Below are 233,462 nucleotides of genomic sequence, written 5' to 3'. Positions count from 1 at the left end.
GTATCCGAGGTGGCATCTATACTCTGCACTGAGTACGCCAAGGATTGAGGGGCTCATGTACGCCATGCAGCTGCAGACTAGTGCGGCATCTATATACTCTGCAGTACGCCAAGGAACGAGGGGCTCATTGTTATGCAGTGGAGTTTGTAGCATAGATGCCTGGACTATTATGTGACTTCTATTTAGCGGGTCTGACTTTCGGGTTGACTGCTCTATTATAGTATTCTATCTTTCTCATTTACTAGCCGGCAGGGGGGAGCCAACGTCCTTTTAGAGTATTCATATATAGTTCGTCCTTTACACGATAAACGATCGAGCTGTTCTATGCGTACCACCGAAACGCAGGATTGTACTGACTGCATGCCATAGGCATAGGCGGATCTAGGAGGCACTGTCATGCAGGGGGTGCGGGGGGGGCAAGAAGTTTTAGTGTACAACAGTGTTTATTCCACTAAGAGGAATTCTAGTACACAAGTTATTATTCAATTGCATAACTTTATTCAGTATAGCTGGATGAATGATAGACATACAATTGTTAGAGGGCCGGAAAACTTTAAAAAATTTAGCCCGGACCTTTTAGGTTTGAATTTGGATAGCATGTAGCTAAAAAAGTGTATGCTTGCAATGCATATATGAGATAAAACCTGTTTGATGGTAAAGTGTAATATAAAGGTGTATAGCATTGTTATAATGACATTACTGAATTAGAAATGTGACTGTTCTATTAGAGTAGTGACTACTCTATTAGAGTAGCTATCTCGATCTTGGTAAACTTATTTGCCACACTTTCTTTAAAATGTACAGTATAACTGTAAAGTACATTTATAACTGTTGTCTTCTATTTGCCCTTTGGCTTTCTATACTTCTGAATACAGTATGAATGCATGATTCCAGTTTCAGGTATCAATATAGTACTGTGAGTCCAAGGGGGGCAAGAGAAGGGCCAGGGGAGGTACAGCACCCCTTGGCCCCCCTCAGATCTGCCTATGGCCATAGGTACTATCATAGATTATTACGTGTATTATCTATGGTACTATCTATAATTATTGTGCTGCAGAACTGGAGTGAGCACGTGATTATGGCGGGTAATGACCCGTAACGATCAAATACGAGAATGAACGTTCCTCAAGATGACAGGCGTATTTAGCCGTTTTAAATGATGTACAGTTGTTTACAATGGAACATAACGTTGATGAAAATATTCAGATGGAAGAATTTAGGTGAGTTTATTATTATTTTCATTACCATAATGCTTCGAAATTTTAGATTATCCATTTTTGTCAAAGACATGAGTACACAAAAGACATATAGCCTGTTAACGTGCTCCCCACGCAAAGTACATACACACATACAACACGAGAACAAGTTTACAATTACTGTGAATTACAACGGATAAGACACATACAAAAACAACAATACAGTTCAATTGCACAACAAGAAAACGACGAAGTGCAGAGTGAAATGCAAGGCGATTTGACAACTGGAGAATATGGTGAGGGGTCCATAAAGGGGTGTTGAAAAAATAATGATGGTAAGATGTAGAGGGAATAGAAAGTGTTAGTGGATGGGATCGTAAATAGCAAAGGTTGTGCACAGGAAAAAAAATTGCACGCGCACAATATTTCAGGAAACTGATTCCAAGCTGGGATAGTTCCTGACTAGAATGAGTTTTTTTTACCCTAGTATAATTTTGTGTCCAGTTATATATAATAGCCAAGGGGTCACCATGACCAACGCCCACGCAAACTTCTAAATTGTGTATGAGTCCAAGTATTTCAAAATGTATTTCTGAATAAATGTTTCATGGATTTATTTCTCAGATGGTGTACGAGAGTCCCAAGACATTGCTCAATTATAGCTTAGGCCAATAAATTGTTTTCTGTCCTGGACTCAGGCATGTTTGCATGCGGGTGGGTGGTCCGTTTCCATTTTTGGCACTCCAGTATTCTGTTACTAGAGTTTGTTACTGGTGACCATCTGTCCAAGCTGTCATTTCCTTGTGGCCATTGTGGGGTGAAAATACATGTACTTGTTGTCGTTGCATATAAGCGGACTACAGTACATGCATTAACACCTGTAAAAGATGAGCTATATGTTCATTGTGCATGCATGTGTGTGTACAAGTGGCCAGAGCATCGGCCTTGTAATCGAAAGGTTCCAGGTTTGAAGCCCATAAGATTGCTCCAGCAGCTGAATATTGGGGCCTGGTGGCCTGGTATCAAAGCAGCCCACCCAGCTATAACATCAATTAGTACCTGATGTTTACTGGGGAAGCAAATGCCCAACTGTCCTTGTCTTGTTTAGCAGTGTTGGGGTCTTTTGGGTTCTGCGACCTCTCTCCATGAGACCTGGATAGTCCTCCTGTGGGTTACTAGCCCTGCCCCAGGAGAGGATTTGCCTGCAAAAGCTTGAGTGGTGTACAGGCGTTCCCAGTGCTGGTTTGCTTGGCAGCAATAGCTGTGTTTCGCATGGCTGCCATATACTTTTGCTTGCTCTGTGCGTGTGTGTGTGCAGCATAGCCAAGTGGTTAGATCTAGAGCACCAGCTTGGTACAAGAGGATGTTATTCCATAGTCAGCAATCAGTCAAGAATTGGTGCTCAATTTTAGCTGTTGAAATTTTGTCTTGACTTATTAACTGATATGATTTTATTTTTGTTGGCAAAGAATATTTGGTTGTTGAGGTATGCAAAGCAAAGTATTGTACACAGACAAAGTAGCAAATGACTCCACTGCTAAATACCATTTATGGTATTGGTTGACATGGAACCTGCATGACTATGTCCAAGCAGACCTACTGTATATGCTGTAATTGTGTGATTGGTATTTAGTATGTAACACTGGTACTACAGAAACTGATAGATATTGAGTAGCAGGGATGAGAATGTACTGCATGTTGTCAGAATTAAATAAGAATTGAAATGCCGTATGTACGTATATACCTAAATAGTGCAATAATTAGTAGTATTAATTGTTAATTTAAGAAGTGAAACAAGAGATGAATGATGGTAGCTAGTTGTGTAGGCAAATCCCTACATAGGAATGTTACTACCATCTGTTTAACGGTGTGGGGTGGGGTGGGGTGGAATTAGGGTGTGTGGTTTCCATGTGTAGTTTTCTATAGCAAAACAGCAGCTAGATCATTAAGAGGCGTGGTCACGGCATGTTCTGATTGTTTAGGGATGTGGTCAGACAATGTGATTGTTTTATAAGTGCAGCTACATGTATCTACTCCACTTAAGCACTTGTGGTGTCTAAATGCGCTCTCCTCTAAGGAATGTGTCAATGCAGAAAGTTAACACCTTGTTATGGTTTTCTTGCACAAAAAGATGACCTTGTAATTGAAGATAAAAAGAAAGGGAAGGTAGACACTCGGAACCAGAAAAGGCACATGCCACCCCTGATTTGTTATTGTGGCATGGAATGGTAGCTGTGTGCTGCTTTGTTCTGCCTATATAGCATTGCAACTGTACTCAGGATCAAATTTTGGGTTTCGGCAATTTTTAAATTCTAAATCTGGCCGTCCGTTTTCTTGCTTTTTATGCTGGATTTGAAGTTAGACTATTCTGTAAAAAATGATTTTTGTTGCATATGATAGTTCTATGATGGTTTTTAGTGGCAGTATTTTGGATGGTGCCTGTCATTTTAAGGGGGAGCCCTACTAAACCTGTACCATACTGTTTGATATTTTCTGCTATAGTGATGAACCAGACATTGTTTGGACTGGGATTGGAAAGAAAATACCTGTTGTGATATTTTATGCAAGTTTGTTGGAATCAGAGTTGAAGGAAAGGTTTTTACCATCAGGTAAGCTAATTGTAGATTTAAATACAATTTATACACCATGCATGTGTGTGTTGTAGGCTCATTTCGACTTACTTACAAGACTGGGAAAACAGACTGCAAAATAGTTAGGTCTATCCTGCAGGCTCATGGTTTTATGGAGGTATATACAGCTGTACGTAATTATGTATACATTACAGAATCTATGGTTTATATTTGTCACGGATTGTTGGGTAATAATGAATCCTTTGTGCGCTGATATCTACGTATATTTCTGCAATGTACCATTTTTCAGCACGGTATATCAAACTGTTTAAATTCATAATTAATGTGAGATTGTGATCATTGCAGTATAAATCCATGCAAAAACAGCAAGCTGTGTAAAAAGGGTGTGGCCCTGGGTGAAAAAAATTGTGAAACCAAAGGTGGAGGCTATTTGTAACTGCAATGATGTGGCGGCCATGAAATGGCTACAATGGTGTTAATGATAATAAATTTTAATCATTAACATTATTGCAGTCATTTCATGGCCGCCACCTATTAACTTCACGTTTTCACCCAGGCTTTTGAAGGCCACACCCTTTTTATGTTGTTTTTGCATGGATTTCACTTTTTAAATAAAGCCAACCATAAACTGGCTTTGAGGCTTGTTTACACAAATCATTGTTCTTGTCTACAGATACAATAATGATGATATGAAACAAACTAGTGTTCTACCAATGCAGAAAATTACCTACCAATCCAATACCAAAGTATATTATAGTGCCTGTATTTAGTTTTATAACAAAGTACGGGGGTCTAGGTTAGGTATCCATAATTGTACTATTTGCCTATTAGGATTTTGCAGTGACTGGTCTATTATTTTTCATGCAAAACGCAGTTGCTCAATTTTTAACAAAGCAAATCCCACACCTTTTATGCTAGAATACAATTTCCAGCCTTTAATCACAAGTTTCGCTAGCGTAGCACTTATTACGATGATTATGATGATACAATTGGTGCGAGTAGGTCTTAGTAGTGTACTACCCCTCAGATCAGTACCAAAATGGCTATAATGTTGGTTTTGATTTGACAGAATACTAGAGAAGTTACACTTTTGTAACACTCTAATAGAGCACACATTTATTCGAGAATTTCTAATAGAACACACATTAGAACAATCTATTGATAGATCTATGAAATCATGATCTTTTACTATTGAGTAGATTTTACCTAGAAGTTTCTTTGTAAAAAAAAAGTAGAAATTAAGTGAGGTGAACAGCCATGATAGTAGCAGCTCAGAGGTTAAGGATTTGGGTATTAAGTATGGAGGTCCTTGGTTCAAATGCTATTAAGTTGTTTTTTTTTGACATTTTTCATGCTCCCCATGGTGACTGTTCTATTAGAGTATTTTGACCTTGCGATTTACAGTTGTTTGGTTTTTACCTCCACAAAAGGTTTGAGCTATGATGATTAACTTATATGCATACCGATTTTTAAGCTATTCCCACAAGCAGTTTACCCTGTAGGCGTGACAACAAGTCGGCCTTTTTTAATGTAAACCCTGTCTGTTTCACCAAACCTGGTACGTGATTTTGCCGCAATACCTTTTAAAAGTGCACCAAAGCTCCAGAAAATCGAGATAAGCATTTGTATTTTATATAATTATTTATGTGAAGTGTTAATTGTTTATGTAAATTAAGTGTGAATCATTTATGTAAAGTGAGTGAAAAGAATAATCTAAGCCCCCCCACCCAAGTCCCCTAAACGAAGAAATAAAACCCAAATAATTAAACTGAATTTGAGGGCTTGTATTTCACGATTACATTGGGCAATCTTGCTCAAATTTGTGACCGGATCTGCGAAAACCGGACATAATATTATAATGGCGCAAGCCTAAATTTTCAGTATAGGCTATTGATTGCAATGCATAGAATATTTGCGCAAATGAAAAAAAAAATTGTAAAATATTTAAACGCTTTGTTCTTTATGAAGAAAGGGTGCAATGATAAAAACATGGGTACTATCTTATTCGCCTACTCAAGAGGAGTACGAAAATCTTTGTTTCGTAGCAGTAGCTTAAAGGATACGTGAGTTATGGGTGTTTGTTTACGTCATGTCGAAGCGATCGTGTACGATTTTTCTTCTCTGATTTCATCTCTGTATGTACTGAAGAAAGGTGGTAGGAGAAAAAACCCACCATGCAATGGACTCCCCTATTCATAGCAAACACGATGGTGTAAGTTGCAACTCTGTACTGCATTGTGTTTGTAAGTTACAGTCATTCTTGTAAGCACCTGTAATTTATTTTCCCAATGCTTGCTGTACAAATCTATCTTTCTGTTGCTGGGGATGGTACTTTAACTCCAAAAGTTATTGGCATACAAGGCTGAAACTTGGCCAGAGTATGCATTCGGCTAAGTAGATTATAAATATTCAATAATAAAGAATTTGAGAAATGCGCCATTATGTCGAGTTTTTGCAGATCTGGTCACATTTGGTTGAGGTGCTGAAGGTGGAGGGCGTTTGCAGTGCAAAAATGATTCCAATTCAAGAAGGGAGCACAGAGCTACATATGCATGAAAATTGCGTGTTGTTTCTTCCTGTAAATGTACTCACGCCACGATGTAGCGCACTGGCTTTCTTGGCTGCACGACACACTACCATGATAGTGTATGTTATACGTCACTACTTAAAGCATTAACAAATATGCTGAGTTGCTTCCAGTTATTGGTAAAAAAATAAACACTTAATAGAGCAGTCAAATGCTCTAATTAGAATGTTCACACTTAAGATTTTTTATAAATAGCAACACAATGAAATCTTAAAGATCCAAAATCTGTCCCTATCTCCCCTAGAATAACATCTATCTGTCTTCAAACTCATTGTGTATACACTGTAATTTACATTGCCCTTCTCCAGAAATTTTTTCTTCACGCCACTCTTAAAAGTTTGGCTCGTGAGACTAACAAATATTATGAACTTTTGGTACAGTGAAACCTCACTTAGCGACCACCTCTTTAATAAGACCACCTCATTATAGTGGCCACCTCTAGTAGGTCCCAAACATAGTTAAGCAGTGCTTAGTAAGGCCACCTTGCTATTAAGGCCAAATTTCTTGGTCCAAGAGCTGGCCCTATTAATGAGGTTTCACTGTATATAATGGTACCCTTTACATCATTAAAGCCAGCTACTGATTATTCACTATTGTGTTGGGCCAACCATAGTTATAGTGATTTGCATCTAGATATCACATAGATAGTGATTTGTATATGCCAACAGACATGTTTGTTATTTTACAGGTACATCCTGGTAGCTCTTACTTCAATTTGTACTGGACTGGCTCTCATGTTAAACCATATGATCTGCGTTGTTATGGTGAATATCAGAAGGTTAATCATTTTCCAAGGTAATTGTGGTGTTGCATACATTCAACACTTGTACAGTATATACACACATAGTACAAATCACTGTGCATATATAGTAGTGACATACATACCATATTTACTAAAATTAGGCCACACCTTCGAATAGTAACATGTTATGGTATTATTTTAAGAGTTTTGTCCTTGATTGTACTCTTGGTCATAGAGTTGTTGTGGTAAACTTATTTGGCCATCAAGTAATCGAAATTCTGGATATCAGTTACTAAACCACTCCACATGAGTACTAGGATGTGCTGTTATTTTAGTAACATTAACAAATTATACTTGTTTTCTTCACAAGACCTCCCAAGTCATTATACAGCAGCACAATCAGTACATATGTTACTCCTCATGAATATTGAGTAAATACGGTATTCATAGTTAGGGGAATTGCAAGTGCTACGTACATAGTTATTTCGTGTGTTGGTCTTTATAACAGCAGTTAACCATAGCCAAGCCCATATACATCTTCAGAGTATAGGTATTTTCCAACAAATTTTTCAAATTTTCTATTAAACAAACTTTTATGCTGATTGACTGACTAACCAGCAAACTGACTATCTGATACCTCCAACCTTAACAATGGCTACAGGCTTGATTTCTGTTCGACGTTGCTTCGTCCAGAGATGTGCCTTTTCACCAACTGCAGTATATATGATACACTTGGACTTCCCTTTGTCCTTGATTAAATGTCCATTAGTATATCTGCATGCAGATATAGAAGACAGCCTCTCTTGTTTCACTACTCTCAGCTTTTGTTCACTGTTTTTTTTCTTCTTTTATTCTATCTAGCTTACAATTTCTATTGTTTCATTCTACTTGTATATCTATAATATTGTTTGCTTTGTATTTGTATATAGATCATATGAAATTACAAGAAAAGACAGACTGGGAAAGAATATTCAACGCATGCAGCAAACAAAAGGATTCAAGTCTTTTAATTTTATACCCAAAACATATGTCATTCCAGAGGAGTTTCATCAATTTGTTGGTCAGTGTTAATATGTATAGACATTTTACTGAGTATTAGTAGTGTAAAGGTGCGTGTGTGCATGTGTGTGTGTGAGAGAGTGTGAGTGTGTGTGTGTGTGTGTGTTTATCCCATGTAACTTACTTTTTCAATAAGTACTTTAGTTACTAGAACTTTTTTTTCATAAGCTCGTACATATGTTAACTTTTGTAACATGTTTTCATGACTATTGTGCTTAGATATGCCTTAGCAAGGAAGAAGAGAACTGTACTTTCTGAAATAGTTCTGTGGCCATTTCATCTCAACAAGCCGAATCACAAAGAACAGTGCACGGAATATGTGTCTATTGTGACTGTAGTATGTCATGGTACAAATTATGAAACTCAAGTGTTCTTGTTAAAGTATGATTACCAGCTATTGTGACTTAGTTACAAGTTACTAGTTACAAAGGATGTAGCTATTTAGATTACTATCATTTAAAAGTAATCTCTTTGGTAATTTCGTTACAAAAGTTAACTCGTTACCCCCAACTCTGACTAGAGTGTTCTAAACCATGCTATCATGCTAGGATGAATGCAATGTGAGTTGTATGCCAAAACACGGAAGAGTCTAATTCCTGGCAGTAAAGTTAGCAACTCTGCTTAGTTCAGATGTTCTGCACCATGCAGAACAGTGCATTTAGTGTGTCTACTTTTAACCCACTCAAGTATAATGGTACAAAATTATGAGCAAGTCCACTTTCGCGCACATCATAGCAAACTCAATGTATTACTATGAATCAACAACCTTTGTGCTAGGAGCAAAAAATAGCAAGACTTAAACAAGATTACGCCAAAGATATGTGTTGGGCCTGAGCAACGTATACTGTAAAAAAATCAAGCCCATAGCCCATAGCCCTAACCATCATTGATTTATGCTGAAGTACCCTGAAATAAACTTTACATATTAGGTGAGGAAGTACTTTTTATGTATTCTAATGATTCAATTCCATATTTCCCATAAAATATTCATAACTTAGTATTTTTAATTGCAGGACTTTTTTTGCACTTAAGAATTATGCTAGTGTATGTGATTATTTGAAGTATTAATTGTGACCTTCTGAGTGAAAACCCGACTCATTTGCCTAATTCTGCTTTTGAGATAAATGTCATTGAAATACATTGGGAAAAAAATGCGTGCTACTTATATAATTTCATGCATGTTTTAATTGCTTCAGTAAACAGTGAAGGTGAAATATCTAATCTACCAATGGATTTTGCTTCTTCATGGACAGTAAGAAATCTTTGTGTTGTTTCTGTACCACAAAGGAAACATGAGTTACATGTGTTTGGTTACATTGCGGTAAAACGTAAGTTGTTGTTTCTAAGCTTAAACAACCTTCTTACCAAATAGCATGGGTATATTTAAGCTAAAAACTATACCTTGATGAATGCCCCAGTTCATGAATAGAATGACACAAGTCCCAATATTGTAGCCCATTGCACTTGAGATTTATGATTGATTAAACAAAGCCTGATGTTGGCACACATGTATTTGTTTCTACATGTGTGCTGCGCATACATAAACATGTATGTGTTGCAATGCTTCTTCGTCCTATGTATGTAGTTACTTTTACTAAAGAACAAGGAGTATGGATAGTGAAACCAATAGCATCTTCCAGAGGACGAGGGATTTTTCTTGTTAATCATGTAAGCTTGGAAATATTGATTGCTTGCACTTACTATTTAATAGTTATACCATGGCTGTGAGGGATTTTGTTGATATATACACCTGAAGCATGAGTGCCGAGGGCTAGGGGTGTATATATCAGCTAAACCCAACACAGTTGTGGTATAAGTGATATATATATATCACTCTAAGCACACTCATCTGATAGGTGAAAGAACTACAGAGCACTTCCTTTTATACACAGTATTTGATGATTGATAGTGGTTATAATAGTGTGGGCTAATAGCTGATAGAAACGTTATTCATACATCATCGTATTTTTAACACAGCACCAGAAAAATTACAATTGTGGGATCCGGTTTTATTAGTTTTAGCATTTTGTACTACATTAAGCCTTGTCCTCTTTGTGTTGTTCCATGGTATGCTCAGTGGCTGACCGTGGTAGGTAGAACTTCGCATCCACGCATTGCCCAAATGAATATTTTACTGATCATTCATTGTTTAATAACTGTCAACTAATCAAAACTTAGCAACTACACCTGTACACTGAACCTAGCCTAACCTGTAAACCCAAAGTCCCAGACCCATAATTCAATGGTCTGTGTCACTCAGTATAACGAGTCAAATTGTATCGTATCTTTGAACTAGGTGGGCATCAAAGCCATGAGCAAACCATCTCCCATGATATTGCACGGGAAATATACAAATTAAACCTCAAGCGACACTTTTGAATGCCCACATTAAAGTGGTATATTTTATAGTTGTAACATGGGTATGAGTGATTTCTGGCAAATCACGAGTGCCCATGTTACAGCTAATATGTAACACTTTCGTTAAGGTTGATAGTGTTAATGCCAATACGAGTGGAATCACTGGATTCGTTATATATGCATGCCTGAAAGATTCGATTATGGTTAGGCAGCAAGTAACGTTGTAGCTACGATTGTTATAATAAACGAATGAGTCCTATGGATATCGCGGAAAGTCGAGTAGGGAAAATTTTGGGGAAGTTACAAGTGTTTTAATGCTTTCGCGTTGTTTAAAGACTAATCACAACGTATACAAAGACCTAAAGGGGTGAGGCTTCGTTATAGAGTGGTTAACTCGTGTCGTCCGTAATGTGCACATTCAAATACATGCCGAAACGCTTGGGAATGCACTGTAAGACTAGTTCTCACCTTTAAGTAACATTTTCCAACTTGTAGTACGGCAAGGATATCAAAACGCCTTCGTTTGACTGCTGCTTCTAGCAACACTTCACTTTGTGGTAATCATCACGTGAGTATTGATTTATTCTCACAATCGATTTCAGTCTGAGCTTGTACCACTACCTCATCCACATCAAGGCCATACTTGCTTTGATGAAAGTGGCTTGCTCTTTTAGAAGTGCAACCACTTTCCTGGGATACATTTCAATGTACACCAGTGTACATTTAGATGTCTCCCTGTGTTGAGGTATACATGGCAAATGTATCCTCTGGAATTCCTTTGATCTGAGGTATGAAAGTGTTACATGTAACAATATACTTATACCATGGCCATGAGGGATTTGCCTGATTTATTTTCCCAAACCTGAGAGTGCATCAGACGAATCCCATGGTGTATACCACTTGTGCCATGACTGTAGGTGAAAAGACATATAATTGTTATAATGATTGTATTGGTTGTTATTATTGTTTCTGTTGCACATAGGTAACACTGCCTTTAAGGCCATCATGTAAAGTGTACATGTACTGTATTTAATACATAGCCTAGCCAGATACCCACTGAAGACCCAATGGTAGTGTCAAGATATGTTGATAATCCATTATGCATTGATGGTATGTTACGTCACTTACATTTAGCCCTAATATGCAACATATTTTGTATGTAGTTTTAGGTACATGTATCTTTAAACAATCTCATTTACATCATAGGGTGCATATATCTGTGTGTACATGCGTACATGGATTTAACTGTATACAATGAAAGTTACTCCCATATTTATTCTGGTTCCTTTTTAGGTTTCAAGTTTGATGTTCGCTTATATGTGGCAGTTACCAGTTACTATCCTTTAAGGATATTCCTGTATGAGGAAGGGCTTACCAGATTTGCTACAGTGAGATACAATGGAACTGGTAGAAACCTCCATAACCAGCGTATGCACCTGACCAATTATAGTATTAACAAAAAGAGCATGGAATATGTCAGGTTGTGTGTTTTGTTTGTCTGCTATATTTGTGTAGCTATATGTGTGTAATATTGTATATCCCATCCAAAAACAGCTTATAGCTGTAAAAAAAGTGCGCGTCCAAGTAAAGCAGAGTTAACTGCGACAAAAAGTAATGATATCATAATGCGGCCATGTGCGAGGTGTGCAAGTTGTAATATTAGCTAATCAGATAATACAATGTTATTGTTAAAGTGTTAATGAGAACTATGTGATGCTGCTAGTTTTGAAGTGTGTGAGCATCTTCATAAATGCCACATAAATTTAATTCTCAATAAAGCAATGTATAGATTCTCTGATAGTAATAAATAGTTTGAGTTTGGCCACCTTTCCTTTGTTCGTAGCATTGCTGTATACAGGAAAGGCGGCCAAACTCAAACTATTTATTACTATCAGAGAATCTATACACATTGCTTTATTGAGAATTAAATTTATGTGGCATTTATGAAGATGCTCACACACTTCAAAACTAGCAGCATCACATAGTTCTCATTAACACTTTAACAATAACATTGTATTATCTGATTAGCTAATATTACAACTTGCACACCTCGCACATGGCCGCATTATGATATCATTACTTTTTGTCGCAGTTAACTCTGCTTTACTTGGACGCGCACTTTTTTTACAGCTATAAGCTGTTTTTGGATGGGATTTCAATACTTTTTGTTAGAATAAGCAATGCACTGTTGATAACAGTAGGTGAGTCAGTAGTTTCCATGGTTTTGACAGAAACCCCAGATTACAGTGACAGAATATTAAAATATAACTGTAATTTTAGTGGCCAGGGCCGCCCACATTGGGGGTAACTGGGGTATTTTTCCCCCTACCACAGCCTGAAAGGGGCCACTTGAATACCTGTTTAAAGAAAGATCGATATACTCTAATAGAGCAGTCAGGATCTAGACCCTTCCTTGCCCCTGGGCCCCTCTTTAACTCTTTTCCCTGGGCCCTCTAATTTCTCTGGACGGCCCTGTTAGTGGCATGCAACTGCAGTCAACTAACACCCATTTTAACTAGTAAACCCTTAACAACACTTTGCCTTTCATCTTGTACTGCATTGAAACGATCAAGATACTCTATTAGAGCAGTCACAAAACAGCTGTAACACAGCCATAGGCGGCGGAAAGGGGGGGGGGGGCTTAGCCCCCCCTCAGAATGATATCACACCGAAATTATCTTTCTTGGAGTGGGGCTGAAAACCGTGATAAAGATCGAGATACTCTAATAGAGCAGTCACTCTAATAAAGTATTCAGTGTGTAGCGAGCTATGTAAGGATTTTTATGTAGTTTATCAGCTAGAAATGGTAGCTGGTGAGGTGGAAGCTCTTGTCAGTTGGTTGCGACCTTTTTTTTTTTTTTTTTTTTTTTTTTTGGTCTCACCTTACTAAACTATAGAAATAAGTCTGGGTCAGCCCAGCCCCCCTCATATCAACTACTTGCTCCACCGCTGAACACAGCAATCAATATTTAGCATAGTTACAACTTCTGCTTAGCATCGGATTGTATAGTTTAAATTACTAGCTACTTACAGACTTTACAATATAAAAATATGGCACTTGTAGAAATGTGACTGTTTTATTAGAGTATCTCGATCTACTTCAAGCATTGACTAATTCAAGTGAAGAAGCTACGCCCCTGCCAAGAGATCTTGTGAAATGAAATGAGAATAGTAAAGAAAAGGCAAGTATGTACAGAGACAATAGAGGGGCGCGTAATTATGTCCTGTTGTAAATAAACGCCTTTAAAATTTATATTACTACTAAATAAACGCACCAGAATAGGCTTGTGTGGCTGTTGTCTCCAAGGTTGTCTCATTATTTGTCTTTTCGTGTTGAAGGGATTTAGTCGCAATTGGTGAGTTTAACTATACATGTATTTGTGTTGTAAAACTTAATTGTAAAAAGGCGATTAGCACATATCATGATAAACATGTATTTGTCACAGTAGAGTCTCTCACGAAGTCACGATTATTATGAGACATTGGACCAGGGTAAAAAATTTACTGCTATATTTAGAGGTTGTAGCGTTTGTATATCTTAGTATCTTAATAAATAATCCCCCATGATCACTAATCACTAATAGTACAGTGAAAACTGGTCATTATTCAGGCCGTAGGGACAAAATTTTCTAACCTTGCCTTTTAAAGAGGTGGCTGCATTATGCGGCCTTAAAAAAAGGTAAGAAGCATGCTGTTCTAACTGGCTATAGAGATGGATTTAGTGTATGACAGCGTATGAGACAGTGAGTGCTGGCAGCAAGGGGGCAGCCAATCTGTTAGAGCACCAAAAGCACTGCTTCAGACATAGGCAGTTGACTGTCAGCCCCAAGTGTAAAAAGTTTCACTGTTGGTCCTTATAAGCTCCTGATGAAGAAAGTGATGAAGTCATTATCCATAGGATATATTTTTCAGAGTATCCATTTCAGTTCTACAATATAGTAGCCAAGCATAAGATGAACATAACACAGCATCCCAGTAGTTTAGTGGTGACCACAACACTGCCTGAGTTAAACTGTGGTGAGATTTGAGACTACCAGAAGCCCTGGAATGTCTTCAACACATGAAATACCAAATATCTAATGCCTGGCTTTCATCCACAGTGGACCTGTCTTGGTGGCCACTTGTACAGAAGGGAAACAGCTAGTTGCCACACCCCTTAATTATCAATTTGTAAAATCGTTAGCAAAATTGTGTGTGCGAGCAAGTGCGATGTGGCAGTGCCGTGTATATGGTTGCTGCCTAGCAGTGACACATCACGAGTATTGAAGTCACAATGCGTTACTGTATCATCCATCTAAATACAATCTCTGAATGTGTCATTTTGTGTAGAGAGCAATCTTCCACAAGAAGTGACCTGCAGGTTTCAGTGTATATTGTTAACCATTAATATTGTTCACAATATTGTGAACTATATGTACAGTGAAACCTCACTTAGTGGCCACCTCTTTAATAAGACCACCTCATTATATTGGCCACCTCTAGTAGGTCCCAAATATAGCTAAGCATTACTTATGACCTCATTAATAAGGCCACCTTGTTATTCAGGCCAAATTTTTTGGTCCCACAGCCTGCCATATTAATGAGGTTTCATTGTACTTATGTGAATTTTTATTTTTCGTAACTTTTCTTCAGGTTTACTGATGGGCACTATGAAGCATTGTTGACTGGTACGTGTATAATGTGGTGACTTGAAATGCTAAAACAGTACGTAGCGTGTCTTGTATGTACATGTAATGTGTTGTAATGTGTCCACACATCCACACATCTTAGAAATAAATGTAATTGTATTCTCTATAAATAGTCAGTTCCATTGTGCCACTGGGTCATAAGTTGGTTGAGTATGGATCATCCAGGGCACTTGAGTCACATTTTGTCCTGGCCAAGTGGATCTCATCCACTGACAGAATATACAGGATCAGATCACGTGTATAAATTACGGTGGAACTTGTTTATTGCCACCTTCACTCATTCAGCAGGTAACAGTGTATAAATTCTCAATTGGAATTGGCTTTTCAAGAGTGGTTGTCTTTCTATACTAGTGGCCATTAAGATAGGTTGTACTGATAGAGTGTACATACTAGAGATGCAACAATATCCTCCACTTAGTGTCGTTTGATAGTGATGCAATGGAGACTATGTATTATTGCATTTAAATACTATACTATTATATTGCAACTCTAGCACGTATTTATAACAGGAATGTTTGTTAACCGTTTAGACATACTGGAGCCACACCCACTCATCTGGATTCTACAAATGGAGTCATACCAACTTGTTGTCATCATACTCACTCGTTACTCCCATTGTGTTTGGATGAATATACATGCCGTCATGTGAGACTTGCTACCATGGCGGGCCACTGGAAAACATTTGCATAGCAGTTATATTACAGTCATTATTGTACAATTCTTACATTATTGTTGTGAAAAGTGTTTGGTATTCATGTGTCTCCTCTGTATGTTGTAATTACATGTGTAATTTTGTGTGGGGGTGCTATAAAATGCAATAATGCATGGTGACAATTGTATTAGGCGATTTTGCACACTTCCTTTTAAGCTAGCTACATGTGCTAATTACTCACAGCTTGTGTCAACAACTGGTAACCGCAGTTGTACTCTTGTGTCATTCTTTAAGCCGCGCCCTTAGAGGACAAATTATGTGGGGGCGACTAATTTCAAAACGAAGGATGGTATGCAGCACCATAGATTAGCTATATCTATGGACTATAATCTATGGCAGCACACTTCTTGGTGGCTATATGTACTGATTAACTACATAGAGCGCCAGTTCATCAATACCCAGAGACCGCAGTTGTGCTCTGCGTCATTCTTTAAATTCCGAGTAAAATTCTTAGAGAGCAAATGACGTGGGGGCGACTAAATTCAAATTTCAAACTAGCCATTCTCGAAAACAAATGTTTCAATCTGAACGAAACTTTCAGAACAGTTTAAAGACACATTGCCCTACATGCCAAGCGAGTATTGCGGAAAACAACAATCTGGGATTTGTATTTGGCCTCTAGGTCGACTGAGGACGACTGAAGCTTCGTTTGGTGCTGAAATCACGACTGTAGGGTAATCATGTATGGTGAAATCGATGATGTGAATCTTGAGGTGATTGAGTGAATACTGAAGCGATAACAGGGCGATCAATGTTCGGAATGCACAAAGGAACGCAAGGCATACACCTGCGGTTGCGTCTAACCGCATGCGATAAAAAAAAAAAATGAAACGTCCCCTTTCATGTCGGCAATCTCGATCACGAAACAATCGGCATGGATTTGCTTCACTGCTTGTGTGGTAGTTACTAGTGACACGATGAGTTCAACTCCAGAGTTTCAGAGGGATAGCGTAAGTGACGGGCGGATTACAGGAAGGCCAAATTTGAGAACGTTCGTTCTTGTAAAATCCTCACGTAGTGGTCGCGTCATTTATTGTCTGCGGCGCGCGTTTCTGCTTTACTGGCCGCGCGACTCACTACCGTGAGTCTTGACAGTATGAGCAAGGAATGTTGCTGTACTGTATTTATACATGTATGGTAGCTTTATGTTGCTTTTCTTTGATGTGTATGCTTCATGCCAATTTGAAATGCACTGTAAGAAGTGAAACAGGCTCCTGAATATGTTGTGAACAGCTTTCCTAATGAGCTTTACAACTGTTGTAGTGACTGGCAGCAACAGTGTTGTTGGTCTGTTTCACTACTAGACATGCATTCAAGTCAAAATGGGTACAGTAGGCAGAGCATACGTTAAAACTACTCAAAATCTTCTTAGTTGTTGGAGTCTGAGCAAACTTCACACTAGCGAGTCAATGGTTCGTACATCTCGTTCACTGAAAATTGCAAGAAAACATTTATAACTTACAGATACTTCTGTATAAGGCTGGTACATACATTCATATCACAAACAATAACCGGCATGATTTACTGACACTCCATATAAGGCTAGTATGTACATTCATATTGACCGGTGTGATTTACTGACACTCCATATAAGGCTGGCACGTACGTTCACAATAACTGGCATGTTTTACTGATGTTCCGAATAAGACTGATATGTACGTATTCCTTATATTTCATGCATCATACAAATGGACAACACAAACTATAGAGCTAAATCGCTCCATAGATGTCACAGAGAACTTAACAGATAGTGAACAAATGGAAAGAGAAACACCAGAAGAAGCAAAATTGAGAAGAGCATGCAAGAAGAAGGAAACACGACAGATGTAAGGCAGACAAACAGGAACACCAGGAAATATAAGGACAACAGCACAACAGATGCAGGAGAGATCACTTATCTACAGAACAATATCATTTTACAATGGTGAAGAACAGCTAATCCCCCAACTGGACACTCAAGGTAGTACTGAGTGACGTTCAGAAGTGGTGGTACTCAAATGTGTGTATCTATTCACTGGACTGGATTACTGGACTGGACTACTGGACTCATAAAAATTGCTCAGCTACCTTTTTCAACCATCAAAAGTGATTAGCCATATTCTAATTCAACTTGCGTTTGTCACATACAGTGGTTTATATTTAGGTAGATTGTGTTGTCTATTAGAGTAATGGAATTAGAATTCCATTTCTACACCCTAGTCATAGTGTTGTTTACTTATTGCATGACAAAGTATGTACGCCGTACAGTATTGAGTATGGGTAATCAAGTTAATCAGCTGTACTGAGCAAGGTCAACACCAGCATGTGCATTTGGAGAGAGAAGCAGGGGCGAATCCAAAGTTTGGAAAGGGTTGAAGCAGGGGTGGATCTTTGCTGAAGTTGAAGAGGAAAAGAAAAGAAAAAAAAGGTCACAGCAATAACGACTGCCCTTTACCAAATGTATTCACTATAAAGTATATAAAGATCCTTATTCATAGTTAAGCTACACTGCCTCATGAACACTGTGACTGCTTTATTAGAGTGACTGCTCTATTAGAGTATCTCGATCTTGTATGCATTTTTTTAAAGGGATGAAGAAAGTGGGGGGGCACCCCCTTCCCTGGATCTGCCACTGAGAAGTGTTATATTTTAGTTGCTTTCAGAATTAAGGTATCAGCATAGCCTAGGTGAATCCTTCATACGAAGAGTGGTTGCTCAATTAGAGGTTGTGTGTGTTCTATTACTAATAGAGCTTCTGGAAGTTTCAGCTGTCCCTGTAGAGTTAACCAAGGAATAAAATGTGTCTTCCTACACATTGAAGACTATAATAGCAACTTCATGATCTTGTCCACAATTCGTCGCCTGGTAAGGTAGATGTATGTTCTATTCGAACATAATCTTCTGTTCTTCCTCACTCACAATGGTGTCATCCTGCAGGGTGCAGAGCGTGTCTTTTAGGCAAATCTTCCTTGTGTAGTCTGTTAAGCAGCCTGATTGGAGTGATCATTGCTTGTTAACTTGCCACACCCACTACAGAACTCTCCATTCTTTTGACTGTTTCCTTCTCCTTTGTAGTGGTGTTTTGCTGGTAATCATCTGTTTTAGGCCTGTCTATAGTCCCTGACCTGCTTGTCTTTATGTTGCAGTAGCTATACTTCGTCTAGCGCACAACAGTGTAGGCCTCAGGACATCTATATCCTTGTAGTGGACAGTGTAGCAGGGTGCATAGTGTGTATTGCTGGCAAGTCTTTCTTGTGTAGTCTCTGTCACAACTTGCCACACCCATTACAGAACTCTCCTTTTATACTGGTGAGTGTGTTTTTTGCCAGATGATAGTGTACACACCAGATCACATGATCAAATTCGCTGATGTGATTGGTTAAATCATGAAAAGGTGATTAATCCTATCTCATTGTAAGCTTTTATATAGCTAAATCATGACGTCATCTGATTGCTATTAGCAACACATGTATACCGGAATGCCATATATGCATGTCGTAAACTTATAATGGCCTTGACAGTGATAAGTATCTCGCAACCAAGGTTAGCATGTAATGATAGACACGAAAACCACCTTATGACACATTGATTTGGACGAGTAGTTGGTCTAGCGAGTTTGAAGCTAATCCCTGGGAGGAGTTTGCATTTGAAATTTTTATGGCCTCGATTTTTTCATTTCTCATTCTGTTGTCTACAGGGGAGAGAAATGTCTAGTGTAGGCTGGGGTGGAGAGGCTGATAACACTATAGGGGTCTCCAGAAAGATTTGGACAAATTCTTGTCTTCCTAAGGTAGTTATGGCGGTTTAAAGGGTATCTCCCATAGTTTAACGAATTGCCACCAATCCTGGATCAAAAGATTCGCCTCAAATTTTAGATTTGAATGGTACCAATCCGATTGGAATCTGACCAAGAACAAAGGTGCAGTGCCAGAAAACAGTTAGAGAATTATTATATAGATTAAAATTATTGATTGTGGGTTTTTGATTTCAGATAACTGAAAGTCAGTTAATCGATGGCTGGATAATGGAGGGACCACTGTACATTAAATTACATTGATAATGTATGATTGCAAAGCAAAAGCTAATAGATGATAGTGTAGTAATAGAATATACTATATTTTCTTTTAAAAACTACAGGGCCACTTGGTTTTTAAAATTAGCATAATTAGTAGAGTGGCTAAGCAACAAATTTTGATGAAATTGTTCACTTTGTGATAAAAGCACCCAATTTTCTGTGGAAGTTGAATAAGGTACACTAAAGTTGTTTGAGATACGGTACCACATCAAAATCATTGCTTTAGGGGATGCTTTGAAACTTTTAAACGTTTTAAGCTCTGGTCAGGAAACCATACAAACACATTCAAAACCGCATAAATGTATTACAGGTGCAATCAGAAAATCTTTCAAAATGGCCTGTTTTTAGACACTTCTAATGGAGCCAATAGAAATAATATGTTGCACATATATGGTTTCACATACCATGACCGTCCATGCTTTTTAACATGGCAAATTAATGACCTGGATGAAAACCTCCCTTGATCAGGTTTTGGGTGACCATCCCTTGCTTGTCTATGCAAATGCAAAGTTTCAGTATACAGTGGAACCTTGGTTATCCGAACCCCAATGTGTCTCAGGCAATGGTAAAAGTGTTCAGGTAAGTGAATTGCTAAAGCCCATACATACACCTGTAGCTATGTTAAAAATACTCTATTAGAACATACACTTGGACTCAAAATACTCTAATAGAACATTCATTTCCAATTTTGGATAAACGAGGGTATGGATAAATGAGGGTCGAATAACTGAGGATTTACTGTATTTACTAGTAGGCACTCTTATGGCTTCCTAAGGCATTTTCACTTTTTAGGTTGAGCAGGATATGATTGGTAATTTTAATGCCCATGTCTAATATGAAATAGTATGAATTATGCGAATGTTGTACCAAGTTTAGTGCTTTTATCAAAATGTGAATGATTTTTTTGCTGAACTGCTCTACTAAATGTAACGTTAAATTGATATAACGTTGCATGCAGATGTGAAGATCCAACAATAGAAGATTATGGAAACAAGTGGAGTATGAGTGCTATGTTGAGATATTTAGAAGAAGAAGGCAAAGATGTGGCTAGTTAGTTGTACAGTGTGTCAATGATATATGTAGATAATTTGTGTTCGTTCTAGCTCTAGTATCTCGTGTGGAAGACGTTATCATTAAAACTATCATTAGTGGAGAACTACCTATTGCAGGAGCTTGTAAGGCATTTATGAGCCAGAGAACTAATTGCTTTGGTATGTACATATGTATGTAGTGTAATGTGTAGTGGCAGCATTGGAGTACTGACTTATAGCATTTACTATCATAAGCTACAGCACGAGTTATTGTCAGACCATCAGTAATACCATTTATAGTAGGACTTCTGTTATCCGAACATCTGTATGTCAGTTCAATCATAAAGGTGTTCAGATAAGTGAATTTGTTCAATAAACGAAGCCCATTGATTTATATACAAAGTTCTGTCCAACTACTCTAATAGAACGTTCACCTAATGACGAAATGCTCTAATAGAGCAGTCACTTATACTGTTTGTGTAATTGAGGTCATACTGTATTACTTCCAAATTTGCTGCTATACATTAAAAGCACATTACAAATTTATTTTTATTCTTCAGAGATATATGGATTTGACATTCTGATTGATAAAAACCTTTATCCATGGTTGTTGGAAGTGAACTTGTCACCATCCCTGGCCTGGTAAGATGACTTGATTGTGATTGGCTTAAGAGTGTATGTTTAATGTAAATGTCAATATTTTTATTGTTGTATTCGTATGATTTATTTTGTTTTAGTGATGCACCACTGGATTTCAGAATAAAGTCTAATTTAGTGGCAGATTTGTTTTCTTTAGTGGGTATGTGTGACTAGTGTAAGTGTAAAAAGGTATAAGTGTGGTGCTGATTTAGGAATTGTTGTACAAGACCCATACAGTGGGGAAGTGAAAAGGAGGCAAAAAGATAGTGTAGCTGAGTGCAAACAAAGGGTAAAACCTTTTTTGGTATGTCTGTATTTGTAGTACTGTGGCAATAGTCGAGTATCTTAATTCAATAAATATATAATTTGTTTAGAAATTGAAAGTGGTGTTAGTGAATTCTTTCTGATGTTTTATCATGGTTCTAATTAAAGTTGTACAGATAAATGCCAATATATTTGGGGGTGAAGGATTGGATTAATTAAATGGACGCTTAATTAGAGATTGACTACCTACGCAATCAAAGACATCCATGCAAAATGACATACATGTGTGCATAAGTCAAATTGTTTTGCTGTAGGCCATTAATATCTAGTCTCGTCCCCCAGACCCTTCCTCAAGCTTGCTTATCGATTTTAGACTATAAACGCGCTTATCGATTTTAGACTATAAACGCACATCGGAAAGGGTCTGGTGAACATCCCCATCCAGTCTTGTTCAGCCAATCCCCAGAATCTTGGGAGTGTTAATTGGTGCTGAATGACTATACAAGAGGTGAAGATTATGCCATTGCATCACGAAGCCATAAACCTCTGGAAGACCTTGGAAGGGAACTGAGAAATGATACGCTCTGTCTAGCCCACCACCTGTATGACGCTTACAAAGACTCCCCGCCACTTCCCAAGTAAGTTTACTATAGGCCAGCTACACTGTATATAAAAACTTTAGCAGTGAGGTTTGCTGACCAGGTGAATTATCGTGACAAGCTATACAAGCACTTCTTGACACTAAGTACAGTTCGCAGGTATTTAGAATAGCTATAGCTACATAGCTACAGCTCTACAGAAACGGCTCTAGTGTTGAAGGAGTGCTTGTATAGCTTGTCACGATAATTCACCTGGTCAGCAAACCTCATTGCTAAAGTTTTTATATAGCTGGCCTATAGTAAACTTACTTGGGAAGTGGCGGGGAGTCTTTGTAAGCGTCGTAGAGGTGGTGGGCTTGACAGAGCGTACTGTTTCTCAGTTCCCTTCCAAGGTCTTCCAGAGGTTTGTGGCTTCGTGATGCAATAGCATAATTTTCACCTCTTGTATAATCATTCAGCACCAATTAACGCTCTCAAGATTCTGGAGATTGGCTGGACAAGACTAGATGGAGATGTTCACCAGACCCTTTCTGATGCGTGCTTATGATCTAAAATCGATAAGCGTGCTGGAGGAAACGAGACTAATTGATATCATACTTTATTCCTTGTTTTCCCGCATCAAGCTGCATTAAATAATTGTTTGATTTTAAATCATGTGAACTCATTGTTTCGTGATAGTAAACACCATAACTGTGCACATGTATGTAGTAGAAGGGTAAAACCCAAATCCCTTTGATATTGTACATAGTTTGAAGGCTGAAATGCTCTAATAGAACGGTCATATATTCTCTTAAAACAATCTGAGTGGGGACTGGACACAACTAATGTAATAATGTTGGATGTACAGGGGTGGAGATTTTTTTAAACCACCCTGGTTTACTGAAATTGTTTTTGTTAAAATGTGTATGTTTGTCCGTAGGCACCCATGTGAGCAAATCCTTTTACCATGCAGTCAGTATATGAAATTTAATTACTAAATGAAGCCCGTATTTAACTTGAGCATAGGCAAGGTTTGCACTGAGGTGGTATCTTTTCGCCGGTTTGAAATACAGGTGTAACGACTCTCTATGAACTTCGTGAACTACCTTCCCATTGGGCACTTCATGTCTTTACTACTGAAAAACACTGTAGCAGGCCTCTGGACTACTAGGAAATGCATATCTCTTCGACTCAAAAAGGAGTGTGTCCTTACGCATGTGAATGAAAATGAAGGGTAGCCTTGAGGTTTTGTAGAGAATTTACAGGAAAAAAAACACTATAAAAGATACTTCTGTGTGCAATAAGTTGTTGAAAGCGGTTTGTTCAAAATGCGTTTTCTTAGCAATGCATAGCAACGTAATTAGAGAATTATAAAATAATTCACCAATTATGAAATCCATAATTACAATAACTGCATTATTACAAACAGAAGCCTTAGTTAATATATTTCCAGCTATATAACTAGAGCCTGGTTTTTAGAAGTAGCACAACATCAACTTGTTTCTAAATGTAGTAATTATCCATTGTAATTTATTCTTGGATATATAGATTGTTTGTACAGGTTATATCTATCTAATCCAAAACAGCCAAGCTGTAAAAAAAAGAGTGCGGCCCTGAGAAAGGCTATGGTGAAAAAAGATGTGAAATCCAAGGTGGCAGCCAAGAAATGGCCGTGATGGTAGGTTAATGATAAAAATTTTAAATAACGACAATTCAGGTGAATTTTGTGCCGCTTGGTCTTGGCACCAAATTCACCTGAATTGTCATTATTAAAATTTTTACCATTTACCTACCATCACAGCCATTTATTGGCCGCCACCTTGGATTTCACATCTTTTTTCACCATAGCCTTTCTCAGGGCCGCACTCTTTTTTTACAGCTTGGCTGTTTTGGATTAGATTTCACTTCTTTTTGTATTTGTATAAGCTATCTTTTTTTTCTTTACCACAGGAAGAAGAAAAGATGAAGTAGATGTTAAATACTTTAAATATTTTACAAATTATATATATAATACGTGTATTTATTACAGAACTCTACATGGTGGTTTCTTTGTAACTGAACACTCTACAAGGTGACTTCTTCAGCTGATCTTTCTACAGGGTGAATTGTTTGTAGCTGAACTATCTACAAGGTAACTTCTTCTAGCTGATCTCTCTACAGGGTGATTTCTTTGTATAGCTGAACTCTCTACAAGGTGACTTCTTCTACCTGAACTCTCTACAGGGTGATTTCTTTGTAGCTGAACTCTCTACATGATGGTTTCTTTGTAGCTGAACTCTCTACAAGGTGACTTCTTCTAGCTGATCCCTCTAAAGGGTGATTTGTTTGTAGCTGAACTCTCTACAAGTGATTTATTTGCAGCTGAACTCTTTATGTGGTGGTTTCTTTGTAGCTGAACTCTCTACAAGGTGACTTCTTCTAGCTGATCTCTCTACAGGGTGATTTGTTTCTAGCTGAACTCTCTACAGGCTTTTTGTTTGCAGCTAAACTCTCTACATGGTGGTTTCTTTGTAGCTGAACTCTCTACAAGGTGACTTCATCTAGCTGAACTCTCTACAGGGTGATATGTTTGCAGCTGAACTCTCTACATGATGGTTTCTTTGTAGCCAAACTCTGCAGGGTGATTTGTTTGTTACACACTTTCGGTTTCATGTCATATCTCCATGATCTTAATTTCGATTGTTTTCAAACCACCAAAAGGCACTCCTAAAATGGTTGATCTATTCACAAACCGATTTTCAACTCATTCCATGAAGCGGTTTACCCTGTAGTCGTGACAACAAATCAATCTTGTTTTACACAAATAATCGATCATAACTCCTGAACCATTCACCGAATTTGCACCAAATTAGATACTAGGATTCGTCGTTGAACTCCCTTTATGTGTGCCAAATTTCAAGTCGATTGGAATACGCATTTGTGTTTTATAGCAATTTTTCAAAGTGTGTGAAAAGACGAAGAAGAAAAAAAAACGAAGAAATAAAAACGAACTTTTGGGCACTCATATCTCGGAAATGGCTAAGGCGATTTTCTTCACATTTGGTATGTGGGGTGGCCTACCTGGCGGGCACCTCTGCAGCAAAACTGGTTCCAATCGGATGAAGGATCACGGAGCTACGAAGGTGTGATAAAATCGCGTTTTATTTCTTCCTGTCAATATACTCACGGTGTGGCGCGCCAGCTTCTTGGGCCGCACAACACACTACCGTGTGTCTTGATGTGATGTTTATACATGCAATCTATCTTACAGTCTAGTTCCACAGATGTGAGCAAACTAAACTACACTGCTGAGAGTATGCATGCTGTTAGGGAAACAAAAGAAGAGTTTGCAAGGAGGGGGAAATTTGTTAGGATATTTCCTCGAGTGGACACATGGGATTTATACGGGTAAATTATTTTTTACATATGCAACCTATTTCTAAAGGGACATGCTGTAGCATTGTAATCAGTTAATGCCTATCATGGATTTCATCTTCAGAGATCTTTTTATCTTTAATAGAGTACTAAAGTATGTACAAGTTGAGCTGGATCCTGAAAAACAACTAAAAATGAAAAGTGGATTTTTTTATCGGGAGAATTAACATTTCAGTCAACCAGATGATTATTGGTGCTAGTAAAGGTGTCGACAACAGACATGCGTAGTTAGGCTCCATTACAAGTACAAGAAAACAATAGAATAGACACTACACTTATATGGCTTCCTCTAGGAAACGTATGGTGAAATTTTTGATTGGCCGTAACAAAAACATTTTTAGTGGGTCAAGCAGTGCTACAAATGAGCCAAATTTCAAGGTCATGTGTAATCGCATCCATGGAGTTATTAAATGTTTTTGAGGATTCAGCTCAATGTGTACATACCATAGTGATGAATCACCCTCAGTATTTGAGAATGCAAATCTTGCAGACATGTACATAGCTAGTATTATTCACCTGCATGTCTCTATGCTTACCATAAGGAAATACATTGATGCACATGTTGAGGTGTTGTGGATATGTAGTTACTATGAATGTTCTTGTGTAATGCTCACTTCTGTTGTAGAGGTTACCTAGAGCACAAGGCAGTAAACTACACTTTGCATTGTCAACTGTTTCCTGACAGGTGAGCTGTGTACTTATATTACTGTAGAGTGATGGTAATAATATTAACTGTTTGATAGGCTGTCTGTGTTTCCATCAAGACACAATAGTGTGTTGTAGCGGCCAAGTGACAGACAGACAAGTGTGTGAACTAAGAAAACACCGTTTTCATGTATCCGTGCCAGAAATTCACCACCTTTGCTGTGGAAATTCCCTTGGGGTAGGGCACTCTCATTCCAAATTTAAGTTGAATCTGTCCAGCCATCAGTGAGATTCGCACCTTCAAAGTTCGTCTTATTTTCTCTTCTTTTATTCTTTTTGCACACTTTAGTAGCAAAATGGTAATAACTTGAGCATGCTTTGGTTGATGTATTTCAACTTGGAGGGCAGTATGAGTACATTTTCAATCCAATTTTTATACAGATCAGATAAAGAACAATGGAGTTATGTGGGTTTTTCAGTAATGCAAAAGCGATTTGTTGTCACACCTGCAGGGTGAACTGCTTGACGGAATAGCTTGAAAGTTGGTTTGTACGTGAAGTAACTATCGTAGTCAAATCTTTTGTTGTTTGAAAGAAATCGAGTTGATAGTCATGGAGTTATAATAACAAAAACACCAATCATATGTAACAGGCACACAATCTAATTTCGTAAGTAAAAATAATTAGTTGGTACTCCTACCAGCCAAACTGTTGAAAGGAATGAACTGAAATTGCAATGTAAGTAGATTAATTACTGCAGAAAAAGTTGTTAAGAAGAAATTGCAAGTGAGTTGTAATGCGAAAACCAACTACGAGTAACCAATGTGCGATCAAGATACTCTAATAGTGCAGTCACCCTATTAGAGCATTCAGCTACATTACAAGTCACCCAGTAGACAGTTCAGTTACCTTACAGCTGAGAGTGTAACTACGTTAAAAGTCTCCCTATAGAAAGTTCAGCTACATTACAAGTCTCCCTGTAGTTCAGATACGTAACAAGTCATCCAGTAGAAGTTCAGCTACACTACAAATCACTTAGTAGACAGTTCAACTATGTTACAAGTCTCCTTGTAAAGAGTTCAGCCACATTACAAGTCACCCAGTAGAGAGCTCGGTCACATAAAGCACAATTTAAATATTTTTACACTTTGTCATTCCAGAGACCTGTAGTAAGAAAATTGACAAGTGAAACAAAAGCCCTAAAGCCAAGTTTGCAATAACAAAAAGAAATGATATCTTATCTATTCACAGAAAAAAGGATGCAGCGATCATTAAAACTTATTGGCATTAACATCATTGCAGCCGTTTCTTGCAATTGGCCACACTATCTTTGATTTCACAACTTTTTTCACCTTTGGAAGGCTGCACCCTTCTTTAACAGCTTGGCTGCTTTGGACTAGATGTTAATACAGAACAATTTGCTGTAAAATGTTAAAAAAACAAAAAAAATGTTATGTATTAGCTATGTAATTGGTTATAGCTGTTTCAGTAAACTGCTTGCCAAAATATTAGCATTTTGTTGCATATATAGATAGGAAAATTGAATATAAAATTTATAAATGTAACAATTTTTACTTTTGCATTATATGATCAGAAAGGATTATAATGGTTGCAAACATTTACCTGTTCTAATGACTTGAAGGACAACTTAATCACCTACTGGACTAGTCAAGGATAGCTGTCTGCTGAGGGAAGCAAAATATGTAGTAAAATTGTCAACCTGTCAACTGCTCTAATGTATAGAAGAGTCAAAAGTAATTTTCAATAGGGTGTGGTTGAGAGACAAATATAGCATGAGACAAAGCCAAGTACTATATTTGGGTGCACCTAGAAGGTCTTTTTAAAACTAGGAATTCAAAAGTTTTACTTTTCAGTTTATACACTGCAAACTTTTCCAATGCTCTCAATATAGCCAAGGTTTAGCAATGATGCAGTATTTAGGTTGCTGAATGAGTTTTGCAGCCACCATTGCAATCTCAATGCATTTAATCATCATATACAGTAATTGTCACATCAACTCAGATAGTGCAATGAGTCCTGATTCTCACATTTCCAGTGTGTACATTCAGTAGAACTAATTACATATACAGTGGGGCTGAAACGGATAGTAATTTTTACTATCCGGATATCGGATAGTGACATCATCATTTGCTATAAAAACGATGTATATTAGGAATTTAGAATAGAAACAATTATAATATTCATATGAATAACATTCAATGTGGAAACTATGTATCAAGGAAAATTTGCCATAAAATTGCTTTAAATTATTAGGAGAAACTATCCTGATGGCTTCAAATCACTATCCAGATAATATGGATATCTGTTTCAGCCCTAATATACAGGTTTAATTAATTTTTTTATTAGGTTAATTGGTTTTTTTTTACAGGGTTAGAAGTAGAACCATGTCTGCACCAAAAGAGTATGTGCCTATATTTTGTGTTATTATTGAGATAGTGGTAATATATGTTTGCTGTATAGCTGGGTTTTTTCAAGGGGGGAATTTTGCAGATTAACAGCTATTAGTGAAAAATTTTTCCCTTAAAGTTTTCAGCTATCAGAACCCGATTGGCTGAAGATCCTGAAGAAATGAAGATTCCCCCCTTGAAATTTTGGATGGTGGTGATCTGTAAAAATATTCTCTCAAAAACCATTAGTTTAGCTATATACTGTGGTTTGTGGGTGGTCGGTGTGGGGCTGTGTATACTGTACTTGCTTTGCTGCCTTGGTAATACAATAATGAAATCAGCATCACTGTTTTACTAATATGTGACTGGATACGGGAAAAGGGCCAGAGTATTAAATGAGTACTTATACATACATTGTATATGATCTTTATGTTTTGCAGAAGGATTAGAAGTTCGCAGTCCAGGGAGCAAGTATCACTGGTAATTATTTCATGTACATAATTTAATTTATATGCTGTACTTATTTGTCCAAAGAATAATTAAACAAACTAGTTGGCGTATCTATAATCTGTGTACATTTGAAAGCTGGAGACACAGGGCTGGAGCTACTTTATACTGTTATAGCATTATGTAAGCATGAGGGCATCTTGCCAAGATTGTCACTGCGATAAGTGTATACTCTGTTTAAATGACTGCTTTATTAGAGCATTTTAAATATTGTACTTGAGTATTCGAAATGAATGTTGTCTAGTTTTTTACACATGGAACCACAAGATAATAAAGGTAAGAAGTAGTACATGTACCGTGACAGTGCAAAACGCGCTTGACAAGGAAAGCAGACCGAAAATTTTAAATTCACACACAAATAGGCTTATTTGTATGTATTGCATTATTAAAAAAAAATCTCTCACCTTTGCCCTTATTCGAATTTACAAATGCTATCATAGGGAAACACTATCTCACCCAATACCTCCATGTACAAAGTCCCACACTACGGCGGCCATTTTTTTGTGACATCACAGATAATATAGACAACATCAAGAAACGTCATTTCGGATATCGCTCATTGAGAATGATGTGGTCGCTAATTAGTTACTGAGGCCAGAGGCTGAGGTTTAGCCAACTCTGTAATAGGGGTAGCATTGAAGCCTTATCAGTATGTTCCAAGTATTTTAGAAAACATCTCCGTGAGCAAGAGAGATAATGGTAAACTGCATGTGGCTGTTAGTATCAAGACTTAACCTTTGAGGTTGTAGTATCAGCCCTACACCATGACATTAGAGTATCAATGCTGATCACATTTGTTTTGCTCAGAAGTAAGTATTAGTACAGCTATCATGGGCTAGACCACAAGTTACTAGCTAGTTAGTAACCTCAATGCAGAAAACTTCTAAAGTACACTATCATGTGCTTAATTGATTGAATTGTGGTGTCTTTAATGCATACACATATTTTCTAACTCTGTTTTGATGTAGTTTGTTCATTTTTTGTTTGTAGCCTGAAGTAAACATAGCAGCTTTGCAAAAAAGAGTAGATCAGTACAAGAGAGTGTTGACCACTAAACAGGTTTGTGTGTGAGTGTGTGTGTGTGTGTGTGTGTGTGTGTGTGTGTGTGTGTGTGTGTGTGTGTGTGTGTGTGTGTGTGTGTGTGTGTGTGTGTGTGTGTGTGTGTGTGTGTGTGTGTGTGTGTGTGAGTTGAGTTTATGCGTGCAAGGGAAGGAGTAAGTGAGCAAGCAAGCATGAGGTGCACTTACTGTATACCCTGAGTCCATATGTATTTGACAAGGTAGATGTTCTCTGGATACTATCACGTTCGCCAGACAAACCCACAATGATTTTTTGGCCACAACCCACAAATGATTGTGACACTGAATAAAGATATCCCTAGGACTATTAAACATAGCAGCAACTTTACTTGCTTGAAATTGCATGGGGGCATGGCAACAATGCTTGCAAGAAAAGATTGATATACTCTAATAGCAGCTGCTCTAATAAAATAGTCAACCACTCTAATAGAACAGTCACATTATAATAGGATCTCAGGGTTTCTAAAATGAAAATTTTCTTGGGGGCAAGCCCCTAGACCCCTAAGAATAGCAACCATATATGTTGCATGTTCAAATTCCACAGTATAAATTTCACTGTCAAAGATGGCCCCCTCCTTCTCCACTGCCCCTGAACTAAAGTAGGATTTAAATGTCAATTAGTACAGCTGCTTGTTTCATTGCTTCATATATGCTTCTATGATCCCTACTCATAGAATTCCTAATTCATATATCTTAAATGCAGGACAAGGGTAGGTATACATACTTATATCCCAATGAAACCATGCTTCAAAGGATTTACTGGAATTGTATGACCAATAGCTACTGTATTTTCCAGTAAGGTGAAACACCAAATGTGCAACATTGGCAATCAATTGCAGTACCTGTCAGTATAATGTGTTTATGCAACTTGTATATGACACCATATATATATGGTTAGTGGTGTACATGCTCTTTTTACTTTCAAGAGTGAGAGTTATCTTGGGTCCTCTCTTTTTATATTATGAATTCTTGCTAATACATGTACACCTTTGAAGAATTTCACATAATACACGTGAGCCAAATGAATTTACAGAATACTAAATCTTTGACACAGAAACTCTGCAACTACATGCTTTTATATACCCCCATGCAGAAACAGCAGGAAGCAATTCCACTACAAGCAGTCATTAGCAAGAGGCCATCTTACACTGGAATGGAAGGTACATTAGAGTACATGTGAGAAAGTTTTCATATTGGCTAGCTTTAACTCGATTCATCTACATGTATTTACTCAAACTATGTACTATCCCTTACAAAAAGAATAGCAACTTTCTACAAGTCTGTTAATATTCACATATATCAATAGCCTGTCACAGTGGGATGTAAAAAAAACAAGCTAGCAACGTTGTCTCATGAGAGTGCAAGCAATTTAAAAACTTGTTAATTAAAGGGTGTGGCACCCGTTTTGAAAGTATTCATCCCAAACAAAACGGGATGAATACTCGCGAGTGAAAAAAATGGGTACCATACCCTTTAATTAGCAAGTTTTTTAATCACTTGCATTCTCGTGAGACAACATTGCATGAGGTATATAGTGTAACTTATCCATTCATTATATTGCAGGTGTGACTGCTGCTACAGTTCACCGTCCAGTAATATCATCTAGTGAAAAAAGAGCAGGAACAGTGGCTGCTGAAAATGACCAAGCGAAAATTGATAGTGAAGTTATTAGCCAGTCTGTTGTTAAAAGACCACTAGTCAGCGAACCATGTGATAGAATAAATCCTGAAATGTTAAGGTACATGATCCCATACACTAAAGTACAAGTGTTATAGTGGTCTATTGTTGTGTATATGGGAGGTAATTGCTATTAATTAATATCACATTCTGTGTATTTGGCAGTAAGATACAAGCCAGGCATGTGTTTGCAGCTTATCTGGAACATGTACAGAGAAGGTTAATAAAGGAAACAAGGTTAGCATTTAATGGTATATGCATTTTATCAATTGGTTGGTGTGTAATTGTGTGTGGTGTAACAGGTGTTTTTCCGCTAATTTATTTTTTCTTGCTTCTTTGTTAGAAGAAGAGTATAAAAAATTAGACAGCAATGCTTAGTATCTATATACCATATGTTTGTATCATTACGTGTGTAGCTATACTGACGTTAAAGAAAAAGGAAAGTTTTCAAATGAAAGTGACCAAGCGGTATGTACACAATAGAATATTGTATGCTGTACTGTACATACACAATCCTAGGACATTGATCTGATAGTAAAGTTTCTTAAAAAGGCGGCTTCTAACCTTCGAGGAAGCTTTCAGGTCATTGAGCCTAGTCTTGCAATACCAGTTAGGGACAGGTTAGCATCATGTTATGAACACATTGTAAATTATGATTGCTTCACAGATGCAGAATTTTGGCAAAACAGTTGGCTGAGTTTATTACACTGTACAGAAAGGAAACTGTTCAATATGAACACAGAGAGAAAATGTATGGAGTGTACGTTATGAAGGACACTAAGCAAGAAGGTGTGTCCGATGACCAATTTTGTCTGTTTTTAAAGCAAACGAAGTAAGCCTGGACTTGGTGTGCAACATATAGTAGTGAATTTATATCAGTTATGTTCAATTGCTCTATTAGAACATACATGCAAAACACTCTAATAGAGCAGTCACTGCTACCTAGCTGTTCAGGTGATCATGGTCCTAAGCATCGCTTGTATGAGTAAGCCATTGAGTGAAACTAAGAATATATAATATTGGTTAGCTTATTACATAGAATAACATGAAATATTTCAGTAATTTAATGGTTTGTCTACCCATTAATGGTTGCTGTGTATAGTCCAATTCAGCCACTAAACCACGATAGCAGTAAAGAGTTCTGGCACTACCGAGCAAATCCTGAAGGCATGGCAACACACTTGTTTGTGTCACTACTTTCAAGAATGAGAGTTATCTTGGGTCCTTTACTACACTTTCCTTGTACAATAATTGTTGAATACTTGGTTGAATAACATGAAAAGCTGGTGAACAAAGACCCATTGCATGTACATTTCAAATTACCATTTCCTGTAAACTAACGATTACTGAAATATATGTGCAATTCTATGAAATTGGGTATTACACCATTTGATTATCTTGGTTACTATTATATACACTGGTAACTATAATTGTTTGTAGTGAATCTGTTTTGGAAAAAACTCTGATGATGTACACAAAAGCCAACAAAGCTACAAGTGGATTTCTGTCTGGAACTTATCCCACTGCATCTTATGAGAATGAGTCTGAATCAGCATCAGTACCAGGCAGTGTACACAGCAGTTGTACCAGCCTACTAAGTTCAGATGCATCACGTCATATTACTGGTAAAAGCAGTGACAGTGATAGTGAATGCTTGAGTGATCCTCCACCACTGAAAAGTACACAGTTTCAATCCAAAAAGTTATGCCGAACATTATCTGCTGATCCTTGTAAGAAGTCAACACTGAAAGAACATAAAACTAACAGTGGCAGGCGATATCTTCGATCACAGACAGTACTGGACAGGCCAACTAGTGCACCAAGCTCTAAACTGGCTATGCAGTCATCTGGTAAGTAAGTGGTAGGACAAAATAAGCAGTGGCAACATAAAAGTGGTAGTAAACTCTTTGCTGCCAAACTGATACATACAATATATCAGGAGCTCATCGAATCCTATGGACAAGGGAGCATGTAACTCCGTACACTATCAATACTATGGGTGAAATTCAAACATGGCGTCCAGTGTTACTATGTATATAATTTGTTACATCATTCTTACGTGCAACAGGGATACACTGAATGGGTTGCTACTCCATCGTCTTATGTAAAGCTGCTTTGATAGGAAGATCATTGAGTCAAAGATAGAGCTTGGAATAGTCAAGTGGAGTAATTTCGTGTGATTTTATGTGATTAGTGACTGTAGAAAGACTGTCCTGCTAAGCCTGTGCTACTATTCTTCCGTTGTGTCATTGAACTTCGTTTTCATAGCTTTGCTTTGTCGCAGCAGAAACGTGACGTACTTGAGTATGCACCTCTGCATATTATCCTAATTAAGAAATTTTAAAGTTACTTATTATAGTGCACAGCAGCCATGTTTGAATTTCGCTGCTTATGGAGTTATGTGCTCCCTTTTCCATAGGATTTAATGCGCTCCTGGTTATATAAAATGCTTTCATTACACATGGGCCCCAGCCAATTTTTCCAGTACAATAGGTGACTTAAGGGTGCTCTGTACAGTTCCTACAAGGCTTCTCAAAACACAGTCTGTTTTGCACTAAAAGAAATATTATGGTCACTTAATTAGTCTGTGACATGTTGACGCATTTTAGTACCTGTAAATTAGGTATCCCATAGCAACAAGCACACGAATCTTGCTATTCTACACCCTATCACTTAAATTAGAACTACTCCATCATTTTTAATTTTTAATCCAATAGACATGAAATTTTCACACAAGCTACTTTAGTAATTTTACCAAAGAAGAGAGTTTGCCATTTTGAAATAGCAAGTTCAGATGATGAATAATGTAGAAATAAAAAAAAAAAGAGGATTTCTGGGACTGTCAACCCGAAAGATAAATATGTGATGATTGAGAAGCTAAAAGACAAAAATAAAAACGCACAATAGTTTGTGCTGTTTAGCATAGTGCATCATAAAAGTATCAAGGCTCTTGTGCATAAACTGTAGGACTAGTTCTAGTATAAAGAGAAAAACTGTTACTGTACTCATGTTCTAAAGCAAATTTAGCAGTTGGGTTTGGACTAAACTGTGTACTAGTGTTAGCTTATATTCAGTAAAAAAGTACAGGACATTTGCTAAAACCATTTGTAAGTTATAGAGCAAATTAAATTTCATGGGAAGCCATATAAGCGGACTGTACAGAGCACCCTGCAATGTACTTGTCAATGATGATCACAATACAGGTATTATTGGCTTGAATGTTGAGCACTGCTCATAGGTACATTATGAGCATAATAGGCTGGGACCTAATTGCATATTATTATTATGCCACATAATTTGTTATGGATTCTATTGTATATCGTAGCTTGCCTATTACCAAGTATTAAAAAAAATATGAGACATAATGCCAGTGTTGCAGCTTGCACCAATATGTTTACCCAAACTGTCATGTAGTTATAACTCTCTAGAGCATTTACTGTGTTAGCAAGTAATATTTTCTGCCATTTTGATATACCTGTAAAACCAAGTTTTTCTAATTGTGTGCATGTCTACATAGGTACTAAGGAGCGAAGTCAAGAATTACACTCTGCACAAAAACAGTCTAAACCAGGTATCTGACATATAGGCACTTTAGTGTCACTAGCAATATATTTGTTTTCACAGAATGTCGTCCCGCCCTTGGAAAGCAGATTAGTCGAGACACCATATCAGTGGCACTGACCAGATTAGTAAAGAAACAGAACGCCCGTAAATATGCTGCCACAACAGCAACTAAAGTCCCATTGTACTCAAAGATTCTTGAGCCTCAATCCTTACAACCAGTGGGGACACCAGCAAGGCAAAGTGAAAAGCAAACTGAAGAAGTGACAATGTTAGCCTCACCGTTTCGTGCTAAAAAAATCACCAGCTGTCTGGATACAGTGTCAACTCCACATTTGAGAAGACAACCTGAAATAGTACAAGTACAATCAGTGTCAGATGTTGACAGTATAAAAGAGATTAAGCCATTGCCATCCACAAGTGATCAACAGCTGCGTCTCAGAGCACATGCCAGAGCTGTAGCCCACCAGTACTTAGTACAAAAGAAAAAAAGTATATGTGTGAAATCACAGCCTCCAATCTATACAATGCCAGCATCTACTAGAAATATTTCACATGGTAGTCACAAATGGTAGCATTGTAAATAACAGCAAGTGTATTGATGATGCTTCAGTATGTACAATCAGACATAAAGTATATCATAATGACCAGGTCTGTACAATAAGTGTATGTATGGTGGTTCCCCATTATCAGGAAAATCATGAAAATTGACTTTTCCACCTTCCCCTCTGTCCATGTATTGTACTCTTATGTTGACAGCTAAAGTTGACGTCAGTGCAGTAATATGTAGGTGATCACTTTCCTTTGTCATAGGTTCAACTTCCTAGAAAACAGTACAAACAGATAACACATGTATACTATGAACACGTATAGTTAAATAGATTATCTAAAATAGGTGGATGTGTGTGTGTTCTCTTTTACTTACTGTTTTACAAAATTCTACAACGGTTCGGCCATCATCAATAAAGTTCTGATAAAAATCTGCATGTGTTTGTAGGTAGCCGGAGACAATTATTCTCAAATAACACACTAAATAGTCAGCACTGCTTTGATCCCTGAAAATCTACACAGTTATAGTTAAACACTATAGCACTCCAAGTGTAGCTATTTTACACACCTTGATTAGAGAGTCAGCATCAGTCTTCTTGTTTTCAATGTTTTGTATAGTTTCAACAAACTGTAAAATAATACAACTGATACCAACCCAACACTTCATTGGAACATATACGGTGTATATATATAGGAGTGAACCCAAGTCATGTGATTTTTAGCCGTAATGCATATACACTTTGTGGATCAAGCAAGGAATAAAGTTTAACTATGATAGTATGAAGGAGTAACCTCTTGATAGTATGTAAAGCAGTGTGATGTTTTATAGGCTATTACGTCACCCATTGTAAGAGACATTTTTAGAATTTGTATAGCAAGTCTCAGATTATCACCTCTAACTGGCAACAGCAAACATATTTTATTAGAGTGGCTGAGCAGATGATGATTTGAAACTATTAACTAGATGCGTTTTTTGTTTGTTTGTTTGTTGAGGTTCCACTACTGTAGAGACTACCACTCTAATAAAAGTTTGCTGTTGCCATTTAGAGGTGATAAATCTGAGTCTTGTTATACAAAACTCTAAAAATGTCTCTTACAATGGGTGACGTAATAGCCTTCAGAACATCACATTGCTTTACATACTATCAAGAGGTTACTCAACTGAGGCAGTATGTTACATAACACTACCTCGTCACACAAGCAGACAGTGCATGGGAGTGTGAAAACAGTGGAATTTTTAAAGTCCAATATCATTTTTTACATTCAAATAAAGTACAATTTCTCCAAGTCAGCTCTTTAGCATTTCTGTTCCTCACGATAGATAAAACCATATCTAAATTATATACCATTTGAAACTGACACTGCAGCACTTAGTCAAGTAAATACAGCACTTGATGACATATCTTGTGTGTATTTTATATTATACATTACAGAAGCAACAATTCAACAAAGTATATGAATATCTCTGACATAAAACACTGGAGAGCATGTAAATGTGGTTTATTTTTGTAAACAGAATCATAGCATGTAGTGTTATGGATGTACTAAATGCATACTGTCCAGACTAAATAATGAAGATTTCTCCATTATTTATTTTCACATTAGCTTAATTCATAATCTTCATCCTGCTGTAGACTAATAAATTTCTTTGGAATTAGCACAAAAAAAATCTCCTTTCCACTATTTAAAATACTTAATATACACTTACATTGTCATGAAAATCTTCCAGAGTGAAAGAGGGATAACCAAGTGACTCCAGTGCTGATTTATTCTGTTCCAAAACAGAGCAAAATCTGGAAAAGGACACAATTATACTAAAGCACAAACTAGATCAATAATGACACAAGAATAAAGTATGTAGAGTACATTTCTGTCAGTGTTATATATTCAAACTAAACCAAGTCCTATATTCAAACAATAGGTCATCCGGATTATCCGGGTCACAGGTCAAGTGGGTCTTATCCACTTCACTGAATATCTGGGTCTGACCCAGATGAGATCACATGTGACCAAGTTAACAAGGCTCAATTGTATTGGTGTAAATGCAGTTGTAAACACTCAAGAAACTTATGTGGAGCCACACCCACCATTCAGGAATATGCTTGCTGTCTGTGTGGGATATGTAGAGCCATGCCCACTTATTGGAATTGTATTAGCTGTCTCTGGGCATGCATGGCATCACAGGATCTGTGTTGCCACTTGAAATGTAGGTAACTAACTTCTGGAAATTCTTAATTGTTGTGGCTGCATGTAGACTTATGTGGAGCCACACCCACTTGATAATACATAGCTACTCGCTTCTTGCAGACTCTTAAAATGCAGGGCTAACTAATGGAACTTGTGGACTTTTAATCTAGCTCTTGAGGAACAGGAACATCTCTATTTTAATTAAACCAGGTCCCATCCGGATTACTATTTGGGTCAGTGGGTCAACAGTACTGACCCACTTACAACACTGCTATAATGAAATAAAATTCTGAGCAACTGTTTGATAACACTAGTTAAATAGTGTTCAATTGTAAGTACAGGAGTAGCAAATAATATTGCTAATTCAAACCTCACAACAGTGGTCTCTCTATAATATCTGAGCTTATTGGGTCCTGAGTGTGTTCAGATAATCGAAAAGTTTAGATAAATGAAATTCATTTATTTCAATTACACACACTTTAGTAAAATACTCCAATAGAACAGTCACCTCTACAGTTTGGATAGTTGATGGCCTAATAATGGAGGGACCACTGTATATACTAGGCAGTACATTGTGTCACTGTAACAATACTCAACTCTAATTTTTTGTAATGAAAAAGTATGCAATCAACAATTAAAGCACTTACTGCTTTAAATTGGATGGATCACTTATTGCCCTTTCCATGTAAGCAAAAGCAAATGCCCTAAAAAAGCAGTTGCCATCACCTCTTGTTCTTCTCAACTTGGCATATTTGGTTTTGAGATCCTACAACATGTGTACATATATAAATTTATGCATTCTATGTGATTCTATGTTTATAATCTACTTAGCCAAGTGTATGCTCTGGTGAAGTTTCAGCCTTATATGCCAAGTTACAGCCCTACAAAGTAGCAACAAAAGGATTGATTTGTACAGCAAGTATAGGGAAAATAAATTACAGGCACTTACAAAAATGGTTGTAACTTACAAATACAATAAAATACTGAGTTGAGACATGTATCACTGTGTTTGTCATGAATGGGGAATCAATTGCTGAGAAAGTTTTTTTTTCTTGCATCACCTTTCTTCACCATAGACAAAGATGAAATCAGTGAACAAAGATCGATTGTGTACTATCACTTTGACATGACATAAACAAATGCCTACAAAAACGTCATTATAAATGGAGAAGTATTTTAACAGCAGTTTAGCAATAGTTGTGTATTCTACAAGTACACAGAAAAATTTGGAATTTTCAACTAGAGTAGGGACCATAGCACATCGATAAAAAGTACTGAAACAAGCTGGAGTAGTGCACAGTATTAAATCACAATAAAACAATAAGAAGTGTTATATCCCTACTGTGCATGGTTGAGCACAGTAGGGATATAACACTTCTTATTGTTTTACTGTGATTTAATTAATATTGTGCACTACTCCAGCTTGTTTCAGTACTTTTTATCAATGTGCTATGGTCCCTACTCCAGTTAAAAATTCCAAATTTTTCTGTGTACTTGTTTGTTAACTTCTTTTGTAAATATTATTATTATGACTGGTGAACCCACGCATACCGCATCTGAAATGACGCCGCGTGCTCTAATTATCATCTGAAAAGTAAAGTATCCATTATGCTTCGTTGTCAGCTATGTTCAATGCGTTACGCAGCATTTCGAATCAAGAACTGTTCTAAAAGCACCTCTGCAATCCACGCATACCGCATCTAAAATGGTGCCATGAGCCCTAATTATAGTCTGAAAGTAAAGTATCCCATTACGCTTCGTTGTCAGCTATGTTCAACACGTTACGCAGCATTTCAAATCAAGAACTGTTTGAAAAGTACCTCTGCTATCAAAACAGCCACTATGAAAAATACGGACGATTTCTGTTACGAAGGGAAGCCATCATGTACTACCACCAAATTGACACTTTTCGCTGTCAGCAAAGATGAATGGGACACAAAGGAGGACACTGGTAAGTCCATGAAGAATGCATTGTACGTACTGCGGTATGCCTAAAGGCACCTGTTGGGCCGAAGCGATGTCGAACAGTGAAAAAATCAAGCCCGTAGCCTTAGCTGTTATCGAGTTACGCTTGTCTGAATGCATCAGGCAGTCACTAGAAAATTCCGTTAAATAAATTACTTTTTAAATTCCGTAGCAACTTGTTGAAAGCGTTTCGGATCGATCTGAAAGCTTGTTTGGGCTTAGTTTTACCCAACCAATACTGCCTCATCGTCGTCAGGGAAAATTGAGGCTTTTTTGGGTGATTTTATTTTGTGGGCCACACCTACTTCTTTGTGGTCCCTACTATACACTACTATCGTAGTGTATGATACACATCTACAGTGTATAATACTGTATAGCTCAATTTCTTAAGGTCAAAAATAACCAGTAGTATTTCAGTGCCACTGTAATTAATAGCCATAACAGTCTCACTGTAACCAATACAGTGCCTGTAAACATGACATGATATAGGTATCACCACATGTCGCTATAACTTGTGATAGTAATTGACAAAGTGATTTTTTTCAGTTCAATTAAGTACGTACGTAGATACAAACTGCCATGTAACCCGAAACCTGTAATAAGCAATGTAACCAATTGGTGTAACGTTTTTACTATGTCCTGTGCTCACAGTCCTAAAGGATATGCCACATACAAATCCCTAGGAATTTGTACATTACTACATTCTGTGTTGATCTATTGAAAAACCTTCATGATTCCTACCAGTACACTACTACTTGTATGATACATGTGGTTACCTGAATCTTAAGTTGATAAATAGTATCATCCTTTTGATATTCACTGCTTAATACACCAACATCCTCCACATCACAAACTAATTCACAAGAGTCTGCAATCTACCAATAGAAAGGTGCAAGTATCAACATACACCAGTACCCTCAAAGGGTCACACATTTACATACCTACTGAACATTGAAAGAAAACATTTTACACCGATCAGTCTAGCTAGCATCATAATATCTATTAGAGTTCCTACTCCAATATACATGAGTGGCTTGATGACTGGTTATCCACACTGTGATATGCAGAGGGGGTTGGATGCGCTCTAAGCCCCACTAAAACAAATTACACAAAAATAGTTTTGTTGATGAGGGTAATAAGCCGATCTCAGTTTGATGCAGTGGATCATCATTGTTCCGTGTACACAATACCCTGTACATACATGACAAGTCTGGTAAGGTTGTGTATACACCAAACCGTGACTTATTAATTTCACCAGAGTATATAATAGAAACCAAGAGTATCGAATGGGTGTATTACCCCGTGATTAATGATTGTACAAAGTAACATGGATATTTCAGTAATTGTTCGTTTTCATTGCCATTATAGGTTGCTGTGTTTGACAGCAAAAATATGATAGCGTTAAAGGGAATCACCTAATGTTAAAATTCTGGCACTGCCAAGCGGATCCCTGAAGGCGTGTCAACACGCTCGTTTGTGCAACCGTTGCTTTAGTGAGCTGGAGTTATCTTGGGTCCTTACTATACTTTCTTTGTACAATAACTGTGGTTAAATAACATGGAAAACTGGTGAATAGACCTGTTGCCACGTACACATTTCAAATTAACATTTCACATAAACAAACTATTACTGAAATATCCGTGTTACTTTACGCAATCATTAATCACGGGTTAATACACTGTTCAACACTCTTGGTTTCTATTAATACTCTACATTCATTGCCTTGAAGCTCACGTGAAGTACATTCTGAATATCTAATGAACCCCTTCATTTTTCAGTTTTGTATTGCAACCATTAAGGGTCACATGAATTACTAAGTAAAACAATGTAATTAAGAGTAATATATTAGGTAGTGCATAGAGTGTGTCCAAACTCCTCTGTGTAACACCAGTGCGATACTACATGCTCCTAGGAAAATTTAGACCCTCTGAAAGTTGAATTTGAGAGTAAGGTCAGCGGTTTATCAAATATAATTATGTTTGACAGTCTCTGAGTGTAATTGTAATAGGGTGGTTGTTTTATAAGGTATCTCAATATCTTGCTTGTAACCGAAAATCCCCTGTAGTACCCCGATAAGTAGAAGGGTGTATTGTAAAATGGTGACATAACAGGAAGGATGTCATGATTTGTAATGTATGAGACTATGAGAAACCATGAAGTGCAATAATCGTTAACTTTGTGCTACACACATGATATTCAGAACAGCCACATTTATAGATGGCCTAGCAAGAAATGCCTATTGCATAATCTAAATCCATGAAGCCACAAGTGAGAAATGCAAATTAGTTTGGTTTGCTAGCAGCAATGTTGTTAGTACTAGTAATAGCATGGGTAGCAGTGAAATTTGGGATAAATATCACGAGTGTTGTATTGGAAATGGGGATAAATTTCACGAGGCGAAGCCGAGTGAAATTTACCATTTCCAATACAACAAGAGTGGTATTTATCCCAAATTTCACTGCTACCCATGCTATTCCCAGTTAATACCATACTCGCTGCATATACGTATGCTGTGCATTAGCGTTGCTATGTACGCAATTTGTCACTATGTACTAAACACGCGTCGACACTAATTGGCACTACATTGTTAACATAAATTCTAGCCAATGAAATTGCAATTACAACTTTTTCACTGCTACCAGTGAAATACGGGATAAATTTCACTGCTACTATTGAGACTTTTGTATGGGCAGTGAAACAGGTATGGTATTAGGTATGCAACAAAATAATTTATTGAATAATTAATATACAAGAGAAACTGGCAAACTTAGAAGTATTAAATACCTTATGATACATGCATATAGGAGTAGAACAGGTATGGCAAATTTACATTGGTAAGATGATAAATTATTCATTAACAAATGGCACTATGTAGGTACAAAACACACAACTACTTTCCTCAACAAACTTACCTCCTTCTGTATACTTTCTACTTGAGCCAATATAGCTTCATCGTAGTTGACTACTGCAATCAGACACACAATCAATACCATAATAATGCACTGCAATACTTTGACCCAAAACTCACATGAAGCTGACAGAATCCTTAAAATATTTAATTCCCATACCCCTGGTCAACATGTAGGCAGGTATGGGAATTAAATGTACATGGTGACCAGGGGTATGGGAATTAAATGTTTTAAGGATCCCGTCAGCTTCATGTGAGTTTTGGGTCAAAGGTATTGCGGTGCATTATTACACCCATCCCTTTATAAGTTCAATCTGCTAGCCACTGCCAATTTCTGTTTGTCTTTGCAGTCAGTAAATATGCACATCAAATGTTAACCTATTACCACACCACAATGCACTACCACCATGAACACTTACACAGTACAGCTATTATTTATCTCTAGACGATAAAAAAAAAATTCAGTGGTTTTAAGGAACAGACTTATAGCAACTAAGCAATTTTCACAACTAGAAATTAGGCCCACACAACAACAGTACAGATACCTAACCTCCCTCGGAAGATTTCTCCGCCATATTTCGACTCTAACTTTTCGGTGCAGTCAAGTTCCTTTTCACCATAGCAACGCTAATATTTTGACGAAGAGAGGGTTTCATCATCGAGAATCATGGTAACTTACAGTATCACTTGTGCATTATGTGTGGCAGAATTGTGCATTATTGCTGGTTGGTAAATGGCTCTGTGTTTATCTAGCCTGGAACTTCAATTAAAGATGCACTATCAAAATGGGTAAGACAACTGAAAGTTCTGCAGTTTTATAGTATGTGAATATGGATGGAGTATAGGAAGCTAAAACTGGACAAAAGGCAACAGAAGCAACTTGTATCCAACTGAACATGTTGGTCCCACCCATTGACAAAATGGATTCCTCCCTTAATAATTTGGGGGCTTGTGAGTAAGTATTATTTTAGTGTTACTCATTTATACTAATCACTGGTGGTGTGTGTGTGTTGTGTGTAAGAGTGGGGGGGGGGGGGGGGGAGCATAATCAACTAAATACTAGAGTGGACAGTTAAATTTTCCTTCTACCCTTCAGTGGATCAATCTATCCCAGAACATTGTTAACACTCCCACATATAATGAGTTTTAGACACCTTTATAATTACACCTGAGCATTATTGATTCCGTCACAGCACACATTATATATAATAGTAATAATAAAAATAACCAAGTGGCTAGGGCATCGGCCTGGTAATCTAAAAGGTTCCAGGTTCAATGCTTGGTTATGCCAATTTGGTGTGTCATTGTTTCCTTGAGCAAGAAACTTTACTCACATTGCTGCAGCCTACCCAGCTGTAGCATCGTGTTTACTGGGAAAGCAAATAAATTCCCAGGAGCTAGAATTTGCTTGCGCAAGGCTGAGTGGTATACACAGGCACCCCGGTGCTGGTTTGCTGGGTGGCAATGCTGTGCTTTGCTTTAAGCTTTGTGTGTGTGTGTGTGTGTGTGTGTGTGTGTGTGTGTGTGTGTGTGTGTGTGTGTGTGTGTGTGTGTGTGTGTGTGTGTGTGTGTGTGTGTGTGTGTGTTGTGTTATGCTGTGAAGGGCATAATACCAATTGACTAGTGCAGCTGGCCCTTTTAGGCACTTAACACTTCCAAAAAGGATATGGTCTATCTATTTATGGTATTAAACACTTGTGCATTGGAATGTACAATTATGCTCCTGCTCACATTAAGGATTACATAACAAACATCTCAAATACTGAAGGCCGGATCAGATTACAACAGTGATGCTTTGGTGATGTCAATGACTCAGGGGTTAAGGCTGTGGAGACGATATCTCTACATCCCCAGGAATGGCATTACTACTATATTACAGAGAGTCTTTAAAAATCAACCCTTTTTGCACAGCTTCCGTTTCAATCCTGTAGTCTTAGATATGTACTCATGTCATGCATCAACTATGTTATAATTGACGATGCTGTGATTTCATTGGATACATCAGTATTCATAGGGTCACAAGTGCTTAATGCTAAACAGACCAGACCCTTTTTTTTTTTCAGGATGCTTATAGGCTTAAAAGGAGTTGGCTGCACCAGACTACCAAATGACAAAGTGCAGCTAACTACAATTTCCACATCTTGACTTCTTCTCATTGTACAGGAAGCGTCTGAAACTGTGACTATAGATACATCATTAAAAACTGCAGTAGCATATAAATTGTGTATCACTGTAGGTGGCTATCTCTATCTACTAACTGTATTGAAAAGATTTCAAATCTAAATGCTCTGAGTAAGCTGTGTGTCTCTGTTGCAAGATATTTGATTGTACATTTCATACTTTAGAAAATCTGAAAATTCTATCTCTAGGACGAAACAATATTAAGAACTTGACTGGACTGGTAAGTTAGATATTGTGTAAGTACAGGTTTCTGCCTTTTATTTCATTCTTAAACAGGAAAGTATATAACATATTCAGACAAATTATAACAGTGTGTTAATTCTATACACTGTTTTAGGTACAAAATGTAATTGTGGCAGATAAACAAAAAAAAAATCAGTGATGTGGCCTAGCTTGGTCTTAACAATGCATACAGTTTTACTGTAACTTGTATTTTGCATCAATTTGAATGCTTTATTAGAGTATTATATTCATACTATCAAGAGTTCATAATATATATACCCCTGTAGAAGGGCGTATTGTGAAGTTATGACGTAGCACTTCCAAGTTCGCCCGTTTTTCTTTGTATAATTAATGATGTCATTAGTTGAACATGGTATCGATTGAACGCGTGCCTAACAACGTCGCTAGCAACCAAATTAACTCCAGCTCTAAGCGTTTCTCACCGAACTACAATTGTTCTTTCATCGGTTAAGACCGTTTCGTAGGCATTTCTTGCTAGGTCATTCACGAATACGGCTATCCTGAGCGTCGTGAGTGTGAAATGGTGCTAATGATTCTTGCACTTTTATGGCTTTCCGTACGTCACAAACCACAACATCTTGTCGTTACGTCATAACTTCACGATACGCCCTTCTACAGGGGTATATGTGAGTAGGATACTCTCCTCAGTATATATATATATATTATGATCTCTTGATACTATGTACTTAATTAATTGTAGGAAGCAGTTGCTGACACTTTGGAGCAACTATGGATATCATACAACCAGGTTGAAAAATTGAAGGGAATTACTGTACTCAAAAAATTGAAGGTTAGAAGAGAATGACTAATACAGTGAAACTATAGTACTGTCATCAGTAATTACACCTCTCCACCAGTGTATACATCTATATAAAGATAATATGCTCAGAGCAAGCTTTTGATGTTACATGGTTGAATTTTAAGTGAACTAGCTCAACATATTAGCTCATTTGTGGCCTAGGTGTTTTCAGTGATTGCGTACGTGTAAGCCAGTGTTAACTGTCTCATTATTATGATGTTATACAGATACTGTACATGTCAAACAACAATGTTAAAGAATGGGGTGAATTTGGGAAGTTGGTAAGTTATTGACTGAATATTATGTGCTGTAAATCTGCACTACATATGCACTAAAATCTGCACTACATATGTATACACTACTACAATTAGTTTTATGGTTCCAGCAATCAAAAGCAGTGATATCGCAACATATCTATATCTCTACATTCAGTATACCACCAAAGTAGGGATTTTTCCACATAGCTATGTTGTAATACTATCATTCGTATATCTTGTTTCATTGCTACAGTGGTGTAGCTGTAATCGAGGTAGCTACCTCGGTAAAAATACTCAACAACAGGTTGAGTAGGCCTGAGTTTTGACACCCTGGATTTTCTACTCATACATTACTAATAGAATCTATGGCTGTAGTACTAAGCAGGGCTGGAGCCCATGGTTACACGGTGCTGGACCACTTTTCAGTTTTCAGCTACTTGAATAGTTGTATAAGATCGAAATACTCTAATAGAGCAGTCATTGTAATATAGTCTAATAGAGCATTCAGTACAGATTATAGCCACTGTTTTCATTACACTGCTTGGTCTAAATTATTTACATTCATGTTAATTAATTGTCTTTACATTACTTTTCAAAAGTTCCAATGAGTCAACTGCATGGCATTGCCTTGACCTAATTGATCATGTATATCATGCATTAGCACCGAAAAAGGACATTTTACTCCCTCTTACAGCAGCATCAAACGTTTCAAATAAATTTGTGGCATCTACATATGCTCCTCTAAGGAAAGTGTCAATACAAATCGGTATGGTTTCCTTGCATCGTAGAAATCACCATATAATTGCAGTTAAAGGCAAAGCACAGAAGGGCAACACTCATTGGAACCAAAAGGCATATGTGACCCTATTTTGGAAAACCATACATCTGGGCACATGCAAAATTTGTGGGAATTCTCAATTGAAAATTTCAGTGAATTTTTAAAATTAATTTTTTTTTGCATATTCTGATAAAGCAACTATTAAGCCTTCTTGCTGTGAAATTTCACACCCATAGCTTCTTTTATCCAGGAGATATACTGAATTATATCAGACCATGTAGTAGTTTCACAAAGTGTGGAACAACAATTAACTTACAAATTGGGTGATTTGTTCATTCCCAAAACCAAACATTTTCTTGTCTTTACACAATATTACAAGTGATTTATTTGAGAAAAAGCACAAAGAACACATGATTAAACTCTCAAGAATCTCTTTTCATTAATTTTAGATTGTAAGAATGGTGATCTTTATCAACAGTGATTTGTCATCAATTTGTCACATCTGATCACTATTCAGTTCTATAAACTGATAATGAAAAGTTAGTTTGCAATGTATTAGACAGTAAATTGGCCATATCTTTGGAATGCTTCAACGTATCGTCACAAAATTTTCACACAAGGTAGATAACCACTCAGTGCTTCATTGTAGCTATAAAAACAAAATTGGCCAATGTGCCCAGATGTATGGTTTTCCAAAATAGGGTCACATATATGCCACAGGTGAATTTGTTATTGTGGCATAGAATGGCGGTTGTGCACTGCTTTTATCCTTGCATCTTTAGTCAGACAGGCAGACCAAAAATTGATTTTGGCAATTCAGCCTACTTTTTAAAAAAGATTAATTTTGATGTTAGATCTGTGCTTTTAGTCATGTGTGATAGATATTACGGGTGCCCTTCATTTTGGGGAAATCTGCTACACCACATACAATAACATTAATACTATAATAGTTTAAATGATGTATACCTTAAGGTGACTAAATTTAGTGATTTTGGTTTTTCCACTAAATTTAGTACACGCTAAACCTGCAAAATTTATGTTTAACTCATTATACATTAATTCACAAAATCGCTAAATTTTGTATGCACTAATTTCGCCAATATACAGAATCGCTAAATTTAGTCACCTAATTTGTCTTTGTTTCATTTGTGCAGAATGAGCTACCTGCACTTGAAGAATTATCATTTGTTGGTAAGTTGATCTTATTTCATTAGTCAATATAATTATCATACTACTATACAGGAAATCCATTACAAGAAAAACATGAAGCTGAAGGTGATTGGAGACAACAAGTAGAAGGCAAACTACCACGTCTAAAGAAGCTAGATGGTATGCATGTAGTCTAGTGTTTTGGTTGTACTATCAACAGTATTATTAAGTAGATACTATACCATGTGGTAAACCAATAACAAATACAAACCAGCTGTTTTGATCCTTTGTATTATAACATTTGGTGCAAAATTAGTTGATAGATGGGTGTGGCCATTGTTTGTTCATGTACTAACTGTTCATACATATACTTCATATACACTTACAATACATGTATATTGTATGTAGGTGTGACCATTGTGAAACAAGATGAAGAGGAAGATTAGCAACCTAACAACACTTACATACGCAACTACAGCTTTACACATACATACACTTAATGTATTGTACTAGTACTGTTAATATGTATTGTATATATAATTATTATGTGCATGTAACTTCAGTAGTAACTGTATAGAAGGTGACTGGAAATGAAGCTTGATAGAACCTCACATTATCCACTCTAAGTTTAAGCGAACCGCAACTGTGTACATAGTACTCTCATACATTACATAGTAAAAAAAGTGATGTTGAAAGTACGCACATAAGTACATTACACAAACAAATAATTAGTGAAATAGCGGGATGTGGTTGAAAAGTGAAGCTTTCAACTTGAACAAGCATAATCTGACAGTACCAAGTAGCAATATCATCCAGCTACTCATAAGTTGTTACATTGTCTACATATCACACCAAACTCAACTGGAACACCCATCATCTGTTGAGAGATTATTTGATTCTAGTTGAGAATCTGTTCTGATAGAAATATCATCTTTTTTGCCGTTAGTGTTGCCTTCATTAGTTTTTGCCTTTTTCGTAAAAATTGATACCCTGGATCCTATGCATAAAAATATAACAGCTGAATATGCATGACAATGACAAAATGGATACATACAGTAAGTGCATTTATCTACAGGTGTACTACAATGTTTACTATCCATAGACTGGTGGTATTTAATTGAAACGTGGGGAACAATTATATGTAACGACAAAATGGACAAATTTCTTTTGAATTGATGCTGGGAAGAGTTCTATGATCAAACAGGTGTGGTTGCATACTACAAATGAAGCACTGCCACGAGTGCAATATCTAGTAAAGCAACAAGAGTGGTATTTATCTCCAATTTCACTGCTACCCTTGCTATTCCGAGTTAATACCATACTCGTACTTTGGTTGCCAAGCAACAGTTGTTACACAGGGTTACAACGAAGAACAATATCAGAAGTGCCTCTGCAATCAATCCAGTCACCACAGAAAATACCTGTTTACAAATGGGAAGCGATGCACAGCAGTACCGCGAATTGACACCTTGGGCAGTCAGCAGAAAGAAATGGGATACAAAGGAGAACAAAGGTAAGTCCATGATGTGTGCATTGTACATACTGTGGTATGCCAAAAGGCACATCTTGGGACAAAGCGAATTCAAATAGTGAAAAAATCAAGCCAGTAGCCTTAGCCATTATTGAGTTACGCTTGCCTGAAGGCATCAGGCAGGGTAGGCAGGCAGTCAGTCGAAAATACCATTGAATAATAATTTTGTAACAATCTATTGGAAGCATTTAGGGTCGTACTGAAGGAACTTTGGGCTTGGATATACCTAACCAACACTGCCAAGGTGTCAGGATGGTATTGTGAAGCTGATATTTGGGATTTTTTTGGGTGATTTTCTTGGCCAGAAAGATCCAACCTCTTAATATGCAGTACTACCGTACTGTATGATAATTTTGAAAGAAAACAGTTGTTTTAATAAAACATTTACATGCTACAGTTACAGCTGAAGATTATAAAAAGTATGTACCCAACACAACGTACACATACACACACGCACGCACACACAAAGTGTCTTGAATTACAATTGTTTGAGGGTAAGTTGACTAAGTCCATGAATGCATGTAAGCTGTGACTAACTGATTTAGTACATAGGCGTGCTAACCCAGGGGGACAAGGCAAGGGGGTTGGAGCCCCCCTTGCGATTTTTTGATTGTAAATTGCAAAAAGATCAAGATACTCTAATAGAGCAGTCAATTACTCTAATAAAGAAATCACAGTATCAGAGAATATAGCTAAGTATGAAGCAGTAAATAAGATATTTATGCGGTTTATCAGTGATACAATGTATGGTGGAGGGCAGCCATTTTTAGCAGGTATTGAGCTTTTTTTTGCTCTTCAACACTGTGCCCTACCAAATGGAGAGTCTAGAGCCCCCTATCTAAAAATATCTTGCTACGACTATGTAGTAAATCTCTAAATGAGATATATAATAGTTTAAAGTGTACATGTACATAAACACTTACCCAGTAGTTCCTTGATTCTAAGTTGCTCTTCGAGTATTTCTTCTTGTGATAAACCAGCAAGAGTGTGAAGATTTTCATAATGTATTCTTTGTAGTTCAAGTAGAGCTTCTTCCCTTGATACACTTCCACACACCAACCCATCTCCAGCCAGTAAAGTAGAATGGGACAATGTATTCTCATCATTTCCAAACGACTTAATGTTAGAATGACTCAGATCTGAAGATACTCCCAGTGATGGTGAAGCTTCTTGTATACCAAATGATTCATTGGTTGAGCTGTCAAGCATTTGTGCAAAAATACTCTTATTGGGGTATGATCTATTCTTTTTTGCAAACAAATTTTCCTAAAAACAAAATCAATATAAAACCCACCTAAAATATACCACTACCTTTGGTACAGCCACTGAAGATGGAAATCCGTCTTTAGTATATTTTGTAAGACAAGGAAAGTGTGGGAGATCTAGAGCAACTACATCCCTTTCCTATTATGGGAATGCAGTTGAATAGTAAAATGGCTGTTAAGTGCAACATAATTACAGACCTTGACAGTTGCTGAGACAACTCCATTACTCAAACCTACAGCATGAAACTATACAATCAATATAATTGTAAATACAAACATTCTTACCATTTTCATAAGTGCTACTTGTAGACAATGGCTCACTTTCTTTCTAACAATATAACTTATAGTAAAAGTGTATAGTTGTTTACATACCATTTTATTCTTAACTTCTTGCTGCATTTTAAAACGTGACTTCTTGTCTGATCTATCAACTGGATGGAGGTTGACAGAAATAAGTAGTACTGTATGGTACTTTGTAAGTAGTACATACAGGGATCATCTAATTTCACCAACCAACTTTAAAACTATTGCTAGCTAAGCCACCCTATGCACCACAAGTGTGTGTACAGAACTTTAAGAATTGTACAAGTTAGAATAGAATTGATTACTGTACAATAAAAAGTGCACCACAAGGGATCACTTTACATCCATACTAATCAAGACACACGGTAGTGTGTCGTGCGGCCCAAGAAGCGGCGCGTAACACCCGTGAGTATATTGACAGGAAGAAAGAAAACGCAATTTTCGCACCTCCGTAGCTCTGTGCTTCCTTGATGAAACAAGACGATTTTTGCTGTGGACATACCCTCCAACTGCAGCACTCCACATTCCAAATTTGAGCGAAATCGCTTCACACGTTCCCGAGATATGCGACTTCAAAAATTGGCTCAGTTTCTTCGTGTTTTTTCTTCTTATTTTTCTTTTTCTTGTCGCACACTTACAAAAACTGCTATAAAATGCGAACGCCATATCCGATTGCCTTGAAATTTGGCACACAGAAGGGGGATATAAAGGCGCATCTCGCTACCAACTTTGGCTGGAATACGATAAACAGGCAAAGAGTTATGAGCGATTATTCACGAAAAATAACACCAATATGTTGTCACGCCTACAGGGTAAACCGCGTATGGGAAGAAGCTGAAAATCGGTGGGTGAATAGGTTAACTATTGAACCTCAAACTTTTTGTGGTTTGAAAGAAATTGAGCTAAAAAACAGGAAGATACAACGAAAAAACCAACAGTGTGTAACAATTACGCAATTGAGATTAGCTAATAAAAAAAAAACGACTGCTTGCCACGCCTACCAGATAAACCGCTTGGGGTAATGCTTTGAAAATCATTGTACAGATGGAGTAATCATCTTAGAAAGGCTCATCAATGGTGTAGAAGAATCAGACTTAAAGCCACGGAGTTATAACACGAAATCCAACTTGGTGCAGCAAGTGTGAGATCGAGATACTCTAATAGAGCAGTCACCCTAATAGAGCAGTCACCTTGAAGAGAATTCAAGAGATCAGCTAGAAACAATAAACCTGTATAGAGATCAGCTACACATAAGTCACCCTGTAGAGAGATCAGCTAGAAGAAGTTACCTTGTAGGGAGTTCATGCAACTATGGAAAGAGATAGTTCAGCTAGAAGAAATCACCTTGTAGAGTTCAGCTACAAAGAAACCACCATGTAGAGAGTTCAGCTACAAACAAATCGCCCTGTGGAGAGATCAATAGAAGAAGTTACCTTGCAGAGAGTTCAGCTACAAAGAAACCATCATGTAGAGAGTTCAGCTACAAACAAATCTCCCTGTAGAGAGATCAGCTAGAAGAAGTTACCTTGTAGAGAGTTCAGCTTCAAACAAATCACCCTGTAGAAAGATCAGCTAGAAGAGGTCACCTTGTAGAGAGTGCAGTTACAAAGAAACCACCATGTAGAGAGTTCAGCTACAAACTAGTGACCTTGTAGAGACATCAGCTAGAAAAGTTACCTTGTAGAGAGTTCAGCTACAAAGAAACCATTCTTTAAAGAGCTCAGCTGCAAACAAATCACCTGTACAGAATTCAGCTACAAACAAATCACCCTGTAGAGAGGTCAGCTAGAAGAAATTACCTTGTAGACAGTTCAGCTACAAAGAAACCACCATGTAGAGAGTTCAGCTGCAAAGAAATCACCTTGTAGAAAATTCAGCCACAAACAAATTGCCCTGTAGAAAGATCAGTTAGAAGAAGTTACCTTTTAGAGAGTTCAGCTACAAAGAAACCATTCTGTAAAGAGCTCAGCTGCAAACAAATCACCTGTACAGAATTCAGCTACAAACAAACTACCCTGTAGAGAGATCAGCTAGAAGAAGTTACCTTGTAGATCGTTCAGCTACAAACAAATCACCCTGTAGAGAGATCAGCTAGAAGAAGTTATCTTGTAGAGAGTTCAGCTATAAACAATTCGTCCTGTACAGAGATCAGCTAGAAGAAGTTACCTTGTAGAGAGTTCAGCTACAAACAAATCACCCTGTAGAAAGATCAGCTAGGAGAAGTCACCTTGAAGAGAGTTCAGTTACAAAGAAACCACCATGTAGAGAGTTCGGCTACAAACTAGTGACCCTGTAGAGACATCAGCTAGAAGAAGTCACCTTGTAGAGTGTTCAGTTACAAAGAAACCATCATGTAGATAATTCTGTAATAAATATATGTATTATATATCTAATCCAAAACAGCCAAGTTGTAAAAAAAGTGTGCGGCCCTCAAAAAGGCTATGGTGAAAAAAGATGTGAAATCCAAGGTGGCGGCCAAGAAATGGCTGTGATGGTAGGTAAATGGTAAAAAATTCACCTGAATTGTCGTTATTAAAATTTTTACCATTAACCTACCATCACAGTCATTTCTTGGCCGCCACCTTGGATTTCACATCTTTTTTCACCATAGCCTTTTTGAGGGCCGCACACTTTTTTTACAGCTTGGCTGTTTTGGATTAGATTTGATTTAACAGTTCACTAATAGGAATGGGTGTTAGTGGTGGCTACATAAACAGCAATTTGCATGAATTGAAGTTCCCAAGTAACTCAAACGTGCATGATCATCCTTTTTATTGTAATGATTTCTACTAACTTGCTAATGTCCCTTGTCGTTGACTTTTTTGTACTATATATTAAACTCACTAGTATATTCAAAATTTAAAAATGAAGTACAGTGTAGGGATCCAAACGATAAAAAGTATTGAAACAAGAGATGGATGATGGTATTACAGCATATAAATCCCTTGTTATAGCAATTATTTTATTCAATGCCAAACTAGGGATCTTCTCATCGAGCTATACTGTAATATCATTCATCTTGTTTCATTGCTTGGATCCCTATTTCAGTTTTTAACAGGAGCTCGAGTCCTATGGACAAGGGAGCATGTAACTCCGTACACTACCAATACTATGGGCAAAATTCAAACATGGCATCCAGTGTTACTATGTATATAATTGGTTACATCATTCTTATGCGCAACAGGGATGCACTGAATTATGTAAAGCTGTTTCGATAGGAAGATTGTCAAGTCGAAGATAGAGTTGGAATAGTCAAGTGGAGTAATTTTGTGCGATTTGTGACTGTAGAAAGACTGTCCTGCTAAGCCTGTGCTACTATTCTTCCATTGTGCCATTGAACTTCGTTTCCATAGCTTTGCTTCGTCACAGCGGAAACGTGATATACTTGAGCATGTGCCTCCACATTATATCCTAATTAGGAAATTTTAAAAGTTACTTATTATAGTAGGTAATTATTAGTAGATTATTTAGCCGATTAATTTACTGACCCTGATGGTATTGTTTTCATAAAAATAAGACAAAATTGAAGTTTAAAAGTGGCAATTTTACAAAATATGTGTGAAATTTTGGTAAACATAAACATTGGATCAGTTATCAGTATCAGCCATTATATGATAATATTGGCTAATCGGCAAAATCTCTTATCGGTACATCACTATTAGTCTCGCATGGCCAGACCACTTTTTTCTCTTTGTCATTGGGTAGGGAGAAAAAAAGGGTCTGGAACAGTTCGAATCCCACAATCGTCTTGACACATCACGAGACTACATCATAAGTATGCAACTCATGCGCTTAAACTCCACTGTAACAAGAATGCCACAGCACAACAATAAACAATGACTTAATTTACCTAAACAACTAATAATTGATTTAATCTATTATCGCCTCAAAGACAGCTTTGGATGCTGATAGGTTTATAAATACACGCTTGTAATTGATTGACGCAAGCAGCTACTATTTGAAAACGCATCACGTTTCTTTGGTTAACACCCCCAATTATCCGGGGAGTGCCAAGACGAGTGTGGGATTCGAACTGTTCCAGACCCTTTTTTCTCCCTACCTAATGACAAAGAGAAAAAAGCTTTCTGGCCATGCGAGACTACATCACTATGTGGAAGTGTGACAAGTACAACCCATACAGCACCAACATAACTAAGCCATAGATATACCAACCCTGGGGTTAGTATATCTATGACTAAGCATAGGCAGGTACATTGAGTCATTGGCTACAGTATGAGTCATCTACCTGTGCAGTCCACTCTACTTTGAGGTGCTCGATAGCCAACCTTCTTGTTAACTCCTGTTTTAGTTAAACTGGCTGAAGGAAGATTTCCAGATTTCATAAATTCTTCTTGCAAAGCTAGAATGTCTTCCTCCGTATCTTCGGGTTTCGGCCTGCGCAACATATCTTCTGAGTGTTTGAAACCAGGGTTGCATAAATCAAATTTCTAGCGCGCACCTTGAGCTTGCAGCTGGATTTTTGTTGAGTCATTTGCTGAGTGTGTAATCTGAATCCATTCCTTGTACTCTGCTGATAAGGATGGAAAACGATCCCACTAACGAAAGTGAGGGCTATATCGAGGTTGATAATGAAACAGCGAGTAGTTCCAAAGAACCAGGTGATGTGCATCAGTCAGCACACTCAGAAAGTGTACTAGACTCTCCTAGTGACGCTACTATGATGACGGAATGTACTAGTGGTTCATCTGTGGAAGATATACCAAGCTCTAGATCATGTAAGTGTGCAACTTGGTTGTCATTTATAGAATCTACAAGGGATAATCACTAGCAGTAGCCCTGTAAAACTATCTACAATTGGGATAAAGGTTTTTTTGAACGAAATTTTATCTTGATTGCTTGATTTCACCTGAAAAAGGGCCTTGGGTGCTTCACATTTTTGTAACTGAATTCTTGTTTTGTTTTCGAGCTAGCTTGCAATTGAATTGCCACTTTCAAGGATGCCTGCAAATTTAACCCTTGATCACTTGATTTGATTTTTATCCCGATCACAGATGGGTTCTACAGGTCTATTGGTAGTGACTACTCCTTGAATCTAGTCTGCGTTCCCTCCTCTTCACAAAAGAGTAATAGTCTGATACCATATTTCAATTAGACAGCATATGCAATATTTTTGGCATTCTTTTGCATGTCACATGCTTGAGATGTTCTAGAAGAAAGTGTGAACATGTGTGATTTCTTCTGGCTAATAAGTTGCTAGGGCACATCTACAATTATGGGTTCTTAATACACTAGTTTGTATCAAATGCCATAACAATACTAGGGTGTGTAGGACAAGCCCACGTGAATTCGCAATAGTATTGTGCAAATACTGAAAGAATTTCACCTTAGCCAATAGTCTCTGTACAAAAAGTAGAGGACGGGGCACGATGTGTATTTCAGTTCTACTTTGTTGTTTGCAACGATGTGATTATCGAGGTGATTATAGTAATATCGTTGATGTACGATCTGGTATTTCCAGTAAAATATTTTAACTAGTGCTTCATAGTGCATGTGGCACGTCATGACCTACCTACCTCCCTGAACGCTAGTACCCATTTTACATCAATTAGAACCAAATACTGCAGAAACCTTATCATTACTAAGCTTTAAATGGTTCTTGTTTCTACAGAACCACAACACCTGCTAAGTCTATATTTTGACCCTAAGCCCTGAAACTTCTCATAGCATTTCAGCCAACCAGCAAAACTTTGCAAATTTGACACTTTTGTGGCTTCTTGAAGGAACTACTTAGACCTTTAAACCTTACACAATACCTTTAAACCTTATGCAATACTGGCATGACCTTCTTAACACCTTTAGCCTAAAACTACAATTGATCAAAAATCTGTTCACTGGGCTATTTGGAGAAGTTTAAATGAACAGAAAAGCAATGGATGAACAACAGTTACTCGCTTTTAAAACTCTTGCCACATATTTAATTTTGATTGTGGGTTAGATCACATGAGTCATTTATGGCCTGATAGATAGAAAATTTAATGACGGTACTTGTTGCCAGTTGATAGGAGCAACCACTGTTCAGTTATGGATCATTTTATAAAGTTACGTAAAGTGTATGAACACTTCCTTACCAAAAAGTTGCTTATGCTGCTAGGTTTGGTCTCACCGTTTAGTGTTAGGTAAAAGCCTAGGTATCATTTTAATCCTTGCTACATCACAAATAGAATGTCATAAATTGCATGGCCATAGGTCATATACTTCGAAAGTTACAGTATAAGGCACATATATTTATTAAGTTTAGATCCAGTTTTCTGGATTATGTGCAGAGTTTAAGGGTTAATTGGTTGGTCACAAGTAAAGTGTCATACATTTGAATGAAAGATTTTGAAGCACTTTTAGTGGGTACAGTAACTAGAACTTGTATACATCCATCTGTGAATTAATAGCTCTCTGTACATACTATATGGTGGTCATTGTCACTGTACCACAATCGAAATGATGAAGCATTCCTACTTGGGTCTTATGCTAACTTGCTTGATTTTTGTGTTTATTCATGGGTAGATTAATTATCATTTGGTTAGTATTGCAATATACATGTACTTGTTTGGGATGTTCTAATGTAATGTGGTGTGCACTTAACGGAGAACAGGTTAAAATGGGTGCCATTCTGTTTAAGTGATAACTGGTATGGCATCAAATACTTCTTGATTTGTATTGGATGTATGGCGGTCCTCCCGATCACAAAAATTATTTCTTTTCTTTGGTGTCTCAGATCCTTTACCGTTTGCCAACTAAATCTGTTGTATAGTAATTTTATGTACACAATAATGTGTTATGGTTTTGTTATAGCTGACGACTCTCATCCACGTGGTTATATGTCATTCCTAAATGCACTGGATCAAGATGGTTTGTCCTTTTGTAGACATATGTACATGTATTATCATATATTGTTTTAGTACTGGAAATTCTGTATTGGAGAAAACCCCAAAAGACAGGTGCTATGTTTGGATTTACTCTGCTATTTCTTTTGGCTGTTGGAATGAATCCGTTTCTTCATACTGTTGTTCTACTGTTGCTTGCTTCAATGGTAGTATCTCTGCTGTATTGTGTTGGCATGGTTCTATGGAACAGTTTCTACAACAGACCAGTTGAAAATCCTTTTAAGTAATAATAACAGGTTATACGTGTTTTCTGTAAATCACCTTTTTTGTCAACAGGGAAATTCTTCAAAGGAACACTGTTGTTTCCCAGGAAGCAGTTAGTAAAACTTCTACTTTGCTGTATCACTTTATTTGTACTTTAGATCATTCAAGTTGCTACAACAGTGGCAGAGAAGATTGACTACTGGAGCTTGTTGTTGTTTCAATTGATACTGTTCCACAATGTTAAGGCTTCACTAAAGGTAATTGCTAGCGTACTAGAATTTATTCCCTGAACATACTGTATACTCCAGTTTGGTGTGGTAATGTGGATTCTATCTTACATCACTCCATATCTGACTTTGATATTGGCTCTGTTCTTTAGTGAGTTTTTTGGTGTTGTTTGCATTTGTCATTGTGTGTTGGCATTTCTCATTGTCTGGACTGACACTAGGGCTGGGAGATAATTTAGATTAAAAGATTATATTGATACCTAACTCATTTATCATAAGTAAGATGACAAATTTGCTTAGATCGAGGTAATAGTAAATACAGTGGAACCTCTCTAAGACGGACACCATTGGGGAAATAAAATATATGACCAGTCTGACAAAACTGGGCTCATCGCCTATTTAAAAGTATCGAGAAATTCTGGTTTTAAGTATTTAGTGTGTTGTAGCTCGCCAATAGTTGAAGCTATGTGTACCAAATTTTCACACGTTTTATACCAATTCCTTACCTTTCAGAGCATCCACTGTGCAAGTAGCCAACAACTAAGTTTCCCGCCATTTTAGATAGTTTTTAAACTGAGGTTGACTGTATCAGGCGAGCTGCAAATTGGGTGGGAGGTGGGGGCCCTGGAAGGCGGGCAAGATGGTGTTCAAATATTGAATAGGAAGGCCAAGTGATGAATTAGACCAAGTTTTGAGCCAATGAGGTTTCAAAACTGGCTAAAATGAAAGGAAACTCACATCAGAGGTACTAGCTTATTCAATACCACAGAGCTGTACAGCCACACACAGTCATTCCCAGGCTGACCAGAGCTCCATTAAGGCCCCACACCACACGTACAGATCGCCACTGGGCTTGGGAAAAGCAGCCAGCAAAACCAGACCACTCAAGTCTAGCTGATTTTAAATGTGGAATTAGATAGTTTATTCATGTAGCTGTGTGTCCTGAGTGAAAAATCGAATCTGCTGACATGGGCGATAAGACCAGTTTTCTCAGACTGTGTCACATATGTCCTTTATATGGAGGTGTCCTTATTTAAGGGGTTTTCTAAAATTATAGAATAATCAGTTTTAATGCATGAGACTAGACCAAGTGGTGGTGGTGGAGGAGCAAGATGGATTATGTACCATGTGTACCAGATACAGTATGATCAGTTTAATAGCAACAGAAGTGATGTTATTACCTATGGTGTATGGTGCTTCTACTATACTATCCAGACAATTAGGCACCACAAAAATTTTATACATGCTCCCATAAAGACTTATCCGGATTACTCCGTATTTGATTAGTTATCAAGATGGTTGACTATATACAGATTATGTAGTTTATAGTAGTGCAGTTTATGCAGTGTATTCTTAAAGTGCACCAGCTTCTATTTTCAGAAGACCTGGGTAAGAACACTATGATTAACATCAGTACCTGTATATGCATTCATATGGCTTCTTGTAACTTTCGCACTTTGGCGATACAGAGACAGTGCTTTCTGCATTAAATGATGTACGGTTTGATTGATTGTTGTAAATGGCAATGAACCTTTCTTACTTGTATTTGTATACCCCAAAGCCGGCCTATGGTTGACTTTGGGGCTTTTTTAACCTATCTTTTTTTCTTTACCACAGGAAGAAGAAAAGATGAAGCAGATGTTAAATACTTTATATTTATTACAGAACTCTCTACATGGTGGTTTCTTTGTAACTGAACACTCTACAAGGTGGCTTCTTCTAGCTGATTTCTCTACAGGGTAAATTGTTTGTAGCTGAACTATCTACAGATCTCTCTTTAGGGTGATTTGTTTGTAGCTGAACTCTCTACAGGGTGATTTGTTTGCAGCTGAACTCTCTACATGATGGTTTCTTTGTAGCTGAACTCTCTACAAGGCGACTTCTTCTAGCTGATCTCTCTACAGGGTGATTTGTTTCTAGATGAACTCTCTACAGGGTGACTTGCCTGTAGCTGAATTGTCTATCAGATTAACTGTTTGTAGCTGAATTCCCCACAGAATAACTTGCAATGTATATATAGTTCTATAATGGAGGAAGTTATAAACCTAGCTGAATGCTTTATTAGGGTTACTGTTCTATTAGAGTATCTTTATCTCGCATTTGCTACACGTAGTTGTGTTTCGAATCATAACTCAGTGGTTTGTAATCCGATTCTTCTGTACTACTCCAAGGACTTTCTATTATGATTATTCCAGCTACATACTGATTTTCAGCTCATTGCTCTAAGCAGTTTGCCTGGTAGACGTGAAAACTAATAGTTTTTTATTCATAAAAATCGATCGCATAGTTTTGACACAGGTTGGGTTTTGTGTCATATCTCCATGATCTTTATCTCGATTCCTTTCAAATCACAAAAAGGCACTCCTACAATGGTTACTCCATATGTATATCAATTTTCAACTCTTTCCTTCAAGGGGTTTACCCTGTAGGCGTGACAGACCTTTGACCTTATTTTACGCAAATAATCGGTCGTAACTCCGTGAATGTTCATCGGATTCCTACCAAAGCTGGTACTGAGATCCGCCTTAATGAGCCCTTCAAGTGTGCCAAATTTCAGCCCGATCCGAACACGCATTCGTGTTTTATGGCGGATTTTACGAAGTGTGCGAAATGAAGAAGAAAAAACGAAGAAATTAAAATGAAACTTCGCTTGTATCTTGGAAATGGCTGGAGCGATTTTCTTCAAATTTGGCATGTAGACTCCCCTAACTGGCCGGCACTTCTGTAGCAAATTTGGTTCCAATCGGAGTAGGGATCACAGAGCTACATAGGTGTGAAAATTGTGTTTTCTTTCTTCCTGTTAATATACTCACGGTGTGGCGCGCCGGCTTCTTGGGCCGCACGACAATGCAAGTATACAAAAAAAAAATGTTCAAATAGCTATAGAGTAAGACCATAGCACATCAATTAAAAGTACTGAAACATGTTGGCATAGTGCACGATATTGAATCACAGTAAAACAATAAGAAGTGTTATATCCCTACTGTGCTCAAGGTACCATAATGGAATGCACAGTAGGGTTTTAACATTCTTATTGTTTTACCGCATGTGATTTAATATTGTGCACTACACCAGCTTGTTTCAGTACCTTTATCGATGTGCTATAGTCCCTACTCCAGTTGAAATTTCTAATTTTTTGTGTATTTGTTTGTTAACTTTTTTTTTGTAAAATAATATTATTATGACTGGTGAAACCATGCATACCGCATCAAAAGAAATAATGGTGTCACGCACCCCAGCTACCAATTATTGTCTGAAAAGTGAAGTATTCAATATGCTTTGTTGTCAGCTATGTTCAACCCATTACACAGCATTACAAATCAAGAACTGTTCGAAAGCTCCTCTGCAATCAAAGTAGCCACTATGAAAAAATACAAACGATTCAGTTCGTTATGAAGAGAAGCCATCATGTGCTACCACCAAATCGAGACCTTTCGCTGTCAGCAAAGATGAATGGGACACAAAGGAGGACACTGGTAAGTCCATGAAGAATGCATTGTATGTACTGTGGTATACCAAAAGGCACATGCCCAGCTGAAGCGACGTTGAACAATGAAATAATTAAGCCCGTAGCCTTAGCAGTTATCAAGTTACACTTGTCTGAATGCACCAGTCAGTTAGTAGAAAATTCGTTTTAAAATTCCATAGCAAGTTTTTGAAAGTATTTAGGGTTGATCTGGAGGCTATTTTTACCCAACCAATACTGCCTCATCGTCATCAGGGAAAAGATGAGGCTGGTTTTTGGGCAATGTTTTTCATGTGCCACTCCCTAATCTTTGTGGTCCCTACTAGTAGGGACCACAAAGATTCCCTGATGAACATGAGGCAGTATTAAAACTAAGCCCAAACAAGCCTTCAGATTGACCTGAAACATTTTCAACAAGTTGCTGTGGAATTTTTAAAATTATTATTAAACGGAATTTCTGCTGACTGACTGTGTAAATGATGCCTTCAGACAAGCATAATTGGATAACAGCTAAGGCTACGGGCTTGATTTTTTCACTTGCTTTAGTCGGACATGTGCCTTATGGCATACCGCAGTACATACAATGCATTCTTCATGGATTTACCAGTGTCCTCAAAGGGTGTCGATTTGGCGGTAGCTCGAGATGGCTCCAAATTCTTCTACACGATGTGCCACACTTTTCTCAAATACACTATTCCTTCACTCATTAGCTTCAATACAGTCATATGTATGCGCTCACTGCACTTATAATTAGTCACCTATTAACATCACTGAGTCATTTTAATGATGTCATAGGACTTTTGCCGTCTCATTTTTCACAGCGTATAGTGCATTTCAACACTCTCCCTCCCCCAGTATACACTCTTGCTACCATTATTATACCTTCCCCATTATATACTTCGTTACTTTCTATCTCTGAAAACCTACCTCTAATTTTTAGTTTGTTGTAGGAAAGCTATGTTATACACATGTGGCTGTGACTGCTTTATCAGAGTATCTCAATGTCACTGTTTGTATCAAATTAGCTGCGTAATAGAGTAAGGGCATAGTTTGCCATGTCTAGATTTCTATAGCAAAACCATGGATGATTGCAGCTAGATCATATAAGAGGCGTGGTCATGGAGTGCACTGATCGTTAAGTGCGAGGCATGTGTTCTGATCATTTAAGGGTGTGGTCAGATCAGCGATCATTGTATACTCAGCTTTGTACGTTCAGCTATCTATACCTACAGTGTCATGAGCACTTCAGGTAGTTTTGTGGCATCTGCTCCTATAAGGAAAATGTTAATACACAAATTAATACCTCAGTACAGTTCCTTACATGAAGAAGACAACCATCTAATCATTTTGACTTTACCAGTGTTTGACGCAATTTGAAGTTAGATACACTAAGGCTAAAGTGATTTTCATTGCATATCATGTTTCTATGATGGTTTTTACTGGTGGCATTTTGGGTGGTGCCCATCGTTTAATTGGGGAACCCAACTAAATATGCTGTTTGATATTTATTCCTTTTTTTCTCAAAACAGTGTGATGAATATTCAATTAAAATACTGCTTGCTCTATCATAGTACCATATTTCCTTGTATAAAGGTTTTGTTTCCATACCAGCATTTTAAAACCGCCTTTTAGATGAATAAAACCTTTATTTGAGACAGAGTGTTTACTTTTAGTGGTCTGAGTGATGTCTGACAACTCGAAATGTCCATCATTGTAATAATAAACAGAAAATGTTGTTGTTACTTAAACAGGCCTAAAACAACTGTCAAACAATGGTATGATACATATCTGCACTTACACTGACTACTCACACAATTACGGTACTTGTAGCATCGATCTTCATCCCTCAGATGGTTCTAATGTTTAATGTCAATGTTTGAAGAGAAGAATTAAAGCCACTAAATTTACGTTCCATTACACATTTGAGGCCAGGCGACCACCACTATTCCTATGCTAAAAACAACCATACCCCAGTTTATAATCAAGACCAGCATGTATATGAATGTGGACTTAGTATAAGGAAATTTGGCATGTCAATATTTTTACAATATAACAAAAACCTATATAGGCAATGTCATCTGTTTGGGTGTTTCATACAGTGCATTCTTCATCTGATATCACTTAATAAAAAATATTTTCTTATGTGGGTGTGGAAAATAATAAAACCTATTAATTGACAAGTACACAAAAATTGGAATTTTCGACTAGAGTAGGGACAATAGCACATCGATAAAAAATACAGTAACTAGCTGGAGTAGTGCACGATAGTAAAACAATCAGAAGTGTTACATCCATACTGTGCTCAAGATACCATAATGGAAATGCACAGTAGGGACATATCACTTCTTATCGTTTTACGTGATTTAATATTATGCACTACAGCTTGTTTCTGTACTTTTTGTCAATGTACTATGGTCCCTACTCTAGTTTAAACTTCTAATTTTGTGTACTTGTTTGTTAACTTTTTTTGTAAAATAAAAGTATTATGACTGGTGAACCCATGCATACCGCATCAAAAGAAAAGAAATGCCCCCAGCTATCAATTATCGTTTGAAAAGTGAAGTATCCATTACGCTTTGTTGTCAGCTATGTTCAACCCTTTATACAACATTATGAATCAAGAATGTTCAAAAAGCACCTCTGCCATCAAAGTAGCCACTACGAAAAATATGGACAATTTCTGTTATGCAGAGATACAAAGAGAAAGGCTAACCTGGAAAGCAAACACTACCAGGAACATTGATGCTGCCCGGAGGAATCCAATTCCAGTTCCCATGTGTGCTGTACTCTGGGTCAACTTCACACATGAAGTCTTCATTTGAGATTTCATCAAGGCCATTATTCCCTGCCTTGACAGTTTTACTAGCAAAACTGACATGTTTAGATGGTGTGTCAGCCATAGTGATTCCATGCAGACCACCTGCCTTGATCTAGTAACGCATGAAAACAATAGCGGTCTGGGAAACTATGGTATGCACTTACTTTAAGGGCTCTTTTTTTTCAGTACTCTCCTTCCCTCATTATATACTGTGAAACTGGACAGTATGTGATAGCCAGTTACTGAGCAGATTGTACTGTAGTTGTCGGTATAATCTGGTTAACTGACATTTTCTGTATTTTATTATGTTGCGCACCTGGCGTGTAAGCTATGTGTACATTTGTAGTACAGTTTGTGCTTACAGTGGTCAAAGTAAAAGACACCGAGTGATTCTACCCCATTATATCTATAGTCGAATCCTACTACAAGCATGATATCAATGTTAAAGTTCAAGAATAATTCCCAAAATGTATATTTTTGAGTGAATATCTTAGAGATTGGTTATCTGGTTATGCAGAAAAAAAATTGGAACAATTGGTCAGTTAACAGTTTACCCTGTAAGAATTCATGGTAACAGGTATTCCCACATAGCTATATTAACATAATGTGGTTGTACTATAGTAGTAAATATTTTATATGAATAGGTGTCACTTCACGTCTTCAGTAGGGCACATGTTTATGCAGTGACTGAATTGATTGCAGAGGTGCTTCTCATACTAATCAATAGTCAAGGCACGTGTTCACTCATGCAATTTATAATGTATCCGGTGCCATTCTTTCCTTTGATGTGGTGTGCGATGGTTCTCTTGTAATGAATTATTACAAAAAAGTGAACGAACAATAAAGTATAAATTTTGCATGAGTCTGGATCATACAAATATAGCAAGAGAGTCATCTACACTTGCACCTCAGGGGCGGATCTAGTGGGTGGGCTTTGAGGGCTGAAGCCCCCCTTCACTTTTAGGCTTTACTTGATCAATATGCAAGGATTATAATGAAATTTTGTCTTAGCATAATTACATGATCACTAATAATACAAATACTCATAAACCCACCTTATAAACATCTTTCAAAAGCATTATTCGTGGATTTATGCTAAAGGTTATGCATCAAGGGCCCGGATCAGCATTGGAAGTGTATAAGATCGAGATATTCTAATAGAACAGTCACCTAACTACTCTAATAGAACATTCAGTGTAAGCATAATATTTGGTTCTGTTATGGAATTTTTCCAAAACTTCCTGCACCTATACATGCAATGAAGTGCATTGGTCTGTTTAAGTTCATCTACTTGTGTAGTTATTACCGGTACCAGTGTGCTTAATTAAGGTACACAATTTCCATTGCCGAAAATGCTCTCAGATTCAATCTCGTATCATTCAAATTTCAAAATTTTCCAGTTTCAACATTATCATGCTTGCAATTGTGATAGGGTGCATCATGTGCTTGGTTGTCTGAACCTACCTAAACCTTTCCATTAGCAAATGCTGCAAGAGCCATATATATCTAAAGGCAGTATATACTGTAAAATATCTACAGGTAGAAATATGCATTTTATGTGGAAATGTCTCCAAATTGCAGTATTTTAGCATCTATATTTCAAATTTTTCCTGGGGGGGGGGGCATGCCCCCAGACCCCCCTAGTTCCAGCATGCTTTGCAAAGAACACCTCCCAGACCTCCACCTAAGAGATTAGAACTTTGAGTTAGCCCCCCCCCCTTTATAAATCCTGGATCCGCCCCTGCACCTATTATTGTTTTTCCATCATTGCTACTTTCTTTTTTTAACTTCGCAGGTATTCTGCTGTTGTTTACTGTTCCAAAACTATATGAAGTGTACGAGGTATAGCTAAGTGAATGTTGTTTGTAGTTTGCTTTACATGCTTATATTCACCTGTAGACTGAAATAAACAGGTACATTGGATTAGCACATGATAAGGTTAACTTAGCTATGCAAAAGTTAGTGATATTAATAAGTAGTGAAAACTTTGATATACAATACTTCTATAGGGTACAAACAGCAATACCAGGCCTTGGTAAGAGTAAGGAGGAGTGATATGGAAAGACCTTTTGTGCATCTTTTAGTGTGTTAATAGTAGTACTGTATCACAAGCTACACATACGTACACATCTGCATATGTATCAACACTGTATGTTTTGATTATCACAATTTTTTCAGCTGTAATTTTAATGACTGGAAAACTATCTATTCTGCCCATTACGCAGTATAATTACTGGAGAGCAGTACGAAAGTACCTCTGTGCAATCAATCCCTCCCTTACTTGGAATTGTGGAAGGCACGGTACAAAAATTATGTTATGAGTTTGATAGCTAGCACCAATATCCATTTACACTACTAAATCAACACTTTTGTGATAGTGAAGAACATGAAGGACAAAGGTTAGTACATGATGCGTGCATTGTAGCTGCTGTGATAGGGACATCTTGGGCTACAATATTGAATATTGAATAAATCAAGCCTGTGCTGCGCTTTCGTGAACACAAGTATATACATGTTTGCTTATTTTATGATAGAATAAAATTAATAAACATAATGCAATTATATTGTACTACAATGAATTTAGTGCACTCTGAATATGACACAAGATTAACCTATTACATACTTCATGTACTATAACAAGAAAAACTCCTTACATGTAACATTATAAATGTGTGTCAGCAAAAGTTTGATTGTCATATGCAATGATGCCAGTGGAACTAGCTAATCTTTGTTGTTCAGACTCTTCACTGTATGCATTTGACTAAAAGAGAGAAGGCAGATAATTGAACATATAGAGCAAAAATACATAATTTTTAAATTTTGGTGAAACTTACCAATTCAGATTTGGTTATATCAACATAGTCATTTTGCCATTGTGTGTTCAATCGCTCTTGTGCTTTACGTGGTGAGTAATAACCAGTCCTACCTCTCTGTGCTAGAAGAGCCTCGGTATCTTCTATAGGACCCTCCTGCAGGGAAATGATGGACTCTGTTACTTGAGGTTATTGTAGCTTACCATAGGTGGTTGGTTGGGGATCCATCCATGTTCAGATGGTGGAGAGTTATAATCGAATGTTGCTGTTGATGATGGTGTTAGCATTCCTGAATATGGTGGTAAGGTGAGAGGCTGTTTCCTTCTTCTTTTACCATCCCCATGGTCCTTTGGTCTTACAAAACACAGTAGTACAACACAAATGACAAATACTATGACTAGTCCTAATACCACCATTCCTATAATAAATTCTGGTCTCTCTTGAACAGGTTCTTCTGTTGTTGGGATTTCTGCTGGTGTGGCAGTTACTGAGATAGTGGACATGGGAACTGTTGTTGTAGCCTCAGTAGATGTAGTGGTAGTTGTGTCAATAATGACTATGTACAATGATGGATACATATCACAGTGAATTGTAATGTTCAAACACTCCATACCTGATATCTTTGTGGTGATTTCTTCGGCAGTAATTTGTCCTGTTTCAGTCACAACTGTCACAGAATACACTAGAGCTATAGGCAAACATAATGATGTAGCAAACCAATGACTTTAACTTACTCTCTCCTCTAGGTTGGTTTGCTAGTACAACTGAAGTTAGTATGTCCTGACGAAGAGTAAAGTTGTTTCGAGTTAAAATATAAAATCTAAGTAACCCATTAAGTCTGAATGTATTTTCCCAATTCAGAGAAACAGCATTGTCATTTAAGCTGAACATCATAACATCTACCACTTCAGGACCTGTCAAAAAATATTACCAATTATAATAGCCATATCTCCTTACAACATACTTGAAGGAAATGTTTCAATTATTTCCGAAAATGAAGAATTTACTCCTGATACGCTGTTCTCAGCTTGTAGTAAAAATTGATATCTTGAGTATGGTAGGGGATGATTTTCATCAGTGCCAGTCAATGTGTAACTTGTCTGGTTCCCTGAGAAGATTTCTACAAGATCACCAGGAGTGCATGTTGGGACAGGGAAAGGTTGAGGAGGCTGGGGGCATGTAATTTGGTACCATAGGGTGTATCTGAGAAAGAAGAAAAAAAAAGATACATGACAAGATGTTCTTTCAAAACATTTTGAACTAACCTTATAATTTCTCCATTGGGCTCACTAGGACTAGTCCAGTTAATAAACAGGCTTCGTGGCATTTGAACAAATACATTTGGTGATAACAAACGGAGAGGCCTGGATTCCAGAGTTCTTGCTACAGATGGATCACTCTGTCCACAGCCAACTGCAGTACATGCTTCAATGTGGAAAGTATAAATAGTATATGGTACAAGATTACTAACAGTGTAAAAGTCATCAATATGGGTCAATGTGGCTAGAATCATTCCATCCCTGACAATGTTGTACACGGTTATCATTCCATTAGGAATCAGGGGACTGGATATATTAAGAGTAACTGATGTTGAGGTTATGTCAAATATGATGGGCCGTGGAATTCTTTTTGGTGTCGATTCAAGTAAGAGTACTTGTGTCCAATTACTGGTATCATTTCCTACACTGTTAAATGATGTTATACGATACTCATAATACATGGCAGCCACTAGTATGTCATCAGTGTCATTAAAAGTAGTGCCAAGTCCAGTGAAGATCTCTGAAACATCATCTCCATCAAGTATTCGCCGTTCTAATGAATACCCCAATATAATTCCATTTGAATTTAATGGAATCGTCCAGCTTATTAAAACAGTATTGCCTTCTATTGCCATCAACTGTGGAGGGTTTTGTCCAGTAGGTGCAGCTTCCAATGTTATCCCTGTGACCCGCTCACTGCTTCCACAAGTTGTTGTGCAAGCCATTAACTGAAATTCATAACTTGTGAATGGGTTTAATTCCATAACAGTAAAAGTAAACTGTATGCCAGTGAACACAGTCCTGCCATTTACGAGCAATGTGTATTCGGTGATATTGCCATTTGGCACCAGTGGTGCTTGCCAAGCTGTTCTGATGGCTGTTGCGCTAAGTATAGTTACAGAAGGTGGATTTATTCCAGAAGGAGTATCTTCAGAAGTCATTACAATAGATTTTTCACTAAATTCTCCTGCTCCTATGCTAGTGTAAGCACGTACAGTGTAACAGTATACCTGGTTAGGCATGACATTTCGGTCAATGTACATGGTTTCATTTCCTACAAACACGGTTGTTTCATTTCGCTGCAACTCATAAGCAACTATGATACCATTAGGAATTAAGGGCTGTGTCCAAACACTTTCTATTACAGTTGGACCAAGAACTAACAACTGAGGTGAGTTTATCAACCTTGGGATACCTTCTGGGGTTCTGATTTCACTTGATGGGCCTAAACTGCAACCAGCTTGGGTACAAGCAAGGATTGAGACTTGATAAAACGTGAATGGTGATAAATTATCTACTGTCACATTTGTCTGTAGCGTTGTAATGTTGACAGCAACTGGAAGTACAATAACAGTATATCTATTAATTACACCATTTGCCATTGTTGGTAGCATCCAAGTAATACCAATGCTTGTGTTGGATAATGCTGTTAGTGTTGGAGCCCTCACACCAGCTGGAGCAGCTTCCATGGTTCTGACAGTTGTCACAGGCCCATTACCACAACCAGCAATAGTGCAAGCTGTAATGCTGTAACTGTATTCTGTGAAAGGCAACAAGCCTGTGTCAAGAAAGACTCGATCCAAAGTTGATCTTATATCTGAACCATTTCTTACAACTCTGTATTCAGTAATAATACCATTAGGAATTGCTGGACTATTCCATGATACTCGAACCTCTGAAGAGCTTGTGACTTCTAATGTTGGAACAGGTATTTCTTCAGGTATGCTTTGTAATGTTTGTGCTGTAGCAAAAGGGCCTATAGTCTGTCCTGCTGAATTTATAGCACGTATTGCATACTCATAAAATGTAAATGGTTGCAGTGATGAATCAACATACACTCTTGTGATAATATCAGAAACATTAGTGAAAATGGTAGCAGCGGATATATTGACATTGGTTCCAAATGGTGCTGATAATTGTCTAATTATGTCATACCGAATGATTATACCATTAGGTATTTCAGGTGGTTCCCATGTTAGTTGAATCACATTTGCACTAAGGACTTGTAATTCTGGTGCCTGCTGTCCTACTGGAGTAATTTCAGCAGTAGTTGCATTTTGCTCCATCCCTCTACTGCACCCGGCACTGTTGCATACTTCCAGTTGCAGTGCATAAGTGGTGAATGGGTTAAGTCTTCGCACAGTGTATGTATTATCTGTCCCTCTAAATTCCACACTGTTATTGAGATACACAATGTATTCTAATATTACTCCATTAGGCACAAGAGGTGGGTCCCATTCTAATACTAATGAAGTGCCAGATGGTGGCCGTGCTGTAATTCGAATAGGCTGCAAGCTTTCAGGTGGTGCTTCTATGGTGCCAACTGGCACCCAAGGACTCTCATTTTCTCCAGCACTGTTTATGGCAACAATCTGAAACTCGTAAAATCTCGCAGGCATTAATTCAGTGATTGTAAAGATGGTGATATTTCCTGACACTCTAGCTGCTAAGCGAGACATACCACCAATTTCACGCTGATTTATTACATAAAACATAATTATTCCATTGGGAAAAGTGGGTGGCATCCAATTTAACGTGACATTTCTAGCAAATATTGCTATAAAACTCGGCCCATTAATGCCTTGTGGAATGTCTTCTAATGTATACACCTCTACCCACTCACTAAATACACTCCCTACACTATTAATGGCCCTAATTCTGTACTCATACCCAGTAAATGGCAACAAGCCAGAATTAATAAAAATTGTCTGGCTTCCACTGAACTGTAGACTTTGCAGTTGTGATCCTATTTCTCTACGGTATGCTTCATATCGTAGTATGACCCCATTGGTAGTTTGTGGTTCCATCCATTCAACACGAACTGCTGTAGATCCCAGTGCAGTAAGGACTGGATCATTTAAACCACTTGGCACAGCTTCATCTGTGGTAGTTACATTTTCTATACTAACTGCACACCCAAGTCTGGTACAAGCTTCAATCCTAAATGAGTACTCTGTTGCTGGCAATAGATTGGTTGCTAAGTATTCAAATGATATGCCTACTTCAATATCTTGATTGTCAAAAAGAACAGAGTATGATGTAATGATGCCATTTGGAGATGTAGGTGGGCTCCATGTCACCAGAATAGCAGTAGAGTTCACTACAATCAAGTTAGGAGGAATTAATCCATCTGGAGTATCTTCAGGTGTCCGTAGAAAAGTTGGACCACTAACAACACTTCCACCACCATTTACTGCTTCTATTGTGTAATTAAACTGAGTGTTAGCTGCTAGGCTATCATCAGAGTAACTTAATTCAGTGCCGTTGAAGATGATTTCATTATCACGACGTAAGATATACATGATTATTTCACCATTTAACACATTTGGTGGCCTCCAGGAAACATCGACTGCTGTAGAAGTTAATATTAGTATCGTGGGTGGAAGTATGTCTTCAGGTGGTGCTTGAGGAGTAGTTACATTTACAACTGAAGCTGTCACACAGCCTGCAATGTTACATGCTTGGAGCACAAAGTGGTAAGTTGTGAATGGACTACGATCTGATAAGGTGACAGTACGTAACATACTGTGCTGAAACACTGTAAAAGTATTTGAATCTCGTGTCTCATTTAATATGTACAATGTTATTATTCCATTAGGCCTTTGAGGAGGTAACCAATCCAAACGGATTCCTGTAGGACTTATAACAGTTATAGATGGTTCTTCTAAACCTTCTGGAATAGATTGCATTGTAGTAGCAGTAGTAACATCACTTTCTGTACAAGCTGCATTAGTACATGCTTCAATGAAATATTGATATGTGGTAAATGGGAGAAGCTCCTCAATCAAAATATTTGTATCTAAAGTAAAGTTTACTAAACTTCCATTTTGGTATACATTGTAATTTGTTAGTATGCCATTGGCTTGCACTGGCCTAACCCATGTAACTCTAATTGTAGTGGCAGACTCCACAAATAGAATTGGAGCATCTACGAGGGAAGGTGCTGCCTCTAAAGTTGTCATTGTAATAAAAGTAGTTGAGAGATTTCCAGCACTATTTATTGCACTAATACTAAACCCATATGAAGTAAATGGGCTGAGATTTAGCACTTCAAAATTGAAGGCTAATCCAGTAAAAATTATTGTGGTATCTAAGCAATCAAAAGAAGGAACTGGAGTTGAAAGGACATTTTCCAGCACACCACAAGTGGTACTGGCAAAGTTAAAATTACATCTGTCACAGTAAGCACTGATTTCCTGATTTGTGCTGCAAAGAGTTCCTGTACCACATTGTTGTTGGATGGTACTGAATGTAGGGTGGTCAGCACACACTTCAGCTGAACCATTGAATCCAATTCCATTGCAACATTCAAGATTTCCTTGTATTTTGTTGGATTCACAACATTGCTCATCTGCCACACTTTTTTCAGTGGCACTTGCATAGCGGAATACCTGTAGTTACAGTAAGACTGTAGCTCAAAACCTTAACAATTAATGTATAATGCACATACACCCCACACACAAACATGCAGACACACTAGCACAAACAAATCTTCACTGTACACTGCAGGATGCTATACCATGTCTCAAGTGAGTCTTCAAAACAAGTACACAGAAAAAATTGGAATTTTCAACTAGAGTAGGGACCATAATACATTGATAAAAAGTACTGAAACAAGCTGGAGTAGTGCACGATATTACTTCACAGTAAAACTATAAGAAGTGTTATATCCCTACTGTGCAAGTTGATGTATTATGGTCCCTACTCTAGTTGAAAATTCCAAATTTTTCTGTGTACTTGTTTGTTAACTTTTTTTTTGTAAATAATAATTATGACTGGTGAACCCACGCATACCACATCTGAAATGGCGCTGCGTGCCCCAATTATTGTCTGAAAAGTGAAGTATCCATTACGCTTCATTGTCAGCTATATTCAACCTGTTACACAGCATTTCGAATCAAGAATTGTTCAAAAAGCGCTTCTGCAATCCACGCATACCGAAAGAAATGGTGCCGCATACCCCAATTATATCAATTATCGTCTGAAAAGTGAAGTATCCATTACGCTTCGTGGTCGACGATGTTCAACCCGTAACACAGCAGTATGAATCAAGAACTGTTTGAAAAGCACCTCTGATATCAAAATAGTCACTATGACAAATACGGACGATTTCTGTTACGAAGGGAAGCCATCACGTGCTATCACCAAATCGACACTTTTCGCTGTCAGCAAAGATGAATGGAACACAAAGGAGGACACTGGTAAGTCCATGAAGAATGCATTGTACATACTGCAGAGTGCCAAAAGGCACTTGTCGGGCCGAAGTGACGTCAAACAGTGAAAAAATCAAGGCCGTAGCCTTAGCCATTATCGAGTTTATTATTTATTATCAAACTGGGTAGGCAGCACCACTGGTACACCCAGGGAAAAAAAAGAAGAAATTATTTACAATTAGATTAGTTAATTAGATGCTAGATTGAAATATAGTTAATGAATTGGATGCTACTGTCGTTGGAGGTAATGTGTTCCATTCCTTAATTGTTCTGGGGAAGAAACTGTTCATATATGAAGATGTTTTGGTAAACGGATGTATAAAGGAAGATTGATGATGAAGTCTTGTTTGAGTAGGACGTGTTTGGTAGTATGGTGGTACTTGAAGTGCAATAAGTTTTATCGTTAGCTTTGTTGAGCAGTGATAGTCTAGCCTTCTTGCGTCTCTCTTCCAAGGTGGGCCATTGCAATTGTTGGAGCATTGATGTTACACTGCTGTATCTACTGTAGTCATTTAGTACCAAACGGGCAGCCCTTCTTTGGACCTTCTCAATGTTGGTAATGGAAACTGCTTGATAGGGGTCCCATACAGTGCTGGCATATTCTAAGGTAGGCCAAACAAGACTGAGATATGCAGCTTCTTTAGTTGATTTGAGGCAGTTGGAAAGGTTTCTCTTGATGAAATTAAGTACTTTAGATGTCTTAGACACAGTGTTGTTTATATGTAAAATAAAGGACATCAAGCATCACACCTAGGTAAGGATGTTGATTGACACTTTTCAGGGTATGGTTCTCAATAAGATAGCTCGTAAGAAGTGGACTAAAAGATCTGTAGCATTGTAAATCGACACATTTGTCTACGTTCAATCTCATCTGCCAGCGTTTGCACCATTCAGTAATTAGATTAAGGTCTTGCTGTAATATCTCACTATCTCTTGGGGAATCAATCACATGGTACAGAATACAGTCATCAGCAAATAATCTCAACGTTGAAGAAACACCAAATCCAATGTCATTTATGTAGATAAGAAACAGCAGAGGACCCAGTACAGTGCCCTGAGGAACTCTGGACTTAACTCGAACGACTTAACTCGAACGACTTAACTCGAACCCACTTAGATGCAGCACCATCAACAGTAACACGTTGTAATCTTGAGTTAACAGTAACACAAGTTACGCTTGTCTGAAGGCACCAGTCAGTAGAAAATTCTGTTAAATAAATTCTTTTTAAAATTCCGTAGCAACTCGTTGAAAGCGTTTTGGGTCGATCTGAAAGCTTGTTTGGGCTTAGTTTCACCTAACCAATACTGCCTGATCATCCTTAGGGGAAATTGAGGCTGTTTTTTGGGTGATATTATTTTGTGGGCTACGCCTACTCGTTTGTGGTCCCTACTATACAATCGTAGTGTATAATTCCACCTAACCTTGCCCATTACCCGCAGGGCCGCCCACAGGGGGGGGCAACTGGGGCATTTTGCCCCGGGCCCCAGCCTGAAAGGGGCCCCAGGAGGCCCCATGAAGGGCTCCCTGAATACCTGTTTAAAAGATCGATATACTCTAATAGAGCAGTCAGATCTAAATACTCTAATAGAGCAGTCACAGTATTCTTCAGAGGAGCAGTGTAGCAAGCTTATAGATAAGGAGATATGATTGGTGATGGGTAGTTATTGTCATTGCCAGCAGGTTGTGACTTTTTTTTTTTTTTTTTTTTGGTCTTCACCTTACAACTTGGGTCAAGGGCCCCACTTTAACTCTTTTCCCTGAGCCCCTTAATTTCTCTGGGCGGCCCTGATTACCCGTAAGACATGGACAGCTAGCATTTGTATTCACACAGCACACATACTTACCTGTGATATGCCATTTGATCCAGTACAACACAGTGTTGTGTCTGTCTCAACATACTGACTTCCACAACATGTTTTACCACTTTCTCTTAAAAAAGTAACTCCACTGCAACATTCAGTTGTTAGTGATGAAATCATTACATCTCTACAACATAATCTGCTACTGTGATTGTACTGTAGTGTCCCACCACTGCAAACAAAATCACCATTGTCAGTATAAGGAGTACCTCCACAACATGAATTCCCAGTACCAATACTGAGATCACCATTATCACCAGAGCAGCATACAGATTCTGGAAGAACCAATACATATTGTTCATTACAACACTCAAAGTTTTGTTGTCTTGGATGAAAGCGTCCACCACAACAAACATCATCCGTGTTCTGCTTTGCAATATAGTTTCCATTGCAACATTCACTGCCAGCAGTTATGTTGTGTACTGCACTTTCACAGCAAACCTGTAATTCAAACAGTATAATCTAGTTACTTTTAATCTTAATGTATGAATTACCTGTTCACTGTTTCTGTAGCATTGGGCTCCACATTGGTTCTGATCGACTGGACATTCAACGTATGTACATGAAGACTCACTGGTATCATATGAGCATTGTACTGGCATTCTTTGGTGAAGCTGATATTCTGTAATTATCCCATTGGGTTGCAGTGGAGAATCTAATAATGAAAATCGAGATTAAACTATGTACTGCGTTCAAATAAAGTTTTTGAAAGAACTTACCCCATGAAATATTGGCTGAAGAAGAACTTGTAATGGTGACTACAGGTGGAGCCAGGCCAACTGGAGATGCTTCTAGTGTACTAACTGAGACTAGACCACTTCTGTTACATCCAAATTCAGTACAAGCTTGTAACTGTACTGTGTAGATGGTAAACGGTGTAAGTCCAGAATGTACAAATGTATCAGAAGTTGTGGCATTCAAAATCTGAAGACTATTGACAAAAATGATATATAGCACAATTTCTCCATTAGGGGTCAAAGGTTCCTGCCAAGAAATTAATAAAGTACTTGAGTTAGTTACATTCACAGTTGGTAGAACCACATTTGCTGGAATTCCCTCTAAAGTAGTGCTAGATGACTCCGGTCCACTGGTTCGTGCTACTCCATTAAACACAAATACCTATAAGTATGCACAACAGGTTATAGTAAGGTCATATTTGCACAATATCTATATAACTTACTCTAAATGTGTATTCTGTATTGGGTAGTAATCCAGTTATATTATAGGTTATAACATCAGCACTTATGTTTTCGACTACTGCTTGTTGTGACAGGTCAGTAGATTGCCATTGAATTTCATAGCTAACTAATGGTCCTTGGAGTACATTAGATGGAAGATGATCCCATGATAGCATTATGGTTGTGCTATTGATAGCAGTGGCAATAGAATTTGGTCCTTGTAATGGAATATCAGCCAAAGTTCTTGTAACTGTTGATACGGTACTCTCAGCAGTTCCTGCACCATTCACCACCTCATAGTAATACTGATAATCTGTATAGGGAACAAGGCCAGTATCATCAAAACTAGTATCCAATCCCTCAAATACAAGTGTTGCATTAGAATCATCTGAGGCTAATTGCTGATACAAATGGTATAATTGAAGAATTCCATTTAGCTGACTAGGAGGACTCCAAACAATAAACAAGGTAGTGGAATTTACAGCAGTTATTGATGGTGGTGTTAAACCAAATGCCACTTCTTGTGCTGTCATACCAGCACCAGGTTGACTCTCTGTGCTACCACCTGCAGTAGTGGCCGTAACAGTATAGCTATAGCTTGTGAATGGCCTCAATTCTTGATCAGTGTAATTAAATGTCATGCTGTCAAGTGTGGTAATAATTGTTTCTGTGTTGTCTGGATTTATGCGCTTGATTGTATAACTTCTGACCGATCCATTTGGTATTAGAGGTTCTTCCCACATTATTAACAAGCTTCTTCCATCTATGGTTACTGCTGTGGGTTCTGTAATGTTATCTGGAGCTGTGGAATGTGAGGAAATCATTTATATACACAAAAAAAAATTACAAACCCTAATTCAGATTTAAAATATAATGCTACAACATGATACACAATTTTGTTAATGATGATGATGGGAACACTTTATACAGACCGCTGGTTTCATATTTATTTTCATAGAATACTGTAATAGTAAGAAGAGTTAACAGTAAGGAGGGCCTCTTGACATTAAGTGTACTAAAAATCCTACCAGCTTCTGTATTGGTGCATACACAAAATCAGAAGGTTAAGTTGCATACCTGCTTCAGGAGTCACAAAACTGGCAGCAGGACTAGATGTAAAGCCTGCACCATTTTCAACAGTAATCCGATAATTATACAATGTAAATGGTCTTGCTGCATTGTCAATATGTATTAAGTTTGCTGAATCAGCAAACACGGTTGCAATAGTTGTGTAAGTAGTATTATCTTCAGAGTCTTCAGTCATAAAAGCTCTCTGTACGTAATAAGCTATAATGATACCATTGGGAGTACCAGGTTGCTCCCAAGTAATCTTTGCCATTCCAAAAGAAGTATTCTGAACAACGGGAGCATCAAAATCTTCAGGAACTATAAACATAATAATATATTATGCTTAGTACATGTATAACTACACACAACATCATTATTTTACTAGTATATATGATATCTAAATGTTTGTATTACCAGCTTCAAGTGTTGTTACTGTTTCTGGTGGGCTCTCAGTACATCCAACAATAGTACAAGCTGTTACAGTGTACTGGTATATTGTGAAGGGTAAAAGATTGGTCACTTCAAGATTTGTTATGTTCGGAGTTGTGCGGTCTACTTCAGTGGAGTTCTCCATGATGATATAGTGAATGATAATTCCATTTGCAATAGATGGAGGATCCCATGACAAAACTAAAGACATTGATTGTATTTCAGTCACTTCGGGTCTATCAATGCTGACAGGAACTGAAAGAAAAATATTACTGACCATATTGAATAATGTTCTTTCCTACCTGATGGTCCTGTAGTGAATGAAGTCTCGTTGCTTGTCACACTACCCACAGTGTTAAATGCTATAACACTTACATCATAATTTGTAAACGGTGTAAGGTCAGTCACAACCAGTGTAGTGGGTATGTCAGCAAAAAGAGCTTGTAAAGCCACTGACTGTGATGTTAGTCTAATGCTAACATTATAGCCTAAAATTATTCCATTTGGTTCCATAGGCACATCCCAGCTAATGAGTACTATTGTTGCATTAATCACAGTAACATTTGGACTACACAAAGAGGCAGGATCTGTATATAGTAGAAAATATTATTATTATTATTGTCTATGATATTATGTATGTTTACCTGCTTCAGCTGTTGTAACATTAACTTGATCTGCAGTAATACTCCCAGCTCCATTCATTGCTTCAAATTCTACAAAATATGTTGTAAACGGAAGCAGTCCATCAACCAGGATGGAGACAGTGGAAGTGTCCATTGGCTCAGAACTGTTATAGGCAACACTTCGTACTTCAGCATCATCAATTACATATATAAAATATTGCACTAAACCATTTGGGTTTGTAACTCTCTGAATTGTCACAACGAAAGAATCATCAGTAACTGTATGAACATTTGGTACTGTGATGCCATCAGGAATGGCCTCTAAAGTGGTAGCATTAGCTGAAACACTGCTTCCACAACCAATTCTGGTACAGGCTTGTATAATATAGGTATGGGTGGAAAATGGTTCTAGTTCGCTTGATACATATACAGTGGTTGTTTCAAAGAATACCAGTGGAGCTGATAAGTCTTGTATCAACCTAAATTCTGTTATTTGACCATTAGGCACTTGGGGAAAATCCCACATAACTCTAATAGCTGTGGAGTTAATAACAGCCAACATTGGTGGTGCTATGCCCTCAGGAACACCTTCAGGTGTCAACACATCAACTGTAGGACTGGTAGTAGATCCACCATCATTGTGAGCAACAACTGCTAGTGTATATAAGGTATTTGGCAGTAGACCAGTGAGCAATGCCATTAGGTCTGTAGTGTTTGCTAGGACCTCTGGGCTAGGGTTAACATCTGCCCCCATGAATACCTGAATTACTTGATACAAAGTGATTCTTCCATTAGGAAAATCAGGTGGCTGCCAGTTAACTAGGACAGTTTCAGCACCAAGTGCAGTAGCATTTGGAGCATCTAGTCCACTTGGAGCACCAGGTAAGGTCATAGCATTAGCTATATTACTAGTTGTGCAACCACCAACTGTACATGCAGTGAGAGTCACTTGGTATGTAGTGAAAGGCATAAGGAATGATGCCGTATAATTTAACTGATCACCAGCAAGAGTAACATTCAACAAAGTACTATTCAATTGCAGAATGTAATTTACTATATCACCATTTGGTCTAAGAGGACTAGGCCAGGAAAATGTCAATAAAGTTGTGGTTGCAGCTATAACTCTTGGAGCATCGACACCTTCTGGAGCTGTTTGAGATGTTGTAATATCAATAGATGATCCGGTGTTACCTCCTGCATCAGTGTATGCTGTTACAGTTACAGTGTAAATGGTAGATGGCTGTAAAGAAGAAAGCATTGCTTGTAACTGTTGTGATTCAGACGTGTTAACTGAAACCGAACTATTATGTTGCAAATCACTTGCAAGTCCCCATGTTGGTCTAACAGGTATCGCAGTAATTGTATAGCCAGTTAATATCCCATTAGGAAAAGTAGGAACACTCCATGAAACAGTGATGAAATTGGAACCTTGTGTGATGGCTACTGCTGTGGCAACTCCAGTTGGTACTATATACAATGAGAAATAATGACAATGGATATTCCTAACTATGGCACATAGCAAGTACTGTACAAAGTATCAACAACATACATAGATGTGTGTTTGACCAATGTATTATTCTATGCCTAGGGATGAGTTTATTTTGCTTTTTTTTCTACTTATTTTTCTTTCCAGCAATTCTTTTATTTATGCTTCATATTTTGCTCAAGAATTATCTATTTTGTTCTGCATATAGCTTTATTAAGCTACAATTTCAGGAGCAGATCTAGGATTTATAAGGAGGGGGGGGGGTAACTCAAGGTACTAATCTCTTTGGGTGAAGGTGTGCTTTGCATGCTAGGTCTGGGACCCCCAGAAAATTTTCAAAAATAAATGCTAAAATATTGCAATTTGGAGATATTTCCACATAAAAATTCACATTTCTGTTTGTAGATATTTTATATACTGCCTTTAGATTATAGGTATGGCTCTCTGAAGCATTTTGCTAATGGAAAAGCTTGGGTAGGTTCAGACAACCAAGCACATGATACACCCTCTCACAATTGCACAACAATAGGTGCATGTTAGAATAATAATGTTGAAAGTGGAAAATTTTGAAATTTGAACCATATAAGAATCTGAGAGCATTTTCAATGGAAATTGTGTACCTGAATTAAATACATAATGACAACACAAGTAGATGAATCAAGCCTTTTAAACAGACCAATGTACTTCATTGCATGTATAGGTGCACGCAGATTTTGCATAACAGAATCAACTATATGCTTCCAGTGAATGTTCTATTAGAGTAGTTAGGTGACTGCTCTATTAGAGTATCATGATCTTGTACACCTCCAATACTGATCTGGGTCCTTGTTGCATAAACTTTAGCATAAATCCACTGATAATACCGATGTTTATAAGGTGGGTTTATGAGTATTTGTATTAATAGTGATCATATAATTATGCGAAAACAAAATTACATTATAATCCTCAGCGTATTGATCAAGTAAAGCCTAAAAGTGAAGGGGGGGGGCTTCAGCCCCCAACCCTCCCCCCCTCGATCCACCCTTGTATTTAACCTTAAAGTGACTGTATCTCGATCTGTACTTACTCTTACCATAATTATAGCTACATAATTGTTTATGGAACTTACCATATATAGCAAGAAGCTAGCTATATATTGTTTATGCAACTACTCTATTAGGAAGTCTCGATCATTACATGCTCTTCCCATAACAGTTAGCTAGGTATTGTTGATATTTAATATGTGTGACTGTTCTATTAGAGTATCTCGATCTCCTGTGAATTATTTATGTCCACTCCACAAAGATTGCACCTATTATGCCAGCATTTTGCTCATTGCTTTTATCCATCCATTATGCCAAAAAAAAATTGCTGGCGAAATCAACACATCCCTATTTGTGCCACAACCATTGCATCACAAAGCCTATTATTTTACCAGTACCAGCCCTAGCCCTTGAAAATATCTATATATCTAGGTATTGAACTCACCATCAGATGCTGTCCGACTCATAATCCAATCACTGCTAGCATTTCCAACAGAATTGAAACTGACTACCTTGTATAAATATCCTAAAATAAAATTTTGTTGTGGTAAAGCTAAAAATGATGTACATGCATACATACCTGTAAATGGATTCAAATTCTCATCAGTGTAATTGTTGTTTAATCCTCCATCAGTTGATACAGTTGGATTTATACAGGTTTGATTAGCATTTCCAACTGGACAGCCAGCAAAATTGACTAACTGCACAGCTGAATACTGTGATACTATGTTGATCATGCTGCCATTAAATATTACATTTCTTAGACACCCTCCAAAGTATGGCTCTACAGCTGTGTATCTTTCAACCAATGTTCTTACACTAGAGTTCATTGGAAAGCCACCCAAATAGATGTAAAAATTTAAAGTAATACTGTTCTGTAATGACAATGGGGTTGACTGCATAATAGAAGCATTGTTTTCAATGTTGAAGCTGTTTACCTCCAAGCTCCCACCACCCACTCTTACTGTAACCGATTTCCACAGACCATCACATTGTGAGAATGATACTGAGTTAAGTGAAAGAGATACTTCGGTTTGAGTTGTTGAAAACAAGACTCTTAATATTCCACCTTGCAAGTACACTAATAAAATACCAGAGTCATCTTCTGAGTAGGCCAAATAAATAACACCGGTACTGCTAGTTGTTTTAAAGTCAACGGATACACTGTACTCAATTTCATTTGATATCAATATACTGGTGCGTGGTAATGTAACATAGCCACCACCATAAAAATGCATTCCTCTTTCTTGTAGCATTGGACAACCTACACTTAGTGGGTAAATACCATCCCTTGTTTCTGAAGCCATTGCAAAGCTCAGTATTGCATTACTTATGTATACGTCTCTCAAACATCCTGCATAAAATGTATTTGTAAGTATAGCATTTTCATTGATTCCATTTTGATTAGTAAGCAATGAAACTCCTTCTGGAATTCCACCTATGTACAGTGCTGTACCAGAACCCACAACCTCACTTAATCCCAGGGAGGATCCTGATGCTGTGTGTACATCATCTATAGTAACCATTCCATTGGTTCCATTTCGAGATATTACTACTTTGTGCCATATTCCATCGTTTACAGTGATTTGTGGTGATAAAGCTGCAGGTCCACTTCCAGAGTCATACATAAGCCATAGTCTACCATCACGTAACTGAATGGCAATGAAATCACCATTAGTAGCATGCCTTGAGTACAGTAGAGCTGCAGTTTTTTGATATGTACGAATGTATAGTGAAACATCTGTCGAATAGCCAGTAAGATCAGAAACTGGAATGAATTCAGCAAGAACAGTTCCAGTGAAAAATACTCCTCTTTCATGATGGTATGGATAAGGAACTAATGAAACATTTCGCCTCTGTATAAGATAGCTGTTGATTATACCATTAGGGTGTTCTGGTGGTGTCCAGGTAAAGCTTAATGCAGTGGACAGAGCTTCTGTGTTCATTGGTGGTCTCTGGCCAGCTGGTGCTACAGTATATAAAGAAACATGCAAGTTAATACATAGATAGATTAGTAATTGGTATGAAAACAAGAGAAATAGAAATCGCTGAAAAAGGCAACAAAACAAGAAGGGATCGCTGGAGTGGTAATGTAAACCACAAATCCCTATTTTGACTCTACTCTCACTTGTTAAATGTTTTGAGTAAAAAATTTTCAAATCAAATTAGGGATTTACATTCAGCAATCCCTTCTTGCCTCTGCTTTCCCTACTAAATTCCAATATTTTTTATATAGATCCATCGATTTAGATTGTGGTACTAAGAGTTGGCTAGCTGTACTACAACTATTGTTGTGTCCATTATTCTATTTGCCATGATAATTATTTCAGGTGATGTTGGTAGTCAGTGTCACTTTGAAACTGCTTTTAAGAAAGACTACCAGGGACAGATCCAGGAGCTGGAAAGGATGGGGGACATCCAAGATACAGGTGGTTGGGAAAGTTCCAGCTCTAGCTATAGCGTTAATCTCAATTTTATGAGATTTTCAAATGTCACTATGCATCTGCATTGTCTAATGTTGTAGAATTTACATCAGTGACAGCACACACATAATACATGCATCCTTCAAGTATTACTCACAATAGCCTACAAGTTGTTGTTGTTTTTAGTTAATGGAACAATACTGGGGCTGTTTACAAAGTGAGGCCAGATGACATGTCATTCAGAAAAATGGTTTTAATAAAGACCATACTAGCTAGCTACTACTTGTGTAACTTTAGACTTTGTGTGAAATGGTTATAGAATTAACAACAGGTATCAACGCTATCGGTATCATACCTAGCTGTGTGAGCTTAGATGACTTCTCATACCAAATTGTCGAAATGTTTACCAGAAATGCTATACACGAGGTGCTACAGCCTTGAACTTGAGCTTAAACTAACACCACAGATGGTGAAAATGGACTCTAGCCTACTTGAAGGAATCCCATAACTTACCAAGTCATTCATTATATGGTACTTGGAGATGACAATAATGGTGAGTAGCTAGACCATTGGCATGAGGATTTTAGAAATTTATCGAGCTCAAGGATGAATGATGATCTATAGAATACAGGTGTATATAGACATGTGGAAGGATTTAGCAACCATCGTTGTGACTGGATTTGTCTTTTCTACACATTTTACATGCCAGCAAACAAAATGATGTAACACTTGACTCCTTACACTGATTAGCTCACTCTTATTTTCAAAATGCAGCCAGATACTTTAGCTGCACTCATGGAAAATTTCAGGCAATTAATTATATGCAATGATAAAAAATTACGAAGCTTCAAATTTCAAAATATGGGCCAAATTTTGTGTGTGAAAAGGTACCTTTTCACAAATCCGGTCATATTATGGTGATGAACAATTCATAGCTTTTGAATGTCCCCAAATTTTGCCTAGATCATTTTTTTAAATAAAATACTACCATTTTTCTGAGTTCAGTGGTTAATGATAATAAGTCTCTGAGTGTTGTTCATAAGCAAGTCATAAAGTGGGGTCGAATAATCCTATGGGTTTGCCCTCTGATGTAGAGAAAATTCCGTTTCATCTTTTTTATATGGTAAAGGATTTATTGGGAAATATGTTAATTTTTGTTTTTATTGTTAATTTTTTTTCCGTATTATTTTGGTGCTGTTCATTTTCTAAGGCATTCTAAGGTCAACTGCTCTATTAGGGGATTGTGGAAATTGCACTATTATGAACTCACAACTGTGGTTCATGAAAATTCAATTCAAAAGGTGAGTGTACTGTACTTGCAATAATATATCATTTCAGTATATATTCTTACCAATTTCAAGTGTTGTCACTGTTGTTACTGTGCTATTGATACAACCAACTTCTGTACAAACTTCTAAGATTAATGAATAACTGGTAAATGCTGATAGACCTGTGACCACAGTGGTTCCTGTTGTTGCTGAGAAGGTAACTACTTCTTCTGTGGGGTTTACAGTGATTATGCGGTACAAAGTTATGTTCCCATTTGGTTCATGTGGTGCAAACCATGTAATCCTGATTGACGTTGCACTGACAGCTACTAAATCAAGTGGCCTAACAGCGGCTGGAACTGAAAAGAACAACACCGAATGTACAGATATTAAAAATCAAAGCAAACTTACCAGATTCATCAGTGAAAATATACACTGTTTCACTTTGCGTACCACCAGCACTTGTGTATGACACAACACTAAAACCATATTCTGTGGCTGGACTGAGACCTGTAGCAAGATACTGAGTTTGCTCAGATGTAACATTTGCTATGATACTTTCATTGTTTGATACAGTTGAAATTACTTCATATCGTAGCAGTATCCCATTAGGAACTTGTGGAGGTAACCAAGTCACATTTATGGCTGAAGAACTAACTGTTACAACAGTAGGTGGTATCTGAGACAGTGGAGAAGCCTCTGCAGTAGTAAACATCACTGATGAGCTCTGAGCACACCCTCCATTTGTACAAGCCACAACAATGGCACTAAATGCTGTAAATGGAATTAGGCCACCAACAGTAGCTACAAAACGATTTCCAGCAACTTCAGTACTTTCAGCCCCAGTACCATTTGTGTAGTGTATTTGAAGTGTATAACTAACAATTTGGCCATTTGTGGTGAGAGGTAAGTTCCATGTACCAGTAACAGCAGTAGAGTTTATAAAAGTAATTGATGGTTGTCTCACTCCCTCTGGTACACCATCTAAAGTGGTTGTAGTGACAGAAACACTTCTGACTGAACCAATTCTATTAACGGCTTCAACAGCATAAGAATATTGTGTAATGGGTTCTAATCCAGTATCAGTATAGCTCAGGCCAGTCACATTAGCTACAACTACATTGTCTCTGTACACAATGTAACTGATGATTGCACCATTTGGTGATTCTGGTGGTCTCCAAGTGAGTAGAACAGTTGAAAAGTTGACAGCTTGAAGAATAGGTGGACCTTGTTCTTCTGGCACTAATGAGAAAGAAAAAAAAGGATCTATGTATGCAATACTAAGGCTATGAGTAACACACAATCAATGCACATTCATGCACACATTATGACAAACCTTAAACTTTGTTTCCTGATAATAATATAAGTGCAACACATGTTTTATATGATATGCATATGAATTACACCACAACTTACCAGCAGAGCATCCCTGGGGATTTTCAGCCTCCAAAAACATAAATCCATCTATGCATGCATCACACTTGAGGCCACTTACAAAATCTTTACAGTTACACTGTCCATCACTAGTACAGTTTGTTTCAGTACTACCAGCTGTGTTGCATGCACATGGCCGACACACTGGATACTGATAAAAGTTAACATTACACTGTTCACATCTATCACCAATAAAATTGTTCCTACAGCTGCATAAACCATTGGTAACATTACATATTGAATTGACAGACCCATTATTATCACAAGTACATTCTACACATCCTTGGTCAGTGGTATAGTACCCATCTATGCAGGAATCGCACATCAACCCTGTAGCTCCAAGTTGACAGTTGCACTGAGATGTAGTTGAGTTGCAAATGCTACCTGACACATTAAGAGTGTTTGGCATAAAACAGTCACAAATTGAACATCCGTCCACATTAGATGCTTGAAGGTTAGTGGTTCCTGGATTGCACTCATCACATGCACGTCCATCAACATTGCTTTTGCACATACACTGTCCATTTGAATCACAAGTGTCAGAAATTGAGCCTGCTATGTTACACCCACAATCACTACAACCTTGGGAAATGTCATACAGCCCATTGTCACATTCATCACATAAGTTTCCAACTACATTAGCTATGCAAGTACAATTTCCAAGTGTTTTGTCACAAATGATGGAAGCTGTTCCAACTGAATGGCACTGACATGGTTGGCACCCAGTGTTGGTCAAGTTATAAAAGCCATCTTCACATTGATCACAACGTGTCCCGGTTACACCAGTTTTACATTGGCAGGTTCCAAGTGAGTCACATCCATTTGACCCTTGTGCATTACATTGACACATTGAACACCCATCTGGATTGGATCCGTCTAATCCTGTAGTACCATCTATACACTGATCACAGCGCAGGCCCATGACATTACTTTTACAGTTACATTGACCATTTACTCTATCACACTGAGCAGAACCCCCCACCGTTCCATCAAGGTTACAGTTGCATGGTTGACATCCATTGGTGTTACTAGCGCTTAAGTTATAAAAACTGGATTTACAGGTGTCACACTGTATGCCTTCTACATTTGTCTTGCAGTTGCATTTTCCTGCTACTTGACCTGGTATATCATCACTCTGTTAAACAATTAAGACAGCATATTCAGTTAATATGTCTGTATAGAAGATATATGCATCCACTGGCTATTCAAATACAGTGCAGTTCAATTTAAGCAATTATTAATTTGCCTTATATATAGTCACTTTCTTATACCTTTCTGAGTCAATATATACGTTTGTACATGCTCCCTATTATGATCAATCCGATCTAAAACAGCCAAGCTGTGAAAAAGAGTGCAGCCTTCCACAAATATGCTAGTATGAAAGAAATGTGATATCAAAGGTAGTGGCCATTTCATTAATCTGTCACTTACAAATTAAGTGACAGTATAATATTATTACAGCCATTTCTAGGCCACCACCTTTGATTTTTCATACTAACAATTATTTTTGGAAGGCCGCACCCTCTTTCACAGCTTGGCTGTTTTGGGTTAGATATTTAAATTTCAATTAGGAATCATAGAAATAAAAAGTAGTGGAACAAGGGAGATCCCCTACACCTGAAGATATCTAGTACTGCTCAAATGCAACGTCATCTCGCGATAGTGCAAGCAATTCAAAAACTCACTAATTAAAGGGTGTGGCTCTTGTTTCATTAGTAAGTATTCATCCTATTTTGTTTGGGATGAATACTTCCAACAAAATGGGTGTCACGCCTTTTACTTAACAAGTTTTTAAATCACTCGCACTCTCTTGTTTGTTTACTTTTTTGTAACATTATGACTGGTGAATGCAAGCATGCCACATTAGAATGGTGCCAGGCTTATTGTTTTTGCCTAAACACGCACCTTAAATATCAATAAATTATTACTGAAATAGCAAAGTGGCTATTACGCTTTGTTTTCAGTTATGTCCAGCCCACTATGTAGTGTTACACATAAAGAAACACTTTTAGAAGGACCTCTGCAACCAATCAGTCATAACAGAAAATTTGGACAATTCCCATCAAACATAGGGAAGCCATCACGCAGTGCTACTATGAATCGACACCTTGCACTGTCAGCAAAATTAAATGGGACACAAAGGAGGACACAGGTAATTAAGTCCATGAAGCATGTATTGTACATATAGAAAGGCACCAGTCAGGCTGAAGCAACGAAAAATCAAGCTCGTAGCCATAGCTTCTATTGAGTTATGGAAAGCATCAGTCAAGCAGTCAGTCAGTAGAAAATTCCACCAATAATTTTTGTAGCAACTTTTTGGAAGTGTTTCAGATGGTACTGAAGGCACTTTTGGGCTTGGTTACACCTAACCAATACTGCCAAGATGCCATGAAAGTATTGTGAGGAAAGTATTAAGGATCATGAAGGAACCTTCGTGATCCTTAATATACAGTACTATTGTAGTGTATGATACAACCAAGCACTAAGATATAGTTAGCCAGTTTTTAATCACTTGCACTATCGCGAGATGATGTTGTGTTTGAACGGTACATACACTGTATGTGCTCACCAGGAGTATGATCACTGCCCACTCTAATATAGCAGTCACTTTAAAGTCCACATTTTTTGATGCATCAGCCAATTTTGTGGTACTTTGTGTGTCATTTTCTTGAGCACACAGTATACTGGCTATGCACTGTCAATAGCATGCATCCTCGTTGGTGTATGTACTTGAATGTGATTGAAATAATAAAACATGTTGAAGAATTAAAATTTCAGTAAGCACATTGTACTGCAAGGTATATACTAACCTTTACACAGTCACCATTGTCTACTATGCCAGCTCTATTGCAATCACATGGAATACAAGCATTTGGATCAGTTGGGTCACGACCAGCTGGTCGGTAATATAATTCAACACAAGTATCACAATGTCGCCCAGCTGTATTGTCAGTACAGTTGCATATTCCACCACCACCTAAATCATGACTGTCAGGAAAGGTATCAGATGCTTGATCATAATAACAAGATGTTGCATGGTTGTTACAAGTGCAGGTTTTACAAGGGAAAGCAGTAGTGCTTGTTCCCATCCTCCAAGGTTTATCATTATACAATAGCTGACAGCGTTCACACTACATTAAGTATATCATGTAGGACTATAACAATATAAAACACATACACATACCATTGTGCCTTCTGTATTGTGGGTGCATTGACAAGATGACGTCTGCTCATTTATGGTACACCGAGCTCCATGTCCATTGCAATTGCACCTGACAAAAGGTTGAATGTAAATATACAAGGCTATTGTAAATGAAATCTTACCTTCCTACAATAGTAGTTTCAGTTAGACTGTAGTAAAGGTGATTGATACTTGTTTGTGAATTATTGAATACATCGACAAACTGCATTCGTATGTCAGATGAAAATCCTGATCCCGAGGGTATGACATACTGAATATTTGCACCTGCTGTAGGCAATTGGCTACAAGTGATGAAAAAATAAATGTCAAAACTTAAGTTAATTGCTTTTCACCTTAATTACACTTACAATGCTATATAGGATATGAAAGAATTGAAGATAATTTTATGCTGTGATGCTTTATAATCATTCGTGAACAGTTAACTGAACTAACCTGGATGCTGAAGTAGTGCAAGTTACTCCATTTAATGTTCCCTCATTGGAAACATTGAAATATTGCATGCAGTTATCAGCAAAATATTGCAGAGGTAGGAAGGTTTCTCCATAGTCAATTGAATGTTCTAAAATTGCAGCTTTAGGACGAGGACTTCCAAAATATAGTAATACATAAAAGACCTACGTATAATTGAAGATAGGATCATAGACTATAAATTATGTACATACTGAGCACTCACCTCAAAATTAAAGTTGGTGTAACTAAGTTTCATAGAAGTAGTGGCATTTTGTTCATTAATCTCAGATATCCATTGATCTCCACTAAACTGGTTATTTATGTAACCAGGAGGAGTTGATTGCTGATTGATTCGTTGAACTACACCTCTATCAGTGGTGTGACCAGTATGTTGAATACATCTAAGTGTGTTACTAGAGTCTACAACTGGGTGGGAAGGAGGGCAGTGACATTCTGGTGCTAAGTGAACAAAAGATGATATCCCACTTCCTAATAGTTGAACATCTCTGTGGGCAACAATAATGAGTAATATGAAACCAGTAACTTGTAAACATCCACATACACTAACCTTTGAACCAATGCTTGAGTATAAAGGTAAGCATCTTGAAGATGACCAACAAATCCCATTGCTCCTATGTATAAACCAATAAAGTACTCACAGAGATATGTACTAGTACAATATATGCTTACAAATGTAAATTATGCTACAAATAAAACAAAACAGTATAGAATAGCTAGGAAACAAACTGAGATAGTTCTATGTTAAATTTATGGTGTAATATACATAATAATTATTTTTTTATATGATGACAAAAATCAGTCTTACCCGTTTGTTTTAATATTGTGTATTGCACTAACAGATAATTTTTAAATTTGTCAAATAGAAAGTTTGATATCGCATACACACACACTCATGCACATCATGTATACATGTACTTGCATATATTGTAGCTATGCATAAGATTCAAAGTAATGATGAATGATCTATAAGAAGTTTGGTCACAATAGTTACATACCAGGAGTTGCTTCTCCAAGATAAATCAAACTAGGACCATCAGCAATTGGACTGTCAAGTGTGCTAGTACTAACTACAGATCCATTAATGTAATATGTAACATCTTCCAAATACACAGTTATGGTAATGTGATTCCAGAAAGCAGACAAATTTAGATCCAATACTCCAGTATCTACATTGCGAAATGTAACTGATGATCCTTGTGGACGATAGTACAGTCTAATAACTGTCTGACTGATAGTAATAACAAAGTAGTTAGTGTTGGTGGTAACATTTGATCTTGAAATCACTGTGCTAAAAGGATATTTAGTACACAAATATACCACATTAATCCAACAACTTAGAATCGTAACTAGATAGTGACACTGAAAGTTTAAAGGTCAGAAGCTAAGTTTAGCCAGCACTGTGGCATTAATTTGAAGTGAACGAGGCATTGCTAAAAATCAATTCATAAAGATTTAAATTCCAACCTAAATATAGCTAAGGCCACTCCAAATAAATCATTAATAAATAAACTTGGTTCTACTTGGGGTACTTAGAGATAATCAGTTACTCTCTAGAATTCCTATGGATATAATTACATGAAAATAACAAGGAGAAAACATCCTGACCACCTGGTAGACTCCTGTAAGTATTCGAGCGTAAATCGGATGGCTGCAGGTTCGAGGCTACCTAGGTCCAGTCACGGATTTTTTCTCCTTTCTCCAACTTTTCAAACACACCTTAAGTAGCTAAAGTCTTTGAGCAGGCTATAGGACCAGGTGTCCTACAGACCTTCAGCACTTGTGCTGTAAAGCATTAATAATAAATAAATTCTCTGCTTCCCGTCCACCGCCCGCATCTGGCTACTGCCAGCTCTAAATATTCCATTATTCCGTATTCTTCCATTATTTTCAGTTATTCTTACATACTGATAGGCTCAGTAAAAGCTATCTTGAAACAGTGTCAGCTCACGTGTCAGCAGTGCTATCAAATCAGCACATGCAAACTTCATGTTTGAGTTATTTTTGCAACTTACAAAGAAGGACCAAGCTTAAGCATGCTTTTATGCAGCCTTTTTGGCTGTGCCAGGCAAATAATGGCTTGAAAAGCTAGCTAATCTTATAATGAAATAATGGAAATGGACTGCCCGCCCGCATGCAAATATGCCTGAGTCCTGGACGGGAAACAGAAAATTTATTTGGAGTGGCCTAATTGCTAGAAAGCTAATTACCATACCTTTCCCTTGTATTCTGAAGATTTACCCATGCCGCAAAAGAAAACCCATTATCCAGTAATGCTGTATCTCCAAAAAGAGTTGAAATGGAAGAATTGCTAATGAAGACAGAATTACTCTGACTTCCTGGTCCATCCAGTGCAGTCTCAACATTTTCACCAAACGTCCCCAGAGATATTAGATCTATTGGAGATGGCAATTGATCTCCAAATGGACATGTATTATTGCATACTCGTTCAATACAATTAGGGAGAAGAGAAGCTGCTGAATTAGATGTAAACAAACAGTATGATTCTGCTTGAGTGGCCCCGCATATGGATGATGATGTTACTGGCTTGAAAGGAGCTAAATTTTCAGTGCTTGGAAACTCTCCTCTTTGAGCCAGCACACTGTTGAATACCACAAATAGTATGCAAACACAATAAGAGGATGATCGCAACATGTCTGTAGTAGTAACTCAGTCTCTACTCGTAGCTACGTACGTACTCAGGCACGCCCCCCTTCGTCTTTCTTGTTAAAATCTTTAGCTCGTAGGTTTCCAGCAGTACTTACAAGTCTTTGGTTAAACACAGGCACGATTCCTTCAGCTTCGAGTTAAAATCACCACGCCAGGGCGTGTTCAGCTTTAAAAGTATGGGCGGTTACCAAAAAAACAAGGCGTTTACAAATACGAGTATCACGTGTTTTCTGGTTATGATGTCACGTGTTTACATAGAAGTGTCTATACTCAGTCAAAACGCAAGTGGCAAAAATATGCTTTATTACGCGTATTTAGTTGCAGCGCAACCTTTGCCCGCGAGAAGACAAGCGCTACTTACAGTAAAGCACCACCTTCCATTAAGCACCAATTACTTCCTGTAATAGATTTACTATGGCTTTCCAATTGCCACAACGCAAAAATACGTCATCTGGCTTTCCCACCGTAACCAGATCCGGCAGCTGCAGCGTGGTAGCAACGGGTTACAAGCGTCTGAACAGACTCGGTAAGAAATTGCAATGTGGTTTTAATTTGTAGTACAAATTTGTTTCATACTGTTAAATGTTTGACAGTCAGCTGAATAGTGTAGACAAATACATAGGTACAATAATGGCGTAGTAAAAAATTGTGCACTCAGGCTGCAATTCACACATGCTGTCATGTTAATAATACAGTATTATTTAACACATTTCAATGAACAATATAAATTTAGTTGACTCCCTGTGTCAGGATATGGCTACTACTGAATCAGCTGGAAGCAGAAATCTGTGCTGCGTCCTATGTGGGAACAAAGACAATCAAATGATTAGTTACAGCAATTGGGGAACTGCAGAAAGACAGTTTTTAAATAAGCACCTTAGTGAATCTCCACCTGAAGACAGTAATATTTGTAAAAAGCATTTTATAGAGGCAAAACGATACCACAATAACACTCAATATATACCAAAATGGAAAAACATAGACACCACACTAACAGCACCAACATCTCCAAACTATTGCATAAATCCTGAGTGTACCAACAGATTCAGCGACAAGCTTATCAAACCAGCCTTTGCTAGTATTGCTGATATGAAAAGACAGCTTGGGGCACAGGCATCTACAAACATACCATTTCTTCTGTGCCCAACCTGTTACACCAAACTGTACCGTCTCTGTACTCCTGCACAAAACTGCTCCTCTTGTGGAGCCATGCCAAAACCTGGTACTAAATTCTGCCGTCATAGTCCCAATTCCTTACTTGTATCAAAGTACATTAAGGATTCCACAGGAACTGACACAGACATAAGACCAGAAGACGGGATATGTACTTCTTGTTATAACTCACACTGTACCATCATCAAGTCTATAAAATGTGAACAAATTGGGTCAGATGAAATGCTGGCAAGACCTATTGAAGAATGGGAAGATACTAAGACAGTTCACAACACTGATAGACTAACCAGTGCTTTATTAACATCAGTACTATTTGTTGCCAAGAATTTACTTCCACACAAGGCTGTTTTGCTTCCTTGGGTATGTACTGTTTTTCTTCAAGCCTATGGCACTTCCCACAGTGGAGACATCAACTTAGCAGAAGTTGTACTAGAGGTGGGAGACAGTAGTGTTCATTTTTCATCACGTTGGCTGTTGCACCAACTTATCATTTACCTAGATGTGTACATGATACATAAGTGTATGCATATGAAATTTGGTAACATTTTGTATCGTAAAGGTGCAGATATATTAGCCACTTTGTCTTGGGCACTTAGCAATTCACAGCTAGCAAATATGTGTTGGATTGAACTTGAAATCAAACAGAAGCACTCTGATGCAGATAAAACACTTAAAGAAGCAAGCCATATAGTTAACAATTTAATTCATGATGAAATTAAAAGGATGTCTCAAGCACAAAAACCATTTGATTTTACTTCACTAAACATCAATGAGCAGTTAGACAACATAAATCCACTACTGTTTGAGTTTTTAACTTCCATAACCAACTCTACCAGAGAAAGAGAAATCACCGACAGTAATCAACACATTAAGAAAATTCGTCTGTTTTTTATTTTAAGCCAGTTAATGTTCTGTACAAATCCTAAGAAGCCAACGCCCTTCCATGACCTTATTGCTGACATTACAGAAGTTTGTGGAGGGTCACACCGGTTAATAAGGATACTTAATAGGTTGGGTTGTTCGAGTTCTACAGATACCCGTGATAGGTTTGTTACCGAGCATGCCATGTCAAGCTAAAGTCTGGGATGAATTACCTGGCAATGTTTTTACTATTGCCTCTGTTGACAATTTTGACATGTTGCAGAGTTATTCTGCAGAGTTATTCTGCAGTGTACTGCGGTGATCAACATCGAAGTTATCATGGCACTACTGTGCAGTTGGTACAGCCTCACCCTAGCCATTTAGTGGTTTGCTCCAACCCTTCTAACTTGACACCACACACCATCACAGAACTACTGCAATCACAGCTACCAGACAGTGTCAGTCAACAACTGCCAGCCACCACCGTCCATGTATCACCACCATCCACAGTCCATCAATCATTGTCCACTGTCCATCAATCATTGTCTGCTGTCTGTCAACTACCTACTTCATCTCAATACTTTCATCAACAACAGGTCTCACCTGATGGCTTGCCAAACAAACTATGTGAAGTTGGGCCAAAGCGTCAAAGAATTGTGACAGTCAACAAATTGAAATCAAGTGCAGACAACAGTACTACAGTGCAAAATTTACACACACGCATTCTGTCAATAACACTTACTTTAAATGACTTCCTTCAAAGTGCATACCAGATTTCTGAAAGAAATACACTGCAATAACTTGTTTTCTTACATTCTTCAGAAGTTCACTATACATCAACAATCAGGCTTGTATCCAACAAACACCACACTTTCTGAGTTCCGATCATTCCTGGATGAAAACAATAAGCAAGGTTTGCAAGAACCATCAACAATATACTACATGGAACTAATAAATGAATACACAGACTGTGTTGAAACTATGTTGCTAGTAGCAGAAGATTTACTGGCCAAATTTGGTAATGTCCAACAGGGATGGGTGATCTTAGTAGGTGATGGTAAATCTTACAGACATCTGATGGCCATTAAAAAACAATACAGTTCAGCACTAACAAAGCTACTACTTTTCCCAGGCGACTGGCATATACTCAAAAACTTTCAACCCATTTTGATGAAAATTTATTTTGCAGCTGGCTTACGGGAAATAGCAAAAAACTGGCTACAACGGTAGCACACTAAAGTCATTAGAGCAATGCTCTAACTTCAAACGTACTCATAATTTTTTGCTGCAAGTGTGGGAGGCCATGTTCAGGCAGATGCTACACACTTACTTAGCTAGTAAACCCAACAGTATCACAACAGATGCCAACTGCATCCTTCAGTTGAGTATAGAGACAAAGAAATCACCATTTCACACTATCAATAGGATTCGTGAGCTAGTGGAAGACACCCACACTGATGAAGGTTTTAAGAATTTCATAGACCAAATGAGTGAGGCTCACAAAACTTGGAAGCTCTGGTATCAATTTGTTTTTAGGGACTTTTTAAGCTATTATGGTCTCTATTTATCAATTAGATGCAGCAACTGGGAGCTACGCATAGCAAGCTTGAAGCAGATGGTTCCTGTATTCACAACATTTGATCGAGAATATTATGCGAGAATCATCCCTGACCACCTAGCTCAGGTTCTACAGTACCCACCAGAAGTTTTACATTGTTTCAAGAAAGGAGCATTTACAGTGAACTTAACAGGACACCCAACAAGAGCAGTTGCTCTTGACGAAGCACACGAAATGTGTATTAATAAAGATTTTAAAATGGCTGTGGTCCGCTCCACCAAACCGTATCTTCAGAAAACTAGCTTATTTTTCAATTATCGCATCAAATGTTATACAAACATTATAAATCAACATTTCCCATACTTGGACAAGCAAACTGAAACATCTGTCCTTCTTGATAGTTCCCCCCGGGCTAACAGATTTGAAGACAACATAAAACGTATGTGTGAACTAATGGTTACCAACAAACTATTTCATGATGATAAAAGCAACTGTAGGGGGTTGATGAATGTATTTACAGGCCAAATAGCAACACAAGAGCAAACCTGTGACATGCTAACTTTTTACGAGACCGGGGAACAGGCATTTTTGAACTATGTAAAATATCATATTTTACAATGCCCCAGTGCTCAGAACGCTCCTTTGAGGCAACAAAAACTAATTACAATGACAACTAAAGCCATGCGAAAAACCAGATGCACACCTAAGGAGATGGAAACCAAGCAAGTCAATAAGTGTTTGCGACGTCACGTTGCATGGCTCAGCAGCAACAGACAGCTCCAGAGTATCCAGGAAGAGCAGTAATCTGAATTACCTCGTGCACTGTCAGATGAAGCTGGACACCCACACCGAGGAAACAAGAGTACATGGACTGATAAGCTACTGAATCGTTATCAGATGGCAGACCCCCCTGTGTTTTTATCATGCTTACCTTCAACACCTTCTGTTGTTATTATTGATGCCATGTTTATGTCAAATACCAAACCACTACACCAAACTAAGTCTTTTACAGAATACACTCAATTTCTATTTAACCAATTTGTTTTGAAGCACTTTAAGGCAGGCACACTGGAGGTACACCTAGTTTTTGATAAGCCAGCCAAACAATTCTTTAATCCTAAACAACCAGAACATATGAAGCGTTACTCTACTAGCAACAGTGAACATCAACACAGTTCAATAAGTCCACATGCTAATGTACCTACCAAATGGCAAGAGCACCTTCAGTGTCAACAGTGTAAAAGATCTATTGTTGAAGCTGTTGGACTCAGTCTGCTGCAGAATGGACGCTTTCTTTTGATGGGCCACCAAAAGCTGATTTTAGCTGGGTGTTTTTCAGGTTCTGGTGAGAATATTGCTTGGTTGTTGCAACCTGGTGAATTATTCGCAGAGCAGCTGGAAAAGTATTATTCAACAGCTGGAGAAGCTGACAGCAGAATGTGGAGACATGCAACACAGTCTCAGGCTGACAACATTCTTATCTATTCACCAGACACCGATGTGTACAACATAGGGTTAAGCTACATCAATCAACACACCACTACCTCCTACACAGTGCAACTCAACACACCATCTTTAAGTGAGCATAAATACATCAATCTCAACAACTTGAGAGCAGCACTGCTCAAAGACCCAGATCTGAGTAATTTTCCACAAGATGGGCTTTGTCAGATATTACAATCACTATTTATTTGTACTGGGTGCGATTATGTTTCTTATTTCAAGTACATTGGCAAAGCAAAAGTCCTAAACAATTTCTTTCAGCATGCATCATTTATAGCTGGATCTAATATGCCAGGGAGTCCACAGAAAACTTTACAAAGCAACAAAGAAATCGGTTTTTTATCTTTCATACGGCTTGTGGGGACGTTTTATTTCAAAAAGCACTTGGATGCTTTTGTGGCACTGAAGGGACACAAAACCCCAACACATTTGTACATTTCACTAGAGCCTTCATTACAACCAAGAGAAAAACATGAGAAGTGGTTGCAGAACATTAGAGAGGTAATTAGTGACCGTATACTAAATGAAGAAGACAGGGTACCAACCTTTTCATCTCTCTGGCGCCATTGGCAGAGATCCTGCTGGATAAGTCAGCTGTGGCAGCAATCTCGTCAACATGACATCTTTATGGCTTTGCCAACACCAGAGAGCAGTGGCTGGCTATTACAGAACAACAGTACTTACACAATCGACTGGGAGGCACATGAAATTCAACAGAGAATAAAACGTAATATTGAATTTTTACCTAAAGGATGCAGCTGTAAAAAGGGCTGCAAAACACTTACTTGTGGTTGCAAGAAAAGATCATTAACTTGTGGGCCTGGATGCCTATGCCAGGGTTGTGTAAATGTCAATGTACAACAAATGGGACACTTACCCGAGGATGATGATGAGAGCAGTAGCAGCGATAGTGAAAATGAAACTGATGAGACTGGGAGTAGTATGTCTGAAAATGATGAGCAGCTAGAAGAAGAAATTATCACTGATGATGACTTATATTTTAGTACCTGTGAATATGGCATTGTATAATAGTTTTATCACTTCAATAATTGTGTGTAGCCAGCTACTTATAATGTATCTCGTAGCAAAACATGGTACAAATTTGTTTCATACAAGTACATGTAGCCATACTGCTTACATGAGTAATACATACATACCTTTTCACTTTTAAGAGATCAGATTTTGTGCATTCCTTGCCTTTGGTCCACAGCGAGGCGAAGTTTGGAGAGGTGAAATTCGTATAAATTTTTATTTGTAACATACTTCCAATTTGCTGGTTCCAACAAGACGTAACTTATACAGTCGTCTTCAACAACTATCTTTCGACAATTCTATAGGTGAAAGTGCACCTGAATCTTACAATTACAGCACTAATTTACGCTTCGACATGGAACACCAATATCGCCATTTTCTACATTACGTAATAATTGCGCTGCAACTAAATACGTCCGTTTTTTGCCGCTTGCGTTTCGACTGTACTGCTCTAGTTGAGCGCAACAACTCGCGTAACAATGACCGTGGTGGAGTACGCATCTTTGTGTTCCAAGAAGACTAAAACACTTCAGTATGGAGGCATTGAAGTTAAAGGAAAACATAAAATTAGGAAGAGGAACGATGACGAATTTCCGGATGTTCATGCTGCTATCGCTGTAACTACCTTCCTGTCCTATTACGTCCTGATCATTATTGGACATATTAGAGACTTTCTAAGAAAACTTAATCTTTTGAAACGTGGCAAGTCAGCCGTGAAGGATGTAAGTTTATAGCATTGAACGAGGCAATGAATTAAGCGTGGTATATGAAGTGAAAGCACAAATGTTTGCTTTAAAATATAGCTATATAGTTCAGGACATTCGCAATAGCTATATATACACCCTTTTTTGGTTACGTCTGCAGTACATTCCGGATTAATAATCCTAGTAATAATCGAGGTAATAATCTTGGTGACGAACATAGAAATGCATGAATATTTCGCTGTAGCTATTCAAGTAAGGATGTAATTTACACTTAATGTGTATATGATGGTGATCATTAGCTACTTTCCTTTTTGCATGTCATACAAGTGCAATAATTGATTTGCAGCTTGTTTAAGTATGTAAACAGTGCTTTTCTCTATTCATTGACTAATTATTAAGACTCATCATTTATTGCTGCTCTGTTTACATAGCATAATACAGTGTCTTCTCTCAAAATTAATGATTGCAGTTTAGACCTCTATTCTTTGCAGTATGATTGCCTCAGGTCACCTCTGACATGCCAATGACTTTCCAGGTACTAATAGGATCCTGCTACCTAGACCATTTGAAGTCAATACCAGTAACCCATCTGTTGGTGTAACATGTTAGAATGACACATGTACTTACGTGTGATCACATTAATTTTGTGACTACATGTCTGGGAAAACCAGTTTTATTGCCTATTACAAGTAAACTATATACAGTGGAGTGTTGTGATTGAAGTTATGAGTACTAAACCAATTTCTTACCTTCCAGACCATCATCCACTGTATAAGTAGCCAACAGCTATATTTCCTTCCATTTAAGAGTGTTTTTTTTTGCTTAAGGTTGACTATCAGCTGAGCTCCAATAGGGGTGGTGGGTGGGGTTGGAGGGGAGGGTAAATGTTTGTTTATAAAATGAAAGAGGGATGCGTATGGATGAGTCAAGAACCATTCAGGGCTCACAGCAAAGGTCTTTATTTAATACCACAGAGCTGTACAGCCACATACAACCCCCACCATCAGACCACTCATATAGCTTGCCACTGGGCTGTTAAAAGCAGACCACTTAATTTAGCCTAGCTGATTTTTTTTTATGGTGTATCCATGCAATGTGATAAGAAATCAAACCTGCTGTCTTGGTCGATAAGACCAGTGTTCCCAGATCCAGTAAAAATTAATATTGCATTAGTGATATTTAGGTAGTAAATATTTTAACACAACTACACTGCAGACACACAACTGTATACATGTACAGTAGATATTCCGTACAGTATCTTCTCTCCCGATCTGCTGGACAATACCAGGGTGGTACAAAAGGGCAGAAGAAAACATGCATATATGCATGTGTGGTTTGAAGCCACATATATGAAAGATACATTCCTCATGTTTAACATTGTTACCAGTTAAGCGACATTCCATTTCAAATGACAAGGTGCTTGGATATGTTTAAATATACTTAATCATTGGTGTCTGCACAGATTGAAGTGTAATAATTATAATTTTTACAGGATGTTTTCAAGTTGGAGTCAGACTTTTCGCATTTTTACACACGCAATCTATACACCAGAATACGAGATTGCTGGAACAGACCAATTGCTAGTGCACCAGGTTCATACATGGATGTAATAGATCGTTATAGTGATGATTACAATTTGACTTTTAAGTGAGTTTTATGTAAATGTTTTGTATAGAAAAAAATGTAGATACGTATGTATGCAGAGTTTTTTCAGATTTTCCATTATTTCAATAATTGATTTTAGTGTGACAATCACTAAATATCACTGACCAAGCATTTATAATATCAATGATTAGGACCGAGTGATGAAGGTGTTTATGAGGTCCTTAAATTGGACCTACTAGAATCGCATACATGTTATAAGGTGATCGATGGAAATTCACATTTTAACCAGTTGTGAGCCTTTTAGATGTGCAAAGGCTGGTTTGAAACATGCACCTTATTTTCTGAAATTGTTTTGGGAAAATTGTATGTGAGTGTTTGTCTGTCTGTACATATGATTCGTGTGTCTGTGCCTAAACTATGTGTCTGTGCCTAAACTATGTGTCTGTGCCTAAACTATATGTAGGCTGGATTTTTTAACATGAAATTATGTATGTACGTATATAAACATAGCAAAGTACCTACTCTTCTATAAGCAACCTTAATTTTGTCTGGCATTTAAAATATAAGCTACAGTTCAAAAGTACATTTAGATACCAAAATTGTGGTGCAAATCTGAAAACATGTGGATGATAATTGAAAACAAATTGTTTAATATAAACTTTGCACTGTTTATTGCTGAAACATTTATCGTAGTCTTTTTAAAAAGATGAAATGTTAAATTGACTATTGGTTATTTGCTTCTTTTTGGTGACATCAATATTGAATGTTGGTAAATGCCAAAAACCTGTATCAATACACCTCTAAATTTTATGGTAGACTGTGTTTTACTTAATGCAATGAGTAAATTATGTGTGAAACTATTTGAACACCTGTTTTGCAATGAATAAGGGTGTTTTCCAATGCAAGAGGAGTTTGGTGAGGTTCTTGCAGATCTGGTCACATATAGACTTCATCTTCTCTCACAAGTATGGAGAAACGTATACAAACAAGAGTACACTATTTTCCTTAAGTAGATGTTATGAAAGTTTATACAAGTTGTCACAGCTGGTTGCATGTGGTCATGGGTTTTATATGGGTTTTTATATTTAAATGTAATTGATTGTCTGTCATTGTAGATATCCTGGTACCACATCAAAGGTTCTTAATCTTGGTTCCTATAACTATTTGGGGTTTGCTGAAAGTGGAGGGCCATGTGTGGAAGATGTTGTACAGAGAATAAAGGATGACGGAGTATCTAGTTGCTGTAGCAGAAGAGATTTAGGTATGTAGCAATGTTTTGGTAATGTTACCTTGTTGCTGACACTATGATAATGTTTATCAATTCTTATCACCTTATCAGTATTTTGGTGTAGAGAAAATTAAAATATGAGAAACAGAAATCACTGAAAAAGATAAAAGAAGCAAGAAAACAAGCCAGCATGTTCAACTCAATGGATATGGTTAGGGACTAAGGGAAAATAATTTTGGACTACTAGCGTTTATAAGTTTCCACATTGTCAAATGAACAATTTCGTTTCTCACGTGATCCAATCTGGGTCAGACCCGGATAATTTGTAAACCGGGTTGGACCCGGAGAAAATCTGACCTGGTTGACCAGGATGACCTGACCCAGTTTCAACGCTGATACAGGTATTTGTACTGAAATTATCTGCCGATTCTGATACCGATACTATAAGCATTGAAGCCTAGACAATTTTATTATAGAAATTTCACTGTTGTGATACATAGCTATAGCTATTAAAATGTCAGTAATTGTGCATTTTAATTTGATTGAGAAGTGATGATCTCAATTCAATCAAAATATTCACATGATAAACATCATTGTGGATTACTAATTGCTTGATTTGAGATAGTTTTCTTGTAAGCTTATTGATCAAGTAATTAATTGCGTGGGAGGCTGATGATTCTACAATGTTTGTCACAGCCTTGCAACCAAACCTGTTCATGAAAAAGCAAGCCAAGTAGTCATAAACTTATTTCGTTGAGGAACAACTGCACTGTCATTTAATTACAAAGGATTCACATGCTCTAATATATTAGAATACACACGGAGCAATTGTAGCAATACTTGGAAAAGAGTAACAAAGGCTTTGTTTTCACTACTTTGTTAGTTATTTGCTACTGAAACTTAGCTAGAGATGGTTTAATAAAAGTGGTGAGTGTCTACTGGTGGTATCTGTACCTTTGTATTACTGATACCGATCTGATACTGATACCACTGATATCGGCATCGATACCGATACTGGTATCAGTATCGGTCCACCTTTATTCAGGACTCGAACAGATAAGTACTGAGAATGCTTCTGCAGACATGTAAAATTAAGGCAACTGCATATATAATTCAGTAACAATATGGAATTGTGTAGCAGTACTCTTCAAGCTTTTGCAGCTCTTGCAGGCGGTGGCATTGTTGCTCTGGAATAGCTTAATTTACTGTGGTTAAAAAATGATAGGGTTTCCACATGCAGAAACAAAAGTACAAGTAATAGTTGTAACATGGGCATACATATCAGGCAAAGCCCAAATGCCCCGTGTTACAGCTAATATGGAGCACTTATCAGGCTGATAGCCTGTACAGGGCAATCAATCACCCAAGCCAATACGAGTGCAGCCACTGGATGTATTATATATACATACCTAAATTTTTGATTATGGGTCAGCAGCTAGTACGTTCTGGTCACGTTTGGTTATGATGAACGGACATATCCTACTGAGAATTTCAGTTACATGAGTTTAATGTTTTAATCAGTACTATTGAATTGTTTATGGAAAAAGTAAGGAGTTCACTAAAGGCCAGGTAAGCTTGCTTGTAGAGTGGTTACTCCGTGCAGAGTGGTAGCTTTGTGAGGGGGGCGTCTCCGTTTTCTAAGCCATGTGGAAACTATTATTGAATAAGCTGCTCACCTTAGCCCACGTTTTTCAGCTTGTAGGATGGCAAGGATAGCAGAACACTCTTCATCTGAGTGGTTTTCATGGCAAAATCCAAGTCGTACATCCTAATCACGTGAGTATTAATCGATCCCCACAATCGATTTCAGCCTCAACATCTACTGCCCAGTTGCTAGCTGGGCTACATACAAAATGTAGCCTGGGCGGCTCCTTTGATCTGAGGTGTGAAAGTGTTGCATTATATAGTTATACAACAGGCACGAGTACATTTATACAGGCAGAGCACGAGTGCACGTTGTATAACTGTTATGTACCACTCACCTGATAGGTGGGAAGAATCTCACAGGACAGCTGCACCTCTTATAGAGGCCAAAATCGATTGACCAAGCCGAAAGTTGCAGTGACATTCCCTCTACTATACCGCAGCCACCTAATTAAGATATAGCGTTTGACCAAAGTTAGTATGCTATTGGTTATAGCACTAACCTGCATTCGCTGTGTTTGGCTCTCTATCATCGTGTACTGAGTGCTCAGCAAACATGATCAACTCAATCACTTGTGGTTGTTCTCTCAAGTGAAGAAAAGCAGCTAATAGAAGATTTAAGTAAACAAAACCGAACTACGAACCACTGCTACACTGGCTAAACTTAAATATAGTGGCAAGACAAAAACTGTCTGCCACAGTCGAATGTAATGGTGAGGACTATTAAGAATATAAGTTTATTGGCTCATTGTCGAAGATGGTAGCTCAGATAGCATCAGACTAGCAAGATTGATAAGTACATTTTTATATATACTGTAAGCGTAGAAATTTTTTTGGTGTATAAATTTTCGTGGATTTTGTGGTTTGTAGCTGATCCACGAGAGTTAATCCACATAAATCTGATCCATGAAAATTAATCCATTTAGAAACTCACATCTCAGCTCGAGCAGAGCTATTAACCGTTGCCACCAATAGTATATTAATTCTATGTAATGCGCTACGTACGACCTGACGACGACACGTACACCTGTTCACCACGTGAATAGATACTGGTGGCCTTGTTCAAGTATCTAAGACCTGTTTCCTCTGATTCCAGCATGCAAAATTCTTTTGTGGTGAGTCAACCAGGGGTGTAGCCAGGGGGGGGTTCAAAGGGTTCGGACGAACCTCCTTTTCAGAGTTAAGTTTTTTAAATCGTGATACTGGTTAACTAGAACTGAATTAACTTACACAAATCCACTGAAATGGGTAGCTACAGGTCTTCAGGCAGAGGAATTCAAGTACCTCTACTCGCTATTGCGAATGAATTTATAAGAATACACATGTTTACACGTGTACACGTGTTTACATGTGCACACCTACGAAATTCTATACTTAGGGCAGAACCCCCCTTTTGGAAATCCTGCCTACGCCCCTGTCAACCCCACAAAATGGTTTGCTTAGTCCCAGATAAGTACGTCAGCGTAAATGAAGTAGCCAACCAAAGCTGTTAGCTAAGCTGTAGCTAAACCTTAAATGCGACCTTAAAACTATCTAGAGATGGACTGATACCACTTTTTACCAATGCTTCCGATACAAGTATTTGTACTGAAATTATCTGCCGATACTGATTCAAATACCGATACTAAGCATTGAAGCCTAGACATATTTATTATAGAAATTTCACTGTTGTGATACATAGCTAGCTATTAAAATATCACAGTAATTGATTGATATCAGTTCAATCAAGTTTTAAAATATTCATTGTTTAGCAGCTAAACATGATAAACATCATTGCGGATTACTAATTTCTTGATTTGAGGTAGTTTTCTTGTAAGTTGATTAGGCAATTAATTGTGTGGGCGGCCAATAATTGTGCAATGTTTGTTACAGCTTTGTAACCAAACCTTTTCATGAAAAAGCAAGCCAAGTAGTCATAAACTTATTTATTGAGGAACAACTGCACTGTCGTTTGATTACAAAGGATTCACATGCTCTAATATATTAGAATACACATGGAGCAATTACAGCAATACTTGGAAAAAAAGTAACAAAGGCTTTGTTTCGCTACTTTATTAAGTTACTGATTAGCTCAACTAAGTTATTAGCTACTGGAAACTTAGCTAGAGATAGTTTAATAAAAGTGGTGAGTGTCTACTGGTGGTATCTGTACCTTCGATACCGGTATCGGTATCGGTCCACCTTTACTTAAATCATGAAGTTTGCTCCACACGGCTCCTTGAAAAAATAAATTGGCTCGTCAAGATTAAACCACGAAAATTATACCCACGAAATTTAATACGCTTGCAAACCTGTCCTTTTGGCAAACCACGAAAATTTTACCCATGAAATTTGATACACTTACAGTATATATATATATATGTATTAGATAAAGCACTGCCGCAAGTGCTATATGGGAAATATAGCACGAAAAGAGCTATATTTTGTCTCAAGACCACTCTTTGAGTGCTATATTTCCCATACAGTACTCGCGGCAGTGCTTTATCTGGTATAGAGAATAACTGTCAACTTGAGGTACACACAAGACACACGGAAAAATTAGAAACTCAAAGAGTGGTGTTATCATCGGTAGAATAGGCATTGCACCTGTGTTTCGTCTGTTGCACTGTGCTGTGCCTTCATTAGTCATTTTGTGAGTCTAGGCCGTCTTCTCAACTACTAAAAATTTTCGATTGTGGTACTTTAATAAGCATATTTCCATAGGACTCATCCGTTTATGTGAACAAAATGTAGTAAGAACGTTCACCGCTGCTGATCACAAGCAACCATGATCAAAATCTTCAAGTGTGTCTATAAATTAAATCCAGTGGTTTTGCTCTTACTGATTGGGTTGACTAGTCAGCCAGCGCAGTCAGGCTATCAGCCTACACTGGCTTGGTTGATTGGTTGTACTGGCCATAATGTGAGTGATTACTCACTCAAAGTAGGTTATCAGCCTGCAAAAATAGACCTGGCAGTTCTATAACTACCTGATATAGAACTGTGGTCTATTAAAGTGTTTTATAACTGCCCAATATAGAACACTTGTGCTTGTATGGCGAATATAGAACACTTTTTTGCTTTGATCCTCCCACATAAATTAAAATTCTAATATATATATATACTAGCATTGGTACCTGCCCTACGTGCAGGACCATTTCACATTCCATATTAACCACAATAACGTGAATCAATGCATCAGGAATGTTATGCCCTAAAGTAGCATGCATAGTAAAATATTTTGCATGTACCTTATTCCACCATTGTGCAAGCCTAATAGTTAAAGTGATGTGAACATGTGGGTTAACTAAACAGCAGAAATACATGTAAGCTAAACCAATAATTATCAGGACATGTGCAAATTGTGTGGTGCTGTCCTATCGTGCAGGCACTGTAATGATGCTCAACAAAGAGTATTAATGCATTATTATGTGTTGTAGCTATACTGCAAGCAAAGGTTTGCGCATAATTGACTTAATACACAGGCGCACACTTCCTGGCTACTCGTTTTTATAATTTAGGCAAGTAGTTAACATCACAAAGAATTGGAATTACAAAGAGAAGGCTAAGTATACTTACTCTAATGGAACACACAGGGCAAACACACAGACTAAAGAACATGCACCCAATTGGCCTGCCCATGCGTGCCCTATACCTATCAAATGTGCTTTTCCAACAGTCCATATGCTATGAAGCAATACCAGGATGTTATGAACTTACTATGAGAAAAATGTTGAGTTAGAAAAAGTATGCACCAAAAAGGTATAGAAAACAGAAAAAAAGGTTTTGTCACTGGCGAGGTTCAAACCCAGCAGCAGTAACCGCAACAACCTAGGGAGGTACTTTAAATTACCAGCTGAGCTGTTTATCGTGTGGTTAGCAATGGAATGAAACTGAAGTTTTCTCTACATCATGGCCTTCAATGTGTTGTAGCGGACGAAGGAACTCATGTAGAAGCTTGCAATAAATTTTGCGACATAGCCAGATGGTGAACATTCCATTTCGCATGTGAACTGTTTCAATATGTACACAGATTGCTGAGTAAGGATTGTCAATAGCTGACATATGAAAAAGTGTGTCACAAAAAGGTGGCACTGAAGTTATGGGTGGGTATTGAACCCTGGACCTCTGGGTTAGCAGTTCTACGTGCTAACGCTTTGGATGTTTGTTCATCGTTTTGACAAGAATGTAGCTCAAATTTTCCTCTACACTGATGCCTTCAACGCTTTATAGAGAACGAATGAAAGCATGTAGCGATTTGTAACAACAAACTTGGAGTTGCCAGATAATGAGTGCTTAATTTCATTAAAGTCATGTGTCGATACGTGCTTTGGTTGTCGAGTTAGCGGCGTAACGAAGCAGATAGATAGACAGACAGCTTTTCAGCTTTATACCATATATAAGCCTAAATATTTCAAGGGGGAAAATATTTGCTGATTTTTGCAGTTTTGGGGTTATCAGCGAAAATTTTAACCTGAAATATTTAGACCTCCATATAGTCTAATACACTTTGGAAGTGTTTGCAAATCAGCGAAAATTTTATTTTTAGCAACATTGCTCAACCTCGAAATATTTAGGCTATACGATATATATATATACTAACATTGGTATCTGCCCTATGTGCAGGAACATTTCACATTTTCACATTAACCACAATAACATGAATCAGTGCTTCAGGAATGAAGCCATTAAAGATCATGCCCTAAAGTAGCATGCATGGTGATATCTTTTTGATCAACCATCATGCAAACCTAATAGTTAAAGATGGAGTTGACTAAACAGCAGCAAAATTGCATGTAAGCTAAACCAATAATTATCAAGATATTTGTAAATTATGTGGTGCTGTCCTATCATTCATGCACTGTAATAACATGGTCAACAAAAGTATTTAAAGTAGTTGTAATTTTACTGCAAGCAACGGTTTGAACTTAATACGCAGGTCCACACTTCCTGGCTATAATTTAGGCAAGTATAAAGACACACGGTAGTGTGTCGTGCGGCCCAAGAAGCCGGCGCGCAACACCCGTGAGTATATTGACAGGAAGAACGAAAACGCAATTTTCGCACCTCTGTAGCTCTGTGCTGCCTTGATGAAACAAGACGATTTTTGCTGTGGACACACCCTCCAACTTCAGTACCCCACATACCAAATTTTAGCAAAATCGCTTAAGGCGTTCCTGAGATATGCGACTTCAAAAATTGGCTTAGTTTCTTCATTTTTTTTCTTCCTCTTTTCACACATTTACAAAAACTGCTATAAAACGCGAACGCTATATCTGATTGCCTTGAACGTTGGTACACAGAAGGGGGGTTTAACGGCACATCTCAGTACCAACTTTGGTTGGAATACGATAAACAGGAAAAGAGTTATTAGCGATTATTCACGAAAAATAACACCAATATGTTGTCACGCCTACAAGGTAAACTGCTTATGGGAAAAAGCTGAAAATCAGTGGGTAAATAGGTTAACTATTGAATCTCAAACCTTTTGTGGTTTGAAAGCAATCAAGCCAAAAACCAGGAAGATACAGTGAAAAAACCAACAGTGTGTAACAATTATGCAATCGACATTAGGTAATAAAAAAACGTCTACTTGTCACACCTACCAGAAAAACCGCGTGGGGTAATGCTTTGAAAATTGCTGTACAGATGGAGTAATCATCTTAGAAAGGCTCTTCAGTAGTGTAGAAGAATCAGACTTAAAGCCACGGAGTTATAACACGAAATCCAACTTGGTGTAGCAAGTGCGAGATCGAGATACTCTAATAGAGCAGTCATCCTAATAGAGCAGTCACCCTGAAGAGAATTCAAGAGATCAGTTAGAAACAAGTAACCTGTATAGAGATCAGCTACAAACTAATCACCCTGTAGAGAGTTTAGTAACAAACAATTCACTCTTTAGATAGATCAGCTAGAAGAAGTTACCTTGTAGGGAGTTCAACTACAGAAAGAGATAGTTCAGCTCACCTTGTAGAGAGTTCAGCTACAAAGAAACCACCATGTAGAGAGTTCAGCTACAAACAATTCGCCCTGTAAAGAGATCAGCTAGAAGAAGTTACCTTGTAGAGAGTTCAGCTACAAAGAAACCATCATGCAGAGAGTTCAGCTGCAAACAAACTACCTGTAGAGAGTTCAGCTACAAACAAATCACCCTGTAGAGAGATCAGCTAGAAGAAGTCACCTTGAAGAGAGTTCAGTTACAAAGAAACCACCATGTAGAGAGTTCGGCTACAAACTAGTGACCCTGTAGAGACATCATCTAGAAGAAGTCACCTTGTAGAGTGTTCAGTTACAAAGAAACCATCATGTAGATAATTCTGTAATAAATATACGTATTATATATCTAATCCAAAACAGCCAAGCTGTAAAAAAAGTGTGCGGCCCTCAAATAGGCTATGGTGAAAAAAGATGTGAAATCTAAGGTGGCGGCCAAGAAATGGCTGTGATGGTAGGTTAATGGTAAAAATTTTAATAACGACAATTCAGGTGAATTTTGTGCCAAGACCAAACGGCACCAAATTCACCTGATTTGTCGTTTTTAAAATTTTTACCATTAACCTACCATCACAGCCATTTCTTGGCCGCCACTTTGGATTTCACATCTTTTTCACCATAGCCTTTCTCAGGGTCGCACTCTTTTTTTTTACAGCTTGGCTGTTTTGGATTACATAGTTAATATCACGAAGAATTGGAGTTACAAAGAGAAGGCACTTACTCTAATAGAACACATGGGACAAACACACAGACAAACCTATTGGCTTGCCCTATACCTATCAAATGTGCTACTGTATACTTTTCCAACAGTCCGTAGGCTGTGACGCAATAGCTGGATGCTATGAACTTAATATTAGAAAAAAAAAGATGAAGTATGCATCAAAAAGGTATATAAAACAAGAAAAAAGTTTTATCACTCGCATGATTCAAACCCACTCCCTACACACAGCAGTAGCTGCCCTACACACAGCAGTAGCTGCAACAACAACAACTTAGGAAGGTGCTTTACCAGCTGAGTTATTTATCGTGTGGTTAACAATGGAATGCAGCTGAAGTTTCTTTAGACCATGGCCTTCAATGTGCTGTAGTGGACTAAGAACGAACGCAAGTAGATGCTTCAATCCACTTAGAGTGGGAATCGACAATGATCAGCAACATTTTTCCTTCAATTGGTCCCGCAAAATCTATATGTAATCTAGTCCAAGGGCGGGTAGGCCACTGCCAAGGGTGAAGTGGTACTGGAGGGGGTGTGGCTCGATACTGCTGGCAATCCTCACACTGTTTCACAACATCTTCAACAGCTTCATCTAATTTAGGCCACCATACTAGATGTCGTGCCAAAGCCTTCTTCCGTGTCATCCCTGGGTGTCCTCCATGAAGTTCAGCCAGAACTGTTTGTCTGCCCTGTGGTGGAACAACCACTCTTACACCCCAAAGGATGCAACCAGCATGAGTGGATAGTTCAAAATGTCTGTTCCAGTAAGGTTTCAGTGCATTGTCAACCTGACTAGGCCATCCAAACTGTATGTATTGTGACACTTTTGCCAAGACAGGATCCTTCTTAGTCCAATTGGCTATTTGTGTTGAGGTAATGGGGGCTTCGTCAAGCTTTTCTATCATTAACACTAACTCAGCTGGTACAGGAGTACTAGTAGGCTTGTCAGGTAAGGGTAACCGACTCATAGCATCAGCATTTGCATGTTTACTAGTGGATCTGAAAACAATGGTATACTCGTAAGATGCTAACAATAGTGCCCAGCGCTGCATACGACTTGATGCTTGAACCGGGATACTTTTGGTCTCATTGAACAATGTTGTCAAAGGCTGGTGATCAGTCTGTAACACAAATTTGTGACCAAACAAGTATGAATGAAAATGTTTCACACCATAAACACACGCTAGACCTTCTTTCTCCACTTGTGAGTATTTCTTTTCAGCATCTGTCAAGGTCCGAGACACAAAACCAATTGGTTTTTCTGATCCATCAGGCATTACATGTGACAAAACGGCGCCTATGCCATAGGCAGACGCGTCACAAGCCAAACGAATTTCTAAAGTTGGGTCAAAATGAACCAGGAGTTGTGACGACGATAGCAATTGTTTTGAATTCTCAAATGCTTGCTGCTGTTCATCCTTCCATTGCCATGGGACTGACTGTTTCAGTAGCTTGTGTAAAGGAGCAAGCTTCGATGACAGGTTTGGAAGGAACTTCGAATAATACGAGAGCATCCCTAAGTATGACTTTAGTTCGGTCACATTCTTGGGATTGGGAACAGCTTGAAGTGCCTTCACTTTCTCTTCTAGAGGGTGCAAGCCTTGGGAATCAATACGATGACCCAGGTAAGTCACAGAGTCGGCGAGGAACACACATTTACTTTTCTTCAGTTTAAGACCTGCATCTTCCAGTCGTTGAAAAACTTTATGTAAGGTTGACAAATGTTCTTCCACTGAGCGGCCCGTCACAAGTATATCATCAAGATAAACAATAACACCTGGGATGTCTTTGAGGAGACATTCCATGACTCGTTGGAATATCCCTGGTGCCGAGGAAACACCAAAAGGTAATCTATTGTAGCAAAAGAGCCCCTTGTGTGTGTTGACAACAACATACTTTTTAGACTCATCATCCAACATGATCTGCTGGTAAGCCTGGCTCATGTCTAATTTTGTAAAGGAAGTGCCATGAGAGAGAGTAGCAAACAAATCTTCGATTTTAGGAATTGGATAACGGTCAAGCTTTGAAGCTTTGTTGACAGTAACTTTAAAGTCGCCACAGATTCTCAGTGATTTACCATCAGCCTTAAGGACTGGCACAATTGGTGCCGCCCACTCTGCATATTGGACTTGTTCAATAATACCTTCTGTCCTCAATCTGTCAAGCTCTTCCTCCACTTTAGTTTGCATAGAGTATGGAACTGGACGAGCTTTACAAAACTTAGGCTTAGCCTGAGGATCTACGTAAATTTTAGCTTTGTAATCTTTTAACATTCCAAGACCTGATTCAAACAAACTATTGTGACAATTCAATAACTGCTCCAACGTGGTATCACTAGTAACTGTGTAAATTTTCTTCCAATTCAATTCAATTTGTAGCATCCAATCTCGGCCAAAAAGGTTTGGGCCTCCCCCTGCCACTACTAACAAGGGTAATTTGACACATTGATCACCATAGGAAACTTCAACTTGTATTTGACCCAGTACTGAAATCGACTCTCTTGAATAGGAGTGCAACTGTGTGTTTGATGGTTGCAACTTAGTACCTGGAAATAACTGTTTGAAAGTGTTCTCTGAAATTAAGGAAACAGTTGCACCAGTGTCCAACTCCATAGAAAATGGTTTCCCATTGAGCTTGACATCCACAGTAAAGGGCTTAACTGATGACTTGTCATTTATTGCATACAGTCCATCAGAGCTGCTTGTAGTTGCATTGGTGACAGTCCCAATTCGCTTTTTGGTAGCTTCTTTGCCATCACTATGCTGCCTAGTTTGTGGTTGTCCCTGTCTGCACATTCTCTTTAAGTGTCCTTGTTTACCACAGTTGTGGCATTTGGCACTCTTGCAGAGACAATGCATAGGTCGGTGGGAAGACTGACCACACTTGTAACATTCTTTAGTCTCCCCCCGCCCAGAAGTCTGGTTCAATTTGTGCACTTCCTTTGACTGTGCCCCGCCCTGTAGCGCTCTGGCGTGATAGGCAGCAGACTCCATCCCATGTGCTATATCGATAGCTCCACTGAACGTCAATTCTTTCTCAGTTAAAAGCCGTTTCTGTATAGTTTCACTTGCTAGTCCGCAGACAAAACGATCTCTGAGGGCCTCGTCTAGGTGAGCCCCAAATTCACAGTGGATCGTGAGACGCTGTAGCTCTGCAGCGAAGTCTTTCACTGATTCTTGAGGACGCTGTGAACATCTATGAAACGCGAACCTCTCTGCAATAACAAGTGGCTTAGGTTCATAGTGCTTCTTTAGAATACCCACTAACTGTTCGAAAGTTTTATCTGCCGGTGCGGTTGGGGTAGTTAAGTTCTGAAGTAACGCATAGGTTTTGCTTCCAATGGCGCTCAGAAACACTGCCACTTTCTTTCCATCTGCCACTTCATTTGCTTGGAAATACAAAGTTATTCTTTCCACGTATGCTGTGATTGAGTCGGTCCTTGGGTTGAACTCAGTCAGTTTGCCAATCGGAATAGTCGCCATGGAAGTTCCACTACTTGTCGCCAATGTGGTATCGTTGTAAATACACAATAAGTTCAATGATTAATAATTGTAATCAACTCAACAAATTAAGCAACTACAACAAAACGGCTATATGGGAAAGAGCAACTATGCACGTGCACTTATACAATCATATATTACATCAGTTAGTTAATGACATCACTACATTGATTCCAGAACACAAGATTTTTATCATTAACTAGTTTAAGATTGATGTGCCACCCATTAGTACTATAAGATAAAATCAGTGGGTACTGTAATGGATCATATCCCCTGAGATTTGATGCAAACCACCATCCCTGTAGTGCAACACTACGTATGTCCCTGTTGTTTGCATTTTCATTAGGCATCAACACACCCATCTCATCACACATTGGAATGTTGTACTTCCTGAAATACTCACCTGTAGGTCTCTTTGTTTCATTGATATAACAACTCTGATGTTTGTTGGGACATCCTGTTGGTCAAAAAAGTCCTTAGCCACTTTAAACAGTTGCACATAGTGATTGTCATTATGCAATAGCTGGTTGATATTGCTGACAATGTCAGGCCTTAAACCACCAACTATTTGACACCTAGTGGCCACCTGTGACTCCTGATTGTTAATGAAATAAATTTGACAAAATTTTGGAGACTTACCCATTTATGGAACCATGCTACCAATCCGATGGTATACCTGACCCTGTATTCTAGAGGTGGGATTAAAGAGCCAGGATTGTCACCTCATTACAACCAAAGCCGGTCATTTGAAATGCGGAATTATATTTACGTATGTTTGTCAGAAAATGTTTGTTATCACTCTCTGTACCGTGTTGCAAGAAAGGCTGTGGTTGAGGGAATAGCTCCAGTTGGACATCATTTTTAGAACGGCTAAATGACTTAGTCTCCCTAGGAAATTTAGGTAGTCTACTGGCATTTACCTGTTGTTGACGTGTGTTATTCATCTGCTGCTCCTGAGCTCTGTACTGTGGATCACCCCTGGCGATTTGATGAGCAACTGTGTCCTGCTGCTGTTCCCGTTGTCTTATGGCTGGGTCAGCACGCACTTGTTGTCTGGCAGCTTTATCCCTCTGTTGTTCCTGTTGTCATGTGGCTGGATCAGTATGAGCTTGTTGGCGAGCAATTGTATCGGTCCTTGTTCTTGTAATCTGCTGTCAAGGTCTAGATGGGGAAGACGATGAGCTTCTGCATCATTTCGTTGCCTCCTGTCTATGGCATCTTCACTCAGTAGTCCAGTATCTTCGTGTGAAACAGTGGTAGTAGATGCTGCCAGCTGATGTCACTCACGTTGCCTGTCTGCATGCCACTGGGTCCAGTCTTTGATGTTGCTTACGTCTCTTTGGTTGAGAAGCACGAAATGAAGACGAACACTTTTGTTTTTGCATTTTCACACTTGAATTTGAATAATGTCTCATAAATTTGTAATGATCACGCGTAAAAATGGTTTTGACAGGAATGTAATAGAAAACAAAATTGCTCTAAAAAGGTTGCCAGAGTGAAAAAGAAAAAAGAAAAATTATAGTCTCTAACTGAATTCAAACTCAGGACCTTGCATTTATGAAGCACATGCCCTACCACTAAGCCAATTGTCTACAAGAATTCAAGCTAATGTTTGTCTACACCCTTGCACTAAATATGCTGTAAACGACAAACGATGGTGGCTAGAAGCTTCATTTAAACACTAGCTTATTCCTAGATGATGAGCATTTTGTTTGGTGCCAAAACCGCTTCAACACGTGCAACAACTGGTGAGAAGAATGCGTGAACTAAAATGGAATGCAGACAGACAGACAGGCAGTTTTAAGCTTTATATATATAGATATATGTGTGGAGTAGAGTTTTGGCCACCTTGTTGGCTTTTTCAATTGCCATTGGCTGCTTGGTTGACTTTTGATTTGGTGACATTTGGTGACGTTATGGCCCCACAATTGAGTTTTACATTTTAGACTATAAAAGAATTCAAGTGAACTGTGAGGTATTTTTCCACCTATTATAGGTGAGGTGTCGTAGCAGTCTTGGCTGCCAGCCCTTGTGCAATGCTGCAAAAAACTGCAGCCAGTGCAATATCTGTATGATGCACTGCAGTCAGTGCATTATATCTTATAATGCACTCGTTGTGGTCTGCAAATCTGCAACCAGTGCATTATAAGTTTTAATACAATAGCTGGATAAAACAAGTCAAGCAGGCAGTACAACATTGTTGTTCTGGAATGAAAATACTGTGGTTAAAATAATAGGGTTTCCACCGAACCACATATATTCATTCTTGTGGTTTCTATAGCTACAATTTTAGCTTTATTATATATAGTCAGATTTGTTTTCATTGTGCATAATATAAATGGTTTGTGGACATGGAGAATAACATAGCAGAGAAGGCTATGCAATTTTATCCTTAAAAAAAAAAACAGATTTTCCTTTAGTGGTTATACAACCAAGTACTAAGAATAATACGAAACTCGGTTAAAATTACATCATAAATAATAAATAATTAATGTTTGAGAAAACTACGAGGCCTAGAGACATAAACTAACCGGGGATCGATTCGCCTGTGAACGAAGGCACAAACGTATAATCGTTGCGCCCGTTCGTGCTGATGACTTGACCATACGTGTAATTCTATATAATGCACAATACCACACCTTGCTTAATTACAGATTGCGCGAAGGAGAAGATTAGCGAGTATCTGTGAAGTGACTGCAGCAGAGCGAGAGGCCACTTTACACATAAACAAGAAGATTACAAGTAAGTTTTTATGTTTGTAATGTCTGAATTAAGTCTGCCAGTCACATAAAATATTTATTTAATTAATACAAGAAAACATTAAAACACATGCCACGTTCTTTACAATATGAAATACAAGTAAACAATCTTGTCTTGTACAGCTGGCTTGGCGAACTTCCTTTGTGTTGGTGTCAGGCAATTCAATACATGCTTAATCTTTTTTGCCTTCACCTGGCTTAGCTACTAGGTTCTGGCTGGCTTGACTGTCTTCCTTTATCTGGTTCATTTGGCTTGCATACTCCTACAGTATTGTGTAGCTATCTCCTGCAAGTTGTGTATGCATAATTATAGTGCACTGCCATTGCTACATCACTGATGAACCTTATTTAGCTCTAGTTGATGATACTTTACTGTATATTGGATATGTTGCCTATAATATATTGCTGCATATACTGCATTAATGTATAGTTCTCTCCTGTATGTTTTGTATGCATAATTACATATACTGTGTACATATCACTGTGCCATTACCACACCAATAATGTACTGGCACTTAGCTACTGGTGGCCTTTAGTTACGATGCCACTATTATGTTGTATCTGTCACTACTGTAACATATTGAGTTGATTTGGAGATCGTGCCTTCACCACCTAATAACCTCACCAGGGGGCTGTCACGTTGGTGTATGTATTTGGTTGTATGTGACGCGGTCCTAGAAAAAATGATAAGAATAATATGAACAAAATGGCATATTTCAGTTCTTTAATAATTATCCCATTGACAGCTAAATTTTCAGGGACCACTAGCCAAATTTCCCAATCATGTCACGCTAATCATCCAATACACAGAACTACTTATATGTAGTATATATTAAAGAGGTTCACAGGTTTTTTGTTTTGTTTACATAACAATAACCACAACAAAAGCTATCAAATAAATAAACTTTGGTAAAAACCAGCCTGAACAAACGACGGAACCCCAACCAATTATTTGCAATGATGTCTTACACTTTAAAGAACTATTCTATATAGTTTACTCACAGTGCAATCCATTCCATACCTGGTTTCTTTGTGCCATTTTGCTGTTGTGCATGTGTATATACACTTGTGTCCAGTATGCCATGTCCAGGATAAAGCAGCTGACTGTTGACTTTACCTGTCTCCATCAATGTATTACACTTTCTTTATTATCAAATAAACTTTTCATCTTTAAGAACAATTTATTAACCTGTCTATAATGAAAGGTTATACTTTGCACTATTACATAATAAACATGCACTGGTTGGGAAGGATCCAGTTATCTCACAAACAGGACCTTTATGGGTGTGTCCGCTTCACTACTAGCACATCTTACGGATTTTACAATTTCAAAATTTTATGTTATGATGCCATGCAGCCATGTGATGACAGTGGCTGTTAACAGGTTTATCAGTCCCTTCAGGAGTCCTTAAGTTTGGCACTTATGGGTTCCTTGTCCCTTTTGACTACTTCATTGACCCTACTTCTTCCAATTAACTTTTAAGGCTTCTGTTATGGTTGGGAAGCTTTCTAAGGTGAGTGTTCTATTTAGGATTTAGGCAAAAACATAGTTAATCTCTTATAAACCACTACTGTGATTAAATTACATTGATTTGTTACCTCTAAGGTAGTACTACTGTACTGAAAGAGCTAGAAGCCCTCACTGCTCGATTTGTTGGAAAAGAAGACGCAATGGTGTTTGGAATGGGGTTTGCTACCAACTCAGGAAATATTCCATCATTGATGGGAAAGGTAATAGACCAGTGTATGTAAATAGATAATGATGCAGCTGAAGGTCTGCCAATGCATTACTTAACAGGAGAGTTCCTTCAAAAAACAAGATTACAAATAGACAGCACAATTGATCATGTTTGTGACATTGTAAATAGCCAAACTAATCCTACCAGCTCTACAACTAGAAGCTTACTGATAGTCTGATCACTGAAAATTGAAATGGTTTGGGTACTCAGCATAATGCTCTAAACAAGATGACCTGAAAGATGACTAGGAAATGAACTTAAAACACCACCTATGTATACTTGTGTGATATATATTTGTGTATACGAAAAATACACAGCACTCGGGAAGGGGAGGGCGGGGGTTGTGTCTTGAGACTAATGCAGCACCCAACTTCACCTTGTGCTGTATTAGCCTCTCAACACATCCCAGTCATGCTGTACACATGTGCAGCAGTTCTTCATCAAAGTGACTGCTCTATTAGAGTTATAACTTGTGCAACTTATATCACAGAGTAGTGAACTTACGTAAGCTAAAAGAAACCTAAATTCATTGTTACATTATCACACCAATTAAGCTGTGGTCAGTTTTCTCACAGTGCCAGCTGCCGAGCAAAACTGCGACTGCATGGGCTGTAAAGAAGTAAAACTCTGCAACACTCATGAAAACTTAGTAACTTGCATAATAGATATACTGACTTCGTCTTTAATGAATGGTGAGTAGTCAATTCCAATCCATTTCCTCAGCAATTTAACAGTAGGCATAGCAGCTAGCCTGTGCACATAATGTTAGTGTTTTCTGGCATGTTGTACCTCTTTAAACATCAACATGAAGATGCATGATTATATGTTTGTGTCTTTGTTCATAATTGATTATATTTCCAGTTAGTATATGTTTGTAGGCCTTATAGTTTTTGATTCTAGTCACATTATTCTAAGTACTTGGTTGTATACAGTATCAAGTATGTTGTATATAGTTAACTATAGCATGTACAACGTAGCATTGATCAGACATGTGTATTAGATGATTACAATAATAGTACAGATCACATACACATATTATAGATAGTGTATACAATAGTGTGTGTGCACAGTGCAAGTAAGTTAGCTGAGCCCTGAGAAAACAGTTAAAAAAGAAAAGTGGATTTTTCTCAAGAGATGCATGATTATTAACATAGCATTTCAGCCAACCATGTTAGTGGTGACAGTAAAGGTGTCCGGAGCATACTTGTTCAGTTTGGCTCCATTTTAAGTTCAGGAAAGGGAAAAAAACAGATAGTACACTCTTATGGTTTTGTTTAGGAAATTATTTTGATTGGTCATAAATATTGACCAATCAAAATAATTTCCTAAACAAAGCCATAAGATTTTTGAAAAGACTTATGGCTTTTGAAAAGACAAGACTTTTGAAATATTTTTAGCAAGTCAAGCTACAAAATAAGCAAAATTTCAAGAACATGTGCAATTCCATCCTTTAATTGTTAGTTATTAAATGTTTTTGAGGGCTCAGCTCAACACATTAACTATTCAGGTCTGTTTTCATTATAGGGCTGTTTAATATTAAGTGATACATGCAATCATACATCAGTTGTACTTGGTGCTCGCCTCTCTGGTGCTACTATACAGAAATTCAAGCATAATGGTAAATAATATTGTTGTTTTGTGTATTTTACAAGGGTTTTCTCTTGAAAGACATGGATGATTTGGAGAAGGAGCTTCGTAAAGCCATAGTAGAAGGGCAACCAAGAACTCGCAGACCATGGAAAAAAATATTTCTACTTGTGGAAGGAATTTACAGGTTAGTTCTAACATTATAGTAGTCTGTGCTCTCTGCTTTGATAAGAATGTTATAGTGTACCTTATTATGTTATCATGGGTTGCATCCCTTGTATAAGCTCAAGACATACATTAGTGTGTCGTTTGACCAGTGCAAGCAAGCAACAGACAAGTGTGTATTTATTAAACAGGAACCAAGAAAACACTGTTTTTCCACATCCTTAACTTGGTAATGCCTAAACGGAAACAATTGTATTTGCTGTGTACACTCCCTCAGGGTGGGGCACTTAGCATTCCAAATTTGAGATGTCTAGTTATCACTGATATGCACACCTTCAATGTTTGTTTTGTTTTCTTTATTCGTTTTTTTACAATAATTGGCTGATGTACAGTTCAGATCTTCATTTTCAGCATCTACAATTTCTTGATTGAGGAAAGCAGATTCGGTAAGTGCAAGGGACCTCACCTGCTATGCTGTATGGCCTTGGCATTGTTGGCAAAGTTGAACAAAGGGCCAAATTAAAGTAAGAAGTAGGAGTTTGACTTCTTAATGGAAGAATTCAGAGAAGCATCTCCGTTCTTCTGAACTCTTTAAAACAGAAGCCAGCAGGGGAAACCTAGGCAAATAACCTAAGTGCAATCCTTTGCTGTCTCAGAGTCCTTTAGAAGAATGAATGAACTGTATATATATAGCAATGTGGTGATGTGGACCTTGCGAGCTGCCATTAAGATGTGTCACATGACCATTTCTTGTAGCCAAGTAGTGACAACATGAAAACCTGTGCACACAGGTGACACAATGGTCAAGGGCATAGCTGTTGTCCTCAAAGTTGGCAATATCCATTGGAGTTGAGAGTGGCAAGCAGTTGCAACAGAATGTTAGTAGCAATGTGGTTCATCTATGGTGGTTTGCTCTGTTTCCAGTTCAGATTGCTATCAAAAGATGCCATCCAGACTTCCATCAGTAGATGCTCTCCCATCCCAATCTCCATCAATCCCAGAGACAACAGCAACAACATCTCCTGATGGTAGCCTGAACTGGAGACAACAGAGGAATGCATGCCCCGGAATGTAAACTTCGCAGCATTCAGCAGGATTAATAGGCTTGTTAATTCCTAGCAGCATCAATAAACAAGGAGGGGGCACTGACGTACTGGACTTTCCTTACTTGATGCTGCTGTGCATCAGATAATACATCCAGTTGTAGTCCCCAATATATTTGCAGCACAGTGTTGTCCTTTCTGTGCATATAAATATGTAACCAGTTAGCTGGATTATTTTGATAATATGAGGATAGAGGAACATATTACATAATAGAAACAGCAACTATAAATGGGTTATTTGGTGAGCAGCAACTGGTCTTTATGTACAGTTCATTAAAGAGAAGCAGGCCACATTTTATGTAATGGATGATCACTGCGTGGTGGGCACCAGTACAATCAATCAGCCAAGGTTGATAGCCTGTGCTGCACAGGGTGACCAATCACCCCAGTCCATCCACTGGATTCATTTTATAGACATACCTCATGACTTCAAAGATGGGTGCGTTGCTCCTACATTCGTTGATATGAACGGACAAGTCCTAGGGATATGCGGAAATATGTTTACTAAGTCCCACAATTGATCGTTCATTGTGGGGCCAACTCAATCACTAGCTGTAATATTCCAAATTGTGGTGATCGAATTAAGCGCGAGTTCATTTTTTAAGTTAGCTTGTGTGTGTATGGTGTGTTAGTGTTCCATGTTAATTATGAGGCATGCTATCATATAAACCGTGGCTACTTCATTGTATTGCACTATATACATCCTTCCATAAGAAATTTACTGTTGATAAACCCCTAAGCTTCACCTTGGGGTTTATCAACAGTAAATTTTCTTTGTCTTCGGATTTGGGATGTATATAAGTGCAATACACCTGGTAGTCATGGTTTATGTATTACATATATTGATCTCTCTATGCCGTAGCATTAAATAAGTGCATACATGATAGTGCACAATAGCTAGATAGGTGCAGAGCACATTTAATTTTAAATTTTTGTAAAGTAGGACTGGAGCCCATATGAAACTGCATGATTAAACTGTTTGTAGGTTCTGCTACCACTGGTCATTAAACCTAGTCCTCTGTATTGGAATATATGTTCCCTCATTGCTTGTGCTCACCCCATCCCCAATCGTGAACTGCTTCTTCTGCCACTGACCAGTGAGTAACACTCAACAGCAGTTTAGCATCTCCAATGGCAGTGTGGGTGGGAGTCACTAGGAGAGCATCTCCTGATAGCACTCTGAACTGAAAGACCATCCATGGATAGCAAATCTGGAATGGAGAACATCTCCCAGTTTTGGGTGCATTATAAGCAAGTTACATAGCTGGCACCCCTTTTGCTTACAGTAGTAGCTGGCATGATGAAGAGGTAACCGCTGAAGAACTCACAGCAACTAATTTGGATCATATAATCCAAAAATATTGTCTAAATTGGTATGGAATAATTAGATGAAAACATGGCAAAGTATGCATACTCAGATATGACTTGGAAATTAAATTTAGATGTAGAATATGTGTGGTAATTTGTAAACACACACTTACATCTAATTTGCACATGATTCTCGGGTGTTGTGATCTTACAGTAGTAGCTGGCATGGTGAAGAAGTCACCGCTGAAGAACTTACAGCAACTAAATTGGATCATATAAGTCAAAAATATTGTCTAAATTGGTTTGGAATAATTAGATGCAAGCGTGGCAAAGTATGTGTACTCAGATATGACTTGGAAATTAAATTTAGATGTATATAGAATATGTGTGGAAATTTGTAAACGAACACTTACTTCTAATTTGCACATGATTCTCTGGTGATGTGAGCATGTTAGATAGTCACAAAGTTGTGCACAAATATAGTGCGATTTTTTGTCACACCTACTGCCTAGAATCGTTCATGCAAACAGCTGAATTTTCTGTCAGACTTCAGTAATCTCAGTTTAATCTAATCCAGCTATTGCTGCAAAAAATATTTTTAACATATGTGACTGTCTCTGGGAAAACCGGTCTTATCGCCCATTTAAAAGTATCGAGAAACGTCGGTTTTAAATATTCTGTGTGTTGTAGCTGGCCAATGGTGGTAGCTACGCATACCAAATTTTCACACGTTTCACAACAATTTCTTACCTTCCTGATCATCCACTGAAGAAGTAGTCAACAGCTAAGTTTCCCGCCGTTTTAGATAGTTTTTAAACCGAGGTTGTCTGTATCAGGCGAGCTCCAGAAGGGTGGGAGGCGGGGGGCCCTGGAAGGCGGGCAAGATGGTGTTCAAAAATTGAAAAGAGACGTGCTGGGATGAATTAGGCCAAGTTATAGGCCATTCAGGGCTCAGAACTGGCTAAAATGAAAGGAAATTTACAGCACAGGTCATTGTCCAACACCACAGAGCTGTACAGCCACACACAGCCATCTCCTGGTTGGCCAGGGCTCCATCAAGACCCCAGACCACTCGTACGGCTCGCCACTGTGCTCTAGAAAAGCAGCCAGCAAAAGCAGACCACTTTACTCTGGTCGACTGTGGCAGTGAAACTTGATAGTGCATTCATTAAGCTTTGCGTTTGTGTGAAAAAATCAAACTTCCTGTCTTGGGCGATAAGAACGGTTTTCGTAGATCCAGTCACATATGTGACCTACTGAGCGAAAACTGGACGTTTTCTCAAAATCTAGTTTGCCTGTACTGAAATACATTGGATAAAAATACATGTGCTGTGTGAAAAATTTACACACGCTTTAATCGCATACATACGCACTGAAATTAGACTCTAATTAATAAAACCTATACATCATTGGATTCGCCTGTTTATGGAAAGTACAAAAAGCTTTGTTTCATGTTCACACAGCAAAGAATATGTGAGTTATGTTGTTTACGATGCAGTAAAAATGATGTCCACCATTGTCATTTCTTAGTTGGAATGGCTTTCTTATTTGTCAACACGAAGAATTACAGGGAAGAACTATACCTTACTTGATTTTCCAATTCATGGTGCACTGATTGAGCCAAGTCCCATCTTCGTAGCTTGTTTTAATTGTGAGATAGGATCGATTATCTAAGCGTCTGTAATTTATTTCCTGTATTGTTGCTGTACAAATCAAGTTTATCACTGTTCCAGCTGTCTAGTGCTATAACTCCAAGACCATTCATAATAAAAGGCTAAAACTTTGGCTGTCCACTCTTTTGTTACTGTAGATTACAGAGATGTAATAAAATTGAATTCGAGGAATGTGCGAAAATGGCCAGTTTTTGCTCAGTAGGTCACATATTTAACAATAGTCACTTTGATACAGTGTCAGAGAATTACTACTTGTCAATACATAACAACCTTAATAGAATTGTAAATTTTAGCTTGACAAATATGAATTACAGTGGATCCTGAGTAGTTATCCTAACACCTTGGCCATAGTGATCATGACTGTTATATTACATTCTATTATAGAGTAAGTGAACTGAACTCATTTAGATCAATGGGCTTCAGTTATCTGAAGACTTATTTGAATACCTTTGTTTAACTGAAACGTAGGTGTTCAGATAACTGAGGATCCACTGTATGTGTTTTATAGCAACACAGTTACTCATTCCTAGTACTCCTGTAATCCTTTTAGTTTCCTGTTTTGTGCCTGCAAGCTTAAGAATACGTGATTTTTTGTTTGTTTGTTTGTTACACCACCACCACAGATTCTTGTATTGCAAACATTGTGAATGTGTATGTTTGTGTCTAACTCTAATGTACTTTTATACTGTTTGTTTTAATAGTATGGAAGGTACAATTTTAAAGTTACCAGAGATTGTCAGATTAAAGAAAAAGTATAAAGTAAGGTCATTGCTGTTTTATAAGTTGACATGCTTATTAAATACCATGTTTTTACCCATTTCAGAAAGGCAACCACATACACTCAGTTACAGATAGATACACACACGTGCATACACACATGCACACACACACACACATGCACGCACGCACGCACGCACGCACGCACGCACGCACGCACGCACGCACGCATGGCATCATTTATTACATGAAAAAGATTATAATTTCTAGCCTAATTAACCTGCCAAGCTGTCATGAAGGAAAGGTTTGGGGTGATATTTTTGAGCAGGGAAAGCTCAGATCTTCATACAGTAATCCTTACTACCATATTGAAGCAGCATTTCTGTGATCATTTTTAGACATATTTATATGTTGATGAAGCTCACAGTATTGGAGCATTGGGACCAACAGGTCGTGGAGTATGTGAATACTATGGTATTGATCCTTCTGAAGTGGATATTCTCATGGGAACATTCACCAAAAGTTTTGGCAGTTCTGGAGGCTATGTTGCTGCTAGCCATGTATGTGTCATTGCAGAGAATCTCTCTATATATGCACAGTATACTTGATGGTGTTTGTGATTATGGTGCTATGTTGTTTTGTATAGTTAGAAAATGGGTGTAGGTTTACTTTAGCTGTTTTGAATATATTTTTAAAGGCTGCTTGTACATAGAGGAGCATAACATATGTACTACCTTAACTCATGCAGGTTCTACTTCTATTGTATATGCTATGCACTTGCTGGTTGCTGCCTTCTAACCCTGGCTATAAGTAACACATAATTATCATGTCATCTTTGATGCAGGTTTTACAATAGGTTTCATGGAATAGCTACATGACTTGAGGTGCTCTACTGTATATGTATGTCCTACATATAAGAGCCATTATCAGCTATAGCATATATAATTTTATTGGTTTTACTATGGCTAATCATTGAGCACTCAGCTGGATTGCATAATGGCTTAACTTTTCTAAGCACCAGAAATTGCTTTAAGTTTTAGTAACAATTTTCAATTGTTAAATGCTTTATAACAAACAGAGTAGTGATTCTTACCCATGGGTTAAGTAGCACTAGTTGAACAAATTGTGAATTACATCACTAGTCATTCAACAACAATATGGAACTTGTACAGATTATATGGTCCCATATAGTTTCAACTATGCATACCCTATGCTCTCTGGTCTTTTCCCCAGAAAATTATGAACTTTCTTCGTCAAGCATCTTATGGAACAACTTATGCCACTTCTATGTCACCTCCAATTGCACAAATGGCTGTATCTGCAATGAAAATTATTATGGGAGAGAATGGCACCAGTGAAGGTATTTTGTACTGCCATCTGTGGAGCATTTGTTTGTGTACAACACATGTTATGATTGATTAAATCTTTTCTAATAGGAAAATTGAGAATAGATGCTTTGGCTGAAAATACTGGGTAGGACATTATGTGTTGTGTGTCTATGGTATATGTGTGGTAAACAGCTAAGCTGTAAAAAAGGGTGAACCCTCTCCGTCCCTAAGAAAAAATCAAAGGTGGAAACCAAGAAATGCTTGCAATGATGTTAATGCCAATAATTTTCATTTTAAATAAGCGTCATTAGTATTTACAGGCATTTCTATGACTGCACAATCTTTCACCTTGGCCTTTTTGAGGAGCCACACCTTTTTCACAGTGTAGCTATTTGGTATAGATATCACTTATTGCAAGCCTCATAGCTGGCATGTGGCTGGCTTTGGGGCTTCCTTTTTAATCGTCCTTTTCTTTTAACTTTTTGTGGTCTATTTGAACCATTTAGTTGTTCATTGTAATTTTACAAATGTGTGTAATATTTATTGTGTTGCTAAATATTCTATGTTATAGAGCTAAACAGTCTAACAGGTGACTTGAAATGTAGCTTAAATCTCTATAGGTTGACTTGAAATTCAGCTGAACTCTTTACAGAGTGACTTGTAGCATAGCTGTCTAGCCGAACACTCTACAGAGAGACTTGTTACGTACTGTAGTAAACTTTCTACAAGGTGTCTTGTTTGTTGCTGAACTTTCTACAGGATAACTGTTTTGAAGCTCATGACTTGTTTGTAGAGCTCTCTACATGGCAACTTATCTCTTCACAAAGCCCATTCTTTAATAGGTAATCTGGCCAGCCTTTGTTTATATCAGCTCTTGATAATTAATCACTATCTTCATGTAATAAAATGCCAGCAATCACTATAACAGTATTAACAACAGTCCCTGTAGAACACATGTATATAAGTGCAATGGAACTGCAATGCGCTTCCATTTTTCTTGCAATTCTTCAGTGAGAACTTTGGGTTCTTTGTGTAATTTATTTTTAAGTTAGCAGGCAGTTGTTTAAAGGTTCCATGTTACGATGCTCTTTGGGCAATTATGTTTGATAACCCCTCTATTCAGCTCCTTACAATCTGCTGATATATCTAAGACAGCTGCCACCTTATCATTAGCTCAAGCGATTGCTTGTTTTGATGGCACTGGCATGCTTAATGGCCATAGCCAAGCTATGAAATAAAGATGCAGCTTTTATGATGACAAAAAATGATTGGCATTAACATCATTGTAGCTATTTCTTGGATACCACCTTTGATTTCATAACTTTGTTACAGTTTGGCATTTAATGGTTTACATCATGATATGGTTGTTACTGCTTGTACAGATATGTTAGACGCAGACTCAAGGAAATGGGATTTGTTTTGTATGGAAATGACCACTCCCCTGTTATTCCACTCCTGCTATATCAACCAGGAAAAATGCCGTAAGTACATAAACATTCATGGTACACTGTAGTATTATTATTCATTTATCACTAGTGCATTTAGCAGAGAATGTTTAAGAAGGAACCTTGGAGTAGTGGTAGTTGGGTATCCTGCTACTCCTATTAATGAAGGAAGAAGTAGGATATGTGTTTCAGCTGCACACACTAGAGAAATGCTTGATTGGGTAAGTATTTATTTTATTCACTATTACAGTATTGCTTATTTCACTGCTTAAAGTATAATGACAACTGCAATAAATTTTACAAGCTAGTAGGGATCATAAGTACTTAAAACAAGGGAAATCATTCATCGTTTGGTAACTGTCAACCAATTAGCAACTACACTGAGCCTAGCCTAACCTGTAAACCCAAACTCATAATTAAACGCTCCGTGTTGCTCAATATAACAAGTCAAAGTGTATCGTATCTTTGAACTGTCAAAGCCATGAGCAAACCACGTTCCCATGATATTTCCTGAGTTAAACCCCTAGCGGTGCCTTTGAACACCCACGCTAAAGTGGTATATATGATAATTAACCTCCTATATCAGTAGTGTTACACTGTCTTTTATTATAAGGGAGTAAGGCCAGACTTCTAAGCATTGGCACTTAATCGAGTTTTAGTAGTGGTGGTCACAAGCCCTACCCTAAGTAAACAAACTTTGGAATTTATTTAATTGTTTTTTTAACCAGGGGCACACCCATAGCCGGCTGAGCCTATATGAAATGAATGCTTTGGAATTTATTAATTGTTTTTTTTTTTTTGCCTAGGGCACACCCACAGCCGGCTGAGCCTATATGAAATGAATGCTTAGGAATTTATTTATTAATTGTTTTTTTAAACCAGGGGCACACCCACAGCCAGCTAAGCCTATATGAAATAAATGCTGTCAGATGTTAGCAAGCTTCAGATCATTGCTTCCAAGAATTACAGCTTGTGAAGTTGTTGTCTCATGATTAGACATTTTGATCAATTTCCATCCCAAAGGACTTTACCACGTAGCAGCTGAGAGATAGTCCAACATCTACACATCAGCATGCATGTTAACGGAATACGTAATTTTTTTACATTGATAACCTTTGCAAGCTTACTTATTTGCCCGGAAGGTTACCAGTAGTTCTATACCATCTGGGTGAGCCTGGTTATTCAAACTGGAGCATTGTTTTCATCACTTGCATGCTCTATCATCAACTTGAAAGCAGAAATCTTAATGTACAACACCTGTAAGGTGCATCTTAAGGTTATCATCAACTACAAAGATATGTAGCGGATGTTTCAGGTTAAAGATTGAGTGCGTGGTCATGGAAATTGATATAGTACAAGTTGAAATTGTGTCCATTATCACTGTATGACAAGGGGTAACAGTTATGGTAATTGTCACTTATAAACACTAGTCAAGATATCAAGTGATAAAATCAAGGTACCTGTGGAAATTACATCAGGCTGTAGTTGTTTGGTTTGATAACATCATTTTTTGTTTTATTTTTACAACTCCTCACGACAGTGCTTTGATACTAGATATACTTTACGGATTTTACAGCTGTTTTTAACTAAGAATTTGTTTCTAAGGTTGAGAGATCAAGTAATGAAAGAAATGGATCATATATTATATATTTTAGGTGAATTTCACCTAATACTGGGCTCACCTTAATGCAAGCTTCAAATTTAACCATACTTTGTATGTGACTTCTTTGTTAAGGGAAGGTTGCTATTGTGGTGTGAGTTCCCATTTATTTGATCTTTCAAATCCTGTTTAAATACAATGAAAAGGAATCATGCCTCACCAATCAAACTACTGATACTCTTAGGCTCACAGAGGAAAGTTTAACTCCAGTATTGTAATAAAAGATAGAGTTGCAGATCATCATACAGTATGATGGTATCAGTAGCAATACTATCATACTGTATGATCCCGTATCAACATTAGGGATCATGGAGGTTTGGGTTATTCTGGCCAAAAATTGCACCCAAAAATCTAGCTTCACAATACCATTCTGGTGCCTTGGCAGTGTTGGTTAGGTATAATCAAGCACAGAAGTGTCTCCCTAAATGCTACCAATAGATTGCTACAACTTTTTAAAATAGTTTATTCAATAGAAATTTCTACTGACTGACTAACTGCCTGATGCCTTCAGACAAGCATAAATAGATAACAACTAAGGGTACAGGCTTGATTTTTCACTGTTTGACATCGCTTCGTCCCGAGATGTGCCTTTTGGCATACCGCAGTACATACAATGCATGCATCATGGACTTACTTACCTTTGTCCTCCTTTGTGTCCCATTTCTTTTTGCTGACAGCCAAAGGTGTCGATTTGCAGTAGAGCGATGGCTTCCCTATGGGAATTGTCCGTATTTTCTTTGGTGATTGGATTGATTATAGAGGTGCTTTTCCTACTGTTCTTTGTTTGTAGTGCTGTGAAACGGGCTGAAAGTGAAGCGTAATGGCCATTTTCACTTTTGAGTCAGTAATTGATAGTTGGGGCACACCAATCATCCATTTTTTTCATGGTGACTGGATTGATTGCAGAGGTGCTTCTCCTACCTGTACTTCATTTGTAGCAGAGTGTAACAGGCTGAACATAGCTGAAAGTGAAGTGTAATAGCCACTTTACTGTTGAGTCAGTAGTTAATAATTTCCCCCCCCCCCCCCCCGAAATATTTAGGCTATATATACAGTATTAACTGCTGCTAAGGTTATGGATTAATCTTTGTGTGTATGTATATAGGCTCTTCACCAAATTGATATTGTGGGAGATGTACTTCATCTGAAATACAACAAGATCAGCAAGTGGATATAAAATTGAAACTTACAGTACATTCATCAGTATACTCAAATTTTCACCGTAACATTTTTTTTTTGTTGTGTTGCTAAGCAAGTTGTTCATAAATGCATATATGCTGTTTCAGATGTTACATGACCAACCTTTATGACCAATTACAAAAAGGGTCTTCCATGCACACAATTCTACAATCGTTACTTTGCTTCATAAAACAAACATGTACTAACAGTATGTAATCACAAACAAAACGTAACTCTGGTTGGACTGTGGCACCAGGGGCTAAACCAAGAGGAATTCTAGGGTTATATCTTACCTCTGACTACAACCTGGTTTTACAAATCTACATCTTTTTGTTTGGCCTGAACTATCTACTATGCCGTGATACCACTTTTTGGTTGAGTGGTAATGTTCAGCAGAAATCCCTACTGGGAGGTAATATGGATATCTTCTGAGAAAATTTTAAAAATTAGACCTCTTATGTTGAATTTGGCATTTTTGATAGCTATTTAGCTAACAGAATGCATTCTTTGCAAAGCATATAAATTTGTTAGATAAAATCTGCTTGATGGTTAGTGTACTAAACAAAATAAAAAACTGTCAGTTAATGATGTTAGAATTGCGACTGTTCTATTAGAGTAGTGACTGTACTATTAGAGTATTTGTATCTTCAACATAAAAGTCTAACTTATTTGTCTCATTTTCTTCACAGTACAGTTTATAACTGTAAAGTACATTTATAACTGTTGACTTTCTGTACTTCTGAATACAGTGTGAATGCATGATTCCTGATTCTGGTGCCAATATATAAGTCCAAGGGGAGCAAGAAAAGGACCAAGGGGTGCAAAGCCCATCCCCCTGGCCCTCCCTCAGATCCGCATGATATGTTTATCTATGTTCACATGGATTGTCCACCTTTTTGTAACTATATGTAGTAGACATGTACAAAACATGTAGGGGTTAACAGTGTAGCTAATTACCAGATCTAGCCATGCAAGTTTATTTTTTAAATATGTTTGGCTAATTTATAGCGCCTGTAACTTTTTCAAGAGAGACATGCATTCATCTACTTGCAGAAACATTATTTTGAGCTTACAATAAACTTTAGCTAGACAGTTGATTTTGTTTTGATCAGCAAAAATTTTCCAACCACCGTATTTAATTCCGTCAAATTTTCTGCTTAAGGTTACGGGATACTGTAAACCCCACATGTAGCTACACTATCAATCATTTTTCATGATTAGGGGTTTGATTTTTCTTAATGCATTGTTATCAAATATTTATGCATTCTTAACTTCTCATTAATCGACATGAAATTCAAATGTTGTTATGGAAACATGAGTAGTCCCCATGCCAATTAGTGAAAGCTATGAACCAAAAATCAGACCAATGAAGAGTCATGAGAACTTACTAACAATTCTAAGATTTGAAGAACATCACTTGACAGACAAGAGGATTTGTGAATAATGCCTATAGTTGCTGAAATATGACTACAAAATATGACCTAAAGCAAGACACCCCATGGTCACAAAATTAATTTTTAATTGATATCACAAGCAGTAGAAACATTATTTCTAACAAATGGCTCCGTCAGGACCTAGACAAGAAGCCAAACTAGTAGTCTGTTTATACAAAATGTTAACAACTAGTTTGACAGTCCTGATTTTTGGTTCAGGAAAATATCGCCATTAGCCAGCAAAACTACGCATGCGCTTACAGGTGCGCCAGTTGTTAAGTGTGTTGTTTCTATGTTTTCTTGTACTGTTACGTGTGTTTTCTTGTACCTTGTACCTGTCCAGTCAGCACGCTAAGCCTGTTACCAGCTGACACACAACACAACAACACCAAGCCCGCCTTAATTACGTAATAAAATTTTTGTTTGACAGTCGCTCAGTATCCCTTAACCTTAATTAATTAAGAGAATATTATTTGAGGTTGAATAATGCTGTAATAAAAATTTTGTAAATGTAAACATGAAAATATAAAGATAAAATTTTATTAGCCCCCGAAAGCCTCAAAAATCAATTTTAAAATTTTCCCAAATATTTAGACTGTAAGTTACCTCCCAATACAAAACCAGGGGATCGATAGCTTTTTTTGATTGCACTTGAGTAAGATAATGTAGTGTATGTGTTGGTATTGTAAGACAGTATTGGTTATGGATTCATATTGTAACTTACAGGGGTGTACGCAGGAATTTTGAAAAGGGGTTCCCACTACAGCCAAGTGGCTGTTGTATTAGATTGCCTGACTGCTTTAATAGAGTATCTCAATCTTTTCACCAAAATCATAATTCAGAACAATGCTATAAGTGTTGCTATCGTGTGAGAAACTAAAAGTTTTTAATATGTCCTGTTCCATGATAAATTCCAGATTCTGGAAACCTGCATGAAGTTTCAATTTCTTAATGCTTCTAGTATTGTATAAAATCCAAAAGGATTTCCTGAAACCCCACCCCCCTGTAACTTACTTGAAATACAGAGTAATTAGGTTACGTAATTCAGTGGAGGTTTTAGAAGAAAAGACCAATAGCTATCACATGTTATAAAAAAAGCCAGTTGGATGATAATTATTTTCTTATCATTATGAGAGCGTTTTGGAATCGTAAGCTATAATATCTATTCATCCTTACAATTTACAACCTAATTCCGCCGAATCCACATATACCAGGCAACACCCTCTTGTAATAGTCCCTCTACAGGCCACTATTAATTCTTATTGATATTCTTTGTGAACACATCCTTCATTTGGAATGCCATTCCGTGTTGTATACTAGGCCTTACTAAAGTTGCTGCCTTTTGTAAGGCTCTACAATTTCACTATTTTCATTGTCGGATTTGCAAAATTGACCTGTTTTGTGTTTTTGTCATTGCACGCTTTTGTTTTCTTTGTATTAACTCAATGCAGCGGCAGAGGAAGTAGTTGATATGAGTGGGGACTGGGCTGACCCAGACACTTATTTCTATAGTTTGGTAAGGTGAGACCAAAAAAAAAAAAAAAAAAAAAAAGGTCACAACCAACTGACAAGAGCTTTTCACTTCACCAGCTACCATTTCTAGCTGATAAACTACATAAAAATCCTTACATAGCTCGCTACACACTGACTACTTTATTAGAGTGACTGCTCTATTAGAGTATCTCGATCTTTATCATGGTTTTCAGCCCCACTCCAAGAAAGATAATTTCGGTGTGATATCATTCTGAGGGGGCTAAGCCCCCCCCTCAACAGACCGAGGGGGGGCTTTAGCCCCTTTCCGCCGCCTATGACTCAATGTATGTATTTATGTACAGACACCTCCACTCTCACGCATTACGCATGAAACACATGCATCGGATTGTTGTCTCATGCATGGTTTTCCATCTACGCATTGGAATTCCTGCTCTCACATGTTTTCAGACCTCTCAGCAAAGCACTAAACAGTGCACCAATGGCTACAATGGAGAGATGTAATTGAAAATAGCTATTAAAAGAAAGTGAAAAATTTTGCAATGTTTACAGGGATTTTCTACTAAGAGGAGACCTCACTCGTAAGTAAGCAAATCTCACCCATTTTAACCTCAGGTCTCACCCCAAGTACACTTTACAGGTTGAGGATCTTTGGTTAAAATGTATGTATGTATGTTAGGGAAGCACCCTTGTACAGGCTATGCCTTTTAGTGCTACCCTGTCTTTTTGACAAATGAGATAAATACTTGAGGTCATACAATTATGATTATATTATCATAATTCATTTTAACGACGCTTAAACCGCTTTCACCCGTTTTCATTCCGGATTCTGGTTTATAAGAGACATGTTTACGTAGAAGTACATGTCTCGTTGGTTGAACGCGACAATGACCAAAGTGGAGTACGCATCGTTATGTTCCAAGGAAACTAAAACAGTTCAGTATGGAGGCATTGAAGTTAAAGGAAAGTATAAAGTTAGGAAGAGGAATGATGACGAATTTCAGGAGGTTCACGCTGCTATCGCTGTGACTACTTTCCTGTCCTATTACATTATGATAATCATTGGACATATTAGAGACTTTCTGAGAAAAATTTTAAAACGTGACAAGTCAGCCGTGAAGGATGTAAGTTCATCGCAAGCCAGCTTGAAAGGGAGTATTGGGGGAGGAGTGTGTACTTGGGTGTGTGTCTGTGTGTTACAGGTTGACCTGGTCATAGCACATAGATCGTACCCAAAATATATACTATCTGTGGTCATAGCAAGAGTTCATAGTATAAAGTAACTCTTTATCATAGGTTTTTGGTTGAAAGTACAGTGTAAAGCCAGGCAAACTTGATTAATTGTTTCTCATCTCCGCCCGCATCCCTTTTTACCCCACCCCCTCTAATTTCATTATTGCTGTTATCAATCACGTGCACACGTATTTTGATGCTAAGAAGGCTGGCTATCATTTTACAGCACAGCAAATGTTACTTGTACCTCAGAAACGGTGGTAAAACGTAAGTACTAGTTCTTTAAAGGCTTTAGCTAACCTTTCTAGTTATACAGATAGCTTGATTTGGCATATTTTCATTAATAATGAAAAAACCTCGCGCCCACATGGAAATCTGAATTTTTGTGGATGAGAAACAAATAATCAAGTTTGCCTGGCCTAATTAGCCACTTAAGTGCTATAAGTAATGCACCTATCACTGTCCAGTCCCTATACCCACCCCCCATCCAGGGCACAGTGGGGAAAACGGTGGGGATTGGACCTAATCCTTCAGCCATGAGGGCACAACTAGTGGTATGTAGCTTTGCTACCATACACTTCAGAAAACAGATTATTGTATATATAGCCTAAATATTTTGAAGGAGCAAAAAATTTCCACTGATTTCAAGAATTGGGGAAAGTTTTATCCTTAGTCTAGTACATTTTGGGATCCCCAAAAAAAAAAAATTTGGTACCATTGCTCAACCTCGAAAATATTGCCCCTAGGCTGTACAGTAATTCTTAATTCTTATTTGCAAGTTACAGAAAAGCCAAAAGTTCTGAACAGTCAAATTCCCACTGATGGGACAGAATTTCAGATCAGATTGGGCCCAGTAATCCCGGGAGGGGGTAGTGGGGCTTAATATTGATAGGTGCGTAATTAAAAAAAATAATGGTGATTGTTTTATTTGGTGGGTTTATGTTTACTTGTGTGTATAGACAGCTTGCCTTTTTGGGGTGTGTCCCCTGTGTAACGTGCGCTCCTGTTTCATGTACCATTATGTGGTGGTTAAGATATCAACAGAAAATTTGCTTTACGAAGAATATTTTCAGTTAGCTTTCACTGCCCCTTAGATTCATGAGACGTAGGGTCCCTTCACCTTATGCAATGGAATTGCTACAGTATAATCGAGATCACTGAAAAGTAAAAAGAAACTAAACAGGAGTCAAACAAGTCAACAAGTCAAACTGTTCTAGGGGTACCATGGAGCATGTCAAATGTGCTTTAAGTTAAGTAACGCTTGAAATTGTCACACACAGATCTCTATTCAGACTCAAAAGTGATACATATATTGTTGGATAATTATAAAAAAATTGAAGTTAAATTGCTGCTATACAACCCCATGCATGTTCTTGATAAGAATAATACATGTAGCTAGCTGCCTTTGCCATGACAAAGTTAAAAGTAGTATGTATTTATACATTTCATGGTACACTGTAGCTATACAGAAAAGTTCTACTATATGTTTTCCCTTAGTCTCTACGATATTCATTGAGTCCAAATATGGATTTGTGTGTGATAATTTCTAGTGTTAGGCTATAAAGCATTTGACATACTCCATTGTACCAGTAGAGCAATCTAACATGCTGCCTTGTTTGACTCTTTGTTTCTTTTTGTTCCTTCAGCTAGTCTGTGTAGTTTTATAAATTCATTTATGGATACCATGATGATGGAATAAAACAGATTCCATTTATATTTGTAGATTGACAGCAACGTGATGGTCTCAGATCACCTTGGATATGCCAATAGCTTTCCTTAACTTAAAGAATTCTGATATGAGACCACACTTATTCCAAATGTACAAGTTGCTTGAATACCATATAACAGGTTATTTTTGGAGTAGTTTAGTTGTGTACGTAACTGTTGGACTACTATTGCAACGGTGTGTCGTGGCTTTGCATTGTTATTTCAAGCCAATTGCTAGTAAGCGACTGGATCTTTTTGATACTCGAGATTTCCCTCTGCAACGTGGACATGTGCAATGATGATTCACACTCTCATTGTTTCAGTCTTGTCTACAAAATGAAAGTTTAATGGTCCATATTTCATTGTAGACATGATATCCCCATACCATTTGTATTGTTATACGTGGTTGGCATCTTGATAACAAATCCACTTGCACACTTATTTTTGTTGGTACTACGCACGATGTTTGGGTATAAAACCTATGAAATTAATGTTACCAGCTGCTCTAAATTTCCCCTTTGAAATTCACCCGTTGTATGGTATGTTTACATATTCATAATCATTTTGGTGTCTTTCTACAATTGTAGGATGTTTTCAAGTTGGAGTCAGACTTTTCACATTTTTACACGCGCAATCTATATACCAGAATACAAGATTGCTGGAACAGACCAATTGCTAGTGCACCTGGTCCATACATGGATGTAATAGATCGTTATAGTGATGATTACAATTTGACTTTTAAGTGAGTTTTGTGTGATGTTTTGTATAGAAATTTGTACATTTGATGCAGACATGCAGTAGGTTTGTCCATTATGTTGCTAATGTGGCAATCACGTACTGGATATCATTAATCAAGCATTTATATCTCAGTAAATAGGAGCAACATTGAAACCAGGTTAGGTCATCCAAGTCACATTTTGTCTGGGTCATCTCACTACTAGCTTTTTCAACCATGAATGACCCATGAAAATTATGGCAATATTTTTCAAGGTATATTCATATGTTGCACGCCCCATGAAATTGTGAAGATTTCATGGGCTATGAAAAACCCATTACACATGAAAAAGGGATGATGAAATTGTTGTGAAATTTATGTGAAGTCAAAGCCATGAAAAATGCATGAAAATAGAGTTACTGTATTAAGCTATGAAACACCCATGAAAGTCCATAGCAATGTAAATAGCATGGTATAGACATGAAAACCACGTGAAAAACCATATTAATGCTATGAAAACATATTGCAATACATGTGCTAAACACCAATGAAATATGTATGCTAGTGTCAGGAAATACTTATGAAACCAATGCAAGAAAATGGGTCGCAGGTGCACAGTACTTCCCAGCTGGTGAGTGTATGCTGCTCATTGCTATTCCACTTCTGAATCAGCTGGTCTAGATCTAGCTACTTGATAATTAAACCACTGATGGATTGCAATATGCCAAAAAAATGGTCCCACTTCAGATAGACTGTACGTCATCCACAATATCTTTGAGACTTTTACTACAATAAGAATTGTAATGACAATTATACTCTTAAATTAATGGTACCTACATATATGGAGTTCATCAGTTTGTTTTCATTGCTTTGCTGTTTATGGTGGTTGTAAAATCACACAAATGTAAGCATACCTGTGACACCTGCATATTTTGCACATGTTAATAACGACATAAGACATTACATGACATGCACTAAAACCTCATTATGATATTTCTGGATTTAAATGTGTTCTTATTATCTCCTTGCGGGTATAAGCAGCCAAATAATGCTGTCAAGTCTGCAGCAAGAAAGAAGCACAGTAATACTGTATGCTGCTGTATGGCTAGAAATTCTTGAAGAAACTAAATCTTCTAGGCTTTTTTGTATGATAAAATAACCAAAACTTTGAAGGGATGGACAGATTGTCAGGTTCAGTACACAAAGTGGCAGATAGCTACAAGCAGTAGGAATAATAAAAATGTGAATTTGTACTGACTTGGTGGCACAACATTAACTAATGACACTTTGCAAAATCAATGTTGATGAGGCTAGACAATATGCAAGAAAAATGATAAAACGATAAACACCACTATAGTTTTGTACCATCAAAAGAAGCTGGCCCGGGTGACATCCTGCCAGCTTGAATCTTCATGAACACTGCATGACTAACTCATGGATAATGGCAATGACTACAATAGACTCCACACAAATACTTCCGCAGCTGCAGCATTAATTTGATGGTCCATTTATTCAGTAGGATTTGGACTTCTTCAGGTCAAGCCATATAAGCAGGTCTGACACTCTCCCTGTTACAATTGTCCACTGTTGCACTGTTTCTCCTTCATTTCACGAGGCCGGGAACACTTACAAGTAGTAAAACATAGCTGTACCTATGTTGAACCAAAGCGGCAACATGAATCATATGACTGTGACACGGCGGCTGGCGACTGACGACATTAGCTTCCTGAAGAACCAGTCTACTAGAGCAACAACAGCAAATTAACACTTCAGTATCATTGTATCAGCTCGAGAAACATGCAGAAATCTGATGCGCTCCACTTCCACCTGGCTACTCCCGTTGTTAAAGAAATCGTTTCTATGGTAATTCTGTTCGATCTAAATAATGTCGCACAAGTTAAGGAAAGTTTTGTTTAGCTGATAGCCAGTTGTTTTCAGGGTGGAAATCAACGTAAAGTGCTCTGCAGACATCACTGATGTTTAGTCCCAGGCGCATCACCTGGCCCTAGAGCGGGCCGGCCATTACTTGCTGGTGCATCTCGAATCCGGACTCGTAGCTAGCTATACTCCTGCACTCTGCTGGACACGGTAAGTAACTAGTCTCTTGTAGTCCATCAGCTCATAAATTGCACACGCAGCACTCCCATTTTATGCCAAGGGTGTAGTCTTGGTTCACTAAGTCTACCGTACGTACCTGTACGCCGGCTGGCTACTGATCAGCTATCTATTGTTAAGCCTTGGAGTAGAAATCATGGCTTTCAAGATAAGTGCCGGTCTCCATTAGTTTTCTTCATAGAGAGTAGTATAGTAAAACCTGGGTTTATGGTTTCTTCCAGACTGATCCGATGGTGCCCTCTAGGGGCACTGACCGTAGCTATACTATGAATATAGTAATTAACATTGAGCATTATATCCATGTATGGTGTTCATGTGTGTGTGTATGGCTCGCTATACTGTACGTACGTAGCTACATCATACATATGCATTCTCACTCCTGGACCTTGCTTGATTTGTAGTGAAATCAAAACTTCAATGAGAACAAACACAGCATATATATAGCAATAATTAAATATAAATTGCACATTAACAATTATATATCCCTTTATAGGAATTTCATGGATGTCATATTAGTATTTTGGGTAATTCATGGCTGAAGGTTGTTTATGTGTAAAAGTAGCCAGGCGTTTCATCAGAATTTCATTGGTAACACATTTCGTACATTGTAGAAATCAAAATTTTCATGAGAATTTCATTGGTACCTATTTAACATGTTATTATATCATAGGTGATTCATGGGTAACAATTTGGCATGCAGAAAGTGCTAAAACTTTCATGGGAATTTCATTATCGCATTGAACAATTTCATAGCTTATTCATTGGTAAAGGTTTTGGCATAGAGAACAGTTACATTAATTTACATGATTTTGATGTAAAATTCATTGCATTTAGACATACCAATGAAAAACCCATAGAGCTTAAATTATAATATTTTCATGGGCTTTTCAAGTATTTCATGGGCTTTTCATGGATTTATTATTATTGAAAAAGCTAGTAGTGTCTGGCTCTGATCTGTTTTATAGAATATCTGTTTCTGACCTGGGTTGGATCATGTGTCAAATGAATCAATTAGTTTGGAAGTGTATGTCATACCAAATTTTTTGTGAGCCGTGTCCACTTATAGGGATTATGTTTCTATACATGGAGCCACACCCATTTATCAGTAGGCGTATTGTAGTTTGTAGATATGCATGAATCCAGAGGAGAGTGGACATGTTTAACTGCCTTCTCAGATATGTTTATAGACCAATCACGAGGATCTCTGTGATTTAAAAAACCCAAGGCAATAGAGATTGGCGATACGATACTAAAAGTATCAATACCACTGATAAGATGCAATTCAAAATGAGTATTGATACTCAATACCAAATACTGATACAGGTAATTACTAAAGGTGGACCGATACCGATACCAGTATCAGTATTGATGCCGATACCAGTGATATCGGATCGGATCGATATCAGTAATACGAGGTACAGATACCACCAGTAGACATTCACCACTTTTATTAAACCATCTCTAGCTAAGTTTCCGATAGCAAATAACTTAGTTGGGCTAGCAAAGTAGCGAAAAAAGCCTTTGTTACTCTTTTCCAGTATTGCTACAATTGCTCCGTGTGTATTCTAATATATTATAACACGTGAATCCTTTGTAATTAAATGACAGTGCAGTTGTTCCTCAACGAAATAAGTTTATGACTACTTGGCTTGCTTTTTCATGAAAAGGTTTAGTTGCAAGGCTGTATAACAAACATAGAAGTATCGGCTGCCCATGAAATTATTTACCTAATCAATAAACTTACAAGAAAACTACCTCAAATCAAGAAATCAGTAATCCACAATGATGTATATTTTGAAACTTGATCGAACTGAAATCAATTAAACTGAACAATTACCGTGATATTTTAATAGCTATAGCTATGTATCACATCAGTAAAATTTCTATAATAAACTTGTCTAGGCTTCAATGCTTAGTATCGGTATCAGAATCGGTATTGGCAGATAATTTCAGTACAAATACTCGTATCGGAAGTATCGGTAAAAAGTGGTATTGGTCCGTCTCTAGTAATTACCTCACATGATCAATTAGTAAGTAAATGGGACATCTTTATGTGGCACTTAATACTTGATCTAGCTGATTAAAGCACTGTTTATACTCCATCATTTTCCACATTGTAAAAGCTCACTGATCTGCTATATACACCTCCTGAGGGAGGCATAGCATAGTGAGATTTTCAGTGACTCCCTCAACTGGAGATATACGCAGATACCTATCTGCTATATAAAGGAGGTCTCTAATCATTTTAGAGAGCTTCTCCAGATGTCTCGTTATGCATACTATTTTCTAAGCTACTGTATACTACAGTGTGCTACCAAAGGTTGATGAATTTTTTTTCATCACTTTATAAAAGCTACTCTACCATAAAATACAAATGCATAATACATCCAAGAGACACCAAAAGATTATAGTTAGATCTCCCACATGTTTGTGCGAGGCTAAATTTATGGTAAATTGTATTTATACACAATATAAGTAAATTAAAAAAAAAAAAAACTGTTTGAGCACCTGTTTTACAATGAAGAAAGATGCTAATGGCAAAATCTGCATATTGTTGTATCTGCCAATGTAAGAACTCTAAAATCTTGGAAGCTTGTCAGTGTTTTCTTAAGGAGTGCCAATGTACCATATGAACAGAAATTTTAGTTTTAAAAATTGGTAATTTGGTGGATGCTTATACAGGTACAGTGTAAAATAACCAGATATCCCATTAATTAACGGCCATTGATATAGCAGCATGGCATCATAACTCCTGTTTCTTGGATAACTGGATCCTGCCTGACTAGTACGCATTTGTTATGTAGTAGCTCAAAGTGTAATCTTTCGTAATAAGTGAGTTAACTCATTCTTTGAGTTGAAAAGTATTATTTTATAAGAAAGTGTTGTACATTGATGGAGACAAGTAGAGTTGACAGTTGGCTGCTTTTTTTCGGACATGGCTTGGTAGACATGAGTGCATATACATATGTGCAACAGTCACAAAGAAACCAATTGTGGAATGGAAGTAAACTGCATAGAATAGTTCTTTGGAGTGTAATACACCTTTGTAAAATAGTTAGTTGGAATTCCGTTGTTTTTTCAGGCTGGTTTTTGTTGTTTGATAATTTTGTTATGGTTACTGTTATGTAAACAAAAACAGTATACTGTACGTAGTACAGTGCCGGACATCATAACTTTCCAAAAACGAATGCGTTATATAATTTGGTTGACCGCTACGCATGGATGTAAACAAAGCGCTGTAATTTTCATAGTGTTGGTCCTATGACTATGCAATAAGCATCACTTTACTCATGATGTAATAAAGATTAAAATGATACCTAGGGATTTACCCTACAATGAAAGTATGAAGACCAAAACACGCTGTGAAAATACATTTCAGTTTATAAGCACGCAAATCCCCTACACACCTTTAGAAAATCATCCATAACTCATCGTCAGTTGATCCTATTCAACCCAAATCACTGTTGGTTGATTCGCCATTCAACGGCGAGTAAGGCCATATACAGCTCACGTGACTGAAATGTTAATTAACATGGCGGACGAAACGTGGAATGTAGCGTTGCGATAAAACCAGTCGGCGTTCTTTATCGCTCTATAACAAGTAAGCCTCTGTTGTTACAGTGTGTATTTACAGTGTAGCTTTCCCTTAGTAGCCCAATGAATAAGCTTTCTTTTGATGTCTGGTATTAGGCTAATGGAGTTAGCCTGGCCATATACTTAAGCCCATTTGAATAAACACGCATTCATCAAATATTTTTGTGTGGCTTTAAAGGTTAAGGTCGGTTCCTCTGTGTTTTAAAAGCTATAATTCCTGAACAAATTCGTTTTTTAAAAATCTGTCTTACAAATTTTTTGCATATGCAGCATTTTATATGTGTACCAAATTTCATGAGTATTGCTGGCTGTCTCACTGAGAAAAGTTGTCCTGTGTGTTATGCTTCAATTCACAATAGCATCAAAATAAATGAAGATATCAAAAATCTGTCTTACAAAAAGTTGGAGCTATATAACCAAGAGTTAATAATATAGAGAGGAGAGTGTCTAATGCCGTATAGTCCTGTAACAGATGATTGCGCAGAAGTTAAACGGCTTCTTTCCGCGTAACGACAGACCGGCTAGTATATTTTCGCATTTAACCACAAAGGCTATCCCAGACACAAGGGCGTGCGTTCAATTCGATGTTCAAGTTCACCACGAAGAGCATCGCTCTGTTGCGTAAAGAAGTGTGGCTGTTAACCTCGAAGATAACTCTGGGGGAGAGCGTCTGAGAAACCAATAAACACTGAACCAAAGGCGGAGTATCGCTTCGAATTTTCACTGCGTCACCATGTTACCCTACCTTTGAGCATTCTTCAATTGAAGGAGCACTGTTCCCTGTACATACAGCTCAGTCTTTAGTTAAGTCTTCGAATATTCTCGAGGATTCATCACGGTGCGGCTAAACTAATTGCGGTAAGGAAACGAACAAATGCTAGAAGCCTGTACGTTACACGGAAAGGAAGCCGTTTAACTTCTGCGTAATCATCTATTACAAGCCTATACAGCATTAGACACTCTCCTCTCTTATTATTAACTCTTGATATAACTGTTCTCCTATCACACCAAGATTTACAGCTTTGTGGCATACAGCTACAGGGAGAAAAGTTGAAATATGTAAAATGTTGAATCTGCTTGGTTATTACATCATTGTGTGAATAATTCACATTGGTATGGCTTCAACTTCCGGTTGTGTAACCACAATGGTTACATGCTCTACCTGTCCAAATTTCAATGACATAGACCAAACCCACACAAAGTTATGACATTGCAAACTCAGATTACAAGTTTTGGAAACTTATGATGTCCAGCACTATAGGCCTCCTTAGTTTATAGTGAGTGTTAAGAGATATGGTTATTAAGTAGTCCTGTGTATTAGTATGATACGATTCGACAATTCGGCCAGTGTTCCCTGAGAATTTGGCCATTACCTAGTTAAAATCTTGCCATATTTTATTACTAGCATCGGTACCTGCCCTATATGCATGGACCACATTATAATAACAACCAAGCATTAACCCTTAAAGCCACATAAGACTTTATAAAACCCATGCATCGTATCTGTATAAGCCACTATTATTGATATTGATTGATCGATAACTCATATACGGAAGGTCACACAGACTTGGAATCATGATTTTCTGAATGCTGACATCACAAAGAATAAAATGATGTCCACGTTTTACTGATTCTGACGTTCCTTCACCGAGTTATGATGGTTTAAACACAGGAGTGTAATTCACGTAATGTTTTAGAGGAAAATATATCTTTGAGGTTTGTAAATGCTGTGGACTCTAGTCGTGTGGAAGGTGTTAGTGCAATAGAAGGTGTTTCTGTCGATCTACAAGGTGATATGGTCCACTGTGGCATGGTTCAAGCATCGTTGCTTTCAGCATCTCCTCAAGATTAGTTGCCTTGCTATCATCTTCATGAGCGAAGCGTTCGAGTGAATATTTTATTATTGATATCTGTAAGTATGTAACACTTTCTGTTCTGAAACAGTTGTTGGTTAAACATCATGCTTTTTCCATGCGTTTTTTTATATTGCCACTATGGTGGCTTATGTGCATGCCTTTAAGGGTTAAACATCAGTGCCATTCATGCCCTGCAGCATGCATGGTGATATCATTTTTCTTCCAAAGTATACCGAAATGATGGGAAGCATGCAGGTACTCCTAAACCTGCACAATTGCAGTAGCTAAGCTAAAACTACTGTAGTAATGTGTATCTATGCTTATAACACGCAGGTATGAACAATGTGAATGGTTCTAGTAGTACCTGTCCTATTAGTACTAGTAATAGCATGGGTAGCAGTGAAATTTGGGATAAATATAACGAGTGTTGTATTGGAAATGGGGATAAATTTCACGAGGCGAAGCCGAGTGAAATTTACCATTTCCAATACAACAAGAGTGGTATTTATCCCAAATTTCACTGCTACCCATGCTATTCCCAGTTAATACCATACTCGCTGCATATACGCATGCTGTGCATTAGCATTGCTATGTACGCAATTTGTCACTATGTACTAAACACGCATCGACACTAATTGGAGCTACATTGTTAACATAAATTCTAGCCAATGAAATTGCAATTACAACTTTTTCACTGCTGTCAGTGAAATACGGGATAAATTTCACTGCTACTATTGAGACTTTTGTATGGGCAGTGAAACAGGTATGGTATTATGCAGGTTATACATGTAGCATCATTTGATAATAGATTGACCACAATAGAAATTAATTTATTGGTACCTGCCGTACAATGCAGAAGTTGCCATATTGCGTATTATATGTTGTGCACAGAAACCATACATTAAAATTCATGTAACTGTTGCATGTATAATGAATGTCACTTTTAAAGAACACCGAAATGATGCAAGCATAGCTACAGATAATTTTAAACAGCAGACCTGTGTGTAGCTACATAAGCAAAAACAACTGCAGTATTGTACCACTGTGCATACCTATATCAAATACACAAAAAAAATTGGAATTTTCAACTAGAGTAGGGACCACAGCACATCAATGAAACAAGCTGGAGTAGTGCACGATATTAAATCACATTAGAACAATAAGAAGTGTTATATCCCTACTGTGCTCAAGATGTCATAATAAAAATGCACAGTAGGGATATACCACTTCTTATTGTTTTACTATGATTAATATTGTGTACTACTCCAGCTTGTTTCAGTACTTTTATCGATGTACTATGGTCCTACTCTAGTTGAAAATTTCAAATTTTTTTGTACTTGTTTGTTAACTTTTTTTGTAAATAATTATTGTGACTGGTGAACCTACGCATACCGCATCTGAAATGCCTATGGTGCAGGCTGAGCTTTGTTCATACAGTACGATAGTACTGTATAGTAGGGACCACAAAGGAGTAGGCATGGCCCATGAAATAACATCACCCAAAAACCAGCCTCAATTTTTCCCAGACAACAATGAGGTAGTATTGGTTAAGTAAAACTAAGCCCAAACAAGCTTTCAGATTGACCTGAAACGTTTTTACAAGTTGCTACAATTAAAAAAAAATTATTTATTGGAATTTTCTTCTGAGTGACTGACTGACTGACTGATGCCTTCAGACAAGCGTAGCTCGATAACGGCAAATGCTATGGGCTTGATTTTTTCACTGTTTGACGTCACTTCAGCCCGAGAGGTGCCTTTTGGCATACCACAGTGCGTGTAATGCATTTATCATGGACTTACCTGGGTCCATTTCCTTTTGCAGCGTATTGAATAAATCTCTATCCTCTCCAGTATGCAGGCCAACGAGGTAAGCATAGCGTCTATGTAAACCAGAAGCAGATGCATTTGATCAAGTTAAACTCTCACCGCCACATGCAAATTATTACCAAATATTCTTACAGTACCATATATTGGTGAAGCTGATCTGTATAGGCAATCTCACAAACATTTGAGTGCAATTAAGGAATGATTGTGCAATTTTGACCATTACTGGTACAATTTTTCCTAATTGCACTCAAATGTGTGTGATTGCCTACTGATCACATAGTGATCAATAGGGATCACCCTTCATGCTTTGTAGTGCAGTTCTAGCTGTGTGGCTGTTAACCTCTAACTGATGATTGCATTATTCTTTCAGCACTTAAAAAGCATCTTAATCTGATCAACTATATATTAATTTTATCAAGGGTTCATAATACTTGTATATATGCCCATACAAATATTCACTTTCTTGTTAAACTCAGTGATTGTGTTATTTTGTTGGCTGTTTTACAGTGTAATTACAAACCAAACCTGGGATTAATAACACTCCTACTATTGAAACAAACTAAATCACTATGGGATTACCTACAAAAATGTATCTGACACTATTTTTATATTTAATATTTATATTTAAGTTCTCACTGGTGTATAATTTCATGTACTGATAAATTGGCACTGCACTGTTGCATGCGAGGTTGCACGTGTTGTAAGCTGACAAAAGAACGAAGCGTACATGCTGTACAATCCTTCTTGTGGTGAAGTGTCTGCCTTGTGGCATAAATTAGAGAATTCACAATTGTTAAGAACTGGCTGAATACAGAGAAGATCCTGGATCCCAGGCTGTGTGGCTCCTCAGGCACTTGCTTAGACTGCAAGCTCTCTGAGGATCAAGTCACCACCTGGTCTGGGATTTTCTTTCTACATTCAGTTTTTATGTTCAGGTTTCTGACTCTCTGTGCGACAGGCTAATTTGTTGCAGGTTCCTAGAGGAATAGTTGAACGATGATAAATTATAGAAGGCCACCTCGCCCATTCATCAATGGATGTGCATGAATCCATGTCTGTTGCTGTTTGCAAGCTTACGTGGAGCTTATCGGAATCATGTGTTTCTGTTTGTAGGCATAGGTGGAACCTCACACGAATCCATGTCTGTTGATGTCTTCAATCTTACACCCACTTATAGGGATCATGTGTTTCTGTCTGTAGGCATATGTGGAACCTCACCCATTTATCAATGGTGTGCATGTCTGTTGCTGTCTGCAAGCTTACATGGAGCCAGGGCAGCTTCTTTCGTGAGCTGCATCCACTTGCATGCATGGAGCTACACTAATTTATCAGTGAGGTCTGTGTTTAAGTTTGTAAATATGACCTCAACAAAAGATTTGACTGGCCTCAGCAACTGCTATCAAAGCTTGGACACAAGGTATGAAAATAATACTGATGAGTTTTATATTTGGCAGTTTGGTGATGATTCACCAATTTTCCAAATCTAGTTTATCACCAAGTTTGTTGTTATATGGTATGAGTTTTAGTTTATGTTGCGTTGGACGTGTAGATCACTGTTGTTGTTCACCAGTTTTCACCCTGCTCATAGGAAGGATCTTTCAGACACAAAATGATGGTGTAAGTTAGATCTTGATAATAAATTTCATATGTCATTACCTTTTAATTAAGCGCCTGTAATTTAGTTTCCTTATTATCACTGTTCAATTTTATTTTTTCTGTTGTTACCTTTTTGTAGCACTGAAGCTCTAGGCTTTTTTTGACTTTGAAAAATGTGTGCTTGCAGATCCAGTCACCTATACTCATGATTTTTCTCAGAGAAAAATGCATCAACAAAGCGATTTTGGGAAACCAGTTATGCAATTTCTAACAGCCTTGCTTGCAACCAGCTGTGGGTGTATTCCTAGCCATTGGGATTTTATAATATTTAAATTCACAATGCATAATAAATTTTGTGGCAAATGTTCTGGTTACCAAATTTCAAGCATTGCTGCAAGTACTATTTGAAAAATAAAGTACGGGGTGCGTGGCCGAGATGCTAATAAAGCACGAGGCGATTTATTAGCAGTGAAGTCAAGCGCCGAGTGCTTTATTTTTCATATAGCCCAAGCAAGGCAATGCTTTAAATGATTTATGGAACTTTCTAGGTCGTGTAGCTTCACCATACACTAGGACTAAACATGTGTTGCACAAACTATTAGCAGCCTAAATGTACACAAACTAGATTAACAAAGCAACTCACGCGTAGTTCACCATAGTTTGGCATAGTAGACGTTCACTGCATATTTTGGCAGGTTTTGCTCACATCCCACAATCAATTCTATTGTGACACATGGTGAAGTATTTCCGTGATATAGGACTTGTTCGTTTACATTAACAAACGTACCCCTGTAACAGCAACGTTACCTTCTCCCACCCATCATTGAAGCATTTAGTATGTCTATAAAAGCAATCCAGTGGTAGAACTCGTATTGGCTGGGGTGATTGACCACTCAGCATGGCAAGGCTATCAGCTTGGGTGATTAGTCGTACTGGTGTGAGCACTGCGGGCTATTAGCCTGCATTAGAGCACGTGGGCAATTATGCTTTATTGCCCACAAAGAGTGCTTTATTGTACGATTTAAGCACTCTTTGTGGGCAATAAAACACTGTTTGCTGGCATAAAGTGTACTTCATGAAATTTAAAGTACACTTTTTCCTTTGATCTCGCCCACGCCAAGTTCTATAAGTATATGTTAAAGCATAGCTGCAAGTGCTATATGAAAAATAAAGTACGAGGCGTGCGGCCGAGTACTTTATTTCCATATAGCACGAGCAAGGCTATGCTTTAAATGATTTATGGAACTTTCTAGTCGTGTGTCTTCACCATACACTAAGACTCGCAATTAACACGTGTTGCACGAATTATTAGCAGCCTGAACAACACACAACTAGTTTAACAAAGTAACTCACGCATATTTCACCATAGTTTGGCATGGTAGACGTTCATTGCGTCTTTTGGCAGGCTTTGCTCGCAACCCACAATCGATTCTATTGTGAGTCACATGGTGAATATTTCCGTGATATTTCCAGGACTTGTCTGTTTACATTAACAAATGTAACAGCGACGTTACCTTCTCCCACCCATTAATGAAGCATTTAGGTATGTCTATAAAAGCAACCCAGTGGTAGCACTCTTAATGGCTGGGGTGATTGATCACTCAGCGTGGCGAGGCTATCAGCCTTCACTGACTTGGGTGATTAGTCATACTGGCGTGAGTCCCGCAGGCTACTAGAGTACGTGGGCAACTGTGCTTTATTGCCCACAAAAAGTGCTTTATTGCACCGTAAAGAATGCTTTATTCGTTCAATAAAGTACTCTTAAAGCACTCTTTGTGGTCGATGAAGCACTGTTGGCCAGCTGAGAGTGTACTTTATGAAATTTAAAGTACACTTTTCCCTTTGATCTCGCCCACGCAAAATTCTATAATAGTCCTTATTGTATTGTGCAAGTATGATAGAAATGAATGTCTGTCTGTCTTCTGAATTGTATTGTAGATGTCCTGGTACCACATCAAAGGTTCTTAATCTTGGTTCATATAACTATTTGGGATTTGCTGAAAGTGGAGGACCATGTATGGAAGGAGTTGTACAGAGAATAAAGAATGATGGAGTATCTAGTTGCAGTAGCAGAAAGGATTTAGGTAGCAATGTTTTGTACCTTATGTGCTGATAAGCTTAAGACTATAGTGCTTATTAGTATTTGATAAATTACATTGATTTACTTTTGTTACCTTAAGGTAGTACCACTGTATTGAAAGAGCTAGAAGCCCTCACTGCTCGATTTGTTGGAAAAGAAAGTGCAATGGTGTTTGGAATGGGGTTTGCTACCAACTCAGGAAATATTCCATCGTTGATGGGAGAGGTAATACAGTGTAGATCACCACATGTATTATTGATAGGTAATGATGAAGCTGAAGGTCTGCCAATGTATTATTTAACAGTAGGGGTCCCCTTGTATTAGAAAAACTAATTTTATGACATATTTTCAATGGTACTTGTATCTGAATTTTTTCTATTAAAGTGTCATTAGGTGTTAGACTTTGTTTATCATGAGCTACAGTAGTGGTTTCAGGGATTGCAGTCTGCAAACCTCTAATAGAGCAGTCAACAAAAACCACCTCAGAAAATAAACTCATGAAACAACAATCAGAGGTTTTATTGTCAATCACTTAATTAACTCAGATAATGGTGATATTGCAGTAAAAATGGTCTAGGCTTGGTAATATTCAAAATATTGAATTTTATACAATTTGTTTCCTCAAATTCTAATTTTTGTTTCTCTGTTATATAGTATCAAAGGGACAGTCAAAGTTCAGCCTTTTGTGATGAATAGTCGTGGAGTTATAGCGCTGGACAGTTGAAATTAGAATAATTGACACAAAGTACTATCAACAGTATTTATAGTACTACACGCCAGCTTTTCTGTATAGAATGCCACAATCTGAACCTTTGCTATATTAGGAGCCCATAAGCACTACAAAGCACAAATGCCCATAAGCGCTGCAAGGCACAAATGCCTTGTGTCACTTATGGGCTCCTGACTATACAAAAACAAATAAATTAATTTAAAAAGGAAAATGGGCATCACTAGAAAAATAGTGACAAACAAGAAAGGATTATTGGTGTGGTATAGTAAACCACAATTCCCTATATTGACTTACAGTTAACAAGGGGGGATAAAGTCAAATAGGGATAAAATGTTTACGTTACCACCTCGGTGATCACTACCTGTTTTTTAAGCAATCCTTATTTTCCCTTTTTAAATTCCGGTTTTTATTTATCCAATGTGCATATGTATTGCTACCCAATTTGAAATTTTGACCTGTTTTATTATAATGGGTTGACTGGATTTAATAATATCAATTGCTTTAACCCATTTCAAAGCCAGTCATCCAAAAACTGGTCAACCATTGGTGACTGCTTATCTGTATCATACTGTACAATAGTATTGTTTATCACGGTTGATCACAGAGATTCACACCTTCTCACAAAATATACATTAAACAGAAACCAGCCTCACAAGCCTTAGAAGTATTGGTTACTAGGTGTAATATGTTTTCTTTAAAAGCTGAAACGCTTCCAATAGGTTGTTACAAATTAAAAAAAATATTTAGTGGAATTTTCTACTGACTGACTGACTAACTGATGCCTTCAGACAAGCGTAGCTCAATAACAGCTAAAGCTATGGGCTTGTTTTTTGTTCAACATCGCTTCAGCCAAAAGATGCTTTTGGAATACACAATGCATGCTTCATGGGCTTACCTGTGTCCTATTTTGTGTCGTCCTGTATGTTTGCTAAAGCCATTACATGGAGTTGTTCAAGTCTGTTTTCATTGCAGGGCTGTTTAATTTTAAGTGATGCATGCAACCATATATCAGTTGTGCTTGGGGCTCGCCTCTCTGGTGCTGCTATACAGAAATTCAAGCATAATGGTAAATAATATTGTTATATTTGTACTTACATAGTTTACAAGGGTTTTCTCTTGAAAGACATAGATGATTTGGAGAAGAAGCTTCGTAAAGCCATAATAGAAGGGAATCCAAGAACTCACAGACCATGGAAAAAGATCTTTCTTCTTGTGGAAGGAATTTACAGGTTTGTAAACTTAGTACTAATCCTATAATAGTCTGTGCTCACTGCTTTGATAGGAATTATTATTATCAATTGACAGTGGCTAGAACTGAAGGTCTGACAGCAACTTGTGCTGTAGCCTTAGGATTACCTAAACAGATGGACTAGACTTTTGGGTAGCCTACAGTTTGAATTCTTCCTTTCTTTGGCCCAGTTTTTGGTTTAATAATTATTTTACAGTCTCCATTACCAGCACCACACTCAGTCTCCTCCAGGAATATTATAGTGTGCCTCACAATATGTTGTTGAAGTGAATAGTACTTCCTTAGAAGTGTGTAACAACTTAGAGAATTATGAAATGTTTCACTATTTATTGGTTATTCTGTTACAAAACAAAACCTATTAGTAATAGCATAGTAAGTAATATTTGCACATTGTTGATTACTTTCAGCTATAGTTACTGTAGCTGCATGGTACCTGGTAGCACAACATCAATTTGTTACCCAGGCTATTGAATGAGACCAGTGTTTATATACGTGACTACCATTCACAAATCAACTTCATACATTAGTATTGTATTCTCCTTGATGTTTTCCTCAGCATTAATTTCAGAGATTCAGGCTTACTGTATAATTATGTGACTATCTCTGGGAAAACCGGTCTTATCGCCTATTTAAAAGTATCGAGAAACGTCGGTATTAAATATTCAGTGTGTTGTAGCTGGCCGATGGTGGTAGCTACCCATACCAAATTTTCACACGTTTCACAACAACTTCTTACCTTCCTGATCATCCACTGAAGAAGTAGTCAACAGCTAAGTTTCCTGCCATTTTAGATAGTTTTTAAACCGAGGTTGTCTGTATCAGGCCAGCTCCAGAAGGGTGGGAGGCGGGGACCCTGGAAGGCAGGCAAGATGGTGTTCAAAAATTGAAAAGAAACGTGCTGGGATGAATTAGGCCAAATTATAGGCCATTCAGAACTCAGAACTGGCTAAAATGAAAGGAAATTTACAGCACAGGTCATTGTCCAACACCACGGAGCTGTACAGCCACACACAGCCATCTCCTGGTTGGCCAGGGCTCCATCAAGACCCCAGACCACTCGTACGGCTCGCCACTGTGCTCTAGAAAAGCAGCCAGCAAAAGCAGACCACTTTACTCTGGTCGACTGTGGCAGTGAAACTTGATAGTGCATTCATTAAGCTTTGCGTTTGTGTGAAAAAATCAAACTTCCTGTCTTGGGCGATAAGAACGGTTTTCGTAGATCCAGTCACATATATACGTTCTTCCTTCATCAACAGACAAGTCGTAATTACACATAATAAAAACTGTTGCCCCTAGCAACCTGAATTTTACATTATTTGTAGGTGTCAATTTCTGAAGTAACCCCTCTACATATACAGGGGACAAGATATGACATTTAAAGATATATTGTCGAATTGGAGTGGCAATAGTTGCCCCTTCACAGCAAATATCATTTCACAGTATTTGTAGGTGTAAATGTCAGAAATAATCTCAAGTTTTAAAGTGGATAGTGCATATCACAGTACAGTAGTACTGTATAGTAGGGACCATACAGAATTGGGGTTTTTCCAGCCAAAAATATCACCCTAAAACCAGCCTCAATTTCCTTTCATGACAATTTGGCGGTATTGGTTAGGTACAGCCAAGCCCTAAAATGTCTTCAGCTCAACCCTAAACCTTCCAAAAGGTTTCTATGGAATTTTAAAAGTTTAACAGAATGTAATCTGACTAACTGATGCTTTCAGCAAACATACTCGACAATGGATATAGCTATGGGCTTGATTTTTTTTACTGTTCGACGTCATTTAGTCCCGAGATGTGCCTTTTCACCAACCGCAGTATGTACAATACATGCATCATGGACTTTCCTTTGTGCCCAGTTCTTTTCGTTGACAATGCAAGGTGTTCATTTATTCGCGATAGTGCATTAGTGGCTTCCTGCTAATAATTTATTTAGTATATGCTTCTCGATTTTCTGTGCTGGTCGCTCACGCTTGTTTCTCATGTGTTTGAGATTGACTGATTGTTCCATACGACGGGTGTAGGATAAGAACTCCTTTTTAGCAAACTAGAACAGACATGTGCTGATTAGTTGGCACAGTTTAATCGCTTGTGTTTCTCATTAACGAACTGCTTTGCTGCCCACATAAGTTGTACTAAGGTATTCATTTTATGAACTTTTCTGTTATTTGTTTGTTTCTTGTGTGTTTGAGTTCAACTGACTGTTCCAGACGACAGATGGATAAGAACTCGTTCTTAGCAAAGTAGACAGAAACATGCTGATTAGTTGGCACAGTTTCGCGCTGGTTTACTGTGTAAGTTCTTTGTTAAGCTACAGTATTTCATTTTATGAACACTGATGTACTGGCCTGTATACCCGGCTTGTTACAATTGAGATTGGTTGCTCAGGGCACTTTACACCTGCAACACTGACCAACCTATCTTTGTGCATGCAAATTACCATTAAGCCATTGTTTGATCAAGCTGCCAGAATTACAATATCCTACTCATGCTGACAGAATTTCCAGTGCTCGCTTCAGGAATTTTAAACTAGAGTAGGGATCAACTAGAATATAGTGCACCAATAAAAAGTACTGAAACAAGTTTGAGTTGGTATATTATGACAGCCAATTACTTTACACAAAAAGAAGTGAATATCCCTACTGTGCATTTCAATTACGGAAACTCCACAGCACTGTATTTTGTGTTACAGTAATTGGCTGTCATAATATACCAACTCAAGCTTGTTTCAGTACTTTTTATTGGTGTACTATATTCTAGTTGATCCCTACTCTAGTTAAAATTCCTAATTTTTTCTTATACTTGTAAGTCATAAGATATTACCATTTTGAATTGCCATACATATGTATGGGATTGCTGAGAATGGGCAACTCTTGCCCCTCCAATAGACAATGTACCATGAAGCCACCTAACTTCAAAGGCAAATTTCAGGGTACATATCTTATAAACCCTGGTCCATGGCCTTGATGTGGGAGCAGTACCGCCAAATTCTTTATATAAAAACTCAGGCCGAAATTGATTGTGGGAATTTATTATTGGTCACGTGATGAAAACTATGCATCCGATTTTGCATCAGATGGAAGCGATTTGTCACCCTTGCCATCCTATGAGTTGAGAAACATTGGGTTTAAGGTGAGAAATACGTAGTGCTATAACATATTCACAAGCAGTTTACTGTTTTCGAATATGGACCATGCCCACTTTTTAGCAACACAAGATAAAACACTCTACAGCGAAACTTACCCCTATAGGTATTTAGTAAATGTTGTAAACAGTTCGTAAAACGATGCAGCACCTTTAAAATGCTTGTAAAATCGCTTAATTGGACTATTCCGTGATACCCATAGGACTTGCCCATTCATGTTAACAAAAGTAGTCACGACGTTAGTTGTTGCTGTCCCATAATCGAATTTCACAAGTTGATCTATATAATAAATTCAGTGATTGGTCTCGTATTGGCTTGGGTGATTAATCGCCTGCAGACTCTTAGCCTGCAATTGGCATGGTACATATCTGTTGTATCACATGCCCTCAGGGCCGGAGCCCAGAGATTCTGAGTGGTCAGGCCATGGACTGCAATGGAGGTCATAGTCATGCACACTACATTTTATTGATTTGAAATTTAAATCAGATTATCTACTGTAATTTTGTTTGTGTGTGCTAGCTACGGCATGCATTAACATGCTAAGCTAAGGAAGTCTGGGGGCATGCTCCCTGGGAAAAATTTTGAAAATACATGTTCTGGAATGGCATCTGGAAGCTATTTTACATACATGGTCTCTTTCTGCTTTTAACACCAAGAATATATCCAGGTAATTTTGAGCTACTGTATACCAATTAATTCAATTTAATATATAGCTAGTAGCTAATTTTACTTTCATGATACAAAGTGAGTTTAGTTCTTGAGATACTGAAGCAATTTTGATTGTAATTGTTAATACATAACATGCATTATCAATTAGCCTATTGTGCAATTCTATGCAGATGGTTCACTGGAAAGTAATTTGAAGACAATTAAAATGGATATAATGGCTTAGATCAACCAGACTGAACCAGTGTAATAAGAGTATTGATGAATGCTCTATTAGACTATCACGATGACTGTTCTATTAGAGTATAATGTGATGACAGCTCTATTAGAGTATCTCGATCTTTTTGCAAATTCAAGTGACTGAAAAGTGCTGGCCCTGCATGCCCTCATGATTTGCCTGATATGTACACCCACGCTCTCGGTCCTGACAGCCCTCGAGCTTGGAAAATCACTTGGATCCATGACTCAACTGCAGTACTGCTGAAATGTAATGAGAGTACGAGCGATTAAAAAACTTGCTAATTAAAGGGCATGGCACCAATTTCACTCACGAGTATTCATCCCAAATGAAACAGAATGAATACTCGCAAAAAAATGGGTGCCACGCCCTTAAATTAGCAAGTTTTTTTGCTTGCACTCTTGCAATACGACATTACATTTGAGTGGTACTGTATTACATGTACTGTTTGGGAAACTGCAAACTTCAAAATGTCACATCTCGTGATCCATATATGCTATCCTTCTGAAATTTGGAGATGCTACTTTAGACATTGACACCTACATGTACAAATAATGTAAAATTCAGGCTGCTGATGGTAACGGTTAATTTCTCATTGTTATGAAATTTGTCTATTATAACACTGCACGAAATTGTTAGAAATTATGACTGCTCTAGGTGTTCATTGGAGACCCAGTGTTTATTTTAAACCGTACTTCTATTATGATGCTGTATACCAGACTGGCTAGGCTATATACAGTGTTTACACTGGAACCAAGAAAACACCATTTTATACATTGTATATCCTTAACTGGGTGTATCCGTTCACTGGACTGCTACTGGACTCAAGCTTTGTTTTTTATTTATTTTCTATTGTTATTTAGCCACAGAAACATTTTTGAAATTAAACATCATACAATACTGCATATCACCCCAAAACCAACCTCACAACAACTTCATGTGCCTTAGCAGGTATATCCAAGCCCAAAAGTCCCTTTAATGCAATCTGAAGTGCTTCCAATAGGTTGCTACGAAATTAAAAAAAAACTATTTATAGAAATTTTCTGCTGACTGAATGACCGACCGACTGACTGCCTGACTAACTGACTGCCTAACTGATGCCTTCAGACAAGCATATTCAATGCCAGCTAAGACTATGGGCCTGAGTTTTTTACGGACTTCAGCCCAACAGGTGTCTTTGTAGTACATACAGTTCAATACACACATGGACTTACCTTTGGCCTCCTTTGTGTCCCATTTCTTTTTGCTGACAACCCAAGGTGTCGATTTGCAGTACACTGTAGCTCATGATGGTTTCCCTATGTTTGTAAATGGGCATATCCATATTTTTTGTGGTGACAGGGATGATTACAGAGGCTCTTCTACTGTTCTTCGTTTGTAATGCTGTGTAACAGGCTGAACATAGCTGAAAGCAAAGCATAATGGCCACTTCACATAATCATTTTGATATACCATTGGGATTGTTTCTGTTTACTGCTTGTCAACATAGCAAACTGTATGTTCTATTAGAGTAATTGATTGGAGCTCTGTATTTAAATCAATGGGCTTCATTTATCTGAATTTACTTATTGTTGAAAATTTTGTTTACCTCTAGCAATGAAGATATTCAGATACAGTGTAACTGAGTATACACTCTATGTGTTTTATAGCAATGCAGTTACTCCTTTTTAGTACCCTTATAACTGTTGTATTCACTACCTTGTGTCTACGAGCTCCAGAAGGCACTAAATAATAACTGCTTTTTATTTGTTTGTTTGATTGTTATACCAATATAGTTTCTTATTTGCAAATGTTGTGAATGTGTATGTCTTTTATACTGTTTGTTTTAATAGTATGGAAGGTACAATTTTAAAGTTACCAGAGATTATCAGATTAAAGAAAAAGTATAAAGTAAGCTCATTGTTGTTTTATAAGTTCACATTAGCTATCACCATTACTCTTGCTTTTACTCATGAAAATTTATATTCACACATGCACACGCATTCTTTCTCAGGCACACACACACACATGCATGCACATGCACGCACACATTATAGCTAAACGGATTATAGTTTTAAATAGTATCGTGACTATGTTAGGGATTAATTGTCCACTAGTGTTTCTTCAGGTGTAGGCAGCCTCCCTTGTTTCACTACTTTTTATTTCTTTGATCCCTAATCAAACAAAATTCCTAATTTTTGTTTGTTTACATTTTTGCAACACTAAAGTACACCTGTATAGCTATCATACAGTACAGTCGTACTGTATAGTAGAGATCATGAATGCTTTGAATTTTATCCAAAAAAAATTGCCAGCCTCAATTTTCCTTCATTCCAGCTTGGCAGTGTTGGTTAAGCATAAAGCATAATCTTCAGAGTGGCCCCAATCAGTTTCAACAAGTTATAGATTTTTCTTCTATCTAGTTGATGCCTTCATTCAACGGTAAGTCAAGGAAATAAAAAGCAATGAAACAAAGGGGTTGCTTATACCTGAAGATACACTAGTCGACATTAAATCCCTACTTCAGTCTCCGCCAATATATTGTCAGGTGTAGGCAACCTCCCTTGTTTCTCTACTTTTTATTTCTATGATCCCTAATCGGACTTAAAATTCTTAAATTTTCCTTATACTGTACTTGTTTATTTACTTTTTTGTAACATGACTATGACTGGTGAACCCATGCATACTGCATTAGAATGGAAAGATTGATACCAGGCTTAATACTTTCATCTGTACGTGCACCATAACCATCAATTACTGAAATGAAATGGCCGTTATACTTCGTTTTCAGCTATGTTCAAATGTAGAGAAGCATCATGTGGTGCTACTGCGAATCAACACCTTGAGCTGTCAGCAAAAGATAAATGGGACATAAAGGAGGACACAGGTGAGTCCATGAAGCATGCATTGTATGTACTGCGGTATGCCAAAAGGAACCAGTCGAGCTGAAGCGATGTCAAACAGTGAAAAAATTAAGCCTGTAGTCTTAGCTGTTATCAAGTTACGCTTGTCTGAAGGTATCAGTAAAGCAGTCAGTCAGTCAGTAGCAATTCTACCAATTAAAAAAATTAAATTTCATAGCAACTTTTTAGAAGTGTTTCAGGTCACTTTTGGGCTTGGTTATGCCTAACCAATACTGCCAAGATGCCATGAAGGTATTGTGAGGCTAGTTTTAGGATGATATTTTTGGCCAGAAAATTCCAAACCCTAATATACAGTACGGTAGTACTGTATGATAAGAATCACCCATATCATCCATAGTGAATGGAGTGATTGCAGGGGTGTGCCTCTCATATGCTCTTCATTTGTAACGTTGTAAATGGCTCAGTAATTGATAGTCAGGACACACATTCAGTTGTACATGCAATTAATATGTGTCTGGTGCTATCCTTTCCTTGATGTAGTATGCTATTATGTTAACAACAAGTATATTACATTTGAGTAGGCATTAAAGAAGTTCAAATACCATCCAATTAATGAAGCAGTGTTTCTGTGAATTTATTTCAGGCTTATTTATACATTGATGAAGCTCACAGTATTGGAGCATTGGGACCAACAGGTCGTGGAGTATGTGAATACTATGGTGTTGATCCTTCTGAAGTGGATATTCTCATGGGAACATTTACCAAGAGTTTTGGCAGTTCTGGAGGCTATGTTGCTGCTAGTCATGTATGTTCCATTATACAGAATCACACATATTCTGTATGCATAGTACTGTGTTTGTGATTGTGGTGCCATGTTGCATAGTTGGGTGTAGGTTTTGTTGTGTTGTCTTTAACTAATTTGAATATAGCTTTTAAAAACTCTTCTATGTGTAAGAGACCATTTGGTACACACTGTCTTAACTCATGCAGTTTTTACTTCTATATACTACAAGTTTAAGGAAAAATTAAAAATTTAATTTTGATTAGGGATCATACAGTGTAGAAAAAAAAGTAGGGAAACAAGGGAGGTCACCTACACCTGCAGATATACTAGCGAACATTTAATCCCTAATCCAGTCCCAGTATACCCAAGACCAAGGGATTAAATGTTCACTAGTATATCTGCAGGTGTAGGTGACCTCCCTTGTTTCCCAACTTGTTTTTTGGATGATCCCTAATCAAACTTACAGTGTAAATTTTTAATTTTACCTTAAACTTGTTTATTTACTTTTTTTGTAACATTATTATGACTGGTGAACCCACGCATACCGCCAGTGTTGGGAGTAACGCACTACTAATGTAACGCGTTACGTAATATTATTACTTTTGTGGTGACTAAGTAATATAGCGAAATACGCTATAAAAACAGGTAATATATCTCAAGTTACTTTACGCACAAATGTAACGCGTTACCTGAGTAATATAGTTACTGTAACGAATCTAATATTACGACTACAAATAACGAAGTTACTAATCTCGCTAGTAATCCACTGAGTAATGCCTAGCCACAACGAAGTAATGGAGCCTACTAAATGAAGCTTATTCACCAGCTTCTTGCTTATAACCAAGATTTGCACATTGTCCAACAACGCAATTATGTCACGTGATAAGGTGGTAGTTTCACATGTGACAGCTTAAGGCTGTGGACACAAAGTAATATAATATGTAATATTATTATAGTTACTTTATTTTATGGGTAATATGTAACTGTAACTAAATAGTTCAGTTGCAAGTAATATGTAATATGTAACTAGTTACTTTTAAAAAGTAACTTGCCCAACACTGCATACCGCATCAGAAGAAATGATGGCGCCAGAAATAACGTTTTCGTCTGAATGTGCGCCCCAGCTATCAAGCACTGCTTCGAAAGTGCAGTGGCCATTACGCTTCGCTTTCAGCTATGTTCAGCCCATTACACAATGCTACAGATGAAAAACAGTGGAAGAAGTGCCTCTGCAACAATCCAGTTGCCACGAAAATATGACGATTCGCATGCCCTATCTTTCAATTACTGCCTCGAAGTGCAGTGGCCATTACGCTGTTCAGCCTGCTACACAGTGTTACAAATGAAGAACAGTGTTAGAATTGTCTCTGCATTTAGTCCAGTCACTACGGAAAATACGGACAATTTCTGTTTACAAACGTACTGTAGCGGAGCCATGCATCGCGCTACCGCAAATCGACACCTTGGGCTGTCAGCAAAAATAAATGGGACACAAAGGAGGACAAAGGTAAGTCCATGATGCGTGCACTGTAAGTACTGCGGTATGCCAAAAGGCACGTCTCGGGATGAAGCGACGTCGAACAGTGAAAAAATCAAGCCCATAGCCTTAGCCGTTATCAAGTTACGCTGACGGGCAGTTAGTCACCACAGTGCCTTTACCACATTATCTGAATTGCATGTGCTTTTCTTTCAATGTTAAACACTCTTCATTTAACCTAAGGAAAGTCTCCTACAAATGGTTAGACAAAAAACTCAGTGTACTAGGAATCATAGACATACAAAATTGTTTCAGCCTGGGGTTGTAAGTTGGCAATTGTTTCGCCACATTTGATTAGAGGTACAGCAGTGGCCACCTCAAGCTTTAATGCAATAAGACGTTTTGTTACATTCAGTTTCTCCTTTTTATTTAACGCCTTTTGTTTACGACCTGTAGGCTTTGCATCAGACGTGGTCTCGACGTGGCTTTAGGCTGTTTTCTTTTTTTGTTTTGTCACTTCTCATACTGGATTTACTTCGCCTTGCATGTCGCTACCTTGAGGTGTCTCTTCCACACAAGCTTCCTCACCAAGTTCTTCATCTTGCAATCGTTCCACGTGGAGCCGTGTTGAATTTTCTCCACATCTACTGGACTTGTCTATGGAGTTCTAGTTAATTAGACGTCTCCTCTTCGGATGCGTAGGGTGAGGTTCCTCCTGTTCTTCCCGGGGTTCTTCTTCACTAAATGTTACTGTGTCTTGGCACCACATCATCGATAAAAAGCACTTTTATGTTTAGACGCTCGTTAGGTGTGCACTGCTTGCAATTAATTTGTCAGCCTGATCATTCTGCTATTGTCACCAGAAGGTGTTAAAATCGCTACAAAGTGCAGTGTGTTTGGCTTACACACTGGCCGTTAGACACTCTCCTCCCCCTTCAAATATTATGATCTCTTGGTATCGCCCAACCCTAATCAGGATGGTTGTCTTCTTCTTCATCCAACGAAACCATATTATCAAGGTGTTAATTTTCCGTATCAACACTTTCTTTCATCAGCATATTTAGATGCTACAGAATTATTTCACTTCTGCCGAGCAAAAAGTGGCAACTTTAGTGGCATGTCTCTTACAAGTGAATGCAGTTCATCTAATGGTGACTTGTTCTTCATGAATCTTGCAGAGGATATAGAGCAGTAGTTGGGAAAAACCATTATAAACACTGTTTGGGCATCAGGTTGGTTATAACAAGCACAATTGGGCAGGTACCAGTGCTAGTTATAGGTAGGTAGCATTATCAGCACTAGTAGTGTTTATGAGTTAATTATTACTATAATTAGTTCTTGCTATAGCCAATCATTGAGCACTCAGTTGGCAGTGTTGGGGTAGTTACTTTATAAAAGTAATTCATTACTTGCTGCAATAGTAGCAAGTAATGAGCTATATTACATGTACTTGCAACAAAGACTATTTAGTTACATATTACTCATATAATGCAATTTATACTGACACATGCACAACTACCACCTTATCACATGGGCTTCATTGCTACTTTTTTACTTCGTTGTGGCTAGGTGTTACTCAGTGGATTAGTAATGGGATTAGTAACTTGTTCTTTGTAGTAATAAAATTAATTAATATTTGAGTCGTTACAGTAACTTCATTACTTGGGTAACCTGTTACATGTGTAAGTAAACTAACTAGAGTTTTTTTATGGCATATTTCATTATTTTATGTAGTTACCACAAAAGGTAATAATATTATGTATCACATTCTGTCAGTTGGATAACACAATGAACTTTCTAAGCACCCGAAATTGCTCCACATTGTAGGTGCCTATCATGTTGCCAATTAATTTTCAGTGCATTATAACAAGCAGAGTAGTGATTCTTGCCCATGTGGAGACATTGATCAACAAAGTATGAATTATGTGTCACTAGTGATTCAACAACATTACAAGTGACAATGGAATATATACTCACCTTACAGTCCTATGTAATATAGTTGTATACCCTCTGGTCATTCTTTCCAGAAAATTATCAACTTCCTCCGTCAAGCATCTTATGGAGCAACTTATGCCACTTCTATGTCACCACCAGTTGCACAAATGGCTATATCTGCAATGAAAATTGTTATGGGAGAAAATGGCACCAATGAAGGTATTGTTTTGTATTATGTATCACCATCTGTTGCTTATGAAGATTTTAACTTTTGATTGTGTACAACACCCATTATGCTGGATTAATTGTTTTCTGATAGGAAAAATGAGAATAGATGCTTTGGCTGAAAATACTGGGTAGGAAGTTATGTGTTATGTGTCTATGGTACAGTATTTGTGTGTGGCAAATGGTATAATTATAATGTGCTTGATATTTCAAAGTTTATTGGTAAAATGGGTTAATCCACATGTACATGTATAATCAATAAGGAGGTAAAACAGTGCTATGAAATTGTGTGCAGAGTCAGCCATCAGAAAACCACCAGCCAATTAATCCAAATTGCCTACTGTACCAGTTAAGGATGGCCAACCACTTTAATTTCCACTAAATATTCTAATAGAACAGTCTATCACTCTCATAGAGCTAATAGAGCACTTAAAGCGCTTTTCAAAATAGCACCAGAGAAGGTATTGTTTTATATTATTATTATTATTCTAGGACCGCGTCACATACAACCAAGTACATACACCAATGTGACAGCCCCCCGTGAGGCTATTAGGTGGTGAAGGCACGATCCCCAAATCATCTCAATATGTCACAGTAGTGACAGATATAACACAATAGTGGCATCGTAACTAAAGGCCACCAGTAGCTAAGTGCCAGTACATCATTGGTGTGGTAATGGTGCAGTCAGTGATGTGTACAAAGTATATGTATACAAAACATACAGGAGAGAACTATACATTATTGCAGTATTGTATGCAGCAATACATTGTAGTCAACATCACCAGATAAAAATTATTAGCCAATATACAGCACAGTATATCAACATCAACTAGAGCTACATAGGGTTCATCAGTGGTGTAGCAATGGCACAGTGATGGTTGACACACTATAATTATGCATACACAACTTGCAGGAGATAGCTACACAATACTGTAGGAGTATGCAAGCCAGATGAACTAGATAAAGGAAGACAGCCAAGCCAACCAGAGCCTAGTAGCTACGCCAGGTGAAGGAAAAAAAAATTAAGCACGTATTGAATTGCCTGACACCAACACAAAGGAAGTTTGCCATGCCAGCTGCACAAGACAAAATTGTTTACTTGTATTTTATATGTAATTGTATTGTAAAGAGCGTGGCCTATGTTTTAATGCTTTCTTGTATTGTTTATTTACGTGAATGAATCCACTGGCAGCTGGCATGGAGACTTGAGATGTTACAAACATAAAAACTTACTTGTAGTCTTCTTCTTTACACATAAAGTGGCCTCTGGCTCTCCTGCATGGGCATCGCTAATCTACTCCTTCGCGCAATCTGTAAATAATTAAGCAAGGGCGTGGTACTGGGCGTTATATAGAATTACACGTACAGAAGTGACGATTATATGTTTGTACCTTCATTCACAGGCGAATCTATCCCCGGTTAGTTCATGTTTTTAGACCTCGTAGTTTTCGAGAACATTATTTATTATTTATTTGTTCATTAATTATTATTTATTTATTTATTTATGACGTAATATTTTAACCGCATTTCGTATTATCTGTAGTACTTGGTTGTATAATAATGGACAATTAAAATACAAAATTGATTAATAGGCCAAAGGCCTTTGACAATGTCCATGTCCAGTTTCTCTCCAATATTGGTCTAGTGAGTATTTGAAAGAAGATATTGTTTTTGCCAGAACTACTTCGCCAGGTAAGTCATTCCATTGTTGGATTATTCTAAAGTTGAAAAAGTATTGACCAATGCTTCTGCTAATTCTTTGTTTAAAAAGTTTCATTTGATGGCCCCTGGTAACACTGTCTTGTTGTAATGTAAAGATATCTTTTGGGTTAATTTGATAGTATGAGTTTAATATCTTAAACACTTCAATTAGGTCTCCTCCTTGTCGTCTACAAAAAAGTGAGTGCAAATCTAGTTCTTGAAGTCTAGCTTCATAAGATAGTGTAGAGATAGATGGTATCAGCTTAGTAGCCCTTCTTTGAACCTTTTCTAGTACGTCAATGTCCTTTGCTAAATGAGGGCTCCAGATTGGGGTACAATACTCTAGATGCGGTCGAACTAAAGTTTTGTACAGCAGTGTAAATGATGGTGCTGATCTATTCTTGAAACTATGCTTCAGTCTTCCCAACACTTGGTTAGCATTATGTACTACCTACCACCTGTTTTAAACTTTTGAGGAATTTTCAACTAGAGTAGGGACCACATAGCACATCGATAAAAAGTACTGAAACAAGTTGGAGTAGTGCACGATATTAAAACAATAAGAGGTGTTATATCCCTCTATGCTTACTTGTTTGTTAACTTTTTTTGTAAATAATTATTATGACTGGTGAATCCACTCATACCGCATCAGAAATGACACTGCGCGCCCCAGCTATATAAATTATCATCTGAAAAGTTAAGTATCCATTACACTTCGTTGTCAGCTATGACTATGTTCAGCCCGTTACACAGCATTTCGGATCAAGAACTGTTCAAAAAGCGCCTCTGCAATCCATGCATACCAAAAGGAGAAACGGTGCCGCACACCCCAGTTATATCAATTGTCTGCAAAGTAAGTATCCATTACGCTTCGTTGTCAGCTATGTTCAACCTGTTGCACAGCAGTACGAATCAATAACTGTTCGAAAAGCACCTCTGCCATCAAAACAGCCACTATGAAAAGTAGACGATTTCCGTTACAAAGAGAAGCCATCACGTGCTACCACCAAATCAACACTTTTTGCTGTCAGCAAAGATGATGGGACACAAAGGAGGACACTGGTAAGTCCATGAAGAATGCATTGTATGTACCGCTGTATGCCAAAAGGCACCTCTCGGGCCGAAGCGATGTCGAACAGTGAAAAAATCAAGCCTGTAGAATTAGCCCTTATCGAGTTATGCTTGTCTGAAGGCATCAGTCAATCAGTCACTCAGTTACTTACTCAGTCAGTAGAAAATTCTGTTATATAATTTTTTTTTTATTCGGTAGCAACTTTTTGAAAGCATTTCAGGTCAATCTGAAAGCTTGTTTGTGCTTAATTTTACCTAACCAATGCTGCCTCATTGTCGTCAGGGAAAGTTGAGGTTGTTTTTTGGGCAATTTTATTTAGTGGGCCACGCCTACTCCTTTGTGGTCCCTACTATACACTACTATTGTAGTGTATGATGAAAATGAAAATATTATATACTTTGGCTGAAAAAAGTACCGCTTCAGTTGTAGTGCCAGGATTGAACTCTATGCCTTCCAGTGTACATGGACTGTGTGCCTCATCACTGCATGTGCAATATAGCATTATACAGTGTGGCCATTTACTGTATTGCTGGAGAGACATGATCACACATCACATAGTGATGTATGTGTGAAGCACATGCACCAGGTGCAAGCATGGAGGCCTGGGGGCATGCTTCCTATTTACCAGTACCATATACATCCAGTGTGTGGATGGTTCATAAATAAAATAACTTCTGTTATAAAATTTATTGGATTAATCCATTTTACCAAGAGTTCATTATAGACTGAAGAGAGTATCCTACTCTCATATGCCCCTGTAGAAGAACGTATCATGAAGTTATGATGTAACAACAAGGTGTTGTGGTTTGTGACATACCAGCAGTCATAAAAGTGCAAGAATCGTTCACACTCGTGGCGCTCGGGATAGCCGTATTTGCCAATGGCCTAACAAGAAATACCTATGAAGCGGTCTTAACCCATGAAGAAACGATTGTAGTTTGGTGAGAAATGCTTAGAGCTGGAGTTAATTTGGTTGTTAGCGACATTGTTAGGCACGCGTTCAATCAATAGCATGTTCAACTATTATACAAAGAAAAACAGGCGAACTCAGAAGTGCTACGTCATAACTTCATGATACGCCCTTCTACAGAGTTATCTGAGGGTAGGATACTCTCCTCAGTATATATATTATGAACTCTTGATTTACTTATGCATACACTTTTGCTAAACATCTGTTATCAGTGTTTTTGATATTCGCTATAGTGGAGTCTCTATCATGAATTGTATACATGTAACTCACACATGTTATAGTGTATAGTATAGCTAACACTGTGTGACCCAATTTCTCATTCTCCATGCACAAGTAGTACAGCTGCTTTAACAAAAGATCAATACGAAAGTGTAGTGTAGTGTATACTTAGACATAAACTTCTAAAATCAGGTCTTAATTGTTTAAAATTCTGTAACTTAGCAATAGAAGAGGACCATGAAATTTTTGAGCAATTACATAAAACTGGACTGTAAACCAATTTTCAGGTTTTTTTAAAATTGTAAATGGCTGTTACTTCAGTTTAAGCTGTCCTTAATTTCCAACGTTTAATATTATTTTCACATATGGTACAGTTGAAAAGCATATTTTTTTCAATTTCTACCTTAGAATGAATAATTGCTTAAATACTATGTTCTTGCAGGGATTCAAATTCTTTTACTGAACAGATTTTAAGTATGATACAAGTGTATCAAACAGGGTACTGTTTAATTAGGGATCACTCCAAAAGTGATGCATGCCAATACCTTTAAAAATCATCCTAGAGGCATCTTACATGACAAAAATCACCTTTGCGCAATAATGTTAGTCCATCTAACACTAAATACAGCATTAAAAACAAGACAACACTTACCGGTGACTGGATATAGAATTTTAAAAGAATCACCCAAACTTTAAATTTTGTCTGCCTCACTCACTCACTGCCTGACCACGGTTGCAAGCATAGAGGCCAAACAAAGCAGCGCACAGCCACCATTTTACACCGCAATAACAAACTCACCAGTGGGATGTGCCTTTTGGGATTCCGACGAGTGTGTTCCCTCTGTGCCTTGTCCTTCCTTTTATCTTCAATCAGGCTGGGGTTGTCTTCTTCTTCAAGCATCGAAACCATATTGAGGTGCGTTAATTTTTTGTATCCACGCTTTCATTCAGCAGCATATTTAGATGCCACAGAATTATTTCAGAGCTGGATTTCAGAAGCGTTTCAGCCCATAAGAGGTATACTAGCTAGATATCTGCAACTTTGCAATTGGGATCCCGTTTGCGATAGGTTCGCGACCACACCATCAAATAAAGATCTAGGTGGACTAATGGCGATAGAATACGGAGACCACACACCTCTTACCAATCTAGCTATTTACTTAACAGTAAACAGGATGACCTCACCCCTTATTGGTCTAGCTAGCTGTACACCCCTTCAAGACACTGTACTCTAATACAACAGTTGCTCTAATACAATCAAGAGTTCATAATATTTGTATGGGGTCATACAAATATTATGAACTCTTGATACAATTAACAACCATGTATGATAATTCTAATAGAGCAGTCACAATTTACACTGTAGCTAGTTGTGCTACAACAACAACAAAAACTACACAAACTAGTACTTTAAAAAATAATTTTTATTGCATAGATCCCTATTTTGTTTTTAATTTGGCAATTTTTAAAAATATTGTATATACACACACAAAAGTTACAGAGCGTAGCTTTTTTTTTGGGGTAAATATTACACAATCTCTGCAAACACGCAGTATTTTTTTAGTAATAAATATGATAGTCTATAAGCTACATGAAATATCCTATTTAGATGCATAAATGCAAAGTGGCAAATGTTCACTGCTGAGTAATAATAGAGTGAATTTTCTATTGTGACTTCTTGCAGTATCAAACTATATGGTTTCTTTAGTGGCCAAATTATACAGCTGAAAAGTGGTGCTTATTAGTGTTGTTACGATAATCGGGATACTTGATATATCACAATGTAAATTGTGGCTATACGATACAATAGTGCAATGATTATACTGTATGTTATACAGAAAGCACCGCCGCGCATGTGTACGGAAAATACAGCATGAGGGGGCGTGTTGAGAGACTAGTACAGCATGAGGCGAAGCCGAGTGCTGTATTACCTTGAGACACCCCCTTAGCAGACATGGGGCCAAGTACATTTGAAAGTACTTAAGTAAAGTACAAGTACTTTTGAATTTTCCAAGTATAAGTACAAGTACTCCTGCGACAATCAAGAGAGTACTTAAGTAAAGTACAAGTACATGCTGGAAGTACTCAAGTAAAATACAAGTACATTTTGCTGTAGCAAAATATACACTTATTCAGTGTATTGTAGTATGTAAGTGTACCTAGTGGGGTTGGTACTTTCAGGTTTTTGTCAACTATTCACTCTCTTAAACATTTAAATGCACTAACTTTAGCAGAAGCATTGTTTATATTTGCCACAATTCTATGACATCATTAATCGTGGCTACATGATACATAGTAAGGTTAGTGAAGGTACTAGAAGAATTGTACAATGCACCTTCATGCAATTTTGTTAAGTACCCACTGTGTACAAACTACGTACAATGTTTGCAGTACTTACAAGTACTTAAGTACTCAAGTACATACAAGTACTTAGCAAAGTACTTGAGTATAAGTACAAGTACATTGGGGAAATCAAGGAAGTATTTAAGTAAAGTACAAGTACTTTCAAATCTGTACTTAAGTGTACTTAAGTATAAGTACTCATGTACTTGGCCCCATGTCTGCCCCTTAGTGCTGTATATTTCATACACACAAGCATAGGCAGTGCTTTAAGTGTTATATTGTACTTCCTGGTCGTCTGGCTCAGAGAGATTTTCTCTAATACTCAAATTGTTGTGATTTTCGGTGATTAGGATATCAGTAACTGTTTATATTATCTATTTCTAGTCGTAGGACAAACTAATAGGATTAGTTTTGCTAGTTTTAGTGATTTACAATGTCACACACGTGATCAATCGTGCTGTCTTAGTGGCTGTGTTTAAATAGCTTCGTGATCAGACAATCAAAAAGTGTTCATACAATCTACAGTATTTCTAGCCGTAGAACGAACTGGTAGGATTAGTTTGGCTGATTTTAGTGATTTACAGTATTGTTTTCATAACATTCTGTAAATAAATTCTCTACATAACTGTACTGTATTTGCCCAAGTGTGCTATATTTGCCCAATTAGGTGCATAACTGTACTGTGTTTGCCCAACTAGCTGCATAACTGTTCTGTATGACTCATACAGTACAGTTATGAAGCTAATAAGTACTGTATGAACAATACGCTACGTGGCATCGCTTTGATCCTCCCACGCAAAGTACAATATATTATGTTTATTTAAGAATTGTACATAAAATTGTATATAACGTGCGCATGATTCGAACTTGTAACTTTAGTTTAATGTTACGTAGTACTGACTCATTGTAGAATTTATGGATGAAAATATATTGTCTAGTACTCCTTGTTTGTATGTGTTTAGAGACATAAAATCAAGAGATCATATTACTAATTTTTATATTATGAACTCTTTATAAAATATGAATGTGTATTGTGATTATGGTGATATTCTAATAATATTTGTAATGCATCTGTAGCACTTAAGCTATCTATGTTATAGCCATTTGTAAAGTAAGCTATTGAGCGATATCCGCAATGACATTTCTTGACGTTGCAATTATAAAATTTGATGTCATAATTGACAAAATGGCCGTGTTAGTGTGAGGGCTTCAGAGACTTTGGCACACAGTATTCGAATTGAATGTTGTCTGTAGTGTTTTACACATGGAACCACGAGATAAAGGTAAGAAGTAGTACACATACAGCTATACTATGACAGTACAAAATGCATTCTAACAAGGAAAGCAGACCGAAAATTTTAAATTCAGACACAAATAGGTTTATTTGTTTTGCATTATATACTATATGCCTCACCTTCACCCTTTTTCGAATTTATAAACACTATCATACAGTAGGGAAACACTATCTCACCCAATACCTCCCTGTACAAGTCCCCACACTATGGCGGCCATTTTGTTTTGTGACATCATAGATAATACACAAAACGTAATCGCAGCATCAAGAAACATCATTGCGGATATCACTCATTTACAAACTGACTGGCAGCAGCCTTTATTTCACCCACTAACCATACCACTATAGTATCTTCAATAATTGCCAGTTGATAAGTGATTTACTTCATGATATGTCTATATTTTCTGTTTGTGCAGATACTTTAGACGCAGACTCAAGGAAATGGGATTTGTTTTGTATGGAAATGACCACTCCCCTGTTATTCCACTCCTACTATATGGAAAAATGCCGTAAGTACATAAACATTCATGGTACACTGTAGTATTATTCATTTATCACTAGTGCATTTAGCAGAGAATGTTTAAGAAGGAACCTTGGAGTAGTGGTAGTTGGGTATCCTGCTACTCCCATTATTGAAGGAAGAAGTAGGATATGTATTTCAGCTGCACACACTAGAGAAATGCTTGATTGGGTAAGTGTTTATTTGTTCACAAATACTTATTCTATTCTCTGATATCTTTATAATGCTCGTATATACGCATCAAGAGTCCATGAATATAGACCTCTGTAATCACGACAGCTCACCTAATATGGCACAAGTTATAATTCTAATTAATGGCTCACATGTACATGTACATAATTACAGTAGATACAATTACAGCTTAATATATTATAATAGTCCAGTCGCATCACTCTCTCCACACAAGAGGTTTGGCCTCAAGCCTGTCGATCTGACCATTTCTTAGAACAATGAGGATTCTGACAAAGACTATACTGATTGTTTGTCCTCTTCTGTTGCCTAGAACCTGACATCAGTTTGTGGTCTACACTTGTACTTGCTGAGTTGCTTAATATCACATTATCTTGCTTGTAGCTTTAAGATCTCCTTGTGGGGTCAGTGCTCTACTGTCATTACCATTCTCGTTTGTTTCTTCTAGTGTGGTATCATTCAGAGCTTGTTCAACCCACTTTGGAGGACGACCAGGTCCTCTTCTCTTCTCACCGTACCAGACGAAGCCCATAGGAAAATTGGGTGGGCAAGGCTTAACATGAGATTGGTGAACTTGAATTCCTCCATCTTGTGGATAGTATACCTTGGAGACACTAACATCAGATCCATTAATAGTAGTGATTCTGTGCCATGGTCAGGAAAGCTTCCGGAGTTGCCCTGTTTCCTCTGAGGGGAACTTTACCATACACAGTCACCAACATGATAATCGATAGATTTGAGCTTGCGGTCATATGAAGTCTTGTAACGTTGCTGAGCTTTCTGTATAGCATTTGCTGCAATCTCTCGTGCTGAAAAAAGTGAAAGGGACAATTCCTCCCGGTAATCCTGTACATCACCTGGCTGTAGGGAGGAGGGCTTCAACAGAGCAGCATCAGTTGGAGTTCTACAGTCTGTTCCAAACAAAAGGTAGGATCCATGCTATTACCATGGAATTCCCATATTCACCTTGAAATACCCATGAAAGTTTCAGTTGATATTTTTCATGGGTAATGAAATACCTATGAAATGCATGGAGCAAAATAATGTACCAATGAAAAACCCATGAACAAGTGAGTTTTCATGGGTTGGTATGTATGTACAACCCATGAAAAACCCGTGAAATCACACCAATGAAAATCCTGTGGAAAACCTATGAATATGTTTCATAGGCTTTCCATACATTTTTCATTGGTGTGATTTCACAGGTTTTTCATGGGTTGTACATACATACAAACCCACGAAAACTCACTTGTTCATGGGTTTTTCATTGGTACATTATTTTGTTCCATGCATTTCATAAGTATTTCATTACCCATGAAAAATACCAACTGAAACTTTCATGGGTATTTCAAGGTGGTTATGGGAATTCCATGGTAATAGCATGGATATATTGTCCAGTAGTGAAGGCTTTTCACCTATGGAGTCATGAGGTACATTTCTGTAAGCAAATAAAATGCCACTTAAGTACTGATCCCACTGAGACCCAAAAGTAGCTGCATGTTTCCTAAGGGCAGTCTTCAATGTGCGATTAAACCGTTTTACCATCCCATTGCACTCGGGATGGTAGGCAGTTGTGTTTACTTTACGTATTCCCAGCTTTTTACAAATATCAAGCATTAAAGTAGACATCAAGTTGGTGCCTCTATCGGAGAGAAGGGCCTCTGACACACCAAACAATGGGATAACTTCTTCTGATAGTAGCTTGACTAGTCGAACTGCTTTCTGATCTGGCACAGGAAATACCAATGGCCATTTGGTTAGAAAGTCTTGAAAGACTACCATATGATGGTTCCCTGATTCAGGAACAGGCAGGTCCATAACATCCACGTCCAAAATCTGAAATGGGCACTGAACTGGGATGGGGGACAAAGGAGGCCTATTGACATATCCAGCCCCATTGACCATAGCACATTGTGGGCAAGAAGAACAATGCTTGGTGATGTCACCATACACACCACCAATGCCTTACTAATGATTTTTCACCAGAGAAATGCAACTGTTTAGGAACAACACATCTACGGCAATGGTTGTTTTTCTGGTCAATAAAATATAGGACTCTATCAATAATATTAAAAGAGTGTGCTTGAGCTGCTATCTTCCTTGCTCTGACACTATCATCTGATAACATGTCATTGTGTAAAAACTGAAAGATTTCGTTTATCTCCGGATCCTCTTGGTGGGCCATACCAAGGTCTGTTCCTGCAACATCATGGTGGCAGGATGTACATTCTTGTTGAAGTAACTGCGAGATCTCTGAGTCAATAGGAGGACGTGCTGTCGACCGCTGTTATGTGCACATTTCCATGTGAGGAGGAAGTGGATGGTTCACCTTGTGGGTTATGAGATAGTGCGTCTGCACTGGAATTCTCCTTTCCAGGACGGTATATAACTTGAACACTGCGGACTCCACTAGCATATATCTTGCTCCACCAAGGAGGGTGCTTTGCACTAGGACTAGGTGTTTCCAATACAGCTTTCACAGCAGAATAATAAACTGTAACATCATGACCATAGATATAAGCATGGAAATGGCCAATGGCCCAGACAACTGCCATAGTTTCTAATTCTGTGATGACATATCTCTTTTCAGCTCCACACAGGGATCTACTGGCATACGCCACTGGATGCAGTTGATTGTCCTGCTGGGGTTGTAACAGTACTGCACCCAGCCCCTTGATCGATGCATCAGTTTCAAGTATAAAACTTTTGGTGAAGTCTGGATAAGCAAGCACTGGTGATTTGATTAAAGTATCCTTGAGTTGTTGAAATGATTGTTGCTGTGCAATTTTGGCAAATCCATTGATAAACCGGCAGTAATAAGATGCAAGACCAACAAATTGTCTCACCTCTTTAACTGATGAGTGGACTGGGAAATTCTGGATGGTAACCACTCGACTGTTGTTGGGAGAGATCCCTTGTGGCGTTATAGTGTGTCCTAGATACTCAAAATAAAATGACACTTGGATGGTTTTAGCTTTAATCCAGCTGCTGTAAAGCACTGCAGTACTTGCCTCAAATGTACAAGATGATCTTCAAAAGTGTCTGAAAAAAAAACAAGAACATCGTCCAAGTAAACAGACACAAAATCACAACCATTCTCTGGGTTTAGTCCCATGAGTACCTTGTTCATTAATCTCTGAAAAACAACAGGGGCATTTTTTGAGACCAAAGGGCATCACAGTAAATTCATAAAGTCCCTGGTGAGTGACAAATGCAGTCTTCTCTCTTGAGTCTGGATGCATCTGCACCTACCAATATCCAGCTGCTAGGTCCAAAGTTGTAAAATATTTTGTACTGCCCAGCTGATCTAGCAGTCTGAGTAAAGGGCATGCACAATCCCCAATACACAACAGTACATTATTGTTCAACTAAGGGATTCTTGGTAAAGGAAAGGTGTCACTCTTAGTAGCTAGATTGGGGCTTCGATAGTCAATACAGAAATGCAACAACCCATCCTTTTTCTGTACCAAAACAACAGGGCTTGCCCATGGCTATCTGATGGGGTAATAACTTTCTGTGCCTGCATTTCCTGAAGTTGTCTTGCTATTTCTTGTCTGGCTGCAAAACGGGTACGTCTAACAGGATGGTGCTTAGGCTGGGCTTCTCCAGTGTCAATTTCCATTGTCACAATGTCTGTCTCACCCCTCTCACCATTCTCCAAAGCAAATGCACTGTGGGACTCACACAGTGAGGAATACGGTTTGCTTTTATCTTGCCATGGTAAATCAATGCCAATCTCTGCTACTGATTGAGTTACCTTCCGTTGCCGATCAGCTGTAATATTCCCTGTCGTGGCTGATAATGGAGAACTGGCACTACTAGTTGGTGAGTTGATTTCGGAGGCGACACCCAAACAGGAACCTTTGTTCACTTTGCAAGTGGAACCTGTGGGGTTACATAATAGAACCTTGGTAAAACCGTCATCAGTGTAATGTACTAGTGACTCACCAACTTCCAGTCTATCTTAGCCACTGTTGGTAAGGTCATCAGTTTGCTCCAATAGTAGTGGACCATTGATATTACAATTTTCTAGTTTCACAGATACAAAAGTGCTACTGCGAGGTGTTAAGCATACAGATTCTACCAGTTGAATGCGAACACTGAGTGTTGATAGAAGTGGTTCATCTGCAGGATTATGGTTAGGCTTGTTAGCATTCACTTGTGGATGGTAAGTCACAATTCCAAGCTGGTGACAAACTCCCTCAGAAAGTAATGGGTCGTCATAGGCATCCATCTTCCCATACACAGCCGTGTGCATGGTGTTTTGTCCATGAAGGTCACATCGAGGTCAAGCCGTCCATCAAGCTTGAATGTGCGGCAATCATATGTACGGGGCAATTTGTCTTCTGGTTTAAACTGTCTCTTTTTGAGGCCAACAATTGCAACTACCTTCTTAAATGGTTCTGGACCCATGATAGTTATATCGGCACCAGTATCTATCAGTCCAGTGGCTGGTACTCCTGCTATATCAATCTGTACTCTACGAAGGTGACTTCCATGATCTGTGCCACGTACAACGCTAACAGACCCATCAGAATCGGAGTCCAAAAAGTGCAACTGTTCTCGTTTTGGGAGCTGCCAAAGGCATTGAAGTAACAGTTGATACTTTTTTTGGCTGTTTGGTTTCCATGGCAGAGCTCCCACTCTTACGTTGCTTACATTGTTTTGCTAAGTAGTTGGTCTTGCCACAAACATAACATTCACGTGGTGGTCTAGAGCTTTTGCTAATGGGCTGTGAAGAAGAGTGATTACCTGAGCAAATGGCCTGCCAGTTGCATGACCTTCTCTTCATCACTCCAGCTGTACCACTTTGCAGCTCGCTCTAACTTGGGGAGCCAATCTTCAAATCTCACTCATTGCCATTATAAGCATCCACTGGGGGAGCTTTGCCTCTGTGACCGTGATTGACTGTGCTTGTCTCTGACAGTAAGGTAGTCTCATTCCCTTCACTCTGTGAGTCTGGGACGAAGCTTGTTGCACGTGATCCACTCGCAAGTTCTTTTAACGAAGCTATCTCGGCATCCTTTTCTTTAATCAACGCTTCGTGTGCCAGCAACTGTTCACACTTCTGCTTCCAAAACCGCTATGCCTTCGCAGTATGCATTCTCAATGACTTCTTGAGCATCTGGACTTCTACCTGCAGCTATTTGACTGTTGCCAGCTTCTGAGTGGCAGTCGCTAACTCACTACGTAAAGTATCTAGCATAGCATCCCGACTACTTAATTCATTTTGAAGGTTCGAGATGCACCTTGAGCAGTTCTTTATGCAGCAACGTTTCATTCGGTAGCTCATTTGTTGCAGGTGAGTTTCTACAACAGCCTCATTACTCACGTGCTCTACTTCTTTCACAATTATTTCAGAATCATCAAGAAGATACAATCTTGAATCAACCTTACCAACAATGACTTGAGTGTTGTGAGGTTCGTGGCCCAGTTTTATCAACTTCCCCTCTATGATTTGTCTCAATGTTGCTGCTGATCCCTCAGCGGAAATTTCCAGCATTGTCGCTAGTCGACGTAGTTTACTGATAATGATCTTCTTTGAGTTGAGTGGAAGGATTACTCCATCCAGTAGTTCATCCTCCTCACTGACGGAATCGGATAAGGTAAGTTCATCTTCTTCCACCAGTGCTGGTGTGCTGGTAGCAGCAATGTTTGGGGGAAAATCATCCTGAGACTTGACTACTCGCCCTGATCCAAGTTGCTATCTCGTTTGGACCTCCAATGTAATCATGACACCTCACCCCGTGGTACAAGTTACAATTCTAATTAATAGCTCACACTCACATGTACAAGTACGTAATTACAGAAAATACAATTGAAGGGATCAGGGACATGTGCCATTTTAGATTTTCCATTTTTTCTAAAAATTAGAATGGCTTGTTTTATCCATGTGAAGAATGTTGTCATCAAGTAAACAACAGAATTTAAAAGTTATGGCAGTCTCAAATTGATTTTTAGCAAATATTACAATAATTCAATTATATCTCAAAATTCTGTTTAATGCCCACTATGTGGTCACCTAAATTTTCAAATGGCACTTGTCCCCTTTTGCTGCTGATCCCTTCAATTACAGCTTAATATATTATAATAGCTAGTCCAATTACACCTCTCAATTATAGACTCTTGATAGCCAATATCAAGTGTAATGAAAAATTAGGAGTTTTACAAGTTAGTAGGGATCATTATGATAAAAGTTTTTTATTATATATCATCACTTGGTGTTAGCAATTTCTGTTGTAATCATGTCTCTCCAGCTATACAGGTATAGATTTTTGATTGGCCTAGGTGACATCATGCATGAATTGTGGAGGAAGAGGAGTGATTTCATGTATCCTTTCAAAGGAAGAGAGGACGTGGCTTGTACTTTGTGTGTTTACATATGCATACATTCATGTCAATAGAGGAAAAATTAACCATCATGGTCGGTGTGTACTCTTGAGCAAGACGATTATATGTGGAAGTTTCCAAGCCTATTGTATATTAATTCATTAGTGCATCTGGGGTTTTTATGGCCTGCATCAAAGCGTTGAGCATTGGTGATGGCAGTCTGATATCATGCAGTCTATTATTATGAATTGTTGATAAAGCCACAAACCTTGCTTCTCTCTGACTGTGCTCGTCAGTGTCTACTCTGTACCTATCTTGCTGTCTTCTGTAAGGAACATCTACAGAGAGAACAACAGGCTGAACTTCAACAACGAAGAGAACATGTACAGAGAGCATCAGTTAGCTGAGCCAACTGATGCTCTCTGTACATGTTCTCTTTGTTGTTGAAGTTCAGCCTGTTGTTTTTCCTCACTCATAGCATAACTTCTTACATAGTCTAGACCTTCAGCACTTGTGCTGTAAAGCCTTAATAAATAGAAAATAAAATAAATTATTCTCTAACTTATTATTCTTTAGCTATCCCTATGTCTGAATGGGAAACTTTTTTTTGAAAATCATTGAGGTAGGCACTAGCTATTTGCATGCATGCATTAAAACCTTGCCCACTGAGCTGTCTTTTTTCTTGGGTTTCCTGTTCTCTTCTGAGTCTATTGCTGGCTCCATTCTTCTTCTCTTTCACCCGCACTTTCAGCAATTCTTACACGTAGTGTTAGTAAACTGCAACCATTAGTTTTCATCATGTATGTATAAACTACTGTACTAACCTTATATGGATTATTAGTAAAACGTTATTTTCCGTGGCATGACTTTCAAGACTAATCAAATAAGGTGGTATCATAATCTGCAATCGTAGTCTGTCAAAGCACATGTAAGATTTCCATTTTTATACAAAGCTTTCCACTAGCGTGGGGCTTGTTCAGGCTCGCCCCAAACAGAAACATGGAATCAAAAGTTGGCTGCTTTATTATAGAGTAAATGGCTACTCTATTTGTGTATCTTGATCTTATAAACCCTTTGTGTTGGCACTATTCAGTGGTATATCCAAAAGATTTCTGCATTATAATTTTGTATCAGCTATCTCTAGAACTCATTCAATTATTTCAGAATATTCCCTAATTCTTTAAAGTTATCTAGATGTTAGTAAAAACTAAACAAGACTCCTAATTCTTCAAAAATCCATCAGAATGCGATGAACTAGTATTGAATCATAAACGGATAAGGTTTGGGTTTTTCTGGCCAAACATATCACCCAAAAACCAGCTTCATAATACCATCCTAGTGCCTTGGCAGTATTGGTTAGGTACCCAAAAGTTCCTTCACTACGACCCTAAATGCTTCCAATAGGTTGCTACATTTTTTTAAAAAGGTTTATTCAATGGAATTTTCTACTGGCTGACTAACAGCCTGATGCCTTCAGACTAGCATAACTTGATAACGACTAAGGTTACGGGCTTGATTTTTTCACTGTTTGATGTCACTTCATCCCTAGATGTGCCTTTTGGCATACCGCAGTACATAAAATGCACGCATCATGTGACTTACCTTTGTCCTCTTTTGTGTCCCATTTCTTTTTGTTGACAGTTCCAGGTGTTGATTCACATTGGCGTGATGCATGGCTTCCCATTTGTAAGCAGTATTTTCCATGGTGACTAGGTTGATCGCAGAGGCATCTTTATTTGTAACGCTGAGTAACGGGCTGAAAATAGGTGAGAGCAAAGTGTAATGGCCACCTCACTTTCAAGTCAGTAATCAATAGCTGGGCGCACTTTCAGATGAAAACATTAACTCTGGTACCATCCTTTCTTTTGATGATGCGGTATGCGCAGGTTCACCAGTCATAATAACGTTATATAAAAATTTTTTTGGAATTTTAAGTTCAATTAGGAATCATAGAAAAAGGTATGGAGGTCACCTAAAACTGCAGATATACTAGTGAACATTTAATCCCTAAGTCAGTCATGGCTATTCACTAGTATATCTTCAGGTGTAGGCGACTTCCCTTGATTCCCTCTGTGATCTCTATTCGAACTTAAAATTCCTAATTTTTCCTTATACAACCACTTGTACTTGTTTTATTCAATAATGTACATGAGGTATGAAAATTCAAGTAGTAGTTGAATAACCATTGTCACATAAGTGTGGTGGTTACTAATTGCGATTGTGCAATATCCAATGTCCTTTAAAATGTGTTTAAGCCTATGGGAGTGAGGTAAGAATTCTTCATGGGAGCCTAAGCTGTACCGTTTATCCTTATTATGAGAACGATATTGTAATCTTTAGGTTGTTAGCATCACAATGGTATATAGTTTATGGAGATTCACTGTGTTGTAAAGCAGAAAGAAGGGACTTTAGCATAGCAGAAGACTCTAGTGACTTTGTTTTCAGCATCTAGAAAGTCTACTTAGTGAGAAAAATGTTGTTACTATGTTTCTACAAGGCTGGGAACTACGCTATGCGATATTTCATCACGGAAATACAGTGTACAGTAGGTGATCCTTCATCGCTATGATTCTATCAATCTAGGTGATTATTTCATGTAGGTTTGGTGGCCATATTTTGGTGCCTAACGATCCTCTATACTTATAATGGTCTTGCTTTAGGAAAGATACAGGTTTTGCAACTGAACATATCACTACCATTTGACACAAGATTGCTGATTCCTCGATCACAACACAGCAATTTTACGTCATCATTGTAGTGTAGTGGCTGCTATAAAAGTACAGGTACGTTCTTATAATAAGAATAAATGGTGTGGTTTGGGCTCCCGTGACATGTAGAGATCTTAGTCCCATAGGCTTCAATACATTTTAAGGCCTGCCAAAGGACACCGGATGTTGCACAACCCATTTAGTATTCATTAGCATACCTTGAATACTTTAGCTTGCGTGGAAATGGACCATTTGAAATGTAATCCTTATTTTGTATTCTGGTGCACTGGCACCCTACCACCTGACAATGCAGTCTTATAGTCATGTATATTTGTTTACTAGCTGCGGTAACTGCTCTTCATGCATAAGTAGTTGATATAATATTGTGTCTACCCTTCGTGCAGGTTGAACTAAGTGATTGATATATAATATGTGCCTTGCAGGTGGTGAGTATTGTTTTGTTTTACTTAACCATACACGTATTGCTGTAAAAGTAAAATATACTCTAGTGTCCTTAATCCGCTTAACTCACCAACTGTAGCACTAATTGATGCAACAGACATTCAAGTTTACGTATACTCATTGACTCACAGTCCCACACACATGCATCTGTATTTATAACTAGGGCTGAAGTGATCATGGGTTTTAGTATTCAAGTACTCTTTACTGTTAACGATCGAGTACTCACGAATACTTGCAATTTAATATAGCTAGTCACATGTGCATGCATGTTTACACTTTACATTACTTTATTCACTTTAGCAACTGACCACAAAGCAATGAAGATCTACAATTATTACCCAAATAATTACACATATTTTCAATTTGTTGTATTGTATAAACTTTTAAAAGAATTATTTATAATTATGAAGTTAAAAACATTTGTAAATGACAAGTAAAAGCAGTACTTCTGTATACCAACAATGTCAGTTCACTCAGATACATAATTTGTTGGTGCATGTATGATCTGGATCACTGGGAATTAAGATTTAAGAATTTAAGAAATATCTTTCAAAGTCAAGCAGGTTAAAATCGACTTCCACTGAGGTTTTTATTTAAGAAAATAATCATGTCGGCATTTTCTGGAGTCAGACTGCTTCATTGCTTGTTTATAACAAGCACCTGCTGTAGAAAATATCCTTTCAGCAGGCACAGATGTTAGTGGCAGACATGGGGCCAAGTACATGAGTACTTATACTTAAGTACACTTAAGTACAGATTTGAAAGTACTTGTACTTTACTTAAATACTTCCTTAATTTCCCCAGTATACTTGTACTTATACTCAAGTACTTTGCTAAGTACTTGTATGTACTTGAGTACTTAAGTACTTGTAAGTACTGCAAACATTGTACGTAGTTTGTACACAGTGGGTACTTAACAAAATTGCATGAAGGTGCATTGTACAATTCTTCTAGTACCTTACTATGTATCATGTAGCCACGATTAATGATGTCATAGAATTGTGGCAAATAAAAACAATGCTTCTGCTAAAGTTAGTGCATTTAAATGTTTAAGAGAGTGAATAGTTGACAAAAACCTGAAAGTACCAACCCCACTAGGTACACTTACATACTACAATACACTGAATAAGTGTATATTTTGCTACAGCAAAATGTACTTGTACTTTACTTGAGTACTTCCAGCATGTACTTGTACTTTACTTAAGTACTCTCTTGATTGTCGTCAGAGTACTTGTACTTATACTTGGAAAATTCAAAAGTACTTGTACTTTACTTAAGTACTTTCAAATGTACTTGGCCCCATGTCTGTTTAGTGGTACACTTAAGTATCGTCTAGCCAAAACTGCTACTTGAGGAAAACGTCCACCATTAATTTTCCACCAATCTAGGCAACAGTTTCCAGACTCGTCACACTTCAAAGGAGGCTCTGTTAGGTATCTATTCACCTGCACTTCAGCATCATTTAGATTATTTGCATCATTGTTATCACTCTCCAGCAAGAATGCTAACGCACTTGGAGGTTTTTCTGTATTCACAGGGGTATCATGTTCACCAACTCCTTCATCTTCACCATGGCTCTGTTCAGCATCATCTTCATTGTCTTCTGAATCTGCTTCTAGTTCTTTAACTTTCTGTTTAAGCCTGTCAACAACAGCAGATCGTTGGTCTTCATTCAAAAACTTCAGCTGAAGGTATCTTGGGTCAAGCGCAGAGGATAATATCGCTACTTTGGTCACAATGTCTGACCCATCTGGATTAAATCGTCTTTTGATCTCTGTTGTAACCGTTTGTTTAAATCTCTTTACAGTTGGTACATCACCACTGGTAGTAATCAAATGCTTTTTAAGGAGACCATTAACAACAGGGTAAACCAGCGACATTGCCACTACCTTGGCCTCACAAAGTTCTGTTGTGGCCACCTGCAAAGCCTTCAAAATCTTCACCATTTGTCCCATCATCACCCACTGATCATCTTTTAGGTACAAGTCTCTGCTCTTCAAGGCGCTCAAACATCTGGTAAGTGGAGTTCCACCTTGTGGTAACATCTTGGATAAGGTGGTGTTCAGGTACATTAGTTTGTTTCTGCTTTTACTTTAAAGCTGCCATGGCATTACTGCTGTGTTTAAAGTGCTCTATCAACTTTCGTGCAGCAGCTGTCAGCCAAGTAAGTACACTGTCTGACAAACCACTGTTGATTGCCAGCTGCAATGTGTGACCAAAACAACTGACATCATCCCACCCCACCTCTACTGTCATGTTTGCCACATTGTCATGAACGATTGCTACAATGTGATCATCAGGTATGTTCCATTCTTTTGCAACAGTTTGAAGCCTGTTTGCAATATTAACACCAGTATGTCGTTCGGGCATTTCATGAGTCGGGAGCACTCGACTGACCATCCTCCAGTTATCATCGATATAATGTGCTGTAACTGTAAGGTAAGCTTCGGTGGAATTACTAGTCCACAAATCAGTCGTCAGTGCTAGGTACTGCGACTCCAACTCCTTGCACAATTGCTCTTTAACATTGAGATACATTCGGCAAATCACAGAACTGATGTGTATACGTGACGGTATAGAATAATTAGGTTCAACCAATCCTAAAAAAGGTTTTGAAACCCACTTTCATCAACTGTTGAAACTGCCGGGCCGCATATGTCACGTACGATAAACTCGGCAATCCTGTTTGTTAGCTTTGCCGCGTAGTCTGGTGAGCAACACTGATTAAAGGAAACAATATTGGTTTGTCGCTTGTGACTACTGCTACTATCTTCACCAGTCATGGTCTTGTATTCTAAGGCATGTTTAAATCGCAAATGGTTAAAGAGGTTTGTGGTTCCACCAGTGTACGCTAACTGGACATCATCACAAAGAGTACAGCTGGCTTTTTTAATCGTTTCACCATCCTTTAAGACATCTGTCAACTCGAAGTATTCCCATATAGGGCTGCTACTCTTTCGCTTCGCCACACATGTAAACAATATCAATAATTCGTACGAAATGTGATACAGCTCACGTGATCTTCGCGAATACTCGAGTACTAAATTTACTATCCAAGTACAAAATCCGTTAGCGAGTATTCGAGTACTCGCTGTATTCGTTTCAGCCCTATTTGTAACTAATAAAACAAACTACAAGTGTACAATGTAATGTATGGAGTTAGTTTGTGCATCCATATGACTGATCAGTTGAATACACAGTGAAGTTGAATTAGGGTTGCCATGCTGACTGTGTGATTCAGGGCATTAAAGTTAGACAGGCAGACCTGCAAATACCTGTTGCTGTTACTGTTATCTATCTGCTGTGCCCATGTGTGAACTATCAAAGTTACAATGTATTCTTTGCCTTTGGCCGGCTCACTCAAAGCCTCTCTCGAAGCTGTGTTTATATTCCCTTCAGTTCTGCCCTGTGCTGTTCCTGCCCTTCTCCGGAGTTCTTATTCTGCTGTGCCCACATGCGAACTATTCTGGAGCTATTGGCTTTGAATTCCATTTTACCAGCTGTAATTCTCTTGGAAATTTATAAATTCTAGCATACGTTGTTCCAGTCATCCTAGCCTCGTAAGAACCTAGATTATGCTATGGTGAGAGCTTATGCTATGGTAAGAGCTTGCACTGGCTTGTCAATTTTTGAAGTTACGTTTGGTTACTTTTGTCTTCAAAGCTGTATTCCTGCCTTATTCAGTTTTACATGTGCTGTTCTTAGAGCTGGTGGCCAAAGATCAAGCCTCTTCAGTCATGAGTTTGTGTTGTTTGGCATCGATTTTCTGAAACGGACGTCACACCAGGCAGAGATGCCTCACTGTTACTCTTTCTACTTTGCTGTGATCCACCTATTTAGCATTCTAGAAGCACAGAAACTCGCTTTCCTTCATAGTACGTTGTAGAATAGTTCAACGTGTCACATGCATCTGACATAATTACTATTGACATAACAACGGTACTTCAAAGTAACCGTGTTTTCTGTAAACTCAAGTTATATTATACTTCTATTTTCCTGTCTGTTTGCTTGCTTGTTTGCTGAATTGTAAGGTTAGTTCATTGGTTGTAGGCATGAATTCCACCATAGGATATACAGTACAATTTGGGGTAGAGAGTAGGCCTGTAGAGTTTGAAGTTAATTACAGATGAAATGTGGGCGTGGGCACATGTCAGAAAACATTGAAGATTACTTTTCCATAGTGAAATCCTAGCGGTAGAAATCACTGTGTAGTTGCCACCAAGGGCATTCATTATAATGTAGATCAATGGGGTAGGGCTGCAATTGCCATTCCATGTAGTGTGAAGTAGCTGTTCTCGAAATACCAGTTTATGAACTTGCAGCAGTGACGATTTTTCAGTGTTGTACAGCAAATAGGACATGCTAGAAATTTCTATTAATAAACTCCTTGGTGCCAGCTTGATGGTGATTAATATGCGGCAAATCTGGTGTTACTGTTGGAGAGTTAGCTGGACCACGGACGGACAGACAGACAGCATTTCAGCTTTATTTTGTACATTTTATGGCTTTTCCATTGATGATACAAAAGATGACAAATCCAACAATTTTTGTGTAGCTTGCTTGTTTGTATTTGAATCCCAATTGATAAATGCTGATATATGGTACTGCTCAAGCGCAACGTCACACTCACTCGTACATGCAACTTTGCTCGAGATTCAAAAAAATCATTAATTAAGGGGTGTGGCAACTGTTTTGCTCACGAGGCAAGGTGACAGTTGTTTCCTTCAGAAGAATCGCGAGTGAAACAGTTGCCACGCCCCTTAATTTGTATTTTTTTAAATCTCAAGCAAAGTTGAGAGTGCAACGGTGCGCTTGGGCAGTACCGTATGACTGTTTAAGCAAAACCTGATACATAGGTCACACCATTTCTGAGTTTGTTTTTATTTCCACAGTATTATCAACAGTGTCCAAACAATATAGCACCAAATGATTAATATATGTGATAATCATATGTACAGTATGATAGAACTGTATCATGAACCACGATAGTGGGTTCATAATAGGGATCGCCCAGCAAAAATCCTAATAGAACACACACCTAAAAACCACCTTGAAAAGCATCCTTCAACTCAAAACAACCCTCTAGTGGTTCTTTGCAATGAGTATTGGTCCACTAGTAAGTATCAAGTGGAAAGGAAACAGTATGTGTATTTTAGACAACACTGAAATTTGCCAGTTTGTTCATATTATTCTTATTATTCATAATATTATTATTATTATTATTCTTTCACAGGCATAGCGAAGTTTACAAGGAGAATCCTGGGATAAAAAGTAGCAAGGCTTGCTGAATGGATCATTGTGCGTGTCCATGACCTATTTTTGATTTCGTTTTCAGATGGAAACCGCCCAAACCGGGCCGTTTCTTCTTGCCAAAATGCCATTACGCTTGAGAAGCCATACAAGATCACGCTCAGAGTTAAGTTTTTTGGTGTGCGCTACTTGTGGCTAATAGAATCTGTCTTTATTAAACTCAGTATAGGGCTGATGACTTTGTTGCAAGGTGGTTTTTTTCGCTCCATGATTATTGTACGTGGGCGGGTTATCCAGATTAATACTCTAATAGAGCAGTCACTTAAATACTCTAATAATGCAGTCAAGTGTATAACTACAATCCTTGCACTGAATTTGACAGCTATTAAAGGCACCAGTAATGTAAATTGTAGCTCATATTAGGAGACTCTCAGTCTGTATGTACATTGCAATTTGATCAGTTTCATGTGTGTACTGAAATGTTGACAGTGTTACTATGCAGAATGCAAAATTACACTATTTACAACAGTCTTTATTATCAATAAAAGAAATCTCATAATCCATTACTGGATTAATTAAAAAGTACACAAACTAGATGAATTAAAAATTGGAAATTTTAAAATGGGAATAGGGATCGCTGAAAAAAGCCACAAAACAAGAAGGGTTCGCTGGGGTGGTAATGTAAACCTCAAATCCCTATTTTGACTCTCTGTCGGTGGTAATGTAAACCACAAATCCCTACTCACTTCAAAATGACAGAGCATGTAACTAAAGATTTATGACAGAGTCAAAATAGGGATTTGTGGTTTACATTACCACCCCAGCGATCCCTTCTTGTTTTGTGGCTTTTTTCAGCGATCCCTATTCCCATTTTAAAATTTCCAATTTTTAATTCATCTATTATTAGGGATCATGGAGGTTTGGGTTTTTCTGGTCAAAAATATCACCCAAAAAACCAGCTTCGCAATACTATCCTGATGCCTTGGCAGTATTGGTTAGGTATAACCAAGCCTAAAAATGCCTTCAGCACAACCTTAAATGCTTTCAATAGATTACTACGATTTAAAAAAAAAATCAATGGAACTTTCTACTGCCTGCCTGCCTGCCTGCCTGCCTGCCTGCCTGCCTGCCTGCCTGCCTGCCTGCCTGCCTGCCTGCCTGCCTGCCTGCCTGCCTGCCTGCCTGCCTGCCTGCCTGCCTGCCTGCCTGCCTGCCTGCCTGCCTGCCTGCCTGCCTGCCTGCCTGCCTGCCTGCCTGCCTGCCTGCCTGCCCATGCCTTCAGACAACCATAATTCGATAACGGCTAAGGCTATAGGCTTGATTTTTTTTATTGTTCAATGCCACTTCGTCCTGAGATGTGCCTTTTGGCAAACTGCAGTACATACTGTACTATGCACGCATCATAGACTTACCTTTGTCCTCCTTTGTGTCCCATTTCTTTTTGCTGACAGTCAAAGGTGTTGGTTCACGGTAGTGTGATGGCTTCCCTATGGGAATCATCTGTATTTTCCATGGTGAATGGATTGATTGCAGAGGCGCTTCTCCCACTGTTCTTCGTTTGTAGCACTGTGTAACAGGCGGAACATAGCTGAAAGCGAAGTGTAATGGCCACTTTCACTTTCGAGCCTTCAGTAATTGGAGTGCGTGAATCGTCCATTTTATTTGTGGTGACTGGATTGATTGCAGAGGCACTTCTCTTACCTGTTCTTCATGTGCAACACTGTGTAACAGAAAATGTGAAGTTTTAATCTCACATTTAAACACTACTTGTACCTTATTTTCTGAAAAGTTGCTACCCATTCTTTACAAGTATGGTACCGCTCAAATGCAATGTCATCTCGTGAGTACGCGAGTGATTATAAAACTCACTAATTAAAGGGAGTGGTACCCATTTCACTCACAAGTTTTCATCCCAAATAAATGCTCATGAGCGAAATGGGTGCCACACCATTTTATTAGCAAGTTTTTAAATTGTTGCACTCTCACAAGATGGCATTGTATTTGAGCGGTGCCATACATTGTCGTGAACTATAGATGCGTAAGTTTTTTACTGATGGTTTCATAATTTTCATGGCTAGTAATGCTGGTTCATATTTTTAAAATTTTTTAATTTTGCACTAGTAAGTTAGCTAGCTAGCTACACCTGTAGATATAGTATCCATACTGATGCTAAGTTGATTGATGGAATTATAATCCTTGTGTATATGTATATAGGCTCTTCACCATATTGATATTGTGGGAGATCTACTTCGTCTCAAATTTAACAAGATCAACAAGTGGATATAAATAAAATTAACAGTACAATCATCAGTATACCGATACAAATCTAATTTTCACAGTAACAATGCATTGTGTTTGTTGTATTACTAAACAAGCTCTGTTCATTTTATCAGATTTTGATGTTATATGTATATAACCAACCTTTATTTTCATTTATGTGAGTGGACCGATAATGAGCAGATTTCAAAAAGAGTCTTCCATGCACCCAAACAAGTCATATCTGTGTTCTCACAGCTGGTACACTGTTTAAGTAGGGATCACCCAAAAGTGACACGCACCGCCAATATTGCCGCCTTTAAAAATCATCCTAGAGAAATATTACATGATCAAAATCACCTTTGCGGAATAAGATTAGTCCATCTAACATGAAACACAGCATTCAAAACAAGAAAACACTTACTGGTGACCGGATAAAGATTTTTTTTTTAAATTGCCAAAACTCAAAATTTAGACTGCCTCGCTGCCTGACCACATTCGCAATCCTAGAGGCCAAACGAAGCAGCGCATGGCCACCAATTTATGCCACAATAACAAACTGACTGGTGGGATGTGCCTTATGGAATTCTGAGGAGTGTGGCCCTCTGCGCCTTGTCTTTTCTTTTTATCTTCAATCAGGCTGCTTGTCTTCTTCATCCAACGAAACCATATTGAGGTGTTAATTTTCCGTATCAACATGATGCCACAGAATTATTTCAGAGCTAGATTTCAGAAGCGCTTCAGTCCTGGTGCTACTATAAGAGGTATACTAGCTAGATATCTGCAACTTCGTGATTGGAATCCCTTTTGCGATAGGTTCGCGACCTGGCACACCCATCAAATAATAAAGATCTAGGTGGACTAATAGTGGCAAAGTACGGCAGCCATGCACACCTCTTAACAATCTAGCTATTTGCTTAACAGTAAAAAAGATGACCTCACCCCTTATTGGTCTAGCTAGCTGCACACCCCTTAGCTGACTCGCAATACTCTAATACAACAGTCACTCTAATGCAACAGTTCATGTGTGATTCTAATAGAACAGTAACAAGTTACACTGTAGCTAGCTGTGCTACTACAACAAAAAAAACTAAATAAACTAAAAAATTGTTAATTTAAAAATGAAGTAGGGATCTATGCAATAAAAAGTAGTGAAACAAGAGATGAATGATGATATTACAGCATAGCTTGGTGGGAAAGTCCCTACTTTGGCACATTAGCAATAATAATTATTTTGTTCAATGCCAAAGTAGGGATTTCCCACCAAGCTATGTTGTAATACCATCATTCATCTCTTGTTTCATAGATCCCTACTTAATTTTTAAATTGACAATTTTAAAATACTAGTGTATAAATGTCTATATAAAGCTTCTAGCTATGCAAGATTATGTTATACCTTAAAATAGATTGGTTTGTTATTCCACATAAATTATGAACTAACTCGGATCCAACTAATTTGTAAGTGTTAGATGTAGAGCATTTCCCAAGGAATAATTACCTTGAAACCACAAAATAGTTTTTTTTTTTTTTCAAAATTACAATGAATCATCGAAGGTGGAGCTTGTAAGATGTGGTGGCAAGATTTTCCCATACATGGGAATTGAACAGGGTGAAACCAAGAGTGCATAATATGAGTATATAAACCCAGCATTCTAACACTTTACTGTATAATGCTCAAAGGTTAGAGATGTTACCTGAGGCTGTTTTCATACAGATGGCTGGTATGCATGTGTATAACTAAGATCAAGAGTCCAAAATAGAATATATTCACACATGCATAATTAATAATGCACATAGTGTATAATAAGTTGTACTGTAGTGTTTGGTTGCTTGCTTGGATATTAGGTACACTTTCTTATAGAACTATACTACCATCAAAGCACTAACCAATAAGACAGTTTCATAGTTCTATCATACGAATTGTGCATGTTATGCCAAGTATATTTATATGGCTAGTTAACAACATTTCAGGGGTCCAGTGCATAGGGATTCAAAGGACCTCCCCTTTTCAAAAAAAGCGTAATGTGACTGCCAAAGGGGCCCCTATAACTTAGCTGGCCCAAGTGCACTACTTTAGCTTCTGTCTCAGTAATCGCAATGTTAACAGCACCAACAGCAAAAATCAAACTGGGATTACAAAATAGTTACTAACCTGTGATCTAGCCCATGGTTGTATACTACATTCATCAAACAAAAGTCAGCAACGCCAAAACAATTTTATGGTCAGCTTACCTTCTGGACTGTTTAAGACAGCTGTCATTAGCATTGATACATCACTGTCATGGCATGGCATGGCAATGACACAGTTAACTCAAGGGTAACACTCGATGCTAGCTAGTACACACAGTTTTCCACTTGTTAGCTTACTTTCTAGACAAGACAAACATAATTGGGTAGCTAGTTGATACACTAATGTCACAGTGTGGCACTAACTGGGTCTCAATACTAGTAGCCACAATATGCCACTTTCTTTTGCTCTTTGTAAATTTTGCAGATTCTTGATCCACTAAATTTTAGCTGCATGTTTTTGTATGAATTCACACATTTCGACTAAGCTTTCTGGATTCTACTTTTATTGAATTGTCATAGTGAAGACAATTGCTTCTGTTTTGTAGACTAAAGTTGCAATTGCAGAAATTTCTGTTATGAACTCGCAAATATATAGTATCACTAATGTTTAGTATCTATCACTGAAGAATATTTGAAACACCCTATACAATAGCAACTCAGTATATTAGTGCATATCATACTATAATTATAAACATTGTTCTTATTATATATTTTAAAGCTATTACTGTGAAACCTCTCTAATTCAACACTCATATCTAAACCAGAATATATCTGTAATCTGACACCGTTTGTTGTTTTTCCAATGAAATAAGACTTTGTCTGTTTGATACGTCTTGATAATCTAACATCCCCACACAGGTTTTTGAACAAAATAAGGGGTGATACGGTAACTGATATATAATAGGAAAATTCTACACAGGCAACTAAACTAAGTAAAATTGATTTATTGCTCATACATACCATATATAGGTACTGGTCATAGTGCAGGTTTTAAAATCAAAACATTTGTCCAAAATTAAAGTAGTGTGATGACTATTTATGTTGTACATTTTAATATAAATTGTTTGGAATGTAGTAACTTAGTAGTTTTCTTAATTCTTATTTGTACAGCTTACTGTGTAATGTCAATAGGGGTGATCAATATGTGCAGATATTATAATGCTGTTTGGCTAATGGTGTTTATACTGCTATTGTAAATAAACTACCATTTCCTTTACTATCTTATTGCACCAGGTTAGTAAGCACTACTTAATGCTAGTTCCTTGTATATACTACCAATCACAACACACCAACATAATGCTTGGTATACTGTATATACAGCTTAAGGATACACATAGAATGGAGAATTGTTACAGGGTGACAACTAAACATATACTGCATGCTTAAGTTTAGCTACTGGCTATTTTTAGGCATTAGCACCATTTTAGCCAAGTGTTCTATCTTATGTTGACAAGTATGCAGTGCGTTTTACTGTGCAATGTACATTCTATGTCTTGAAGTTAACTTTTATAGAAATGTGGTCTCTTAACACAGATGGTCACTATATGACAGGTTCCACCTTACAATATCACATATCTAACTTAGTATCTAATAATTATGACAAATCTGCACTATGTATAAGTACCATACTGCATGATGTGCGTGGGCGGGAGAAAATAGGGCTACTGTTTTGCTCTTACAAATGGTTATAACTTTGCAATAGTAAAAGCTATGGACTTTCTTTAAATGTTAGTGTACTCTTTAGAGCAAGAGCATTAATTTGACACCAAGTTTGTAAATTTGAACCATTTATAGGTGAGACAGATAAAAAAAGCTGACCATTTTTAAGCATTAAATTAGGTGTAAAGGTCACCAAAGGTCAAATCTGAGGTGGCTCCCTATCAAAAAATAACCTTTATGATACATACAAACTATGTAGCAAGTTTAATGCTTTTATCCAAAAGTGCACAAAAAAAGGTCTTAGCACCCTAACTACTAGCATTCCTTGAAAACAGCAAAAGACAGGATCAGCTAATATATGGAAATGTGCATATAGCACTAAAAAACAGAAGATCAAAATAAGTTAGCTGTGAATGTTTGACATGAGTATCTACAGTATTGTTTGCAGTTAGAGCTTGAGGAGGAAGAGCATGAGCTAATTGATGACTATGAAATCTATACAAGGTGTGAATTTCTGGATGGCAAAATTTGTTTTGTTCTTGAAGTCAGGTGGAAAGATGGAACACCATCCTCACCGGATAGTCTTATCTATCTTGCTGTGGTAATTCATTTGCTAAGTAAGGGAGCTTAGAAAGTCATCTGATAAATCGTCAGGAAATTCTCCTGTGTCTTTTCCCATCAAACTGCTGTGATGCTAATAGTATATTATCAGGACATTCTGCTGTAAACATTTGTGATTGATTAGTGATTATCAACATTTTGTCATCTTCAGGATCTGAATGATCATGGCATATAGCTTGCAAGTAAATCACGTACGTTTCATCAGTTCGCACACCTTTGTCCTCATCTTCATCAGTTCACACAGCTTTGTCAGTTCCACTTTCACTACTAACTTCTTTTTAAATTCCCAAGGTTCTTCCAACCCAAGTTTAAATTGCTTAGGTCATTTTCAACCTAGTGGAGGCTTCATAGCTTTAATTTGCTTTAGTTGTGTTGTTATTTTGCCATTTTCAGTATGCACATTTTTTTGAAAACCCACAATCACAAGTTACATGTATCGCTGTCATAGTTTTAATTTAAGTTTAAAATACATTTTGCTGTATTAAGATAAACAACCAATGTTCTAACGCAGCCAAGCACCTTAGTGGATTATTATTTATCATGCAGATACTTTAGACGCACACTCAAGGAAATGGGATTTGTTTTGTGTGGAAATGACCACTCCCACTCCTGCTATATCAACCAGGAAAAATGCCGTAAATACATAAACATTCATGGTACACTGTAGTATTATCATTCATTTATCACTAGTGCATTTAGCAGAGAATGTTTAAGAAGGAACCTTGGAGTAGTGGTAGTTGGGTATCCTGCTACTCCTATTAACATGAAGGGAGAAGTAGGATATGTATTTCAGCTGCACACACTAGAGAAATGCTTGATCAGGTAAGCTTTCAAGTTTAATTATTTATGCAACTACTTTTCAGGGTTCAAATTCCAGGTCAGGTTATGAGAGCCCAAGGGTTTAAGTATCCAGCTTATGTTTTATCTGGTCAGATCCAGATAATAAAAATCCATATTGTATACATGTGTACAATGATCACTTGCGTTGATTATAGCATCTTGTTTGTGTCAAATGAAGTTATGTAGCTTTTAAAATGCTTTGACTGTCATTCAGATAATACATACCATAAAATCAATTTTTTAATGATCATAATCTTATCAGCATTTTGAATTGCACCATCATTTTAATTACCAATCATAATTTTTGAAGCATCACCATCATTTTAAAATGATGTAATCACTTTTAGTATGCAAAACATTTTACTATCATTTTTTTTAAATAAAATAATGCTGAAATGATTCATTTTTTCATCCTAATGTAATAATTTTAATGAAATGTAAACTTTATTTCATGTACTGGTATATGAGCCATAGAAAATAGAAAGGGACCTTATGATGAAAAGTTGGAATTTACAATATCCCTAATTATCTGAACAAGTGTAAAAATTATCCTGTTATGAAATATATCATTACTCGTTCTATCCATTGTGTTTGAAAAATTTTTCAGCATATTGCTAATACATCAACGTATTTTTTTTAAATTACATGAATAATTACATATTTTAAATAATCGTGGCATTCTAATTAATGTACACTGTTTAAATTTTGTTGAGTAGTGCTATTAAAAGTCTTTACACATGACACGGATATCAAAACTATAGAGATAGAACACCTGTCATAGTATTTAATTACTGAATAATTGGAATTTTTTTGGAAGTCACTCTAAGGACCCTTTTTATTTTCCATGGCCCATATAATAGTTGCCTGTGTTACTGTTTGGTCCCACAATATGTAACCTGAATCTCATTTACCTTTTGCTCTTGTAAAAACATACAGAACCAATTGTTAGTGCCCAGAATTTAGGTTCTAACACTTTAATTAAAGCTAGTTGGGTCTGGGTTTGATCCACATTATGTCTAGGTCAGTGATATGCTGACCAAACTTCAACCCAGATCTAGACAGGACCACGTGCACTACGGAGTGCTATCAAATATATTTATATTAAATGTAGTCATACTACCTGTTGAAAATAATAGATCATGCAACAATAATTGTATTGTAATCATTAATGACCACCATTACTGTTGACGTGAAAGTCGTCACTGCCACATATCGTCATCGTTGTAAGTCTAATTACTCTATAATGGCAGCATTTTTCCAATCGTGAACCACACCATTGCACACGACAAACTAAAATATGTATCAAGCCCCTTCCTCTACTTTTTGACAGGGTCTATTCAGCTCACGTACACGTGAAATACTTTCAGTACTTATGCAACATTATTATGTATTCACATAGGCTTGTCCTACCCTCCGACTTCAACTCTGGTAGATATAGCTTACCTCAAAGATCATGAGGGTGTTTATAAATTGCTTTATTGTGTATATATGTGCTACAGTACTGTATAAGCAAAAATTTTGGCGAGCAGAATATTTGGCGTTTGCTTAATTTGTATTTGGCAAGAGTTTAATTTGACGAAATGCAACGTGAAGTCCCACGTGCAAGCCCGTGTGGTAGCAAATTGTATAGCTGGCTTCTCATTTACAAAGATGTATGTAGACTACGTTTACTTCGTTGGCCCGCATGCTGGAGAGAGTTTCATGTGAGACGGAGAATACATGACAGGAAACGGGCGTACCAAGGGGGGTTTCCAGGGGTTTCAGGAAACCACTTTGGATTTTACACACTACTTGAAGCATTAAGAAATTGAAACTTCAGGTTTCCAGAATCTGGAATCTATCATGGAACAGGACACATTGCAAACTTTTATCTTAGTTAAATAATAGTTTCTCACACGATAGCAACACTTATAGCTTATGATTTTGGTGAAAAGTCGAGATACTCTAATAAAGCAGTCAGGCGATATAACCTACTCTAATATAACAGTCACTTGGCTGTAGTGGAAACCCCTTTTCAAAATTCCTGTGTACGCCCCTGGGAAACAAAGTGATTGGGAACATACTCCATGCCAAGTAGCTAGTTACGATCACAGCATAATTCATACACAAATACTGGCTGTATTTATTTCGTCTATGTCTAGGTGTTGGAACTAATAGACCAAAAATTCTACCTTGGCTCAAATAAAAACAGACCACAGCCCCCAATAGTGAATAACATTAGAGTCATTTATAGATTTGAGGTTCGTTTTGTCTTGTTATAGGGAGTTTTTTAAAATAGTTGTTCCAATACTGAACAAAGACAGGGTTAGAATAGGTAGTATTGGAACACTATTTTTGCTGTGGATCCGGCTCCGCTGCGTGTTTCTCGAGGTGTATCTTCCTCGAGTGGTATCTTTGTTTGGCGAAATATTATATATAGGACCTTCTTAATCTTTGATATTTATGTGGAGTCGGAGACAATCGTAGAATTGTTTGATTAACCACTGGCTGACCTCCAGTAGTACATCAATCTAGATACACCACCTTGCTTCTTGCTTGATCTTTTGCCTGTTTAATCGGTTAAAATATTAGAAACACTATAATGGTGAGATTTTAATTTGGTAATGTTGTGAGCATCCGCCAATTTTAATTTCACGCCAAAATTTCTGCTCATACAGTATTTATAAGTAAGTGATCAAGTAGTTTTATTTAATCTTTTGCTTGTACATAAAGGTTCTTCACCAGATTGATATTGTTGGAGATGTACTTCGTCTCAAGTATAACAAGGTCAACAAGTGGATATAAGCTGGAATTAAATAAATAAGCCTATACAGGTGTAATATTTAGCCAACAGTGAATTTATGTACATGCACAACAGTGAATTTATGTACATGCACAACAGTGAATTTATGTACGTACGTACGACGGTACGTGCACAGCAAATTCTACATTATTATTTGATCACAAGGATTGTAATTTTGTTTTTGTACTCAGTATTATCAGATTCAGTAATATAAATTTAATGGCTTTGGTTTTGTCAACTAGCATGCTCTGTATGGTAGTGCTGTATAGTAGGGATCCCCCAAAGAAAAATAATGGCACCATTTAAAATGCTGCCATTTTAGAAAAACTACAGAATGAAATATTCCTTCATGAAATACTACTGATGCCAAATCTATAGTTAAAACTTAGAAAACCCTTATAACATACCAGTACTTTTTAGTCCATCAAAACTGGTCTGCCTGCATCAGCAGGAGTAACTCACCTCCTTGTTTCGCTACTTTCTTTCCTGTGATCCCTAAAGAGTCATGCTTAGGTAGCTGCATTATAGAGTGTATGGTGTCTCAGAACCTTTCAAATGTATAACAGGCTGTAGGACCAGGTGTCCTACAGACCTTCATTGCTTGTGCTGTAAAGCCTAAATACAACAGCAAGTGTCCCATAGCTAATTAGCCATGTTTTATTTAAAAATTATTCTACTAGTAGGTAGAGCAGTAGTGGCTGTAACATATGTATAAAGTTTCAATGCTTTGATTTGGCTTACAAAAAATATGTGTGTTTCATAACCTATGTCATTGAGATCTCATGCATGCACATAATTGAGTCATTGACCATGCCATGCTCTACTGTATTATTCTGCTCAGAAGAATGATTACTGTGATTATATAATATCAGGATGGGTGCATGATCTGTGCCTTTAATTTGGAAAACTATTTCTCTTTATAACAACATGGATTTCCAATCTCATATCTACTGCTGCTGCATTTAACCATCAAGAAATTATACCCATGTTTATGAGTCTTTCTGTTTGTTTGCGACTAGTCTTGCATAGCCACTTTCTTTTGTATGGGGGCAGGGAAAGAAAAGGGTCTGGTGAACATAGTCGTTGGCTTATCCCAAGATTATGGGGATTCTACTACTCAGCTTCCGGATTGTTTGTGGGTGTGAATGATGTGCTTTGATGACCGTTTCGTCATTTGCGTCCTGTTGCCATAGATATAATATGTAATCTGCTGATCTTTGCATCATTTTCATTCTATTACCATGGCTACTGCTTTTATATCTATGGCAACAGGATGCAAATGACGAAACAGTCACGTTATTTGCACCCACAAATGCTGCACAGTAGAATCCCAAGGATAGACCCCGCCCCCACACAAAAGAAAAAAGTCTGGCTACTCAAGACTGGGCAATTGGAAACAGTGGAAATGGAAACGGAAAGTGGAAATGGTCAAAATTAATGTTATATGCATGCATCCTAGAGTAAAACTCTTGTTTAGTGGCCACCTCTTAAAAACAACCTTTTTACAAAGGCCACCTCTGAACAAAGACCACATATTGTAATTAGGTTCTAAAGATAGTTGAGGCATACTTGATGAAAGACCACTTCATGGTCACCTTTTATAAAGACTACCTCTTTACATGGTAATTAATATTCAAACGTGTATTTCATGACTCATAGAAAGGGGTCACCCATATTTTGGTCCACACATCACTCAAGTCATCTACCATCATCGCTTAATTTGTACCAGAATGTGTCATAACAATGTAAGTGAAATGTAGCTAGTCACTACAACCTGTACTGTATCAACGAGAAAGAGGTCTCATAAGGAGATAATGACCATAAGAGCCTAGCTTATTTTAGCTGACCTAGCTGTTTTGATAAAGCCATGAAATAGATGTTAGGAACTTAACTATTAGTATAAAAGGTGAACATGAAGTGGTCTTATAAGGTCAGTATGCCTTAGCTATTTTTGATCCAGTTACAATGTGGTCTTTGCATGTAGGTCCATACATTAATAATTTTTGTATGGAGGTCTTTAATAGGTGGCCACTAAACAAGTTTTACTCTAGGGTACATTTTGACCCATTTCTGTTTTCCACTTTCTGTTTCCGGTTTCCATTTCCACTGTTTCCTAGTTTGTGACAGCAGCATTGACGCGCGCCGGCTTGTGTAGGTTTGTCACGTGCGCAAAAAATCATGCCACTTTTTTAACACCAAGATGACCGTAGCAGAGTATGCAGCGTTGTGCTCCAAAAAGACTAGTACGTTTCACTATACTTGTTCAAAATCTAAAGAAAAGCGCGAAAGGAAAAGAAAAAACACTAACGAGTTTCCGGAGACTCATGCTGCTATTGCCGTGACAACGTACCTGTCGTATTCGGTACTGATACTTATTGGGCATATCAGGGACTTTCTGAGAAAATTGGGCCTTATGAAACATGGTAAATCAGCGGTCAAAGATGTAAGTAAACTGTATTGTGACCTTAGTAACTTTGCTCGTGTAGAACATGTATCATGATGTATGTTTACCTTTTGTTTAAGCTTCAGACGTTTAACCTTTCAGGTCTGCGTATGGCTTTAGTTTTATGCACGCAATGGCTTCAATAATGCATCTATCAATATTATCCCCCGCCTCCCCCTCCCGGGAGGAAAAGGGGATTTGACTTTTTGAAAAATCAAATTCTCCACCCATGGGGGAGCGACTAGTGGTCAAATCTCCATGTAGTATGGCTGTAAGGTACTTTAGGAAACAGGTAAATTCTTCTAATTTGCAAATTAAATCAAACGCCTTAAATTTCGAGCGATCAAATACCCCACTATAGTACGTTCACGTTGAGCTGAATCCTCAAAAACATTTAATAACTCATGGATACAATTACACATGATCTTGAAATTTGGCTCATTTGTAGTACTGCTTGATCCGCTAAAAATATTTTGAAATCTTTTTGTTCAAATGTTTGACATAATATTTACGACCAATCAAAATTTTCATAATACATTTCCTATAGGGAAGCCATATAATTACAGTGTCCATTACAGCCCTTTCCCGAACTTGTAATGGAGCCAAACCGTACATATCTGTTGTTGACACCTTTGCTGTTACCAATAATCATCTGGTTGGCTGAAATGTTAACTTTGTTGAGAAAAAATCCATTTTTAATTTTTAGCTGTTTTTCAGGATTCAGCTCAACGTGAACATACTATAGTGGGGCAGAGTTTCAGGTCAAAATCCCCACTAATAACCTAGTAAGCCCGGGAGGGGGGTAGTGGGGCTTAACATTGATAGGTGCATAATTAATTTGAAAGCACGTGTAGTTTCAGCATAGATAATAGAGTAAAGGGATAGGAAACGCAAACGATTTCCGGTTTGATTTCTGTTACGCGTGACTTGAAAGGACAAGACAGTTTTGTGAGAATTAGTGTTCTAAGCAGCGTAAATAGTAATCCAACAGACTACAGTAAGTATTTAGGCCTATGCGAGAGATTTTGGCGAGAGAATTCAGACCGTAGATTTTGTAACAAAGCGTATCGCATTAACCGTGATTGTTACATGCTGTCACACTTTCGCTCATCGTACCTTCATGCCTCGTCCATACCGCTTCTTTTATAGCCGGTTCCACTTTCGAATCTTGTGGTAAGCTAGGTGTGTCACCAACACATTCTTTTACCGTTGCGTTGTACTGCAAGGTGGTTTAAACTTTTGGTTAAAAATGGAAGATACTTAGTCGTTTCTTCAAGCAACAGTTCCTGTTTTGCTCCGATATTTCCTCTGGTTTCCTCTGTTAAATGGTAAGGAATAGGTTTATCACAGTTAAAAGGATAGAATATATTTACGAAGAAAGTAAAGTGGTTTAAAGTAATTTTTGGGCGGTTTTTTCACTTTCAATCTCCTTTAATTTTGCGTATAACTTCCTTGAGGGTTGGTACCATCCTATTTCCCTCGATTACTTACTTGAGTTCACTGTAGCGAAGTTTCACAGTCGTTGGTTACAAAATTCTGTCGTTACAACAATTTGTTTCTCTTTGATACAAGCGCAGCAAGCGTAACGAGTATGTTCGTGACGTACTACACGGAATTCCAATAGAAATGTACGTATTTTGTGACGTCACGTCATTGCGTTTCCTATCCCTTTACTCTATTATCTATGGTTTCAGAAAGGTACACATACCTAGCTATTGTATTAAAGATCCGCATGATTGATTACATATTATTGTGTAATGACTGTAGTTACATTAATAATTTAAAACTGCATGTGCTATATTACAGGATGTTTTCAAGTTGGAGTCAGACTTTTCACATTTTTATACACGTAATCTATATACCAGAGTCCGAGATTGCTGGAACAGACCAATTGCTAGTGCACCAAGTGCTTACATGGATGTAATGGATCGCTATAGTGATGATTACAATTTGACCTTCAAGTAAGTTCAGTTTCTTTATCATTTTCATCATTTATGCTTGTCATCATAATTATATATGACATCATAATTATAAGTATAATTATAGTATGCTTCCATTGCTAGTTAATATAATCAATCACATCTAGTCACCCACATACAGATTAATTTGTCATTCAAAACTTTACTGCTGTTAAACTGAGACATCCCAAATCCTGACAAGTTGACTTAACCTTCTAACTTTGGGTACCATAGAGGAATGGGACACAAGTCCATCACTTGACTAAAACACTGGAAATAGATTGCTGATGCACTAGGTTTTATAAGTTTAGAAAGCTACTGGCTTTGCTGGTACAGTTCTTATGTACTTGCATCAGTAGGCTGGATAACTTTTGGGACTATAATAAGTGCTCACAGTGGATAGACAGCCTCCTCTGGTCTCAAACTTGGCCTGGTAGCTTTACTCATCTTTCCCTCCTTTTCTTACTCCTATGAGTTGCCCACCAACCTCCTGACTAGGCCACCCACCACATTCGCCTGTGATATATTACAAAAAAAACTCTTCAAAATATCCAAATTTTTGGTGGTATCACTGTACTCTACCAATGCAATAAACGCCTACACTCATGTGTAGCCAATGGCATGAATTGAATACTTCAAGCCACTACAGTACATGTGTGAAATAGGTACCTTTTCACACATTAGGTCACAAATTTGTTTCACAGTTGTACAGATAGCATAAATTAAAAAGACTATTTCAGAAGGGAAGTAGTGTTTAGTTTTAAAATTCAAGTTTTTGCTATTGAATTTGGCAAGCTTTGTAATTGACTTTGTGCTGTTTGCAATTGAATTTGTCACTTTTGCATTAGAATTTGTTGCTTTTGCAATTATAGAGTTTGTCACCTTGCCAATTGAATTTTGATGTACTTGCAGTAGAAATCATAGGTGATATTGCATTAGAATTACTGTAGTCGCGTTTGCAGGAAATTTTGTCATGACTAGTAATATTTCTAGACAGAGTCAAAATACATGTAATGATTTGTGGTTTATACATCAGTAATTTCTAATTGTTTCATGACTTTTTCAATGATCCTGTTTCCCCTTTTGAAATTTCCAATATTTTATTAATCTTGTAATATGAGAGTTCTAGCACTTGCTTGATTAACTTATTGCTGGTTGCAGACGGTAAAGTAAGTGTGAAGTACAAGTTTTATTAGCTTTATACCTGGCTCCTCACTGTGCACCTACCTGCATGCTGACCGCTTGGCGGGCTCTTGTATAAGTGTTCAAGTGTTGATCGGATGGCTGCAGGTTTGAGGTTGCCCAGGTCCAGTAATGGGAGTTTTCTCCTTTCTACACCTTTTAAAACATACTTTACATAACAACTTTAAACAGGCTGTAGGACCAAGTGTCCTACAGACCTTCAGCACTTGTGCTGTAAAGCCTTAATAAAAAAAACAAGTTGCTACTTCTAAAACCAGGCGCCATGCAGCTAGCTACCTCATCTGAAATTAACCAACTATAGGTTTTTGGTTGTGCAATAATACATAATCACTTTATTGTAATTCTCGTATTTCATAATTCACAAAACTTTTGTAATTCTTCAATTACGTTGCTTGTTAAACAAACCGCTTTTAACAACACATTATGCACAAAAGTATCTTCTAAACTGTTTTATGGTTTGACTATCATATTTTTTCCCCACAAATTCTCTCAACAATGCCTCAAAGCTGCTCTTCATTTTCGTTCACATACGTATGGGATATGCCCCCTTTCCAACCCAACTTGAAGGGATAGGCTATTCCTCGTAGTCTATGAGGGCTGCACAGGTTTTTTCAGTTGTTGAATGCCTGTAAAACCTGAAGGGAAGGTAATTCAAAAAGTCTGAGGAGAGTCACCACACCTGTATTTCAGACCGCCGAAAAGAAACCACTAAGTTTACCTGTGCGGAAGTTTAATACAGACTTCATTTAACTTTTACTTCTTACGTAAAAGCTGCTTTTCTATTTAACGATTTTGCTCGCGTGGGTACATATGGACAAACACAGGTAGATAGATAGGTACACACACGCACACACACACACACACGCACACACACACACACACACACACACACACACACACACACACTTTTACGAAAACAATTTCAGTAAACTAGGCGTGTGCCCACAGCCGGCTGAAGTGGGTGCACGCCTGGTTTAATAAAAAAAAAAATAGACACCAGGCTATTTATTAAATAAGTAGTGTAAATTACAGCGAAGTACAAATTTTAACCCATGAACAATCATGTTCCGTAGCTCTTCCAGCTTCTACCTCTATATAATTGTAGACGTTGGATGCCTGACAACTTGTAAGACAAACTAACCTTCACATTTTAGTACATTTGTTTATGTACTACTTTCCTAGCTATGAAATAATGAGTCTCAACATTGGAACTTTGTGATTATGATGTGTGACCAACCTCCTCAGGGCACTCATCTATATGAGTACTGTTTGTCTATGTAGATATCCTGGTACCACATCAAAGGTTCTTAATCTTGGTTCCTATAATTATTTGGGGTTTGCTGAAAGTGGAGGACCATGTGTGGAAGATGTTGTACAGAGAATAAAGGATGATGGAGTATCTAGTAGTAGTAGCAGGAAAGATTTAGGTAATTATATATAAATATTGTGTCAATTTGATTGACCATTTCATGTTTCAGTGTAAAAGTCTTGAAATGTTAATTGACTTTTCCTTATTCCAGTGAAAAGGTCATTGAAATGTTATTGCTAAGCTTATAATTAAGTGTGTTGCTATAGTACTTTAATCCTTAGCAGCCTAGTTTCCATATAGCTGCAAACCACATGTGCTATCACCGATTATTTGCCGGTATCACAACTGCCAGAGCCACCGCAAGAGTTGGGAGGTGTTTAGCCTTTCTGCGTTGCAGACATGACAATTTAAATCCTGGCAATGTTCAACATGAAGAAACCAAGGGTGATGCTTATGCATATAGCACTCTTTGTCTGATGTGGCCTGTAATGTACCATATTGTAACAAATAAAGGTATACCTTAGCTGCCAGGTTTGTTTCCAAGGTTATTAAAATAGCCTTGTACCAGTGTGTAGTCACAGCAGTGCTGTTAATCCTTGTTAGAGTGTTAGTTCTTGGCAGTCGAGTTGGTTGTGTCTCGTCGCGGCTCTTGCTGCCAGCTACACGACTGTATCAATTGTTGTTGATACCATTAACTCACAACTCAACTGACTGACAAAAGCACATGTCATACTTTTTATATGCATGTGTGTCTATTTACAAAAGAGGTGTTGATCATCATACATGTACAATGCTAATACCGCAGACTCTGGTTATTAGTCGCATGCGCTTATAATTTTTGGAAGAATTATTTGTGAAATTTACTATGCTTGTTACGCGCATGCACTTATAAATTACGGTAAGGAGTTACGGTAAGGAATTTCTGCTAGGAGGGCATTGGTTGTGCCCACTACAGTTTTCAAGCAATTTGAACACCAGTAAATAGTTTGCTTCAGTCATGGAAACGGAAATCCTTAGAAGTCAGGTAGCTACAGCTATCGTTATTACAGATGGCAGTATCGGCTAGACACAGGCCTGGTGAGGCATCGAGTGTGCTGTGACATGTCTGATTCGTTCTGACATTTTTTTTGCTGTAATTCTATGTAGTACGAGATTGCAGAGGTGATTTCAACCATATGCGCTTAACAAACAGGTGTCTAGCACAAGTATACCACAAGTGCTTAACAGGCAATATGCGCTTAATAACCACGTGCGCCTAATAACCGGAGTCTATGGTAACTTACAGAGTATTTAATACTGTAAGAGTTCTCATACTTATTACATCACATACAGTATGGTCAAGAGTTCATAATATTAGAAGATGAACTCTTGGTATGGTGGTTTAACCCTTATTTTAGGTACTACTGTTCTGTTGAAAGAACTAGAAGCCCTCACTGCTCGGTTTGTTGGAAAAGATGATGCAATGGTATTTGGAATGGGGTTTGCCACTAACTCAGGAAATATCCCATCATTGATGGGAAAGGTATTGTGCTTGTGTACTGTACGCTGTATGAAAAGTGTGTATCCGTTTTATGTACCACTCTGCGTGGGCAGTTCAAAGGCACCGCCAGTGCCATAATTTGTATATTGCACTGCTGCAGACGACAGCGAGTGCATTATAACTTATAACGCACTGGTTGCGGTTTTGTAGACCACAACGAGTGCAATATATATAGTTATACAACGGCCACGAGTGCTCTGCCTGATATAAACGCACGAGCCTGAGGGCCCGAAGGCAAGTGCGTTTATACAGGCTGAGCACGAGTGCACGTTGTATAACTGTTATTTACCACTCACCTAATAGGTGGGGTGAGTCTCACAAGACAGCTGTAACACTTATAAAGGCCAGGTTTCTAACATCGATTGTGGGTAACCAAGCCAGACGTTGCGATGACGTTCCCCCTGCAGTACTGCAGCCACCTGAGATATTGAAAGCTAGTACGCTATGGGTTATATCACTAACCTGCATTCGCTGTTGGACTCTCATCATGTAGTGCTCAGCATTCCAGTGTGCTATATAGACTAAGCACCAGACTAATCACCAGTGATTCTCTCGAGCAAAAAAAAGCAGCTAAATAGATGGTTTAAGTAAACAAAACCTAACTACTAAATGATACTAGTCTAATTCTTACTATTCACACTGGTTAAACTCGAATCTGGTGGCATGACAAAACTGGTTCCCACAATTGAACGTAAAGGTTAGTATTATTTAGAATATATTTGTTTTATTGAGTCATTGTCGAAGTGGACTACAGTTTAATCTGGGCTAAGATGGCATCAGACTAGTAAGGTGTATAAGTACGTTTATATATATGTAGACTAGAGTTGTGGCCACCCGCGTTGGCTTTTTCGATCGCCATTGGCTGCTTGTAAACATTATACGTATTGGTGACGTTATGGCCCACAATCGACCTTTACATGTCAGGCTATAAAAGAATTCGAGTGATCTGTGAAGTGTCTTTCCACCTGTTAGGTGAGGTGTCGTAGTGGTCTTGGCCACTGGCACTTGTGCTATGCTGCACAAAACCGCAGCCAGTGCAATATCTGTATATTGCACTGCGGTCAGTGCATTATAACTTATAATGCACTCGTTGTGTTCTACAAAACCGCAACCAGTGCGTTATAAGTTATAATGCACTCGCTGGGGTCTGCAGCAGTGCAATAGACAAATTATGGCACTGGCGGTGCCTTTGAACTGCCCACGCAGAGCGGTACATTAAGTTATAATGCACCGACCGCAGTGCAATATACAGATATTGCACTGGCTGCGGTTTTGTGCAGCATAGCACAAGTGCTGGTGGCCAAGACCACTACGACACCTCACCTAACAGGTGGAAAGACACTTCACAGATCACTAGAATTCTTTTATAGCCTGACATGTAAAGGTCGATTGAGGGCCATAGCATCACCAATACGTATAATGTTTACAAGCAACCAATGGTGATCGAAAAAGCCAACGCAGTGGCCACAACTCTACTCTACATACGTATATATACACCTTACTAGTCTGGTGCCATCTTAGCCCAGATTAAACTGTAGTCCACTTCGACAATGACTCAATAAAACAAATATATTCTAACCTTTATGTTCGATTGTGGTAACCAGTTTTGTCATGCCACCAGATTCGAGTTTAGCCAGTGTGAATAGTAAGAATTAGGCTAGTATTGTTTAGTAGTTAGGTTTTATTTCCTTAAACCGTCTATTTAGCTGCTTTTTTTTGCTCGAGAGAATCACTATGGCGATTAGTCTGGTGCTTAGTCTATATGGCGATTGAGTGATCACGCTGGCATGCTGAGCACTACATGATGAGAGTCGAACAGTGAATGCAGGTTAGTGATATAACCCATAGCGTACTAGCTTTCAATATCTCAGGTGGCTGCAGTACTGCAGAGGGAACGTCATTGCAACATCCGGCTTGGTTACCCACAATCGATGTTAGGAACCTGGCCTTTGTAAGTGTTACAGCTGTCTTGTGAGACTCTCCCCACCTATTAGGTGAGTGGTACATAACAGTTATACAGCGTGCACTCGTGGCCGTTGTATAACTATATAATATACTACTGTGTAAGCGTAGTGGTTTGTATGGTTATTCAGTGTGGTTGTTGCAGGGTTGTTTAATATTAAGTGATGAATGTAACCATACATCACTTGTGCTTGGTGCTCGCCTCTCTGGTTCTATTATACGGAAGTTCAAGCATAATGGTAGAGTTACGCTAGTGGTAATACTATTTTACACATGTGTTTGCTAAGATATGGATTATTTGGAGAAAGAACTTCGCAAAGCCATAATTGGAGGACAACCAAGAACTCACAGGCCATGGAAAAGAATATTTATTCTTGTGGAAGGAATTTATAGGTTAGCAATTGCATGTACTGTTCATGCTATTTTACCTGGTACAATAAATGTGATTTAGAGAAGGAAAATCCTAGGGAAACTGCAGCCAAAACATCACTAGGAAAAAGGAGTATATGGCGGTATAAACTTCCATCAAACTACAACAGCTACACTGTAGTACAATGTAGGCTTAGCCATAGATAATAAATGCCCCTACACTGTATTTCAAGCCTGTCAGCACATGAATCGCTTATTGGATTTTCGATAAACATGCCATGCAAAGTTTCATAATGTTTGTATTTGTGGTACTTTTCAGTCCAGCTCAACATCACTCCTTCAATAGCAGCTTCTGGTAGACTGTCCTACTCTGTAGAGTAGCACAAACTTTGTCTGTACGCTTTTCTCTAACCTCTTGTCATACACACTCACAGTGTACTCTATCTATGTACTTTTAAAAAATTAGTTCTGTTAACAGCCTGTCTGTCAGTACAGTATTTTACATCTGTCACATTTATGTTGGGTTCACTTGAATTAGATAGGTTAATAATCCTATTAGCTAAGTTAACCATATTGATAGGGCTACCATTATATATATGTATATATATATATCGCTAAGCCTATATTGTGCTGTTGTAATTTGATGGAGGTTTGTACTGCCATATACTCCTATTGGCCAGTGTGTGTGTTTGCATTGCTTTTGTGTTGTGATTCAACTTACACACAAAGTGAACTTTTTGGCTGCTTCTGTGAAGCTAAAAACTGTCTGTCCATCATGCTATTTACTTTAATTCCAGTTCCTTTGAAATTACACGAGGACAATTTGTTCAAGTGGTAGGGTTTGTTCAAGAGATCATGGGTTTGAATCCAGCAGTCAGTAAATACTTTTTTTTCTTTCTAACCGTATCTTTATATCTAATTGAGTATTTAAATAGTATCAGGCTTGTGGGTGATCCATACAGTTCTGTAGTCTCTTAGAATAACAGCTTTTTATTACAGGCGTGTAGCCATCTTACTGCCTAAAGTGGGAACTCACAGTCCATAAAATAATACACCCTGTACATTCATGCCTGTGTGTAACAATATAAAGCCACTTTTAAGTAAGGCTGTGCACATACTGTAGTATTTTACTAGCATTTATTTTGTGGTTAAATAGCATGGAAGGTACTATTTTAAAGTTACCAGAAGTTGTGGAATTAAAGAAAAAGTATAAAGTAAGTAGAAGAATGTGTCTTCATTGAACATCTACTGTACAGTGTATAAATATCAATTGAGTTGTAGGATTAGTCTTATAACAAGGTAGTAGTAGTACATGTTGATGATTTGTGTGACTTATGCCTGATTTGTATGCACTAATGCCAAGCACTTACCCCTGTACACAGTTGTGTGAATGTTATGAATTGGATAACTGTGAAATATAGGGGTATAATGAACCAAACATTTTTGCTGAAGGCAATAGTTTTCTATAGAAGTACAAAAATGTGTAAGGGTGTACACACTGTATTTCCATGTTAGAGTTGTTTTCTTACTTTAATATTGCAATCCAAGTATTTGAAGTTACAAGTGCTATATGCAGTATAGTATGTACACGTTGAGATCCTCCAAAATGTTTAATAACTTCAAGATGCAATTACACACGATGTTGAAATTTGGCTCATTTGTAGTATCAAGAGTATGTAATAGTAAACAAGAATATCGAACGGGTGTAATACCCCATGATTAATGATTGCGTGAAGTAACACGGATATTTTGGTAATTGTTTGTTTATATTGCCATTAACGGTTGTTGTATTTAGCCCAATTCGGCCACTAAATCAAGTGAAAACATAATAGCATTAAAGGGAAATGGCTAATGTTAAAGTTCTGGCACTACCAAGTGGATCCCTGAAGGTGTGGCAACACGCTCATTTGTGCAACCGTTGTTTTGTGAGCTGGAGTTATCTTGGGTCCTTACTACACTTTCCTTATCTTGGGTCCGTTGTTTTGTGAGCTGGAGTTATCTTGGGTTCTTCCTACACTTTCCTTATCTTGGGTCCTTACTACACTTTCCAACCATTGAATACTTGGTCAGAAAACTGGCAAACAAAGACCTGTTGCCACGTATGCATTTCAAATTACCATTGCGCGTAAGCAAACAATTACTGAAATAGCTGTATTACTTTACACAATCATTAATCACGGGCTAATACACCGTTTGACACTCTTGGTTTCTATTATATACTCTTGGTAGTATAAACCGCTTGACCCACTAAAAATATTTGAAAATCTTTTTGCTCAAATGCCTGACAAAGTATATACGGTCAGTCAAAATTTCCACCATACATTTCGTATGGGGAAGCCATAAAGTACAATATTCATTACAACCCTTTCCCGAACTTGTAATGGAGCTAAACTACACATGTCTGTTGTTGACAATTTACCGTCATCACTATCATCTGGTTGGTTGAAATATGAACTTTTCATTTTTCAGGATCCAGCTCAACTTGTACTGTAAAACTCCAGCCAAACTGTGAAAAGGGTGCAGCCCTCCAGGGTAAAATTAAAGTTTGTAGCCATTTCTTGGCTACCACCATTGTTCTACAACTTTTTCATCCAGGACTTTTTTTTGTCATTTGGTATACATGTAGATGTCACTTCTTTTCTATAGTTGCAAGCCCTAAAGCCGGCATTGAGGCCTGCTTTGTAAATTGTTTTCTCTCTCTCTTTAAGCCATGACAAATTAATCGTATGTTTCACTGATGTAGTTGGTTGGTGTTTTAGCAGATTCTAAAATAGATGTAAAGCACATGATCTCTTAAAAGAGTGCTAGTACTCTTTAATATTGTGCAAACAATATTAGCAAAGGGAGAAGGAAATGGAGCTCCTTCACATTATTTTAGAAGAGTTTAGCACCTACACCTGTAAAGACCGTAAAATACTCGTGTATCTATATATATATAAACCTGTCTGTCTGTCTCCAACACCTGTAACTCAATGACCAAAGTACGTATCAACACAGGACTTTAACAAAATTAAATGCTCAACATCTGGCAACTCCAAGTTTGTTGTTACAAACCACTACATGCTTCCTTTTGTTCTCTATAAAGCGTTGAAGGCGTTGGTATAGAGGAATGCTTGAGCTACATTCCTGTCAAACCATGAACATACAGCCAAAGCGTTAGCGCATAGAACTCTTAACCCATAGGTCCCGGGTTTGATTTCTACCCATGCCAACTTTTTTTTCTTTTCAGTGCCACCTTTTCGTGACACACTTTTTCATGTGTCAGGTATTGACAATGATTACTCGGCAATCTGTGCACGTATTGACACGATTCACACGCAAAATGAAATGCTCACCATCTGGCTACGTTGCAAAGTTTATTGTAAGCCTCTGTGTACGTTCCTTTGTCCGCTAAAGCACCTTGAAGGCCATGATGTAGAGAAGACCTCAGCTGCATTCCATTGCTAACCACACGTATTACTACAGGAATTATCAAACAAGGCAAGACTGATATTGGTGTACAACTTGTGTATAGTATAAATTTGAAACTGAATACAATGACTATCATATAGCTATTAGGGTGACTTGTTATATAACAGAACCTTTTACAGGGTATTATGTGAAGCTTAACAATCTACTGGGTAACTTTTTACATGGCTGAACACTCTACAGGGTGACTTGTTTGTAGCAGAACTGACTTGTTTGTAGCAGAACTGACTTGTTTGTAGCTGAAATCTTTACTGCCTGATTTTTTATTTATGACTAAACTCATGACGTGGTGACTTGATTGTAGCTTCCCTCTTTCCGGGGGGGGGGGGGGGGACTTGTACTGTGGTTGAAGTCAACTGGGTGACTTTTGTAGCAGTACTCTCTACAGGGTGATTTGTTGTTAGCTGAACTCTCTACTTGATTGTAGCTGATCTCTCTACAGGATAACTTGTAACATACATAGCTGAACTCTCTATAGGGTGACTTGTTTGTAGTTGAACTCTCTATATGGTGATTTTATTGTGGCTGAATGCTTTTGTAGAGTGACTTGTTACGTAGCTGAATGTTCTAATAGGGTGACTGCACTATTAGAGTATCACGATCTCAAACTTAGTTGGGTTTTGTGGTGTGACTCAGTGTGATTCCTTGTAAACCAATGAAATACCTTAAAATAATTAATATACCTATATACTTATTTTCAGCTCATTCCATGAACTGTTTGCGATTAACAAGAGTCAATCGTACATTTGTTAACATGGTTGGTGTTAACTCTATGATTGTTTGTGTGATTTGTTTCAAACTACACATTTTCACTACGATGGTTGCTCCATGCATGTACAGACCGTATTCCTTCAAATGGTTTACCTTGTACCCGTAACGTATGTACCCGTAACGTAAAAATTGCTTTTGCATTTTTCAAAAATTGCACATACTATAACTCCCTTGTTCTCTATCTTTTATGTACAAAACTTGGACTGTAAATGTGCTACTGTACATTATGCTCTTACTGCCCTCCAAGTGTGAAGTATATCAATTAAAGCGTGCGAGTTATAGCAAGTTGCAAAGAAGATGAAGAAAAATACGAAGAAACTTAAGAAATTTTAAATACTATCAAGTTAAGGATGTATGAAAACAGCATTTTCTTGGTTCCTGCAAAATACACACTTGTCTGTCACATGCCTGCACTTGGCCACACAACACACTGTTAGGTGTCTTAATTGTTATTTATACATGTACATGGGCGTACGTACAGTACACGCACTGTGTTTTTTAGGCATACTTATATGTTGATGAAGCTCACAGTATTGGAGCATTGGGACCAACAGGTCGTGGTGTATGTGATTACTATGGTGTTGATCCTTCTGAAGTGGACATTCTCATGGGAACATTCACCAAGAGTTTTGGCAGTGCTGGAGGCTATGTTGCTGCCAGCCATGTAAGTGGCATTGTATCATTTAGTAAAAGAATGTTCATTTACAATCATGGTTAACTACTTTACCACCACTTTAAATGCTAATTGTCTAGTTGTATATGTCTAGTTGTATATGTCTAGTTGTATAGCTATGCTTTTTTATGTACTGTATGAGAGTACGTTGTACATATGTGAATAGACTGCCGTGTTACTGTTTGTCTACATCCGTATTTGTATATGTAATAGGATGGATGGCTGTGGTATTCGGGATTAATAGTGCGAGCAGTGTAAACAGGAAGGAGTAAAATAGTGCTCGGCTTCGCCTCGCACTATTTCCTTCCTGTTTACAATGCAAGAACTATTAATCCAGAATACCACAGCCATCCGTCCTATTGCAAATTAATCCGACAACCATAGCAACTGTTACTAGACACCAGAAATTCAAAAAATAACCACTGCAAAAGACCAATCACACTTAGCAACCGTTGCTATGGTCTTAAAGTGACGTTTACCTTGGCAACTGTTGCTAAGCAATCACATTGTTGCTATGCCATGGGGCATCTATCACTATGGTAACACTAGTTGTCAAGTCGGACATTTACTTCTAATAGAAACACACCACACTATTTTAGCCAATCAAATTAGTATTACAGGTTTTTGTTAAGGGACCAACAAGTGTAATACTAATTCTATTGGCTAATTGCTTGACGTATTTCAAAATAATACGTCAAGGTGCTATTGAGAGTATTATACTGTAACACATTCACTTGTTGGATTATTAAACATACAGAACTAATTAATAGTGCCTGCTAATAAGCTTGTTTTGGTATGTTGTTCTGGTATGTAATTTTCAACTGTATTCTGCCTGCTGCACAGTCCTTCATACAGAGAACAATAAGTGAAGCTATAGCCTACAACCAACTTACTTTGCTATAGAGGACTTGCACGCGTGAAGCAACGGTTGCTAGGTGGACATGTTTTGGGACAACTCTCTATGGCACATATTGGGTCAGAATGAAGGTAACAAGATTTGCACTGGATATAGTGGCACTGGGAAGTGGGGCTGGTTTCGAAATAGAAGATCTTATCATTGGCTTTGTGAAATAGGTGGCTAATTAAATTTCAATACATTACTCACCAATTCTAACTTCTTCATCTTTTTTAACGAGCTGGGTGGAATTTACAACACAACTCAACACTGATTCGCTTCATTACAGCCTGTACCAAATCCTGAGAAAGCGCTTTTCAGCCACAACACTGTCCTGAAACATGGCCGACAGCTACAGTTGCTTAGCAATTACGATGATTTACGTCACGCTGCAAGTCCTCTATTGGAGGGGTGGTACAAAAAGTTATGACATACACTGTACAGCCATTACTACAAATGGACACCTTGCATTGCCAGTTAAAAGAAATGGGACTCAAAGGAGGACAAAGGTACACTGGTATACCCAGAACTTACCTGTTGAGCTGAAGCAGCTAACAGTGAAGTCTGTAGCCTAGCTTCTGAAGGTATCAGTTGTTTACTGTAGTTACACAGTAGTCAGTCAGTCACTATTATACAGCTGTAGAATTTCGTAGTGACATAATTATTAATGTGGTGTTTCAGGTCAAAATGAAGACAGTTTTGGGGCTTGATTATATCTGCCAGGCATCATGAAGTGTGCATGAAAATTTTTTGTGGGATGTATATTTTTACTCACTTTATTTCAATATGTTTTTACAGAATTTTGTCATAACAGTCGGTTTTTGCTCAGCCAGTCACAAATTACAGTAGTACCATTTGTAGTTCAAGCTCTAGGGTTTACTTATACATGTACACTATAGCATATCAGTACTATGACTATTGGCAAGTTTCACTGTGTTGCCTTCTTCTACAGTGTACATGACTGGATCTGCAAACAGCTGACAATGACACTCTTTTAAACCAGGTGCAGGCTAGGGCTGAGCAATAGTATCGATAGTGTGATATATCGCGATAGTAAATCACTATCGTTATCGCGATAGTAGGATATCACTATCGTGATAGTTATGATAAGCTCAGATCTGCATTAAAATGGTATTAACAACCCTTCTATACTGTTTTACAGTAGATATTACCAGCTTTCTTACAAAGGAGTGGCCTGTAAAAGCTTTACCAAAAGTCCATATTCATCGGCCTCCCACGTAGTTAATTAACAAATGTCCTGTGCATGCAAAATAACTTTCTATATGATTACAAATCATAGCTATACAACTGAGACTTTGTTAAGAGCGAAGTGTTTCATAAACTATCGGGATAGTATTCACTATCGCGATATTTAGTGAGTAACTATCGTGATAGTAAAATTTTTACTATTGCTCAGCACTAGTGCAGGCAACCATCAGCCAGTTGAGGGCCTGGTTTACTGAAATAGTCTTCCCAAAAGTGTGTGTTGTGTGTGTGTTGTGTTGGTCTGTAAGCATCCATGTGAGCAAAACTGGTAAATTCTATGCACATACAAAAGCTAAATGCAGTCTGTAATATACTTTCACATAAGTAAACTTCGCTCTGAAATGGTTTCTTTTTGGCAGTCTGAAATAAGGATGTGATGACTCTGCTCAGACTACCTTCATTACTTCTTAGCAGTGCATAATACAGCAACGTAATTAGAGAATTGCAAACAATTCACTAATTACAAAATTACAATAGCAGCATATGTAACATTAATATATCAAATGGTACGGTAGTACCGTTTTGGTAGGGATTACAGTGAAACTTTCATACTGCCCAAAATTCTGCCTTTAAAAAAATCACCTTAGAGACATTTTACGTGACCAAAATCACCTTTACGGAATAGTACTAGTCCATATAATACATAAAACAACATCAAATGCAGCAAAACACTTGAGGTGGCCAGATATAAAATTTTTTTAAACTTGCCAAAACACGAATTTTAGCCTCACTGCTTCACTCACTGACCACAGTCGCAAGGCTAGAGGCCAAACGAAGCAGTGCATGGCCACCATTTTATGCCACAATAACAAACTCACCAGTGGGATGTGCCTTTTGGGGTTCCGACGAGTGTAGGTCCTCTGTGCCTTGTCTCTTCTTTCATCTTCAATCAGGCTGGCTTGTCTTCCTCATACAATGAAGGCATTAATTTTCCATATCAACACTGTCTTTAAGGTGGCAGTCTAGCAGTAACCCATGTATCCCTCAAACCAAGCGTGTGTGAAACACTACAACTTTCCTTAGTGGCATGCTTAGTACCCACCATGATTATAATTGTCACAGCAATTTTTCAAACCGCTGCGTTACCCGAAGGAAGGACAATGATGGGCCTTTGCCGCTTACTTCACAGCAATGTTTACGACGCGTTAAGCAACTCACGCCAACAAGCTTTCACACACCAGGTTAGTAAAATGGTAGTAACAATTCTATGGATTTCTTTTTCTCGTAGAGATAACAGAAACAGCCGAACCGCTCTTTACCGGGAAGCCAAGACCGCCATCACTTGCCAGGACAAAGATATCGGCATGGCGAATTCATGGATTTGTAATGTTAGTATTTAACTATATCCCTCCAGAATGTCGCTGTATTTCATCCATCAGCTCGCTGGAAACATAGATTTGAAGAATTACTTGTTTATCCAAACCGCGAAAGCGTGCGGCGCTATTTGTGCGCGTGATACATTATGACTCAGTATTATATGGCGGACAACACTGAATTCTATTATGTTATTATTGTGAGCATTTAAGTGTAAAATGCGATGCGTAAAGAAGTGTGAAGCAGTCTATAAAGTTTCCCCAGTGGATCCATCGAAAGGAACGTTCTCCCTAATCTTGTTTCAGGGGCTGACAATCTCGGGTAGCAGTGCAGTCATAAAGAAATGTCACAGTCGTGGATACATCTTGTTTCTCCACAGTTTGTCGTTGTATCATATCCTTTCAACAGAGATTTCTGAAGGAGCCCACACAACGAAATCACACCATGACTTCCTGGTTACGTGGAGTTGTCCCTGTACTTGGAAGTAGTAGTTGTGATTCTTCTTCAAGTGAAATACACCATCGTTGTGCTGTAGGAAAAAGGTTGATGGCTTGTGTGTGGTGTTTGTGCATAAGTCAATCAATGAAATTGTTTCTGCACGGGCGGGGCACTTAATTTCAATCCCTGTTATGCACTCTATGGGCATCACATCAGGACTGGAACAATTGGAGAAAGTCACCAGCAGGAGGAAGCGGAAACATGATCTTGACTCAGCGAGACTTAAAGTACGTTACGATGTTTCTGTAGCTGACTCCTCACCAGACTCTTCTTACGGCAGTGCGCCTGCAGAAAGAGACCTGACCCAGGATGAACTGCTGCAACTCTACAAGGAACACCTGCAAAGAATCAAGATGTCTGTTGAGGAGATTAATGACATAATTAAGGGAACCACTGACCAGGCTGAAAATGATTCAGGGGAATGGTTCGTGCTGCGTCAGGAACGTGTGACTGCTTCCTTCTTTGGTGGAATCAACAAGAGATGAAGTTCCTTTGTTCCACTGGTGAAGAAAATCAGATACAAAAACAAATTCCCCCAAGACAGCTGCCATGAGGTACAGACATGACAATGAGCCTATTGCACGGGAAGCATACGCTGCTAAGCTTCAGACGGAGCACCATAGTGGAGTTGTTGTCACCAGGACAGGTTTTCACATTGACCACCTGGTATGTACTACAGATAATCATATACATATACCAATCCATGGGTAGTTTCGCCTAAATTTTCTGTAAGGCAGAACTGCTGATTATGTACAAGTCACAATACATGTTAGGGTGTTTTTTCATTATAAATGGCATACCTTTTCTTTACAGGACAGCTGGTTAGGAGCATCACCGGGTGGACTGGTGTTTGATCCCAGTGAAGCCAAGTCCATTCAGTACCATGCTGCACTCATAATGCAGCAGCCATTGACCAATGTTCAAAAGATCCTGATTGAACTTGATCGAAAACTTTCCCTCCATCCATTTTGAGTATTTCAGTCCGTGATTTTACATACAAAATGGACATTACCTTATGGACATAAAGTTCTCTGTAATGTTTGTTGTCTTGTTATGAATCAGTTGCTTGGCCTTGAAAACAAGACGATCTGCTGTTGCTTCTACGTCACGAAGGAACCTTTGTGGCAGCTTTGCAACAGTCAATGGATCTGTACATCAAGGTAATAATAGAGAAACGGTGCTTTTTTTGCATTACCTATCTCTCCTGTAGCTGATTGCTTACGGAAGGTGGAACTGCATTGTCGGTGATCACCAAAGTAATGATGAATGCCAATCCTCAGATCACGACGAAGAGCATCAACATCACCAGTGGAACTATGGCACACCGAGCTCCACGAGTGATCCTCTTCATACGTGTCTGTGATAGACCAAAGCGTCCTCAATATTCAGGGTGGCTATTGCAGAGTGACTTCATCTGATTGTGGGAACACTTTACTGCGTGATTGGTACATTCAACCTTCTCAACATCACGACCATATGATGTAACTTCCAACTGTACAGCATGGTACACAGAGCTGTCACCATCCCCAATTAACCACATGTACCTCACCCTGTGCATCTTCCATGACTCTTTGAAACCTGCAACAATGATGTCAGTCTCCATTGCACAGGATGAGCCACTCCAGTTCTTAAAGCAGGTGTTGGAGACTGTTTCCTTTTATAAATGGCACAGACTGCAAAATATTTGTTCCTGATACCAATATACAGCAGTTTCTTGGTGGCTGTACCAAAGATCGCACCAACCCCCTGACTTGACATTGTAGGAGTGTTTGTGTGCCTCTTGCTCCAGCCACCATCCACTACCACAGTGACAGCAGGGTATATTCTGTGGTGGTACAGGCCGTTATTGATGGCAAATTGTCTCTCCTCTTTGCCAGCAGACAACCAACCTTCCACTACCATGTCATTGAACACATTCCCAAGGGAACGCTCAATGTTTACAAAAACAGGAGTTCTCATTGACGGAACCTGGATGGTAGCCATTTGTTTCTCGAGATAACTAGACCCTCCCCCTGTACTAATTTGTCCTAAGACAGCTTGTGTAGTAGTGACTTGTTCCACCACACGTCACCTTTTCAGCAGTGTAGCACCGAAGGATTGTGTTGCATTTTGTACACTCTGATACCAAGACAGATGCCAAACCATACTGGCGACTCTCCCCTGAAAGTGATCCACAAGCTGCAGCATGCTCTGTAAGTTCATTGATGTACTGTCCAAGGAAAGCTAGTGACAACACTCTGTTCCCAACCATAGTGCATGAAGGTACTGAAATAATCAACTACTCCATGATTATGCATATTGTTGTTATACCTTACCTGTACTATCACCTTGTGATGGTACTTCTGTTACTGTCAAAAACTTACAATGCACTGTTTGTATTAGTATATACTAGTGGCACCCGCGCAAAATGCGCGTGATACTAAGACAATTGTTATGTACTATTGTGTGAATACACTTAAATTCGAACATTACTAATGATCAAGGAGTAATCACATCATTACATACCAACAATATAATATTTGCATCAATTAAGATATATATACAATCAATTAAATTAATGTAATCAGTTTAATATTTGTCTATACACTACATTGGCAGTAAATGTGTCTCCATTATGTGTCCCTTGCCTGGTAGAGCCTAAAATTTCAACCTTGACATCTGCAAATCTTCGTGCCCTTGACAATGCAACATATAATTGTCCATGTGCAAAACATGGCTGCTCCATATGCAATCCAACTTTTGCAAATGTCTGTCCTTGAGCCTTGTTTATGGTCATTGAGTATGCCAGCCTTAAAGGAAATTGACACCGTGATAACACAAATGGCATGCCACTGTCAGATGGTGCAAGTTGTATACGTGGTATTAGCACTCTGTAGCCCACTTTCATGCCTGTCAGCACCTCTGCATCAATACTGTGATCATGCATGTGACATACTTGTAACCGTGTCCCATTGCACAAACCTTCATGGACATTCATATTACGCAATAGTATTACAACTGTGCCAACCTTCAGTGTTAGGCGATGTGGTGGTATACCTGATGGTGTCAAGCTGTTGAGAAACTCAATAGGATATTGTGCACGTTCATTGTCATCATCTGACACTATATCATCATAACTAAAGTACATGCGTGGATGACCAGGAAGATTTAATATAGTCTCATTGAGTTTAAGTGATTCATCATTTGTAGGGCAAAGTATCACTCGGTCGTGGATTAATTCATCTCCAAAGACTGATTTCACTACAGAATCCGTTACACAATGGCCTGGAATTTGAATGCATCCATTAAAGGGTGGACTGTCTCTAATTGGTAACTTGCCATCACCAAGATTTAATAGCCATTCACAAAATTCAGCTTCATTCTGATGCACCCTCATGTTGGTTGTGAGTTGATATTTGGCTACACATGGCCAAAGTGTGGAACTTTTAATGCAATTTTCAACAGTGGCAGATGGATGTCCATGACGTACAACTGGAAGCACCTGACGAAAGTCACCTCCCCACAAAAATACTTTGCCACCAAAAGCCTTACTGTTGCCTGTAATGTCTCTTAATAGCCTATCAATGGCATCAAAGGCATAGACTGGTACCATGGAGGATTCATCAACAACAAAAAGAGATACTTCCCTTAGCATAGCAGTATAGTTCGATGTAGGTGAGATGTTGCAGGAGCTGGTATCAAGCAGTGGTACAGGCAGCTTAAACAAACTGTGAACTGTACATCCCCCAATCAACAGGGTGGCTGCAATACCAGTCCAGGCAGCAGTAGCAACCTTGTATCCCCTACTACGCAACTCTGCAACTAAATAGGTAAAGGTTTTTCCACTTCCACCTGGTCCATCCAAATAAAACAGTGTAGGATTAAATTCATTAGGTGACATGACAGAATCCAACACAGCATTAGCTAAATCCCTCTGTAGTACATTCAGTTGAGAACGCCAGATTGCAACTTGATTGAGGTCATAATCTGGTTGTGCATCACATTCAACTTCATGCTCAACTGGTAAAGGAATACCATAATCAATTAATGATTTGCCTGTCTGAATAAGCAATGAATTTAAATCACGTAGGCCACATTGGACTGCATCATTAAATGATAGTCTTCTCAAATAATCTTCAATTATATCTGCCTTATGGTCTTCCCATAGCTGCAATGGTTCGGCAGGATCACCATGTGTTAATATCATGGCCAGCATTCTCCTAAGCTGATATGGCATCTGAAAGGTAGCAGCTTCAGCCAAGGTATTGTGCCATTGTGCATCATCCTTTAGCAAACCCAAACAATGGCAAGTTTCCTTGAATGAATTACATTTCCTATCACCAACTTTAAGTAAATCTGCATAACTATTGGCACCGGGGGTATGTAATAGCACGTTGCGCAAATAGTACCTCTCTGTCTCATTGGGTGATACTGCATAAATTCTACTTATTACTTTGTCACCTCTCTGACGTTTCTTCCATTTCCTTGATTTACAGTCAAATATATAATGTGATGGAATCTCAGTGTATAGTAAACTATTTGCATTAGAATCAACTTGATTTAGCTTGAACCAAGCTGTTAAGTGCGTATCATTATGACTTGCATTCAGCAGTGCATGTTCCTCCTCACCACGATGAAAATATACGCTTTGTTCATCAGGTAGGTGCACAGCAAGACGTACAATTGTATGAGATTGTTGGTGCATTGGAAATTCAAATAATCTCCAAGCTGCCTCTGGTGCGCTTATATATCTGGCATCAACAAATGTATGTATTTCATCATGATTAAACTTATCCTCAAATTCCAGCTGAATGCAATCATGCCCCTTATAGACATATTTGTACAGATACTTCACTGATTTAATCGACATGCATGCCTCTAGGTTAATATGAGCTCCATACTTCAATAACAGCCATGGATTGTATGGAACAACCCACCGATTATCCACGGTAACATTCATCACATTCAGTGATCTACCATTATCTCTGCGTTGATATTTGGGATATCCATCTACTGATTCAATTGTATGTTCACAAAACTCTTTAGGATAACCTTTAGTGCACGTGTTGTTCTCCATACATACCGATCCAGGCCTTAGATATCCACATGGACCATGTATCATGCATGATTGCACTATGTCATAAAGTTTATGATTCGCATTCTGATCAGGTATTTCTGCAGAAATGATATGATTGATATCCTCAGAGTTGCGTAATTTATCATCAGGATGAAGGTGAATCAGTAAGTGACAATGTGGTAGTCCATGTTTCTGAAATTCAATGACATGAATTTTGGCTACCACTTTGCCTAGTACATGGTGTACGGTGATGTCTTCCAACAACTCCTTCAATTTCAATTTAAAAACTCTGACCAACAAATCTGGGCAATTAATTGGCATTTCACCATCATGCAAGTTCTCAGTGATTTCCTGCCACTTTGGGTTGCATGTAAATGTTAAAAACAAATCTGGCTTTCCATATTTAGAAATTAAAGCCATTGCATCCTGATAGTTCTGTAGCAAGGAGCGTGGACTTCCCTGAAAAGTAGAAGGTAAGATCACTACCTTGCCAGGTGGTAAGCTCATATCATTGGCATTGCTATTCAGCTGGTCCATTAAGCCTCGGTACTTTTCAACCCTAAGCTGTTGTTGATTGCGCCGTATATAGTCAAGACGCTGACTCTCTACCTTCACATAGGCATCAACCAAGTATTGTTGAAATAGTTTCTTGCTATGGTGAATTGGATTGAAGTTTTTCCTTATAGCCAATCTGTATGTGTAAAATTGCAACATTGTGAATCTGTTGCGTTTTACTGTGGAATACTGCTCAACATGTGTTAACCCACAGTGCCAACCAGGATCACCACGTGGAAACAGTAGTGGATATATCATTGGGTCACAGTTGGCTGACATGTAAGATATGCGCTGTAAAGGTTGATTTCTTGGATAGACAATGATGTCACTATCCATTGGAGGTGCACCATCCTCCCCAACAAACACCACCGCAACTTCATCATGATGTGGCATGTTGTACCTTCGCCTATCTTTACCAATTCTGAATGCATTGTGATTGTCGATTGTTGGCATTCATTAATTACAGTCCTGGATAATTCACTTTTCTCCACATCTGCCATGTTCCTGTAGGCCAATAAATATGGGCTTTGATTATTCATCACATCATGAATTACATGCAGCACATCATCACGACATGGTTTATTGGCAGGCTGTGTCATACGGTAGTTATTGGCTTTGTCTGTATCTATTATGTAACGCTGGTTATATGTAGGAGTTTGACCATCTCTTGGATGCAAACATCCACTTCTATGAAATATTTGTCCACATATTCTGAAACATGGTGGACCACGCCCTGGTGGATTGGCCAAAGTTGCGCCCATCGATGCAAAGGCGAATGCGCTATTGTACTGTCTAATATTTTTTTGAAAATTGATTGCCTGAGATGATTTACCTGTTAGAAGAATTCTCAATTCATCAGGATATTTGGTCAATGCATCCAGCTTAACTTTCCCACTGTGGCAGCAGTGAAATGATTCATTGTAGAAAGTAAGTGCCTTACAGTGATCACATCTCTGATTCATCCTACCAAGGTAATGAATTTCACTATTGTATGTAGATGATGTTGTCAGTCTTTTGCCTATGCAGGTTGATGATCTTAGAACCATGTGACGATGTAATGGTGGGTCATGTAATTGCAGGTTGTTCACATCACTTTGTACTTTCACCATGACCACGTTAACATCATCACTGTCATTATTATGTGTACTTGAATGTGTAATTGTCACTGGCAATAAGGATTGAAAATGTAAACCGGAAATATTACCAATCAATAATGGGGGTGAAGTGTGACACTCTATATCATTCCACGATGAAGTGATCTTATTATATGGTGAATCCCTAGTACAGTGTTCAGAAGTAATATGTATATCAACACCAATGATAACTGCTGTCGTCTTAATAAATAATTCTGTGGCATATGTACCAATTATATTCTGTTCATTAATGAATGCACTCCATGGCATACATTGGTGTTCATCATTCAATACCATATTGTACATACCACGATATTGTTGTATATATTCTAAATCCTGTTGATGTACATGTATATACTGACACACTGTAGATCTCAACTGGGAATGTGATAATTGAGATAAACTTGGTGTAACAGGTTGTATTTCAGGGCATGCCAACTGCTGTAACACCGAATGATAGAAACAGTTACCATCACCTGGCGTAGGTAAATCTGCACATACAGATAATCCAATCCTTCTGGCATTAGCAACTATGGTATCTGCTATCGATTCCATTCTGGCACATTTAGGCCTTGTGCAGTGATTCAGTTGGCGTAAATCACGCGTGTAATGTCTCTTCCTTGTAGCAATGCGTGGCATCCTCTATGATGATAGTAATACTTGTGTAATGATTGTATGTATACACATTAATTTACTCCAATTGAATACACAATTTGTAACTGATCAATAGCTATTTATCCTAATTGAACGCACACATTTACAATTTCACCCTAATAGAACGTGCATGCATTCATACCTAATTGAATGCACACTATGCATGTATGTACTCTTAGCTATTACCCTAATTGAACGCATACTAAGCATTTCAACCCTGAATGAACGCACACTGTCTATTAGCTATGTAGACTTAATTGAACGCTCATTGTCTATACATATACTTTTAGCCAGGAGCAGTGGAGCAGGCCAAAGAGTGAGGGGGCCAAGCCAGTTTTAAGTTGTAGACCAAAAAAGAAATAAACAAACATAAGGTATCCACCAATTATATCATCTTATTTATAACTACACATAGGTAGCTAAGTAGCTTGCTACACTGCATCTATGAATACTGTGAATGCTCTATTAGAGTATCTCGATCTATTCATGCAATCAGTGTCCCATAAAAGTGGTGGGCCGGGGGGGATGCACTTATGCTCTTAGCTATTTTACTCTAATTAAACGCTCAGTGTCTTATATATTTACACTAATAGAACGCATACACAATTATTTATTTTATTTATTTACCTCTCAGCAATTGCGAGGTGGTATATAGTGAGATGTGTAGATGACTCTGTGTAGTGTCTCCGCTCACAGATTTGTGTGGAGGGTGCAGAGTGTGTTTCCCCCGAGAGTTTTCGTTCCATAGCCTCTGTCAAGATGCCTGATCATAGCTCGTAGACTTGCCACACCCACTAAGAAACTCTCCTTTTATACTGGTGGGTGTGTTAAAAAAAAATTTTTTAGTTGCTGGATGATAGCGTACACACCAGATCACATGATCAAATTCGCTGATGTGATTGGTTAAATCATGAAAAAGTGATTGATCCTATTTCATTGTAAGCTTTTAGACCAATACGTCACCTGATTTTCTATTGGCAACGCGTGTATACCGGAACGCCGTACACGCGTATCGTAAACTTATAATGGCCATTGACAGTGATAAGTATCTCGCAACCAAGGTTAGCACGTAATGACAGACACGAAAACCACCTTATGACACATTGTTTTGGACGGGTAGTTGGTCTAGTGAGTTTGAAACTAATCGGGGGAAAAACCAGGGAGGAGTTTTTGTTTAAAAATTTTATGGCCTCGATTTTCTGTTTCTCGTTCTGTCGTCCACAGGGGGAGAGAAACGTCTGGTGTAAGCTGGGATGGAGAAGACTGGTAACACGATAAAGGTCTCCAGAAAGTTTTGGACACATTTGTGTCTTCCTCGGGTGGCTATGGTGGTTTAAAGGATATTTCCCGCAGTTTAACGAATCGCCACCAATCACGGATCAAAGATTCGCCTCAAATTTTAGATTTGAATGGTACCGATCCGATTGGAATCCGACCAAGAACGACGGGACAGTGCCGGAAAAGAGTTATAGAATTATTATATAGATGTATTGTTACCTGACTGTGTACTTGAACTGCCATCTTGCACTGGGCATGTTTGTACAACTGCTTCTAATGAATACTGTTATTATACTGTACTAATATTTCCTATATTCTTAAGGACACTTCAAGCCACATTATAAACCCTATTATTTAGCTAACAAGGGCGGGAAACAGTTATCTTCCTTGTCTAAAAGCAGTACGCTACGCGAAGCCATCTAAGTGCATGGATAATTACTGTTTTGTTTTCACAAAGCTTACCAATCATACAACAAACACTCATAGTGGTGGGCCTGGTTAAACAGCGAAAGGATGAACCAAGAGCACAGCATAAAACAACCAGCCATCTCTACAATCCATTAAAATGCGGAGTAATCTGGCAGGGGCATGTATTATAATATTTGTGGGTGTCTTATAGTCTGAGTTGTCAATAGAGGCCACACCACCATGAGTAACCAAGCATAGCCAATAATCTTAAGACTGTCTTCTGTAGTTAAAATAAAGGCATTTGTGGTTCTTCAAATATAAATAGCTACACTTAGTTATATCGGTATATCGAATTGGTATCGTATTGGTTTCAAAATGATTAATCTATATCGGATCGGCTTAGTTTTCTTATATCGGTACACCTCTATTAATGACTTGACTTAGTGACTGATAAGGTGTAACAGAAAAGGGGCCAAAGTAAGGAAAAAAAATCACTCCAACCCCAGGATTCGAACTGCAGGTCACCCAGTGGGGCCATACTCAGTCTTCCTCCAGGAGGGATGAGTAGGTAGGTAGGTATGCACACACACACACACACACACACACCACACACACCACACACACCACACACACCACACACACCACACACACCACACACACCACACACACCACACACACCACACACACCACACACACCACACACACCACACACACCACACACACCACACACACCACACACACCACACACACCACACACACACACACACAAATACTATAGCTTTGTCATGATAGAAGCAAATGACTATAATTCACTTATCTGTTGGTCTATGAAGCAAAGATTATTTTAAAATCCCTCTTGAGTATGCGAATAAGATGATATCTACATTTTTACTGTGTAGACCTTTTCTTCACAATATTTAAACAATTTGCAGATGTTTTAATCTTTATTAATATGCAAATATGTGGCCCAATTTTTACAGTACAAGAATGATCTCATAAGAAATACAGTAAGTACAGTAGTTAAACAAGGGAGGTTGCCTATACCTGAAGATATACTAGTGGACATTAAATCTCTATATCCATAGGGATTAAATGTCCACTGTAGTATATCTTCAGGTGTACTACTTTTTATTCCAATGATCCCTGATCAAACTTAAAATTCTTAAATTTTCCGTACACTTCTTGTCAGGAGCTCATCTAATCCTATGGACAAGGGAGCGTGTAAGTCTGTACATTACCAATACTACGGGTGAAATTCAAACATGGTGTCCAGTATTACTATGTATAGAATTGGTTACATCATTCTTACGTGCATCAGGGATGCACTGAATGGGCTGCTACTCCATCGTGTTGTGTGAAGGTAGTAAGGCTGCTTTGATAGGAAGCTCATTGAGTCGAAGGTAGAACTTGGAATAGCCAAGCAGAGTAATTTCGTGTGATTGGCGACTGTAGAAATACTGTCTTGCTAAGTCTGTACTGCTAAGTCTGTACTGCTATTCCTCCGCTGTGCCATTAAACTTCGTTTCCATAGCTTTGCTTTGTCGCAGCAGAAATGTGACGTACTCGAGTATGCGCCTCCGCATAATATCCTGATTAGGAAATTTTAAAAGTTATTTATACACGGCAACCATGTTTAAATTTTGCTCTTTACGAAGTTACAGGCTCCCTTGTCTGTAGGATTTGATGCGCTCCTGTTCTTGTTTACTTTTTGTAACATGGTGAACCAGAAAAAATGGGGCCAGACTTATTACTTTCATCTGAACACATACCCAACTATCAGTTATTGAAATAGCGAAGTGGCCATTGCATTTGTTTTCAGCTATGTTCAGTCCGTTACAGGATTACAAACGAAGAACACTAGAATCGACACTTTGTGCTGTCAGCAAAGATGAATTGGGACACAAAGGAGGACATGGGTACGTCCATGATGCATGCATTGTATTTAATGCAGTATGCCAAAAAAGTCAGGCTGAAGCGATGTTGAACAGTGAAAAAATCAAGCCTGTAGCCTTAGCCATTATCAAGTTAGTCAGTCAGGCAGTCAGTCAGTAGAAAATTCCACTAAACAAAAAATTTAAAATTTCATAGCAACTTTTTGGAAGCACCTTCGTGGCATCGTGGCAGTATCGGTTAGGTATAACCAAGCTCAAAAGTGCCTTCAGTATGACCTGAAATGGAAAAGCCCAAACCTTTGTGATCCCCAATATATACATACAGTACACTGAAATTTAAACCTGCACCATTATGTCAGGTTTTTGCAGATCTGGTTACATATTGCAAAAGTATATAGTACATGTAATATTTCAACCTGGGTATACAGTGCTAGATACACGATGTCACGGCATTTAAATCTTAATCTTTGTTACAGGAAATTATCAACTTTCTTCGTCACACATCGTATGGGGCTACTTATGCTACTTCTATGCCACCTCCTGTAACACAAATGGTCTTTTCTGCAATGAAAATTGTCATGGGAGAGGATGGAACTAATGAAGGTACTGTCTTTTTTACTTTGCAGTACCATCTTTTGCTAGGGTTCAGAAAGGCTTAAATTCTAGTTTATTTATTTCTGTATTGCTTAAAGTTTAGTTTATTTATTTATTTGCACTTAGCTCCTGCAATAGAGTATCAATCAGATATCAGCTTCTTTGTATTTTAATTCAACCACATGAGCCTGAGCCATCATTTTCCAAACCCCTTGGGACTACAACAAAGTTGTATGTAAAATCACACATTCTATAATATTATGTGTTTAAATGTTTTTACAAATGATATGTATTATGTATTTAACTACTTTATCTGTTATACCCCGTAGGAAAAAGGCGAATCAATGCTTTAGCTGAAAATTGTGGGTGAGAAATTTACATGCTTGGAATGCTGACCTTTTTTCCCATTATTGCTTATTTACACTGTGTTTTTTATAGCTAATGTGGTTGTTTAATGTTATGTTGTAAGAGTACTGCTTGTCTACTTGATGGAAAAAAACTAGGCCACCTATAATTAACTGCCATAAAAAAACTAGGCCACCTATAATTAACTGTCATCACCATTTTTTACCACCTATTGCAGTACAGTAGTACATTACCGTACATTTGGGGTATTACTGTATACTACCTTCACGGTGCCTTGACAGTTAGAATCAAGCCCTAAAGTGTTCAAAGATGCTTCTGATAATTTGCTACAGAATTAAGAATTTTCTATCGACTGCTCCTACCCGATGCCTTCTGACAAGTGTAACTCAAAGGTAATAACTCTAAACAGGCTGTAGGACCAGGTGTCCTACAGACCTTCAGCACTTGTGCTGTAAAACCTTAATAAAAGTAAATAAAAATTAGAAAGGTTACATGTACGGGTTTGATTTTTCACTGTTACACGGTAGATGTCACTTCAGCCCGATAAGTGCCTTTTGGCTTATTGCAGAATGTACAATGTATGCATCATGGACTTACGTCCACCTTTGTGTCCCTTTTCTTCTTGCTGGCAGTGCAAGGTGTTGATTCATAGTAGCTAGTGTGTGATGGACATTTGTAATGAAAATTATTATCCATATTTTCCATAGTGATTGAATTGATTGCAGAGGTGCTTCTTTGAAATGTTTTTGTTTTTTTTTTCAAGCCAAAAAAATCCAGATGTTCACAATACCATCCTGGTGCCATGGTAGTATTGGTTAAGTCCCAAAAGTGCCTTCAGTAAATAGGTTGTTACAATTGTTTTAAAGAAGATAATTATTTAATGGAATTTCTACTGGCCTGCCTGTCCGCCCACCCCCCTGCCTTTGTCCTCCTTTGTGTCCCATTTCTTTTTGCTGACAGCCCAAGGTGTTGATTCGCAGTGACTTGATTCGCAGTAACTTGATGGCTTCTCTTGTTTAATTGTCCATATTTTATGTGGTAACTGGATTGATTACAGAGGCACTTCTCCTACTTTTCTTCATTTGTAACACTGTGAAAGAGGCTGAACGTAGAAATTGAAGCGTATTCTTCACTTTTGAGTCAGTAATTGATAGTGTTCAGTCGAAAACATTACCTCTGGCACTATCCTTTCTTTGATGCAGTATGTGGGTCCACCAGTCATAAGAGTTTTATGTTCGATTATGGATCATAGAAATAATGAAGTCCACTAGTATATCTGCAGGTGTAGGTTACCTCCCTTGTTTCCCTACTTTTTTCTATGATCCCTAATCGAACTTATAGTTCTTAATTTTTAGGCTCAATCTTTATTTAAAGTCAATCGCCCTCAATTCAGTTGACTTACAATAAATGTAACTGTCATTTGTTCATGTAGTAATTATATGTGGGTTATGATACAATATCACTGCATGCTGTAATGATTAGGTATGTTAGACTCAAGCTTAAAGAAAAGGGATTTGTTTTATATGGAAATGATCACTCCCCTGTTATTCCACTCTTACTGTATCATCCAGGAAGAGTTACGTAAGTATAAGGCTCTTAATTTTATTTCTTTAAATTATCATCATGTTTATTACTAGTACATTTAGCAGAGAGTGTTTAAGAAGAAAACTTGGAGTAGTGGTAGTTGGTTACCCTGCTACTCCTATTGTTGAAGGAAGGGCTAGGATTTGTATATCAGCTGCACACACTAGGGAAATGCTTGATAAGGTTAGTACCTGTTGTTAGGTTGATTAGTCCAAAGTGTTGGTAATCAGATATCCAGGCAACAATAGCTATCATGATTGTTAGACATCTATACACAGTACACTAGCTGTATGTATCGGGGAGTAGTGTGCATACATCTCTTCACATACTGTGCATAGAATATAACATTGTGCAGTTCTATTTAAAGGCAGCTACTGTATGCTGTGTATTTTGAGGGCAGCATTTATTTTACAAGTGTAATAATTTTAGATATGCTGTAGGTACCGCCGTACTGGTACATACTCAACAGATAGCAGTTGGAGAAAAATGACTTGCACAAAGTTTTCTTCAAAGCAACACAGTAATTTTACATTTGGATTGCATTTACATTTGGACAATTCAAGAATATTTTTCATTTGAAAATGTCCTGGTGCAAAATATCCAGTCATTACTGCATTCTGAGTACAATGACCCTTTATACATCTGGCTAAGCATACCTCATAGTAGTGCTGTGTGATAATCATGAATATTGATTATTGTGAAAACTTTCATTACCGCATTATCGTGATAATAGTAAATTTCTGGATACTACTATAAACTACTTGTGGCCAACCTGAATTAACAATTTTAGAAACAATTCTAACAAATATTTTTAATTTTTGTCGTGATACTGGCTTCCAGATAAAGCAAGCACAACTGCATAATAAGTGGTACGGTGATGAATTTATAGACATTTACAGTATCTAATTGGTACATGTATTTGCATGTGTAGTTAAGTATCGTGATAATGAGGTGCATTATCGCAATAATAAAAAAATCATTATTGCATACCCCTACCTCAGAGTATTTAAAATTTATACCTGGAGGGTTGACATATACCCAGGTCCTGTCATGTACTGTAATGTCAGATCACCCTGTATTAAAGCACTGTGTGACCTACAGTACTGCCCAAGAGCAACGTCGCACTCGCAATTTTGCACAAAATTTTAAAAATTACTGATTAAGGGGCATGGCAACTGTTTCGCTCACAAGAATCGCGAGCAAAACTGCCACGCCCCTTAATTAGTGATTTTTAAAATCTCGAGCAAAATTGCGTGTGCAAGCGAGTATGACATTGCGCTTGGGCAGTACCGTAATTGTAGTACCCCACTTTGATTAGCATGCAGTTGTTACTTACTATTTATTTATTTTAAATATAAATGTACCCAGTGAGTGTGTTTGAGTATTTACATGTATTGTATAATTTTGGTGCTTTCTGTGTCTAGGCTCTTAAAGAAATTGACAGTGTTGGAGACATACTTCGTGTCAAATATAACAAGACTTATAAGTGGCTATAAACTGGATACAACGTACTGTAATTGTAACACAATAGTATGGCAGTAATATATACTAATAGCAATGAAATCTGTATTTATTTCCTCCAATTTATTTGCACAGTAGTATTTTATAAAAAGTAGAGCGTGTACTTCCATATGTACTGTAAAATTAACTGTATACATGTACAGTATGTATATGTCAAGTGTGTATCATTCTATGTATTTACATCAAGTATTGCATGACCAAACCTTTTCTGATTTTGCTTTGGAGACTATTTTAACTGTACATGGTGAACCACAATAGTGGGATCATAATAGTATTTTCTTAGAAAAAAATCCTAATAGAACACACACCAAAAATCCACCTTGAGAGCATCCCTTAACTCAAAATCCTCTGGTGGTTCTTGCAAGGATAGTGAGCATAAAGTGAAATGGAAACAGTATGTGCATTCTTGACAACACTGAAATTTGTTATTCATT

The 233,462-nt window shown here is 37.9% G+C and overlaps 9 protein-coding genes and 1 long non-coding RNA gene across 21 annotated transcripts; 7 read left to right on the top strand and 3 right to left on the bottom strand.

Annotated features, from left to right (window-relative positions):
- Positions 1–1,064: 1,064 nt before the first annotated feature.
- LOC136268121 (tubulin polyglutamylase TTLL5-like) lies at positions 1,065–36,726 on the top strand. Of its 3 annotated transcripts, XM_066063358.1 has the most exons (27): positions 1,065–1,220; positions 3,699–3,805; positions 3,862–3,944; positions 7,063–7,169; positions 8,046–8,176; positions 9,761–9,843; positions 11,574–11,643; positions 11,827–12,013; positions 20,946–21,037; positions 21,091–21,198; positions 21,579–21,660; positions 21,756–21,817; positions 21,870–21,961; positions 25,750–25,886; positions 26,539–26,598; positions 28,947–28,979; positions 29,406–29,445; positions 30,463–30,531; positions 31,645–31,711; positions 32,115–32,289; positions 32,394–32,465; positions 32,645–32,696; positions 32,748–32,848; positions 32,896–33,060; positions 33,669–34,078; positions 35,746–35,799; positions 35,853–36,726. In XM_066063358.1, the coding sequence occupies exons 1-27, from the start codon at positions 1,177–1,179 to the stop codon at positions 36,362–36,364; spliced, it is 3,195 nt and encodes a 1,064-aa protein (XP_065919430.1). In that variant the 5' UTR covers positions 1,065–1,176; the 3' UTR covers positions 36,365–36,726. The 3 variants fall into 3 exon arrangements, with proteins under 3 accessions (XP_065919430.1, XP_065919431.1, XP_065919432.1); XM_066063359.1 differs by lacking the exons at positions 35,746–35,799; positions 35,853–36,726 and adding an exon at positions 33,130–33,250 and having other exon boundaries at positions 33,669–33,804; XM_066063360.1 differs by lacking the exons at positions 35,746–35,799; positions 35,853–36,726 and having other exon boundaries at positions 32,896–33,017; positions 33,669–33,833.
- Positions 12,539–16,055, top strand: LOC136268126 (uncharacterized). The gene is made up of 3 exons (XR_010706881.1): positions 12,539–13,889; positions 15,166–15,237; positions 15,752–16,055. It is a non-coding gene; the product is annotated as an uncharacterized lncRNA (long non-coding RNA).
- Positions 36,263–44,062, bottom strand: LOC136268124 (ubiquitin thioesterase OTUB1-like). Of its 2 annotated transcripts, none has more exons than XM_066063363.1 (8): positions 43,949–44,062; positions 43,403–43,455; positions 41,267–41,365; positions 39,173–39,291; positions 38,047–38,131; positions 36,907–36,966; positions 36,715–36,852; positions 36,263–36,612 (listed from the first exon to the last, which is right to left on the bottom strand). In XM_066063363.1, exons 1-8 carry the CDS (start codon positions 43,971–43,973, stop codon positions 36,412–36,414), a joined length of 780 nt encoding a protein of 259 aa, XP_065919435.1. In that variant the 5' UTR covers positions 43,974–44,062; the 3' UTR covers positions 36,263–36,411. The 2 variants fall into 2 exon arrangements, with proteins under 2 accessions (XP_065919435.1, XP_065919436.1); XM_066063364.1 differs by having other exon boundaries at positions 43,403–43,452; positions 43,949–44,017.
- Positions 43,952–49,400, top strand: LOC136268125 (dynein axonemal light chain 1-like). 2 transcript variants are annotated; one of them, XM_066063365.1, is made up of 10 exons: positions 43,952–44,068; positions 44,152–44,187; positions 44,244–44,353; positions 45,635–45,690; positions 45,744–45,799; positions 46,523–46,612; positions 46,849–46,902; positions 48,811–48,847; positions 48,899–48,985; positions 49,214–49,400. In XM_066063365.1, the coding sequence occupies exons 1-10, from the start codon at positions 44,066–44,068 to the stop codon at positions 49,249–49,251; spliced, it is 567 nt and encodes a 188-aa protein (XP_065919437.1). In that variant the 5' UTR covers positions 43,952–44,065; the 3' UTR covers positions 49,252–49,400. The 2 variants fall into 2 exon arrangements, with proteins under 2 accessions (XP_065919437.1, XP_065919438.1); XM_066063366.1 differs by lacking the exon at positions 46,849–46,902.
- A 72-nt stretch (positions 49,401–49,472) lies between these two features.
- LOC136268122 (RNA polymerase II-associated protein 1-like) lies at positions 49,473–56,350 on the bottom strand. Its single transcript, XM_066063361.1, has 7 exons — positions 56,151–56,350; positions 51,974–52,032; positions 51,887–51,929; positions 51,800–51,834; positions 51,648–51,740; positions 51,260–51,602; positions 49,473–49,802 (listed from the first exon to the last, which is right to left on the bottom strand). The coding sequence occupies exons 1-7, from the start codon at positions 56,308–56,310 to the stop codon at positions 49,663–49,665; spliced, it is 873 nt and encodes a 290-aa protein (XP_065919433.1). The 5' UTR covers positions 56,311–56,350; the 3' UTR covers positions 49,473–49,662.
- LOC136268123 (reticulon-3-like) lies at positions 56,332–67,702 on the top strand. Its single transcript, XM_066063362.1, has 9 exons — positions 56,332–56,640; positions 58,712–58,768; positions 58,819–59,026; positions 59,080–59,119; positions 59,166–59,264; positions 59,316–59,385; positions 67,314–67,360; positions 67,418–67,476; positions 67,528–67,702. Exons 1-9 carry the CDS (start codon positions 56,445–56,447, stop codon positions 67,571–67,573), a joined length of 822 nt encoding a protein of 273 aa, XP_065919434.1. The 5' UTR covers positions 56,332–56,444; the 3' UTR covers positions 67,574–67,702.
- Positions 67,703–68,027: 325 nt separating this feature from the next.
- LOC136268120 (usherin-like) lies at positions 68,028–94,119 on the bottom strand. Its single transcript, XM_066063357.1, has 28 exons — positions 93,480–94,119; positions 92,263–92,555; positions 91,815–91,878; positions 91,470–91,752; positions 91,229–91,410; positions 90,919–91,077; positions 90,779–90,866; positions 90,405–90,725; positions 87,577–88,729; positions 86,572–87,402; positions 86,244–86,519; positions 83,050–84,438; positions 82,915–82,995; positions 79,983–81,428; positions 79,641–79,925; positions 79,324–79,593; positions 78,919–79,227; positions 77,844–78,643; positions 77,383–77,782; positions 77,158–77,318; positions 76,649–77,104; positions 69,597–73,981; positions 69,296–69,534; positions 69,066–69,245; positions 68,945–69,019; positions 68,535–68,887; positions 68,353–68,487; positions 68,028–68,279 (listed from the first exon to the last, which is right to left on the bottom strand). The coding sequence occupies exons 1-28, from the start codon at positions 93,917–93,919 to the stop codon at positions 68,181–68,183; spliced, it is 15,153 nt and encodes a 5,050-aa protein (XP_065919429.1). The 5' UTR covers positions 93,920–94,119; the 3' UTR covers positions 68,028–68,180.
- Positions 94,120–94,147: 28 nt separating this feature from the next.
- On the top strand, positions 94,148–132,228 carry LOC136268119 (serine palmitoyltransferase 2-like). Of its 4 annotated transcripts, XM_066063353.1 has the most exons (14): positions 94,148–94,205; positions 100,510–100,783; positions 102,258–102,412; positions 103,486–103,631; positions 119,796–119,920; positions 121,453–121,546; positions 121,597–121,702; positions 126,466–126,523; positions 126,880–127,041; positions 127,715–127,841; positions 127,918–127,954; positions 129,192–129,290; positions 129,346–129,475; positions 132,020–132,228. In XM_066063353.1, exons 2-14 carry the CDS (start codon positions 100,541–100,543, stop codon positions 132,089–132,091), a joined length of 1,554 nt encoding a protein of 517 aa, XP_065919425.1. In that variant the 5' UTR covers positions 94,148–94,205; positions 100,510–100,540; the 3' UTR covers positions 132,092–132,228. The 4 variants fall into 4 exon arrangements, with proteins under 4 accessions (XP_065919425.1, XP_065919426.1, XP_065919428.1 ...); XM_066063354.1 differs by lacking the exon at positions 121,453–121,546 and having other exon boundaries at positions 121,581–121,702; XM_066063356.1 differs by lacking the exons at positions 94,148–94,205; positions 100,510–100,783; positions 102,258–102,412 and adding an exon at positions 102,417–102,733.
- A 3,603-nt stretch (positions 132,229–135,831) lies between these two features.
- On the top strand, positions 135,832–190,526 carry LOC136268117 (serine palmitoyltransferase 2-like). Of its 3 annotated transcripts, none has more exons than XM_066063348.1 (13): positions 135,832–136,141; positions 138,545–138,699; positions 151,599–151,744; positions 151,841–151,965; positions 153,443–153,536; positions 153,594–153,699; positions 159,601–159,658; positions 161,255–161,416; positions 164,900–165,026; positions 165,127–165,163; positions 173,048–173,140; positions 173,193–173,322; positions 190,305–190,526. In XM_066063348.1, exons 1-13 carry the CDS (start codon positions 135,881–135,883, stop codon positions 190,374–190,376), a joined length of 1,566 nt encoding a protein of 521 aa, XP_065919420.1. In that variant the 5' UTR covers positions 135,832–135,880; the 3' UTR covers positions 190,377–190,526. The 3 variants fall into 3 exon arrangements, with proteins under 3 accessions (XP_065919420.1, XP_065919421.1, XP_065919422.1); XM_066063349.1 differs by lacking the exon at positions 190,305–190,526 and adding an exon at positions 183,141–183,261; XM_066063350.1 differs by lacking the exons at positions 135,832–136,141; positions 138,545–138,699 and adding an exon at positions 149,450–149,681.
- A 4,722-nt stretch (positions 190,527–195,248) lies between these two features.
- Positions 195,249–233,215, top strand: LOC136268118 (serine palmitoyltransferase 2-like). 3 transcript variants are annotated; one of them, XM_066063352.1, is made up of 14 exons: positions 195,249–195,331; positions 195,387–195,518; positions 202,568–202,722; positions 205,204–205,349; positions 206,629–206,753; positions 208,879–208,972; positions 209,021–209,126; positions 210,259–210,316; positions 213,844–214,005; positions 229,440–229,566; positions 229,887–229,923; positions 231,406–231,504; positions 231,561–231,690; positions 232,932–233,215. In XM_066063352.1, the coding sequence occupies exons 2-14, from the start codon at positions 195,507–195,509 to the stop codon at positions 233,001–233,003; spliced, it is 1,323 nt and encodes a 440-aa protein (XP_065919424.1). In that variant the 5' UTR covers positions 195,249–195,331; positions 195,387–195,506; the 3' UTR covers positions 233,004–233,215. The 3 variants fall into 3 exon arrangements, 2 of the variants coding, with proteins under 2 accessions (XP_065919424.1, XP_065919423.1); XR_010706876.1 differs by lacking the exons at positions 195,249–195,331; positions 195,387–195,518 and adding an exon at positions 200,463–200,761 and having other exon boundaries at positions 229,887–229,919; XM_066063351.1 differs by lacking the exons at positions 195,249–195,331; positions 195,387–195,518 and adding an exon at positions 200,463–200,761.
- The last annotated feature ends 247 nt before the right edge of the window (positions 233,216–233,462 follow it).

The sequence above is a fragment of the Dysidea avara genome, chromosome 10, assembly GCF_963678975.1.
Source record: "Dysidea avara chromosome 10, odDysAvar1.4, whole genome shotgun sequence".
NCBI classification, from domain to species: Eukaryota; Metazoa; Porifera; class Demospongiae; order Dictyoceratida; family Dysideidae; genus Dysidea; species Dysidea avara.
This window is presented reverse-complemented; position numbering and strand designations above follow the sequence as displayed.

What these genes read in the sequence shown, in the direction of transcription:
- LOC136268122 (XM_066063361.1), bottom strand. Translation starts at nt 56,310, where the DNA reads ATGTTGCGCAGGCCGAAACCCGAAGATACGGAGGAAGACATTCTAGCT. An exon ending in AAGAAGTTAAGAATAAAATG is followed by an intron (nt 51,930 to 51,973) that starts GTATGTAAACAA and finishes TTATATTGTTAG; the next exon opens with AAAGAAAGTGAGCCATTGTC. An exon ending in AAGTAGCACTTATGAAAATG is followed by an intron (nt 51,835 to 51,886) that starts GTAAGAATGTTT and finishes TTCATGCTGTAG; the next exon opens with GTTTGAGTAATGGAGTTGTC.
- LOC136268123 (XM_066063362.1), top strand. Translation starts at nt 56,445, where the DNA reads ATGGAAAACGATCCCACTAACGAAAGTGAGGGCTATATCGAGGTTGAT. An exon ending in CCAGTTGAAAATCCTTTTAA is followed by an intron (nt 59,027 to 59,079) that starts GTAATAATAACA and finishes TTTTGTCAACAG; the next exon opens with GGAAATTCTTCAAAGGAACA. An exon ending in GATATTGGCTCTGTTCTTTA is followed by an intron (nt 59,386 to 67,313) that starts GTGAGTTTTTTG and finishes TTAACTTCGCAG; the next exon opens with GTATTCTGCTGTTGTTTACT.
- LOC136268121 (XM_066063358.1), top strand. Translation starts at nt 1,177, where the DNA reads ATGGAACATAACGTTGATGAAAATATTCAGATGGAAGAATTTAG. An exon ending in AGAAGGCAAAGATGTGGCTA is followed by an intron (nt 21,038 to 21,090) that starts GTTAGTTGTACA and finishes TGTTCGTTCTAG; the next exon opens with CTCTAGTATCTCGTGTGGAA. An exon ending in AGGTTAATAAAGGAAACAAG is followed by an intron (nt 32,466 to 32,644) that starts GTTAGCATTTAA and finishes TTACGTGTGTAG; the next exon opens with CTATACTGACGTTAAAGAAA.
- LOC136268119 (XM_066063353.1), top strand. Translation starts at nt 100,541, where the DNA reads ATGACCGTGGTGGAGTACGCATCTTTGTGTTCCAAGAAGACTAAAACA. An exon ending in ACAGAAATTCAAGCATAATG is followed by an intron (nt 121,547 to 121,596) that starts GTAAATAATATT and finishes TTCTCTTGAAAG; the next exon opens with ACATGGATGATTTGGAGAAG. An exon ending in TATCAACCAGGAAAAATGCC is followed by an intron (nt 129,291 to 129,345) that starts GTAAGTACATAA and finishes ATTTATCACTAG; the next exon opens with TGCATTTAGCAGAGAATGTT.
- LOC136268120 (XM_066063357.1), bottom strand. Translation starts at nt 93,919, where the DNA reads ATGTTGCGATCATCCTCTTATTGTGTTTGCATACTATTTGTGGTATTC. An exon ending in GATCAAATGGCATATCACAG is followed by an intron (nt 73,982 to 76,648) that starts GTAAGTATGTGT and finishes CTGTAACTACAG; the next exon opens with GTATTCCGCTATGCAAGTGC. An exon ending in TCCCCAACCAACCACCTATG is followed by an intron (nt 68,488 to 68,534) that starts GTAAGCTACAAT and finishes ATTTCCCTGCAG; the next exon opens with GAGGGTCCTATAGAAGATAC.
- LOC136268118 (XM_066063351.1), top strand. Translation starts at nt 200,519, where the DNA reads ATGACCGTAGCAGAGTATGCAGCGTTGTGCTCCAAAAAGACTAGTACG. An exon ending in GATTACAATTTGACCTTCAA is followed by an intron (nt 202,723 to 205,203) that starts GTAAGTTCAGTT and finishes TTGTCTATGTAG; the next exon opens with ATATCCTGGTACCACATCAA. An exon ending in TAGTAGCAGGAAAGATTTAG is followed by an intron (nt 205,350 to 206,628) that starts GTAATTATATAT and finishes CCCTTATTTTAG; the next exon opens with GTACTACTGTTCTGTTGAAA.
- LOC136268117 (XM_066063348.1), top strand. Translation starts at nt 135,881, where the DNA reads ATGTCTCGTTGGTTGAACGCGACAATGACCAAAGTGGAGTACGCATCG. An exon ending in CAGTAGCAGAAAGGATTTAG is followed by an intron (nt 151,745 to 151,840) that starts GTAGCAATGTTT and finishes TGTTACCTTAAG; the next exon opens with GTAGTACCACTGTATTGAAA. An exon ending in TTCCATCGTTGATGGGAGAG is followed by an intron (nt 151,966 to 153,442) that starts GTAATACAGTGT and finishes TTTTCATTGCAG; the next exon opens with GGCTGTTTAATTTTAAGTGA.
- LOC136268125 (XM_066063365.1), top strand. An exon ending in TTCAAATCTAAATGCTCTGA is followed by an intron (nt 45,691 to 45,743) that starts GTAAGCTGTGTG and finishes TTCATACTTTAG; the next exon opens with AAAATCTGAAAATTCTATCT. An exon ending in TTAAGAACTTGACTGGACTG is followed by an intron (nt 45,800 to 46,522) that starts GTAAGTTAGATA and finishes AATTAATTGTAG; the next exon opens with GAAGCAGTTGCTGACACTTT.
- LOC136268124 (XM_066063363.1), bottom strand. Translation starts at nt 43,973, where the DNA reads ATGGCGGAGAAATCTTCCGAGGGAG. An exon ending in GGAGAAATCTTCCGAGGGAG is followed by an intron (nt 43,456 to 43,948) that starts GTTAGGTATCTG and finishes GTCTGATTGCAG; the next exon opens with TAGTCAACTACGATGAAGCT. An exon ending in TGGAAGATTTTCATGACAAT is followed by an intron (nt 36,967 to 38,046) that starts GTAAGTGTATAT and finishes ATTATTTTACAG; the next exon opens with TTTGTTGAAACTATACAAAA.